Consider the following 288,358-nt stretch of genomic DNA (forward strand, 5'->3'; position numbering starts at 1 on the left):
AGGGGGCAGAGAGGCAAGGTCAGTGGAAAGGGGCGGGTCCTGAAGTGGGGGCGTAGCCTGGGAAAGGCTGGCGAGAGGGCGGGGGCGGTGCCAGAAATGGGCAGAAGCCGGAGTCAGGCGGCGGGGGCGGGCCCAAAGGCGGGGCCTAACCTCGTGAGGCTCGCGCCTGCGCAAGGCGTCCCGGGGGGCGGGGCTGCGCGCGCGCGGTTCGCGGGCCCCGGAGGGCGGAGTCCAGGCGGGCGCCGGCCGAGGGAGGGGGTGCGGTGGGTCGGGAGTCCAGCGTTCCCTCAGGCCGTGGACGTGATGCTGGCTGCTGTGGGTCGGGCGGCTGGGCCAGCGGGGATGTGACGGGCGGCCCCTCGCCTCACCTGCCGTCCTTTGGCCTGTAGGTCGCTGGGCGACCCGCAGCCGGGCCGCGGCTGAGGAGGCAGCGCGACCTCCGCACGGTGAGAGCCGGGGTCGGGGCGGGAGCAGGGGCCGGAGTCGGGGCGGGGCGAGCGCCCGCGGCAGCCCTGGGCAGGGGGCGCGGTCCGGGGCCCAGGTCCGGGCGCCCGGGATAGGGCCATGGCGTCCTCCGGCCTCCTGCCCTCCGGAGCGACCCTCTGGAGTCTCCGCGAGCCGCCTGAGGCCAGGGAGGCGTGGAGCGGGCAGGTCGGACGCCCCTCGCCCCTGGGCCTGTGACAGGCATATCGGGGCCCGTGGGCCGCTGCGGCTGCGGCCCTCTCTCTCTCAAGGAGAAATCAGGGCGAGGCTGAGATACCCAGTGATTTCAGAGCCAGGATGCTAGTGAGGGATGATAGGGAAAGTACCAAGGACCGGGGTGCCCCGAATGACTGTGGGTTTTTTTGTTTTTTTTTAAATTACTGGGCCCAAACAAAGACACACCCTAAACACATCCTGAGAGAAAACTTTGGTGGACCACACCGTTGCCATAGGTTCAGATGCTTCTTCTCTCTCCTTTTTAAACATCTGCTATTTTTATGCATATATATATATTTTAATGCACCTACTTTTTTTTGTCAGGCAAAGGGAGAATGACTCCTTTGAGGGAGCATTTGACGGCTAAGCTTGAGTTTGAATTTCAGTAATTGCAAATTCATCTTTGTGGGCTACCCAGCCAGTTAGGCTTGCTGTTCCTAGACTAGGCCTGAACAGTGGAAATTACTGATGCAGGGACTCTTGGTAGTCCCAGATTGGAATGTCTGTGTCTCACTCCCATTGGTGAGATAAATGGAGCTTAGGCTTCCCCAAATAACCTTTTGAAAGGCATTTCTTTTCTCCTTTTTTTCCTGAGCATTAAAATATTAATGGAACCTATTAATTTTGCCAGTTTTTTTTCTTTTTTTCTTCTTAAGCATCATCTTTTAGACTAGTTTTAAAGAGAGTTTGGTTGTGGCACCTCTTCTTTAACCAAAAGGCATTTAGATACTCGCCTTCTGCAAAAGATGGTCACAAAAAACATGTCTTATCTGTAATCAGTATATGTATTATAAGGATATAAACATTCCTGAATAGTTTACCTGAAGTCAGTCTTAGATGTCATTACTGTTTGCCTCTCTAATTTATTACTTAGTATCTTTAGTATTTTTTTATTTGCTTGTTTTCTTTAGTGTTCTCAACAACACTGATGTCAAATAATCTTTAGGTAAACACACACTTTCTTGAACCCTTTAGCTGTAATTCATACTGTTTTACTTCAGTGTTGTACTAATACGCCATAGTAAGAAACTGCTAGAAGCCATCCTGAACAGCAGGAACTCTCCATTTAAAAAAACACAACAAGGCAATTTATTGTACCTTTTCACATCCAGACCTGCATTTTCTGTTTGTTGTCTTGACTCAACTTTGATTGGGGAAGAAGGGGGGACTTTGATTTCATGTTTAAAAGTCTGGCAGTGACTCTTCATAATCTGTATTTGATAAAAGTCAGAGTCCTTCACGATATCTCGTACTTGTCTTTGTTTCTCATTTCATCTTCTACCATTTTGCCTGCCCTCTCTGAACAAAGACTACTTAGAGTTCTCTGAAGATGTCATCTTCCTTTGTGGTTTTACACTGTTGCTTCTATTGAGAATTCTTCTCCATCTAGTAAACAACTTGCCCTTCAAGACCTGACCAAATTATCACCTCTGAATCTTGTCCAGACATCTTATCTCACTTGTCTTCACTGATCCATTAGTACATCGTACATTCTGCAGTTAGTACTTGTCAGTTGGTAGTTAATGATTTGTTAATATGTCTGTGTCCACCAGACTTTTGGGCTTCTTAAGGGAAGGGACCTTTGCAACTCTAACACATGCTGTTTTATGGCACAGGTGCTCACAAACTGTTTACTGAATGAACTTTTGAGGAATGCTCCTAATCTTGAATATAGTTTATAGGTAAAGTATGTTAACTACCTCTTTCCGTGTTAGAAAACTTAGAAGAGGTGACTGCACAAGGTACTTTAAAATTTCCAGGAATAAAGTCAAAATTGTTGTTGCTGGTTAGGAATGAAACCCCACTTATGACAGAAAAAAACCAATATGTTTTATGACACAAGAATAAAATGAATATGGCCAGTAAGTATTGCTGTTTCTTTAATTTAGGACTTTAAGACAAAGAAATTTGCCCAAGGTCATGCAGGTAGAAGGGGACAGAGCTGGGTTACAATCCAGGTCTTTTGACTATCTGTGTCCTTGCCCCCAGTTTCCTACTTCTAAGTCTTGTTTTATAATCAGAGTGGGAGATTTTGAGAGAGTTGGACGTATATTGGTTAAGGTCTATTAGTAGAATATTGAACTTGAAAGAATTCATAGATTATTTGTTTCAACTTTAAAAATTTTACCCATTAAATGACTGAAACCCCAAAGGGCAAGAAACTTACGTGAAGTTACTCATAGTCACTTGTATCCCACATCTCCTGATGTCACACTTGTGTATTTTTCATTATTCCATGGTGCTTTGGGGGAAAATGAGGAAGTTGTCAATTTTTAGAGGGAGAGCAAATCAGCTTCCACTTTCAATCTCTTTGGCTGCTTAACTGCCTGCTGCTTCTAGGGTCTTAGAGCCCTTGAGGCTAAGAAACGTGATGATTCATTTGAGGATGTAGGAGAAACCTAACCTCCACTATTCCATTCATCTGGGGTTTTTGACCTCATTGCTGGATAGAGTTCCCCTTAATAAGTGGCTTCTGCTCACCATATGGAGACCCCCACATACAGTTACCTTTTGATGGTAAAATGAGATTTAATAAAATAAGGTTACAGCTGGCTAATAGCATGGCTAAAATTACATGTATCGCTAGTCTGTACGTGAGAAGAGCCTATCTGATTACTTCTATGTGATAGGTTTTTTGGAAAAGAAAAATTGTGGTTTTATGCCTTTGAAAAGTTAGTTTTGAAATGTGTACTTCCTATAGGAGGCCTGATCAATTCCAGCAGACAACTTAATGGTCAGAGAAATAAGGAAAAAAAAATAAACTTAAAATATTCTCTTATTCATTTCTCATCATATATACATGATTTTATACTGTAATCACAGCATAAATATAGTTCAATATTTGCCTTCATATTTAATGTTTTCTTACTGCTATAGTTTTTATATATCTAAATTATTATACAGTGTTACAATAAGTTGATTTATTTACTTATTTATAATGATTGGACACCTAAGCCGTTTCCCAGTTTTCACGGGATGCAGTTAACATGGAGATGTCCTTTGTTTTGCTTCTTTCCTTTAGGCTAAAGCCCCAGGAGGGGGATTATAAGGTCAAAAGGTATGAAGGTTTTTGTCACTTTTGAAAAATATTGCTAGGTTTGTTTCTGAAAGGTAGTATTTTTTTTTTTTTACTGCTTCCAGCAGTTTGGTTGACTAGTTTTATGTTTTACAGGCTTTTGTTTTTAACTTTTTTTTTTTTCAAATGGGTATAAGGGTACCTGCTGTCTAAGATCACTATTCACAATAGAAAAGGAAGTGCAGTATTTCTCTCATTTTATTTTCTCCTTTGTATGAATTGTTTGTCCTTTGCCCATAAATTTACTGGACTCTTCTTACCAATTTTCATTAGTACCTAGCATCATAAATATATTATTCTCTTGAAATATGTTTGTGCTCTGTTTTATTTTTATTGTTGTAGACTTTGCAGTTTTAAAATTATTAAAATCATTGACAGCAACAACAAAAAAAACTAAAAAAAAATCATTGACAATTTTTTGTGTGTGATTTCATCTTTTGATTGTGAGGTCTAAGAACAAATGTCACTCTACCATCTGATGCATATTTTTATTTTCTTAAGCTTCTATGGTTCTTTTTGTTATATGTATATATCTTTAACAATAATATATGCAATTGAGATTGCATTTAATTTTTGTGGATTTTATACTATAGAGAATCACATTCTTATAAATATGTAAGTGAGTTTCCATTGGTAAACTGCTGCCTTTTTTCTTCTTGAACTTGAAGAGGAAACAAAGCAAAACAAAACTAACCTAGTTTTTTTTATAAATGGATACTTGTTTTTTAATAAATTATAGTAAATTTAGGCAAAAATTTCATGAAAGCAGTTTTTGGTTAATTGAAGTTTTTGTTGTTTCCGTATTAACTAGAAGATCATTTCTGATTTAACTTTTATTGTTAATCATTCTAAAATGTACGAAAATAAAACCTTGGTTATCTTCTTCCTTTGGGAGTAGGACATTCTAGACAGATGAGACAACCCTGGTGTAGTAATTAACATTGATTGAGTGCTGGTTACTTTGCTGGTACTTGGATAGAATTTCTTACTTAATCCTCATAACAACCCTAAGATGTAGGTTCTTTTCATATCCTCATTTTGCAAATGAGAAAGAGAGGTAAGGTGACCCGCCAAAGGTAACACAGCTAGGAAGCATCGGAACTAGAACTCAAACAGCCTGCTTTTAAAGGGCTCTATTTGAAAAGTATATTATATTACCTTATTTTCTCTGCTAAGGATTTGAACGTTATCTCTTAGGTACTGGAAAAATATTAGATGTTTCAAAGCAAGGGGATGATATAGTATGTTATATCTTTTAGGGAGATGGCTGATGTGGCAAAGTGGAAATATATTGAATTGTGTTTCTGATAGGAAGTCGTTGAAATAGGTCTAATGAGAAATGAAGCCTAAACTGCAAGTTGGAAGTGGAGATCAGGGGTATTATGGAAAGCTATGGGGCTTAGTAACTGATAAGAGAGTGGGAAGCTGGAGTGTTGATTTCCACGTTATCAATTAGGGTAATGACAGATGAATATGCGCTCACAGCACTTTGTTATATTTCTTTCATAGCATTGACTGTGATTTATTGTACCTAACTTAGTGACACATCTACCTCCCCGACTGGGTTATGTACTTGTCAAGGACAGGGACTGAGTAGAAAGCATGAGCTAATACAGGATGAGCTAATTCAGGAAGATGGCAAGAGACTGAACTGGGGGTAGGAGACACCAAATCACCAAAATCAAAAAGTGGCTGGAGGAAGAGAAGCTATAGAGAGTGATAGTTGTCAGAGAGAAGGGGGAAGAGCCATCAGCGCAGGATTAGAAGAGGAGCCTTAAGGACAGGGAAGAATTAGCACAGAAGTAAACACGGAATGCCACCTCACGCTACAAACAGTTTTGGTTCGTGTGCCCTACTGTGATTTGCTGATGGCCAGTGGCTGTATGGCGTTAAATCATCTTTCCTTTGTTACTGACCTCCCCCCCCCGCCCCGCCCCCTTTCTCAGAGTATCCTGTGCCCACTTTTAGCTTCTACCATCTTCTTGCTACAGGTGCTGATACTGGGGCGTGACTCAGCCTATAGAGAGCAACCAATCAGAACGCTCCTTTCTTTTTAAGTGAATTGACCAATCAAGAGTATGATAGGTGCAATCTCTGAGTTTTTAACTCTTCTCTGCTGAGTTGATTGCCTTTGAATGCCCGCAGAGTTACCTCTCTGACTTCTAATTGGTTATTTTGAGATTTGGAGCCATTGGGAAGCCAGAGAATTCTTAAAGCCTGCATCCATGAAAGTGAAAGATTTTCACCTTTTCCGTGTTGATCAGTAAGTTAGTTTGAAAATATTTAGATCATCTTTGAGGATTGTGGAACTTAAAAATGCCCCAGGACCATCATTCCAAATAATTAAGAATCTCTCTTCTCTTTCTATAGTTCTGTCATTATCTAAGGTGTGGGAATTTGTTTTAAATTTTAAATTTCCTCGGCCAGTTCGTAACTTCATGTCTGTTTTTCGAAGAGTCACTTAGAAAAGGAATTTGTGCATGATTTCTTCTGCTACCTTTTGCTTCAGAGCATCGTTATCCTTCACTGTCTGTGTTGTCCTTCCTTGTGTTCATCTGCCCAGTTTCTTCTGTACTTGGTAAGTAGAATAGGAAGGGGGGAAAGAGAAAAAATATGGGTAATTATTCCTCTCCCCCGCTTTTCCATGGTTGTTACCACTCTTCCCTCCCCCGTTACTGCTCTCAGCTGTCCATTTTGGCATGGTCTCCTGCGCCATCTCTTCAATTCTATGTATGGTAATGGGAGATGCAAGACAGCTCTTTAGCTGAGGAATGCTGGATTTCTCAGGGTTTTGGTTCTTCTGTGGTCTCTGTTTTGGTGTCATATTGAAGAGCCCAGGTGACATCTTGTATCTTAACAGGTGCTTTCTATTTCCTGGCAATCTACCTCTCTTTAAAATGGAAAAAAATAAATCCAGGTCCTGTTTCTTTGAATTCTCTCTCTCTCTCCCTCCCTCTCTTTCTCTCTCTCTCTCCCCCTCTCCCCCCCACCACACACCTCCCTCCCCCCATATCAAGATACCACATCTCTTGATGACAGATACCCTAGTGCATACACTAGAGAAAATGAAGATAGGCAGACACCAGAAGGTACTTTGAATTGTTGTTGTCATTACATTAATGATATTTGGTTGCAGCCTGAGTGCTTTGGGGAAATTTGAGAGCTTTCTCTGACCATTATGTCTTGGCAGCCAGTGTTAGGGTTGGGAGTTACAATTTTCTCAGAAGACCATACTTTAGAAAAGCAGGGTCTATTCATAACAGCTATTTAAGTGTGTAGAATGGGTCTGGTAATATTTTGGTCTAACTTGGTGGGCCAACTTACAGGAAACATATCCAGGTGGTATTTCTTTACAGGGAATAGGGAGGCAGGGATGACCATTTCTTCTTCTTTCTTTTATTTTTATTTAAACATTTTATCTCAAGCTTATTTTCTTTATTTTAAGATAGTCTGGACTTGTCAGCCCTTATTTATTATTGGCATCAGCTAGACTTGTAGACTTGGCCATTGTCGTGGCTACTTTTGCAGTTGACGTTTTTTTCACTACTTGAGGATATCTACACTGTAAGTTTCCTCAACCCAGGCTTTGAGACCAGATCCTGAATCTGGATTTTCCTCATTCATGCCATCTTTCCATTCAACAGATACCAGCTGGGCACTTGCTAGTAATGGTGCAGTGAAGAAAACACATTTTCTGACCTTGTGGAACTTATATTCTAATAATAAGATACAGAAAATAAACAAGTATGTATGCAGTATGTCAGCTATTATACTGCTGTGGAAAAAAACAAAGCAACATAATGTGGAAAGAACACACGGGGGATGCTGCAGTCATCAGTGGTGAGCAGAGATGTGGAAGAAATGAGGTTGTGATCTAATCTGTACAGATATTAGTGGAGAGCATTTGAGGAAGATGGAATAAGAGTGCAGATGTCTTTTGTCTGAAGCATGCTTGTCCTGTTTGAGGAGTCATAAGTAGATGATTGGAGGCCTTGTGAGGAATGATTGGTGGAAGACGAGGCCAGAGAGGTGGGTGAGGGGGCCAAAGGGATGGTAGTGGGAGTGCAAAATAGATCATATATGGCCTCACAGGCCAATGGAACTTTTTGGCTTTTACCCTGAAAGTGGGAAGCCATCGATGGATTTTGACTTGTTTTAAATAGACCTTTCCACTGCTGTGTAGAGAATGTCATAGGCGGGGCATAATGAGATAATTCAGCAGGCTTCAGCAATAATGCCAGGTGGGAGATGATGGTGATTTTAGGCAGGGTTAGGAGAAGTGCTCACAGTCCATTTTGAAGGCAGAGCCAACAGAATTTGATGGTCGATTGGATGTGGGTTGTAGGTTTTGACCTGAACAACTGAAAGAATGGAGTTGCCGTTTACCGAGATGGGGAAGACTGCAGGAGAAGCAGGTTTTAGGGGGAAGTAATGCATTCAGTTTTGGATATGTTAGCAGCCCAAGTGGAGATACTGTCTAGACAGCTGGGTATACATGAGTCTGCATTTCAGTTCAGAGGAGGGGCTGGGGATATAAATTTCCAGTCATTGGCATAGAGATAGTATTTAATACCATTAGAACTGATTAAGATAATCTAGGAAGTGAGTGTGACTGGAGAAGTCAGAGACTTTGCCTTGGGGTCCTCTAATGAGAGAGAGGGACCTGGAGAGAGAGTTAGTGCTAGAGCTAAAAAATGAGAGTAAGAAGCACCCTCCAAAGGAGGAAAATTAAGAGTGAGTGGTTATCTCTGAAGCCAAGTGAAATGTTTTAAGAAGGGGGAAGTGAGTTATCAGTTGTGTTGGCTGTAGTTAGATCGAGGACTAAGATGTGACTTAGATTTAACAATATGAAAATCATTGGTGGGAATTCCTTGGAGGTCCAGTGGTTAGGACTCCGCGCTTCCACTCACTGCAGGGAGCATGGGTTCGACCCCTGGTCAGGGAACAAGGATCCCTCATTCCTCGTGGTGCAACCAAAAAAAAAAAAAAAAAAAGAAAATCATTGATGACCTTAAGCTGTTCATGGTGGATTAATGGAGATGAAAACTTGATTGGAGAGGGTTTAAGAGGGACCTGTAGGAGAGAAATTGGAGACAGCCAATTTTTTCAAGGAGTTTCAACTGAAACTGAGGAAAAACAGGGTGCTGGCTGGAGGGGATGTGGAGTCAAGGAATTTTAATTTTTTTAAAAGATGGGTGCTTTTCTAGTATATTTGTAGCTGATGGAATGACCCAGTAGAGAGAAAAAAATTACAGGAGCTATTTCTTTGAAAAATAAATGAAATTAATTTTATCCTTAACTGTGACCCTAAGGTCTGGCATTATCATATATGTGTCCTTATGTACTGACCTATTTTTTTTTCAAATGAAGACAGTGGCTAGTGGAGATAGGTATTAAAGAACATCCCTTCCCCCTAATTTGGTGAATTTTCATCAGTTCAAAACTGTTGTTTTTATATGTGGGTAACAAAATTTTTAATGAATTATTAGGAATCCGTTAAATAATCTTTGCTGTTGTTGTTATTGACCAGTTTTTCTCTGGTAACTTTTTACTGATTATCATTTTCAGTAGTTTTGCACAGTGCTAGTAGCCATGTGGTAGGTTCTAAATTTGGATTTGGTAATCTCTGCCTGCTATGGTAGTTTTATTATGAAGTATCTTTTTTAAAAAGAAAAAAAATTTTTTTAATAAAAAAACCCTTTTAAATTAAAGTATAGATGAAGTACTTCTAAGGGGAAAATTTGGTGGCCACTCTTTCCCCCCTTTTTTTTAATGTCCCTGATTGTACTTTTACTGTAATTGCTTCTGATTATTGAGTTGTTATCGGAGATGAGTTCTGAAACTCATGGTTCAAAGCCCGTATTACAGTTACAGCACTTTATGTGCCTCTTTCTGTGGTTCATTTATGTTTCGAGTAGGTAGTTGTCAGTATTTAGTGCTGGAGCGTTATTGCAATTGCTTCTTAATCTTCAGTTTTCCTCGAGGTTTTCTTCCCTTAGCCACTGCTACTGACTTTTGGATTTCTGAAACAAGTTTTGTTATTGCTTAAAAATCTTCTGTGGCTCTGCCCTGTTTTTTGCTTCTGCATCTCCTGCCTGCACTTGCACTCTGCCTTAGGGGATTTGTAGTACTCCTTAGGGCATTCTAATGCACATCTGATGTTTCTTACCACGGGACTATAGGATAAGGGTCAAATTCCTTATCAGTGAACAGAAAGTCTTCCATGAGCTGTGCCATGACATCTCTCATGTTTCCCTGAAGATGAGAAACTCTTTTTGACATCTCCATGCTTTTGCACATACTATTCCTTTTGTTCCAGAATACCATTCAGCTTCTTAGCTATCTTGTTAAATCACTTCATCTTTTAAAAAGCCCAACATAGGTGTCTCCTCTTCCAGGACAGCTTCTAGGTCTATTTTCATCATGCCTCCTCTACCCATCCACCATTATATTCTCTGTTCTGTGTTACCTGTGTTTCTTTACATTTTGCAGTGACTTTGTTGTAGTATTTGCTGTATGTTACTTTATTTGCTTTGTGTCTGGTCCCCCTTGTCCCAATGCAAACTGATAGTCACTCAATAAATATCTTTGAATGAATGAATAAATGAAGCAAGTAATTATTTAGTATTGACCCAGTTTTTTTGTTTTTTTAAAACAAATTTATTTTATTTATTTATTTTTGGCTGCGTTGGGTCTTCATTGCTGTGGGTGGGCTTTCTCTGTGCTGCGCATGGGCTTTCTCTAGTTGCGGCTAGTGGGGGCTACTCTTCGTTGCAGTGCGTGGGCTTCTTATTGCAGTGGCTTCTCTTGTTACGGAGCATGGGCTCTAGGTTTGTGGGCTCAGTAGTTGTGGCTCTTGGGCTCTAGAGCACAGGCTCAGTAGTTGTGGCGCATGGGTTTAGTTGCTCTGCGGCATGTGGGATCTTCCCGGACCAGGGTTTGAACCTGTGTCCCCTGCATTGACAGGCAGATTTTTAACCACTCTGCCACCAGGCAAGCCCTATTGACCCAGTTTTGATTGACCTATTTGGTTGGGCTTTTACATCAATTTAATTTTTACAGAATATGCAATAAGCAATTCAGATAGCATTCTTAAAGATAGAGTCATACCCCCAAAGTGTCTTAGGAAATTGGTATTTTGTTAAATATTTGTTCTTATGAGCAAATAATAAGATTTTTTGATGATTTCATGATGTATCTCAAAATTCTCTTTTTTGTTTGAATATCTGAATGCAGTTTACCCTTGAACAACACAAGTTTGAACTGCATGGGTCCACTTATGTGTGGAATTTTTTTCAAGAGTAGATACTATAGTACTACAGGATCTTAGCTGGTGAAATCTGTGATGCAGAGGGACCAAGTATAGGGAGGGCTTACTGTAAGTTGTACTTGGATTTTTGGCTGCGTGGAGGGTTGGCACCCCTAATCCCTATGTTTTTTTTTTTTCCTTTTGTGGTTTCATTTTTTGCTGTTTGATATTTCTATTTGAATGTTGTCCTTAGACACTTCTCATCCTAAATATATTTTAAACTCATTTCCTAAACTTGATCTTAACTTCTCCATTAGTGTTTTCTGTATTACCATCTTGTAGTCACTTAGGTTTCTCTGCAGTAACTTAAGTCCCACTTCTATATTTTATCATTACTGAGTTCTATTGTAACTCAACAAAAATTTTTTGGCCTCTTCCTGTGTTCCTGTTTTGTTAGTTCTAGTAATGAGAGGCTGAATAAGAGAGGGTCCCAGTCCACAAATGATTATGATGCAATGTGATGAGTATAATAATATGATTACTTTAAAAATTTTATTTTATTTTGTTTCTGGCTGCGTTGGGTCTTCGTTGCTGTGCGTGGGCCTTCTCTAGTTGCGGCGAGTGGGGGCTACTCTTCGTTGCAGTGCATGGGCTTCTCATTGTGGTGGCTTCTCGTTGCAGAGCATGGGCTCTAGGCGTGCGGGCTTCAGTAGTTGCGGCCAGCGGGCTCAGTAGTTGTGGCTCGCGGGCTCTAGAGTGCAGGCTCAGTGGTTGTGGCGTACAGGCTCAGCTGCTCTGTAGCATGTGGGATCTTCCCAGACTAGGGCTTGAACCTGTGTCCCCTGCATTGGCAGATGGACTCCCAACCACTGTGCCACCAGGGAAGCCCTATGGTTATTATTATACTCCAGTCCACAGATGATTATGGTGCAATGTGATGAGTATAATAATATAGTAATAGTGGAATATCTAGGGCACCCTGGGATTAGAGAATATCTCTCCTTCATGTATCTCTTAATTCTTACTTTGTCTACTGCCAGCCTCTTTCAGGCCCTCATTACTATGTTTAGATAATTTTAAGACTGCTTAATAGCTTGTAACTCTCTTGTCATTCCAGTTCATCATGAATGTTGTCACCAGGGTAGTTGTTTCAAAAAGAAAAAAGAAAAGCTACTTGTCTTTCTTCTTCCTCACAGAATAAAATCTAAAATAGAATAAAATCTTGAATGCAAAGTCTTTGGCCCAGACTTCCTTTCTTGTCTTCTGCTACATGAACTTTCCATTCCAGCAAAACTCTTCTACATTCTATTCCAAATACACTTTGCCAAATACACTTCGCACTCTTCCTTTTTTGTTTCCTTCTCCCAACAATGTTTTTATTACTCTTGCTTCCTCTACTTGTTGAAATTGTATTAACCTTGGACATAGTTCCTAGTTGTTAAATCCTGAGTGAACCATTTAGCTGATCGTGCCCATGTTCTCGACACCCTCTTTTTCTTGGCTTCCATGATATCACTCTCTCCTGTTTCTTTTTCTTACCTCTTCTTTCTCAGCTATCATTACTAACTCCTGTCCCTTAATGTTCATGTTTTCCAAGGTTTCAGCCTGACTTTTTTTTTCTTCATTGTTATGCTTTCTTGAACACATTATTTTTTGTTATCTCATATCTGTGTTCTTTTATCCACCCTAGTTTCTCTCTTGAGCATTCCAGTCCTTAAGTTTGCTATTTAGAATGCCTACCTGATAGTTCAGCAGAAAACCTGAAATTTAAAACATCAAAAATTAGTACGTGGTCTTCTCCAGACTTATGTATTCATTTCCTGCCATGGTTAGTGATGCTGCCAGTCACTCAGTTACCCAAATTATAAACCTGAGAATCATCTTGACTTCTGTTCATTTTCCTTTGCCTGTCAAGTTCTGCTGATGGAGCTTTTCCTTCTCCATTCCCCTTACTGTTTTCTTGGGCCAGGCTCTAATATCCTGAGTAGAGCATTGTAAAAAAAAAAACCAAACCCTTTGAAAGTAATTCTTCTGCTTGGTCCTGGGTATTCTACAGGAAATGCATGTTGGTTGTATCCAGTAGGAATGTCAAAGGCAAAATAATTTTGGATCTGCCACCCTAGAATAGTGCTTGAACCATTAAAGGTCAATTTCCTAAATATCTCTGTTAGATGATATTGTTAAGAAGTAGTTTATGCTTTTTACAAGAAATTTGCTTAGGAGTTAAGAATATGATTTGTAAGGATTAGTGGGGAAAAGCAAGAAAAGATATATGGGTAAGTCCCAGAAGTGCTCTTATAGGACATTTTCTTAATGAGCTAGTAGAGAGATTAAAACTTTGAAAGTAACACTTGGTGCTTTGTGTCCAAATGCCAGTTAAAGAGCAATTAAGTATAAACCCTGCTTTCCACTTATACCAAACCACCCAAGGATCTGTGACCATACTACTATCTTTCAGGACTCCTTACCAGTCTTGGTACCATACTACCCCTTGGCTCAAAATGCCCACTCACCCACCTTGATCCACCTTGGGAACTCTCTCTGAAGACTTTTTCCTTTCTTAGCTTAACCCTTAAGCAGGAAGATCTTGAGGTTGTGAATAGATGAAAATAGGAGCTTTAGTGTGGGGAACTGTAAGCTAATATATTTGAGTAGTACCTTGAAGAAATGCTGTTTAAACTGTCAGCTAATACCCAGAAGAGACTCCTGATATCATTGTTGCATGTTCCTGGAAGATGCGGGCCTAATATGGTGATGCTGCAGATGTGGTAACATAAACCCTGTACCTCTGCATCATCTAATATGATTCATAAGCACAAGTCGTTTAGTATTGAATCGCCATTTTCTGAACCCAGATATAGTCATAGAAGAGCTCTTTAGTTACTTGAATTTTGTCTTGGTTTGCTAACAGAATTTGTAAAATTTTGTAGAATTTGTCTTGCTTGTTACATTTAAAGAAGTCCAGGGCTTCCCTGGTGGCTCAGTGGTTGAGAGTCCGCCTGCCGATGCAGGGGACACGGGTTCGTTCCCCGGTCCGGGAAGATCCCACATGCCGCGGAGCGGCTGGGCCCGTGAGCCATGGCCGCTGAGCCTGCGCGTCCGGAGCCTGTGCTCCGCAACGGGAGAAGCCACAACAGTGAGAGGCCCGCGTACGGCAAAAAAAAAAAAAAAGTCCAAATTTGCAGAAGAAAATATTTAAAAATTTGATCCTTTATATTCTGGATGATTTACCACATATTTCAAAATAATTGAATTTTACATGTTGTGAATATTTTGCAAAAGTATTAAGTGTATTTTTATTAGCCTTTGCTGTTGCTACATTGTGATCTTTGTTTACTTTTCTGATAAATGTAGAGTTTATGAGGCTGGCAGTATATTCTCACCTGGAAATTATCTTGGAAAATCGATTTGAGCATTCTGTACTGTAGCATTTTGAAGTTTAGAGTGGGGTGTGTATATCATTTTGGCTTATATTGTTCTGCCTAGGGACCTCCCTTGTGGAGGAGGTAAGAAAGAAAGGAAAAAGTCTTCAGAGAGAGTTCTCAAGGTGCCCAGGGTGGACCAAGGTGGGTGAGTGGGCATTTTGAGCCAAGAGGGTAGTATGGTACCAAGACTGGTAAGGAGTCCTGAAAGATCATAGTATGGTCACAGATCTTTGGGTGGTTTAATGTAAGTGGAAGGCAGGGTTTATTAGGTAGTTATGGGAGAGAGCTGCTGAAAAGGAGTAAAAGCCAGATTTTGAAGGCTTTTGTAATCTTAGCTGCATTTTCTTACTGTCTGTTTGGCTATGGACAGATCATGTGCTTTTTCCAAGTTTCATTTTGCTTAAATCTGGAAAATAAGAATAATGAAAATATCTACACTGTAGGATTGTTATGAGATTTAAATGAGGTAATGCAGGTACCTGGCATACAACTTCTCAGCAGCTGTCACCTGCTGTTGTTAGTACTGTTTTAAGGTGTTTGTTCTTTGGAGGACCACTGAAGAATTTTAAATTGAAGAGTGACATGATCAGATTTATGGTTTTAAATATCAACTCTGGGAAAACTATAGGGATGAATTGAAGGGGAAGAAACTGAAGGTAGGGAATTAAGGAAATTTATGCTAGAATACTGGCTCTAGATGATAAGATTCTAGATTAAGAAATGAGGTAGTGTTGGAGAACACAAGACAGAGTTGAGAATTATTACAAATTGACATGCGCATTGTATTCCACGAGTTGGAGAGATCTAAAGGAAACTAGGAGAATAGACAGCCATCATATAGACAGAGTACCTAGATGAGTAGGAAACATTGTATTCTCCTACTCATAATAAGAGAGTGCAGAAGAGGATAGTTAGAAGCAAGTACTTGCCATTGCCAAGGAACTAATGACTGAGCTGGGTTGCCTGCTGTTCCCCAGATGGGGCTGGAGGGTTTGGGCAACTCTGGATGAGTCCAGAGCAGTAACTTTGGGCAGCACACGGGGATTATATGCCAAGTGTCAGGAAGCTCTCATGAGTGGAGGAGAGAAATGACGTAGACCACAAGTAGATCTTAAGCAGTACCAGGCATGAAATAGAGAAAGAGCTAGTTCCTAAGGGGTTGGAAGGACAAACTGACAGTTTTGTGGTATATTTGGATTTTCTAAGTACTAAAAGAGGATCAAGCCCCACTAAGGACTCACCTAAGTTTTGTTAATTTTACAAGCCCAGAAGTATCCTTCAAGCATTTGGTATTTTAACATTTGATAGTGAGACATTTTGCAGTATTACCATGTAGTCATTTTGGGTAAGGATGTATTTCTACTTTATAGTTTCGTTTTTGAAGTACTTTATGTGTATTCTCGTTTAATCATATTGTGTCTGGCAAGTTTAATTGTAGTATTTGAAAACTACCTTTCACAGTAAAATGATTAGTTTTTAATTTGTTTACTAAGTTGCTTATTCTTACCTGACATAATTTTACTTAAAGTTTCTTTCATAATAGAGAACAAAGTTCTGTCTAGAATATTATGATATGTATTTTCTTGTCACTGAAGCGTTCCTTGCGTTGTACTGACCAGTTGCCAGCGTAGGTTAAATATAAATGTACTTTGATTTTAAGGTGTGGTTGATACTCAGGCCTCAGCCTTTAGCTTTTTTTTAGTCATAGTTTATGAAATTATTATTTGTTATTGAAGTAGTTATGAAATTATTATTTGTGTTACTGAAGTAAACACGATTTGGGGATTGTGCATAGTGTTATTAATATTTTCAGTTCTTTATCAGAAACCCCTAGTTGCTGTGTCTTATTTGTTATGGAACTAGAGGAAGACTCTTTCTACATACTGCTATGTCCAAGGTAAAGAAAAAAACCAAAACACCTTTTTACTAGAATTGTAGTCATAACATATTTAGATTCTTCAGTAACTTTTATTTCTTCCCTCAGCTTTTACTGAGTGTTTTTTCCTACATCTTTAAGAATTAAAAAAACCTAAATATGTTGTGGTCCTTGTTTTTATTTTTATTTTTTTTGCGGTACGCGGGCCTCTCACTGTTGTGGCCTCTCCCGTTGCTCCAGACGCGCAGGCTCAGCGGCCATGGCTCAACGGGCCTAGCCGCTCCGCGGCATGTGGGATCTTCCCAGACCCGGGCACGAACCTGCGTCCCCTGCATCGGCAGGCGGACTTTCAACCACTGCGCCACCAGGGAAGCCTGTGGTCCTTGTTTTTAAGGAGCTTCCAGTCTAGTAGAGAAAGCAGAACACATGTAGACATGATTTTTAAAATAAAATAGTGTGATAATTGCTGACTTAGAGAGGTATGGGAATGTTTAGGAGGAACACTTAATCTAGGTAGAGAACACATGATCATGCTGATTCTACAGTGAGGTTTATTGCTGTATGTTACATGAAAAGAGAAGATACAGAAGCAAAGAGCTGTCATCTAGCAGCCTGATATAGATCAGGACATAGGACATAGAACATTCCAGAGAGCAGAAATACAGATATTGTACTTCATGTGAGATTGCAGATTGCAAAAAAGCCTGTTCTAGTCCTCACCTCTTGTCATGCCATATCTCTGTAGAGCTGTTGTGTATGTTTCTTGTCTACCTGATGGAGACACTACTCTGGATAATGGAAAAGACAAGGTGGCTTGTTGGGGGGAAATACAGATGAGATAGGTTGAAAAGAATTGGAAATATTTAGCATGAATAAGAAAAATCTAGGACTGACTGCTTAAAATTTTTTTTTTAATTTGGAAATTATTTCATACTGAGAAAAGTTACAAGAATATGAGTAGTACAAAGACTGAATAGTCTTTATTCAGATTCACCTGTTGTTAATATTTTATGCCATTTGCTTATCATTTGCTCTGTCACACATGTACACATATATGTATATATATACATGTCTGGATACATGTATATGTTCTTGCACGTGCACACATGTGCGAAGCATTTGAGAATAAGTTGCATACATCATGATACTTTACCCCTAAATACTATGACATGTACTTCCTAAGAATAGGGGTTTTTAAAAAAATGTATACTACTCAGCCTTAAAAAGGAACGAAATTGGGTCATTTGTTGAGACGTGGATGGATCTAGAGACTGTCATACAGAGTGAGGTAAGTCAGAAAGAGAAAAACAAATATCGTATATTAACGCATATATGTTGAACCTAGAAAAATGGTACAGATGAACCGGTTTGCAGGGCAGAAATTGAGACACAGATGTAGAGAACAAACGTATGGACACCAAGGGGGGAAAGCGGTGGGGTGGTGGTGGTGGTCGTGTGATGAATTGGGAGATTGGGATTGACATGTATACACTGATGTGTATAAAATTGATGACTAATAAGAACCTGCTGTATAAAAAAATAAATAAAATTCAAAAATTCAAAAAAACATGTGACCATGGTACAAACTACTTCACTGAATTTAACATTGATAAAATAATTTAATCTACCATTTGTAATCCAATTTTTAAAAAATTGACCGAGTCTCTTTTATAGCATTAATCCCCTTCCACAGACTGCCTTTTAAAGAGCAAAGAATGAATAATGAGAGATTTTTGGTAGCATCATGGAGACTTAAAAGTTGGATTCCCCTTTTATTCCATATCTGTCTTTCCCCCACTCTTTGCATCTCAGAAAATGGCAGCACCATTAGAACAACCATTAGTTGTTGCATTTAACCTATCATCAAGTGCTATAGCTCCTATCTCCCCACCCCCCCATTCACCTTGAACTCCTTTATTCCTTCCTGTCCATCTACTTCAACCTGCCTATCCGTCATTTCTCATCTGGATTCCTCCCTACCTAGCTTAACTGATTTCCCTGCTTCCATGTTTTCTCCCTTCCAATTCATTCTCCACATAACAGCTGGAATAATCTTTTAGGAATGAAAATCAGATTGTGTCACTCTCTTGCTTATGACCTTCAGTGCCTTTTCATTGCGCCAGAGTGCTAGCTCCTCTTAGTACAAACTAGATATTATCCCTCTGAGATGGCTTCCTTGATGCCCAGTCTGCTGTTTTCTGCTATAGCATTTCATTGTTTTCCTTCATAGGATTTAGGATTCATAATTATTCGTTTACTTGTGTGTTTTTGTTTTTTTCTTTTTCTGTTTCTTGCACTAGACTGTAATTGCAAAAACCATAGGGGTCATGTCTGTTCTGTCAACTTTTGTATACCTAGTACCTAGCATATTGCTAGGATCATAGTTAGGTCATTAATAAATATTTGAATACACTAGTAAAAGGAAACCTGGGAGGTTATGTAGTTCTACTGCCCACCCAGTATGAGTCTGCACTATCTCTGGCAAGTGATTATCTAGCTTGTTTTTGAATGCTTTCAGAGATGGACAGCTTAGTGTTTTATGTAGTAGCCCATTACCTTGTTGAGTAAATTTTGACAGTTTGAAAAGTTTTCATTATTTTGGACTGAAAATACGTTTCTGTTATTTCCATCCATTGATCCTAGTTCTGCCTCTTTTTGACACCTTAAGCTACTTGACAGCAATAATAATATAATTTCATGGTCTTGCTAGGCTAAAACATTTGTAATTACTTTGCTTTTCATCATGTAAGGTGGTTCTTCACCCGTACCCCAGGGTAACCCTAAAAGTGGTATACTGAAAGATAAAGATGTTCATAATTGGTCCAGTAATTTGTGGTAAAATAATTTATAGCATATAAATTCAGTGTAATATATTGTAGCAATTAAAATAACTATAACTATAGAAATGTGGGAAATATTTATAAAATAATGATATTTAAAAAGTAGAATACTGTATCTAGATATTTATCATAGCCGACTTTGGTGTGTAGATGTAATTGAGAAGGGAAATAAAGTAATGAGAACAGTTGTGTTAGGGTAGTGGATTATAGGAAGAAGTTTTTAAATAAAAACTAGCAATAGTTTATAGTAATAGTTTAATAAGAAAGGAGAAAATGTACTGCTCATAATGTCATTCCAACAAGTGTTAAGTGAGACTTCAGTAATCTGCATTAACTCCTGATTTACATGATGCATTTCTTTTAGTGTAGTCTAAGATTGCCTGTGTGTGGCCTTATCACACTGTTAACTCTTTTGAGCTCATCAACTAAAATTGCTAAAGTTAAACTAAGGCCCCAAATTTATTTCCTTGAGATTTAAAAACATTTTAATTTTTCTGCAGTAATGTATCAAATTGGCGTGGAGACCTGAAATAGACTGAATGACTTGAGGGATTGTTTAGGGTATTCTTTCCTGTCTAAATTATTTCTTGAAGGTACCAAAACCTTAGACTGCTGGTATATTATTTGAATGTTTTCTACCAATACTACAATTCCTACTATCCTGAAATAGGTTACTATTTTAATATTTTCAATTAAAACTAATAAGTGGTAATTGTAACTAAAGTTTAGAAAGTTTTTTCTGAGAAGCTTACTTATATACTATAACTAGCATATTTAAAAGCAAACTTAAAAATAACTCCATACTTTGTTTTTACAGAGAAAAGTCTTTAGAATTGAATTATAGTAATTTTCAAACTTAAAGATGTTTATTTAATACTTGGAAAGCTATTTTCTCACAAAACCATTATTTTATGTTTGTCAACCCAAATTAATAGACAGTAACACCCTTGGATATTAGTAATTAAATCCAGAAAATAAAATTGATTGAAATTATGCTTTTTAATTGATATGTGAAGAAAATCAAGCTTTGTTAGATGAACATTAAGGAGATAGGTGGACATTTAAAAAGAATGAGGAGCTTGAGAGCAGGATTTCTGTGTTACTGTTCTTTGTATCTAGTAATTTGCTGTAAATGGTTGTTGAGTGAATTCTGAAAGAATTTCTAGGTAAGAATTTCTACAAATTTCTAGAATTTCTAGGTTTCTTTTCTGTGTTAGAAAAGCTGGCTCTGTGGTCAACAGACTCTGAGTGGAAATTCTCTTAACTTCTCTGGACTCAATTTCCTATATGATCTGTAATTTCCCAATTCCAAAGTTCTGGTTTATTAAATTTAAAGTACACTGTATGACAGTGGCATTTTTAAGCATATAGAGATTGTTAATAACACTTTTATTTATTATATCTAATTTTACTTTAAAATCTTTTTCATGATAAGAAGCCATTTTTAACTGTTTATCTAATTTTCAAGGCTTATCTGTCTTCCTCAGGCACGTTTTGTGATTTATAAGTGGAGTGAAAATAAACAGGATTTTTTTTAAATTTATTTTTGGTTGCGTTGGGTCTTCGTTGCTGCATGGGGGCTTTCTCTAGTTTTGTCAAGCGCGGGCTACTCTTCGTTGTGGTGCACAGGCTTCTCACTGCGGTGGCTTCTCTTGTTACAGAGCACGGGCTCTAGGCGGCGCGGGCTTCAGTACTTGTGGCTCATGGGCTCTAGAGAACAGGCTCAGTAGTTGTGGCGCACAGGCTTAGTTGCTCTGCGGCATGTGGGATCTTCCCGACCAGGGCGCGAACCCGTGTCCCCCGCATTGGCAGGTGGATTCTTAACCACTGCGCCACCAGGGAAGTCCCAACAAGAGGATTTTTTGTTTTTTTTCTCTGAAGTAGTAACTGGGCAAGAATTTGAAAAGACAGAAGGAGAGATGGATAAATACTTGGTTTTTAAGTTTGTGTATAAGATTGTGCTGTCCATTATGGTAGCCTCTAGCCACGTGTAGCTTTTAAATTTAAATGAGTTAAAAGTAAATAAAAATAAAAATTTATTTCCTTAGCTACTGTAGTCATATCCTAAGGCTCAAGAGCCACTTGTGGTTAGTGGCTACTGTATTGGACAGGGCAGATATAGAACATTTCTGTTATTGTAGAAAATTTTATGGATAGTGCTAGAATAAGAGATTGTATGGAATGGGATTACTCACGAGAGTGGAGACAGACAAAATGGTGACTTGTGTGCATACATTCCTTTTAAGCCTAAAGAGGCTAAATTTTGAAAGTGGGGTGAGGGAGAGGAGGTGTGTGAACAGGGCCCCAAAGACATACAATTTGCACTGGCCATCAGGTGACAGTGTCTACTCAGGTCTGGGGAAAGGGGAAGAATGAGGGGAGCAGTCCTATGGATGACTGGCAGCCAGTGCGCAAGGTTTGTTTTTTATATACGCAAAAGTTTGTCGGTAGGGTCTTTACATTTTAAAAGTTTCTTAGATGTTGCAATAAAATGTTTTATCCTTGTGTATTTTAAAACTTATAACCAGAACATTTTACATGCTGCACGCACATATATACACATAACTGAAACTAAAGTGTCATGAAGTACTTTCACTATGTATGATGCCTTCTGATATTTTCTGTTCTGTTCTTATTGCTGTATATGTAGGAAAGGTATTGATTCATTATTAAGTAGGGAAAAACTGCTTTTTTAAATAAATAAACTGCTTTTTAAAAAATAAATCTAGTTTCCAAAATATAATATAAAAATGACTCCGTGAAATGTTGCAAAATTAATTTTAAAAATCCAACTGAACATTATAAAAACTGCTGAAGCTGTAACTGTCTTAGGTTCTACACTGGTTTTCCTTATACAAAATACAAAGGCAAAAATGTTTACATAAAATAATTACATTTTATAGTACTGTTTCAGGTTTGAAAAAGCATTGCAGGCAAGTTTATTACTCTATGTCCACTGAATGTGACATGCCTTGTTTCTTTGGTCTGACAAGTAAGACCATTACTACACACAAATGGAATCACTTACTTCACATGAAAAGACGGAGTCTGTCACCATTTTACTGTCTTTAATCTACCTTAATCTTTCATCGGCGGCTTGATAATAGAATTCAGATAAAGCCTTTTGAGGTTATCTGCAACTTCTGTCCTCCTTTGCTGGCATTTTCCCTCACAGTGGTCCATTCCAGTATTATTTTGTCATTCACCTCAAATAATATAATTATTTTTCACCTTCAGATGGTTTTGATTTTGATTTCTCAATTACATCAATCAGAATTTCTCCTTGCTGTTTTTCTTCTTCAAACAATCAATGCCTACATGTATTTGTGTACTCTTCCAACATCTCTTTGCCTTCTATTTGTTCTCTAATAAGTTTTAGATTTCCCTGAACTTCACCTGCTACGTCTTTGCAAAATGTCTTCCTTCATCTGTCGTCTTGTCTCACTAAAAATTTCCCAGTTGTCATTTTATAGCTTCGTTTTTCCTTATTTGTTCCATAACTTACTTTTAATGATGAAGCTGACAGTATCTCTCCTTTTACTTAGAATTTCTTTCCCAAACTGCTTTTAGAACTTCTGTCTGCATCATCTGAATCAGACAGTTCTACTTCCAGTGTTCTTATGTCATCTTCCTGTTTAGAGAATTGCTTTTCATTTTCCTTTTGTTGATTTCTTAGCCACCTCTAATTCCTTTAGGTGGTAAGAAGTATCTTTGACTCAGCGTACAAGAGACTTCCGTTCTTTTTTTGGTTGCAGTAGTTGTCTGATTTGCATTCCTTGTTCCATTTTCTTGGCTTAAGCTATGTTTGCATAAAGAGTTATTTTAAGATACAGTTCCTACCCATGTTATAATTCATTGTTAAAAAAGTGAATTTTTGGGGGCTTCCCTGGTGGTGCAGTGGTTGGGAGTCCACCTGCCGATGCGGGGGGCACGGGTTCGTTCCCCGGTCCGGGAGGATCCCACGTGCCACGGAGCGGCTGGGCCCGTGAGCCATGGCCTCTGAGCCTGCGCGTCTGGAGCCTGTGCTCCGTGATGGGAGAGGCCACAACGGTGAGAGGCCTGCGTACCGCAAAAAAAACAAAAAACAAAAAAGTGAATTTTTTTCTTACTGTGATATTCTTGAAAAAAACTGCAATTTGTATATTATTTATTTTCAGTTCTTCAGAAGGCTCTAGTAACTGTTGTCTCCCCCTGTGGCTACATTTTCTTCTCTTATTGGAGTTAAATGAGCATCTTTTTCAGCTTTCTATTTTCAGTCCCTGACCCTTTTCATCATATTCTTTTGTTTCCCTGAAGTGTTGATTTCTTCAAAAAAATAGATTATTCTTTGGGTTTTTTTTCATTGAAATTGACTTTACTGTTACTTTGAATAATTCTTAAACATTTTCTCTTATCTATTCTATACAACTTTTACATTTAAAGAAGAAGAAACAGATTTTCTGATTTGTGCTCCATGAATAAGTTTTTGAATATTTTTCACTGTTAAATTTGATTGATTCCTTCCCCATCCATTACAAAACTAAACAAACACATCCGTTACATATGCTTTTCTTGCAGTTCGCCCAGGATGTTGGCCATCTCGTCCAGCACTAGAGAAGGTATTGGGAAAAGAGTGGAGTAGTCCATTCTATTCTAGTCTTTTCAGTTACAACAAAACTTGCTTGTCATAAACCAATACATTGATATCATGATCAGCAGTTGGAAAAACACAGTATATTGCATCTTAGCTTAGAGAAAATGAATTGGAGAGAGGCTATATAGGGTAATGGTTAACTTTGAATCCTGGCCCCACCACTTAGTAGCTGTGTGGCCTTGGGAAAACTACCTAACCCCCCTGTGTTTACTTTCTTCCTTTGTAAAATGATTACATTTACTTCATAAAGTAGTTGTGAAGGTTAGTAAATATGAAGCCCTTAGAACATTGCCTGTCACGTAGTAAGAGCTATACGAGTGTTAGCTGCTGCTGTTCCTGCTGTTACTACTACTGCCACTACTGTCACTGCCCATCCTATCGAGTGCTGCTGACTCGGGTTCAGTAGTCTTGGTTCTTTATTATATGTGTGAACTTGGACAAGTTACTTAACCTCTGAAGACAACTGAGTTTCTTCATCTCTGAAATGGGAATAAATGTACCTGTTGTGTGTTGTAATGAGGTTAAGATATGGTAATTCTTATAAACTGTTCAGCACAGTGCCATACGTATACTGTTCTTGATAAAAATTAGCTGTTATCATTAAGGCCCCTCACAGTCATGTTGTCCTCTTTTGTTTTCAGTAGGGACAATTAGGTTTTTCCACCCTCCTGGTCCCATAGGAAGGAGACTTTCTAGCCAGGTCATTGGAAACACTGCAGAGTCTGCCTTCCACAGGTGTTCTGTCTCTTGGGATATTGCCCTGAGTCGGTCCCACAACATCATTCACTTGTATGCGCTGATGTCTGTTATGTGCCAGGCTCTGTGCTAGATGATGAGAATTTTAAAAATGAGTCTTTTAATTAAGCTATTAAGTAAATATTACAGACATTTTCATTACACTTATATTTTTGAAATTATTTGTATTGCCCACGTTCTCAATAATCTTGCTGGTTGAGTTTGCTCATAACATCTAATAAGACCTAGTCCCTGCTTTCTACAGCCCCGTTCAGCTGCAAGCACAATTCCCACATCCTGCAGGTTTAGCCAGTCCCGACTAAGGTGGGTGAGTGGAGCCTGCGGTAGTGTCCAGTGTTCCCAGGGCTAGAGCCCTGAGCAATGTGCCTGTCAAGCTACTACCTTCTTTGTGACTCAGCTGTAAATCAGAATGTCTGCCTTGTTTTCCTGTCTAGCATTCCAGGTCTCATCATGGGACTGGAAGCCCATCTTCATCTTATGTCCTGTGGTATCTTGCTCTAGCTATTGTTCCCACCATTTTCTTATTTTTAATCTTCTGTTTTTGCTCTTTTTCTGCATCTTAGAAAAGAGAGCACAAAATTAGAAAAAAACAAAACTACTGCCTTTATTTCCTCTCAAGTTACTGCCTTTTTCTTTCTAGTCTTTGAAAGAATGGGTTACGTTTCCTGACTCGATTTCTTTACCTTTTTTTTTACTCTTGAACTCTAGTTTTCTGTGCCTCATCTTGTCTCCTGAAACTCCTCTGGCAAAGGTGACCAAATTTGCAAACTACCAAGGGTGATCATTCCTTTCAGTCTTTAGTTTTTCTTTGCTTATCTGTGAAATTTGACACTACTGCCTATTATCATTTTCAAATTCTCTTCCAGTTCTTTTCTTTCCTTTTGGATTGTGCATTCTCGGCCGTCTTTGTTGCTTTCTTTCCCTTCTGTCCATTCCTTAAATGTTCGTGATCCCCTGGATCTCCTTAGCCTTTCTTTCCTTTTTCTACATCTTCCCCAGATGACCTCACCTGTTTCTGTTGGAACATTTGACTGTTATCTTTGTACTGACAGTTCCCAAATCATCTCCCATTCAGATCTTGCCCTTGCATTTCAGACTTCTTTACATGGCTTGTAAACACCCCCACCTGCACCCTCTGTAGGTACCTCAAAGGTACCTCAAAGTCAGCTTGACATGCTAAGTTCACGATCTCTTTCCCCAGACATAATGTTTACCCTCAGTTAAAGGCACCACCCTCTGTCCAGTCCGGCCTGGAATCATGAACCCTTTCTCCTCTCTACATCTAATTAGTCAATCAGTTATCCATTTCCATCTCCTACACCTAATCAGTCAGTCAATTATTCATCCATTTATTCATTAAATATTGTGCTCTCATTTTGTGTCCACTGTTATGATGAAGTTCTCAAGATTCAGTATTGCTAGTATCTTTTGTATTTGTATCTTTTCTCTAACCTTTTTGCTACAATCCTTGCCATCATTTTCATGTTAAAACCTCTTAACCTATCTACCTTTCTTCCTCTGGTCCATCCTTCATACTGAAATCAGAGTCAGTTTTCAAAATTCAGGTCAGGTCATTGTTTTCTGGCTTAAAACCCTTTGGCTTCCTTACTGCCTGTAGTGAAGTTCAGATTTCTTAGTATGGCATTTAAGGCCTTTCGCAGGCTGTACTTTTTCCATTGAACTTCTCTCATTTCCTGCAGCATTTCTTTGAACCCTGTTCACTACCCTTATTTAATTAATAACAGTTTCCTGAATGTGCCATGCTGGTTCTCTGCTTTTGTTTATACTCTTTACTTAGGCTGTATTGCTTATCACATTTTCTTTATTATTATTTACTATTTATCATTTGGACCCAACTCAAGCATTGGCTTCCTCTATGAAGCCATTTATGAAATCCCCTTCTCCCATTAAGCACTTTCTTTTTTGCGCCCTCATGTACTACCCCATATACTCTCCTATAGCAATTATAGCACTTTATTGCACTTTTCTTGTCTGTATGTCTTTTTCTCCGTATTGGAGTGTCTGTTGTATCCATATCCTCTAGCACAGAGCCTGATTTGTAATAAATCTTTCAATAAATGTCTTCAAAAAGGCTTTCAATACATGTTTGATGACTGAATTAATGTATTCTAACTCATGACCATGATGAAAACATTCCTTCCTTTGCCAGATCATAAGCTTCTCCTGGCAGGCATTATATCCTACCTTGTTTATTTTTTAGGATCTTGTCTCATAGATGCTTAATAAAAAAGTGTTATAGTAATCTGAGGTGGAGGTATGCAGTGAATTAAGTGGGGCTTCCCTGCAGAGGAAGAAGTTGAATTGTGGTAGACCTAAGCACAATAAGATTGCTCTTATATTCAGTGGTCCTTATGCCTTACATCATGATCAACTTATAGATGCAAATATTGTACCTAACTTTAATCACTCTGATTTTTACAAAATCAGTAAGATTCTCAGTGCCAATACCTCTGGGGACTGATTAAATGCTGTTAACTAGTTTAAGGATTTTTACTTTTTAAAAATGTTAAAATATGAGTATCCTAGTTCTATTAAAAGTTGCAGAGTAATTATCTAAAATACTTTGTAATTAAATCACACAAAGAACATATAAAGAGCACAGTCAGACTGAGATTGTGTCGTGTCCCCTTTCTTTTGTAATTTTTTTTTTTAAAATAATGTTTTATGCCAAAAGTTGTAGGTTTCTTGGAAAAAACTTAAAGAGTTAGGTGCCATGGGTATGAATAGGGAATGAGATTCCAAATTAGAAATAAATTCTTAAGCAAGAAAGCTACCAGGGAGGAGATTGACTTTTTCATTGGGTTTAATAACCCAATGTGGTTTGTAGAGGGGTGGGAAAAAAATCAGTATCATGAATTTGGGTACTTGTTTTACCTAGGAAAATAGGAGTTTATAAACAGAAGCTTGTATTTGTGTCAGGCTGTGTTATGCTTTATACATATAAATGCTTATATTGCTTTTAAAAAAATTATTTATTTATTTTTGGCTGCATTGGGTCTTCGTTGCTGCACGCGGGTTTTCTCTAGGCGGCGAGCGGGGGCTACTCTTCATTGTGGTGCGTGGGCTTCTCATTGCGGTGGCTTCTCTTGTTGCAGAGCATGAGCTCTAGGCACGCGGGCTCAGTAGTTGTGGCTCACGAGCTCTAGAGTGAAGGCTCAGTAGTTGTGGTGCATGGGCTTAGTTGCTCTGTGGCATGTGGGATCTTCCCAGACCAGGGCTCGAACCTGTGTCCCCTGCATTGGCAGGCGGACTCTCAACCACTGCGCCATCGGGGAAGCCCTAAATGCTTATATTGTTGATTTGAGGTAAAACTAACAAAATTCTCAGAAAATCACTGTTAAGGGATATGCCTTTCTTGCTTTCAACCTGCATTTATAAAATGCCAATTATGTGCGAGCCTATGTCCTAGGGCCACAGTGAGGAAACAGAAGAGTGAAAGGCATAGTTTGTATTCTCAAAGAACTTGGTTTCCAGTGTAGGGAACATAAACCTGGAGTGGTCTGAGGAACGCTTCTTGGCTTGTTGACAAGAAATAGGAGTCCACATTCATTTGAATGCCCTACGCAGTTATTGAGTTTTACCTGAACTAAATAATAAAATTTGGAGAGAGAGCTTTTGTGGTTGGCCAGGGGAGCTTCCAGTTCTTCTTTAGCTGCTAGTATTCTCTTTGTTCCTTAAATTAAAGCTTCAGGAAGTAATATACTTTGAATCTGCATTTAATAACATCATTTAATGTTCCTAAACCACAAATTCATTTTGAGACTAACTTTCACAAGTTGCTTTGATCCCCATCTGCCTGAGTAAAAAATTGTAGCTAGAGGACAAAAAGGTCAGCTTGATTACAAAAAAAAAAAGAAATGGGGTTTTGGGTTGTGCTTGGTGTGCACTTTTTAAAACCATGAAGAATCTGGAATGAAGTTGTATTGTTTTAAACCTTTACTTTTGAAGGTGTTATTTTTACTTATTTAATTGCTATAATCAAGGCTTTGAATCAACTTGACATAGATGACAGCCAGAAAAAAACATGGGAGAACAGGATATGAGGGAAATGGTTGGGTAACACAAGGTAAAAAAAAAAAAAATTATTTTTTTTTAAATTAAATGTAGTTATCTGAATGAGAAAGCAAGTTTCAAGAAGTGACTGGTAGGGGCATGTAATCATCAGCATTGTTGTTCAGTTAACTGCTCTTGGACTCAGTAGTGAATTTATGCCTATGTAAAATCCCTAAAATGTATGCATTTCATACCTTCTAAAAAGCTATTTGAAAAACTAAAAAAAAAAGAATATGAGTGGGTGGTTCCTCAGATGATAAGGTAATTGATATGAAAGGAATTTGAAAAAGAGGAAGCTCTTACTTGTTCCTTTGCAAAAACTTCTTTAATCAATACCTAGGTTCTTTGCAGTCTTCATGCTTCTCCTCTAACCTTAGCTATCCAGTTCCTTCCTTCACTGTTGTCCCTAGCTATCAGTAAACTTCTCAGAATATTTCATTCCTTTGTCAGGAAGGCAGTCTGCCTGGATCCTGGAATCAGGTAGAGTTGAACCTGAATTCTCTTAAGTAATTTATGAACTTGTGACTTTGGACAAGTGTTTTAGCCTTTCTGAATCTTGGTTTATCTGTTTAAAATAGAATGAAATCTACCACCTTATAATATTAGGAAGATTAAACAATTAACAGGGACAAAGTGGTAAGGATGTTACCTGTTATATATAAGTGGTCAGTAATATTTGCTCCTTCTTTCCCCTTCTTATCCAATTGTGGATTCCTTTTAAAAGCAAAAAACTTTGATATATAATTTAAAAAAAAGAATTTATAAGCAGTTTTGAAAATTCTTTCAAATGTGAACTACCATACTTTAAATGTGCTATACTTAAAAAAATTATTCTTACAGGAAGTAACTCAAAATTTCAGATATTTCCAGGCCCTGTACCAGGCATTATGCTTAGTTCAGCATTAACCTAAAAGCTCACAGACAATGTTAAAGTATTTCAGAGAAGATTATATCATTAGCTGATGTAGTCAACATGTACTTTTTCAGACTTATGACTGCATTTTTTTTTTTTTTTGCGGTACGCGGGCTTCTCACTGTTGTGGCCTCTCCCGTTGCGGAGCACAGGCTCTGGACGCGCAGGCTCAGCGGCCATGGCTCACCGGCCTAGCCGCTCCGCGGCATGTGGGATCCCCCCGGACCGGGGCACGAACCCGTGTTCCCTGCATCGGCAGGCGGACTCTCAACCACTGCGCCACCAGGGAAGCCGCATGACTGCATTTTTTAATTGGTTAACCGACTGCATATCAGGTAAAGTGTAGCAAAGACAGCACAGCTACTAAAATGAAGCAGATTCACAATGTCTGTTTTATTTCACTTAAGGGTTATAAATAAGTATAGGAGAAAGTTTCATGAATGAAACTTTAAAAAGACAGAAACAGAAAGTTTTGTCTTTTTAAAGACAGAAGGTAGCTCATCAACAAATGAAGTGACAATATTCATAACATAAGCAAATATGGAAACTTTATAGAGTTGAGCTGTCAGATTAGCTTAGTTTTAAGACCACAGTCCAAGATGATTGATATCAATTATGTTGCAGTTATTTGTGCATTTAGAAATCAGTAAATAATCTTGATAGGAAATAGTACATTCAGGTTCTATTCTTTTTTCTCCCCCCCCACGTGATAGCACCCTAAACATTTTGTAGTAACAGTGTGTCTTTCTTGTGGGCTTATCTTGTGCCTCTAAGTTATTAATACTTAAGATGTTCTTGGGGAATAACATATATTACCCTCATTTCAGACAGTCAAGTAGAAGCATAGAGAAGTGAAAGAATAGAGTGTTCTGTTCTCAGTCTACTTGTGACTGGCAGGGAAATGTTAAAGCCTTTCTGACTCACAGATGACTCACCAGAGGACAGAATCTTTAATGTGTGTTATTTAATGATTTGCAGAATGACCCTTATATCTAATATCATTACCAGTTTTCTTATGGTCACCCTGAAAGTATTTGTAGGTGTGGAGTATGTTTTGTGGTAAAGGTCATTATCAGAAAATGAGGATGGCAGTCATCTGGCATGGATATGCTGTCCCTTTTCCTGCTCCTGGCAGATATTGCTGTTTGATCAAGATTCTTTACTGCAGAGTCTAGATTTCACCTCAGAGTCCTCAATGTATTGCTCAAGGCCGCTACTACCAATCAGTCACAGGCCCACAAAATGAAATTACTTTTCAGTCTTGGCTTACTATTTATTAAATTAATTTGCACTAAGATTATGAGTTTACTTAAAAGTTGAGGATCTATCATATTTGTGATCCTATAGCAGGTACAGTTTATGCTCTCATACTTTCTTATGGGTCAAATAAACATGCACACAATTATAAGACAGACTCAGCTCTATTATTGGTGTGAAGGGAATAGAGAAGGATGCAAAATTAATTTTAACTGGAAAGGTTTGTGAGTGTAATGATTTTGGACTTGGAGGGTAGGATCTTCAAGGTGGTCTTTACAGCTTTAGCAAAGGCATAGAAGGTACAAAATATAGGATGGATTTTGGGGAATGATAGACAATGTATCTTGGCTAGAATGTATAGTACTGCAGTGATAGGGTAGAAGCAAAGAGAGAAGCTTGATCTCTGTACAGTGGGTTTTGGATTTTATTTTGTTGTTCCTGGGCCACACGTGGTTTTTAATCTATAGAATGACGTGATCAGATCTGTGCTTTGAGAGAATAACTTTTGACAGTTTGAATAGAAGTGGAGTCGGAATCTTGATAACGTAGGAAGCCTTTTTAATAATGTAGAAAGAGATGAGGGTAAGAACTAGAATTGTGGAATGGATATGGTGAATTTAGAATAAAGTTTTAAAGATAAAATTGATAAGTGAAACAATAAATTGAGGTTGAAGTCTGGAGAAATTGAAATAGTAATTTATGAAAAAATAATGTCTGTTGACTAAAAAAATCCTTTTTTGTGTTTTATCCAAACTTCTATTTTTATGTCTTTTAAGTAATTTTCTGTAATATTAAACTTAATTTTAAATAATTTTTTGGTAAGATTAAACTGTTTTAAGAGTCTTGTTTGATACTGAATAAATTTTTTTAATTTTTTAAATGCAGTTTTTTAGTTAACATGTTTTAAATGGCAAAAATATGGGCATATTTAAAGTATTTAAACAATAACGATTTAAAGGTGAGAAGAAGTCTTCTTTTCACTTAATTCTTACTTCCCTAATGGTAATCACTATTAACACTTTGTGTGTTTAAATATATAGGTGCACGCACATCTCTATGTGATATCTTCTGTCTCTCTGTCTGTTTATTTATCTATCTATCTGGCATGTTACTTTTATAAAAATGGGATCTAGTGTACAATTTCTCAGAGTAGCAAAAACGAACATGTTCATTTACATGTCCCAAAGAGAGTCTTTCTGTAGCACACAATAACAAGAAGCAAAAGCATATAAACTTGAAATTATGCTTAGTAACCAAAGTTTTAATATTCTTACTTAGAAATGATCTAGCAAGCCAGTGATTATCCACTAATTAATTCAGTTTAATATTAGTCTAAGCTTTTGTTACCTTAAAGTTCTTGGAAATTATTTGTAAGTTGACATACTATAAAACATAATTACTGTTGAAATGAAAAGTTTGTCAGAATAGTCATTCAATTTAAACACAGTTTTACATTTTCATAGTCTTAAACATTGTGTGTGAGTAATACTGGCTTATTTGATCAGTAAGCCTATATATGTTTTAGAAAGTTACTCTAATGGAATAAAGATGTATGCTTGTATTATACTTAACATTAATTTAAAAAAGCAGAAGATAAACCTATTTTATTAAACTATTTTTGTTTGCCATTTACCTTAATTATATGAACTTGGTTCTTAAAACCTTTCTGAGTTAATTTCTGTAAGAATAATTTTAGAAAATATAACACATTTAAAATATTAGAAGATCAATTTGCTTATTTTCTGGGAATTTTGATAATATTCAATTTATAAAAATAGTGCATATTTATCTCTATAAGCCAGTCGGAACAGAGCTGCTTTAAGAGACTTTATAATCTAACTTATTAATACCCTCTGAGGGTAGGAAAGCATTATGTACTCAAAATAAGAGGTAAAGACTTTTTTGAATTAATAGACACATAGCCATACAGACACTGAGAGAGCTTATCTTTTTCCAATTCTCCAATTTTAGCCATGGCTACAGAGTTAACAAACACAAACCCTGACCTTTCCAGATACTGAAGAGCTATTCTCCTTCCTGGTTGGCATGAAATTCTTAATTGATTTGAGCTCAAGATAGGTAAATGGGGGCTTCCCTGGCGGCGCAGTGGTTGAGAGTCCACCTGCCGATGCAGGGGACACAGGTTTGTGCCCCGGTCTGGGAAGGTCCCACATGCCGCAGAGCGGCCGGGCCCATGAGCCATGGCCGCTGAGCCTGCGCATCGGAGCCTGTGCTCCGCAACGGGAGAGGCCACAACAGTGAGAGGCCCGCGTACCGCAAAAAAAAAAAAAGATAGGTAAACAAAAATGATAAGTGAACAGGTGACTAATGAATCAGATTCTTCTTTTTCTCTCACCCAACACAGATCTGTATAAACCATTAATTTGTTTACAGAGATCACTGAATGACAGTCCATAAAATCAAATTCTGAATCATTGTTATCACAACAGAGAATAACTTATTGACCATAAATAAACTAAAAACAAAAACAAAATTAGAAGAGAGGAAAGTTAAAACAGAAAGCACAGTTAACAAAGTTCTATTGCCGTTCTTAGTTCACTTCTGGGAGACAAGAAATGTCTGGGCTTGAGATACCTGTGAGGTGTACTATTCTGGCAAAGAAGTTACCTAGCTCTGTCAGGTGAATCCACTGGGTATCTTGGTGGAATTTCCAAAACTACTAAGGATAAATTTTAGAAGAGAATCAAATCATGCCTCTTATTCAGATATCAAATGAACATGTTAAAGGTTTTATTTATCTTATCATTAATGAGGGAGTCAGAGATATGTTATAACTGGTTCAAGGGAGAATGCAAAGGACACGTACATTTATAGATCAGGAATATTGAAGTGAATTTGCAAAGCTGGCTTCTTCCATCATGGTGGAGAGAAGTCAACTGAAATGGGCAGAATTTATTTGCATGTCTGTAGACAAGAATTGTGTGCTTTACCATTAGTTTTCTATGTGTTAACCTCTGTCTTTACAGAGTGGTAAAATAGTCCAATGACAATTCCTGTAGCATTAAATTATCCCTAGAAGCTGCAACATTTCATCAGAAGGATCTTTTTTGCTTATTCAGAAGTCTTAAAATTTTCTTTACAAAATGATTTTTTTCAGTTTGCATTCCCAGAGAATTATTTCTTTATCCTTGATGTTTTATTAATTTAATTTAGATATGTATTTGGATCTATGGTTTATTGTATTTTTCCTTTCCTTTGTAGATTTTCTTTACCTTTATTTTAGGGCTATTTTCTATCATGTCTACCTGCTTTTTCTCTTCTATTTGTTTAGTTATTCTACTTCAGGGATACTAAGTATCTTTCTGTTTAGTCTCTGTCCTACTTATTCTATCTGATTGCCTTGGTATCTGTCTTTTTTTCTCCTTGGTACTTAGGTTATCTTATGATTTTTCTTCTTGCCATTAGTTTGATTTTCAGTGTTTGGTTCTTTTTCTTGCTTTTTTTTCAAATTCATTGTTCTTAATTGATTTTGTTAGCTCCATAGCTTTTCTTTTCAATTTACCTGTTTTGCCTTTTTATCTTTGAGCTTTTGATTTATTAAATGTACGTGCTTATTAGGTTGTTTTCTGTTACAAAGAACTCACTGGGGATTTCCTTATTTTCCTGTGTTGTGTTTTCTTTCAGACTAGGTTCTTCTTTTCTTTCCTCTTCCTTCCACGCTCTTGTTTATACAGTTGCATGGCCTTTTCTTTATATCTTGCTAGGTAAAGACTTGGATAGCGAAGTCAAGACTTTGTATCTGCCCTGATATAACATGGGTGAGTTCTCCTTGATGCCATCCTCATCTTAGCTGTGACTTTGTCTCCTCCTTTTACTGTACCCCCTCAATACATCTTTTGAGCAGTGTGTTTTATTCTCTATCTGCTTCTCTGTAGTTGAAGGATATAAGGTGGTGGTGGGGGGAGAGTTCTTCTGGGGCTCCAGGCTCTCCTGTCTCTGTAGATTTTGTTAAGTGTCCTGTACTGGCCTTATTCCATCCTGCCAAGGGTGTAGTACATTTCTCGGGGCTTCAGACCCTTTCCTTAACTCAGAAGAATGCCTTTGAAGTCAACAGGTTCTGGTGGCCACGCTGCAGGTCTCAGCTTAGGTTTTAAAGCTTCTGTGCTGAAGATGTTCTCCTGGACTTTTCTAGGGCACGCCATCCAAACCGGAGGATATTTATTAAAATATTTATATATTAAAATTTTCAAGTTTTATTAACTCACCAATTTTTCTCATTATTGCTTCTAGGCAGTGTAATCAGGCTAGGAGCCAGATCACACTGTGCAGAATCTTTTTCTGGCCCCTACTTTTTAAAGTTTAGAGATTTTTAGTTTAAGCATTTTCTTGTTCGACTGTAGCTGGTGGATTTTTGGCTGAAAAATGACACACACACACACGTATGTGTAGTCTGTCTCTTTTTTTAAAAAAATAATTTATTTTATTTATTTATTTTTGGCTGCTTTGGGTCTGCACGCGGCCTTTCACTAGTTGTGGCGAGCGGGGGCTACTCTTTGTTTCGGTGCGCGGGCTTCTCATTGCGGTGGCTTCTCTTGTTGAGGAGCACGGGCTTTAGGTACGGGGCTTCCGTAGTTGTGGCTCATGGCTCTAGAGCACAGGCTCAGCAGTTGTGGTGCATGGACTTTGCCTCTCCGTGGCACGTGGGAACTTCCCGGACCAAGGCTTGAACCCTTGTCCCCTGCGTTGGCAGGCAGATTCCCAACCACTGCGCCACCAGGGAAACCCTGGTCTGTCTCTTATTTTTTTTTCTTTTGTGGTACACGGGTCTCTCACTGTTGTGGCCTCTCCCGTTGCGGAGCACAGGCTCCGGACGCGCAGGCTCAGCGGCCATGGCTCACGGGCCCAGCCGCTCCACGGCATGTGGGATCTTCCCGGACCGGGGCACGAACCCTTGTCCCCTGCATCGGCAGGCGGACTCTCAACCACTGTGCCACCAGGGAAGCCCGTGTTACAACATTTTTATATAACTACAGTGAACATGTAGTGACCAATTATATTTTTGTTAATGTTAGGGCATTTTAATATTTTTATCTCATTTTTGTAATCTCATCAGATGACATAATTTATTAAAGTTACTCAAATAGAGGCCACTTTTTATTTTTATGCTCTTTTGTGTTCATTGAACCTTTTTGTTGTTTTTTATTACCTTTAAAATAATTTGAGGGGACGTCCCTGGTGGTGCAATGGGTAAGACTTCATGCTCCCTATGCAGGGGTCCCGGGTTCGATCCCTGGTCAGGGAACTAGATCCTACATGCATGCTGTAGCTAAGAGTTCGCATGCCACAACTAAGGAGCCTGCCTGCTGCGACTAAGACCCGGTGCAACCAAATAAATAATATTAAAAAAAATAAATTTGAGAGGTTGAGATTAATGGACTAATCAATGTTATTAAATCATTATACTTCTCCCCCTGGCACTAACTGTAATGTATGTTTATATTACTGGATAGAAATTCTTTTGAGATATTTGCTTAAAATGACAGCTGATATTTCAGCCCTTGATGCCAGAAGAATTTTTTTGGTGCTTTTGGATTCTTTATCTACATCCTTCCCATAACTTTAATAATGAAAGTTTTAAAATGTATTCCAGTTTTTATAAGATCAAGTGCACTTAAAAAAAAACCCAAAGTCACGTTTTTGTTTTTGAAGGAAATAATATTACCCAAAATGGAAAAAATAATTTGGATTGGAAAAAGGAAGATGTGCTGTAGAAATGTTATTTTTTAATACAAATTTGATAGTCTAATTTTATTATTTCTGGATTTTGCTATCATCATTCATAGCCCAAGTTAATAAAAGGGTTTATAAAAATGTTTATTTTCTTCTAACATAAAATTATTAATTAGTGTAATCAGTATTTATTAAGAGTTCTGTAGGAATTATGAGTAACTTTTGGTTTTTGCTGCATTTAATTAAGAATATGCATTCATATTATGTAATAATCCATGTAATTATCCTTATTTAGAAATGTTTAATCTGATTTTTGTCTCCTCAGATTTTGTCAAATTTTAAGAACAAATGCACCATATAGCTCATGGAAGAAAAAACACAAATCAAGACTTTTTTGGGTTCCAAGTTGCCAAAGTATGGACCAAAACCTGTAAGAAGTACACTGCAGCCAATGCCAAATGGAAAACCTGTTAATTTATTGGGAACTTCCAAGAGTAGCAATGCCAAAAGTTACATCAAAAATAATGGCTCTGATTGTTCATTGTCCCATTCATTTAATTGGAGAACGGCAAATAAATACCAGTTTAGTGCACAAAGTCCTGAAGAGCCTAACGGTACTCAGAGTTCACATGATAAAGAAATCGATCCTGAAAAACATGCACCTGCTCAAGGAATGTTTGATCAAAATGGGATGAAGGGAGGTTTGAAAAGTATTTCTTTACTCACATCAAAGTTAGCAAAGACATCTACTATGTTTGTGTCATCTGCAGAAGAGTTAAACCAAAAGTCTTTGTCTGGACCGTCTAATTTGGGTAAATTCACCAAAGGCACATTATTAGGAAGGACTTCATATGCTTCAGTCAGTGCTCCAAAATCGCAGTTGAATGGATTTTACGGAAACCGATCAGCTGGTAGCATACAAAGTCCTAGAGCAAACTCCTGTGCCACCAGAAGCAGCTCTGGAGAAAGCTTAGCACAATCCCTAGATAATATTAAATCTCTTGCTTGTGAAAAAATGGTTAGGTCACAGAGTTTTTCACATTCCATTCAGAATTCATTCCTTCCACCTTCATCTATAACCAGATCACATTCCTTCAATAGAGCTGCAGATCTTACAAAGCCTTATCAGAATCAACAGCTACCCATTAGAGTGCCTCTGAGGTCAAGTATGCTAACAAGAAATTCTCGGCAGTCAGAAGTACTCAATGGGAATGAACATTTAAGGTATGGATTTAATAGGCCTTATGCTGCTGGTGGAAAGAAGTTGGCTTTACCAAATGGCCCAGGTGTAACTTCCACTTTGGGTTATAGGATGGTTCATCCCTCTCTACTGAAATCTGGCCGACCTCCGTTTTCTGGGACTATCACAGTTGATGGTAATAAAAATTCACCGGCTGACACATGTATAGAGGAAGATGCTGCACTTGTGGCTGAGGACAGAGCTAAGGATAAGGACCAAGAACTAATTGAAAATGATAGTTACAGAACAGAAAATGACCAGACCATGAAGCATGATGCTAAAATTAGATACCTGGGTGATGATGTGGATGACATTTCATTGTCTTCTCTGTCATCTTCTGATAAGAATGATTTAAGTGAAGACTTCAGTGATGATTTTATAGATATAGAAGATTCCAACAGAACTAGAGTAACTCCAGAGGAAATTTCTCTCAAAGAAGAAAAGTGTGACAATGTACCACCAAAGGATATATATGATTCCCCCAAGGAAAATGAAAAATCCTTCAGTAAAACTGATGAGTGGATAGATATAAGTGTCTCTGGTAAATATTAATGTCCTTAATTTTTTTTGCTTTCTCCTAGATAATAGAACTGAATTTCCACTTAGGATTATCTTCTGATTAATATCAGGATACTAACAATTTCATGGAAGGATGGATCTAGACAAAATTAGAATGGGGCAACATTTACCTTCCTTGTGGCTTTTGTCCCTTGTTCTATTTTTCATGCTAAAAGAACATCCATAAAAATATTCATTCCCTTATGGTATTTTACCTTTGCTCTTCTTTGTCACACACAGGCTTATTCCTGCTTGCTTCAAAATTATTTTTTTTCCCTGCTTCCTCCAATCAGTGGCAGCCTGTTTTAAACCATCTCTTCCTTTAGGGTAGTAGATCACTACTATTTGTTAAGAGTAAAGCTGTACCAAAGGGTAAATGGACTAATACAGGTTATGTCCAATCTAATGAATTTTTTTATCCTAGGCAATTTTCATTTTTTTAAAGGAAGAGTTAGATTTCTTGCTTAGTAGACTTAATAGTTAAACTTTCAGAGGAGCTTTATTTTTTTAATTGAGGAGAGTGAGATAGCACCTGTTAAACATTTCTTCTTATACTTGGTAATCCTGGTGCTAAATACTGGAGAAAATATATCTCTGTGCCAATCTGGCCTGAAAAAGGAACAACTGATGGTTTGGGTATAGGCATGAAGTCTGGTTGAGGGACTAGGCCGTCCCTGGAGATATGCATAAACCCTTGACTGCCTGAGGGTCTTCTAGTTAGGAGTGACTGCTGGAGCTAGTTATTTCCTTATAAGGAGTCAACTGCCAGGTTAAATGATATACACAGAGTAAAGAGTTTCCTGGGCAGTGCTTAAAAATAAATATCTTAGGAAATATTCAAAGAATATGAGGCTTTATGTACATTTCTAGAAATATTGCAGAAGTGAAAGATGGCTCAATGAATTTTCTTTATTGGGAAATATTTCAGTAGGTTATTTTTAAGATTTTGCATCTTGATTTTTTTATTGTTTAGATTTAGAAGATGCTAGTTATGAATACCTTTTTGCCGACTTTTTTGCTATAATATATCAAATTATTAAAGCTTATGTTTTTTGAACCTGAGAAATAATTATATTTTTGTGAATTAATAACTTTTTTTTCCCTCTCTTTTAAAAAATAAACTGAAGACAGGAGTGAATGTTCAAAACATGCTTCTGGAAACAACTTGATTTCACCAGATACAGATTACAGAGCTGGTTCTTCATTTGAACTCTCTCCATCTGATAGCTCTGATGGAACGTACATGTGGGATGAAGAGGGCTTGGAGCCCATTGGAAATGTCCACCCAGTTGGGAGCTATGAGTCCTCTGAGATGAACAGCATAGTATGTATGGATTTATATACCATTTTGGAAAATTTTGTTTCCTTTGCTATAGAGAGACTTGGGATATTGATTGAATTTTTTAAGTTTATGAACTAACTTTCTTAGTTTGAGAAATGGGTATTCATATCTCTTAAAAGCCTACAAAACATCTGGTCTTAATACATAATAAAGCATATATTTGTATAATATAGCACGAGTTAAATATGTTCTCATACACACATATTCATAATATAGTTGATCCTTGAATAACATGGGTTTGAACTGCGAGGGTCCACTTATATCTTTTTCAATAGTAAAAATACTACAGTACTACACAGTCTGTGGTTGGTTGAATTTGCGGATGTGGAAATGCGGGTATGGAGGAACAGCGTATATATAGAGGGCTGATTGTAAGTTAAACATGGATTTTCGACTCTGTGGAGGGTCAGCACCTCTAACCCCATGTTGTTCAAAGGTCAGCTGTATGTAAATAAATACACACATATTCATATGGACACACTGTACTGTTCAGGTTAAGCTAGGCTAGTGGTTCTCAGTAGGGGAAGGCAATGTCTGGAGACATTTTTGGTTGTCACATTGAGGGATGCTGCTGGCAACTAATGGGTAGACACCAGGATACTGCTTAACATCCTGTAATGCACAGGATAGCACCCACAACAAAGATTTATCCAGCCCAAGATGTAAATAGTGCTGCTGATGAGAAATCCTGGGCTAGGCTGTGCTGAGGTAACATTCTCAGTGCCAACTCTCAGTGACTTAACACAATAAAAGTTTATTTTTTACTCTTAAAATGTCTGTTGTAGGTCTGGACAACTCTCTAGGGCAACTGTCTTCAGTGTTCCAAGCTGCTTTGATCTTGGGGCTCTTTTGAGACCCTTTGTCACCCTGGTAACAAGGATCTCACACATGCGGTTACTGCCAGAGGGTCTCACACATGCAGTTACTGCTGTGGCCTGCAGGTGGCATATGGCACTTTTACTCACAACATACTGACCGGAACTAATCTTATGTACTGAGTGGGCAGGAAGTGTAATTTTCCTGTATGCCTGGTAGGCAAGGGCACCAGGTATGAATGAGCACTAGAGGACCTACCATATATTTATACATGCATATTTTAAGAAAAATTGCAAGTAATGTGGATTATATGCCATGTGAGTAAAGTATAGTTGGTGTGATTAAAGTTATTCCCTGTAGTTACTGAGTATATAAAATCAATTTTCCTGTAGTTGTATGGGAAATTGGTAGTCTTTGTGGATATATTAAATTCCAGGTAGACTTCAGGTGATGTAATTTTCACAGGTTTATTCCTATAAACCTGTGACTTGGAAAAAATGTTGTTACCAGAGGCTTGTTAAATTGCACAGACATGGAGAGGACACGTCCTTAATTGAGAGGCAGCATCTCTTATTTCGTTAGATAAAGGAAGTTCAGAAAAGATTACAGTTTAGGGCCTTATGTGCTCTCTTACTAGGACTTCTTAAGCGAATATGATTGAAGTTGAAATGACCATTGTGTCCAGTAGATGGCAGCAGTCAGCGCCTAGTACCTGACATTTCTGACAGTTCACTGTTCTTGTAACATAAATGATGAAATAGCCTCTGGAAGACTTCAGTACACATCTGAATTGACCATTAGTCTCTAAGATCCATGAATTTCCTCCTTGAACATTTGGCTTGTGTATATGGGATGGGAGACTACAAAAGTGTTCATTCTGTGCTTTGGAACGGAATGGTGTCTGTGTGTCATTCTCTTCGGATCTAAGAGGAAGATAGTCTGAGAAAGGATGGAGAATTGATGGTAAAAGTTGAAAAGAGTGTGTTAAGATCTACTGTGATAGTGGATTTACCATTTATGCTCTAAAATTCTATCAACTGTTTGCTTTTTTCTATTTTAAATTAATTTTGTTACATGTGTACCTGTTGAGAATTGTTTCCTTGGTGATTTGGACTTTCAGTCATTGTTTAGTGATCCTCTCTAACCCTCATTATGCTTTTTGTCTTAAGGCCTCTTTTTTTTCAGAATTAGTATATTTTACCAGTTTTATTTATATATTTTCTATCCTTTCACTATCAGCTCTTTTGATATATAACAAATAGGTTATTATTTTTTTAAAAATGCAATGTCTTTTGCTTTTAACTGGTGAGTTTGGTCCTTTATGTTTGCACTTATTGATATACTTGGAATTAACTCTGTTATCTTATATTTTTATTTAAATTATCTCACTTTTTCTGTTTCTTCTTTCTCCTTTTTCTAAAACAGTATATCTAACTTACCCCAAAAGAACTTTAGCCTGTTTTCATTTTCCTTTGTCTCTCCATTGCCTCCTTTGTCTCACCAAAGACATTTCCTAATCTTGTGTCCTCCACAAGCACCACTATGGTTGTTCTTTACAACAGTGCTCATTCCGGTCCAGGTTGAGGTTAGGAGCCTTCACTACAATGTGAGTCAGCTTTGTCCACAACTAACAGTTTCGTTGAAATCCATTGTTTAGTTCAGCTGACTTTCTCTTTGAAGAAAGCAGTGTGTTGATGCAGTCTGGTGCAAGCTCCTTATCTTGTCATAGGTCCTAATAGTTGTAGACGGACTACTTTGCATAACACTTGTCTAGAATCTAGGCTATTTTTTTTTTTTTTTTGCTTAAATATTGACAGTGGTTTGTTGAGGTATAATTTAAATACAATAAAATGTACAAGTCTTTTGCATATAGCAAAGGGAATTTTGGAAATGTGTGTACTTGTTTAACAATCATCCACATTTATGATATAGAATATTTCCAGCACACCAGAATATTTCTTGTCCTCTTCAGTCATTCTGTTACCCCACCCCAGGAGCAACCACTGTTCTGATTTCAATTGCTTTAGCTTAGTTTTGCCTATTCCTGAATTCAATATGAGTAGAATTATAGACGTGTTATTTATATCTGGCTTCTTCCAATAAATGTTATATGCATATTTGTTAGTTGTTGTTTGCTCATTCTTCTTGTTACATAATCCATTGTGTGAATATATTATAAGTTATTTTATTCTGCTATTGATGGACATTTATATTGTATCTGGTTTTGGGCTACTGCTTCTGCTGTGAAGATTTTGCAACATGTTTTTTGGTGAACATTTATGCATTTCTGTTCACAAGATATGTAGGAGAGGAATTGCTGGATTATAGTGTATACTTATGTCTATAGCTTTAGATGCTTTCAGTTTTCCAAAGTGGTTGTATCAGTTTAAACTCTCACTAGCAGTAAATAAGCATTCCAGAAATTCCACTTTCTAGTTTATACTTTATGTTGTCTGTTTTTTTTTGCATTTTTGCTATTCTGGTGGGGGCATAGTAGTATTGCATTGAGATTTTTGTCCTGTGGTTTGTGGTAACTACTTGTTTGCCATTAGTTTATACTCTTCTGTGAAGTGCCTTCTGTTGGGCTTTATGTATTTTTCTTAATTGGTTTGTAAAAATCCTTTATATATTTTGGATATAAATTTTATATATATACACACACATATACACATGTGTATACATTTTTTTATATATGGATTGCTTTTAAAACCTTTTAATAGTGTCTTTTGATGAGTAGAATTTAACAATCTAACATTTTTCCTTTATTATTAGCACTTTTTGCACTGTGAGAATTTTTTGTCTACTCTAAAGTTATGAAGGTATATTCCAATGTTTATTTAATTTATTTATTTATTTATTTATTTATTTTTGCGGTACGCGGGCCTCTCACTGTTATGGCCTCTCCCGTTGTGGAGCACAGGCTCTGGATGCACAGGCTCAGTGGCCATGGCTCACGGGCCCAGCCGCTCCGCGGCATGTGGGATCTTCCCGGACCGGGGCACGAACCCATGTCCCCTGCATCGGCAGGCGGACTCTCAACCACTGTGCCACCAGGGAGCCCCAACCTTTTCCTTTTTTTATTTTGTTTCATGTCCTTGTGCTGGAACAAATCTTAGCTGTGAATATCTATGACTGCTGAGTCCTGTGAGTCCTTCTTGTGAACCATCTAACCCGGGGGTGGTCTTGAGGACTCTGACATAGGTACTGATTCGAAGTTATCTTTGTTCGCTGCAGTAAGTATATTTTTAATTTATCATCTTTTATATTTTTATAATAATCCTTTGAAGTAGCTATGGACCAGTTACTAACTCTTGCTTCAGATTTGGATGAGTTTAGATGCGTTGAGTAAACTGATATTGATAGGTTGGGAACTAGCTTGCTGACTGTTGTACTCTCAGTCTGGTATTCTTGTTTTTCAGCCTTATATCTACTCAGGATAACTGAGCATTTTAAAACTCAGGAAACTTTTAGTCTACATTTAACTTTTTTGAACATGAAATACAGCATTTTTTTGTTAGTAAATATTGTCCGAATCATATTGTATGTGAACAATTAGAGGCAAAAACATTTTCCACTGTTGTACAGCGAATTGCAACCCTCTTTGCTGTGGTGCTGTGACCAATATAAGAGCTCTCATTGCAGAGGAATTGAATTACAATGTCACAATGACTGATTTCCTAACACTGATATATTTAGGGATTGATAATTTTAAATCATCACATGGAGTGCTTTTGTTTTTGGAAGGATTTTTATGGAAGGCTAAAGAAGTGGTTGAACCAGATTTTCCCTGAAAGTGTCTAGCTTTATTTTTCTATTTTATCACCCTTGACTTATGTTCACGTAGTAGGCAGGTTTAACCTTATCATTTAAATAGAACCTTTTTTACTTTGAAATGTAGATTCAAATTCTTGCTTGAATGCTTTTGACACATCAGTAAGTAGTTATGCCTCATGATGCTAACATGTTTTATTACACATTTTTTTACCTGTGTTTTACTAAGGCAACAGCTGGCTAAATTTGGGTTTCTACCTTCGTGGCTGACGTTGCTAGACTTTATTGAGACTTAAATGTATGCTGAATATCATAATATTCTTAGCAGTAATTTATGTGGGAGTAGGACTCCCATAGGTTTTTTTGCACTGAATTTTGGAATTTCCTGTGGTCTAGAAATGTAGCAGAGGAATACTAGAATATCAAATTTGGTTTTTATTTTTCGTATTTAGTTTTATTGGCTTTAATTTCTGTTTCCTGTTTCTTTGGGGTATATTAACAGGGACCAGCAAGCTACAGCCTTGAGGCTGCCCACCCTTTTTTTTTTTTTTTTTTTTTGCCGTACACGGGGCTCTCACTGTTGTGGCCTCTCCCGTCGCGGAGCACAGGCTCTGGACGCGCAGGCTCAGCGGCCATGGCTCACGGGCCTAGCCGCTCCGCGGCATGTGGGATCCTCCCGGACTGGGGCATGAACCCGTGTCCCCTGCATCGGCAGGTGGACTCTGAACCACTGCGCCACTAGGGAAGCCCCACCCATTTTTGTAAGTAAATTTATGTATATGTAAAGTTTAATTTACATGTAGTCTGTGGCTGCTTTCATGCTATTGTGGCAGTATTGAGTAGTTACAACAGAGGCTATTGCATACAAACCTAAATATTTACTATCTGGGCTTTGAGAAGACGTTTGCTGACCCCTACATTAGAACACTGCAGATAATTTAAAAGATTCAGAAGTTAACTTTTTAAACCAATGAAAAATCTATGGAAAATTTTTAGGCATTTAGTTTTCTCTTTGTTGTCATTGCTACGCCGTTCTTCCTCTGACCCCCAGTGGAAGGTATCCATCAATCCATTTAACATATTTGAGTGACCATCATGTGCAGAGCACTGAGGATACAGTGATCAAGACAGCTGTAGGATCTGTTTTCAGGCTTATATTCTGTTAAGGCACATGTAGTTGAAATATTCATCTAACTCATTAATTATCTTCAATCGATATGTGGAGAAAGTGCTACAAAGGAGAATTACAAAGTGTGAAAGTGTATTATTGGAAAACCTGGTCTGGTGTGAGTGTAAGGTAAGGCTTTTCCAGGAAATGATGTTTAGGCTTGGTTGGCCCAGGGATACAGTAGGTACAAAGGGAATATGTAATTGGAAGAATGTCAGGTGTTTTAGTAAATGGCATATGGAAATGCCTTGAAGTAGGAAGGGATCATGGAGTGTTTGGGGAAATATGAGAAGGCCAGTATGGCCTGAGCACTGACACAGAGGGGAGGAGTGGCAGGAGAGAGGAGGCTATTAGTATAGAGCTTTTATGGAGCACAAAGGGTTTGAATCTTTATCCTAAAAACTGAAGGGGAGCTGTTGGAGGACTTTAAGCTGGAAAGGGACATAAGTTGATTCACATTTTAAAAACGCTCTGTATAAAGATTGAATTAGGGGGATACCCTGGTGGCGCAGTGGTTAAGAATCCTTCTGCCAATGCAGGGGACACGGGTTCGAGCCCTGGTCCAGGAAGGTCCCACATGCCGCGGAGCACCTGGGCCCGTGCGCCACAGCTGCTTGGCCTGTGCTCTGGAGCCTGCAGGCCACAACTGCTGAGGCCTGTGCGCCTGGAGCCCGTGCTCCACAACAGGAGAGGCCACTGCAATGGGAGGCCCGTGCACCACAACAAAGAGTAGCCACGGCTAGAGAGAGCCCGCACACAGCCAGAAATGTAAATAAATAAATTAAAAAATAAATGATTGAGTTAGAAGAGAGAGAGAAAGTATGCTGGAAGCTGTCATTCAAGTGAGGGGTGGTAGTGGCTTGGGCTAAAGTGATGGCAGAGTGAAGATGTAGTGGGGTCAGCAATTTTGAAAACGAGTTTAGAGGGTACAGCTGATGAAATTCAGTTACTCATTGATGGTAGGGGAGAAAAGTGTCACCTCCTCCCATTTAGAAGTTATGATTAGTACTGTTGCTCTCATTCATTCTGCCAGAATCATCCTAAATTGTCAGTTTGACTTGTTATTCTCCTGATAATTTTCCCATTCCTTATAATGTCAAATGTAAACTCCTTGACTGGCTCTCCATGGTCTGTTCTCACTTTATACAGGTCTGTCTAGTTGCTTTTAATCTCCAGTTCCTACTACATGTCTTGAATATTGATATTTCTCTCTCTCATCACTCTTTCAGGTTTCTGGCACTAAATAAAGACTCAATACATACTTGTTGAGATGGGTGCCATGATATGCCATTTAATTCAAAATAAATGGAAACCCTTAAACTAAATATAATGCTTAATATTATTCAGTATTTTTCCATACACATTGTGACATAACCTATTTACAAAGTTTCTGAGGTACCACGTGTCATAATAGCAAGTTGCAAGTAACTAAAAATGTGACATTAGCATAGGTGTGATAGTGGAGGGACAGCTTACAGAAAGTTGAGTCCTAATATAGGTAAATGAAAATCTCAAACTGACATTAATATTTTCAGTATGCTCTGATACAGAATACAGAACTTGAATGCATAGAAGGGATCTAATCCAACTCATTTAACTATTTCACAGATAAGGGGACGGAATGATATGAGGAAACTAAATTTTTCTTAATTTCCTTTTTTTTTAGCTAGACTAGTGAATCTCCCATGTCCATTTAATTACTAGCATAGCTTCTTTTTTTGCCTGTTAATGTAACTTGTAGGTTTAAAAACAAAGTTTAAATTTATCACATATGGTTGTTGTGACCCTTTAAACATAATGTTTTTCTTCACTCTATATTGTTTCTTGTAGATTAAATCTGTTTAGTATGAAGTTCAATTCAGTAATTATTTATTGAGCTTCTGCTACGTCTCAGGCACGCTGTTAAGTGCTGAAATTACTGAATATGAGTAAGGCTGTCTTTGTCCTTTATGAATTCAAAATCTAGTATGATAGGCAAATATAAATAGATAATCATAGTATAATTTTTAAGTGATATCGTGCATGCTGTGTTAGCATGTGTGTGATATACTAAGAGGAAGTGACATCTGAGTTGAGTTTTGAAAAATGGATACAAAGTTGACCAACTGGTCAAGGAAAAGGGAGGGTGAGCATTTTAGGTGTAAAGAATAGCATGTACAGTGACCTGGAGGGATCACAAAATCGTGATGTATGAGAGGAATATCTGCACACTAATAGTATAAAGTGTGAAGTAGAGAGTAATTAGAGATGAAGCTGTGGAATTAATAAAGTGGAAAGGAAGAAAAATCTTGTATCTCAATTCAGAAAGACAAGTGATGTTTACAAATCAGATTTTAGAATAAGACAGATATAATTTAAATATTATATCAATATCTATATTTCAGATCTTTATACACACTTCCTGTCTATGTACTGGGACCATGAGTAGAGGATTTTTTTCTGAGCATTTTTTCTTTTTTCATAAAAATGGAATTCTTGGACTGTCTAAACTCCTTCTGGGTCAAAGCCTGTGTTTCAGAGAAAATATTAGTGAATTTAAAAGTAGTTTGTCTTATGGTTACCAAGAGAGAAAAGGTGGGGGAGGGGTAAATTGGGAGATTGGGATTGACATATGTACACTACTATATGTAAAATAACTAATGAAAACCTACTGTACAGCACAGGGAACTCTACTCAGTACAGTGTAATAACCTATATGGGAAACGAATCTAAAAAAGAGTGGATATATGTATATGTATAACTGGTTCACTTTGCTGTACAACAGAAACTAACACAACATTATAAATCAACTATACTCTGATAAAAATGAATTAAAAAAAATAAAAGTAGTTTGTTAAAGAAAAAAAAAAGAGTAATTAGTTCACTACCAGGTCCCTTTTACCTAGCATAGGACCTGGCATAGAGTAGATGCATAGTTTGTAATATTTATGAAGAAAATACTGAATTCTGTGAGTTGAATCAGATAGATGTTATAAACTAGTTATAGTTAGGACACTGAGGCTGAGGAGTTAAATGCCTTTTATGAATTTTAGGAGTTGTTGATGTTGCTGTTCTAACCTAAATGATTAGTCACTTCAGAACTGTTAATTTGTACCCCCATAGGAAACACCTTTATCAATTAAAGTAAGGTGTTTATATAGAATTCCTTTGCCTTTAGTCTTGCAGACTCCATTCATTTCCACAATCACTTTGGACAGTGCTTTATTCCCCTCACCTCCTTCAGTGAGGTTGTTTCATAAACTTAAAAAAAATATATGCATGCATTAAGACTTACTCTTTGTGCTATAAAGATCATTGAATTTTGACAAATGCTTAATGTCTTGTATCATAAAGAATAGTTTCATCATCCAAAAAATGTCCCCTATATTTTATGTGCTTATCCCTCCCTGCAATGAACCCCTTGCAAACACTAATATATAGACCATCTCTATAATTTTGTCTTTTTAAGAATGTCATATAATTGAAATCATACAGCACATAGCTTTTTCATATTGGTTTCTTTCATTTAGCAATGTGAATTTAAGATACATCCGGGTCTTTCTGTGGCTTGCTACTTCATTTCTTTTTATTGGTGAATAATACTGCATTGTACCACAGTTTGTTTATCCATTCAGCTATCAAAGGACATGTTGGTTGCTTCATTTTTAGCCATTATGAATAAAGGTGCTATATATTCACATGCAGGTATTTATGTGGACAGGTGTTTTCAACTCACTTGGGAAAATACCAAAGAGTGCAAATGCTCAATCACGTGGTGAGACTGTTTAGCCTTGTAAGAAACTGCCAAACTGTTTTGCAAAGTAGCTGTACCATTTTGCATTTCCACTGGCAGTGAGTGAGAGTTCTAGGTCCTCTGTGTCCTCACCAGCAATTGTCAGTGCTTTGTGTTTTAGGCATCCTAATAGGTGTATAGTGGTATCCTGTTATCGTTTTAAATTTGCAATTCCCTAATGACAAATGATGTTGAGCATCTTTTCATATGCTTGTCATCTGTGTATCTTTAAGTGTCAGTTTGGATCTTTTGCCCACTTTAAAATTCATTTCTTACTGTTGAGTTTTAAGAGTTCTTTGTATATTTTGGATATGTCTTTTATCAGATATGTGTTTTGCATGTGTTTCCCAGCCTGTGCCTTGTCTTTTCATTCTCTTAAAAGTGTCCTTCACATATATACACTACCAAATGTAAAATAGATAGCTAGTGGGAAGCAGCCACATAGCACAGGGAGATCAGCTTGGTGCTTTGTGTCCACCTAGAGGGGTGGGATAGGGAGGGTGGGAGGGAGACGCAAGAGGGAGGAGATATGGGGATATATGTATATGTATAGCTGATTCACTTTGTTATAAAGCAGAAACTAACACACCATTGTAAAACAATTATACTCCAATAAAGATGTAAAAAAAAAAGTGTCCTTTACAGACCAAACATTTTAATAAATTCCAACTTAATTTTTTCTTTCACAGATCAAGGTCATGTAGTTTTTCTACTTTGTTTTTCGACTTCAAGAAGTTTTATAGTATTGTATTTTACATTTTGGTCTGTGATCCATATTGAGTTAATTTTTGTGTAACACCTATGTTTGAGTTAATTTTTTTGCATAAACTTTTGTCTAAGATCCAGCACTATTTGTTGAGAAGACTATCCTTTCTGCATTAAATTGCTGCTGCTCTTTTGTCAGAATGTGTTGAGTGTATTTGTGTGGGTCTGCTTTTGAGCTCTCTGTTCTTTTTTGTTGATCTACATGTCTGTTCTTTTGCCAGTCACATTCTGTCTTGATTACTGTCTTGTTATGTCTTATAGTAAGTCTTGTGTTGTATAACGAAGAATTCAGCTGGCTTTTGTTCCTAGTTCCTGCGTGGGAGCCTCTACATCTTTGGAATTTCCCAAGTGATAGGAGTGTTTTTGTTCACTGTGGGCCCTAATAGTTTATGCTAACAGGGCGGCTCAGGGTCAGGGTAGGCCATGCAAGAAAAACCAAACATGTGATTAGAGGGTTGGGGTGTTGAGCCCTCTGCTATTAGTCTGATCTCTGGGGAGCAGGGGAAGTGGGCTGGACATTGAGTTCAGTCGTGTGGCCAATGATTCAACCATGCATGCTTTTGTAATGAAACTACTATAAAAACTCTGGACACTGAATCTCAGGTGAACATCCCTAGTTAACCATACTTTCTGTATATGTTGCTGATCCGTGTGCCAAGGAGGTGACCTCTTCTGGCTCCATGGGGAGAGAACACAGAGGCTTTGCGTTTGGGACCATCCTAAGCTTTGCCCTGTGTGTCTGTTCTTTTGGTTTGTCCTGATTTATACCATTTTGGCTATAATACAGCTTATCATAAAGTATATTGCTTTCCTGAGTTCTGTGAGTTGTTCTAGTGAATAACCTGAGGGAGTCATGGGAACCTCTGCATTTGTAGGCAGTTAGTAGGACATACAGGACCTGGGAACCCGAGCTTTTTTGGCCAGTGATGTCTGAATTAATGTCAGTCTTGTGGAAGACTGTGCCCTTCACCTGTGAAGTTTGTCCTAACTCTGGATCATTAGTGTCAAAAGTCCTTGTGGTTGGTGTCAGAAAAAGTTGAATATGCTAGATAACCCTGCCTCACTGAAGCTTGTGGGAAGAGAAAGGATGAAAGGACTGGGGATGAAGAAATTTTGATTCTTGAATGGCTATCTAGTTGCTCATGATATGAAACTGCAGCTGTGCTGCGATCCATTACTAAAGGCAAAAGTTATGGAATAGAATTTAGAAATGGTGGGAGACACAATCCCCAATGAGGTGGCTCACTGGTTACAGAAGGAAATGCAGAATAATAAGAAGCAAACTAAATATATAATGTGTTGGCTATTGTTACTTGTAATAGGTAAAGTGAAAGTAATATAGAGTGCTGGGGCTGATCCTGATGCTGGGCCAAGCTTAGATTTCAGTCAGTCTGATCTACCACTAATAGCTTTAAAGCCGCCCCTAATGAGAGAGATTATTCTAGGACAAAAGGCAGTACTGTTATGAACTCTGGTTACCAGGAAGGTGGTCCAGTTAGGGAGAGGGAAAACCCAAGAAACTACTGAAACCAGGGGTTATAGTGCCAAGGAGTAGTCTTATTTTATGGATCTGTGTCATCAACTTCCTGAAGAACTTTTAGTAAAATGGATTGCAAGAGTGACTAATTTAGGGGTAGTATCTTTGGTTTAGAATGCTACAGAGTGGAAGAGAATGTTGGGTTGACATAAGACCCACAGCTCACTGTAGAACAATCACAAATGGCTGTCCATAGTAGGTTACCTGAGGGAGTGGGTAGCCTGGTGGACTGGATAAAACTTGCTGTAAAGTCTGTTTATCTGAGAAGAGAGACTGTGTTTCTTCTATAAATGAAGTGGAACACCATAGATGAAGAGTCTGTGCACTTCATAGCAAGCCATGCTGGACTGACGTGATGATTGTCCTATGAAGGTTATTTATCTACTGAATATGCCCCATAACCAGGTCATGGTATCTCTTGTGATTAAGAGGGCCCCTTTTACATGGGCACCTCATGAAACAATACTGTTGTAAAACCAAGCAGCTGAGAAACGTTATTAGGTTTGTTGTCTCAGTTTCCCTTATCGATGTTAAAGATGAAAAAAAAGTCATTAACAAGAAAAGGGAGGAAAACAGAAGGGGAGAGCCAAGGGATTCATCCCATCAGGGGTCGATGTTTATGAGAAATGTAGTGAATATATTGGACATTGATGAGGTTAAGACAAAGGTGTTAATGCAGCAGTGTTGAAGATTGAGTGTACCAATGGGAGCTAATGCTGGTTCTACAACTTTAAAGGGGCCTCAGCAATACCACTGTATTTATCCCAGTTTGAAGGAATTTGAAAAGCTTAAAGGCAAAGGTGAAATTGAGAAACCTGACCTGGAATCACCTGGGACAATGGTCTGGCAGATTAGTCAAAATGAAGATTGACAGAAGGGATAGGGTCCCTTGGCTCTTAACTCTTCCCCTCTGGGGACCTAAGGCCTTATGTATGTGAGTGGGTAAAATGGTCACCAGGTGTAGAAGAGACCTTTCTGGGACTCCTTGACACAGACCCCCATGTACTTTGGTATCAAAATATGTTGATGAACATGTCTTAACTGGGGCCACTTTTAGACTGAGAGAAAATAGTAATGCATTGGTTGATGGGATTAAGATGAAAGTTCAAGTGAAAGTTTAAACAGGCTTTATGTGAAGTAGTTGGTCTTCTTAGCTGAATGTTTTATGGAAAAGGATATTATGCCCTATCTAGTATTGTGAAGCAAAACTGTTTGGTGAAATTTTAATAGAGGCTGTTAGGAATGCAAAGTTGATGGGATTATTGTCCTATGAAGGTCTGAGAATAATATTGTAATTTTCTGTAAGATGTTACAGAAAAACCCAAACGAACTTTTTGGCCAACCCAGTAATTCCACCACCACCAATATAATTCTTGAAAACCGCTTGAGGATTTTTTTCCTTTCTTTCTTTCTTTCTTTCTTTTTTTCTATTTGAAATAGTTTCTCTCTGAATGGTTATTCCATGAACTTGATACACAGGTTTGTGTATATTATTTTACTTTTGATTTTTAGGGATTTGTTTAAGCATTATTTGTGATAGTAGAATATTGGAAACAACACAAACACCCAAATAACATTCATATTACATAAGAATAGCATATTATAGAGGCTAAGGTAGGGGAAGGAGTATGAAAATACAGATATTTGTTTAAAAGTTTTAAATTAATTTTTTTTTTTTAAATTTCATAAATACAATGTTTTTTTTAATACATTTTTCATTAATTAAATTAATTTTTTATTACTTCATTTTTTAAGAAAAAGTAAGCAAATATGAATATATTTACCACCCCTCAGCTTCTAAACATATATATTATGCTTTTGCTATTACAACTAGTTCTTTAATAAATAGCCTTGTCTTTTTGTATTTTGGGGATAGATATATAGAATGGTGATATTGGATCAAAGGTTAAATGTACAATTAATTTTCTTAGAAATTTGAGCAATTTTTTTAATTTTCAAAAGCTCTTTTTTATTCTTGAGTGAAATTTCATTCAACATAAAATTAACCATTTTAAAGCGAACATTTCAGTGGCATTTTGTATATTTGCAATACTGTGCAACCACTACCTCTGTCTAGTTCCAAAACATTTCATTACCCATAAGTAAACTTTGTACTCACTTAAGTAGTTACTCCCCATTCACCTGTCCCCAGCCTCTGGAAACCATCAATCTGCTCTCTGTATGAATTTACCTATTTTGGATATTTCATATGTGGAATTATACAACATGTGACCTTTTGTGCCCAGATCTTTTACTCACCATAGTGTTTTTACGGTTCTTCCACATTTTTGTAGCATGTTTCAGGAGTCCATTCCTTTTTAAAGCTGAATAATAGTCCATCATATGTACATTCCATTCATCCATTAATGGACATAGGACATACGGGCAGTTTCTACCTTTTTGCTGTTGTGGATAGTGCTGCTATGAACATGCATGTATATGTGTTTGTTTGAGTACCTGCTTTAAATTTTTGAGGTGTATATACCTTGGAGTGAAATTGCTGGATTATGTAGTAATTCTGTGTTTAACTTTTTGAAGAGCTTTTGAACTGTTTTTTTTGTTTTTTTAATTGCAGCTGAATCATTTTACATTCCCACCAGCAATGTATAAGTCTTCCAGTTTTTCTACATACTTGATGACACTTGTTTACTGTCTTTTTTTTTTTTTTTTTTAGTCAACCTACTGGATATTAAGTGGTATTCCATTGTGGTTTTGATTTACATTTCCCAAATGAATAATAATGTTGAGCATCTTTTCATGTGCTTGTTGGATATTTATATATCTTCTTCAGATAAAGTCTATGTAAGTCCTTTGCCCACTTAAAAAATTGGATTATTTGTGGTTTTATGTATCTTGGATACTAGAGTCTTATTAGATATGATTTGCAAATATTTTCTTTCATTCTGTAGGTTGTCTTTTCACTTTATTGATAATGTCCTTTGTTGCACAAAAGCTTTTAATTTTGATGAATCCAAATTATTTTTTCTTTTATTACTTCTGCTTTTGATGTCATACCTAAGAATTTATTGCCAAATGCAAAGTCATGAAGATTCAGGGTCTTTTGTGTTTCCACACAAATTTTAGAATTATTTCTTCTAGTTCTATGAAAAACGCCATTGGTATTTTGATAGAAGTTGCATTCAATCTGTAGATTGTCTTGGGTAGTATGATTATTTTAACAATATTAATTCTTCCAGTCCATGAGGACATATATCCTTCCATTCGTTTGTGTCATCTTCAATTTCTTTCATCATTGTCTTACAGTTTTCAGAGTAAAAGTCTTATTCCTATGTATTTTATTCTTTTTGATGCAGTTGTAAATGGGATTTTCTTAATTTCTCTTTCTGATAGTTTGTTGTTAGTGTATAGAAATGCAGCAGATTTCTGTATATTAATTTTATTTCCTGACACTTCAATGAATTCATTTATTCTGTTTTTTGGTGGTGTCCTTAGAATTTTCTATATATAGTGTCATGTCATCTGCAAACAGTGACAGTTTTAGTTCTTACTTTCCATTTATTATTTCTTTTTCTTGTCTGATTGCTGTGTCTAGGACTTCTAATACTATGTTGAATAAAAGTGGCAAGAGTGGGCATCTTTGTCTTGTTCCTGATCTTAGAGGAAATGCTTTCAACTTTTCACTACTGAGTATGATATAAGCTTTAGGCTTATCATATATGGCCTTTATTATAGTCTCTCTGTATCCACTTTCTGGAGAGTTTTTATCATAAATGGATGTTGAATTTTCTCAAAAGCTTTTTCTGTATCTATTGAGATGACCATATGGTTTTTATTCTTCAGTTTGTTAATGTGTTGTATCACACTGATTGATTTGCAGATATTGAACCATCTTTGCATCCCTGGGATAAATCCCACTTGATCAAGGTGTATGATCCTTTTAATGTATTGTTGAATTTGGTTTGCTAGTATTTTGTTGAGGATGTTTTCTTGTATTGCTATAAATTTCCTTCCTAGAACTGTTTTTGCTGCATTCCATAGATTTTGGAGCATTGTGTTTCCATTTTCATTTGTCTCCAGTTTTTTTTTCCTTTCTTTCTTTTTTGATTTCTTCTGTGATCCAGTGTTTGTTTAGTAGCATATTCTTTAGCTTCCATGTGTTTGTGTCTTTTTCAGTTTTTTTTATTGTAGTTGATTTCTAGTTGTCATAGTGTTGTGGTGGGAAAAATGCTTGATGTGATTTCAGTTTTCTTAAATTTGAGACTAGTTTTGTGGCCTAGTATATGATCTATCCTGGAGAATGTGTTATGTGCACTTGAAAAAAAAAGTGTATTTTGCTCTTTTGGATGGAATGTCCTATAGATAGCTATTAAGTTCAATGAGTCTAACATGTTCTTTAAGGCCAGTGTTTCCTTATTGATTTTCTGTCTGGATGATCTGTCTGTTGATGCAAGTGGGGTCTTAAAGTCTTCTATTATTATTGTGTTACTGTCGATTTCTCCTTTTGTGTTTGTTAATACTTATTTTATGTATTTAGGAGTTTTTCTCTTAAATTGTTTTACTTTCACCTCCAGAATTTTTATTTTTCATTCCTTTATGTTTTATATCTTCACTGATATTCTGTACTTGGTTAGATATACTTTGCCTGAGGTTTGCACATATTTAAGATAGTTGATTTAAAGCTTTTGTCTATTAAGTTCAGTGCTTGGGCTTCCTCAGGGATCATTTCTGTTAATTTTTATTTTTTTTCTGTGACTGGATGATACTTCCTTTGCATGTCCCTAAGGTTTTGTTGAAAACTAGTCATTTTAAATATTTTAATATAGCAACACTGGAAATCATATCCTTCATCTTCCTTAGGGTTTGTTTTTGTTAACTTTTTTAGGCTATAGCTGTTTTTTTTTTTTTTAATTATTATTTATTTATTTATTTATAGTTGCACTGGGTCTTAGTTGCAGCATGCAGGATCTTTGTTGTGGCATGTGGACTCTTGTGGCATGTGGGCTTCTTAGTTGCAGAATGTGAACTCTTAGTTGCAGCATGCATGTGGGATTTAGTTCTCCAACCAGGGATTGAACCTGGGCCCCCTGCGTTGGGAGCATGGAGTCTTACCCACTGCACTACCAGGGAAGTGCCCCCCTTTTTTTTAGTGAATTTTCTAAACTATTTTTCCAAAGTCTCTCTTCTTGTCATGTGTGGTCTATGAAGTGTGTGTTACTTTAGCTTGTGTTTACTTAGTGTTTTATGCAGAGATTTCCTTGAATGCCAGATGGCAAATAAAAAGAAAGAAAAGAAAAAAAGAGGGAGAGAGGAAGAGTGAGAGGAAGAGGAAGGGAATAAGGGAAAGAAGAATAGAAGGAGGCAGAGAAAGAGCAAAGAATTAAAAGGAAGGATGATTAAAAGATCTTATAGTCAAAATTAAAAAAAAAAAAAACCATTCAGTGTCTCTGTCTGCATATTGGCTCTTTGTTGGGCCACTCCTTCAATCTTTAGCCTGACCATTTACAGTTCTACCCTTAGCCTTCACTTGCTACTTTTTCTGGGCCTAGAGATCAGCCAGAGGTGAAAGCTTTGGGCTTTCTTAGGTCTTTACTGAGGATACATTCTGCCCTGGGCATTTTTGTGGCTTTCTAAATTCCCAACATACATGGCACTTTTGAATTACCTAATTTCCCAAAGAAATTCTCTCCCCAGCCTTTTTTATCAGTCTTTTAGTATTCTATTATATCAACTATAATCTTTTGCCCCAGGGTGATTGTGGATTGTTTGTTTCACTTACAGTGGTTTTGAGCAGTGCCCACAGCTTTTCTGCCTGAGTGAATTCCAAGTTGGGCAAAACAAAGAAAAGCACTTTGTGTTAGTCATTCAGGTAACCCCAGACAGGTTAGAGCGGGCAAACACAGTATTTCTTGAATAAGTTTGCCACTGTGCCCTTTGGAACCAGGTAGCAGAGTCCCACACTGGGAACAAGGTCTACTTTAAGTCTGCAGTCAAGCTGGGGAGGGGCATATGGGAAAGGCCGGTCTCAATGATAATTGGAATGCAAATTATTACAGCAATTCTGGGAAATGGTTTAGCAGCTTCTTATGAAGTTAAACATAAACTCACTATATCACCGAACAGTCCTACTCACTTGGGTATTTACTCTAGAGAAATGAAATCTTATATTCACACAAAAACCTGTACATGAATGTTCATAGTGGCTTTATTTATAATAACTAAAAACTGGAAAAACCAGTTTACTTCAGTGAGTAAATGGATGCACAAACTGTTACATCCATGCAATGGAATGCTATTCACTAGTAAAAAGTAATGAGTTAATGATATATTCAATGATTTAGATTAATCATAAAGGCATTCTGCTGAGTGAAATAAGCCAGTCCCAAAAGGTTACATAGTGTATGATTGCCGTTATGACATTCTTAAAAAACACAACTATAGTGATGGAGAACAGATCATTGTCTGCTAGGGGTGATGGGTGGGAGAGGGTGTAATTAAAACTGGATAGTACAAGGAAGTTTCTTTGGGTGAATAAATTGTTATGTGTCCTGATTATATTGGTGATTACACAAACTTATATGTGTTTTAAAATTCATAAACTGTATGCCAAAAGAAAAAATTAATTTTACTGCATGGTGATGAATACAAACTTGTGATGAAGTCCTTTATTTGCCAGAAACATTTAGGCTTTCTTCAATGTATTACTGAAGGAGAAACTCGTTAAGGAAGCACTGGCCCACCATCTCATAGTTCACTCTTTTTTAATGGAAAAGCATTCTCAGAGACCAAGGAAGTTCTGTGGCACTTCTGCTTATATGTGTTTAGTCAGGGTTTTAATTCCAATGAGATGTGTGGGAAGCCTCTGGAAGCCAGACAGTATACAGATTTATGTTTTCATTGTCATACTCCCAGCTAATGGCTGTGCTAGATCATCTCCCAGGTGTATGTGGATGTTGGCTCCCAACAAATGCAGGCTTGCCAGTGAGAGGAAAAGCCTGCCACCATCACAAACATGGAAGAGAAACACTTTCCCATGTTAAACAGTCTCCATGCTTACATGGCTTCCTTTCTTCCTATAATAATGCACTTCCTAGGCTGTGTAAGTGACAGATTTCTACACTAGTGAAGAAAAATTATAATAATTTTTTTTCTTATCTCTTTGCCTGAATCATTTCTGAAAGGTCTAATAATATCTCTGATACAACTCTTCTCAAAATCTGATATTGGAGAAACAGAGACCTTCTATGGGAATGTGGGAAAAACTGTCTAAGACAGATATTAGAATCCAATCTTCTCAGTCAGCATTGTGTCTCTTGTCAAACTCATTATTCAACAACTTTCAGTTGTCATCTATGTGGTAGTGACTCCCACACCTCAACTCCACTCCCCTGTATATTTAGTTGTTTGGTGGACATGTCTTCTTGAAGATGCAGCAGGCATGTCAAAACTGTCAGGTTCTAATATTATTTATTAATTTTTTAATCTCCTATCAGATCTGGTCATCCTTTTTCAGTACTTTATTTCAGTGAATGGTAATCACCCACCTGTTTCTAAATCCAGGAACCAAGGAGTCATTCATGGCTCTTTCTTTTCTTCTTAGTTAACTTTGGTTCTTTAGATCCTAACTCCTCTGTGTGTCTTATAATTGCTGTTCTTTCATTGTCACTGACACTAATTAATATCAGGCTGCTGTCATATGTCACATGGATTCTGCAGTAGCTACAAAACTGCTTTTTTTCCCCCCATTTAAATCCATTGTCTACACTGTAACCAGAATCATGTTTCTTTAATGCAGATCTCAATTTGTCACTTCTTAAAACTCAACAGTCATATCCCTGTCATTGAGATACAGTCCAAACTCCTTAACATGGCTGAAATAGTTGTTCATGATGTAGATATATTTCTGTCCCTTCCCCTTACACTCTGAGTGTTGTCTTAGTTCTAGCTACTGTAACAAAATACCGTAGGCTGAGTGGCTTGAACAGAGACATTTTTTATGGTTTTGGAGTCTGGAAGTCCTAGATCAAGGTGTTGGCAGATTCAGTTCCTAGTGAAGGCCCTCTTCACCTTTTAACAGAACCCTCACATGGTGGGGAGAGAGATTGTGTGCTCTGGTCTCTTTTGCTTCCTCTAAGGACACTAATCCCATGATCGGGTCCCCACCATCATGACCTTGTCTAAACCTAATTATCTCCCAAAGGCCATATTTCCAAATATCCTCATATTGAGGGTTAGAGCTTCAACATATGAATTTTGGGGGGGGATGCACACACAAACATTCAGTCCATAACAAGTGTTAATGAGCTACTTGAAGTTATTTGAATAGAGCAGATCAGCATACTATGTCCTGTAAGAGAAATCTGACCAACCACCTGTTTTTTTCACAGCCTGCAAACTAAGAATGTTTTTTACACTTCCAGAGGTTACACTTTAAATGGTTATATAAGTACCTACATAATATACTTGATTTTCTCTGTAGGCTTGCAAAATCTAAAATACTTTTCATCTTTTAAAAAAGTTTCTGCCAACGTTTGGAATAGATTATGCTTTTTGCCTCCTTGCCCTTACCATACTGTTTATGCAGAATATAGTCTCCTCCTCCACGTTCTAGAGGCTGAATTTGTTGTTTCTTAGGTTGTCTTGACTTGAATTTGTTTTATTTAAACATTTTTTATTTTATTTTTAAAATTTTTAATTTTTTTGAACATCTTTATTGGCGTATAATTGCTTTACAATGGTGTGTTAGTTTCTGCTTTATAACAAAGTGAATCAGCTATACGTATACATATATCCCCATATCTCCTCCCTTTTGTGTCTCCCTCCCACCCTCCCTATCCCACCCCTCTAGGTGGTCACAAAGCAAGGAGATAACTCCCTGTGCTATGTGGCTGCTTCCTACTAGCGATCTGTTTTACATTTGGTAGTGTATATATGTCCATGCCACTCTCTCACTTCATCCCAGCTTACCCTTCCCCCTCCCCATGTCCTCAAGTCCATTCTCTGCATCTGTGTCTTTATTCCTGTCCTGCCCCAGGGTTCATCAGAACCTTTTTTTTTTTTTAGATTCCATATATATGTGTTAGCATACGGTATTTGTTTTTCTCTGACTTCCCTCTCTATCACAGACTCTAGGTCCATCCACCTCACTACAAATAACTCAATTTCATTTCCTTTTATGGCTGAGTAATATTCCATTGTATGTATGGGCAACATCTTCTTTATCCATTCATCTGTTGATGGACACTTAGGTTGCTTCCATGTCCTGGCTATTGTAAATAGAGCTGCAGTGAACATTGTGGTGCATGACTCTTTTTGAATTATGGTTTTCTCAGGGTATATGCACAATAGTGGGATTGCTGGGTCATATGGTAGTTCTATTTTTAGTTTTTTAAGGAACCTGCATACTGTTCTCCATAGTGGCTGTATCAATTTACATTCCCACCAACAGTGCAAGAGGGTTCCCTTTTCTCTACACCCTCTCTAGCATTTATTGTTTGTAGATTTTTTGATGATGGCCATTCTGACTGGTGTGAGGTGATACCTCATTGTAGTTTTGATTTGCATTTCTCTAATGATCAGTGATGTTGAGCATCCTTTCAGGTGTTTGTTGGCCATCTGTATATCTTCTTTGGAGAAATGTGTATTTAGGTCTTCTGCCCATTTTTGGATTGGGTTGTTTGTTTTTTTGCTGTTGAGCTGCATGAGCTGCTTGTAAATTTTTGAGATTAATCCTTTGTCAGTTGCTTCATTTGCAAATATTTTCTCCCATTCTGAGGGTTGTCTTTTCATCTTGTTTATGGTTTCCTTTGCTGTGCAAAAGCTTTTAAGTTTCATTAGGTCCCATTTGTTTATTATTGTTTTTATTTCCATTTCTCTAGGAGGTGGGTTAAAAAGGATCTTGTTGTGATTTATGTCATGGAGTGTTCTGCCAATGTTTTCCTCTAAGAGTTTTATAGTGTTTGGCATTACATTTAGGTCTTTAATCCATTTTGAGTTTATTTTTGTGTATGGTGTTAGGGAGTGTTCTAATTTCATTCTTTTACATGTAGCTGTCCAGTTTTCCCATCACCACTTATTGAAGAGGCTGTCTTTTCTCCATTGTATATTCTTGCCTCCTTTATCAAAAATAAGGTGACCATATGTGTGTGGGTTTATCTCTGGTCTTTCTGTCCTGTTCCATTGATCTATATTTCTGTTTTTGTGCCAGTACCATACTGTCTTGATTACTGTAGCTTTGTAGTATAGTCTGAACTCTGGGAGCCTGATTCCTCCAGCTCCGTTTTTCTTTCTCAAGATTGCTTTGGCTATTCGGGGTCTTTTATGTTTCCATACAAATTGTGGAATTTTTTGTTCTAGTTCTGTGAAAAATGCCATTGGTAGTGTGATAGGGATTGCTCTCAATCTGTAGATTGCTTTGGGTAGTATAGTCATTTTCACAATGTTGATTCTTCCAATCCAAGAACATGGTATATCTCTGCATCTATTTGTATCATCTTTAATTTCTTTCATCAGTATCTTACAGTTTTCTGCATACAGGTCTTTTGTCCCTTTAGGTAGGTTTATTCTTAGGTATTTTATTCTTTTTGTTGCAGTTGAATTTGTTTTAGATTGGCTCTGATTTGCCAAGATATATATCCATGTGATATACCCTCATGGCACTTGGGAATACCATACTGTGAAGGAATTGTCTGTTTGAGGGGAGACAAGTAAGCTTGGAGGTTGTTGTGACTTTGTTAAATTAACATTTGTTAAGTAGAGCCCCAAGGTGTTTGGTGAACCCCAATTCAACAAAAGACAACAAGGGTAATAGAAATAGAGAAGTTTATTACTCTCAGGTCCTGGAGGAAGTACATAGCATGCCTGCAGGGGCCATATGGGAAAACGTGGGATGCCTCGAGGAGCCATACAAGGGCAAACATAGTGGCAGGAACCTGGGGCACATGCTTTTATTATTAGGGTCCATGGCTGGAGTGCTTTTGGGTTCTTGGGCTAAGGCTTGATTGGGCAGTTCAAACCAAGAAGTGCAGGGTTTTGGTAAGCTCGGTGGTGGTCTTATCTAAGGTTTCACAAGGGGCAGTCCCTGGGAGGCAGGGGAGACTGTTGCTCACAAGGGCTGCTGGAGAAGTCCTGTTAGGAATTTACATTTGCTTGTGACTCTGGAAGTGTTATCTAGGGCAGGCCCCTGCAGACTTCTTGGTCACACAAAATGGATGCCAAGGCAGCAATATCATGGAGTAGTTTAGCAGACTCTCAAGATAGGGATTGTCTTTTTACATGAATATATCGTGTACCCAGAGTTGTGCGTTGCATATATTGGTTTTCAAATGTGTTGAATTTTTGATGGTGTGTCTTGTGGTTGCCACATGGAGGCAGGATCAACTCCCCTCTCCCCAGATTTGTTCAGTGTCGAGAAAGATGGTGCCACACATGTATCAAGAGAATGTGAAAACATTTATTATTCACATAGTGAGACTTTCTGGGAACACCAGGACAGACACCCAAAGTAGTACAGAATGGCTCGAGTGAAGAGGGGAGAGGTAGGTGGCTCTGGTTATTATTGTGGTTAGGGGATGGGCTGGGTTGAGGATTCCCACATGCAGGCTAGATTTGTGTGGTTTGAACTTCCTTGCTGTTGCTAAGGGAGGTTCACGCTTTTCAGTGTGAAGTTTTGCTTTAATTATAAAAGCAGTATGTCCTTATTACAAAATCAAAAAAAGTGTAACAAGTCAAAATCAAAAAGAATACAAAGAACATAGCACATGTTGTCTCACATAGTGGAAAATAATAACAATTCTTTGGTTTATCACCATTCAGACATTTAAATGTATTTTTCAGCATTAAAGATGAAGTCATATTGTACATATATAATTGCTTCCCCGCCCACCATTTTACAGAGCATCTTTCCATGTATCTAGATAAATTTCTGAAATATCATATATAATGATTTATTGATGAGTGTTAACTTGAAGCATAAATATGGATGGTTTCCCTTTTCTGTAACTATTGCTAACTGTGTCCCCCTTCCTTTTCCATTGAGCTTTCTTAGTAACTTCTCAAAGTGATACAATTTTTTTTTACCACTTTTGAATTCATTAGAACAGGCTCATTCCCATTCCCTAAGACTATGTTTTTAAATCTTTGTTATAAAATGAAACCTACAGAAAACCCTACAAAACATATGTAGAGTTTAGTTAGTTATGAAAAGTTGAACACCTTTTTGGCAGTGGTGACAGTGCTCCTTTTTCTGACTGGTGCATCTCAGCAAGCACTGCTTTGGACTTAGAAAATGAGGTTCTATTGCCTTTGATTCTTTGCTGTGTCTTTAGTTGTCAGATTTGGCCTGGGGTGCCCAATATCATCTTGTTTCACACATATTCATACAAATAGCCAAATTTTTTTAATTGAAGATATGATTTTAGGAGTAAAATTATATAAGTTATAATACTTATTGCAGAAAATGAGAAAATACAGGTCCTCTAATCAAAAAAAAAAAGAAAAAGAAAAATCTCATAATCCTAAAATAGTTAACCTGTGTTTTGGTTTTCTTCTAAGTTTTTTCCAATGCATATTATACAATGTTTTTTTCATAAAATGGATAATTCTGTACATGCTGTTTTAGAGATGTGATTTTTTTTTCCAGTTAACATGTAGGCCTTTTCAGTGGAAGAAATGTATCTTTTATTTTAAGATGAAAAACATCTTGTGTTCATACTGATACTTCCCACTTATACTCAGGAACATAGCATAGAATTTTTACTTAATTTCATTGTTTTTTACGTCTTTATTTTCCTTTTCCTAAGATGAGAATCCATTTTTCAGCAAATACCAATATACACAAGTCTCAGAATAACAACACCATTATTACCATCTGTAATGTAATTACTGAAAATGGTTTGAGGATTTTTTTCCCCCACTTGAAATAGTTTCCCTCTGAGTGTTATACCATCAACTTGATATACAGATTCATTTATTTCAATTTAATGTTGACATATAGGGATTCGTTGAAACATTATTTGTAAGAGCAAAAGATTGGAAACAAACTAGTCCGTATTTTTCCCCAATTAACATCTTTCTATGTCTGTAAATATATTTTTATTATCTTTTTTTAAGAACAACATCATATTCTGTTGTATGACTATATCATACTTCCTGTTTAACCATTTTTCTGTTGTTGGACATTTACCTCATTTCTACTTTTTTTGCTATTCTGTCCAATGCTACAGTCACCACACTTATACATATATTTTTTGCATTTGTCTGTTTCTAAGGGATAAATTATTAGGAGGGAAGACTTTGCCTTTTTAAAAAAGGTTTTAGCTAAATTTTAACAAATTGGCCTCCAGATGGTTTGTATGAATACTAGATTCCTCTAAATCATGATAAATCCACATTGGTGTGGTAGCATTCTTTCCTACATTGTATTTATTGGCCGTTTTTCTATCTATTTATTTTCTATTTATTTTGTGAATTGTCCATTATGGCCTTTGCCAGTTTTTTTTTTTTTTCCATATTCATTTTTTTCCTTGATTTTTTTTTAGGAAGACTGTTTTAAGAACAGAAAATATTTCATAATGGAAAGAGGTTCTGCGAAATACCTTTTTCTTATGCCAAGGTTAAATAATTATGCAGTTTTTTTGTTCATTTTAAATAATAACAATTATTCCAATTACTCTTAGTTCTCAGTGGACCCTGGAAGGAAGGCCCAACACAAAATTGAAAAGATTTGTGTGGAATATCCAATATAGGGAATACTTCTAATTTTATTCATATTATCTGTAATAAAGTAGATATTCCCCTTCTGTGAGTGTTTTTCAAGGTCATAATCTCTCAGTCCCATTTAAAGATTTGTGAATTTGTGATCTTTTTACTTGTATATACTAAGGCAAGATCTTGCAGTATTAGATCAGTTTTTGGATTGGAGGGATTCACTAGTGGGCTATAGGTCAAACTGAGTTCATTACCTTAAACTTAGTTTTTGTTTACTTAGTTATTTAGATTTCCGAATAAGAGTCTTCTAAAGCAAAACAGTACTTTTCTAAGGATAGATGTTAGCTAACAAGGTTGCAAATAGAACCCAGGAGGGACTGCTTATAACCAATTTGAGTAGTCCAGTCCTACTGTAGAGAAAGAACAAATTAAGATAAACCAAGGAAGTAGTAGTGGTGCTGAAAGTAGTAGTAGCAGCGGTTTTTGGCTCAGGAAAGGAAATGTAATAATGACATCATTAAAGACTCACTTCATTAATTTACCTAAGTCGTCAGATCCCTAGAGATAATAAAATACCACCTCCCACACCAAATATGAATACATCCTGTGAGATTGTTTACCATTTTTGATTATTCATGTTATCAGGGAAGTTGTTAAAAGCGTGGACTCAGGAGATTGACCTTCTTTTGTTCACATTCTGTTTTGGCCAGGGATTTAGATTTTCTGTGCATTAGTTTTATCATGTATAATATGGGGATTATACTAGTCACTAAATCATAGTGAAGACTAAAGAAATCAATTGATATCTGTGAAGTGCTTAGAACAATATCTTGCAGATAGTGAGCACTGTGTAAGTTTTTAAAAATACAAATAAAAATGACTGGTGGGGAAGAAGACTAGGAAAAGGATGTTACAAATAGCTTAACCAAGTAAACCAGTTGAATCTATTTTTTTTTAAATTTTATCTTTAAAATCTATTCTTAACCACATAAACATTGAGTAAAATAAGATTCTCATATAGTGATGTTCAAAAATAATGATTACACTGAGCTAGGTTATAGCATTTTTTCTGCTTTTGTTTACAGGATATTCTGAATAATCTTGAATCATGTGACCTTGAGGATGATGACCTTATGCTTGATGTGGATCTGCCTGAGGATGCACCTCTTGAGAATGGTAGGGGGGACAATATTGAACCTTCAGAAGTATATAGTTGCGCTACTTGACTATATCCAATTTGGTATTTGTTACTTACAGACTTCCTTATCTCTATGGTGGTAGCCTTTTCAGCCTGAGAATTTATCTTAAGTGAGGTTAAACAGGTTCATTTGCAAAATTATTTAAATGTTTAAAACCTGACTTTGTAGGTCTTAGGTATAACTCTGTATGATCCAATAAGATTGTATACCTAAATCCTAAAGTATCTGGTAGATAGGATTTGTCCTTTTTTCCCTTTGTCTTATCCAATTTTTTATTCCTTTGTCTCATTTTGATTTTAAGAAAACATAAATTTAGAGAAAAAGAGATATCATTTGACTTGTAAAACAGCAGCAAAAACCATTAAGTTAATAAATACTTTTAAAAAATCAATTCTGGGAAAATGGTGACCTGAATGAATCATTCTATCCTTTTTACTCTTAAATCTGGTCTGTCTTCGTCTCTGGATCCCAGTAACTGCTGGAGTGGGGCTTTAGATAATCCATGTGCAAGAGGGGCCTAGGTGCTCTTGCCCCCACTGCCATAGCATTTGAAGCATTTTCTGTCTTAAAGACTTGTCAGGAACCAGAGACCAGCCTAGAAATCCTCTGGGGCAAGGGTTGAAATGAGGATCCTCCTGGAAGAAGAATCTCAGAGAGCTGTGGATTCCCTGTTAGTCAACATTTGCCAGGTTTCTTAGGCCTTCCAGGGGCCAGGGATGAACGAAAAAGGGTAGTGAAGTCCTTTTTATACATGATGCTAGAAAAATGCAAGGATATTTCAGAGAGGGTGGTTGGTTGTTCTAGTGCTTCATCGAGGTACAAGCAGCCTGCTTGCTGTTCAGTTTTGTCATATTGGTCAGGGTTTTTTTGTTTGTTTTTTCTTTTCCCCTGCTGCCAGGATGCTGTATAATAATCACTCTTAGAATCTCAGTGGCTTTCAAAATAAACATTTATTTTTCTCATTCATGGATCTTTGTATTAGCTGGGACAGCTCAGGCTGTGGGACTGAGTTCAGGTCTACTCCTTGCTTCTTCATTTTGAAACCAGGACTCCTTGGAGCAGATTGTGCTCATGGCAGATGGCAGAAGGACAACAGGGTGAGGAGAAACATGCATATAGCACCTCTTAAAGTCTTCACTTAGAACCAGCACGCTGGTATTCTAACCACATCCTGTTGGCCAAAGCAAGTTACATGGCCAACCCTAAGACCAGTGTGACTGGGAAGTATACTCTATTCACAGTGTGAATCTCTGCTGCAGAGGACATTGGATGTATAAGTCTATTGAAGGACAGAGTGTAGAGCTGAGAACAGTATCTACTCTACCACAGGGATAGAGACTGTTGCATCGTCTTGTGGTTCTGCTGTCACTTGGGATACTCTAGCAATCAGTGCTGAGTTCTAGTCAACTGAGAAAGAAAAATCACAGCCAGTACCCAGGAAGAGGAGCAGGGAAAACACAGAACTCCCGGGATTAGAGTGGCCGAAAGAGATAATAATGAGAGCACTTAGAGAGATTCAATTGCAGCACAATACTTTCTGGAGCTTATTATAAAAGAAGATTTCCCAACAAAACAGTTCAATCGATGACAGAAAGCATAGTTGAAATCTGAATTAGTGGCCTGGAAGATCAAGTGGAAAAGTATTTTAGAACACAGAATTAAAACATAAACCATTAATGATTATTAGGGAAAAAATAATGAGACTTTATGATCCAGGAGATTTAATGTGAAGTTTTAAGGGCTGGTAGTGAGGAATGGAGGATTTACCTCCGTGGAATAAATTATCTAATGCATTTTACTTTGACAGAACTATAACAACTTCTCTTTGGAAACCTTAGCTAAACCAGGAAGTAGAGAGATGGCATTGGTCTTAGAGCCTGCCTCATCTTTAGAGCACAACAAAAAGTTATCCATATATTAGGTAAAAGTAGAATCACAAGGCAATTTAAAGTTTCTGAGGTCTTGGTTGGGGACTTGTGAAAAGTAGGAGGGAACTCCTGAGGTATAACATCTCACATATATTATGGATTTTCCTAGGAGAAGGCAAACAAGTATTGATTATTTTGAGCTAATTGAACACTGAAGAAAGCAGAACCTGGATCTAAAATATGTAGCCTTCAGAGGCACCAAAGATAAAACAGTATTTAGATTTGGTACTACTGGGAAGGAGGGAATGACTATTCTCTTTATAGGTCTGAGGTCCTGAATGACTATACCCACTGCCGCTGAGTTTTTTTATTGGCGGGATAGGAATGTTACAAGGACTAGTACAAGGCTTAAGGAGTCTTCTAATATACTTAGACTATTGGTTTTAGTTCCCTTTAGCTTCTGGTTTTTGAAGCTACTGTGCAAATTTGGGTAGAGTTTTAGATGGATCATTCTGGATTTTATGGGTTCAGCCCCACTAATTCTGCCAATATCAGTGGAATTTTTGTCAACAGGAAGACTGGCACCTTGTTGAGATCTTTAGTTTGGGTATGATTTGGACACAAGTTTGCTGTGACTTTATTATGAATAGGGAAGTCATCTGGGATTTCAAGGAAGAGGCCATGAAGAGAATATTTATCTGGCAATTACATTTGTGTACCTATTAAGGTAGCATATGTGGTAGCACAGACAAGGAAAGAATGTTTGTTGGTCAAATGTTTCTTGGACAGTGATGGGCTAGGACTTGGGAGCTGTCTGAGTTATTGGAGATAGCTACACTGGGTGGTTTAGTGACACTGAGGGGGAGGTTATTTAATAGTCACAGGGTTTAAAGTTGATATTATAGTGCCTATATCAATAATATATTTGCAGGGTTGTCCTTTACTGTTTAGAAAATTTTATCTTTGAGTTTAAGGGTAAAACCTGAAATTGGGTGCTTGATTTTTCCCTCAGAACACTTTGACTAATCACCCACTTATTTTTTCTCTTTTATTTCTTAGGCAATGCAAGACAGTTTTTCAGTGCCCTGCTATTTATCTATAAGTGTATCAAGAGACTCCTTTCTCCAGTGTTTAATTTACTGGGGTGGAGGCATCTCATTATATGTGAAGGACATCATTTTATTCTGAGTCTTACTCTGCTTTTTTCTAAGTCTCTTGCCAAGCACTGGAAGGCTGGCAAGTGAGGAGGGAGACGAGGTCACATCTCTTTCAGAATCTATTCCTGAATGCTATCTGATGGTGTTAGTCTATCTGTGAACTCTCTAGTGGATTTATTCTTCCTTTGCTTACAGAACTGAATCAGAGCCCAGTCTACGTTCACAGAAAAGACTTTGTTGACAGCCTCTGAAAGTCCTTTTCTAACTTCTGATTTCCTCTGCAATTGATGGAGTTCAGGACACATGACCCCAAAATATGGCACCTTGGCATATTGAATATTTTAAGCTGAAGGAGTTTGAGAAAATGGCAGAAGCAGAAAAGTCACTCTGATTTCCTCCCCCTCTTGCCCATCTTCCCTGAAACAAGTCATAAAACCGTCATGTGAGAGGTGCCTTCCCCATACCTAGAGGAAAGGAGCATCCTTATCTCTGAAGACAAAGTTAGACCAAGAAGATCCTAACAAACAGGCCTTGCTAAAGTTTCCCCCAGTTTACCACACTTAGACTCCTTAACCTGTCACATTCCTCCTTGACTGTCTACTCTTCATCAAGCCTAGCATAAAAATATACAGGTCTAACTGTTTCTTTGGGTCTTCATTTCCTCATGAAGGCTCCCATGTCACATATTAAATAAATCTGTATGCTTTTCTCCCATTAATCTATCTTGTCAGTTTTATTTTCAGGCCCTAAGAGAGTTGAGAAAAACTTTCCTCCTCTACACAGTGGTGGGTTCTTAAGTCAACTTTAGGTTTTTCACACTGTGCTTTTTCTATTCTGTTTTTATGCACCTAGATTTCCTTCTAATGTATGAACTAATTGGTATAGATCTGGAGGTCCTGGATTATCAATTGCTAAAAGTATTCTAAATTCTTCTGGAAATTTCTCCCCGTCTTGTTTAGACCTTAGAAAGTCTGTAGCTATGGCTGTCAGCTCAGGATGAGACCAGAGCCAAGTCAACCTTAAGGGAATTTTCCGTCTTCTGAAGGAAGGTTAACTAAGAGGTATAGAGTTTTTTAGGTTTCTGGTCAGCTTGAGGGGTAGGGAAAGAGGTTAAAGGGAGAGATGGGACGGACGGAAATTGAATATAGAATGAGGGAAGAGGAATAAAAGGAAAAAGGACTTCAGATTTGAGTAGCAATTTAGGAGGATCTAAAAAGAGAGACCATTTTCTTTTATATTTTTCTTTTACCTTGGTGAAGGAATGTCTTAAGGAAATTTTGGAATCTGAATTTCTTTTAGCGGACCAGTGGGTATTTGAGATTTGCTTGCTTTTTTTCTAAAGTGTCTCTCATATAAACAGTTTGGTTATACCAAAGGCATAGTTGTATTGTTTTATTCTCTTGCTCAGAAACTTCTAATGGTCACTCATTGCCTACAGATTAAAGCCTAGCATTTGGCACATTCATAGCATCATCCTTAGGTTTATGAAATTTCCATAGTATACATTTTCTTAGATGTGATCTTTCTTCTACTCGTTCTGTTTTAAACTTTTCTCTGTTGAAAAACATGTCTTTCTAATTACTTCCTGAATCCTACCCCATCAAATTATGGTGCCTATTAAATTGCACTTACTTCATGTTATTAATATATTTATTTCCTAAGGCCACTTTTTTGCTAAACATTTTATTGAGATATAGTCATATGAGGTCAGTAGTATTGTCCTTTACCACTTTCCAATTACTGTATTTTCTTCTGGAAATTTATCTTCCTTTTTCAGTACTAATGGCATTTAGTAATATCAACTTCATGATTTTTTTTTTAACATGAGCTTTTCTCCTTTCAAGCCAAATTTCATTTTAAAAACTTTCTTGTTCAGATTGTAAAACCTCCTGCATGACACATTTCTTTCCAGACTTTCTGATGTGTAATTTCTTCCTGCTATCTTCATAGCCAGTTGTTAGTCATAGATAGGAATACTACCTGTGTCAGCCATTATCTTCTTAGGACTTTAAGTTATTAGAAAGAATATAGGGTACATTTGGCATCATATTTCGTTCCTTATCAAATCAGAAGAAATGGGTATGATGAGTGTTAGACATAGGCATCTCCATATCCCATACCTTTCAGCTAGCTATGTTAGATTCTCTTTCCCTCATCACAGGGTAGAAGTCCTGAAAATTCTGTCTCCTACTCATAGTAAAATACCTACTAAAATCTGCCTTTTACTTTGGGAACTAGAAAGCACCTTCAGAAGGCGTTTATTTATTCTCTTTTCCTAAACTCATAATTAGGGTCAAATCTGGTGTGTAGATAGTTTTGATCAACGTATTGGTTAAAATTTTTTTTTTTTTTTTGCGGTACACGGGCCTCTCACTGTCGTGGCCTCTCCCGTTGCGGAGCACAGACTCTGGACGCGCAGGCCCAGCGGCCATGGCTCACGGGCCCAGCCGCTCCGCAGCATGCGGGATCCTCCCAGACTGGAGCACGAACCCGTATCCCCTGCATCGGCAGGCGGACTCTCAACCACTGTGCCACCAGGGAAGCCCTAAAATTTTTTTTGGAAAGCCTTTAGGTTTGCCTCATCCTTCCCTATGATATTACACATTCAGAAGGATTTATTTCCTTTCTTAGTCTGGTTTGTCCTGTTCCTTCATTCGCACTGGAAACTGGCTTTAAATTAACTCCATCTTGTAATTTTATTGGCTTTCCATTTTATTTTCTGTTATTTCTTTCTCTCTGCCCTTAGTCTTTTCTAAGAAACCACCACTAATGTTATTTCGCATTCTCTTCTTAGTAACATTTTAAAGTGTATCAAAATATGATTGATGGGTACTGCAGTAGTAGTATAAGCAGGACCCTTCCTTCCTTCAGAGTCTTGGAGGAGACATTTTTCTGAGAGTTTAAGCCCCCCTCTGTCCCAATTCTAACAATAGTGTTTTGTAGTCATGGAAAATATTTGTTTCCGGTGCCTGTTTGTCGTTATGCTGATGGTTGAGTTCATGTTTCAATGAAAGTGCTTTATTTGGAGCCTGTGTGTAGTACCAACAATCTTTAGTAAATACAAAAGCAGCACATCATTTTCTGCATTATAATTTCCCACAGCATTTAACCCCATCTCCTGACCTGTTTTCCTGGTTAGTGTGCTTCTTATTACTCTGAGTGCACTGTGTGGATGATATACTAATTATATATCAGATTCTTATTACAGAATTTCTTTTTTGGGGAGTGAATGGAATTTTACCTGCGTGAATTAAGAGGAAATATGAATTCAGATTTAAAAGTAGGTATAGATTATCCCTCAGCTATACACAATTCCTTAACCTGAAGTAACATTTTAACGCCATGTACAAATACTTAAGGAACTTAACTGAGTCTATGAGTATAATGTGAATGTCAACTAAAAGCATTTTTAAGCCTTCTTAGGATTATTTTTCAATTTATTTTTCTTTTGCTGTCTTATATTCTCCTCCTTACTTTTGAGGCATAATGATCACCATGCCTTTATTTACATAACAGTCCGGTTTTCTTTATTGAACTTTAAAAAAATATGTATATCTTAATTTATCCCAATAAGATGATGAGAAATTGTTAGAAATAATTTCAAATGTAAGTCTTCTTTTAAAAATTTTTCTTAAAAAATTTTTTTAACTATAAAACCTATTGTTTTCTTCCCCAAATTGATTTCTCTAATGGAAATTTTCTAATAAAATTGCAATGTCTTTTATAACCTTATTTAAATTGTTACTCATATACAAGTAATGTGTTCACAGTGAGTTCAGTGTATATTAGAATTGAACATATACACTTTAACTATATCAGCCTTTTTTTTGGAGTGGGGAAGTTTGTTTTTATCTGGTATACTGTAATTAAACACTTGCCATGTATCAAATTCAGACTTAGGTTAAGTTAAAAAAATCATTTAAATAGTGAGGTTTTTTTTTTTTTTTTAATTGGGGAGGATTATGTTGATTTCTAAAGCTTTCTTATCACAAGGGATTCTGAACATGCAGGATTTGAACTTTCTCATGTAATAATTCTCAGACTAGAGAAACCTTTCCTGTTCCTGCCTTGGGTTAGTGTTTAGTTGTATTTTTAGTAACAGTCTTAACTCAGAGGCTATGTAAGCACTGAGTGAAGATGGAGTCACAGGGTAAACTGGGCTTGCTTCCCACAGGGAGGGCTGGGAGTTGAGCAGGAAGGAAGGCCTGTTTGTCAGTGCCTTGTATGCAACTATGTCTGAGTAGGCAGCAAGCGACACAATGTCTCCCTCGTACAAAGTAACTCTCTTAGTGAGTGCTCAGATATGTGAGGAAAAAGTGTTTGGGTAAGTGAAGGAGAAGCTTGGGGTGTTTCAAAGAAATTCTTTTCATGTTTTTGTGGCATTTGGATTTCAGGGAGTGTACTGTTTGTTGCTGCAAAGTGCTGGCTTTGTTTTCAGTGGCATTTTAGAATTTTTGAACAAGCTCCACTGTCGGCAGATTGGAGCGTTTTACTTTCTAAAACTGTGAGCTTAATTTAAAAAATATGATTTGTTTATGATGAAGAGTTAATTTGTGCTTCTTGAAATCAGTAAAAATTAATTGTGGCATTCATTTTTAGGAATGAGTTCTCTACCAGACTTAAAATCTTCTACTTTTTCTTGTCATTTTCATTCTGAAGTCAGAACCAACTACTGATAATGATGAAAACCACTTAAAACTGACTACTGGTGTTTAAAATGTATAATGTTGATTTCAAGGATAATTTGCCTGTTTTAAGACAGTGGGACTGTTGTCACTTAAGTGACTGTGATAATGAAAGTTCTATAATTTACTTCAGTTTGAATAATATAAAGTTTGGTTTTCACTGAAAGAACTAGTCATTTTTCTTCTGAAAATCTTGATTTCGTGGTTAGCTAACATAAATGGCTGGTATTTTTAGAATATTACTTTTATATTTTCAGCAGCATTTAATTATTGAGCTATAAGTAGTTAGCTTTTGTAGAGTGTGTGTACATGTTTCTAGTGTTTCGCTTTTGAATTTGTCTAGTGGAGTGTGACAATATGAACCGCTTTGACCGATCAGACAGAAATGTTCGGCAGTCTCAAGAAGGATTTTGGAAAAGGCCACCCCAGAGGTGGAGTGGACAGGAACATTACCACCTTAGCCATCCTGACCACTATCATCACTATGGAAAAAGTGACTTGAGCAGGTGAGTCTAATTTCAATTTTATTTTCCATCTTATTAGTTTTGAATCATATTTCCCCCCAGCCTTAAAACTGTTTTTCGTCTTTGTTTTTAGAGGCACCAAAAAACATTTCAAGTTATATGTGGTACTAATTGGAATAATATGTCTGATTCTTTTCTTTTGGCTCAAAACTTTTTTCATTAGCTTTGTCGTGAATATAAATATTTATTTCTGCTGTTTGAACTTTAAATTTTTGTGTGATTTTCTAGTTCTTATTTGGGAATGATCAGAGATGTTGACTTTGTTGAAGTTTATTATGTTTAAGATATTAATGTGTAAAATTAGTGCCAAGTGATTTGTCTTCTTTTACTTATATAATAAATTGAAATTTTAAAATTCCTCAAGTACTATACTAGAATTCTTTTTCTTTTTGAAGCGTAGCATAGTCTCTGATTTGGTCAGACCTTATGTATAGTGTTGCTGTGTAGTCATTCAAACCTGGGGTCAAACCCTGGCCTGGTACAACTTAGTTATGTGAGCTTAGATAATTTTTTAACCCCTCTCTACTTTAGTTTACCATCTGTTAAACATACTTAATAATACCTTTCTCTCAGTGTTCAAGGATCAGGGATAAAAGTACCTGGAACAGTGTCTGACTTACTAGCACCCGATGGCAGTTATTAAGTTTTTTCCTTTTTACTCTGTCATCTCATTCTCCTAGGGATTTGAGGTCCTTTTGGAGCACATTTACGATACAAATAATAAAAGTGGGATAAAGACATAGTGGAAGGGGGGAAACTTAAGGCACTGTATAGTTCTTGAAGTAAGAAAAAAAATTAAGATTCCTTGCAGCAAAAGCAAAGAACAAAACTTGATCCATTACAAGATTTATAATATACATAAGATAAAGGGTATGCTTCTCAATTAATTTGCTTTTATGAGATAGAAACCTGAAAGCAGTTGCTTTGCATGAGTTCTTATAAGGAGAATACTTTGTGATATAGTGGACAGGTCTCAGACAGCTTCCCAAAGTAGAAATAATGATAAATTCCTTAAGTCTGTTTTTTCTTTATTTTCTTCAATCTATGCTACAAAAAACTCTAAGTGAGAAAAGGCAGTTGTACAGTGGATCATGAAACAGTGAGGTCCAACTAAAGATCCTTCTGTTGGTACAATTTGATGCCAGGATAAAATTTAGAAGATCTGGAAGAATGTATGGAGTACATACCCTTCCAGGCATTATTTTGGCTGTTCTGTTTCTCGTATCTGGGCTTTTGATAAGGAATGGACATCAGAGAGTTGGTATTATCAGGCAGGAATCTGATGTAAAGATAGTCTTCATTGCTAATAATGAAGATGATGCTTCCTTCATCTTTGATGGTTGGTTTATAAGAAGGTAAATTTAAGGCCAACTTATGAAAATTTAGAAGCCTACCTAAAATATGAACCTTTGCTTATAAGACAAGATTTATTCAACCATTTGAGAAGTATTTTTTGAGAACCTGTATGTTGAGCTCTGTGCTAAATTCTCAAGCTGGAATGAATTTGCAGATGGTGTGAGAGGTGAAAGCTGTAGATTGGTAGTGGCTTCTCAGAGTATTGTTTTGAGGAGGTTAAAAAGAATTATGCAGCGTGTGAGGTCAGTTGGAATCATTGCAATTATCAGGTAGGTAGAAGACTCTTGTGCCTTTTCCATCCCATACAAATATGAGTAATAAATACTTCCTACTGCCAAGGTGTTTAGTGTATGGGAGAGACAGGTATGCAGATAGTTATAATGCAGTATTAGTACAGTGTAATGATGAGAGGTGCCTCAAAGTGTTGTATGCAGGACTCCAGGAGCATACAGGTTTTTGTCTAGGATAGTGATGCATAAAGAAAGTTACTGTTGAACTGATAACTATGACTTTAGCAATTGCAGAGGATCAATTTCTGTAGAAGGATGAGTATTCAGATGGAAAAAATAGCATGTGCAAAAAACCATGTATGAAACAGTGTGACATTTTCAGAGAACTGCTCTTAGGTTCCTAGCTGAATTGGTAGTTCACTTGGAGGAATGAATAAATGTGATCTCTAACTGTAGATAGCAAAATTATCTATGCATTTTAAGATAAAGGGTGGCAAATTTCAGCTTAGTGAGACTATTAATCAGAATATCCAAAATGGAATGAATTACCTGGAGATAGCAGTCTCTGCCCCTGGGAATGATCAAGAGATCAATGAGACTGATTATTTATCTGTCAGAAAAGTTAAGCAACATTTTTCAAAAACTGTATTCCTGGATTTCAATAGGTGTAGAAAAGGGAGACTCTGATCAGATGAGTATAGGAAGAACAAGTTAATCGAAGTTAATTTTTTTTTTTAAATACTAGACTCTGCAGTGCCTTTAATATATAATTATAGTGCTGTGATGTTGCAAAAGGTGGTACAGGAAAATATGTAGCTATTTTCCAAAACATGAGTACAAATCCCTTCTACACAGTGTATTTTGAGGGACTAGTGGTTTGTGGATCATCCACACTTGTGAATCTCGATGAGGAGAGAGGAATGCACAGAACTCTTGGCGGTTGTTAATCTGACTCAGCGCAGAATTTTCCAACAAGTGAACTGACACATACTGGTTTGTTATGACTAGTTGTAGGTTAACCAGTTTATGGATCCCCTCAGGCTTTTGGGTAGCTATGCGAGGTTTGGGACTTCTAGATTTCTCAGAGCCAGTTATGGGGATGGGTGGTAGAGAGAGAAATCTCATCCAAGATAAGCCTTACTCCAGCAAACCTTAAAACTATTATTTTCTTTCTATACCTTGATTTTAAAAGATTTGGATGTACTAACCCCAGGGCCTTTTAATATTACATGTGTAAAAGTTCCTTTTCCCATTCTATGACTTATTGAATGTTGCTGGTTCCCTTTCCTGTCTGTCCTTCAGTTCCCATCGTAATTAATTACAGGATTAATTACATCATAATTAATTACAGGATTATGTCTTAATCTGTAACTCAGGGGACTGGTGGTTCAGAACCACTGATCTACTTTCTCTGTATTTTTGTCAGTACTGTATCTCTTTTCACCTGGCCTATCCTTTTATTCCTCTTTTCTCCCCACACCTCCCCTTTTCCCTACACCCTCCATTAACCGTATGTAATTCTCTCACATCTTAACAAACCCATATCCTTGACTTCTTCACCTACATTCTCCTGATTGTAACTTTTTCCTAAATGTACTAATTCCTCAGTAGCATTCTTATATGAAGGATTCTTATTTTCCAGGCAGTCTAGTACTGTGCTGTTTAGGGGTGAGGTCTTTGTCTTCCCTCCTCACTGTTACTTCTAAATGAAGTGTTCTTAAGCCTCTTTCATTTGACACTTAGGGCATTTGGCTTTATCAACTCCTCCTTAATGGTCCCAATCCCTAGCTCACAAAAATCTTGGCCCTTGGTTCACTTTCCCTCTTCATTGTAAACTTTGCTACAACTCTGAGTGTAGCCTCCAATGTTCATGTGCATGATTCATTTAACCTTCTGACTACCTAGTTCCTTAGGAGTCTCTTATAAAGATCTGTCATCTGAGACTAGAGATAGTTTTACCTTTTTCTTTTCAATCTGGATACTTTCCCTTTTTTTTCCCCCCTGCATAATTGGTTAGAATCTCCAGTACAAGTTAAGGAGTGATGAGAGCAGACATCTTTGTCTTCTTTCTGATAGTAGGAGCAAAGCATTTGGTCTTTCACTGTTAAGTATGACGTTAACTGTGGGTTTCATAGATACTCTTCATTAGGTTGAGGAAGTTCCCTTCTATTCCTATTTTGTTGAGTTTTTTTTAATCACGAACGGATATTAGATTTTGTCAAATGCTATTGCTGTGTCTGTTGAGATAATCATTTTTCCTTTCATTCTGTTCATGTGGTGTATGACTTTGATTTTCAGATGTTGAATCAACCCTGCATTTCTCGAATAAATCCCTCTTGGTCATGGATGGTATCCTTTTAGATGTTGCTAGATTCAAATTGCTAGTATTTTGTTGAAGATTTTTCTGTATACATTCATAACAAATACTGGTGTGTAGTTTTCTTGAGATGTCTTTGTGGTTTTGATATTATCACATAAATTGAATTGGGAAGTGTTTCATTTCTATTTTTGAGGGAGTTCGTGAAGGAGTTTTGTTAATTCTTCATTAAATGTTTTATAGAATTCACCATTGAGGTTATTTGGATCTGGGCTTTTCTTTGCAGTGAGTTTTTTGTTTTTTTTTTGTTTTTGTTTTTGTTTTTGCGGTATGCAGGCCTCTCACTGTTGTGGCCTCTCCCGTTGCGGAGCACAGGTTCCGGACGCACAGGCTCAGTGGCCATGGCTCACGGGCCTAGCCGCTCTGCGGCATGTGGGATCTTCCCGGACTGGGGCACGAACCCGTGTCCCCTGCATCGGCAGGCGGACTCTCAACCACTGTGCCACCAGGGAAGCCCTGCAGTGAGTTTTTTGATTACTAGTTTAATCTCATATATTCTGTGGATGTCTGTTTGGTTTTCTTAGTTTGTAGTGTTGCTCAAGTCTTCTGTTTCCTCACTGACCTTCTTCCTAGTTGTTTTATCCATTAATGAGAAGGAGGTATTAAAGTCTCCAACTTAAGTATATCTTGTAGGGAAGGTTTGATAGCAAGAAATTCACTCAGTTTGTGTTTATCTGGGGATGTTTTAGTTTCTCTTTAATTTTAAAGGATAGTTTTGCTGGATATAGGATTCTTGGTTGATAGGCTTTCTTTTAACGTTTTTGATCCCTATGCTTTCTGATGAAAAATCAGCTTTTAATCTTATTGAGCATGTCTTCTACATAATAAATCACTTTTTTCTTGCAGTGTCAGGATTCACTTTTTCTTTGGCTTTTGACAGTTTAACTATGATGTGTCTCTCTTTTGGTTTATCACATTTTGGAGTTTGTTGAGCTAATGATTAGAAAGCGATTTCCGTAAATGCCTTGCACCAATAAATTTCCCAGCCTTTTGCCAAGGGGCTCTGTGTGTGTGTGTGTTCAGGGGTGCCTTCAGCAAACTGATAAGCAGATTGCAGCACTTCCTTAGCTTCATTTCCTGCTTGCTCAGAGGCTCAAGGTTAGCAAAAGGTGAGGTAAGATTAAGACCTTCTCAGGTATTTCCTTGGCTTTCACATGTGTATGGCCTTCTCTATGCCCAGGAATATGTTGGAGCTTTCCAAAGCCTCCTGTGTACACCTCATTCCTCAGGTTTTCCTTTTAAGTTTTTTGGTCACCTTCTTGTTTGTTCCAAGTGGTATTGCCATCATAGGCAGCAGAGATTTTAAACAATTGCCACTGATTTTTTTTTTTTTTAAACAAACGTACTAGAGATAAGGCTATTCCCGCTGAGGGAGCTCTGAATGAGGCCAAATAAAACAACTGCTGAGAATGGGCCTTTTCTGGTGAGGTGCCATTTAGGTCAAATAGTAACAATTCTCTAGAAATGGTGCTTTTTGGAGAGTTCCAGTCCCAGTTTACCTCCCATCCCACGCCCTAGAGACTGCTGAATTTCACAGCTATTGTACTTGTAAAGCTTTTGTTTTTCAAGCCAACACAGAGCTAGGAAGATAGGCAGGGAAATAGAATAAATTAAAATGTCACAGAGTTTGTTCTTCTCCTGAGATTAAGCTGGTTTTTTTCAGTAAGTGCTCTTCAGTTGTTGCAAGCGATTCCAGAGCTCTGAAAAAGTTGATTTTGACAAATTTGCCAGTATTCTCAGAGCTTTTATGGAGGAGTGGATTTTTGAGATCTTTTATTCTGCCATTCTGTAAGTACTTCCTTCTTTTCCTTTTGTCATGGATTTTTTTTTAATTGCCTTATTTTTTAGAGCAGTTTTAGGTTTACAGAAATTTTGAGCAGAAAGTACAGGGAGTTCTCATATATTCCCTCACCTCTTATGCACAGTTTCTCTATTATTAACATCTTGCATTAGTGTGGAATATTTGTTACAATTAATGAGTCAGTGTTGATACATTATTATTAACTAAAATTCATAGTTTATATTAGGTTTCATTTTAAATACCTTGAACCAATAAGTTGTGTGTACATTCTATGGACTTTGACAAATGCATAATGATGTATATCTACCATTACTGTATCATACAGAATAATTCTACTGCCCTTGAAATCCCAGATCCTCCATCTATTCATCCCTTTCTTCTCCTCCCTATCCCTACCCCCTGGCAACACTCCTGACAAACACTGATCTTTTTACTGTCTCCATAGCTTTGCCTTTTAAACAGAATGCCATATAGTTGGAAACAGAATGTAGCCTTTTCAGATTGGCTGTTTTTAGCAATACGTGTTTTAGGTTCCTCTGTGTCTTTCCATGGGTTTATATCACTAAAGAACAGTGATTTCTTTTTACCACTAAATAAAAGTCCATTGTATGGATGAACTACAGTTTGTTTATCCATTCACCTACTGAAGGACTTCTTGATTACTTCCAGATTTGGCAATTATGAATAAAGCTGCTCTAAACACTTATGTGGGTAAGTTTTCAACTCATTTTGGTAAATACCAAGAAGCACGATTGCAGGGTCATATAGTAAGGGTATGTTTAGTTTGGTAAGAAACTGCCGTGGCTGTACATTTTGCATTTCCTCCAGCAATGAATGAGGGCTCCTGTTGATACACATCTTTGTCAGCATTTGGTGTTGTGTTGTGGATTTTAACTGTTCTAATAGGTGTGTAGTGACATCTCATTGTTGTTTTAATTTGCAGTTCTCTAATCATATGATGTTGAGCATTTTTTCGTATACTTATTTGCCATCTGTGTATCTTCTTAGTGACATGTCTGTTTAGATCTTTTGCTCATTTTTAAATTGGGTTATCTGTTTTCTTGTTGAATTTTAAGAGTTCTTTATATATTTTAGATACCAGTCCTTTATCAGATACATATTTTACAAATATTTTCTCCAGCCTGTGGTTTGCCTTTTCATTCTCCTAATGATGTTTTTCACAGAGCAGACGTTTTTAATTTTATGCAGTACAGGTAGTCAATCTTTTCTTTCATGTATAGTACTTTTTGTGTCATATCTAAAAACTTATTGCCAAGGTCACCTGGATTTTCTTCGTTGTTATTTTTTAGTTTTACGTTTTACATGTAGGTCTTTGATCCATGTTTAGTTAATTTTTGTGGAAGGTGTGAATGTCTAATTGTTCTAGTACTATTTATTGAAAAGACTGTCTCTCCTTTGAATTGCCATTGCTCCTTTACCATACATACGTATGGGTGTATTTTGGACCCTCTATTCTGTTCCACTGATCTGTTTTTTTGTACCACAGTCTTGATTACTGTCACTTGATAGAGTAAATCTGTAAGTCAGATAGTGTCAGTATTCTGACTTTCTTCTTCTTCAGTATTGTATTGGTTATTCTGGGTCTTTTGCCTTTTCATATAAACTTTAGAATTATTTTGTTGCTACCCACAAAATAACTTGCTGGGATTTTAATTGAGATTATGTTGAATCTAGCATTAAAAAAATGTAACCAAGAAGTTAAAAATACATATGTTTAACTTTTAATATACAATTTTTATTAATGGTGAGAAAAGAAACAAAGGTTTTGTGAAGTCAAACTGACTCAGAATAGGAAATAAATAAGGAAGAAAAATCTCAATCTCTCTCTGTCTCTCTCTCTCTCATACACACATAGACACACACACACACAATCTCCATTCACCAGTCTAACCTATGAATCACAAATCTTAAGATTTGCACAAAAATCACACATCTTAGTAATCAAGAAGCTCTGATAGTAGTGGTGAAGAGTATAAATATACGGATAGAGACATATAATTTGGGGAGATTACTTTAAAACTGCAATAAGTGATTATTAGGTGTGTGGGTTGAATATCAGGTGCTGCTACTGTATATGGATTAAGTTTGAATTGGTTTTAAAAAAGCTTATTTCTTAAAAATTCCTTTTTGTAGTTATTCTGATTGTGTTGTTTTTCTTGTTGATTTTATTGGCTATACTTAACAGAACAATGTTAAATAATATTAATGATAGTGGGCATTTCATTCTTATGCTTCTGTAACCACCGAAATAATTTTTGCCTTCATCCATACCTGTATTCGTTCAATTCTTCATATCCACTAGCCGTCTTGGCCTATGACTGGCCACATAGGTTCTGCCTTTGCAAACACGCTGCCAACCTTCCAGTGTTTTGCCCAAAGCAGCTTGGAGTCTTTTGTTGCTTTCATGATCTAATTTCCCTACTAGAAGTCCATGATTGTTAAAATTTGTACAAAAGTACAAATTTATGACTGTTAACCTAACATGAGGTATTTTTCCAGTAATTCCTCTTTTTTTTTTAACATCTTTATTGGAGTATAATTGCTTTACAGTGGTGTGTTTGTTTCTGCTTTATAACAGAGTGAATCAGCTATACATATACATATATCCCCATATCCCCTCCCTCTTGTGTCTCCCTCTCACCCTCCCTATCCCACCCCTCTAGGTGGTCACAAAGCACTGAGCTGATCTCCCTGTGCTATGTGGCTGCTTCCCACTAGCTATCTGTTTTATATTTGATAGAATGTATAAGTCCATGCCACTCTCACTTCGTCCCAGCTTACCCTTCCCCCTCCCCGTGTCCTCAAGTTCATTCTCTATGGCTGCATCTTTATTCCTGTCCTGCCCCCAGGTTCTTCAGAACCTTTTTTTTTTTTTTTTTAAGATTCCATATGTATGTGTTAGCGTACGGTATTTGTTTTTCTCTTTCTGACTTACGTCACTCTGTATGACAGACTCTAGGCCCATCCACCTCACTACAAATAACTCAATTTCATTTCTTTTTATGGCTGAGTAGTATTCCATTGTATATATGTGCCACATCTTCTTTATCCATTCATCTGTTGATGGACATTTAGGTTGCTTCCATGCCCTGGCTATTGTAAATAGTGCTGCAATGAACATTGTGGTACATGACTCTTTTTGAATTATGGTTTTCTCAGGGTATATGCCCAGTAGTGGGATTGCTGGGTCATATGGTAGTTCTATTTTTAGTTTTTTAAGGAACCTCCATCCAGTAATTCCTCTTTTGTCTCATGTTTTTACCTCTCATTCTGTTTCAAAGGTTCAGGTTTTCCTATGTGAACTGCATCATCTCAGAATGTGAAATTTCAAAATCTTTATTATCTTTCATTATCTTATTTTGTTTCTTCTCCTGTTTTAACAGTGTCCTTTTATTTTCTGAAAATAATTTCCATTATGTATTTGCTTTCTGTTTCGTTTTTGTCTTCTTCTGCCTCTGAGCCTTCTCAATTATATTCATTTTTTCCAGCAACCTTAAAATGGCCCTCATTGAGGTGTTATGTTATTTCCAGCTTATTGTCATATGGTTTAGCAACAAATACACACATAGATATAAAGCACTGTGTCAACATTTATCAATTGGGGAATCTAGACGAAGGGTATATGGCATTATAGTATTCTTTTGACATTTATGTTAGAAAAAATTTTCAATATAGAGAAGTTAGAAATTATTGATAATAATAATTCATAGTAATAGGTTTTTATTTAACAATTATTGTAAGTCAAGCACCATTCCAAGCATTCTAACATATATTATTACCTCATTTAATCCTTATACCAACCTAATGAGATAAATACTGTTATCGCCATTTTACAGCTCAGGAAAATGAAGCATAGATAAAGTGACTTGCCCTGTGTGTTATATATATATAGCTAGTGAGTGACAGAGCTGAGTTTTGAACTCAGATAATCTGTGCATTAATTGAATAATATAAAAATGAATAAGTCCCTGTTTTCAGGTTATCATCAAGTTAGAGGTGATATTTATGCAGATTTCTTTCACTTATGCTGTGAAAGAAGTTAAGCGTCGTAAAACAGTTTTAGCTAGTTAAGGGGCATCAGGACTAGGAGAAGATGTAAGTTTAGTTTTGGGTCTCATGGTGGAAGTATTTGAAATGCAGCCTAAGGCATATGAACTTTATTTGGTAGGCACTGGACAACACTGAGAACTAAAGAAACTATGGCCCGAAGATATTAAGTATTTTTAATAGCTAGTTACTGTCAGCCAAGATATAAACTTCAGCCCTAAGCCAGAGCTGTCTCTTTTATACTATTGTGGCTTTTCTAGATGCCAGTTCTTTGTCCCCATATTCAGTTAGTGATCAAGACCTGTTGACACTTCCTTTGAAATGTTTTTAATTCGTTAGTCCCTTGCATGTGGTTCATATTTATGCCTAAACCTAATATAAGCCATTATTGTATTCCTGATTCTCATGCTGTAGACTACAGACCAGTTTTCTTCAGTCTCTTCCCTCTCTGCTTTTTCTCTTACTTACCTGGTAAAATAAAAAGTAATTTTAATTTGAATATTATCTGGAACTTTTTTAACATGACTGCTTACAGATTATAATTTTAAAGTAGTGCTTTTTCATGTCACAGCTAAAGAATTTTAGAATCTCAGAGACGGAAGCTTAAAAAGAAAAACCAACCTAGTGGTTAAAATTCATACTTGTTACTCATTCAATAAAAACAACGACAAAAATAAAGAAACAAAAAGTCATTCCTGACAGAAAAAAGAAGACACAGTCTGTGTCTTCATGGAGTTTGTCATTTGGCATGGATTACAAATGAATGCAATGTATTGCGGCAAGTACTGTGATGGGGTCCAGCAGAAGGCTCTGTAAGGACACCTGTGGAAGTACCAAGTGCTGTTTCAGGGGATTAAGGAAACTTTCCCTGAGGAAGAGCTAACTAATTTAAATTGAAGAGGAGTTTTCATTCTCCAGATCAAGTGTGCAGTGGAGGGCAGCATGGGTAGATTGGCCAAGAGTACAGAGAGGTTGAGGACATGGATTTGGAGATGAGGGTGATTGTCATGTGCTTTGGCAGTCTCAGGTAATTGGCTATGGATTAATAAATCAGTCTGAGGGAGGCAGATATATTGAGGGATGAAGTTGAAGAATAAATTGTATTTAGGCTGTCTGTAGTCTCATAAGCCATGTATAAGAGTCTCCTTGTCCCTGAAAAACATGCACTTTTGTGCCATTTATTTTCATTTTCTTTTTCTAGAAAACTTTACCTTTCACTTCAGTCCAACTCAAACCTCGCACTTTATAGTTCATCCCAGCTTCTTTCCTACCCAAGAAAATTTCCCAAAGTATGTCAACTTTTTCTCCAAAAACGTAACTCTTGTCTCTACTATTCATTTGCCAGGTGGTTCTATCTTTTTGTCTTACTATTTAAAAAAATTTTCATCACTCTGTGTATAGCTTCTCTATTCAGTTATGGATGGTAAATTCCTACTAATAATTGATCAGTACTTGAAATTTAATAATTCAACTATATTTTGAATCTGTAAAAATAAAACAATTAAATGTGAACAAATTCTTATCTATGGATCAGCAATTTAAAGGTTCTTAAAAAATCTCTTCTTTGGTTAAAAGAAAAATCAGGCCTGAAATCAAGTATGAGAAGTAGCTTCAGAGAAAAATAATCTTATGAAAACCAAGCTCATATTGAATATTTGAGAATTTAGAGATTTGGGAATATTTGTTAAAAGCTAGAAAATTTAATAGAAACTGTATTTCTACTTTTGAAATTTAATGCATCCATGAATTTAACTTTAATCCTAATATGTTAAAGTAGCCATTATATTGGAGAGAATACTTTTTCATTGTATTACTTTAAATACTGAGATTTCACACATATAACAAGTTATTGTCTTGGAAACCACCTGGAATTATGTGTAATGTGAATGCAGTAATTTTTAAATTGCTATAGCTATGACTTCCGGTTAAAACATTGTGTTTTTCACGTCCATGAAACACATTATCCCTAGTTGTGTTGTTTTTTTTTTCCCTCTTATTCAGCATGTATGTTTATTGCATGAAACTAAAGGGAAGCTTAAATGTTTTTAGAGTAGATGTTTTTTTAAGGTAGTTTAAGATTAGGAAATATGTGGTGTGTATAAGAGTTTTGTAAAACCTTGTTTAATCTTTATTGGAAAAGATGGTTTATCAACAATGTAAAAACAAAAGAATAACAGTGTATCTGTCTTAACTGTCTGCTGTCACTTTGAGGACATAGGAGTCCAGGGGTGTGTCCAAACTGGGAATTAATGAGGGTAGCATACTTATGCAGCTAAAAAAGATGTGAAGTTTTAGAGGGTAATTAAAATTAGAAGCTAAGGATCAGACTATCAGTGCAGAAAAGTAAAATAAGTATAATTTTTTCCAGGCAAGGCCTTTCCTCAGAGGTTTTTGTTTCTACTCTAGTTCCTAAGGAATAAGATTTACTTAACCAATGTGTAAAATACACAAGAGGAGGGAGTGCAGATGATAATTGTGTTAATGACAACTAGGATTGATTGAACTTTTCAGTGGAAACAAGTTCAATATCTGAAGTGAGTAAAAGTCAAAGGCTTTGTGATAATGATAAATGATTTATAATAATCACTGTAATAATTTTATAACCTTTCTTTCTGAAATTATATTGTATATCTTTTCCCTCCAACTTCTTCCCCTGCCTTTCCAGAGCCTCTCCCTATAGAGAATCTCCTTTGGGTCATTTTGAAAGCTATGGAGGGACCCCCTTTTTCCAGGCTCAGAAGATGTTTGTAGATGTACCAGAAAATACAGTGATACTGGATGAGATGACCCTCCGGCACATGGTTCAGGATTGCACCGCTGTAAAAACTCAGTTACTCAAACTGAAACGGCTGCTGCATCAGGTTAGTATGTAGTTAACATTTTCAGCTCTGATAGTTTGAATTGCAAAATGGATTGACTTTACTTTTTTTTTTAAGTATAGTTGAATTTCTAATGTCTACTTAGATTTGTGGAGAAATAATGGTTTAAATAATACATAATAGGAACTTCTCTGAGAGGAAAAAAATGTGTGATTTTGCATGGTGGTCTCAATACAGTCCCCAGCATTTATGAGCTATGTGATATTTGGTAAACTCTCTGCTTGTTTCCTCGTTTTTATAGTACCTACATTGTAAGTTTGTTGAGAGAGTTAGAGTTAGTAGTTGTAAATTGAGTGATTTAATACCAGAAAGATAGTAGGTGTTCAGTCCTCAGTGGCTGCTACTATAATTTCAGCTAAGTGAGAAATAAGGAATAGCAATTTACATAATCATATAATTTCACTTTTATTTGAAACCTTCAAGTTTAATCATCCCCAGTCTTCTCATTTTTTTCGGAGAAAAGCTAGATGATGTGGTTGTCCAAAGACACATGGTGAGCTGATGGTAGAACCTGGCTTCTGATTCAGTAGCACTTTCTTTGTTTGAACAGAGCACATACAGACAAAGTCCAATGCAAAGCAGAAAGCTAAGGAATAAAATACTCATTTTAAATCGGGAATATATTTTGTTTAGTTTTAAATCTATATTTGTATTTTGTAGACTGGGCAAGTTTAACTTAAAATTATGGTTGAGAAAGAACAGTCTGGAATTTCTGCTCAGTTTACATTCTGAGTTACCTTCCTCAGGATTGTATATTCTAACTTCTTATGATCAGGGACCAAGTCTTAGAATTTCTGGTGGCCATCAAAACCATCTAGCAGCCATCAAGATAGATACTCAGTAAAGGCTATTTGAAGTGAACTGTGGCTCCTCTGTTAGTAACTACAATTAGTGTGAATATCCTGTTAGTCATGTAAGTTGTTTTATATTACTCGATTATGGATTCTCTGGACTATTCTCCATTCTTTTTTTTTTTTTTAAATTATTTATTTATTTATATTTTTGGCTGTGTTGGATCTTTGTTGCTGCGTGCGGGCTTTCTTTAGTTGCAGTGAGCGGGGGTAACTCTTCGTTGCGGTGCGCGGGCCTCATTGTGGTGGCTTCTATTGTTGCGGAGCATGGACTGTAGGCGTGCGGGCTTCAGTAGTTGTGGCTTACAGGCTCTAGAGCGCAGGCTCAGTAGTTGTGGTGCATGGGCTTACTTGCTCCGCAGTATGTGGGATCCTCCTGGATCAGGGATCAAACCGTATCCCCTGCACCAACAGGTGGATTTTTAACCACTGTGCCACCAGGGAAGTCCCTATTCTTCTCCATTCAAAAAGGTAGATATTTAACTACCTTTTGAAAAGACACTTTTCTGTGCTAAGGCCGGGAGCAAGAAAGTGGAGGATCCTTTTCGGATCTGAGGTTCTTGGACTCCTCTAGAGGCAGAAAGAGATTCAGTGATTGAAACACCCAGACATAAAGCTTATAACTTAGTTTAACTGTAACTAGGATATAGATTCTCTTCATAGTGTTTCTCTTCTTGCTGGTCCTGGGAGAAGATTTTCTGTCAGGAGCTTCAGAGACAAAGGAAAGAGAAGGTAGAAAAGGTGGTAAATAGCTAAAATATGTTAAATATCTACTTGGAGTTAGTCGTTGTACTAGCTTTATTTACCACGTAGTCTCTTTTGTCTCTGGGTGTATTGCCCTGAAACATGAAGCATGATTGAATATCATCTAATTAAGACCAGGCAACCTCTAATAATGAGTAAAGTGGCATAATTCAGGAGAGAATAGGTGAATTGGTAACCAGCCATAGGTACCATAAAAATAGAAAACTGTTCTTTGAGACACTTTATGAAAAACAGTGAATATCTTAATGGCTCTTTTCTGTCATTATGGCCTCTGAAATTTTAGATAGTACACATTGATCAGATTGACTTTATCCTTTGCTTACGCAGTGAAAACAAATTATGAGAAGAAAATTGTCTTTTTAAGACATCTTTAAAGTTTCCCAAAATGCTAATAGAAGTTAAAGGCTGGATTAGTCCAATATTTTGTATAATTGCCTCTTTTTTTTTTTTGGCTGCATTGGGTCTTTGTTGCTGTGAACGGGCTTCCTCTAGTTGCGGTGAGTGGGGGCTACTCCTCGTGGTGGTATGCGGGCTTCTCATTGCAGTGGCTTCTCTTTGTTGTGGGGCACAGGCTCTAGACGCATGGGCTTCAGTAGTTGTGGCTCGCGGGCTCCATAGCGCAGGCTCAGCAGCTGTGGCACATGGGCTTAGTTGCTCCGCGGCATGTGGGATCTTCCTGGGCCAGGACTTGAACCCATGTCCCCTGCATTGGCAGGTGGATTTTCAACCACTGCGCCACCAGGAAAGTCCAATTGCCTCTTTTTTTTTTTTTAATATATGTGTTAGCATACGGTATTTGTCTTTCTCTTTCTGACTTACTTCACTCTGTATGACAGACTCTAGGTCTATCCACCTCATTACAAATAGCTCAGTTTCGTTTCTTTTTATGGCTGAGTAATATTCCATTGTATATATGTGCCACATCTTCTTTATCCATTCATCCGATGATGGACACTTAGGTTGTTTCCAGCTCCGGGCTATTGTGAATAGAGCTGCAATGAACATTTTGGTACATGTCTCTTTTTGAATTATGGTTTTCTCAGGGTATATGCCCAGTAGTGGGATTGCTGGGTCATATGGTAGTTCTATTTTTAATTTTTTAAGGAACCTCCATACTGTTCTCCATAGTGGCTGTACCAATTCACATTCCCACCAGCAGTGCAAGAGGGTTCCCTTTTCTCCACACCCTCTCCAGCATTTATTGTTTCTAGATTTCTTGATGATGGCCATTCTGACTGGTGTGAGATGATACCTCATTGTAGTTTTGATTTGCATTTCTCTAATGATTAATGATGTTGAGCATTCTTTCATGTGTTTGTTGGCAGTCTGTATATCTTCTTAGGAGAAATGCCTATTTAAGTCTTCTGCCCATTTTTGGATTGGGTTGTTTGTTTTTTTGCTATTGAGCTGCATGAGCTGTTTATAAATTTTGGAGATTAATCCTTTGTCAGTTGCTTCATTTGCAAATACTTTCTCCCATTCTGAGGGTTGTCTTTTGGTCTTGTTTATGGTTTCCTTTGCTGTGCAAACGCTTTGAAGTTTCATTAGGTCCCATTTGTTTATCTTTGTTTTTATTTCCATTTCTCTAGGAGGTGGGTCCAAAAGGATCTTGCTGTGATTTATGTCATAGACTTGAACCCATGTCCCCTGCATTGGCAGGTGGATTTTCAACCACTGCGCCACCAGGAAAGTCCAATTGCCTCTTAATGTTACTAAATTTTAATTTAGTAACATTAAAATGTAACGTTACTAAATTTTAAAAACTTCAGTGTAATACATATACATGGCTTAAAAAAATCACGTAGTATCAAGAGGCTTAATGAAAAAAACAGTATTTCTGTCCCTCTTCCCACTTCAGTCAGCCTTTTCTGATCTGAACAGGTTACTATCTGAAGCTTCTTTAGAACTATCATACAGGGACTTCTTTTGTCATATTCTGGGATATCGACCGTTATTTCCTGGATAACATATCTTCTTTTTTCTTAGCTTACTCCCTTATTTAGCTGGAGTATATCCTTAATTTACTTCCTAAGAGAGGGCAAATGGGTGGTAAATTTTTTAAAATTCATCTGTCACTGAAAATCTCTTTTTATCTACTCTCACATTTTTTTTTTTTTTTTTTTTTTCTTTTTGCGGTATGCGGGCCTCTCACTGTTGTGGCCTCTCCCGTTGCGGAGCACAGGCTCCGGATGCGCAGGCCCAGCGGCCATGGCTCACGGGCCCAGCCGCTCCGCGGCATATGGGATCCTCCCAGACCGGGGCACGAACCCGTATCCCCTGCATCGGCAGGCGGACTCTCAACCACTGCGCCACCAGGGAGGCCCGTACTCTCACATTTAATTGATACTAATAGTTTGGCAGGGATGGAGTAGTTTGGCTGGGATAGAAGTGAGTTTTTCCTTAGAAATTTGAAGGCATTGCTTTTCTAAGATCCAGTTTAGCCACTGAGAAAAGTCTGCTACATTCTGATACATTTTACATTTTGTTTTGTCTGTTTTTAATCTCTCTGGGAGATTTTTATTTATGGCATTCTGCAGTTTCACAGTGATATCCTGGGATTTTTTTGTTTGTTTGTTTTCCACTTAATGTATGGGTAATTAGTGAGCTTTTTGAAGATTCATATAGTGTGAAATTTTCTTAAGTCATTTCTATGATTATTTTCTTTACCCTTTTTTCTGTTTCTTTCTGGAATTCTTGGTAGTCAAAACTAGAACTTATGAATTTTCAGTTTTTTTTCTTGCATATTTTCCTTTTCTTTGAGTTTGATTATGTTTCTGGTATATTTCCTCAACTTCATATTCCAGCTCCCTGTTTCTGTTGAATTATTTATCTTGGCAATTGTATTTCCAGTTTCCAAGAACTCTTTATTGTATACCTTTCCTTATTCATATCATTCAGTTCTTATTTTGTCAGTAAACTATATTAAGTAGCTTGTTTCTGTTCTTTTTTGTTAAGATTTCTCAGGTTCCCTACATTATTATCTCTTTCTAAATGGTCATTTTGTCCTTTGTGTTTATTTTAGTTTCTCTTTCTTTTGGAATATTTCTTCAAATGTCTAATGATTCTTTGTTGTTTATTAATATTTAAGAGTGAGGGGGGAAAAAGTTGGTTCAGGACTCTTTATACATGGGCTGGGCTTGTCAACTGGCTGGCTTCATTTTACAGTGATGGATGGATGTCAGTGGACCCTCAGTACTTCCTAAGTGGAGGATTTTTCCTTCTGAGGTTTTGCTACAGTTTCTACAGAGAAGAAACCTCTGATTTTTTTTTTTTTTTTTTTTTTGCTTGGAGTAGAGGTAGAAGACTGAGAATCTATTTTTGCCTTATGCAGACTTCCAATTAATTCCCATATTTTTAACCCTAATGGGTCATATACTTACCTTTTCCCATATCTAGTATTTTGACCCTCTTTGGAGTTTTGCAGGGCAAATTGGTTCTCTTTTTGTTCGTATTCCTTGTCTACACACACTGTAGTTGTGTCTTCCTCCAGTCCTGCTAAATCACTAATTAGAGTTTCTGTCTGCTATGTCCACTCTTCAGTTGTCTTTATCATTATGGTTTATATGTTTTTTAAATTTCTTTACTCTCATTTTAGTATCGGTTTAAAAGAAAGATAAAAATATCTTCTAATCAAAAGCCCTCTACTTCTTATCAATTAAAATACAGAGAAAAATATTTAAATAATACTTTAGTTGTGTGAATGCTTACTTATGAAACTTTAATGTGTCACAGCTCAAGTTTTATTTAATCCTTGCCTGTTGTTGTTGTTTGCTGGATTTGCCAGTAGAGGTGACGTTTTGTATTCATTTGCAAACACAAGAATTGTAAATAAACACTGGCAGCCAGTATTTGCTTGGGGCTTCTCATAAGAGATTGCTATTATAGGGAGGAGTCACCCTTATTTCAATGAAACATGAAGCTTTTGAAGATTTGACTGAATACTAGCTCAGAAAGAAGAATGTCCACTTAGAAAGAGGTAGTTGCATAATCTCTTTTGTTCTCTTACTTTGATGTTCTCTAAGTGGCTTAAGGCAGTGTTCCTTAAACTCCCAACAGAATTCTTTTCCATGATTACTTTAAGCAAAGTTTAGTTAGCCTATTTCCCTTATAAGGTTGAATTAAATTTATATAAGAATACTAAAGAAAAATGATGAATGAAAAATAGCATAAAAATGATTTCTGCAACCCGATTCTTATTGGAAACAACAGAATTTTATAGAGCTTCTGAGAACTTTACATATAAATACATAAAATTTCTATTACCTAGTACTCATTAAATGTATGTTAGATTGATTTTAATCAAATAATTTTGCATGCACCTTACCTGCCTTAGTTGCTTGTTATCCATCAACCCAGTGGACTCTCATTACTGTCTTTGTCTTCTTGACATGCAGGACCTGATCAAGAGACTCTACTTGACAGGACAAATGAGAAACCACCTTTACATTTTGTAGACTTCTCTTTAGTATCTATTACCAGTCTGAAGGAATTGCTTTTGTGTTAGTCTGGGTTCTCCAGAGAAAAAAGAACCAATAGTGTGTGTATGTGGGTGTATTTGTCTATCTACATGCACACACACATGTAATATATGAAGAGGTTTATTATAAGGATTTGGCCCACATAATTATAGAGGCTGAGAAATCCCAAGATCTGTAGTCGTTAGGCTGGAAACCCAGGAGACTGATGATAAAGTTCTAGTCTGATTCTGAAGGCCTAAGAACCAGGAGAGTCAATGGTGTAAGTTCAGTATCCAGAAGCCAGTGTCCCAGCTCAAAGACAGTCAGATGGAGAGAATGTGAATTCTCCCTTACTCCACCTTTTCTTCTACTCAGTCCCTCAGCAGATTGGATAAGGCCCACCCACATTCAGGAGGCATTCTGGAAGTCCACATTGATGGTAGTTTTGGCAGAAGCATTGCAAGTGTGGGAAGCGAATCATATCCAGAGTGAGGACAATAAGGACAAAACACTGCTCCTTCAGTAATGGAAGTGGCCCAGTGTAATCAATCTGCTACCAGATAGCTGGCCAATCATCCAGGGGATGGTGCCATATCAGGGGCTCAGTGTTGATCTCTGCTGCTGGCAGGTAAGGCGCTAAGCAGTGACTGTAGCCAGGTGGGCCATGCTGCTGAGTCCATGCATATTCCCCATCCCTGCCACCGTGGCTGTTTTGTTCATGAGCCTATTGGATGATAATAGGGGTGGCTGGGAAAGAGGCTGACTGGTATCCACAGAATGGGTCATCCTATCCACTTGATTATTAAAATCCTCTTCTACTGAGATCACCCTTTGGTGAGCATTTACATGAGACACAAATATCTTCATATTTTTTGCCTATTCAGAGATGTCTATCCACATATATATCTTCACCAAATTTCCTTGTCACCAATTTTTCATTCATATTCCTTCCAACTCCTGACTGTCCTGTCAAACCATTGGTCGCAGCCCATGAATTGGTATATAACTGTACCATTTTTCCTTCTAAGCAAAGTGAACAACTAGATTTACTGCTTGAAGTTGCCCAGTGGGAGGATTTTCCTTTACCACTGTCTTTCTGGGATGTCCCAGAAAGGGACTGTAGTGTTGTAGCTGTCCACTTTCAGCTGTTGTCTGCATGTTGTACAGAACTATCTGTAAACCAGACCTGAGTCTTCTCTTCCTCTATCAACTGGTTATAGGGAATTCCCCATGAGGCCATAGTACAGGCTGAGAGAGAAAGGCTGTATAGCAGAAGTCGGGATCATGGGCATTTGGGCCACTTTTTCATGTAACTTACTTGTATCATCCGGGTCTGCTTGGGCCTCATCACATATATACCACTTCCACTTGATGATGGAATATTGCTGTACACATGCAACTTCATGGCTTTGTGTGTCAGATAATACTAGTTCATGATGGGCAGCTCAGGTAGCATGGTAACTTGGTGGCTCAAGGTTAAACATTTAGTCACTGTTGAGAACCAGCAGAACAAGAGCTGTTTCTCAAAAGGAGAGTAGTTATTTGCAGAGGATGGATGGATTTTGCTCCACAATCCTAAGGGCCTACAGTGAGAGTCACCAGTGGAGGCCTGCTAAAGTCTCCAAACAGCATCCATATCTGCCACTGTCACTTCAATACCAGGGGATCGGCTGGATCATGTGACCCAAGTGGCAGAGCAGCTTGCACAGCAGCCTGGTCCTGTTGCAGAGTCTTCTGGGCCCTACTCAAAACTAGCAGCTATTCCAGTCACTTGGTAAATGAGCTGAAATAACACATCCAGATGAAGAATATATTGTATTCAAAATCCAAAGAGGTCCACTAGGCATTGTACATCTTTTTTTTGGTTGTAAGAAGATCCAGGGCTTCCCTGGTGGCGCAGTGGTTGAGAGTCCGCCTGCCGATGCAGGGGACACGGGTTCGTGCCCCGATCCCGGAAGATCCCACATGCCGCGGAGCGGCTGGGCCCGCGAGCCATGGCCGCGGAGCCTGTGTGTCCGGAGCCTGTGCTCCGCAACGGGAGAGGCCACAGCAGTGAGAGGCCCGCGTACAGCAAAAAAAAAAAAAAAAAAAAAAAAAGAAGATCCAGATTCAACAACTTATACTCTACCTTAGAAGGGATATCTTGACATGCCCATGGTCCCCACTCCTGCTACACTGCCTTCTTTCTCTACCAGCAGTTGTTTATATTCCTTTTGTGTTTCTGGTAGTAACGGTAAATTGATGATTAGCAGTGCTATTCAAAGTAACTTGTACATGAAGTTTCTGTTCCTGGTCCACTAGAGTTAAAGTAGCTCTTGCCAGAATAGACGTCAACACATTTCATCCTTCTTCCACAAATTCTTGCTACCAGGGAAAAAAATTGAGCCAAATTAAACAGTATGTTTACTGACTACTTTATTTATATTCTGGTCCAAGCTTTTTACTGTGTCATAGACAGGAAAGAGTTTGTGGACCAGAAGCGTTCTGCAAATCAAGCTGTGAATAACACTGGTGTAAGATACTGTCCTTACCTGTAGAAGAAACATGAAGGGAATGAAAAAGATATGCAGCCAAATGTTATATCAGAGGTATATTTATGTAGTATGCAGGAGAGAAAATGCCCTGGGAGTGGAGATGAAGAGATTCACTGTATGCCATTATGGAGACATTGATATTTTGCTTCCTGAAAATTGAGTTTATCAGGTGAAGAATTCTGGGGAGATCAGTGGAGTTGGCACGTGCAAAGGCATAAGTTCTTAGGAGCTGTGTTGACTGAGGGAAAACCCACAAGTACTAAGATACTCAACAAGGAGAAAACCAGAAAAATCAGGGCTCACTTGGTACACTTTGAGGTGACTATTAATACAACTTCTTACTCTAAAAAAGTTTATTAATGGGAAATAATTAAGCACTTATGCTGCATTCATAGTAGGATATATATTTCAGTAACTAAAGAGATCCTTCATGAAAGATAATTCATCTCTGCTGAAGAGTGCCAGCAAATGAATGTAGAAAGTGTGATACAATTAGAGAAACATCATTTTACAAACCCTAATGAAATTTATGCCGAGATTATTATTGTTACACCCATTAGGTGAAAGAGTGATGCTTTCCCAGACAATTCATATAGTGCCAAAGTAACATTGTATGACTTACTTTATGGTTGCAAGAGAAAAACACATAATTGTTCATTGGAGAGATCAAATTGCCATCACCCCAATCCAGTGATTAGTTTTCCCATCACTACTGAGTTGCGTTAACCAGATAGTGTGTATCTTCTCATGTGATACACAGAATTATGTTTAATATATTCTAGGCAAAAATATTTAATTTTAATTCCTCAAGTCATTATTTACGGCTTCCTTTTTATAGGAGAAACAAATGATAGAAGATTAAGAAAGGAAGGAACCAAAGAAATTCAAATGGTTGGAAATTCTGTAGGAAAGATAGTGACGTCACTTCAGCTTATTAGTGTCCTAAAAATTTAGTACAGGGAGGTGACAGTGCTACCTTAAAAGGAATTTAAGACACAGCTAGATGCAATGTGAGATTATGAATTGGATACTGGTTGGACAGATAACTATAGAGGACATTTTGGGTCAGTTGGAGAAATTTGACTATGGCCTATGTATTAGATGAGGTGGAATTTTACTGAAATGGAAAGATTGTTGACTGAAGAAAAGCAGGTTATAAAACAGTATGTGCATTATGATCATATATCTTTATATATCTGTATACCTATATCTCCAGAAGGATATGCACTAAGGTGGTAAGTGATGATACCTGGGTGGTGAGAATGTGATCTTTTTTTTTAAATTTACATTTTCTAATTCCTGATTTTCTACAATATATATTTACTGTTTTGGAAAAAATAAAAGGCTATTGAAAAAGTATGTGTCCTACTTAAAGATTAGTTATAAATTGGATATGGTTAAAATGTAGAGTATTAGGGAAGAGGCAGGAATGATATATAGGCTTAGGGCAGATTGTAAAGGGTCTGTGTACCACAGAAGGAGCTTGGGCATTATTCTGTAGGCAGTAATAAGCTGGGAGTAGTGACATGGCCAAATTGGTATTTTAAAAATATTACTTGAAGGGATCTGTGGGAAATGAATAGCAGAGAGAGTGACTTAAGTCATAATATTTAGGTGGCTGTTGAGGACATCCAGGTTTTAGCTTAAAGTTTTTAAAAAGTCTTCTCTTTCCTGTATGTCTTACAGAGTTGTATGTAAAAATTTTATATAGTGGTCATACATTTCATACTGGGCATTCTTCTAGGTTCTGTAATGTATATTATCTCTAGTTCTTGAAAAGTGGGTGATATTGGTTTCATCTCACAGTTGAAGAAGTTGAGACTCAGAGAGCTAATTATTGACAAAACTGGAGTTTTTACCCCAGTCTATATGGACTCCAAGGCCTGCTGCACACAGCGGCATTCTAGGAGATACCCTGGGGTACAACAGGAAGAGGAAGAGTGTGAAGGCAACCTCTAGCACTCTCCTCATCATCGCCTTGCATCCCTTCAGCCAAACCCAGAACAATCGTTTATTAAATAGGCCTCTGTATTTAAGAGTTCACTTGAACAAAGTTCTCAGTGCACACAAATAAATTTAAAAATTGTAAACAATTGTGTTTGTTTTTGTTAATGCAGCTCAAGGGTACTTCACAATTTAAACAGCGCCTTTGTGAACTTTATTTTCTTTCTCAGTAACACTGTGGGATAGGGAGGATGGCAGTGATCCTATTTTAATGGTCAGAAAACTGAGACTCCCAGATTTATCGTGTTTCTCAAGGTCACCTGGTTACATACGAATGCAGAATGTATTTTAAACCCAAGGCTTTTGAAATATTTTAGCATAATACTTCTCATATTGTATTACCTAATTTAGAGAATTTTAAATAAGAATTTTTGATCCTGATCTGAAGACATGGGCACATACAGAATAAAAAAATTTTTAGTGGTGTCTCATTTCCTTACTTTAATTCTCTACTTCCTGTTTCAACCACTTGAAGCATAATATGCACATAGAGGAGGGTACAATTCATATATGTCTATCTCAGTCAGTTTTCACAAACTGAAAATACCCATGGACTCAGCACCCAGCAAGAAAAAGAACATTACCAGGACCCCAGAACAGAAGCCTCTTTCAGTCATTAACCTGCATTTCTAATGGTGACTATCTGATTTCTGAAAACATAGATGAGTTTGCCTGTGTTTGAACTTTACATAAATGAAGGGAATGTATTATATTTCCTTTTTGTGTGTGGCTCCTTTTGCTCAATATTACATTTGTGAATTATTTCATTTTTTTCATTTGTTCTTATTGCTATAGAGTATTACATGATGTGAATATACCGTAATTTATTTCATTTGTTCTACAGTTGATAGGCACTTAGGCAGTTTTTGGCTATTATGAATAGAGCTGCTACATTATTCTGGTATATGTCTTTTGGTGAACATACGTGTGCATTTTTGTTTGGTATATACCTATGAGTGGAATCAGCTTTAGTAGATACTGTCAAACGGTTTTCCAGGGAGGTTATGCTCATCCATTTTCTTCACTCTCATTTCATTATTTTCCCTGTATGCTTTTATTGTATTATCACATTGAGCATCTCTTTTGACCTTGGAGTGAGAAATGAAATATCTAAGGTGGAGTAATGGGAAGAACATGATGGTATCTTTTTCTGACATTTTTCTTTAGGATTGCAAAATATTTGATCCTGATGATTCATACCCTGTCTACCTGTTTTGGGGGATAAAAATAAAGAGGTATATAGTAGTGTTTTATGAACTGTCAAGTATGATATACAAATGTTTTGTTTTATTATTTCCTCTCAGCTCCAGTGTTGAGAATAAAACCGGTAACTTGTCCCTCACATAATTCTCGTCTGTCTGTCTGTCTCTGCCTCTGACTCTTTCTCTCTGTTCCTGTGTCTCTATCTCTCTGTCTCTGTATGAGGGGAGTGGATGCATGGGTGCAGTGGCAGGTGGATGAAATAATTTACAGCAGCAGCATCCTGGGAGAGTGTACTAAGAGTTGAGGAGCTGCTGAATGATTGCCACTTGGTGGCAGAGAACCATAGAAAAATCAGGGAACTTATGCTTCTCTATCCCCAGACTTTTCTCTTCATTCCAGGAGAAATAAGTTTATGAAATATACATAAAAAGAGCATATACAACATAAGGGTACACCTTAATGAATAACGTGAAACAGGTTTGTACTCACCACCCAGGTTAAGAAACGGAGACATTAGGAAGCTCCCTATGTGATCCTTCCTGATTGTAGTGCCTTCCTTTTCCAGAATCTAGTATTTCCCTTGCTTTTTCAGTTAATTTTTAACTGTCTCTGTTTGTGTCCTCGTGAATATTAGTTTTGCCTCTTTTAGAACTTTATATAAATGAAATTATACTGTAAGTATTTCTCTGTGAATTGCTTCTTCCATTCAGCAATTTCTTTAAGGTTTTTTCGTATTTATGTTTAGTTCTGCTTCATTAATTTTCATTTTTGCACTGTCCAATTCTGTGAACAATTTCTTTCTTCATTTTATTCCTGATGTGCATTTTGTTTCTTTCCAGTTTTTTTTTTTTTTTTTTTTTTTTTTTTTTTTTTTTTGCTATGACAAATAATGTTGATATGAAGTTTTCCTGGTATACTTGTGTGAAAATTCTTCTGGAGTAACTAACTAGGAGTGGAATTTCTGAATCATGGGGCATAGAAATATTCCACCCTACAAATACCAAACTATTTTCCAAAATTGTTCAATCTGTTTCACTCCCTTCAAGTAGATGCTTTTTCTTCCATTGTTCTACATCTGAGCAACACTTCGTATTATCAAACTTCTTAATTTTTGTCATGTGATGGGAATCTAGTGATATTTAGTTGTGGTTTTATTCTGCATTTCAAAATCAGGAAATCAACATTGACACATTACTACCATTTAATCCTTAGAGCCTGTTCACCATTTGTCACGGTAGTGTCCTTTATAGCAGAAGCAGAAAGATCCAGTTTAGAATCACACATTGCTTTTAGCTGTCATGTTTCTGTAGATGTCTTCGAACTGTGGTACTTCCTCACTTTTCTCTGGACTTTGATGACCTTAATATATTTACTCTTTTGACCAATTCTCCTGATTATAACCAGCTTCTCACCACCTGTCCTGTACAGTTGCCCTCCTCATCCCTCTAAGATTCTGAATCCCCATGCCTGGCTGCTCACCTGTGAACACCTTCCTCACCCTACTTGGGCTCTGACTCCTTGTCAGCTCCATGGGTTCTGACACCCCACACCAGTCTCCTCCTCCTGTGGATGCCTCTTCACTCTGCTTGGGCTTGATACCACGTGTCAGTTGATGCCTGCACGTGGATGCCCTCTTAGCCCTACTTGGGTCTGACACCTGGCACTGGGCCTTTTCCTGCATAGATACCCTCTTCATGCTGCTTGAGTTCTGGTAGCCCTCTCCAGGCCCTCCTGTGGGAGTACACCTACCCCACTCAGCTTAGACTCTGACAGCCCAGACCAGGCTGCCCCTGTGTGCATGCGCCCTCCTCATTCTATTCAGGTTTGACACAGGAATCTTTCTTCCCCCATCCTTTCTGTGGATGCCCTTTTCACTCCTTTTGGCTCTGACATGCCTTGGTAAGCTGACCCCCTGCAGGGACATGTTTCTCAACCCACTTAGACTCTGAAACCCTATGCTGGGCTGTCGTTTTGGGTGGTGACTTATCTTTTTTTGTCTCACCTGATGGCTTATTCAAGAAGATAAAGGAAAGTGAGGAGGAAGAGGAAGCAAATTTTAAAAAATTTATTGACTTTATCAAGGTAGAATTTGTATTCAAGTAAAGTGTACCCATTTTAAGTATGCAGCTGGAGTTTTGATGAATAGACACAGTTGTGAAACCCCCAGCCCCACCATCAAGGTATAGAACACTGCTGTTGCTGCTGACATTCTCTCATGTCCCTTTGGAGTCAGTCTTCTCTCAAACCTGGCCCAGGCAGCCATTGCTCTGCTTTCTGTTACTAAAGCTTTGTCCTTTCTAGAATTTCATCTAAAAGCTTTGTCTTCTTCTAGACCATCCAATGTGTGCTTTTTTTTGTTGCTGGATTTTTTTACTCACCATAATGGCTTTGATACTCATCTGTGTTTTATGAGTTTCATTCAGTACATTCCTTTTTACTGTTGAATAGCATTCCATTATACATGTATGCACCACAATTTCATTTTTATCCATTTACCTGTTGATAGACATTTGAGTTATTTTTAGTTGTGGGTTAATTGGGGTAATGTCGAATCTCTAGAATAATGATGAAAGTTAATAATGATAGATATATTCAAAAAATTAGAATTTGAATTTAGGCCATTTTTCCCACTTGTTTGTTGTGGATAAATTATCTTGGATAAATTAAATTACTTAAATTTCCTATGTCTAGACTTCCTCATAAAAGAAATAGAAATTATAATAGCTCCTATCTCAGGACTGTTATAAAGAAAGCATGAGGAAATTCAGATAAAGTGCTAAACATAGTGTCTGATGCATGGAAAGCAGTTAATAAGTAAGTAAGTGTTAGCTGTTATTTTACTGACAATAGCAACATCAACAAAGGTAAAAATGTGAAAGGTTTTTAATTGCTTACATTGCTTACAGTTTTATGTAGCTGCCCAAAAAGCTAATTCCATTTACTTTAGTATCCATGTATTGTTATTTCATCATTCAGTATACTTTATTAAGCACTTGTTGAGTATCAAGGATTGTGGTAGTAATGAAGATAAAAAGAAAGAAGACATAATCCTGTCCTATATCTAGTGCATTGTTCTTAAAACTACACATTACAAATGGTTAGTGGGTTTTGAAATAAATTTTGTCCATCATAACTAGACTTTTTTCCTAATAAAGTAGAATGGTATAGAAACTATTAGGGGGCATCACGTACACATAAGGACAGATATTGTTTTGTGAAACTTGTTTTTAGTGTGATATTTGTATCTCTCTGTCTGTCTGCTATCCACCTATCCATCCACCATCTTTTTTAGACACATGCATGCAAACATACACACACATGCATGCACACATATTCAAGTATATATGTACATGGTTATGATGTAAAATGTATTCCTTATTATGGGACATGGCCCAAAAAAAACCCTGCTCCAACAGGTAAACAGTACTATACTCAAGACTTCAAGGATAATAAATCAAAGATTTAAATTGGAAATAATGAAATAACCACTGCATCAATAAAACATTAAATCATCAATAAATCTGAGAGATATTTGTGATGTTTTATAAAGAACCCTGCAAAACTTTGTATAAAAGATTTAGAGAACATATTGATACTTATATTCTATAGGGAGGCTAAATATTATAAAAATTATCTTAATCCATGGATATTAATGTAGTAACCAAGACTACCTTATAGTCTAGGAGAACATATGAGTATTAAGTAACTGTAAGAATGATGTGTTGGCGTGTCACACTAACTTGACATCCAGGCTCCCTGGGATCAGTCTCCAGGTCCAACCCATGTAGGGATAGACTGGGCCATATGCAAGAACTTCTGGGGGACACACTGTACTGTTAGGGTCCATCCAGCTCCTAAACAGAGTTGCTAATTCCCCTGAAGCCGGATTTCATGGGAACTCCTTAGCCTTTCTCTCCAAGGCATTGCCAGGGAGTCTAGTCCATGGGAGGCACATGGGAGACCTCTATCTCCCACGGTGGGGGTGTGAGGAGTGGGTGTTGGGTGGATGGGAAGAACGATGTGTTTGAAAGAGCAAAGATAAGATACAATCTGAGTGTGTGATTGGAGCCCGTAGTTTTTCCCGGTACTGTTGGTAGATGTAATACAACTTCAGCCAAAATCACAACAGTTTTATTCTAGGGATTAATCAAAATGACTCCAAAATTGTTAACACCAAAGTGTAAGGTTTGTGTACATTAAGAAAGACAAAAAGAGAAGGAGGGAAAAACCCTTTAGAGCAGGTTATAATATTGACACAAATAGAAACATAGAGCAGTGGAAGAGAATAGAAAACCCAGAAATATGTGCTGAAGTATGTACTAAAATCATTTGGACACAGAAGGGTTTTGAAATAAATGTTGAGAAAAACTCAGTAGTATAGAAGGAATTATTTAATTTCTTGTTTTATATTATAGTAAACTCAGGTGGTTTGAAGAGTTAATTTTTTTTTTTTTTTTCGGTACGTGGGCCTCTCACTGTCGTGGCCTCTCCCGTTGCGGAGCGCAGGCTCAGCGGCCATGGCTCACGGGCCTAGCCGCTCCGCGGCATGTGGGATATTCCCGCACCGGGGCACGAACCCGTGTCCCCTGCATCAGCAGGCGGACTCTGAACCACTGCGCCACCAGGGAAGCCCTAAATATTTTTTTTTTAATGTAGAAAAAGTAGAAGAAATCTACAACTAATATTTTTAAGTGACAAAAGAAACCTATAGAAAAGGATATCCTGAGTCAGATATGTACAAATTAAATAATTAGGTTTAATAAAAAAAAAGTTTAAACAAGATATTTGTAAGTAAGGTTTGCTTAGAATATTAACAGACTTTACCCATATATAACAATGTTCTAGTCAATTTGAATGCTGGGGAGATTTTTCTGTTTTGGAAATGTCTTTACCCCAAACCATCTGTGAGGATCAACTCATCTTTGAAACACTTATTGAAAATCAGGCTTTGTGACTCCATATCTTTAAAATCTTTACAAATGTAGCTTGAATCATTAGATTTTAAGTCCCATAGGTGAATTACAGTATTACTCAAAAAACTATTCTCAGCGCACACATTCTGTGATGTGATGTTCACCGTATAGACTTTTGTTTTTTAAAAAAGTGAGTTTTGAAAAGAAAATGAAAAAAATCTCTCCTCTTCCTCTACTCCCTTTCCTAGGATGCCTCTTGTGATTGTGTTGTAGCATATCTGAAACACAAGGCAGTTTTGTTGACATCACTGATGCTGCTTGTCAGCAGAGATTGGTCAGTGCTGCCAAACCTTTTGGTTAGTCATTTCAAATGTCCATGTCCATTGCAGCTGCTCTGGAACTCATAGGAAGATCCCAGTTTTTGCAAACTCATGGAAGAACCACTTGGGTAAGATGGAGTTTGTTATAGGGTTTTCCAACAAGTTAATATGTGAAGAGTTTAATATTAGAACAAAAGTTTACCTTTCTGCTTTGTCAAAAAGAAAAGTGGTATCTTTCTGAATCTTTAGTAAAATGCTAATGACATAGGAGTTAATCAACTTAAGGTTAATTGCATTCAGAGTTCAAAAATCCTAACTAGAACCCACTTCGCTTAGTAAAGCAGCCAGAATACTTCGATAATCAGTTAACTATGAATTGCTTACTTTTGTGCAGTGGTGTTTTATAGTTTTTATGTATTATTTTTGTATCTATGTATTTATTAAATATGTTTATGTAAAATCCTTAGAACAGTTCCCAGCGCTGGTCAATAACTGTTAGCTCCTTAGTATGTGTAGTATGAAGCATGAAAATTGCATGCATGGTTGTTATTCAGTGTTTTTAAAAAGAGAATGTTTTCTGTACATTTTATTCTTTTCCCCCCTCTAATGCTTAAAAAAACTTGTCTCAAAATGTTTCCTAATGTCTCAAAATGTTTGACCTGAACACTTTTCATCCTAGTCAAGGTTTTATAGCGAGTACTACCATTATTTAGGGTCAAAGTTATTTGGAGGGTAGGTGGTTTTATTATTGATTGATTTGGAGATTATATTCATGATCTTTAAGCTCTTGTGCTTTGATGGAAATAATAGCTTTTTCCTTCTTTGATCTCTTCAGTCTAGACTACTAGTCTGTTAAAAAAAATTGGAAGGCTTTTTTATTTCCTTTGAGACATAGAAATAACTTAAACATTAATGACTCCCAATTGTCTTGGGCTGTACTATAAATTTATTTTATTTAGAAGAATTTTTTCAGTATTGAAAAACATTGGTTTGGAATATGAGGCTTGCTTTTTAATTATTTTCTAATTTTAGTACATTAATAGTAAAGAATAATATCTATATGATATAAATTCTTTGGAATGTGTTGATATTTCCTTTGTGTTGGAAAACTTTTCCTTGGCCAAATAGTAAATATTTTAGCCTTTTCAGCTGAGGGGCAAAATTGATGTTGTTATGTAGATATTAATAAAATCATTTAAAATGCAACCATTTTAAAATGTAGAAACCATTTTTAGCTCATGGATTGTAATAAAAATGGCAGTTGACTGGAGTTGTCCTGTGGACAATAGTTTGTTAACTGACCCCTGGCTTGGAGCCTGGTCAGTTTTTGTGACTGTTCTACGTTTGTTTGAATAGGATATATATTCTCTGTGTTTTATGTAGTGGTATATCTATTATATTAATCTTTTAGTATCTTTAGGCTATTTTATTAGGTATATAAATCTTTATGATTGGCACATCTTCTTGGTGGATTGTTCCTGTGGTCATTAATTAAAGCCTTTCTTTATCCTCATTAATACTTTTCATCTTTAATTATACCTTAATTATAACCCGTGTGTTATAATAATATTGCTGTGTCAGCTTTATTTTCCTTGGGATTGTTGAGATTTATCTGGTGTTTCTCTCTTTTTGTTTGCTTTTGTTTTATTAGTCAGGCCTTACATTAGTTTTCTAGGGCTGCCATAACAAAGTACCACAAGCTGGGCAGCATAAACGACAGAATTTAATTCTCTCAAAGTTCTAGAGGCTAGACATCTGAAATCAAGATGTCATCAGGGCCATGTGTTCTTTGAGGCTCTAGGAGAGGAACCTTCCTTGCCTTTCTAGCTTCCAGAGGTTGCTGGCAATCCTGGCCATTCCTTGGCTTGTAGATGCATCACTCCAGTCTGCTTCCATCTTCACATGACCCATGCTTCCAAATTTCTGTCTTCTTACAGGGACACCAGTCATATTAGATTTAGGCCCCACCCTAACCCGTTATGACCTCAACTTGAATATATCTGCAAAGATCTATTTCCAGATGAAGTCATAGTCACAAGTTCTGGGTTAGATGAATTTCTAGGGGGACACTATTCAACCTGTTACAGTTCTATTGAGGTATAATATACATGCAGTAAAATTCAGTCTTTTTTGTTGTACAGTTCTGTGAGCTTTGACAAATGCATGCGGTTGTGCAGCTATTATAATCACACTTTAAAATTTCTTTTTTTTTTTCCTTTAAAGTCAGTCCCTATATCCACTGCTAGCTCCTGGCAACCACTGATCTGTTTTATGTCTCTGCAGTTTTGCCTTTTCAAGACTGTCACATGCATGGACTTGTATATTTTTTAGTCTTTGGAGTCTGGCTTTTTTTACTTACTGTAATGCATTTCAAATTCAGTCATGCTGTAACATGTACCAGTAGTTTCTTCCTATTTATTACTGAGTAGTATTACACTGTATGCATATATCATAGTCTGTTTATCTGTTTACCAGTTGAAGGATATTTGTGTCTCTTTCCAGTTTTTGGCAATTATGAATAAAGCTGTTGTAAATATTCATGCACAAATTTTCACGTGAGGTTGTTTTCATTTCTCGCCTTGGGGTGGGGATTGCAAGGTTGTATGGTATGTATATATTTAACTTTTTAAGAAATTGCTGAACTGTTTTCCAAAGTGGTTATATGATTTTGTATTCCCACCAGCAATTAATGAAAGTTCCAATTGTTTTGCATCCTTGTCCACACTTGGTATTGTCAATATTTTTCAAAAGCCGTTCCCATAGGTATACGTTGGTATCTCACTGTTTAATGTGCATTTGCATAATAACTAATGATATTGAGCATCTTTTGTATGCTTATTTTCCAATTGTATATCTTCTTTGGTGAAGTGTCTATTCTTTTGCCTATTAACAAAAATTTTTTCTGTTTTACTGATTTTTGATAATTCTTTATATATAAGTTCTTTATGAGGTATAAATGATGAGATAAATGAATATTGAAAAAATGGAATGTGCTTTTTGGGAAAGTATTTACAATTGTGAGTTAATGAAGTCAGTTAAAAACCCTAGACTTACACATTATCATTATTTTTGTTGTTGCTATTGTTAAAAGCCACTTCATAAATGCCTTTTTTTTTTTTTTTTTTCTTTTTGCGGTATGCGGGCCTCTCACTGTTGTGGCCTCTCCCGTTGCGGAGCACAGGCTCCGGACGCGCAGGCCCAGCGGCCATGGCTCACGGGCCCAGCCGCTCCGCGGCATATGGGATCCTCCCAGACCGGGGCACGAACCCGTATCCCCTGCATCGGCAGGCGGACTCTCAACCACTGCGCCACCAGGGAGGCCCCATAAATGCCTTTTGCCTTTTTTGCAGTTTTGCTAATGATTTTGCAGTTGTCAAAAAACCTGCTTTTGGTTTTATTGATTTCTGTTTCTTGATTTTCAGTTTCATTAATTTCTGTTCTCTATTATTTTTGTCTGTTTGTTTTGGCTGTAATTTGCTCCAGTTATGGAGTTGACACCTTTGCTTTAATATAAGTATCTCATACAATAATTTTTCCTTCTAAGCACTGCTTTAGTTGCATTCCACAAATTTTGATATGTGGTGACTTCATTTTCCTTCCATTCAAAATATTTTCTCATTTACTTTGGGACTTCTTCTTTTGACCCACAGATCAAAGAAATTTGTTATTTACTTTCTAAGTGTTTGAAGATAATTTTTCTGTTATTGATTTCCAGTTAAATTCCCTTATGTTCAGAGAGCACATTCTATTTTCTCTTCTTTTAAATTGAGCTTCTCAAATATGTAGGTTCATGTCTTTCACCAGATATGAGGTGTATTTTCCATTATTTCTTCAAATATTTTTCTGCCTCACACCCTTCCTTCTGTGACTTCAATGATACGAATATTAGATCTTTTGTTATTGCCGCACAGCTCCTGCAGCAGGCTCTGTTTTTTTTCTCTTCATTGTTCAGAGTGGATGATTTATGTTGATCTGTCTTCAAGTTCACTCTGTTACCTCAAATGCTGAAATTTAGTCCATCTAGTGCATTTAAAATTTTTGGTTATTGAATCTTTGCAGTTCTAAAATTTTCATTTGTTTCCACTTTGTATATTCTGTCTTTGCTGAGACTTTCTCCTTCCATTCCCTTTAAGATTTCATCCTTACTTTTGGAGAATTTTTATAATAGCTCTATTAAAATCTCTTCTAATTAAAATTTCAACTTCTCTTTTATTTTGTAGTTGATGTTTGTTGATTATCTTTTTCTGTGTGAGTTGAGATTTTCTTTGTTGTTTTTACATTGAGTAATTTTGGATTACATTTTGATGTTCGAATGTTGTGTTGTGAGACTCTGGATCTTGTTTAAATCTTATGGAGAATATTGTTTTTTTTTTAAAGCAGACAAATGATCTGGTTGGGGTCAGACTGCAAGTTCTAATTAGCCACCTTTGGATTGTGATTGTAATATCAGTTGTTTCCAAAGCCTCTGCCATGCTTGCCACATCTGGTTTGAGTGTACACCTTCCAAAGGCTAGCTTGGGACCTGGGCATAGTCTTAGTTTATTTCTCAAAGTCTTTGAAATGCTATTTAGGATCAGATCCGAGCAACTGTGGTGCTCAGGAGTGGTGAACCTAGTAATTTACATACAACTTCCTGGAGTCATTTTCTTTACGACTTCCTGGTATTTTCTATTTCCCTGGGCTCACCTTTTTATTCCTGTACAGTGAAAACTGATGTATTATTTTTCCTGTTCTGCTTCTTCCCACAACTACCCCCATGTCCAAGGCAGTTGAGTTTATGTTGTCTCCTCTTCTTCGAGGTTCCTGCTCTGCACTGGGCGGGAAGTTATTGTGGATGTTGGGAAATAAGTCAAATTTTACAGTCCCTTTTTTCTCAAATATATACTTGTTTGTAGGACTGGCCCTGTTTTTATATGTCAAGGCAGAGATAAACTTTTTACTGAGATGAATCTTGTAAAATTTCTTTTTCTTTTTTTAAAAATATTTTTAAATGTTTTCTGAGAACATTTGTTCTTCATTAGAATGTTACATTCTCTCTCAGGTCAAATTCTTAATGTCTGTGTGGCATCACCAATAAAAATGTAATTTATCTCTGCTGGAAATTTGACAACTGCTAATACTTCACTGTCAATCACTATTAACCTGTTGAATTTTTCTAAATACTCATTCCTAGGCCCCATTGCTAGAGATTCAGATTTTATAGGTATACAGTACAATAAGTAAAGAAGAAAATGATCTACATACTTATTTCTCCTATTTTATTTTATTTTATTTTATTTTATTTTATTTTATTTTTTTTTTGCGGTATGCGGGCCTCTCACTGTTGTGGCCTCCCCCGTTGCGGAGCACAGGCTCCGGACGCGCAGGCCCAGCGGCCATGGCTCACGGGCCCAGCCGCTCCGCGGCATATGGGATCCTCCCAGACCGGGGCACGAACCCGTATCCCCTGCATCGGCAGGCGGACTCTCAACCACTGCGCCACCAGGGAGGCCCTATTTCTCCTATTTTAGCACTCCTGTTTCAATACAGGACATTTCCGTGGTCTGGGAGATTTCCTTCAGGACACACAGGTCTGAGGAAGGTTGCTATGGCAGTACTCCTTGAAGGTTGTTGACTCAGTGGGTGTCCCAAGGCAGCTAGGTACCATCTGAACAAATAAGGTATCGAGCTGCAGTTGTACTGCCTTGGTCAGGGACTCAGTCCCTCACCATCATCCCAGGCGTATTCTTTTCTGGTTCATCTTTCTTAAGGTTGTCCATGAATCATTGAACATGCCATTTTTCAGCTGGTTATTCCTAAACCACTTCAGCAAGGGGTAGGACATAATACTATTCTGTCATTTTTTAAAAACTGGGTTTAAGGACAAAAATTTAATTTTCTCAAATTTTTAAATTGAGGTATAGCATACATTCAGTAAAGTGCTTAAGGTGTACCAGTCTTAAGTGTAAAGCTTGTACTTTTCATTTGTATGTATGCATGTAACTGCCATACAGACAAGACATAGAACATTTCCAGCATCCTTATGGATTATGATGCACTTTACTGTCAATAACCCCTTTCCCCTGAGTCACCCACCGTTCTTCTGATTTGTAGCACCATAAATAAGTTTTGCCTTTTCTCAAACTTCATATAAATAGAGTCACGCAATATGTCTCTAGTATTTTTAATCAAATGATTTTTGTGGTCAAACCTTTTTGAGCCATTTAATATTATTGTTTCTGACTCCTTTATACTTAGAACACCACAGCTGATTCAAATCAGATTTAATTTGACTTTTATTTTTCATAGATGAGGTAGTCTTAAAATTTTTAAGGAAATTTCCCATATTCCTTTTCCCACTTTAAAACTTTCAGTGGCTTTCTGCATCATCGACTTGTATAGTGTATGTTATTTATTCCCACAAAATATTCTTTTCTGAGCTCTGTTGTTTCCTGTTCCACATTTCTTTCTACCAGTGCATAGAGATGAAAAGGAGATTTCTAAAATCTTATTTCCTGTTTGCCATGCTTATATTTGGCCTGGGGTGAATTCAGGTTGAACTCGGTGTCTGCAGTTAATTGTATTAATCTTACGTTTTCTTTTTCTTCTTTCTGACAGCATGATGGAAGTGGTTCATTGCATGATGTTCAACTCTCCTTGTCATCTAGTCCAGAACCAGAAGATGGTGATCAGATATACAAGGTATGATGACTAGGTAGTCATGCTGAATTTTTCAAAAAAAATTTTTTATTACTAAAATTATAAAGCAATAATAATTAAAACATTTAATAATAAATATATTAAAACCTGCAGCTTTGCTGTCTTGGGTTTTAATCAGATTTCTTTTAACTTTTACTACCTTATTAAGTTAAAATGATATCACTGTGGTGCTTTAATTTGAGTTTGTTTTATCAGTTGGATAATCATCTGTCCCTGTATTAATATTGGTACAGGATTCTTTTTAAAAAAATAAAAATCGGGCCTCCCTGGTGGCGCAGTGGTTGAGAGTCCGCCTGCCGATGCAGGGGATACGGGTTCGTGCCCCGGTCTGGGAGGATCCCATATGCCGCGGAGCGGCTGGGCCCGTGAGCCATGGCCGCTGGGCCTGCGCATCCGGAGCCTGTGCTCCGCAACGGGAGAGGCCACAACAGTGAGAGGCCCGCATACCGCAAAAAAAAAAAAAAAAAAAAAAAAAAAAATCATTAAATTCTTTTTTTATAATTATGAATAACAGTTTTTAAAATATGACTACCAACAAAAATTAAAACAGTTAATAGGTACTTCTCATTATATAATCACAACATTGAAGAAATATTAATGAAAATGACATTAATTTATTTTTTTCATGTTTAATGATATAATTATAGAATGCAGATGCAGGTTAGTGTTTGAAGGTGTATTTTTTTATAGTTCTCATCTTGAGGTCTATTTTTAGTTGAAGAAAGCTCTTTTTGTTTTTTGCATCTACCTGAATCACATATTTACTTCTTAAGCACATACAGGTATTCTTGATGTCTTTCATGTTTCCAAGTAAAATTATTGTTTGCTTTCACATTCTGTTTTCAAGGTATGATAGTCAGTGTGTACTACTTATCTGTAGTAACAACCTCAAAATATTGGTGGCTTACAATAACAAAAGTTTATTTCTTGTTATTTCTCAATATGTTGCATTTTGGTTGTAGATGAATGGGACTTCACGTGTCCTCTTCATTCTGAGATCCAGGCTGAAGGATCAGCCCTTATCCTGGGACATGTTTTTTGTACCTGAGGGAAAGCATTGGCATAATAACATTGGATTCTGCTTGGATGTAACATAAGTCGTTTCCAAAACAGGTCAAGTGGCCACACTTGGTATTAGGGGTCAGAGAAGCGTAATTTTCTCATAGGATGTGGAGTGACCTATTGGGAACAAATTTATGTATAAAACACAAAATCAAAAGAATATAGGATAGTAGTCGCATCTGGTTATCTAATCTTGGCTTTTCAACATGTTACCTACCTGTTCTTATATAAATTTCTTCCTGTCTCTGGGCTTCCATCCTATTGTGAGTATAATAATAGGTTTGCAGTAGGACATCTCTTTTTAAAAAACTTTTACTTGCATACTCAATTGAGAACCATTGATTTAGATGATTTCTGATTATCTCAGTTTTTTTAAGTTTTGTGACTGATATTTTAAAAGTAAAGTTGACTTTTTTCCTGAATTCTTTTTTTGTGAAAAGTTTTTTACATGTAAAGAAATTCTTTTAAAAAAATTTAATTCCAACTTTTTAATAGAATTAATGTCTTCATTTTGTCCATCTTCCTTTACAGAGTTTGTCTATTAATTTAATACTACATGATAGACATATCATGTATTTATTTCTTGTCCCCAGTGCCTTCCTTTCAGGCAGATCATTCCTAGTCTTTCTTCCTTCTTTCCAAGGTGAGATGCAATAGCTCACACTGTCTCAGCCCAGTACACTAGACTGTCCTTCACTTTCATCAGCAAATCCCCAAGTATGTCATCTTCTTATTCAAGATGGTTTCGCAGTTCAGTTTCAAATGATACAAATATGGTGACTTATACCATTACAATTTTAGGGTCTAAAATCTACACTGGACCTGCCATGTCTAAAATCTTTCCTTTATCTCAGGACAGCTGTCTCTCCCGTTCCCTTGATGAGCTGTTCCAGACATTGGCCACTCTCCTCAGCCTCTTTCTCAGCTACTCTTCTCAACTTCTGCAGGTAGCCTTGTGTTTTTCAAGCAAGATCTTCTGCTGCCTGCCTTCCGACTTAGTCTGTGTCTATGTCACTCTCAATCACTTTGTTCCAGTTGTAGGGAAAAGTGACCGCTGTGCTGTGGAAGACCACCCTTTCTTCTCGTGTTCTGGACTCTCCTGCTGCAGTTAAAGACCTCCTCTCTCATCTCTCTTCAGTGTGCTTTCTCAACTTCCCCTTCATCCTCACCTTATAAATTTCTGTATCTTACCTATCCTAAATTCAGTAAATCGAATAAACCTTTTCTTGACTCTCCTTAAACTACCTTTCCAGTTAATGTGGAAACTTGGGAAAATAGACATTTGGCATGGCCTTTGTCCTACAAGCTTTATCCCTTGGTTTTTGTGTCACTTCTGTCTGAATTCCCTATATACCCCTTAACATTGCCCCCCTCCATTTTCTTTGTAGGTTCCTTTTCTTCTTTAGAATGTAGATATATCTTTAGTCCAGTCCTCATAAAACTTTCTACTGTCATGATTTCACATATAACATATATATTGATAACACATAAAATCAGTCTCTCTCATACTTGGTAATCCAGTTGTCCACTGGACATTTCCACTGTGTGTCCCACTCACAGGTGGAACACCTCTAACACACCTCTCAAGAGGTGTGTGTACCTCTAGCAATGTATTTAAAACTCAAAAATATTCCTCATTGGGGAATTCCCTGGCAGTCCAGTGGTTAGGACTCAGCGCTCTCACTGCCAGGAGCCCAGGTTTGATCCCTACTCAGGGATCCCATGAGCTGCATGACGCTGCCAATATACATATATATATATTTCTCTTTGGACATATTTCTCCTCCTTCTTTCTCTGTTTCTATTTACTATATCATCTAAGCTAGAAATGGAGATGTCACTCTTGACTACTTCTCTGTGCTCTTCTCTCACATACAGTGAATTGCCAACATCTCCATTTCTCCTGTTTCTTCTCCTCCCTATTATCACTCTCTTGGGTCAGGCCCCTGCTCTTACCTGGCATATTACAACATCCTGATAACCAGTTTCCTAGCCTAGTTTTGTTGTTGTCCTTGTCAAGTATATCCTCCAGACAGCTGTCAAAGCCATCTCAAATGCAGATCTATCTGTTACTCCCTGGCTGAAGCCATGCTTGATGTTCAGGCCCTCTGTGATCTGGCCCTTGCCTAATTTACTAACCACATTGCTCCCCACTGTACACCACAGCCTTCATGTGACAGCATCACTGCTTGTAATTCTCCAAATATGCTGTGTTGTCCCCATCTCTGTATCATCTTATAGAATCCCTTACCCTAAAATACAAAGCCTGCCACACTTTGTGTCCTTAGAACTTTTTACTTATCCTGTAAGACTCCACTGGAATTAGCCATTTCCTGATGTGTTCTTCTTTGCCTGTCTTTATGTGTAAAATCCTTAGAGCAGTGCCTATTCTAAAGTAAGTGCTATATGCATGTCGGCTATAAATGTTATTACCATATTGTGTTTTGATTTCAGCTTTGAGTCCATTTCCTCCAGCACCAGCAGAACCTAGCCATGACTGAATGATGGCTGTGTAGTATTCCATCAAGTCGCTTACTGCATTGTATTTCAGTTGTCCTCTTACAGGACAATTCTAAATTTGTAACTTTAAGAGAATATCTTATTATAGGTTTTCTCGTACTTAGGATCATTTCTTTGGCATAGGGTTTGGATAACTGAATCAGAGAATGCAAGTAATTTTTATGACTTTTGTATATACAGGCATACGTTTGTCCAGAAACGTCAGTTGTTATGTCTGATAATGTACCATTTTTTCTGCAGTCTTGTTAATCACATTGAGTATTTCTCCCCCAATTTAATACCTGTAAAACAATACCTTTAATACTTTAATTTGTATTTCTTCAATAAGTCAAATAGAACATTTTTCCAGTTATATGTATATTTGTGAGAACTGACTATTTGTCTATTGGGGCCTAGAAATGATCTTATATGTTTGAACAGTCTCCTAATATATTTGAGTTATAAATTCTTTGTCATATTAGCATAGGTTTTCACCAGCTTTTAACTTTAATGTTAATTGTATAGATGCTTTAAATTTTTATATAATCAAATATATTTATCATTTCTTAATAGCTTAATTTGCCACTTAGTTTAAAAATATGTCCTTCATGGGGCTTCCCTGGTGGCTCAGTGGTTGAGAGTCCGCCTGCCGATGCAGGGGACACGGGTTCGTGCCCCGGTCCGGGAAGATCCCACATGCTGCGGAGCGGCTGGGCCCGTGAGCCATGGCCGCTGGGCCTGCACGTCCGGGGCCTGTGCTCTGCAACGGGAGAGGCCACAGCAGTGAGAGGCCCGCGTACTGCCAAAAAAAAAAAAAAAAAAAAAAAATGTCCTTCATGATTTGCAGTCCATCTTTTTTTTTTAGTCTTGATTTATTATTTTTTAAAGTCCCTAAACTCTTTAAATTCAACTGGAAGTCATTTATTATATATAATAATTAGTTTTTCCCAATTGTGGTATACATACAGCATTTAAAAAAATATTTTCTTCCCTATGTTTCTTCCCCATTGCGATGCTTATTTGATAATGTGAAAGCCTTCATAAAATGTCTGTTTCCAATCTCTTGTTAATGAGACTGCAATATTGTTTTTTGTTCCCAATGTATCTGAAGAAGAGTGTGTACTTTGCTCATGACCAACACATTATAATTATTTGCTTACTTACTTTTCTCTCTGGAAAGATGTATCATTCACATATATATTCTACAGGTTATCCCTGAACAACACAGTTTTGAACTGCATGAGTCCACTTACATGCGGATTTTTTTCAATAATATATACTGTGGTACTACACCGATCTGCAGTTGGTTGAATCCAAGGATGTGAGCCTTGTGGATATGGAGGAACTGTGGATGTCAAGGGCCGACTAAAAATTATACCCAGATTTTTGACTTTGCATTGGTTCGGTGCCCCTAACCCCTGCTTTGGTGCCCCAACCCCTGTGTTGTTCAAGGGTCAACTGTAATTTCCTTGTTTGCATTACTTCATCAGTATATATTTCTGGATAATTGATTAACAGTAAACAAAATGGGCTAACTATAGGGTAATGATACCCTATACTTGGAAATGTAACTGGATTCCTACTAACCTTGACAATAGGTTTCTCTTAATACTATTAGGAATTTCTTATAGACTAAGTTGACAGGGTATTTACTCTTTGATTTAGGCAGTTCTCATGAAAGTAGCTCATGGAAAAGGAATCTTCCTTGTTATCCTTCAGGCACATTTATCTTTCTGCCGATTTCTGAACCAGCCATGAAATGACTCTGTGCCTTTAATTACACAGTTTTCTCTACTTGTGGCCTTCATTTCCTCTGACAGGCAACTCTTATACATTCCTTGAAATCTAGCTGAAGTTACTGTTTTGTGTGTAATTTATTTTACTACGTGGCCTAGTTCCCAATTTTCTTGTCTGTAAAATGGGGATAATAGTACCTACCTCAGGGTTGCAGTTGGAATCAACTACTTAGATACCTAAAAGGTACTTAGTTCTTAGCACCTGATTAATACTCAATGAATGTTAGCTGTTGCTGCTATTATTGTTCATTGTTTACGTGTCAGGCTCCTTAGACTATGAATTCTTAGAAGACCAAAATGGGTTTTTTTTTAAATGGATTAATAGCTGGCATATTTAAGAAGAATTTTCCCCTTAAATAAACAACCAATTCATTACTCAGTCTTCATCATTGATTTAATGCTTCTCATTAGTGTTTTTAAATACAATTAAATACTTCATGTTAAATTTTCTAAAATATTTCAGAATGAAGATTTATTAAATGAAATAAAACAACTTAAAGATGAAATAAAGAAAAAAGATGAAAAAATCCAACTATTAGAACATCAGCTTGTAAGTATTATAGTGTAGTATGTAAAGTGCAGGCCTTTCAAACTGGGCAATATGTATATTTTTAATAAAACTAGCCAGAATTGAAACTGGATTTTATTTTTAGCTTTTGAGATTGCACTATTGTATTATTTTTAAGTTACATGCACTCTTAAAGTATGTGGTTTAACTTTCAATCTAAATAATAAGTTTTCAAGGTGAAAAACTCAATCCATTTTCAGTTGCCTCTGTTTTGAGTATTTGAACTTCACCAATTTACATTCATGTTGTTGAGGAATGAAACTGGGTGTTTAGTCTTAGGAATCTGAATGGCTGTCTGTTAGAATGGCTGTTCTAAAAAAAATGTTTCTTGCCCATGGATGATACTGAGTGATCTCTCAGAGATATGTCTGAATCTTTATAATTTTATAATTGTTATGATATCAAATGTTAGTTCCATATGAAAACTGTATGTGCTGTTTCTTGAACTTAATTATAATTTGGTTTGTAATAATAAAAGTCCAGGATAACAAGAATATAATGCCATAACAATCACAAGAGGCCAAAGAAAATCTTTGTTGGAAGTCAAAACTTGTTTTGACATAGCAAAGCAATGCAGCAATATGAAGGAGTAATCTCACTCAGAATATAAAGGATATAATATATTGAGCTCTGAGCCGTTGGGGTCAGATCAGAGATCCACCTTATGAATAAACAGTAAGAACAGATGGATCAGATGTTATGATTAAGGGTATCGGAAAACTTATGAATCTGAAAAAAGAATAACCGAATATTGCAAATTGAGGGCCAAGTATAAGATTAAAAAGGAAAAGAGTAAGACCAGTGTTTGTATTTAAAAACTAAAGACAAAACCCAACCCAACCAATTTTTAGGGAGAAGAAAAGGTACTTTTAGGAAATTAAGCTTCAAATTTTGCAAAAATCTATTACAGAGCACAAAAGTTGTATCTAGTGCACTTTAGAAAAAACGGTTATGACCCTCACATTTTATAGCTAAATGCATTTTTATTTATATACAAAGATACATTCTCAGACCTTTAGCATATTGAAAAATATGCCACCCAGTTATCTTTGTAAAATTATTTAATAATGCATCCCAAATGCTTGAGAGAGAAATGTAAAAATAACTCAAGAAGTAAAGATTAAAATGAATGAGTGGTGAAATGAAAACCATCTTTAGAGAGGTTAGGTGGGATAAACTTCCCAACTACTAACGGGAGAAAACTTAATGCTCATTATTTAATCTTATGTACTTATATATCATTTAATGTTAAAAAGTTTAATTAAAACATGTTTAGAAATAAAAAATTTTTAATAAAAAATTTAAATTGCTATTAATTTTTGTAAATATTTAGATGAAATAAAATAGGTTTGAGAAAAGAGATAAGGGATATGCTGAAGAAGTCAGTAGTACTGAATTGTTTATCTACAAATGGGTATCTAAAATTATTCTTTTTATATACTTAGATAAATTAAAATGTTTGTGAAATGCTTTCAGATAACTAATAGTAGATTAGAATAATGTATCTTGCAAAAGATGAAAGTAAAAAGACATCTAAAGTAGAGAAATACCAAGGACGTCTAAAAACAGCAGAAGTAAAGTGACAGAAATTAGACCAAATGTAATAAATATAATAGTAAATGCAAACGGCCTTATCTCATGGAGAGAGCTTTGTTGAGGATTTAAAGCAAAATACATTAATTTCTTTGTATCAAGGAAATTTAGATAAAGTAAAACAGCACAATAATGCTGAATATAAAAGGTTGGGTGAGACAGAATAAAGTTATTCTCATCTAAAAAACTGAAGTTGCAGTATTAAAATTAGAAGAAGAAATCTAAGACTGAAAAAATTATGAAAAGAGGTCACTTTAGATTGATATATGATTAATAAATAATGAAAGATATAGCTTTTTATGCTGAGAAGTTTTAATAGTGTTCTTTTTAACTTCAGTGTGCCTCTTTAAAAAATAAGAAATGTTCTCTTCCTAGCTGAAATATTATTATCTTTAACCAGTTAATAGTAATTTTTTAATATTTTCTAATATCCAGTCCATATTCAGATTTCCGCAGTTCTAAAAATACCCCGTATATTTGTACATTACATCTAGTTATTCCTTAAGTCTCTTTTACTTTAGAATTATTCTTTTTTTTTATTGTACTGACTTACTGAAGAGACTGGGCCAGTTATCCTTAACAATATCTCACCTTACAAATAACTTTTAGAAAGGTTTTAGAAATATCTAAGAGAATCCTAAAGAAAGGAAGAAAAGCAAAGAAAAGTGAAAACATTACTCTTTAGCGATATGTGCTTCGAATTTCTCTGTATTTAATACATTAAACTTAGAAATCGTATTTATCTTGGAAGATCCCATCACCTACCTTTAGTTTAGTTGTGGAACTGGAAAGTCACTTGTTCAAATCAAGAGAATTTAAAGAGATATAAACCACTGAAAGTAGAGATAGGTAAGAGCATTTTTCAGATTACCAAAATTAAAATTGCCTTTCTCTTTACAGTTTTTTTCTTTCCTTGTATCCCTAATTTGCTCTTCTTAAGAATAGCAAAATGACATCAGAGGAGCCATGGAATAGGAATTAGATAACTTTTCATCAGTATTAATTAGCTGAATCTCTTGTCTTCAGTATTAATTAGCTGAATGACATTGGCAGTTTCGATCAGTCTCTAGTGCTTTCTTTATCAAAAATGTGAAGTTTTTTCTAGATGATTTCAAAGTCTTTTTTCTTCAGTATTAATTAGCTGAATCTCTTGTCTTCAGTATTAATTAGCTGAAGGACATTGGCAGTTTCCATCAGTCTCTAGTGCTTTCTTTATCAAAAATGTAAAGTTTTTTCTAGATGATTTCAGTCTTTTTCCATTTCTAGCTTTCTATACTTTTTATCTTTTTTCAAAAATAGGCACTCAGCTCTAACCTATGTTTACATGCAAACTTTAAGAAAAATATAGCGACAATATGATGTGTTAAATTCATATTTTGTGTGAAATATACAGGTATAAAATCAGATTGTAGTGCTCCAGAAATGAAACTGAAAGGTATAGAGACATGATTATTTGAACCTTATTCCAAAATGCTGAGAATGCCCATTTATTTTCATCTTAGTGTACTAGTTGAATGATAGTTAATTTAGATGCATTTGTTCATTGAGTCCTCAGAATAATCTTATGAAATTATTGTGTAGAATTTTCTTTGTGGAGACATTAGAAAGTGGAATTCAGCTTAAGTAGGTTAGCAATGTAATATATTTGAGAAGCCATGACCAGCCTGAAGCTGCATAGACCTGGGTTCAAATCCTGGCTCTGAAACTTAGTAGCCGTCTTCTCTTAGGGAAGTTACTTAATTTCTCTTAAGCCTCTTCTATATGTGAGGATAATAAAAATAATACTGACCATATAGGGTTGTGATAGCTAAATGAACTACATACTCTCTAATGCTGCAGTTGGCCCATGGGTGCATGATAAATAATAACTCTTATTTGATGATTTGCCCCAAATCACCCAGCTAGTACATCAGTGCATATCTAATGATGTTTTAAGTTTTAAGTAAAAGTCTAACTAAAAGTGACTTGAAAATGAGAACATTTATAAACTTAAATAACAAGAAAGTATATTGGTCCCATCTGCTTCCATGGTTTTCTAATTGATCATTTGGGTAATAGCAAAGTTCTAGGGTAGGTTTTTTGGAATCCTCTTGGCTGCCCCTTCATGGGCACAGGATGTCTGCCATAGCTCTATGTGTCATATACTCAGTAGTCCCCAAAGATAGGAAAAGCACCTATTTTCTGTAGCACACCAATTTTAAAAATTAAGAGCACTTTCTTAGAAATAGCCCAGGCTTGCCTCATGTCTTATTGACTAGATTTGAGTTCGTTGTCCCTTAAGCACTGAGGAATGGGATGAATCAGATTGGTTCAGACTAATCAAAATCTATCACTGGGTTAAGAGAGGATACATACTTCCCTGAATATGGGACTGCATAGAAGGTGAGCATCTGAACAGAATCTGTCAGCAATAAAGAATGCAGATGGAGAGGGAGTGATTTGAATAGCTGTTTTCTATCTATTGAAATGTCACTAAAAACTAGGTTTTCCAAATTGTGGAAAATTCAAATATTTGCTGGTTATTGTTCTTCATATGTTAACACATAGACTACAGACAGGACATTATTTCTGGAATTGCAGCAGTCAGGATAGAACAAGTAATGTGCTTGCATTAAGATAAATGTCTTACAAAAGACATTAATGTCTATCTTATGAAAGAAATTAAAGATGATACAAACAGATGGAGAGATATACCATGTTCTTGGATTGGAAGAATCGACGTTGTGAAAATGACTATACTACCCAAGCAATCTACAGATTCAATGCAATCCCTATCAAACTACCAATGGCATTTTTCACAGAACTAGAACAAAAAATTTCATAATTTGTATGGAAACACAAAAGACCCCGAATACCCAAAGCAATCTTGAGAAAGAAAAATGGGGCTGGAGGAACGAGGCTCCCAGACTTCAGATTATACTACAAAGCTACATTAATCAAGACAGTATGGTACTGGCACAAAAACAGAAATATAGATCAGTGGAACAGGATAGAAAACCCAGAGATAAACCCACACAGATATGGTCACCTTATCTTTGATAAAGGAGGCAAGAGAATACAATGGAGAAAAGACAGCCTTTTCAATAAGTGGTGCTGGGAAAACTGGACAGCTACATGTAAAAGAATGAAATTAGAACACTCCCTAACACCATACACAAAAATAAACTCAAAATGGATTAAAGACCTAAATGTAAGGCCAGACACTATAAAACTCTTAGAGGAAGATATAGGCAGAACACTCTATGACATAAATCACAGCAAGATCCTTTTTGACCCACCTCCTAGAGAAATAGAAATAAAAGCAAAAATAAACAAATGGGACCTAATGAAACTTAAAAGCTTTTGCACAGCAAAGGAAATCATAAACAAGATGAAAAGACAACCTTCAGAATGGGAGAAAATATTTGCAAACGAAGCAACTGACAAAGGATTAATCTCCAAAATATACAAGTAGCTCATGCAGCCCAATATCAGAAAAACAAACAACCCAATCCAAAAATGGGCCGAAGACCTAAACAGACTTTTCTCCAAAGAAGATATACAGATTGCCAACAAACGCATGAAAGGATGCTCAACATCACTGATCATTAGAGAAACGCAAATCAAAACTACAATGAGGTATCACCTCACACCAGTCAGAATGGCCATCATCAAAAAATCTACAGACAATAAATGCTGGAGGGGGTGTGGAGAAAAGGGAACCCTCTTGCACTGTTGGGGGGAATGTAAATTGAACAGCCACTATGGAGAACAGTATGGAGGTTCCTTAAAAAACTAAAAATGGAACTACCATATGACCCAGCAATCCCATTACTGGGCATATACTCTGAGAAAACCATAGTTCAAAAAGAATCATGTACCACAATATTCATTGCAGAACTATTTATAATAGCCAGGACATGGAAGCAACCTGAGTGTCCATCGGCAGAGGAATGGATAAGGAAGATGGCACATTATACAATGGAATATTACTCAGCCATAAAAAGAAATGAAATTATGTTATTTGTAGTGAGGTGAATGGACCTAGAGTCTGTCATACAGAGTGAAGCAAGTCAGAAAGAGAAGAACAAATACCGTATGCTAACACGTATATATGGAATGTGAAAAGAAAAAAAAAGGTTCTGAAGAACCTAGAGGCACACAGGAATAAAGACGCAGACATAGAGAATGGACTTGAGGACACAGGGAGGGGGAAGGGTAAGCTGGGACGAAGTGAGAGAGTGGCATGGACATATATACACTACCAAATGTAAAATAGATAGCTAGTGAGAAGCAGCCACATAGCACAGGGAGACCAGCTTGGTGCTTTGTGACCACCTAGAGGGGTGGGATAGGGCAGGTGGGAGGGAGTTGCAAGAGGGAGGGGATATGGGGATATATGTATATATATAGCTGATTCACTTTGTTATGTAGCAGAAACTAACACAACAATGTAAAGCAATTATATCCAATAAAAATGTTTAAAAAAAAAGTTAAATGTCTTATATTATCTGTTTTCTTCTTTACAAAGTCCTATTATATTGAGTTCCAGGAGATCTCGATTGACCTGCATATATATTGAATTTTGTTTCAATGACTGTCTCGTGTTTCAGAATGGGAAATATGTCTATACTAAGAATACAAAGAATGGGAAACAAGTCTGTAATACAGAGATTTTTGTTTTGATTAGACTTTATTTTGATTATGGAAATTGGGATGATCCGATTGCAATTAAGAAAAAATTTGAATATTGGTAAATATTTTAAAAGTAAAAACTTACCATTTTAGCTTGATGCAATAATCAAGAATTTGTTATGTAGGTTTTCCTACAAGAAAGCATATTTACCTCCAGTGGGGTTGTTTAATAAATAATATGGCTATATTCCAACTTCACACCAAGGAGAAATTATCATTATCAATCTTTTCCTTATTTAAAAATTTAATATTTATTTGAGAGACCATAGTTTACACAATAGGCACATTATTTTGTGTTGTATAAATTACTGAATGAGTATGCTCTGAGTGAAGTCATGTGAAGAGAATTTATTTATGAACTGAGATGGTCGGATGGATCTTGTCCAAGGGCAGAGATCCTTTAAAATATTCCAGTCCAGTAAAGTCAACACATCATTAAAGGGGCTTTTAAATGTGTTTCACGGGTGAAGAGACAACCTTAATTGTGGACTGGTGGTATTTAATAGCCGAGTCCCATCAAAAATGGACTTTAAGAAACTGTGCTGCAGTGATTGTAGGACCATAATAGTTTAGGGAAGTATTTAAAGTTTTGCTATTATATTCTTTATATACTGTATATTGCTGTATATGTTCTACATCTATAAACACATATATTTATATACATAAAATCGTAAGTAGTGTGTTGTATGGGCAGTATAAGAGATTGCCAAGGGTAATTTTGACTACTCAAAATTTTGCCTTGCTGGGTGAATCTAAAATCCAGTCTGTGAAAAAGATGGGAGACTACTGAATAGATTTTGATGTTTGCCTTTTTATTTTAACCCCCTAAGAGAGACCCTAATTACTTTGTTTGTATGTATATGTGTATATATAGAATTACACCAATGTAAAAATTTGTGTTTTTGTTCAGGCAACTCAGTGTAACTGCCATCAAAAATCTAAAGAGGAAAAACGCACATATGCTGATAAATATACCCAAACACCCTGGAGAAAAATTCCTGTAAGTAACACATACTCTTATCCTCTTTTCTTGTCATTTACTATTTTGATGTTTTGTTCTACTCTTTTTACTCTAATAATTTTGAATCTGCCATGGCTGTCAGTTTTTTTTTAAGGTAAGTGGATTTTTCTTGTTCTTAGGTGTTTTTGTGCTTTCTAAAGCTTCTCTTCTGTGTCTTATATGAATGAATGTGCATTTAATAGCTTTTCCATTCTGTACACTGTAGGTCATTTTATTTGAGTGTCCAGTCTCTCTCTTATTGCATGTATTTATGAGAGCAGTAGTTCCCCATGCCCTACAAGAAAAAGAAGTCAAAGATGCAGTCTTCCCTCTTTAGCAGCATATGACTCTGAAAACATATTATGTCGCCTGTTCTTTTTATTTGTTGAGACTTTTCAAATATATTCTGTTATTATAATTACTCAAATATGGAGGCTATTAGGAAGTATAAATGCATTAAGATACAGACAGTAAAGGTTATGTTTTGGGCATAGTTAGGGTAGGGAATGGCTTCTTCTAAACAGTAGAAAATAACCATGCATTCTGTGCTTCTTCATTGTTTTTCAAAAATACTACATCTCAAAACATGTTTAGTGTTAAAAATATACTTTCTGAACTCAGCTCAGGATATGCCTGAGCCAGAGAGTCATCATGGCTATCAGTCATCGTTATCCTATTGTATGGTGCCAAGTAATAGGTATTTCATGGTAAGAGAATGCCTGGTAAGCCAACCTTGCTCTTCTTTTGCCTTATTTTAAGCAGTGGAATCCTTGTTAACACAAATGAACAGGGAATTGTAATGGTTAGTGTAATCAACAATCTGCTTTTTTTAAACTTAGCTATAGGCCTTTAAAGTTTATAAGATACTTATTTCTTTTCATCTAATAAATAGTTATTTTTTTGTATGCTCTGTATAAAGTACAAAGCTAATAATTAATTTGTTCAACAAAAGTTTGGTGAGCCCCTCCCATCTCAGTTATTAGCCTCTTGAAGTAGAAGTGGGGAATTGGGAAAGAAAATATACAGACAAATAAGGATTCTTCCATTAATAAGTGCTTATTAAAGGAACTGATGATGTGATATAGTTAAAGTGTAGAAAGTGCTGTAAGGTTTAAAGGATTGGGAAAGTCTAGGTGGAAAAATCAAGCTTGGTGAAAAGGGTGAAGGTAGTGGTTGAATCATAGAAAGCAAAAGATGTCAGTGGACAGAGATGAGTTCCAGAATTGAGAATGAGAGACTATTCTGCATCAGCACTCTTCCATAGAGTTTCCCTGAGGTCCAGTGCAGTAGCCACTAGCTACATGTGACTGTTGAATACTTGAAAATGTGGCTAGTGTGACTACAGAAGATAGCTGTAAATAATATTTAATTGTAATTAAATGTAAATAGCCACATATGGCTAGTGGATACCACATTGGACAAAGCATCTCTAGAGTTAATGATGAAGTAGACTTAGATGGATTATAGGAAAGCCACCTGGAACAATAAGGGGAAGTCAGTGAAGGCAATTTTTGGAAGAAATGAAAGAAAATAAAAAAGATAGAGTTCATATTTAGGTAGTGGAAAAAAAGAGAGAAAGAAGGTAAAAATGAGTTGTAGGAGAAGATGGTACCTTCAGAAGAAGAATGTATAAGTCAAGTTCCGACCAAATGTTCTCATGTGAGGGACAGAATGCCCAGATAAAATGGTGAAGTGGATAACATGGAAAGAAGAATAAAAACATGGAAGGTGCCTAATCATTCATACAAGAATACTTGAAGAGACTAGGCATATGCAGGAAAATGGTGATTATGTGAGAAATAAGGATTCACTTTAAACATATAAACTTATAAAACTTTATTTTAAACATAGTATGACATTGTTGATCCATGTACAAGCATGTTCTTATAAATAATATTATCTTGGACTAAATTATAAGTTTTTAAAATGTATTTCCCATATCGTTTTTAAAGCATTTAACATCAGTATTTGAAGATTTGAATAGTTATTTTGCACTTTAAGTAAATTCTAAATTTTCACGATAGGTACTTTTATAGAACATTTGTTTGAACATCTTAATTTAACTAGAGAAGACAAAATACCAGAATACATTTCTAGACTCACACCATCAAAGCTTATTATTTATGCCCTTGAATCTCAAAGAAGGGATTGCAAGATGGACCCAAAGGATTCACATAATGACCCAACCTGGATTACTCTGAAAATTGAGTGTAGGAATAAACACTGTTATATTGGTATCAATGGGAAAGTTGCCGATCAGTTAAAACTCAGATTGTGCACAATTTGACCTGATACTAGTTTCCTCTCATATTTTAAGAACTAACTCTTATTATATATAGCAAAGGAGTTAAGAAAGATGCTTTTATATAAAATCTAAATGCTCTGTTGGAATTAGTTTCTAGTACTGAATCACAGATTAATCCACTTTATAGCATATTTAATAGATATGAATAAAATTTATATAAATTCAAGAACTGGAATATTATCAGCATTATTTGCAATCCTTTGTGCTTAGAATTAGGTTCACATGGCTCAGATTTATTGGATCATACATATATTTCAAAATGTCATAGTCAACTATGTTCCTATTGTAACTATTTATAAAATAGAAAATATTGAATCAGAAAAATATATCACAAACATATCACACACACAAAAATCAATTGTTTATAATTCCCGAAGGAGAAGGAATTTACCTAGTCCTACCAGTCATGATATATGTGCTAGCAAAGAACTCTGCTCCTGTTTTTTCCCTTGCCTGGGAGATAAGATGAAATGTTAAATGTAAGGAACAATATAACCCAAAGATTTGTCTCAAGTACTCTTTCCTAAGTCCTCTTTTTTTTAGACCACATGCCTTTCTGATTTGGAAGTGGGCAGTATTATTGGTTAATTTTTATGTAAGATTAATGTCCTGATTTTAAACTTAGATGTGCCATTTTCTCCCAATTAGAGAGTCGTTACATTACTATTTATATATGTTTCCAAAGGGAATTAAGGGATTTATTTCTTTGCTAAGCTCTTTATTTATATTCACTATTACTTATATTTAAAATATGCCACTAGGGGTATTTTAAGTGAAATATCTATATCCTTTGGTGTATAAACTTGTAATATTTAGTGGTCATGCAATAATGTTTAATCAATATTAGACATTGAACATTGAATATGACTTATGTTTCAGTGAGCTAAATGCTGATAGGAACCATCTTTGTACTGAGACATTCCATTTTAGCATGCATGTGAGTATGACAACACACCAGGAATTCTATTATGTGTGTCTTTTACACTGTAGTTTATGAACAATAGCACCTGAAACCAATAACTGAAAAATGGAATTGTTTTACAAGGCTAGGGACAAATGAAATATAGATATTAGAGCAGCTGAGTGATTTATCTGGTCGTAAATTTAAGGGTATGTAAATTTGTATCCTCTAATACCAAATACCAGAACTGAAGTAGGCATTTTTGGAACTTTGTTTAAAATATCCACTGAAAGGGACTTCCCTGGTGGCGCAGTGGTGAAGAATCCACCTGCCAATGCAGGGGACATGGGTTTGAGCCCTGGTCCAGGAAGATCCCACATGCCGCGGAGCAACTAAGCCGGTGTGCCACAACTACTGAGCCTGCACTCTAGAGCCCGTGAGCCACAACTGCTGAGCCTGCGTGCCACAACTACTGAAGCCCGCGCGCCTAGAGCCCGGGCCCCACAACAAGAGAAGCCACCGCAATGAGAAGCCTGCGCACCGCAATGAAGAGTAGCCCCTGCTCGCCGCAACTAGAGAAAGCCCTCATGCAGCAACAAAGACCCAACGCAGCCAAAAATAAATAAATAAATAAATAAATAAATTTTTAAAAAATAATAAATAAAATATCCACTGAAAGGAACAAAGTTTGTGTGCACAGTAGTTAGAAAACAAAGGACAGCACCAAAGTTTTCCACTGCTGGTATCCATTTCATGTGTGTAATGTAGGATTTAACTTACTGACTTAACACAATGAGGGTGTAGGCAGGACATAGAGAGATTTTACTCTTAGAATTTAATGTTAGATAGCAATCAGTGAGAAATGGATGATCCTGTTAGGTTTCCAAGAAGCAGCATGATCAAATTAGTCTTTTAGAAGAAATTAATCAGCTTCCATAAGAGGTAATAAAAGTTGCTCCTCTTTTAGTTTATGCTAGCAGAGTGCTAACTTATTAGGCCTTTATTTGTTGGAGCATTCTAACTTCTCTTGTTCTTAGGTAATTACAGAAACATTTTTACAGATGTTTTAGAAAATTACTATTTTTTTTTTTTTTTTTTTTTTGCTGTACGCGGGCCTCTCACTGCTGTGGCCTCTCCCGTTGCGGAGCACAGGCTCCGGACACACAGGCTCCGCGGCCATGGCTCGCGGGCCCAGCCGCTCCGCGGCATGTGGGATCTTCCGGGATCGGGGCACGAACCCGTGTCCCCTGCATCGGCAGGCGGACTCTCAACCACTGCGCCACCAGGGAAGCCCAGAAAATTACTATTTTTTAAATGTCAGATGTAACTAATTTTTTTTCCTAGAGAATGTCTCTTTAGTATTATGCTCAGAGGGTTCTTTCAAAAAGTTACATTCCTGATATAGCAGAAAAATAATACCATTTCTCTTACCTAGTCCTAAAATTTCTAAGCAAATATAGCTATCCTGATCATTCAGAGCAGTGAAGTGTCAATGAACCTTCAGCCAAAGCCCACCAGGAATATATCTGTAAAACAAGTTGGGTGGATTACTTGTTGCAGCCAGGGAGAACACACATTGTGAAAAATGATATCAAGATTGTATCAGGAAGAACCTTTTATAGGATCTGAGCTTTTCTTGGATGATTTGAGGGAGGGTCTAAGGAATCATGGGTTTGCTCAGATTGGATACTATCAGAAGGTAGAAAAGTCTAGAGTACTTTCTGGATGGCACAGTGTGACCTTGCCTTTATCTGTACTTAGGCAAAATTATGAAGTTTCATAATTTTGTTTATTTTGTTTCATCTTACCGTGGTTTCAGAGTAACCATGGTGTTCTGTGAGATTGTTTATGAGATCACTGGGCACTAGGGGCTGCTTGTTATCTTTCTCAGAAGGAATACCTGGGCATGAATTAAATAAAAATTTACCAACCAGATGAAATTTCTTTTACTATTGTAACTCTGTAACATTTGGATTGTTACCTCTCTGTTTTTTTAAATCATTTACTATATTTTGCCATGTTTTAGTGTAGTTATTGGTGGTAGTAGTAGTAATGATTACATAAGAATTATTATGAGGAAAGAGAGGAGTTTGGAGAGTTACAGTTGGATCACATTATGGAGAGACTTAGATGTTAGACTGAGAACTTTCAACTTAATTCTGTAGCCAGAAGTTTCTAGCAGGGGCCAGACTTAACTATATTTTGTTACAGGGAGAGTCATGTGAGAGGAGAAACTGTGATTGTCTTGAGGCAGGGGCTGTGTCTCATTCCTTCATCTGTGCTTAGTGGCTTAGCACAGGGCCCAGTAGGATTGAATCAGTTCCAGTGAGAACATAGTGAAGGCAGGGAAAACTACTTAGAAGATTATTATAATAGCCCAGGAGATGAGGCTAACCTATGATTTTTGATCTCTCATGGAGATGCAGAGAAAATCACTGAGGCAGAATCTGTTGTCTTGAAAAGTGATTAGATGAAAAGGTGTGATGAATGGGAAGAAGATGGATGTAAGTTCTCAAATGTGGATGACTGGGAAGATGACATGTCAGTTAAGAAAATAGGAGAACCAAGAGAAGGGATTTTATTAGGTAAGAAAACTGCTAAAGGTTTTAGATATATACTTTAATCACTTGAGTTTGAGATTCTGGCAGGACAGAAGGGTAGAGGAGTTTGAATATGTAGGATTGGAACTTGAAAGGTGCCAGAGAAGTTAGATACAGATGTAGATTCAAAGTGGGGTGGTGGGAGGTGGGAATGAGTTTATGGAAGACAGAAATCTCTAGTAAAGAGTTTCATCCACTAAGGAAGCTCAGTGCTACAGTGCCAACTGCCACAGACCCCTTTCAGAGCAAATTAGACCATTCCAGGAGGCTTCCTAAGCTCTCCCAGAGAGGGAGACACAAGCAAACTAATCTTCCTGAATCAGGAAAAGTTTTATCTCGTCAGTGCTAAGATAAAAAATTCTCCATCCTCTAAGCTCAGGTGGTAACTCTTATCTGTTCTCATCCCTTGCTTTAAGAAAAAGCAGCTGCTGAGGGAAGAGCTGCAAGTGTTCTGAAGAACTTGGCTCACTGTTCTTTATCTTATCCCACAAGGTTCGAGTTCACAGAAAGATGTTTTTACTTGGTCTCCCTAGGCTTTATCTTGAGAGAAATGAAATTTCCTCTAAAACCCTGAATCCAGATACTCTTGTTTTTTTAATGTTTTCGTATTCTTTTATTTTGTTCTTGTTTGTTTGCATATGTATGTGTTTTGTCCCACCAATTTAAAGTGTAACTAGAATGTTATGCATATGGTTAAACTATATGTCAGATATCCTATGTTTTCCTGCAAGTAGATTTTTTTTCCCCTTGGATGTGATATATTCATATGCATTCCTACTGCTTTTTGTTTTTATATACAACCATTGTGATTTCTCCAGCAGAAAGCATCTCATATCTTCATCTTAAAAGTCAGCAGAAGATTTAAAGTAGACTCAGATGAGCAAAAGGCCCTTTCCTGGGCGGAGCTTAGGGATCTTCACAGCATCAACTAGGAAAGAATTATGCACTTTCCTGCCCTCTAATTAGTGCTCCAATATAATTGTAATGTGAGCTACATATATAATATAAATGCTTTAGTATCCAAATTAAAGCAAGAAGAAACATGCAAAATTAATTTTAATAAAATACTCTGTTTAACCCAGTAGTACCATTTGAACATGTAATCAATATAAAGAAGATATTGAGATACGTTATATTCTAGTTTTTGTTTTCGTATGAAGTCTTCGACATCTTGTGTGTATTTTACATTTATACCACATTTCGACTGAGACTATCTGCTTAACCCCATATAGCTGCTAGCAACCATATTGGACAGTGCAGCTCTGAATGGAGGTCACTGGGTTTGGCTTTAAACCTGAACTATGTAGCAGGAATTGACCAAAAAAACACAAAATAGAAAATTCCTTCAGGTTTTAAACCATAGGTCCATTTATTCATTCATTCATTGAACTTTGACTAGTTTTTTCTATATTTCAATCCCAGTGCTAAGGGCTTTGGATACTAAATAAAAGACATTGCTTTATTCTTAGTTTATGATACTCATGGACAGACAGCAAAGTGTAAATCAGATGATAGGACAGTGAGGCCTTGTTTCTGGACCAGAGGATGGTGGACGTGTCTTCCAGTTACGGGGACTAGACCTTCTGGCTCTCAAATCTATCTTTACGTGGCCGTGACTTCCAGCAGTCTTCAGTTCAGGAATGTAGTGTATTCCAGCACTCACTGCTGGAAGAGATCTATCCGTCTGGGAACTTTTTCTTTCTTTGTTAATACTGTCTTTTTGCTCAAAATCATGTTTCCCATCCTTTCCTTACATCTTTTAAATCATACGTCTTCTAAGTTTCTAAGTCATGGTCTTCCGTACAAGTTCCCTTCTTGGTAGAAACACTCGCAGTAGACATGGAATCATGGGGAGCCAGCACATGCTGTTTCTTAGCACTGCTGCTTGGTGTTGCTCACATGTCTGCTGTCTCTGAACTTGCCTGGTCTCAAGGTTTAGTTAGTCATGTTTTATAGCTGTTTCAGTTGTTTTTTTTTTTTACTATTGAAAGGAATATATAATTATCTTTTTATTATCAGGGAAATTACCTTTAGTATGTAGAGATGAGAAGGTTGTTAAACATGTTTTCCTTCTCTCCCCAAGAAAATATGATCCTACCAATACAATTAGCGTTTCAAATAATTTTCCTCAGTATCACTCTAATGTGCATTGTTTTTACTCCTCTATTTATGTTTTTACTTTTTATTTTAAGTTCTTGTAGATTCATAGGAAGTTGCAAAAATAGATCCCTTATTTCACCCAATATCCCACAACAGTTACATTTTATATAGCTGTAGTACAGTGTCAAAACTGAAATTGACTTTAGAGTATGCGTAGTTCTGTGCCATTTTATCACTTGTGTAGATTCCTGCAACAACTACCATATTTAAAACACAGAATTATTGCACCACTACAAAGTTCTCTCTTCTGCGCTGCCTTTTAATAGTCACAACCACTTCTTCCCCTACCATTCCTAACCCCTGACAACCACTAATGTTTTCCATATCTAAATTTTGTCATTTCAAGAATTTTATATAAATGGTGTTATACAGTGTGTGAGCTTTTGAGATTGGCTTTTTTTCACCCAGCATAATACCCTGGAGATCCATCCAAGTAGTTGTGTCTATCAGTAATTTGTTCCTTTTTACTGCTGAGTAGCAGACCATAATATGGATGTTCCGCAGTTTTTTTAACCACTTGTGTCTATAATAGATAGACATGTTGGTAGTTTCCAGTTTTTGGCTATTACAGATAAAGCTGTTATGAATATTTGTGTAGATGTAAATTTTCATTTCTCTAGGATAAATGCCCAGTAGTGCGGTTTCTGGGTAATGTTGTAACTGTACGTTTAGTTTTCAGAGAAACTGGCAAACTGTCAGAGTAGCTGTGCTATTTTAGATTCTCATCAGCATTGTATGAGTGATCCAGTTTCTCTGCATCCTCACTAGCATTTAGTGTTGTCATTATTGTTTTTTTAATTTTAGCCATTCTGGTAGGTGTGTAGTTGATATCTCATTGATTTGTTGGTCTTGGGGGAGTAAAGAATGGGTATCATTGTATTTGTTTTTTAAGATTTTTAGGTGCTTGTAGTGTGTGTCCAGGCCTGGCAGATGTTATATCTTCATCTCTAGGTAAACACAATAACTTAATTTAATTCAGTTTGAATCAGTAAACAGAGTCTCCCGTTTGCTGGGGACGGTTAGGCAGAGAATGTGGGACATTTAACATCTTTTAAACTCCTGACAGGTTCTAGGTATTCTTACAGATACTTTCACTTAAATTATTTTAAAGAACTAATGATTTATCATGAGAGACAATTTAATACAGTTGATTAAATGCCATATAAATAGAGTTATAAAATTAAAGGATAACAATGACTCTGGAGTGGGGGGGTGTGAGCCAACTGAATTACAACTAAAAGTGAGACGTTTCTTAGAGATGAACCATTCTATCTTAGTTCGTTCAGGCACCTATAACAGAATACCACAGACTGGCTTATAAACAATAGAAATTTATTTCTTACAGTTCTGGAGGCTGGAAATTCCAAGATCAAGGCACCAGCCTGCTTCCTGGTTTAGAGACAGCCGTCTTTTCCCTGTGTCCTCAACATGGTGGAAGGGGTGAGGGGGCTTTCTGGGATTTCTTTCACAGGGCACTAATCCTATTCGTAAGGGCTCCAACCTCATGAGCTAATCACTACCCAAAGGCCCACCTCCAAACCATCACACTGGGGCAGTAGGTTTCAACATATGAAACTTGGGGGCGGGGACACAGATGACTTAGTCTGTAGCACATTCCAATCCTGCATCTTACAAATGAAGAGACTGAGACTCAGAGAAGATCAGTGGCTTTCTCAAGGTTATAGGCTCTTAGAAGATCCAAGGAAAAACACAGTTCCTTGATTCCCAGTGGGTACTATTTCCATAAACCCCCAGGGAGACCTTATTTCTTTGAGAAGGAATCTCTGACTGCTGGTTTAGTTTATATACAAAATCCCTATCTGAAAGTTTCTTTACCCAGTGCAGTGAGTAGAAGCTGGTCCTGCCTGGTGAAACCCATAGGGAGAAAAGTACATGCCCCTTCTTGGCTGAGGACTTGCTTTGTGTAAAGGTTTTGGACCAAAACATCTCTGAAACAGCAAAATGGAGTTGTATCAGGTAATATCTATGGAGAGCACCTGGGGTCATCACCCTATTAAATATTTCCTAATGTGTTTTCACAAACATCCATGGCTAAATTAGTGGAGAAGTTACAATAATTTCAAAAGACAGGATCTTTATTTACTAGGATACTCTAAAGATCATTAATTTTATTTAGTTTCTTGTAGCTATTTGTTTCCTTAATCAACATAGGAAATGGATTTTTTTTGGTTTTTGTTTTATAGTGAGCAATGTAGGATTATTCTTATATTTAAATAAGTGTCTGATTATACTGAACCTGAGGCAAGGAATGTTGATACAGGGGTGGACATAAGTTTTTTATTTGGATCAGTGTTCCCGAAATATCTAAACATCAGTAAAAATACATTAGTAATCTTCTAGTACATCATTTCTATATCAGATTAATTGGTGTGGAAAATTATGCATACTTTATTTTGCAAATTGAGCTGGGTGTGATGATGATTTACAAGCTCATTTTTCTTGATGCCATCATGAGTGTTTCTATAGTTTTATGTGTGGATATATCTCATCAGTGAGGAGGCTAGGAACAGAGAGACATGAGACCCAATCTGGTTCTATTTGTGTGAACAAGTTCTCTCTTGAAGACCCAGTTTTACCTGGAATGTGAGGAAATCGAAGTAAATGACATTTCTGTTGTTTTCCAGTTCTGATAATCTGATCAAAATAAGTAAAGCTAAGAAGCCACAAGTTAATAAAATTAAAAAGTTTGCATGTGTAACCTGTGGCCTGTATGTCACATTCTTGATATAGTACTCACTCTTACAACATCCTAAGTCTTTTGAATGCTCTGTTGGTTCTGCTATCTTCAGCTAATGTTCTTTATTTTAGCTGCTAATCCTTTGAAAACCTATGAGTTAAAAAAGAAAAAAATTTTGTATGGTAATTTTTTAATGCCTAATTTATTATTGATGCAGTTTCTGTGTGTTTAACACTTAAAGTCTATCTCCCCTTTTAAATGCTTTCATTTTTTGCAAAAAAACTGGAATCTGCTACTGTAAAAAGAGATACATGATGATAAATGTAATTGTATGCCAGAAAAAAATATATTATTTCATATGCATTAACTACAAATATTAGAGGAAAATAATTTTTTTCTTAACATATGAAAAATAACTAGTTTTGGATTATGATGTATTTTAGTAATTTGGGCTGCCTATATTTTAAAAAATGAAATCTGTCTTCTGATTAACACTGTTGTTATTTTTTTTTTAAAGTATGACTGTGGTTTCTCTATTTTTTGGTTCCCTTTTTTATTATACCTCCCTACCCCCATCTCTCTCTGCACAGGGTGGGTATTCTGCCCCCTCCTTCTCTCCTTGGCAGGGCTCCTTCCAAGGCATCCCACGGAGTGTTCCACCGCACCGCAGACAGAGTGAGTCTGTGTCTCTCACTCCTATCCTGCTCTGGCTTCCCGTTCATGGTATTCCCCTTCTGCATGACTATCCCTCCCCAGCACCTCCTCTCCCTCCAGAGTGACCTGCAGGCACACGCTAAACCAGCACTCCCTGGGCTCTCCTCTCTTAATTAATACTCCCTTTGACTGCATGTAAATAGACTTTTCTCCTTAGAGCCTTAGGAAAGCTGTCTGAAGTTAATGTCATTCTAATGCCGTTTAAACCTATTGCCAGTGACCCTATACCTACTGACATGCATCTGTCTTTAATATATTTTCTATTTTCACGACCTTGAGATATATGAATAGAAATTGTTTTTTAAATCTAGTCATGTTAAAAATGTATACACTATCTGCAGTAGTATAATGGACAGATGCATATTGTTTAGGGAGCAGGCTTACTAGACCATTGCACATTTCTTTAAATATTTTCTAATCAAAAATTGTTGATTGCGTTTCACTGTCATCTAATACAAAAATCTTTTAAATCATTAAGAGTGTTTTTAATAACTAATATGTCTTTGTAATTTATCAGCTGTTTTACAGTACAGAAGAAATGGCTTTTGAATATGCATGGTTTACTAACATTTCTAATGATTTAGTAATTGTTTGACTTCAAAAAAAATCTTTGTTTACATTAAATCTGCTTTCCAAAACAGTGTTTATTATTTTGTGTTATGTACTTAAGTATATAACTGGTAAGTTGGTTATATTTTATCTTTTTTGAAAAGTCACCCCAAAAAGCTAATGTTAATGAAAAAGATATAAATGTTGTCAGTCACTTTTATGCCTTCTCCATGGATTTGCCCTGATCTGTGATTCATATCAATTTTTTCATAAATTATTCTTATCAAAATCATGTGAAGTATCGAAGGTCCAAAAGGGGGAAATTTTAAGCAGTTAAAATTTTAAAATGTGATTTATTCAAATAAAAATTTATTTCTTGAATTAGTCAATTATAAAGTATCAACATGAATTGAGACAAGGTTTGAAGTTTATTTTTTGGCCATTATGCCTTTCCTTCCCTTTTGCACTTTTTAAAGAACAATGGAGTAGAGTTTGCATAGGCTTTTATATCAAGTTTATTTGCTAGCAAGTTAATTTGTTGGGTGAAAGCGTTCCTCCCTTTTCCTCCTTTCCCATCTCCTACCACCTTTGTAAGTCCTCCTTTTTACTTCCCTTGCTTCAATTAGGTTGCTTTCTCCTCTATTTAAAGATGGCTAGCACATAAAGAATTATACTAAATTGCTAGTGAACTAATCTGAATTTCAAAGGGCAATTATAACAAATGATAATGTATTCTTAAGCTGTAGCCAGTATACTGCATGGTTGACAGATTTACCTCAGATTGAGGTAAATTACACACCTACCTTAACTTTTCTGAAGCCCCCTTATAGTCCCTGTTCTTTTTCTCCACTGTTCTCCCCATTCTCCTTCTCAGCTACATGTAATATGGAATTGGAGTTTAAGGTTAATTATTCAGTATTACAAATAGTTTAGATTTATTTTTAAAACATGTTTCCCAGAAGCACCCATTTCACTAGTTTCTCATTAGTATAGCTTTAGAAATTACTTATCCCTCACCTGAATCGTTGGCTCTCCATTTCCAAATGCTTCTTTCTCCTTTGGGTTCAGAGGTATTTTTTTCATTTCCAACTATGAAGCAGCACCGTCTGTCCTTCAGCACTACTATCAAGAACTGTCTTTCTAGCTTTTCTAGATCAAACCTGCTTTCTCTGCATCTCCAAGTTAGCAAAAAGAAAGTTTGGTTCGCCAGAGTTTGGATGTGTTGGCCACCTAGGAGAAGGTGTATACATTGGAGTCTTTTCCTGGGTAAGTTCTCATAGCTTATGCAGCTAAGAGAACTGGCCCTGAGACTTGATCATTGAGACTTGTAGGACTCTGTGGAAAGTGATAACTAGAGGACTTGTTCGCAGCTTTTTGACAGCTCTTATTGAGCTTTGAAGGTTCCTTTTAAGGAAATATGTTTAAACTACTACACTGTTTTGAATTTACCCTGAGAACGCCTGAAGGAGTATAAAAAATAATAATATAAAGGAGTATAAAATAATAATGATTATTATTTTATAATGATAAAATATAGAGAAGGAGAAGGGTATTAAATTATGGGAGTAAATCCAGTAGTTTTCCAGAGAGTTTTGGAATAGGTGTCCCCTTTTCCTGCACTAAACTGCTATGTATTCAGTGAAACAATATTTGTCTCCACATTTAGTCAGTTTGTGATTTCTAGTGCTGATTTTAATTTTGGAGAGGTTCATTCTGTAAGTGATGGTATGTAGTTGAGAGAGTTCTCCTACATTATCGTGTTTCAATAATAAGTTCTTTCTGATGCCCTCTTGAATATCAACTTAAGCGAACTGACTTTTTTTGTAAATGCAGAAGCCAGGTAAACTTGGCTATTAGTCTTCATTAAGGTAGTCTGTTTTTGGTTTTGTTTTTTAAAATGTGTAAGAGTAGTGGACCTAATAAAACAGGCATAAAGAGATAGCCTGTTTTAGATATTGCAGAGAGTGAAATAACTAATGTTTACAGGGACTATTTAGCTCTGGTAACTCCAGAAAGCTGCAGTGGCCAAGGATGTTCTTGGTGAATTTTTTTTTTTTTTTTTTTTTTTGCTGTACGCGGGCCTCTCACTGTTGTGGCCTCTCCCGTTGCGGAGCACAGGCTCCGGACGCGCAGGCTCAGCGGCCATGGCTCACGGGCCCAGCCGCTCCGCGGCATATGGGATCCTCCCAGACCGGGGCACGAACCCGTATCCCCTGCATCGGCAGGCGGACTCTCAACCACTGCGCCACCAGGGAGGCCCTGTTCTTGGTGAATTTAAGAATAACTCTAAAAAAATGGAGATAAATGGAAAATCCTGGTCTCCTAAGTTTTTTTTTTTTTTAACTTTCTCAGGAAATTTTGACTTACATTCCTTTTCTCATGTGTATTACTAGTCTCTGCTTGATGATGCTTATCTTCCAGTTTCAAATTAAATTTTCTCTAGGTTACCAGAAAATATCTACATTTAAACATTCAAAGGTCTTCCTGCTGTCAGTAGGCACTTCAGGTTTTGTCCAACTGACTTAACTGGCGTTGGTTTAGTCTTTCTGATTTCCAACTGTGTAAAATTAGGAATGATAAATATATAACCTACCTCACAGTATGAAAATTTAATAAAAATAATTACTTTTGGCAAGTAAAAGCCTTAATGGTAATCTCAAATACCATTTCCTGCCAGAGCATATGCTTTCAGGAATAACTGACTTTTCAAAAAGTATATCTTGAAATAATACCTATTTCTTATCATGCCTAAAGAGACTTAAAATTTGCTGTTTAACACCTTTCTTGAAAGAATTTAGAAATCTTACTTCCTTTAGCTTCCACGTACAGTAACTTAAATTGGAAGAAAAAAGGTGTTTTTAAGCAACAAAAATAACATAAATACATGTTTATGTCTTAATAGCCATATTAAGCCCAGCAGTTTCTTTTTAAAAAATTTTTATTGAAGTATAGTTGATTTACAATGTTGTATTTAGTTTCTGCTGTACAGCAAAGTGACTCAGTTATACATATATATATTCTTTTTCATATTCTCTTTTATTATGGTTTATCACAGGATATTGAATATAGTTCCCTGTGCTATACAGTAGGACCTTGTTGTTTATCCATCCTATATATAATAGTTTGCATTGGTAATCCCAAACTCCCAATCCAGCCCAGCAGTTTCTTGATGCAGTGCTGCCTGATTTCTAAATTTATATTATAATAATCACTAATTGTATTCACCAGAATTATATTAAGAATGGCAATTATATTGTCTTATATTTTCCTCCTCCTCTTATAACCTTCAGGGGTTGTTTCACAAACCTTTTTTGACAAATTCACTTTACATCATAACCCAGTATATATTTACTGAATGAAACTATATATTTACAACCCAAGACACATGTGTGTGTATATTTAAAATTCAGATTAAAGATTCATGAAACAGTACTTTCTCTTAGGACATATGATACTCTCATGTTTTTTTTCCAATTTTTTGTTTTGCTTTTTTTCACATAGTATTATATGAGCATTTTTTATATAGTAATATTTCTTGAAAACATTTTAATGGCTACATGATAATACATTATCATTGACTATGATATCATTTATTTAATGTTTTCCTGTTGTTTGACATTGATGTTGTTTCCATTTTCCCCTATTAAACAGAGATACTATTGTAGTGCAATTTATTCTTGTGTTTAGATCAGTGTCAGCACTAGAAGGATGGTTCTTAAAGGGTGTGTGCTTTTTAGAGATGCTTGATGTGTATTGTTGAACTGTCAAACATGTTCATAAGGTATACATTAACGTGGCTCAATCCGATTGGCTTCACCATGTGACTGTAATCAATTGTACATGTAAAGATAGCATCAGTCAGTGCTTTAATGAGAAATTAGCTCTGAGAGTGACTTTTCATAAAAATAAACTATTTTTGATGAAGTGGAAAAGAGTAACTCAGTAAAAACTGAACAATTCGATTTTACAGTAAGCTATTTTTTTTAAAGTGTCGTTGATATAGAATATGGTACTGTGTCCATATTTGCAGTTAATTCAAGTGCAGATTAGTCATTGGTTAATTGACTAGAAATGTGCATCAAACTCATGGTCCAGGAGGCCGTCCCATAAACGTAGGCATGGGTTAGTTTCTTTCTCAACACCTTGCTTTTATGAGAAACAAAGCAATTGCTGTTATCTGTATAAGCCTTTTATAACAGCCTGCTCTGCAGATTGTGGGATTGTCTTGTTAGCTGTATTTGTTGCCATATGATAGTGCCTGCAGTATCCTACTCTGGATAAATATACCATGCGTATTGGTCACACTAGTGGAATTGTACTCTTATGATGTTATTTAGTTTAGTTTTTTTTTTTTTTCCCTGAACTATTCTCCATCCCAGGGGTAGATGCTGATGGGTTCTTTGTCTTAGAGACATAGACTCTTGAAGATTAAGCATTTCACACTAATTATGCCTGTGCAGTAAATGCTTACTTAAGTCACTATTATTCACGTCCATAGTTTTTATTTTTTAATTAATTTATATTAGAGTATAGTTGCTTTACAGTGTGGTGTTGATAGTTTTTAAAAGCAGTTAACTGATCAACTTAGAAAAGTCATTGAACTCCTTATTTCAGAAATTGCTTATTTATAATTTATATTTATCAGTCAGATATCTTCCCTAAGTTCTCTGAGATCTAGAGACACTATTCTGAGATCTAGGGAATAAGAGCATTCCTGGTCCTCAGGAGTCCTTGGAAGCTTTGATTGGGTTCATGTGAATTATAGACCAGAATTCTTTGAATCTAGTTATACTAGGGATCCAGTCCTGTCTTCCATCTCTATAGTGATGTGTGGAGCCTTGCTTATAATGTAGAACATTATATTTAAGACATACGTGAAAATCAGATTATTCTTTTATTGGTCTTTAATGCAGCAGCAGTTAAAAGTAAACTAACATTCAGTTGTATTTATAATATGCAAGACTGAAATTATTAAAAATAATTTCTACTTCCTTTATAAGGGATTACATGCAGCTAAACTTTTTTAGATCTTTGGAATATGAATATTAATTGTGTCAAAATTATTTTCAGTATTTTATTTGGTAAGATCCTTCAAGTGATTCCTTTTAAGGGTAAGAAGATTATATACACTGTTCGGTGGATATGAATATTTGTATTAACTTGCAAACCACTTCAGCAAGAAAGTATAAATCTATTAAGAATGTTTTCATTTTATAGAAATATATTAAAATAATAATGCCTAGAAAAATACAACAAAAGAAAAGCAAATACTGTTTGCTGCTGCCCAGTCATGGCTATTCCTTGGTGTTGTATGTGGTCTCTGACACCACTGTCCTGTCTTTTTCTTGTCTCTGCTCTCCCAATTATGCCATTGGCAAGGAGTTGAGAAGTTAGTCCATTACTTCTCTGACAAAGCGTGGTACAGTACAATTTCAGATTTTTTCCTACCACCTTCTTCATTGTAACTTTTTCCCCCCAGTTTGCATGATGCATGTCAGAGCTTGCATGAAATTACAGGCATGTTACAAATGGCTCCATTACCATCTTCCTTTTAACCTTTGAAATGTATTTAATAATGATAATAAACTTGTGTGTATCAAGAAAATAATAGTAGGTCATTCCTGTGTCTGTTATGCAATAGCATTTTTATGCTTTAGAACATTTTCTGCTTTCTACCTTACACACTTTGACATATTTTTACTCCATCAGGACTTGATATTTCTAGCTGCTGTCTTACTATTGGTGACTTTAGAACAAGAATGTTTACAGAAACTTCCTTTGTATGTTTACAGATATAACTTTTTTCTTATGTTAATGCTAGAAATCTTTGAAGTGCTATGAAATGGTGAAGGTGAAGAATTTTTGTGATGAGTGCTAATTTGCATTTCCTTGTGTTCAGTATATTTCCTCCAGTGGGTCTCTTGGAACCACTTTTCCCTGGAAATACTGCTTCACCATGTGGCTTGAATTTGGTGTCTGAGAGTTATCTTCTGTAGGACAGATCAGCTAAGGAAAGAGGACATTATCTAGGAAAGTTAATACCTGAATGTTGGTATTGAATCTGTCTTTTTGAGTTTTTAAAACAGTCATCTGGCTATATTGCATATTCTGAAAGTCTGTGAACTCATTGGACTTAACCCAAATATCACAGAATAATAAAATTTTAGTGCTGCATTTTAAATTCTCTGTCAGTTCAAATTCTGGCTTTGCCATTTACTAAAGTCTGTGAATTTGGAGATTCTACTTAATTTCATTTAACCTCAGTTTACTCATTTACAAAAAGAAGATAGTACCTTCCACCTAGGGTCTTGTGATAATTAGAGATTATGCATGTGAGCGTAGAGTTTGGTTGTCTACCATTGGAAAGAAGGGAAACCCTTCTTTTACAGTCTAGAGTATAATATTTCTCAAATATTTGTAATGTGTCAGGCATAATACTAAGCACTTTATCTGCATGTTATCAATTGTGATTTATAACAGTTCAATGAGGTGCAGGTACTATTATCCTCACTTTACAAGTTACAAAATTCCATCTTAGAGTAGTAAGATAATTTACCCAATATCTCACTGATGGAGATAGAGCCAGAACTCAAACCCAGATCAGTCTGACTTCAAAAGCTCAGTGATTCAATACTGTGTTGTACTAGCTCCTTCATGTAGCCACATGTAAATTTTCTCTAAACGTTAAAGTGCCTTGCATGTCCTAGCTCTGATTTATCTCCAGGAGGACACTTGAGGAATCTTGACTTCTGTGTCATATCAGATATGCCTCCTGTGGATTTAAAACATTTAGATATGACTGACATTATTGAGATATGTATTTGGAGCCTAGAGACCTTGCAATCTGTAGCAACTAGTTTATTATAATACTATTATAGAACTTGCTTTCCCCCCCCCCCACAAGATGTAGTTACAAAAGGGCAGTGGCTTGAATTAATCACTTTCACACCTTTTCATAATCATGAGTGACATTTACTGAGCAGTTTTGATGTGCTCTGGGAGGTTCTATCCTAAGTATTTTACATGTTATAATCATTTTTAATTATTAGAATTAGAAATGAAAAATAGCTGAATGCTTGTTAAGACAGTTTCCCTAACATATTTCATCCAGAAATGTCGAGTCTCCAACTAAAAAACATCTCTGGCGTAGCTGGTGGGTTATTATGGGAGGTGCAGGTCATAATGGGAGGTGCTGTGTTCAAGCTAACATGTAATGAATCCTGCATGCTATGCTTCTAAACATGAATCATTAAGCTGACCCCAAACTTATCTAGAGAAAACATTTTTTTAATTATAAGATTTCTTTTCCATCAGTTATTAAGACTCGTTTAAATTAGTGCTGCATCATTGACCTAATAGGGGAGTATCATTTTGCTAGTCTATTACCAAAGAAGCCATGCTGGAATATACCACTTACCAATATTCATTTATTTATTATCTAGTAAATACATATTTAATCCCTGCTATGTGCCAAATACTGAGGATACCAGCTACAACAACAAAAAATGAATAAAGCACTGTACGTGCCTTAAGAAGTGCAGTCTCTGGTTATCTTTGTAAGCAGCACAGAATAGACATTTAAGGTTATCATTGAAGATGCCTATCAATCCCTTGCATAATTACCCAGTAGTGCCTATTGCTGGCACTCTTGACCTTAACATCTGTAGCCATTACATCTGAGAATTCTCAGAATAGTGTGCTGAAGTATATGTATTTAACTACTAAAGTAAGACTTGAAGTTGCTGAGTCCAGTTAGAAGCCCTGAGTTCTTTCAGTCTAGGAATGGATCCACATTTTTAAGCTTTAGTAACCAACCTTTCTACAAGTTGCAAGGATGGAGTACTAAAGCTCTACGAATTTGTGACTACAGAGTTTCCAGAGGTCCCTGCAGTAGTGGGGGAATTCCTTTTGCCCTCTGAGTCTTGTGGGCAGCTGAGGCTATGTAATGAATGGGCTGGTGGGCAACTTCCCCAGAGGTCTTTTTTTGATACAGGGCAGTACCTCGTCTTTCATCTTCGAAGCCGGAAACCTGAACTCATCTTAAATTTCTCTATCTCCTTCAAAACTCTTCCAATCATTTCCAGTTTTTTTCCCTATATCCTAATTTTAAACCCTTATAATTTATCACCTGGGCTGTTAGCAATGGCGCACTACCGGGGTGTTATGCTTAACACTCTCATCCCCTACTGTTACATTCCTCACTGATCCCACCAGAGTGACATTCTAAAATACACATTGGGTCTTACAATTCCTCTGCTTAAAATTCATCAGTGTCTCCCATTATCTACTGTACAGAGTCAGAACTATTCGGCCTGATGGGAGTTCCTTTATGAGTTGGCCTTTGCCTACACTTTCCTACCAACATTGTGCTTGTCAATTCAGTCTAACAATTTGAAGTTACTAGAACATCATTATGTTCGTTTTTTTTGCCTTTGTGTTTTGCATGTACTGGCCCTTTACCCTGAATGTTCTTCCCTTCTTGTCTTCTCAGCAAACTCCTACTCATCTTAAAACTCAGTTCAGATGTTTGCAATTCTTGGATGCCTTCTGTGACCTCTCTAATCAGGCATATATTTTCTTCTTGCTTCTACATTTTGTTATGCTTGAGACATGGTCTCATCATTTGTCTACCTGCCTCTTTCTTATGAGGCCTCTCAACTACAGGAACAGCATTGTGTTCAGGTTCATATTTTCCTACACCTACTACAGTGCATGGTATATCAGACATTTTTTAAATGAATGAATGGTTTTGATATTCCTTCCTATTGATCTTATTATCCCTGATTACATGGGATTTTTCTTTTTATATTTAAAATTCATTCTGAAAACACCTGTGGTAGTGCGTAGTAAACGTGGGCAAGATGAATTGTTAATATACAGCTGAGTGTTTAGAATTTGGGGAATTGAACTGCAAGCAGCAAGCTGTCCGAACACATCTTTGCTTTTGCTTGCTAAATGTTAAGAGGCAACTTGTTGTTCTACTTGTCAACAGGTAATTAATGACAACCCGGTCTTTAGTGGGTAACCAGTTTTACATAATCTTCCACAAATCAGGAGTAAGCCTTTCCTTGGTCCTCACTATAGTCATTTCTTTTTTTTTTTTTTTTTTTCTTTTTGCGGTATGCGGGCCTCTCACTGTTGTGGCCTCTCCCGTTGCGGAGCACAGGCTCCGGACGCGCAGGCCCAGCGGCCATGGCTCACGGGCCCAGCCGCTCCGCGGCATATGGGATCCTCCCAGACCGGGACACGAACCCGTATCCCCTGCATCGGCAGGCGGACTCTCAACCACTGCGCCACCAGGGAGGCCCTATAGTCATTTCTTGATCTTCTTCTAGAGACAGAAGATCAAGTAGCAGAATTGATTTACAAACTAGTTTTCAAATAAATAATAAAACAAGACATTTATTTTGGGATAGGGAAATTAAATTTTTATTTAAAATAAACTTTTAATAAAAATATAAAATCTATATTATTCAGCATTTAGAAACCACTGATTTATTTAATGTAATTAAGTGATAGTATGGACACTTTTTGTATAATTGGTCAGTCTAACTCCTCTCAGTTAAAAGACTCAAAATTTTATTATTTTTTAAAAACCTGATTATTTTCTAGTTCTTTAATATTTGTTATTGAGCTTTATTGCCTTTAATACAAGCAGAACATCTTTCTGACATGACACTCTGCTGTATTTCCATTTAGTTCTCTGGTAAGCAGTGGTCATTTGGGTAATATAAGTAATCAGAACAATGCACATGGATAATTTGTCTACAGTTCATAGTGCCCCTTTTCTGGAGGCTTGATTATCTTAATAATCAGTTTGATCTTACTTAGAAAATTATACCTGTTTATGCTTTGAGCTGGTAGTGCATGTTTATACCGTTTTTTTCCTTATGGGCAATAGACATATTGCAATAAAATCATTTTTTTAGATTGTCACTGATATTTTCAAAGGTCTTAAATTGTTTTAAGATTTTTAACTCGAGACTAGACTATCTTATTGTTTTTAAAGGTGAAAAGAGGTAAAAAGGGAAAACAGATCCCCATTCAATTAACCGTTTGATGTTGCACTTTTCTCCTCCTTGGTTGCTTTTTTTTTCCCTTAGGTAGATTTTGGTTTGCTTAATAGGGCCCTGCTTTATATTTTTACTGATCTTTCTAAAGAATATATCACTTTGGCATGGCCAGTTTTTTTCTAGGGAATCCCAAGGAGAGTCTTGAATAAATTCGTTGATGATTTTAGTACCTCTAAATCATCTCTATGGTGATATATTGTGAAAATGCCCAGTGACTTAAACTAGGACATTTATCTTGAAGCAAAAACTGAGATGACTTATTTATTTTAAATATTCTAAGATAAAAGTTTAATGTAACATATTCTGCATGGATTAACTTTGAGTAGTCATTTTCTTGATTTTTATTATTCTTATAAATAGCAAGTCAACCCCATGCCATCACGACCAACCATCCCTCCATGAGTTGGTGACCTTTGTTCTCAGTCACTTGTAACTCCTCCATAATCTAATCCCTGATTTCTGACTCTGGTAGCCATCATCCAGTGTGCTGGTCAAGGAGGTGAAAAAAGGAGGAAAATACAAATGATGCAACATAAATAGATTCACCCTTTCTTTTGGGGAAATTAGAGATACTGTGTAGATTTGTTTGTGGATTAGCATAGTAAAAAATTATTAGTAAAATAAGGTATTTTAAAAACATTCATGTTTCAAAGCCCTTTGCCAAATTTTTTGACATTTTCAGCCCACATTATTTAATAGAACGTATATATGAGTGTGTGTGTGTGTGTGTGTGTGTGTGTGTGTGTTTAAACATTTAGAGCAACTATTCCTGTATCATGATATGACCAATAGGCTCTGCCCCATAAACTTTTAACTGTTTGGGCCATTGAAAGATAACTTTAAGATTCATATTTCTTTACTGAATGCCCCAAAGTAATGGAAATTGTATGTTTCCTCTGATTTGTATAGAATATAATCACACAGTAAGCTCCAGAGAAGTGTGTGCAAGGCATGTGAGCCTTAAGAACTTTACTTTTGTAGGCTTCTGAGCTTTAGTTCAAGTTACAGGCAACTTGAAATCTGTTTTAATCTCAGACACCATTCAAAAGGCTGGTTATTTTTAGTTTTATTAATGGACCTTTGCTCTTGGGGAAGGTAAATCTGTTTTTCATATATCAGCCATAAGAGAACCTTGGTTGATCCCTCAAATGGCAGTGAGACAGAACAAATAAGCTGTGAAAACATTTTATTCTGAAACTTTTCAGTAAGAATATTAAAGGTAGGTTAACATTAGCTAAAGATGTTGACCTATTTTTTTTAAGTAATTAGAATTTCACATCAACTGAGAATATAATCTTCATTCTAAATTGTTTATCTGCTGGTAATTTTAATTCTCGATAGAGGTACAGCACCTGACACTTTGAAGTTAATGCTTCCTCTGATGAAGTGTATTGAAGTGGTATAGAGCTTTCTTTAAAAAATAAGCCTTTAAAATGGGTAATATTCTGAAGGTCATAGTTGCTATTTGAATGTTATATGGAGATTAAACCAAAGGACTATAGAAATCATTCTGTCAAGCTGTCTTGTATATAAAGTTTTAAATAATTAATGAATCAATTAAGGTAGAAATCATTTTTTACAGTAAATCAGTACTTTAATATTTTTCTTTTCTCCTGTTTGATTTTGGATCTTGTTTAGTGTTTACTGCCCGTACCATTTTTTGTTTGCATCATCTCTCTTGTATGTGTCTCATGAATTATTTGAATATTGCAACTTATTTTTTAATTAAAAAACCCCCACATGCTACTCATATTAAAACATAATAAGTACCAACACAGCCTAATTGGAACTTATATTAATTCTGGGTGTTATTTCTAAAATGAATTGTTGCTAATGTTGTTTTTAATTCTAATAGCCTCAAGTACTACAGCCTTCCAGCAGCCTTCCCAGACCCACAGACCACGCCCAGGGAAAACTAGCAAAGCCACAACATACCGAGGCCCACAGTGAGTGCATAATCCAGGGCATACATCAGGCTGTTGCACCTCTGGATGAAAGCTTTACACACGGCTTGCAACAAGAAAGCAGCAGTGGTCTGGAAGACCGGCCTTTTTCATCAAGCCCACAATTCACTAAGGATGTGGTGAAGAGTACACCTTCTGAAGCAGACTTGAACATGACCATGAATGCTCAAGAGCCTTATCATTTGGCAAATAATCAAATTAGTGACATGCAATTTGTGACCACTTCTCTTCAGACACTTCCCCAGTCAAGTATAGTAGACCAGGCTAAGAGAGTTGGAAGAAATCAGTCTTCACCAGAGGGCTACACATCTCAGCCCAAGTCCTTGAAGCTTTTTAAGCCATCCATCTTGAATTCTGTGGTACCTCCTCCAGTTCCTGAAACGTGTCCAAGTGGGAATCCCACTTGTAAGAAGTCACCAATAATCACACCATGTAATTCTGCAAAACTCCAGCCAACATCTAGTCAAACAAATCTTGCAAATAATCCAAATCCAAAAGCATCTAAGCTCCGCCCCCCTGCTGGCTCTTTCAAACAAAAACAAATAAGCAGCCCCCAGCTAGAGCCTCAAAACTTCCAGGCCAAGACAAGCATCCCAAGGCCATTAACAAGAAGAAAAGAAATCATGCAGAATCCTAATGACAATTTGAATTCTGGGGATTGTTTGGCCTCTAATCAATATTCTCGACTTCCTAAACCAAAGATACATTAAGCATAGCCATCACCTGCCAATTTGTTTTTTTTAAAAAACAGTCTGTAATAGCTTTATGTGCAGTTTGCTACTGTGATGGAGGTTCCATTGAAAGCTTGCAAATCTAAAAATTAAAATGTGGAAGCTTCTACTAGTTTGGCTCTTCCATTTTATATCCTGGTATGAAGTACATAGTATTTGAGCATATTTGTCTCAGGTAAACACAAAAGTTTGCTTACCCATTCAGAGGTCTACAGAAGGCTCTAACCATGTTATCTATCCGTCCCTCTGCACATCAGAAAATTCATAATATTCCACTTAGCAAGCAACAAATGTGCTTTGCTGATTTAGTCCTTTTAAGGTCTGTATTAATGGTGGTTGTCAGAGCCTCACTCTTTTTCACTCATCCCTCCTGTGAGTATGGTTACTATTTTAACTAAAGATTTGGTGATAATGGAAGATGGTAGTCTGCACGTAGAGTTCTGGCCAGTGATTTGTATATTTAAAAGGTCTATGCAAAAGCTCTGTGATGAATACAGGAGATCAGGCTTTTATTGGGAAGTTTATGTAAGTTTTATTTTTCTTTGCTGTAGTCTCAATATTTATTTACCAGACAAATTCCCCTGGCTAAAAATGTTTCATATTATATATATAAACCAATTATATGTTGCTTTAACATCTTGTTTTACACACACACACACACACACACACACACCATTTGTGTTTGTTTTTGTTACTGAATAAATTTTGGAAAGCTTGAGTGAGGATACATCTTGAAACCTGATGTAAAGATATATTCATTTGTAACATATGTTGGTGCTAGAGTTTTGCTGGTAATTCCATTTTGAACCCTATCGACTTATGGATCCATGATAGCTGTTTTGAGGTTCCACAGTATATATTTTAAATTAAGTCTTTATTGTAATGTTTATATTTATTGACTTTCTGCTAATATCCGAAGACTGGAATAATGGACTTGAAATGTTTGCACAGAACTTTGATGGGATATAAATATCCCATATATAGGGATTTAAAACTATTTTCTATAGCAAAGCGAGTTAAAGTATTTTGAGTATAATTATAAATTTAAGTAAGACTATCTTGAGAAAACCGGAATTCATAATAGCTGTGCTTTTTTGAGTTTTCCAGGTTTCCCTTTTATGTTGGTGTATGTTTGAAAGACAATTTCTTGAAAGTAGATTTGGGAAGAAAAATCAGAAAGGGGAAATTATGTTTTATTAAAAGGTATTAAAAGATATTTCAATGGCAATATGTTTATTTATTTTAATGTGCTAGGAAGGTAGCTGTGGAACTGCCAAGGGACCATATGCATTAACCTAATTATGCTGCAGGCCGCTTGTCGGGTGGTTCAGTAAATTTGCCCTCCTGTTCTCCCAAATCATGGCATCTCTAGGCTGTTCAACTGTTGCTGCTTTTGTTAGAATTAATGTCTTTCACACAGATAGTATTGTTGTGGTCAGCTGACCAAAAATTTATCAAAAGGGTTTATGGCCAAAAAAATCAGTCACTCAAATTCCTAGGGACCCCTTTAAAAAAATGTACATCGCCCCATTTTAGAGGAACAACACAGCAAGTACTCTAGCGGAAATTTGAAAAGAGTGTTTACTACCATTTGATGCAGTCTTCCCTTACCTATAAGGAACCATTCGAGTGAATTTGCCATTCACCAGCTATCAGCCATTCTTGGATTTGGTAAGAGGTGAGCAACACAAATCTAGTATCATACTCTCATCTGACAGCACTTCTGCCAGAGAAGCACTAAAGTTGAGAAAGTTTTTCACATAGTCCAGATACTGTTACTATGCTAAGCGATCAGACCTATCAGGAAGGCTCTTTTTTCTTCATAGGGACAAGCAGTAATAGCTGAAGCTGTAAGTGGGTACCTGTGGTTTTTATTTTGAAGGAGAAAGAAAACTGATCTCAGATATTGCAAATGGGGTGTTTCCCTAAAGTAAAACATACTGATTAGTAGGTCTTGGTTTATTTAGAAATTATAGAAACTCTTGTGAAACATTATTAACAAGTAGGCCTTTATCTTTAGGGGAAAATTTTTAAATTTTTACTTTATTTTTAACCCCCTAGTCTGAGGGAAATGTCTTTATTAAAAATGTTGACTCCTGCAATATGTTTATTCTAATCCTTTTCCTGCTCTGTTTTTTATCCCTGATGAATTTGCAGAAATGTTCATCCATCAGTTCAATTTCTCTGTACCTTTGTTGAGCCTTAATCTTGGCAGAAGGCTCATTAATATAATTATGAAGCATACTATTACATTTAAGAGAAAAAATCTAGGATGCTTGCATGAAACAACAAAGTATTTGCCTGCAGTTTTCTTTAAAAACTGCAAGAATATTATGCTAGTCTGCTCCTTAGTAAATGTTAAGTCAGAAATGAGGTGAGGCTGTAGCTCACCTGAATAATCAGAGCTCACTCTCAGATTTGGCTCGATCTCTCTTTAGCGCTTCTGTAAGTCAACTCTGTGCCAAATCCTCCTGCACAGGAACTCATATCACTCTTTTCCTTGGTTCTTGTGATTTCGGTGAAGATGGTGGCAGTGTATGAATTCTAAATCCCGAGGAAGAAGTCTTATGGGCATTGGTTAAGTTTCACATTGGTGAAAGAGAAAATAGAGTATGTAGAATTATACATTTGGCTGTTAATGGGGTGCATATAAAATTCCTTAAAGACAGCTTGGCTAAGGAGTTAATCAGTACAGGTGCAGATGATTTTAAGGCATTAAAGGATTGTATAGTAATATCATTTAGAATGTTTCTAATAACTGAGACCCTCTAGCATTTTTCTTTTGGAGTCTCATTTTAATTTGTGCAATATTTTCAGGCATATAGACTACTGTTCATCATATTTATATAGATGTTAGGGAACTTTACTAAGTATTTTAACAAGTAAAAATCTAAATATGAAAGAAAATATCAGATTTGCACTTTAAGTGAGCTTAATTGCTTGGAGTTGTGCCTGAAATATCGAAATGCCTCCTATTGGGTGTGGCTTTCTTTGTTGAAATGAATTTCTCTATAATTGTTGCTGTTCGAAGTACAGCCTTTCACAGCTGTATTCTAAGCATGTCACTTTTTCCATTAAAGCACTAAGTTCTTTGAATGTTTCATTGTCCCCTTAAGTATTTTACTCAGATGTATCAGAGAGAACATGGTCTCCCTAGAGCTGTCACTTCTAAATCTTCCTGTAGCATGGATGGTGTAACAGACACAGAGATGCACTCTTCATTTCTGAGCGGAGTTGTCATGATGGTTTCCTGGCCTCTAGGGCACTGAGAATGTAATTTGGAATTATCAAATAGGCTTGCAGTGAAGAGCAGTTAAGACTGCAGCATAGTTTCAGTTTACTCTCAATCTTACATAATAGTTTTCGTGTTTATGAATTAGTTGGGGTGGTTATGTTTGCATGCTTATGCACACATTTGAACATTAATTATAGCTGTAATACAGATACCTGATGTTTTTCCTTGGGGATGATGGCCTTGCTGTTTTTCTTAATTCTGATGCCTGAATTATATTTTAAATTTTTCTTTCCACACCTCCCTTCAATTTTTCTGCTGCAGCAATTTGAAAGAGTATGTTTGGGTAAATGATTATGATGGTGAGCACCAATCTACAACTTTGCTGTTAAAGATACATCATATGTTTTAACTTTGTTGGGGAAAGCTACCCACTTTCTCCTTGGTAAAGCATTGCCGTAACAAAATAATACTGACCCTAAGAATTTAAAATCTCTTAAGTCACTGCTGACTAAAAACAGAAACACCACGATCTTTAATGTCTGCAGTATTGTTTTTCCCACTGATTTACAAAACCAGTTCAGAGTAAATACTGTATATTAGAATTTGCTTGTAAAATGAATTACAAAAACTGGATGTAAAGTCTCTTTCCTGAAAATGTTGGCATAGTAAATAAAAATAAAGTTCATAATTATAAAAGTTTCCTTGTCCTTCTCAACATTGACATCCACAGTGTACTTTTTCTCATACCTTTTTTTCCACAAAGATCTAAAATATTCATTTCGTTGATTTTTTTTCAAACTCTGTATCATTTCACACACTCCCTTCAGCATACACACCACACTCCCAGCCCTGATTGAGTAAAAGGAATAGGGAATTTATAATTTATTTTATTTTCCAATTTAGCTATATGTGATAGACTTTATATAATAGGATATTTGAAGTTGCTTCAGTGATATATCACATTATTACCGAAAATGGTTCCATAAATGCCAGAAAAAGAGTGAATGAAATTTTATTAGTAATAAATGTGATAATGGCATTTACCATGTCTTAAGACACCTATATCAGTTTTAAGGCCCTCTGAGTTGTTAGCAAGTATTCTCTTAGATTAACTCAAAATTTTTCCTTTTAGTCTTTCATCAAGTGCAGTCATTTGTTTCCCATTATGTCTTTTCCCCACATTTTCCAGTCTGAAAATCTTTTTCTTCCCCAACAGAGAAAACAAGTAGAAGTTCTAACTTCTTGTGTTGATCGGGTTTAAGTAATTTTGCTGGGTATCTTACGTATGCCGTCACTGTGCTGGCTGCTGGGTGGGCAGAGAGGAAGGCTGCATGGTCTCGGCCTCCTGGAGCTGAAGAACCCACAGGTGGTTTTTAATACCCTCTCATCCAGTTCATCATCTTGTTCGGAGCATAACAGTAAAACTCCTCTCCACTCCTTTCATTTCATTCTGGGCTTTAATTCCCTTGCACTATTCTCATCTTTGCTTCTGTGTTACCTTTCTTGGTTACAGTTCTTTATTTCCCTTTGAAAACCTGGCCTTTTATAATAACCTGATTTCATTCAAGAACTCCTTTCTCAGCTGTACTGGATAGTCTTAAGTATTCTGCATTCTCTTCCATAGGTGATTTGGTCAAGATTTAGTTTTGAGGTTTCTCAGCTATCTTAAGCTGCCTTCCCTTTCTGACTTCAGCCCATAGATGTCTTGTTTACAGGGGCCCAGCCACTGAGGTAGCAGTCTTAATTCAGTGTCCTGTTATAGGATTATAGCAGTGTCGTGTTACAGAAGCAGGGCCAGGAGTCAATCCTACAGCCTCAGGGGCTTCCCTGGTGGCGCAGTGGTTGAGAGTCCCCCTGCCGATGCAGGGGACGCGGATTCGTGCCCCGGTCCGCGAGGATCCCACGTGCCACGGAGCGGCTGGGCCCGTGAGCCATGGCCGCTGAGCCTGCGCGTCTGGAGCCTGTGCTCCGCAGTGGGAGAGGCCACAACAGTGAGAGGCCCGCGTACCAAAAAAAAAAAAATCCTACAGCCTCACACAGAAGAGCCTGTGGGCCAAGTGGAGGTCCTATTTCAAACATCTTAGATACTAACAGGCATAGTAACATAAACCTTAGTTTATAGCTGTGACAAGTACTCTGACACGTGCTGTATGTGTTCATTACAGTCATGATAGGTAATAACCCTTGGTGTCCTATGTGTGCCAGTCATCATTCTAAGCACTCTGTGCTACTCTTTTTTTTTTTTTTTTTTTTGCTGTACGCGGGCCTCTCACTGTTGTGGCCTCTCCCACTGTGGAGCACAGGCTCCAGACGCGCAGGCTCAGCGGCCATGGCTCACGGGCCCAGCCGCTCCGTGGCACGTGGGATCTTCCCGGACCGGGGCACGAACCCGCGTCCCCTGCATCGGCAGGGGGACTCTCAACCACTGTGCCACCAGGGAAGCCCTGTGCTACTCTTTTAATTCTAGCAACAATCCTATGAAGCAGGCAGTAGTATCTCCGTTTTACAGAGAGGAAGGTAAGGCTCAGAGAAGTTAAATAAGCGGCCTAGAATTTCACAGCTATTAAGTGGCACAATAGAATTGGAAACCAGGCCATCTGGTTCAGGGTCCATGCAATTTAATCACAAGGCCATTACTGCTTCCCAAGGTATATTTCATCTCAGTTCATTTTCACAACAGCCCTTCCTTTCTCACGTGATAAAACTGAGACTCAGGGTGTTAAAAGTCACTTGCCCAAAGCCACAGACTTATTTAACTAGCAGAATTGGTTCGGGTGTGGGGGGTTGGGGTGGGGGGAGTGGGGCTGAAGCCAATATATTTTTATTGAATTATGCCGCCATCTAGTGGTAAAATTTGGAAACATCCTGACACGTACATTGCCTTGCCCCGTTTCCAAAAGACTTCAAAGCTGCTTAATATTTCAGAAGACAGAAACCCTGCAAAATCCCCAAAGCATTAAAATAAGAGTGAAGGGACAACAACTACATGATAATGGTGGAGACAATATCTTTTAACTGAGAGCAGACTTGGTTCTGAGTTTCCTGGCAGCCAAGGCAAAGAGAGGAACTTACATGTGTTCCTTTTTTCTCACTGCCAGAAAAAAAGTAGATCAATACATTACAAGGGTTTTACTGGTCTTGGACTTCACTAGCAATTCAACAACAACAGCACTAAAAATGCTGTAGGTTCCCTCGGTGTGGACATTCATTTACCTGGAAAAGCCAGCATAGAGTCTCAATAGAACAGGTGTGCATGTTTATATAGGAGCCCTGGCTCAGCCTCCTACTCTCCGCAGGCAGTCACTCCTGGGATGGGAATGCCCTGTGAAGGCTTTAGCAAACTATCCACTAGATCTTTTTTTAAATTTAATTTAATTAATTTTTTTAAACAGCAGTTTCTTATTAGTCATCAATTTTATACACATCAGTGTATACGTGTCAATCCCAATCTCCCAATTTATCACACACACACCCCACCCCACCCCCACCCCCACTGCTTTCCCCCCTTGGTGTCCATACATTTGTTCTCTACATCAGTGTCTCAATTTCTGCCCTGCAAACCGGTTCATCTGTTCCATTTTTTTAGGTTACACATACATGCGTTAATATACGATATTTGTTTTTCTCTTTCTGACATACTTCACTCTGTATGACAGTCTCTAGATTCATCCACGTCTCTACAAATGACCCAATTTCGTTCCTTTTTATGGCTGAATAATATTCCATTGTATGTATGTACCACATCATCTTATCCATTCGTCTGTCGATGGGCATTTAGGTTGCTTCCATGACCTGGCTATTGTGCTGCAATGAACACTGGGGTGCATGTGTCTTTTTGAATTATAGTTTTCTCTGGGTATATGCCCAGTAGTGGGATTGCTGGGTCATATGGTAATTCTATCTTTAGTTTTTTAAGGGACCTCCATACTGTTCTTCATAGTGGCTGTATCAATTTACATTCCCACCAACAGTGCAAGAGGGTTCCCTTTTCTCCACACCCTCTCCAGCATTTGTGGTTTGTAGATTTTCTGATGATGCCCATTCTAACTGGTGTAAGGTGATATCTCACTGTAGTTTTGATTTGCATTTCTCTAATAATTAGTGATGCTGAGAAGCTTTTCATGTGCTTCTTGGCCATCTGTATGTCTTTTTTGGAGAAATGTCTATTTAGGTCTTCTGCCCATTTTTGGATTGGGTTGTTTGTTTTTTTAATATTGAGCTGCATGAGGTGTTTATGTATTTTGGAGAGTAATCCTTTGTCTGTTGATTCATTTGCAAATATTTTCCCCCATTCTGAGGGTTGTCTTTTCATCTTGTTTGTAGTTTCCTTTGCTTTGCAAAAGCTTTTAAGTTTCATTAGGTCCCATTTGTTTATTTTTGTTTTTATTTCCATTACTCTAGGAGGTGGATCAAAAAAGATCTTGCTGTGATTTATGTCAAAGAGTGTTCTTCCTATGTTTTCCTCTAAGAGTTTTATAGTGTCTGGTCTTACATTTAGGTCTCTAATCCATTTTGAGTTTATTTTTGTGTATGGTGTTAGAGAGTGTTCTAATTTCATTCTTTTACATGTAGCTGTCCAGTTTTCCCAGCACCACTTATTGAAGAGGCTGTCTTTTCTCCGTTGTATATCCTTGCCTACTTTGTCATAGATTAGTTGACCATAGGTGTGTGGGCTTATCTCTGGGTTTTCTATCCTGTTCCCTTGATCTATATTTCTGTTTTTGTGCCAGTAAAATATTTTCTTGATTTATAGTCTGAAGTCAGGGAGTCTGATTCCTCCAGCTCCATTTCTTTTTCTCAAGACTGCTTTGGCTATTCGGGGTCTTTTGTGTCTCCATACAGATTTTAAGATTTTTTGTTCTAGTTTTGTAAAAAATGCCATTGGTAATTTGACAGGGATTGCATTGAATCTGTAGATTGCTTTGGGTAGTATAGTCATTTTCACGATATTGATTCTTCCAATCCAAGAACATGGTATATCTCTCCATCTATTTGTGCCATCTTTAATTTTTTAATCAGTGTCTTACAGTTTTCTGCATACAAGTCTTTTACCTCCATAGGTAGGTTTAATCATAGGTATTTTATTCTTTTTGTTACAGTGGTAAATTAGAGTGTTTCCTTAAATTCTCTTTCAGATTTTTCATCATTAGTGTATAGGAATGCAAGAGATTTCTGTGCATTAATTTTGTATCCTGAAACTTTACTGAATTCATTGATTAGCTCTAGTAGTTTTCTGGTGGCATCTTTAGGATTCTCTATATATAGTATCTTGGCATCTGCAAACAGTGACAGTTTTAGTTCTTCTTTTCCAATTTGTATTCCTTTTATTTCTTTTTCTTCTCTGATTGCCATGGCTAGGACTTCCAAAACTATGTTGAATAATAGTGGTGAGAGTGGACATCCTTGTCTTATTCCTGATCTTAGAGGAAATGCTTTCAGTTTTTCACCATTGAGGATGATGTTTGCTGTGGGTTTGTCGTATTATGTGGGTTTGCCTTTATTATGTTGAGGTAGGTTCCCTCTATGCCCACTTTCTGGAGAGTTTTTATCATAAATGGTGTCGAATTTTGTCAAAAGCTTTTTCTGCCTCTATTGAGATGATCATATAGTTTTTATTCTTCAATTTGTTCATATGGTGTATCACATTGATTGATTTGTATAAATTGAAGAATCCTTGCTCCCTGGGATAAATCCCACTTGATCATGGTGTATGATCCTTTTAATGTGTTGTTGGCTTCTGTTTGCTAGTACTTTGTTGAGGATTTTTGCATCTATATTCATCAGTGATAATTGGTCTCTAATTTTCTTTTTTTGTAGTATCTTTGTCTGGTTTTGGTGTCAGCGTGATGGTGGCCCCATGGAATGAGTTTGGGAGTGTTTCTTCCTCTGCAATTTTTTGGAAGAGTTTGAGAAGGATGGGTGTTAGCTCTTCTCTAAAAGTTTGACAGAATTCACCTGTGAGGCCATCTAATCCTGGACTTTTATTTGTGGAAGATTTTAAATCACAGTTTCAATTTCATTCCTTGTGATTGGTCTGGTCATATTTTCTGTTTCTTCCTGGTTCACTCTTGGGAGGTTATACCTTTCTAAGAATTTGTCCATTTCTTCCAGGTTGTCTATTTCATTGGCATAGAGCTGCTTGTAGTAGTCTCTTAGGATGCTTTGTATTTCTGCGGTGTCTGTTGTAACTTCTCCTTTTTCATTTCTAATTTTATTGATTTGAGTCCTCTCTCTCTTTTTCTTGATGAGTCTGGCTAATGGTTTATCAATTTTGTTTATCTTCTCAAAGAACCAGCTTTTAGTTTAATTGATCTTTGCTATTGTTTTCTTTGTATTTCATTTATTTCTGCTCTGATCTTTATGATTTCTTTCCTTCTGCTAACTTTGGGCTTTGTTTGTTCTTCTTTCTTTAGTTCTTTTAGGTGTAAGGTTAGATTGCTTATTTGAGATTTTTCTTGTTTCTTGAGGTAGACTTGTATTGCTATAAACTTCCCTCTTAAAACTGCTTTTGCTGCATCCCATAGGTTTTGGATCATCGTGTTTTCATTGTCATTTGTTTCTAGGTATTTTTTGATTTCCTCTTTGATTTCTTCAGTGATCTCTTGGTTATTTATTAACATATTGTTTAGCCTCCATGTATTTGTGTTTTTTACATTTTTTCCCCTGTAATTGTTTTCTAATCTCATAGCGTTGTGGTCAGAAAATATGCTTGATATGATTTTAATTTTCTTAAATTTCTGAGGCTTGATTTGTGACCCTAGATGTGATCTATCCTGGAGAATGTTCCATGGGCACTTGAGAAGAAAGTGTAATCTGCTGTTTTTGGATGGAATGTCCTAGAAATATCAATTAAATCTAACTGGTGTATTGTGTCATTTAAAGCTTGTGTTTCCTTATTAATTTTCTGTTTGGATGATCTGTCCATTGTTGTAAGTGAGGTATTATAGCCCCCACTATTATTGTGTTACTGTCAATTTCCTCTTTTATAGCTGTTAGCAGTTGCCTTATGTATTGAGGTGCTCCTATGTTGGGTGCATATGTAATTGTTATATCTTTTTCTTGAATTGATCCGTTGATCATTATGTAGTGTCCTTCCTTGTCTCTTGTAACATTCTTTATTTTAAAGTCTATTTTATCTGATATGAGTATTGCTACTCCAGCTTTCTTTTGATTTCCATTTGCATGGAATATCTTTTTCCATATGCTCACTTTCAGTCTGTATGTGTCCCTACGTCTGAAGTGGGTCTCTTGTAGACAGCATATATATGGGTCTTGTTTTTGTATCCATCCAGACAGCCTGTGTGTTTTGGTTGAAGCATTTAATCCATTCACGTTTAAGGTAATTATCGATATGTATGTTCCTATTACCATTTTCTTAATTTTGGGGGGTTTGTTTTTGTCGGTCCTTTTCTTCTCTTGTGTTTCCCAGTTAGAGAAGTTCCTTTAGCATTTGTTGTACAGCTGGTTTGGTGGTGCTGAATTCTCTTAGCTTTTGCTTGTCTGTAAAGCTTTTGATTTCTCCATCAAATCTGAATGAGATCCTTGCTGGTTAGAGTAATCTTGGTTGTAGGTTCTTCCCTTTCATCACTTTAAATATGTCATGCCACTTCCTTCTGGCTTGTAGAGTTTCTGCTGAGAAATCAGCTCTTAACCTTATGGGAGTTCCCTTGTGTGTTGTCATTTTTCCCTTGCTGCTTTCAATAATTTTCCTTTGTCTTTAATTTTTGCCAATTTGATTAGTATGTGTCTCGGTGTGTTTCACCTTGAGTTAATCCTGTATGGGACTCTCTGTGCTTCCTGGACTTGGGTGGCTGTTTCCTTTCCCGTGTTAGGGAAGTTTTCAACTATAATGTCTTCAAATATTTTCACGGGTCCTTTCTCTCTCTCTTCTCCTTCTGGGACCCCTATAATGTGAATGTTGGTTTGTTCAATGTTGTCCCAGAGGTCTCTTAGGCTGTTTTCATTTCTTTTCATTCCTTTTTTCTTTATTCTGTTCTGCAGCAGTGAATTCCACCATTCTGTCTTCCAGGTCACTTACCCGTTCTTCTGCCTCAGTTATTCTGCTATTGATTCCTTCTAGTATTTTTCTTTCCAGTTATTGTATTGTTCATCTCTGTTTGTTTGTTCTTTAATTTTTCTAGGTCTTTCTTGAACATTTCTTGCATCTTCCTGATCTTTGCCTCCATTCTTTTTCCAAGGTCCTGGATCATCTTCACTATCATTATTCTGAATTCTTTTTCTGGAAGGGTGCCTATCTCCACTTCATTTAGTTGTTTTTCTGGGGTTTTATCTTGTTCCTTCATCTGGTACATAGTCCTCTGCCTGTTCATGTTGTCTATCTTTCTGTGAATGTGGTTTTTGTTCCACAGGCTGCAGGATTGTAGTTCTTGCTTCTGCTGTCTGACCTCTGGTGGATGAGGCTATCTAAGAGGCTTGTGCAATTTTCCTGATGGGAGGGACTGGTGGTGGGTAGAGTTGGGTGTTGTCCTGGTGGGCAGAGCACAGTAAAACTTTAATCCACTTGTCTGCTGATGGGTGGGGCTGGGTTCCCTCCTTGTTGGTTGTTTGGCCTGAGGTGACCCAACCCTGGAGCCTACCCGGGCTCTTTGGTGGGGCTAATGGCGGACTCTGGGAGGGCTCACGCAAAGGAGTACTTCCCAGAACTTCTGCTGCCAGTGACCTTGTCCTCACAGTGAGACAGAGCCACCCCCCGCCTCTGCAGGAGACCCTCCAACACTAGCAGGTAGGGGTGGTTCAGTCTCCTATGGGGTCACTGCTCCTTCCCCTGGGTCCCAATGCACACACTACTTTGTGTGCCCTCCAAGAGTCGAGTCTCTGTTTCCCCCAGTCCTGTCAAAGTTCTGTAATCAAATTCCGCTAGCCTTCAAAGTCTGATTCTCTAGGAATTCCTTCTCCTGTTGCCGGGCCCCCAGGTTGGGAAGCCTGACGTGGGGCTCAGAACCTCCACTCCAGTGGGTGGACTTCTGTGGTATAAGTGTTCTCCAGTTTGTGAGTCACCCACCCAAAAGTTATGGGGTTTGATTTTATTGTGATTGCACCCCTCCTACCGTCTCATTGTGGCTTCTCCTTTGTCTTTGGATGTGGGGTATCTTTTTTGGTGAGTTCCAGTGTCTTCCTGTCGATGATTGTTCAGCAGTTAGTTGTGATTCCAGTGCTCCCACAAGAGGGAGTGAGAGCATGTCCTTCTACTCCGCCATCTTGAACCAATCTCCTATCCACTAGATTTTACAGGCCCCGGTACCCACAGGTTTGGTACTTTTGGCCCAGTTATATTCCAGAAGCAGCACTGAGGACCTGACACCCTGGTTTGGACTTTGGAGAATGACAATGATGGTGCTCAGTTGTGTCGTGAACTCGCAGAAATGAACTTTAGACCTGAACAGTCCAGTAAAGTGGCTGTGAGCCACACATTGCTACTGAGCTCTTGAAATGTGGCTAGTCTGAATTGAGATGTCCTGTAAGTATAAAATCCGGATTTCATATAGAATATCTCACTAATAATTTTTATACTCTTTACATTTGGAATAAATTTTTTCATATTGGGCTTAATAAAACATGTCATTAAAATTAATTTCATTTATTTCTTTTACAATTTTTAAATGTGTCTTTTAAAAAATTTAAAATCACATATGTGGCTAGCATTGCATTTCTATTAGTGCTGGTCCAGACCATTTACCCTCCTCTTCCTGGTTCCTACCAGAGAGCAGGTGGACTTGGCAGTGTGGTTGCCCTGTGATGCCCAGGACTCTTAAGAATCTTCTGTGCTATCAAGAGAAGAATACTTGTCTTTGTCTTCCAAATACAGGCTGGCTCCAGAGGGGATTTGCAAGACGCTCATACGAACCATACCAAAGCTGGGTTCGAGTTGGAGAATTTGACTAAAATGTTCAGTAGTCTCAAACAACTTTGCTCTGTCAGTTGGGACATCTGGTTCTCTGTATGTGTGTAAATAGTCCTGGGATGGGGGTGTGGGTGTATTGCCAACAGCGGGAGAGGAAGAAGCAGAAAGCAGGTCTGTTTTTCTGAAGTCCAAAATGAACAACCCCATGTACCTGAAGTAGGTCTCTCCTTTGTAAAATATTCTTCAGTTTCCAGGTATATATTGGTGAGTCCTCTTCAGGGTCTAGGTCCAGGGGCCAGGGTTTGGACTCCACCCTCTAGCACACTCTGATTTGCTTTTGCATTGGTTATAGCTTTAAGAAGCCAATCTCTGCAGATTTCCTCTGGATTTTGAAAATGCTAGAGTCAGGGAGATGCGAGCATAACGTTTCAGTAAACTATAAAAATCCCAAGTGCATACAAGTGCACACACTTTCAACCATGAAGGAACCACAAGTCCCCAATCATAACTGAGCTCATCATTACTGTGAGTCCATTTTTTTCTACATCATGTGTTACAATATTGAGTCAATTTCCCAGAAGTTTCAGTGGCTTTTCTCTGACTACCCAATCAGTAACAAACCCTCACAGTCATGTCAAGTGAATGTCAACAGATCCCAGTGTGCCATGCTCTGCATAATGACTAAATGAAGCAAAATTTCTTTAGAGCGCTGTTGGAGGACAACAGGAATCTCTGGCAAAATCCAAAAGATGGCATCAACCTCTTCCATGTACCCTGGGCAGACTGGCTAAAATGTGATGACAACTTGCCTGGATGGGCTTCTTCAAACTTTCCGGTTTACTCCTAATGCATTTAAGGGCATACTCCATCTTAGATAAGATTAGGTAGGACGGGGGCTTCCCTGGTGGCGCAGTGGTTGAGAGTCCGCCTGCCGATGCAGGGGACAAGGGTTCGTGCCCCGGTCCGGGAGGATCCCACATGCCGCGGAGCGGCTGGGTCCGTGAGCCATGGCTGCTGAGCCTGCGCGTCCGGAGCCTGTGCTCCGCAACGGGAGAGGCCACAGCAGTGAGAGGCCCGCGTACTGCAAAAAAAAAAAAAGATTAGGTAGGACCAGTGCCCACGTGAGTTATTGGAGCAGTGTGTGTGCCTCCCACACAGTAACTCCTCCTTAAGTATAAGTTTCCACATTAGGGGAGCCAGATGTGCAGGAGGCCTCCACCTGGGGCTGGAAGGAGGGCAGGGAATGATGAGAAGCCTCCGGCTGTGGTGCACAGGATTCACTGTGGGGCCTTGGCTCTTTGGTAAGTCTGAATTTTGGGGATAGATCTCAAAGACTCTAGTAGCCTGTAGAGGACACATCTTTGGTGCCAGGAAGGTGACTGGCTCTTGGAGGGCACTCCATCAGTCCTGCTGAATGACTGCAGGGATGAAGCTGAGTGAGCAGTGCTAGTCTTGCTGCCTGTTACTCTGGGCCACTTCTTTTGTTCTGTCCCACATCTTTAGGGCAGCCCTGGAGGGGCCTTGCACCCAGCTCAGGCTAAAGTTCTCATGGGAGGGCCAAGACCCTGGGCCAGTAGGTGCTGCTTAAGCCCCCAAGAGGAAGAGAAGAGGATGCTCCTTAGGGGGTGGCTATCATAGGAGGTCCTGTTCTATCAAGTGTCTTCCAATTTGAGTAAGGCCTGAGGAAGTGCTGCAGGGACCTCCGCCCCTCTTCCTCCTCCTGCCCCCCGGTGGTGCTTCCTCCCCAGGGCGTTTTCCCAGCCGGTTCTGACCTGGGGTGGCCAGGTTCCATGACCTGCGTTCCCAGAAATGGCCACACGGGGGCGCGCGGTTCCCGTTCCGAAGCAGCGTCTGGGTCTGGGTCGGGACAGTAGGGAGAAAGGCAGCCAGGCCGGGGACCGAGGACGATTCCTGTTAGGGTCGCAGGGCCCCTGGGCCCCCTCCTTGTACGCCTGTTTCAGGGCGGAATATTCCTTGAGCATCTAAGGGGGACGCCGCTGCACCTGGAGGTCTCCTCCGACTTCGTTTCCAAGGACGTCCAGGCGGGGACAGCTGGTGCAGCCTGGGTTCCCGCCCATCGTCGGGGACGGTAACAGTAGCTTTTCGCTGCAGGGTTGTTGAGAGATGGAAAATGTTAACAGGGCTCAATTAGTACTTCTCAAGTGCAGGGGAGATTGACGGGGGTCTGTGCTGGGGGTTCGTCCTGGCGGCGGGGTGGGCAGCAGAGCCGGAGACAGGGCGCCGCGGAGGCCTGGGAACCACAGGCAGGCTGGGGGCTCCATCAGGAACCCTCTGCGGTCTCCGCTTCTCTCCTCCTCCCCGCCTCCGGGCATGGGTCTGTTTCTCTGTCTGTGTTTCACAGGGCCCCAGCCTTTGCCCCCAGCTGGGGAGCCTGCACGATGAGAGAATTGGGCTGGCCATAAAGTTGACAGCTGAAGCGGGGGTTCCTGACCTTCAGTCCTGTCCTGAGTGATACAGGGGATCAGCCTCCAGACTCTCAAAGGAGAGGTTGGGACGACGGGGCCCTGCCCAGGTACAGACCCAGTGACAGAGGGGCTGGGGCCTGCGCAGTAGCGGCTCCAGCGCCCGGCACTCACTACAGGCCCAGCACTCCACGCCTCACGTGGTACCTCATTTAATCCCGCTCAGGGACATAGGTGCTCATGGTCCTGGTTTTACAGGTGAGAAAAAGGAAGCACAGTCAGCTTAAGGAGCTTGCCCACAGCTATCCAACTGTAGGGGGTACAGGGCTGTGGGGTCTGACCTTAACCACTGCAGGTCCCAGGACCTAGACTCACCCGAGGGTTGAATCCCTGCTCTCCTAGTAGCTGGCAGCTTCTCAGGCTTGCTATCTGAGCTCAGCATCCTTGTCTAACACCACCTACACCTTCCAGCACTGCTGGGGTGAAATGAGTTTCTTGTAAGACACCTAGGGCAGGTCTAGGCCCAGAGTACAAGCTGACCCATGGTGCAGAATTCCACTTGTGAAGGACCAGGGAGGTGTCTTATAACTCCCGGGGGATTCTTCCGTGTTTTATGTGAAAGTCTGGAGTTCTTTATTCAACAAATATTTTTAAGGTGTTTGCTCTATGTCTGCCCCAGTTCAAGGTGTTAGGGATGCACCAGTATGGAGAAAAAAGACACAAATCCCTACCTTCATGAAACTTACATTCTGGTGGGAAAGACAGAAAAGAAGATACATGGACCTTTAAATGGTGATGTGTGCTAGAGAAAAAAGAGCAGGACAGGAGAGGAGGAGCTTGTGTGAGGGTGTGTGTGTGATTCTGTTTTTGATTGGGAGGCCAGGGCAGGCCTCACTGAGAAGATGCCCTTTCACTTAATCCCTGAGGGACGTGCAGTTAACCAAGTGACCCCACCCTCTGACCCGAGGCTGCAGGGGCTGGAGAAGCAAGTTTACAAGCCCTGGTGCAGATGGGGTGCATATTGAGGGCCCCCCAGAGTCCTCAGCATTGACATCTGTAGAAAAATGATGGGTTATATTTTCAAAGGCTCCAGAGACAGCATTTCCTGTAAAAACAAGGCCAAGAACATGGAAACAAGAAAATCGACAAAAAGGTGAACGTCCTCTAGACGAGTAGCTGGTTACAGTTGTAATATATCTGACTGTATGATAACGTGGAATTTAAAACTTTAGATAGCAGTGGGCAAAAATGTGGAATTTGACTTTCATAAAGTGTTTTATTTAAAATCATTAGAAGTTCTGCCAGTTAATGTGCTGAGGAGGCAGCTGCAAGGCTCCCGACGCATGTGTGTCCCCAGCGTCCTGCTTCGGGAACTCATTAGGTCTCCTGTGGATGGGTCTATGAGGGGTCAGCCCGTGGTGGCCCTGGAAGTCAGGGCTCCCAGCCAGCACGGTTCTCATTGTCTGCTTGGCAGGCAGATGCCCCAGTCGTATGTGCACAAGTGCCTATCTCTGTGTGATTAGATTCCAGAGGCCAGGTCCTGGCACAGTCCTCTGCTGACTGCCCAGAGGTTGACAATCTTGTCCTGATTTGGCCTGGCTCTAGGAGTGAAAGTCTCACCACCCGAGAGGTCCGTTCAGTCCTGGGAAAACCTGGAAGGCTGGTCATCTGTTGGGGGACCAGACACCCTCCCTAGGTCTCTGCCTGCCTCCCCATCTGTAGCCTATAGCCAATCTGCAGATGACCTCTGACGACCTTCAGATTGATGCTACGTTCCTGCAGGGCTGTGCACTTGGCCCTGGGGCATCTCAATTTCACACAGCTACTTCTGGGCTTATTCCCTGGCCTTTGGGCATTTTGGCTTTCCAGCCTCAGTGTGGGAATCCCAAGGGAGGGCTCTGATTGGGCCATCCAGGAACTGCTGACTGTGACTAGCCAGGAGAGGGCTGCTTCTGGGAGAAGGGGTGCAAGGGGCTGTCACAGAGTGACTTGTATGGCAGAGACCATATCTATAGACTGGTGTTATTATCCCCATTTTACAGAGGTGGAAACTGAGGCTCAGGGAGGAAAAAATACTTAATCCACATCACTTGGCTGGAAGCGGTGAGCTGAGATTCGAACTCAGGTCTAAATGACTCCAAAGTGCTTCTCCCTCTGTACTCCAGGCCTGTTCTGCGGGGAGCCACGTGGAGTGCCCGTGGGCTCCTGATCGACCTCTTAGGGCAAAGGAGGCTGGGCCCTCTGTTCTGTGCCCTTGGCTTCCGTCTGGCTTTCCAGGTGTCAGTTCCTGTCTGAGCCTCTAGATGTCGCCCGCCTCCAACGTCCATTCTAGGCTGAGCCGTGCCGTTCCCAGGATTGGCCAGCAGAGCTCACAAACTCTATGCTCGACTCCCACTCAGGTGGAAGGGCTGGGCCTCCCTCTCACAGGCCCCTGAGGCCCCAAACACTGTCAGCACCTGGGAGGCTGCGCATCTGAGCGGCAGGGAGGGTGGGAGGAGTGGGCGGGGCCGTGGTCACCGCGTGCCCCCCAAGCCCCTCCTCCGCGCCGGAAGGCCGCCATCCACGTGCCCACAGGCCCTTTCACTTCCTGCCTGGCTCAGGTAGGTCCCTGGGGCACACGAGCCGGTCCGTGATGCAGCAGCTCCAATGCCCAGGCTCCGCTGATGAGCAAATCCCCACTTTTCATTATTCTGGTGCTGTGGGTCTTTCCCTTGCAGACCGTTCAGCTCTCATTTTCCGACCCCGCAGCGCCTGCACACATGGGCCGGAGGAGCCCTGGGCGTTCCGGTCTCTGCCCGTAGTGCCCCTCCGAGCGGTGCCCCGACCACCCTCTGTGCAGTCAGTGGTCAGCCCGGGCACACCCGTCGACTCTGCTGCTTGAGTTCCTTCCCAGCACGCGGCAGACGTGAATTTGACCGTCATGGACTTGGGTGTATCAAAATAGTCTTGTTACTTCTCTACGACACAATTCTGCGTGGCTCACAGCCCCCGTTTCCACTAGAGAGCGACACTGTGACAACCTGAGGTAAGTCTGTGACTTTTCAGTAAAATGCAGTCGCTTTGGGTGAATGCTTCCGTTGGGTGCCTGGGGAAGCTCTTCCCCTCCCCCCTTCCCTCGCCGGTCGCCGGTCAGGCGTGACTTTGCTGGGGGAAGCTGGAGGAGAGTGGCGTGCGGCCTCAGGGCACGTTCTGTCCTCCTCGGCCTCACCTGAGGGGTCCCAGGCCCAGCCAGGATCAGGCGGCCCTGTGCCCACCGCTCTCACCGGCCCCACCACCATCTCAGCTTTGCCTCCTCTTCATCCCAACCACCGGGCCTCTTCCACTGTCTGGGTCCTGAGGAGGGGTACACAGGTGCTCTGGAGCGGTGTGTCCTGAGGCGTTAGTTGGGTTGGGTCTTATACAAAGGCCTTCTCGGGGCTTCCCTGGTGGCGCAGTGGTTGAGAGTCTGCCTGCCGATGCAGGGGACACGGGTTCGTGCCCCGGTCCGGGAAGATCCCACATGCCGCGGAGCGGCTGGGCCCGTGAGCCATGGTCACTGAGCCTGCGCGTCCGGAGCCTGTGCTCCACAACGGGAGAGGCCACAACAGTGAGAGACCCACGTACCGCAAAAAACAACAACAACAAACAAAACAAAACAAAAAAACAACAAAGGCCTTCTCCACTGTTGTTGCCCGTGTCAGCTGCCAAGCAGGGTGAGCGGGTACGGTCAAACCCAGACCCTCCTGACTCCAAACCCAGGTTTTCCACGTGACCCCACAGGGCTCCACGGAGGACGGTAGGGCAGAGGCAAGTCCGGCAAGAAGCTGTGCCAGTGTTCCAAGGAGGCCGAGCCCAAGCCCAGAGGGAGCCCCACAGGCACGCTGCCTTCTTGGCTACAGTCCCCGCCCACCCCAGACTCTGGGGGTCTGGGGGAGAGCAGGATGGTGTAGAAGAGAGAAAATTGGAAAATGAACCAAAAGTGGGGGGAGAAGTAGAAGAGCCCAAGGATGATCATCATTCTTCCCCCCTTTGGGGGAGGTCCAGCCATGTTTTTCTTTTTGGAGGAGGGGGGTTAACACAGGGTGACTGTCTTTGTCTATTTGGGCTGCTACAATGGAATAGGCTTATAAACAACAGAAATTTACTTCTCACAGTTCTGGAGGCTGGAAGTATGAGATCAGGGTGCCAGCTTAGTCGGGTTCTGGTGAGAGCCCACTTCCTAATTGAATGCTGTCTTCACACTGTAACCTTACTTGGCAGAGGGATGAGGGGTCTCTGTTTGAAGGGCATTAATCCCATTCACAAGAGGTCCACCCACAGGGTTTAACTACTTCCCAGAGGCCCCAGCTCCAAATACCGTCATGTTGGGGATTAGGATTTCGACATGTGATATTTTGAAGGGAAACCAACAATTCAGTCTGAAGCAGTGACAGAGCTGGGATCCATCCCCTGTCCATCTGTGAGGGGTGCCCGGGGCTTTGTGATGTCCTTGACAGATTGGCTGTGCCCTCCTGGGCTCTGGGGATCGAACATGAGGCCAGCTTCCCCCATAGCTGCTGCCCTTTCATCCTGGGCCCCAGGATGAGCTCATATAGAACAGGTGCCAGCCCATAGTGGGGAGATCACAGCTGAAGCAGGGCTGCCCTGCTGAGCCCAGCCTCAACTGGTGGTCTTCAGTGGGCCACATTCATAAGAATGAGAATAAGTGCTGACCGTCACATGCCACTGAGTGTTTGTGGTGGTTGTCCAGCAAAGCTGAACGATTAGTGCCATTTTTGGGTCAGGTCTGAATGAGTTACAGCCCAATTCCATGATATAAAAGACTTCATGGAGACACTAATATTTTGAAGATTGTGCAAGCTAGACTGCCATTGGTTTTCCTGGGGGAGGAGTTTTTGTTGTGTGTGTGTGTGTGTGTATGGTGTGTATGTGGGGGTGTGTATATGAGTGGTGTGCATGTAGTGTGTGTGGTGTGTGTGTACAGTGTGCATATGTGGTGTGAGTATGTGATATGAGTGAGTTATATATGGTGTGTATGTATGGTGCGTGTGTGTGGTGTGAGTGTGAGTGTGTGTGTGTGTGTGTATGTGTATGTTTGGCGGGGAGAGGACATGATCTCCTGTCAGGGCTCAGGCAAATGGCCTGCACAAGGTGAGGGGCCGGTTTTCCACCCAACATCACCCTGGGTGGAACTTCTAGACTTTACAGACGAGGCGGCTTGACACTGCAGCCTCAGTATTAGTCGTCTCCCAGTCCTGTAAGCCTTCTGCTTATGGAACAGTTGCTGCCTATGGGTAGATTCTGATTTTGTCTTCTTTCCTCTGTTGGGTGGAGGTAAGGCCGTTGTCCCGTCTCCATTCTGATGCCACAGCAGGTACTGTCACCGGTGAATCAGGGTTTCCAAGCATTACAGACTTCATGGTCCTCCCATAATTTAAGTACAACTTTGTGGTGTAAAGATCCTGATTTGCCCTGAGTTTACACGCCAGGAAGTGGTTTCCTTCCCCAGAGCCATAAAGCACTGCGAATAGGGACCTGAGGGCCTAGCACAGGTGTCCACAGCAGTCAGCCACCAGCCAGGAAAAGCCATGATGTGAGCAGTGGGCCGAGTTGTGGTGGGCAGGCCACAGCCCATGCAGGTCCACCATTAGAACTCAGAGAAAGAGGAGGCGAGGCAGCTTCACAAGGTTCCACCCTCTTGTTTGATGGGGTAGGTAGAAGCCTCTGGAGGCTTCCTGTGGGGCATTGACAGCTGGCTTTGGCCAATCACTGCGGGCTCCCCTTCCCCCCCCCTTGCTGCCCACTTGGACATGGTGGGTGACTGGGGGAATTGCTGGCCAGCTCTGGATCTCCCCTATCTCCACCCCCTCACCATTCCCCACCATCTCATGTCTTTCTGGGCACTGCTTTGTGCAAAGACAGAAAATACCAGGGAGTTGTCAGAAAACGCAGGGGCCCCATAGGATCCACTGGGTTTGATGTCCAAGCTTCTTTTCTGAAACTCAAAAACGGGAGCAGATTTTCAGCAGCCGCTCTAACTCCTTTCGATATGATGAAATAATGAGAAGCAATTGCCCCGTGACATCTGACACAGAACGTTTCTTTTTCTAGTTTACCCAAATAACAAGATAGTTTTATTTATAATGAGATAAACGGAAAGGATGCTCGGTAAGGCTTGTAGTCATTATAGAGCTCTTTCTATGTTAATGGCGATGACAAGACAATGCAGAAATGGCTGTCACAGATTGAAAGGGGTGATGTTAGATATGCCTGTTGCAATGTAACCATGGTGGAAGGCCCCATTTCAATAAGGAGGATGAAGAAGCAGTGTATGACTTTTGTGTTTCCTGGAGGAGAGGGTGTTTGTGGCCCTCTGAGCCCCCTCGCCAGGGTCCTTCTAGCAGTTGCTCTGGTCTTCTTACATCAGGCATTTGCTCCTTTAGGCCTAGTGCAGGTGTTCCTGGGGATGACCCCAGGGATCCTATGGGATGCAAACCTCAGGTGGTCGGCCTGGGCACCAGCAGGCCTGGGAGGAGACAGACCACAGTCTAAGGGGCCAAGGAAGGGACCTGACATTGAAGACAGGGCAGCTGACTCCATGCTGGGCCAGGGGTGAAGCCATGGGATTGACTCAAGTAGATGACAGAAAACTAGATCCAAACTGGCTTAAGCAGAAGGGATTCGATGTGGCTTGATTGGGGCTTAAAGGAAGCCATAAGTGTGCCATTTCTTGTTTTTCCTGCTTTGCACTCCATTCTTCCCATGTTGGGTCTTGTCTCAGGCTCCCTGTCGTGGTTAGACCCGTACCCCTGGCAGTGCAGCCACATCCTGGCAGGCTCTGGGGAAAGAGGGACATCTAGGGCATCCAGGAACGTGTCATTGCCTACCTTTGACTCTGGCCGTGTGCCCATCCCTAAAACAACCCCCGTGCCAGTCGAAATGCAGTGCTCTGGTTGGCCAGGCCCGGGCCATGGAATCCACCTGAATCACATGGTCCCCAAATGATGGTCCTCCATCATTGCCTGAGTCTGGTGATTCATTCTGACAATGCTTGATGACAGGGAGGCAGGTGGGATGAAGCAGGGTCCAGCCCAGAGCCCACTGGGAGGTTTTAGGAAGGCAAATCAGCATGGGTCCCACAGATGTGGGATTTCCACCCATATAGCTCTTAGGTCCATCCTCTTTTCTGCCTGCCTTGCTGATGCCTTATTTTGAGCCCCCATTTTTCTTTTCTCCCTCCAGAATCATTACTGTCTGAGACATTTCTGTGGAACATAAAACCTCAGCATGCCACTCCTCTTTCACTAACCCAGTGGTTCTCACTCCCACAGGATGAGGCCAGAGTCCTTAGTGTGATGACAGAACCTTTCCTGGATAGGCCTCTTCCCCTGTATACAGCCTCCTCAGACCAGTCCAGGTCCTCCAAACATCGTGATTTTCCCATGCTTATGCTTTGCATATGCATATGCCTGAGGTGCCCAGCCACCCCTGCCATCCAGCTAGAAAAACTGCTGTGTATCCCTCAGGACCCAGATAGTGTCACCTGTTCTGTGATGCGTCCCCCAGGTTTTCCCAGGCATTTGTCTGTGCTCAGGCTCTCTGTGCTGGCTCTTTCTTTATCGGTTTTAACAGCTGCCTTCTTGTCTCATGTCCCCAGGAGCCTGGAAGTTCCTTAAGGACTGTGCTATATAATATTCTTTAAAATTTTTTATTATGGAATATTAGACTACAGGAAATAACAAATATGTATTTAAAACCCAGATTTGATAGATAACAACAGCTTGCCACATTTGTTTTGAAGAAATAGATATTAAAAAATACCACCAAAACCCCAATTCCCCGTTTCCTTTCCTTCCGTTCCCAGGCTCCTGCAGTTGGATGGAATCCTATTCAAACATTATGCTCTTGAGAATTATCCATGTTGATTTATGTAAATATGTTTTGCTCATTTGTACCATAATGGAGGGCTTTTGATTTTAAGAATAAACTGTAGTTTACTTGTCCTTTTTCTCCTCCCAATGAATGGCTCTGTTTTTGATTTTTCAGTGTTATAAACGTGCTACAGGGAATGTTCTTGCGTGTGTCTCCTGAGATCACAGGCAGGAAGGTATCAGCAGATAACCCAGTGGTAGAATTGTTGGCTCATAAGTATGTAGAGTCCATGCATCCTCACTTTTAATAAACTTTGACTGAGTTCTCACCAGGCTGTTGTACCTGCTCACATGCCCCTAAGGGATTTCAGTTCTGAGCTACCCTCAAACCTCACCAACACTGACTGTTAGGTGACTTTTCAATGTTTGTTACTCTGAGTAGAAGAGAAGGAAGTTGTGTTTCATTCTCCTTGCCCCATGACTGTTGAGGCTCAACCTTTTGTCTTTTCTCTCTCTCTCTTTTTTTTAAATTTATATATTTATTATTTTTGGCTATGCTGGGTCTTTGTTGTTGCATGCAGGCTTTCTCTAGTTGTGGTGAGCGGGGGCTACTCTTCATTGTGGTGCACGGGCTTCTCATGGCGGTGGCTTCTCTTGTTGTGGAGCAGGGGCTCTAGGTGCATGGGCTTCAGTAGTTGTGGCTCGTGGGCTCAGTAGTTGTGGCTCGTGGGCTCTAGAGCACAGGCTCAGTAGTTGTGGCATGTAGGCTTAGTTGCTCCATGGCATGTGGGATCTTCCCGGACCAGGGCTTGAACCCATGTCTCCTGCATTGGCCAGGTGGATTCTTTTTTTTTTTTTTTTTTTAAAAAGACACATTTATTCAGCGTCATGATCAGACTATTACATTTAGCAATCAACAGCATGGGTGCAAAAAAAAAAAAATCTACATTAAAACCCTTTTGTTGGAATGCTTTACACTTTCCACAGAACAGAAACTAAAATAACCTGTTATACAATTAGTCACAAATACAGTCCTCGAGTTTTGCCCATACACATGAGTATTGTCTAAAACATGTCTTCTTTGTAGCAGCTAGGCCCTGCCACCACTGTGCTTGGCTGAGTTCACAAATCTGTTGTAACCTGTAGCTTCCCTGTCACTTCTCTGGCTCTCCTCTCCTGCTAAGCTTTGTTTCCTGGCAGTAATCAAAACCTTCTGCCACTGCCATAGCTACTGCTGCTGCTGGAACCACCATAGCCACCTTGGTTTCGGGGTTTGGCAAAGTATTGGCCTCCACCACCATAGGGGCCAGAACTTCTGCCTCCAAAGTTTCCTCCTTTCATGGGTCCAAAATTGGAAGATTGATTGTTGTAACTGCCAAAATCATTGTAGCTTCCACCACCTCCAAAATTGCTTCCATCATTACCAAATCCATTATAGCCATCCCCACTGCCACCATATCCACCACCACCACGGCTGCCACCAAAGCCACCTCGACCACTGAAGTTTCCTCCACGACCAAAGTTGTCATTCCCACCAAAACCACCTCCACGACCACCACCAAAGTTTCCAGAACCACTTCGACCTCTTTGGCTGGATGAGGCACTAGCCATCTCTTGCTTAGATAGGGCTTTCCTTACTTCACAGTTGTGGCCATTCACAGTGTGGTATTTCTGAATGACAATCTTGTCTACAGAGTCATGGTCATCAAAGGTTACGAAAGCAAAGCCTCTCTTTTTGCCACTGCCTCGATCAGTCATGATTTCAATCACTTCAATTTTCCCATACTGTTCAAAATAATCTCTTAGATGATGTTCTTCAGTGTCTTCTTTAATGCCACCAACAAAAATCTTTTTCACAGTTAAGTGGGCACCAGGTCTTTGAGAATCTTCTCTTGAGACGGCCCTCTTTGGTTCCACAACTCTTCCATCCACCTTGTGTGGCCTTGCATTCATGGCCGCATCCACCTCCTCCACAGTGGCATATGTGACAAACCCGAAGCCTCTGGAGCGTTTGGTGTTTGGATCCCTCATTACCACACAATCTGTGAGCGTTCCCCACTGCTCAAAATGGCTCCTCAGACTCTCATCGGTTGTTTCAAAGCTCAAACCTCCGATGAAGAGCTTCCGCAGCTGTTCGGGCTCTTTGGGTGACTCTGACTTAGACATGACGGCAGTGGAGGGGGGCGGCGGGGGAGACGTTAACGATGCTTACTCGGCGGCGTCCACGAGCAGAAAGCCAGGTGGATTCTTAACCATTGCGCCACCAGGGAAGCCCTCAACCTCTTTTCATATGTTTGTTGGTCATTCAGATTTTCTCTTCTGTGAGTTGTCGGTTTTCCTGGTGGCTTGTTTGTCGCTCTCTGTCCTGGAGCTGACTCCTTCGTCTGCTCTACACACCATGTCTTATCCATCAGTGTGTCCCTGCATCCCTGCATCTCCCTCAGGGCCAGACCCAGCTGCCCCTGGTGAATGTTTGCCGGAAAGTGAGGAGGTGAACCAGGGGAAGCAGAGAAGCCAGCCCGACTGTACGACCGGGATGGAGGAGATGGGTCTCCCTGGGCTAGAATCTGAGTGAACAGAAAGTTGGCGTTGGCCAGTTATGGCAGGAGGGTGGAAGTTGAGACCCTGAGAAGGGATTTGAGCCAAGGGTCCAAGGCTGTGCTTTAAAGAAAGCCTCTTGGGGAGTGGGGTGGGGAGGAGAAGCTGGGGAAGAGGCTTAGCAGGAGCAGCTGACCCACCCCATGAGGACCGAGGACATCACAGCCTCCCAGAGGCCAGAAGAAGGGGTCAGGGAGGCTGCCCAGTCCAGTGGCCCTTCTCACCTCCACCCTCCACAAAGCAAAGTGTTGCTGGGTCTTCCTGACAACAGTTGACAGCAGTTCCTCCCGAGGCCTCCCTAAGGTCCTTTGGGGCAGTAAGAAATGAGCTAGGCTCTCAATCCTCTTCCCAAGGTGAACCCATTAGGAACGATCCTCAAGACTCACATCTAGACATTTTATTTCCAATTTTTTCCCATCTTGCTCCTGTTCTGAGTCATTCAACAGGCTCCCAGGCTCTCTCCATTTGGACACACACCTGAGGGAGGGCATCCCCTGGGTGTTCACGGAGATAGTGAGGGCTGGCGCTGTGTCCCAGCACTCACCCTGGGAGAAGTGGGGACTGGAGTCCTGAGTCCTAATCCTGTCTTTATTAGCGAAGACCCACTTGCAGCCACTCTGTGGCCACAGTTCAACTCTCATCTATGTGTGAATGATTCTTTAAATAAATAAAGTTCAGAATAAGCTTTGAGAGGGCAGGGATCATGTCTGACAGTGTCCCAGCACCTTCAGTACACCTGGCACATAGGAGACCTCACTAATGATTTATTCAGTAAATGAATGAAAAACCAGAACACCCAACACTCCAGAGATGGCAGTTCTCTCCGAGTTTGTCTACACATAGAATTCCAGTTCAGTTAAAATATCATCAGGGTCTTATTTTATTTTTTAAACACTTAATCAAATTATTCTTAAAGTTCATCTAAAATCATGAACATCGAACAGCCAAGGAAATCCTGAGATGAAAATTTTCCACGAATTAAACTTCCTTCATATAATAAAAGCCATCATAAAGGGACAGTAATTGAAAGAATATGGTACTGGTCCAGAAATGGATATATTAATGGATGATATTAAAATGCAGAAATGTATTCAAGTAATATTAGAATTTTGGTCATAATAAAAATGGCATATCAAAATAGCAGAACAATGATTATCTAGTTGATGGTGTTGCAACCTCTGCCAGAATATTTGGAAAACCAGAACAATTAAACCTTGGCTTCACTCCATGCACAAAAATAAGTTCCAGGTCCCGGGGGGAGTTTTCTAGAGTGCATTTCCAGTTCCCACTGGACCAGCCTGCATTGTTCCTTACCTCTAGCGCCTCTCAATAGAGGGGTCTTGGGCCCATCCCCACTTCCGTGGCCTGTCGTGAAAGGCCACTTCTCCTGATGGGTGTGGGTCCCTGGGTCCACACTTGCCCTTTCTTCTCAGGAGGTTGCAGTCCTGTAGGGGTGTGAGGGTTTGGGGGGCTGATTAAAGAAAAAGATACGACCACAAGAGGCAGTAACACACAGTAAGCTTTGCTGGGTGATGCTCGGACAGGGTTGCGTGTGGGGGAAAGGAGTCCGTTGTAGCAGGAGCCTGGCCAGAAGGCATGGCAGCTCAGGGCTGCTACTCAGAGGGGAGGAGGGCAAGGGAACTCCCCAGGAGAGAAGGGAAGTGAGAGGGGGCTTATGTGTCTGGTGAGGTCTCTTAGCAGCATGGGCCTCAGCAGCTTGGGGCCTTGTGACTGCAAAGCCCCATCCTGTCAGTACGTAACAGCTGCTGGGTGAAGTGGTCTGCAAAGCAGTCATTCTCTAAATGGCTAAAAGGTGCTTGTTTGGACTATATTAACAATAATCGGATGTGTACAAATTTGAATTTAGCATTGGCAGGCTTTTGAGCTAAGGGATCTCAGCTTGCAGTGAAGAAATAAAACAATGTGGAGGCCAGCACACAGAGGCCATCTTTGGCTCATTTGTATAACAAGTCCCCATCAGTGACTTCAGTGGTGGTGACTGGTGGGGTACCCCGCCCTCGTCAGAGGAGCTGTGTATGAGCAGACCCTGTGAGTAGGGCCCAGAAGCTGGGATTTTTTTTTTTAAAGCTCCCCAGGTGATTCTAATGTTTTAGGCTGCACTGGAAACCACAGACATAGGTCAGTGGTCCTCAGACTTAGCTGCATATTAGACTATTTGGGTGGAGGTGAGAGTGGTTATAGCTTCCAGCACATATTAAAACCTGGACCTCATCCCCCGAAATTCTAATTCTGTGTCAGGGCACAGGTAGTTCTTCACCTCCCAGATGAGTGTGACATGCAGCCAAGACTGAGAACCCCGCCATGGGGCCTGGGGACGGGGAGCTGGTGAGGCGTCTACCGGGAGGGCCACGGTGCCCACAAAGACAGGGAGTGAGAGTGTCCAGTTACTGGCTGCTTACACACTGCACATGCCAGGCATTGTACTGCTTGCATGATCTCCTGTGTCCTTGCATCACTTCAGACAGGAAGCCACCCCACACGGCCTTCCACTCCCTCCTGTTTCTTTCTCCATGTCACTCAGGCTTTGCCAAGAGTTTTCCTTGACTGGCAGTCACACTGCCCAGAACTGGGGTTACCTGCAGTGGTCATGTCCGCTCACCTCCCACTCCTTCCGTGGTGTCTGAAAGAGCTCGTTCTTTGCCTGTAGAGCTGAAAGGCACTGGAGTAACTGGCACATCTTCCCATGGTCCAGATTGAGGCCTTGTCTCTCATACCTCAGGACGTGCACCTTACCCACTTCCTCTCACAGGCCAGGTGGGCTCTGCTCAGCCTTCTGGCTGCTCCACAGATTCAGAATCTGGCCTCAGATTCCCACGTAGCCGTTGTACTCTTCCATGGGGTGCAGATAGCCGAGTGCCAAGGTCCCTCTCCAAACCAAACTGAGAAACATGCATAGTATGTCCTCTACGTGCAGGGCCCGAGACTCAGCCTTGTACACATCCCCACTCCTGGCTGCTCCAGAGCCCATATTCTGCTGAGTCCCGGGCAGTTCCCAAGTCCCTTCCCAGAGATACTCAGGCTGGGCAGGGAGGGAGGGAAGCCAAGTCCCTCTGTGCTTGTCTCCCTTCCCTCCTCGCCTGCCCAGCTCCTTGCTGTCACACGTGTTTACCCAAGCATGGCCCCAATACCAAGAGTGGAGTTTGACCTTTACAGAAAGGAATAATTTGATTTCCCGGGGAAGGTAGTGAACATCTGATAGACTTTAGCAATATCAAAGCAGCGTATCAATTAAATATCTGCCTAAGAGTCCTCTCTGGGTTTCCATATTCCGAAAGGCTTATGATAAAATTAACTCTAAAGTTACTGACTGAGAAATGTACAATTACTGTCTTGCTGGTACAATAAAATGGGATGGATTGTTTAGGCATTTAATTGGCATCCAACAACAGGCGATGGTATGTTAAGTAGACATCAATTACGGCAGAGCTCTAATTGACATTTGATAATCGTTCTGACTGATCACCAGTGTTTGCCCTGCCAAATTAAATGGCTCGGTGGACAGTGGACTCTGTGCTTGACGGCCGGGAGGGGGCTTATAAAAGGGCTGTGAGTGCCTGGTGGCCTCCGGGGGCAGGGGCTGTATCCAGAACACCCTTCCTCTCATTCAGAAACACTTCTGAGAGCCGTGATTGCTTTCTGGCCTTGAGTTTTCTTCAAATATTGCCTCTGGGAAAAGAGATGGTCCTCCTGCTGGAACCAGGCTTTGCCTGCCTCACATGCAGACCATCTTCCCATTTTCTGTCTTTCCTTCTCAGCCCACTCAGCCCCAATTTTGAGTCCAATTTCTGTGGGCTTTACAGTCAGACCTATTTGAATGCTAAGCCTGGCTCCACCACTTCAAAGCTGTGAGCCCTGAGCAGTTCGGCTGATTTCTCTGGACCTCATTTTCCTTCTCTGTGCAACAGGGACATTGCCTCAGTGTCAAAACCATTGGGAGAAAAGTGCTGGCCAAATTCTTAGCACAGAGGAGGCGCTCAGCATGTTTTAGTTCCTCTTTTTCTCTCTCCTCTCTTTCCCTTGTGGTCTCCTGTTCCTACTCCTGGGCTATGGTTTTGTTCCACTCTGTTGCATTGTGGCCCGGATACGATCTTTCCTAATGCTCCATCTTAGCTGAGACCCAGCTTTGACAACTACGAGAGAAGCAGAGGGGCTTGGGCTCGGGATTTAAACCCTGGTTCTGCCACTCATGAGCTGTGTGACATTGAGCCAGTTACTTCACTTCTCTGTTGTTTGGTTTTCTCATCTGTGTTGTGGGGATAATTGACAATAATTACCTTCTAGAGTTAATGGAATGACTTAGGATGATGCCTGTGCTTTTAAGTGCCCAATTTGTAATACACTGCCTGTTGTAATCATCAGACCCATTCTTCTAGGGTGAAGCCATTGAACTTGATTCTCTTATTCAGTAACCAACTCTTGAGTGTATTCAGGCTTCCACAGTCTCTTGTTTGCAGATGGCAGCAGGCCAAGTGGCCTCATTCCATCTTCTTTACCTCCTTTCTCTTGAGGGCCGCTGGATCAGTTCAGATAGACTTGGGCTGCTGTACGTGGCAACTGCATGGCATGCTTTGTTTTTGTTTTATTTTCTTTGAATTTTATTTTATTTATTACTTATACAGCAGGTTATTCTTAGTTATCTATTTTATACATATATTAGTGTATATATGTCAATCAAAATCTCCCAATTCATCCCACCATCACCACCACCCCCTGCCACTTTCCCCTCTTGGTGTCCATATGTTTGTTCTCTACATCTGTGTCTCTATTTCTGCCCTGCAAACTGGTTCATCTGCACCATTTTTCTAGGTTCCACATATATGCGTTAATATACGATATTTGTTTTCCTCTTTCTGACTGACTTCATTCTGTATGACAGTCTCTAGATCCATTCATGTCTCTACAAATGACCCAATGTCGTTCCTTTTTATGGCTGAGTAATATTCCCTTGTATATATGTACCACATCTTCTTTATCCATTCTTCTTTCGATGGGCATTTAGGTTGCTTCCATGACCTGGCTATTGTAAATAGTGCCACAGTGAACATTTTGCTACATGACTCTTTTTGAATTATGGTTTTCTCAGGGTGTATGCCCAGTAGTGGGATTGCTGGGTCATACGGTAATTCTATTTTTAGTTTTTTAAGGAACCTCTATACTGTTCTCCATAGTGGCTGTATCAATTTACATTCCCACCAACAGTGCAAGAGGGTTCCCTTTTCTCCACACCCTCTCCAGAATTTGTGGTTTGTAGATTTTCTGATGATGCCCATTCTAACTAGTGTGAGGTGATACCTCATTGTAGTTTTGATTTACATTTCTCTAATAATTAGTGGTGTTGAGCAGCTTTCCATGTACTTCTTGGCCATCTGTGTATCTTCTTTGGAGAAATGTCTATTTAGGTCTTCTGCCCATTTTTGGATTAGGCTGTTTGTTTTTTTAATATTGAGCTGCATGAGGTGTTTATATATTTTGGAGATTAATCCTTTGTCTGTTGATTCATTTGCAAATATTTTCTCCCATTCGGAGGGTTGTCTTTTCATCTTGTTTGTAGTTTCCTTTGCTGTGCAAAAGCTTTTAAGTTTCATTAGGTCCCATTTGTTTATTTTTGTGTTTATTTCCATTACTCTAGGAGGTGGATCAAAAAAGATCTTGCTGTGATTTATGTCAAAGAGTGTTCTTCCTATGTTTTCCTCTAAGAGTTTTATAGTGTCCAGTCTTACATTTAGGTCTCTAATCCATTTTGAGTTTATTTTTGTGTATGGTTTTAGGGAGTGTTCTAATTTCATTCTTTTACATGTAGCTGTCCAGTTCTCCCAGCACCACTTATTGAAGAGACTGTCTTTTCTCCATTGTATATCCTTGCCTCCTTTGTCATTGATTAATTGACCATAGGTGCGAGGGGTTATCTCTGGACTTTCTATCCTGTTCCATTGATGTGTATTTCTGTTTTTGTGCCAGTACCATATTGTCTTGATTACTGTACCTATGTAGTATAGTCTGAAGTCAGGGTGTCTGATTCCTCCAGCTCCGTTTCTTTCTCTCAAGACTGCTTTGGCTGTTCGGGGTCTTTTGTGTCTCCATACAGATTTTAAGATTTTTTTGTTCTAGTTCTGTAAAAAATGCCATTGGTAATTTGATAGGGTTGCATTGAATCTGTAGATTGCTTTGGGTAATATAGTCATTTTCACAATATTGATTCTTCCAATCCAAGAACATGGTATATCTCTCCATCTGTCTGCATCATCTTTGATTTCTTTTATCAGTGACTTATAGTTTTCTGAGTACAGGTCTTTTACCTCCATAGGTAGGTTTATTCCTAGGTATTTTATTCTTTTTGTTGCAATGGTGAATGGGATTGTTTCCTTAATTTCTCTTTCTGATCTTTCATTGTTAGTGTATAGGAATGCAAGTGATTTCTGTGCATTACTTTTGTATCCTGCTACTTTACTGAATTCATTGATTAGCTCTAGTAGTTTTCTGGTGGCATCTTTGGGATTCTCTGTGTATAGTATCATGGCATCTGCAAACAGTGACAGTTTTACTTCTTCTTTTCCAACTTGGATTCCTTTTATTTCTTTTTCCTCTCTGATTGCCGTGGCTAGGACTTCCAAAACTATGTTGAATAATAGTGGTGAGAGTGGACATCCTTGTCTTGTTCCTGATCTTAGAGGGAATGCTTTCAGTTTTTCACCATTGAGAATGATGTTTGCTGTGGGTTTGTCATATATGGCCTTTATTATGTTGAGGTAGGTTCCCTCCATGCCCACTTTCTGGAGAGTTTTCATCATAAATGGGTGTTGAATTTTGTCAAAAGCTTTTTCTGCATCTATTGAAATGATCATATGGTTTTTATCCTTCAATTTGTTAATATGCTGTATCACATTGATTGATTAGCATATATTGAAGAATCCTTGCATCCCTGGGACAAATCCCACTTGATTATGGTGTGTCATCCTTTTAATGTGTTGTTGGATTCTGTTTGCTAGTATTTTGTTGAGGATTTTTGCATCTATATTCATCAGTGATAATTGGTCTGTAATTTTCTCTTTTTTTGCAGTATCTTTGTCTGGTTTTGGTATCAGGGTTATGGTGGACTCATAGAATGGGTTTGGGAATGTTCCTTCCTCTGCAATTTTTTTGGAAGAGTTTGAGAAGGATGGGTGTTACCTCTTCTCTAAAGAGGTGATAGAATAATAGGTGATAGAATTTGATAGAATTCACCTGTGAGGCCATGTAATCCTGGACTTTTGTTTGTTGGAAGATTTTTAATCACAGTTTCAATTTCATTACTTGTGATTGGTCTTTCATATTTTCTATTTCTCCCGGGTTCAGTCTTGGAAGGTTATACCTTTCTAAGAATTTGTCCATTTCTTCCAGGTTGTCTATTTTATTGGCATAGTGTTCCTCGTAATAGTCTCTTATGATGCTTTGTATTTCTGCGGTGTCTGTTGTAACTTCTTCTTTCTCATTTCTAACTTTATTGATTTGAGTCCTCTCCCTCTTTTTCTTGATGAATCTGGCTAAAGGTTTATCAATTTTATTTATCTTCTCAAAGAACCAGCTTTTAGTTTTATTGATGTTTGCTATTGTTTTCTTTGTTTCTATTTCATTTATTTCTGCTCTGATCTTTATGATTTCTTTCCTTCTGCTAACTTTGGGTTTTGTTTTTTCTTCTTTCTCTGGTTCTTTTAGGTGTAAGGTTAGATTGTTTACTTGAGATTTTTGTTGATTCTTGAGGCAGGCTTGTATTGCTATAAACTTCCCTCTTAGAATTGCTTTTGCTGCATCCCGTAGGTTTTGGATCATCGTGTTTTCATTGTCATTTGTCTCTAGGTATTTTTTGATTTCCTCTTTGATTTCTTCAGTGATCTCTTGGTTATTTAGTAACATACTGTTTAGCCTCTATGTGTTTGTGTTTTTTACGGTTTTTTCCCTGTAATTGATTTCTAATATCATAGTGTTGTGGTCAGAAAATATGCTTGATATGATTTCAATTTTCTTAAACTTACTGAGGCTTGATTTGTGACCCAAGATGTGATCTATCCTGGAGAATGTTCCACAGGCACTTGAGAAGAAAGTGTAATCTGCTGTTCTGTAAATATCAATTAAATCTAACTGGTGTATTGTGTCATTTAAAGCTTGTGTTTCCTTATTAATTTTCTGTTTGGATGATCTCTCCATTGGTGTAAGTGAAGTGTTAAAGTCTCCCACTATTACTGTGTTACTGTCAATTTCCTCTTTTATAGCTGTTAGCAGTTGCCTTATGTATTGAGGTGCTTCTATGTTGGGTGCATATATATTTATAATTGTTATATCTTCCTCTTAGATTTATCCCTTAATCATTATGTAGCATCCTTATCTCTTGTAACATTCTTTACTTTAAAGTCTATTTTATCTGATATGAGTATTGCTACTCCAGCTTTCTTTTGATTTCCATTTGCATGGAATATCTTTTTCCATATGCTCACTTTCAGTTTGTATGTGTCCCTAGTTCTGAAGTGAGTCTTTTGTAGACAGCATATATATGGGTCTTGTTTTTGTATCCATTACACAAGCCTGTGTCTTTTGGTTGGAGCATTTAATCCATTCACGTTTAAGGTAATTATCGATATGTATGTTCCTATTACCATTTTCTTAATTTTTTGGGGTTTGCTTTTGTAGGTCCTTTTCTTCTCTTGTGTTTCCCAGTTAGAGAAGTTCCTTTAGCATTTGTTGTAGAGCTGGTTCGGTGGTGCTGAATTCTCTTAGCTTTTGCTTGTCTGTAAAGCTTTTGATTTCTCCATCGAATCTGAATGAGATCCTTGCCGGTTAAAGTAATCTTGGTTGTCGGTTCTTCCCTTTCATCACTTTAAATATGTCATGCCACTCCCTTCTGGCTTGTAGAGTTTCTGCTGAGAAATCAGCTCTTAACCTTATGGGAGTTCCCTTGTGTGTTATTTGTCATTTTTCCCTTACTGCTTTCAGTAATTTTTCTTTGTCTTTAATTTTTTGCCAATTTGATTATTATGTGTCTCGGCATGTTTCACCTTGGGTTTATCCTGTAAGGGACTCTCTGTGCTTCCTGGACTTGGGTGGCTGTTTCCTTTCTCATGTTAGGGAAGTTTTCGACTATAATGTCTTCAAATATTTTCACGGGTCCTTTCTCTCTCTCTTCTCCTTCTGAGACCCCTATAATGTGAATGTTATTGCGTTTAATTTGTCCCAGAAGTCTCTTAGGCTGTCTTCATTTCTTTTCATTCTTTTTTCTTTATTCTCTTCCGTGGCAGTGAATTCCACCATTCTGTCTTCCAGGTCACTTATCCATTCTTCTTCCTCAGTTATGCTGCTGTTGATTCCTTCTAGTGTAGTTTTCATTTCAGTTAATTTATTGTTCATCTCTGCTTGTTTGTTCTTTAATTCTTCTAGATCTTTGTTAAACATTTCTTGCATTTTCTCAATCTTTGCCTCCATTCTTTTTCCGATGTCCTGGATCATCTTCACTATCATTATTCTGAATTCTTTTTCTGGGTGGTTGCCTATCTCCACTTCATTTAGTTGCTTTTCTGGGGTTTTTTCTTTTTCCTTCATCTGGTACAAAGTCCTCTGCATTTTCATTTTGTTTATCTTTCTGTGAATGTGGTTTTTGTTCCACAGGCTGCAGAATTGTAGTTCTTCTTGCTTCTGCTGTCTGCCCTCTGGTGGATGAGGCTATCAGTCATGCTTTGTTAAGAGCATATTTGTGTGTGTGTGTGTGTGTGTGTATACTCGCATATCGGCAAGCAGTCTGATTAACAGTGAGTTCTAGTTCTCTTACAGTGTTAGAAAAATGTGACTCTTTCTTTGCTACCAGTTGGCATTTTATTCTAAAATATCACTTGGGAACTTAGATTGCTGATGGAACTAGTTCAATTTGATGAAAACTAATTTATTGAATGGCTAATTTGCCAAAAGTCAATTCACCAAAAGTTAATTTGCTGAAAATAAATTTGCTGAATCATTAAATCACTGAATGACCAGTTCACTGAAAACTGTCAAACCCTCAACCCCGTTTAGGAGTGGTGGCTGTTGATGTTTTGCTGTCAGAGCAAGAAGCACATGTAGAGAAGACTCATAAGCAAAGGCAAGGGTTAGACAAAGATCCTTAAAAATAAAGAAGCTAGGAGCTATGAGATAAAGGGAAAGCCCATCCGTTTGCAGTTAAATAACAGCTTTTGAACAGTGAAACATACAAGGATTTCATATGCAGTTGACCTGGGCAGGTTGCTCTGTGGTTAAATGGCTGCAAGAAAGCTATGATGAAACTAAAACAAAAATTAATTCTCAAAAATTTGTTACTCAGTCATTTACAGATGGGCTTTGGCAAACTGATTTTCAGTGAATCAGTCTATTTTCTTCCCCAGTATGACCTTAGCCTGAGACTGAAGTGAGAATGTGGCCAATTGAGAGAGGCCATCCATCCATCCATAGAAAACAAGGGACAGATGGTGGCCTCTAGTCTGCATCTGCATCTCAGCTAGGGCTGGGGCAGGGGAACCTGGGGCTGGGGATGAGGATCAAAGAGCCTGTGCCTCTGGGTGGTGGTAGGATTGATGATTAAGCCAGTAGTGGTCCTCTGTTCTGGGGGCATGCTTAGAAGGATGTCTGACCCAGCCACTGCTAACAGTGGGACAGGCAGAAGCTCAGAATTGACCTGGGCCCAAGGCAGTAGGCAGGACTGTGGGGAGGGACCCTCTACAACCCCAGACCTTCTATGAGGAGCAAAACAGAATTGGCAGGGGCCTGGGGACAGCCCCAGCACAGCAGGCTAAGCTAGGAACCCCAGGTTCCCTGAATGTAGGCTCATTTATTGAGTTAAAAAAAAAAATCTATTGTGTGCCCATAATGGTAAAAAGAAATAATTTTAGCTGAATATATTGAGCATTTACTGTGTCCTAGAACTATGCTAAGCCCTTGTGTGCATTAATGATGTGAGCAACTCTATAAAGGAGTTGCCATTTTTATTTCCATTTAACAAAGAACCGAGGCTCAGAGATATTAAGAAGTTTGCACAAGGTCACAGAGCTAACAAGAGTCAGAGGTTGTCTTCACATCTAACTCTGTCTGGTCCCAGATCTATGCTCTTAACTCAAAAATGTTTATGTAATTATATTAATATATGTAAATATATATACATGTTTGTATCCTTTCTTTTAAAAATACATATGAGGTAATATACTGTTCTTCCTTTTACTCTTCATTTAAAAACATGCATTGGAGTTCTTTCTATGTAAGCACATATAAATACCTCATTCTTTTTAAAAAACTGAGTGGTATTCCATTGTGTAGATCTGTTGAATCATAATTTATTTAAACAAATATGAGAGTTCCAATTGCTGTATTTGACAGTTCTTGGTATTACTCATCTCTTTAAGTTTAGCCATTCTGGTGGGTGTGAAATCATATTTCATTGTGGTTTTAATATACAATTGCTTGATGACTAATGAAATTGAATATATTTCCGTATGTCTATTGGGCATTTTTCTATACTTTTGTGTGCCCATTCAAGAGTCTTTCCCATTTTTCTATTGTGGTGTATTATTTTTATTTGCTTGTAGTAGATCTTTGTATATTCTGGATTCAAGTCTTTTGTTACTCACATGTATATTGCAAAGTTCTTCTCTCATCCTCTGACTTGTTTTTGATTCTCTTAATAGTATCTTTTGGAGAACAAGAGTTCTCAATTTTAATCAGGATCAACTTAGCAGTTGTTTCCTTTAAAGTTAGTGCCTTTTGGGTCCTGTTTAAGAAATGATTCTTTACACCAAGATAATGAAGAAATTTCCCCATATTATCTTCTAGAAGTTTATTGTTTTATGTTTTTATTTAAGTGTACAATCCACATACGTTTAATTTTTGTTGATGGTATAGAGGTCAAGATTCAACTTTTCCAAATGTTTATTGAATTGACCCAACACCAGGTTGATTAAAAGACCATTATTTTTCCCTGTGCTATACAAAGTTACCTTTGTTAGAAACCAAGGAGTCATACTGGATTGCCTGTTTCTGGACTCCATATTCTGTTCCATTAGTTTAATTACTGCCTTAATTATTTTGGCTTTCTAAGTCTTTACACTGAGTAGCTTTTATTATTCCATCTGGTTCTTCTTCAAGAGATTCTTCACTTTTCTTGGCCCTTTGCATTTCTATGTAAATTTTAAAATTGTCTTGGCAACTTCCAAGCTGAATTAGAAAATCCTGCTGAAATTTTGGTAGAGTCCATGAATATGGTATATCCCTCCATTTATTTAGGCGATCTTCAATTTCTCACAATATTTTGTTGTTTTCTGCGAAAACTAGAGTTCTTGTACCTTCTTTGTTAAATTTATTCTCAGGTTTATTTTTTACTGTACTATAATTAGAGTATTTTAATATTTCATTTTCTACTTGCTCATTGGAATGTAAAACTACAACTGCTTTTCGTGGGTTGATCGTGTATCCAGTGACTTTGCTAAATGTATTTATTAATCCTAGTAGTTTGTCTATAAATTTTTGTGTATTTTCTGTTTTACACTATGTAGTCTATGTGTTAATTTATGATCCTTATATCTTTCTTTCCAGTCCTTAAATATTTCATTTTTGGTTCTTGCTTAATTGCATTATAGTATCTCTAGCATAATGTCTAATAGAAGCTGTGAAAATAAGGATTCTTGTCTTATTTCCAACTTTGGGGGAAAGTGTTTAGAATTTCATGGTTACATGTAATGTTGGTTGTAGATTTTTTGTACCTATAAATCAATAGATTAAGAAGATTTCTTTCGAATCCTAATTTGCTAAGAGTTTTTAAAAAATCATGAATGGGTATTGAATTTATCAAATGATTTGTCTTTACCTATTAAAATAATCATGTGATTTTCTGCTTTATTGTTTATGTGGTAAATTAAATTCATTGATTTTCTAATGTTAAATTCCTGTCCATTTGTAGAATAAATACATCTTGGTCATGACATATTATTTTTATATATTGCTAGATTTGTATGAATTTTGATTCTGTGTTCATAAGAGAGAATTAACTTGTGATTTCCTTTCTTATAAAGACTGTCAGATTTTGTAATCAAAGGTTGTACTTGCTACATAGAACAACATGTAGGGAAATGTTTCCTATTTGCTCTTTTCTGGGAGAGTTTGGGTGTGACTGGCATTATTTCTCTTCAAATATTTGGAAGAGTTCACCAGTGCAGCTGTCTGGGCCTGAAGTTTTCTTTGAGGGAATATTTTTAGTTATGGATTTAATTTCTTTAAAATGCACAGTACAATTCATATTTCCTACTTTGGGGGTGTTTTCTTAGATATTTATCCTTTTCACCTAAATGTTTAAATTTATTGTCCAAAGGTTGTTCATTATTTCTACTTATTTTCTTTTTAATGCCTGGCAGATATGTTGTCATTTCCCTTTTTCATTCTTGATATTGATTTCTTGTACCTTCCCTTTGCCCCCCATGATTAGTCTTCCTAGGGTTTTATAAATTTTATTAACGCTTTCAAGGAGCAAGCTTTGTTTTTGAACTTTGGTTCCCTTGAATTTTCTCTGTTCTACATTTGTTTTCTATTTTATTAATTTCTGTTCTTTATTATTTTCTTTCACTTTGAGCTTGATTTACTATTCTTATCCTAACTTAAGATGGATGTTTAGATCCTTGTCTTTTGGCATTTCATCCTTTCTCATGAGTACGTTTAATAGTAAACATTTTCTTCTATTTATAGTTTTAACTGAATTTCATACATTTTGACATGCCATGTTTCACTGCCATTCAGCTCCAAATACTTTCTAATTTCCATTGTAACTTTTTCTTTCACTAGGTACTGTTTAGAAGTGCCCTGCTTAATTTCTAAACATTTGAGAGATTTCTGGTTATTTTTGTTACTCATTTCTAGTTTACTTCCATTATAGTCAAAGGTTATACTCCATGAACTTTTAATCTCTTAAAATTTGTTGATATTTGCTTTATGAACAAATAGTAGTATATGGTTGATTTTATATTTTAGTAGTATATGGTAAATTTTCTATGTGCCCTTGAAAATAATGGTATATGTAGTTTGGGATATAGTGTTTTATATATGTCAGTTAGCTAAATTGTGCTACATAAGTTTAAATACTCTTTTTCTGGATTTTTGTCTACTTACTCTTTCAGTTATAAAGAGATGTATATTAAAATTTTTCCCACTAAAATTGTGGATTCATTTAATTTTTTTCCTTTTAGGTTTGTCAATTCCTGAATTATGTATTTTGAATCTATGCCATTAGGTGCATACAATTTTAGACTTTTTCCAATTTTACTGATTGTTCACTCTTTTATCATTATTAAATATCCCACATTACCACTTATAATGTGTTGCCCCTAAAGTTTATTTTGTCTGGTATTACTATAGCTATCAGCTTTCTGATAGTTAGTGTTTGTATGGTGCATTTTCTTTTCTGTCTTTTACTTTCATCCTTTCTATATCCATATATTGGGGGTATGCCTCTTACAAGAAGCATATAGTAATTGATTTTCTTTCTTTTTTTTTTTTATGGTATGCGGGCCTCTCACCGTTGTGGCCTCTCCCGCTGTGGAGCACAGGCCCCAGACGCGCAGGCCCAGCGGTCATGGCTCATGGGCCCAGCCGCTCCGCGGCACGTGGGATCTTCCCGGACCGGGGCATGAACCTGCATCCCCCGCATCGGCAGGCGGACTCTCAACCACTGCGCCACCAGGGAAGCCCAGTAATTGATTTTTAATCCACATGATAACCTTTACCTTTTAATCCCCATGATAACCTTTACCCCATGTTAACCTTTACCTTTTATTTATTACCTTTACCTTTTAATAAGTTAAGGAATATTTAACTTATTTATTTTTAATATAATTTTTGATATGGGTTTAAATCTGTCATCCTAATGGCTTTTTTCTATTGGTTTCAGCAGTTCTATGTTCCTTTCCCTATGTTTTCTTGCTTTCTTATAGATCCATCAGGTAGTTTAAATTTGTTCCCTTCTTTATTAGTTTGATGGCTTTTATATTCTTTTCTGTTTTTTAAATGGTTATCTGAGACATTACAGTAGGCATCGTTAATTTTTTAAACTCTAATGAATTATCTTTCACTTCTCAGTAATTCAAGGGCTTTAGGATACTTTAACTTAATGTTTTTCTTGTGTTTTGTACTGTTTTCCTCATGTATCTTAATTGCATGTATATTTTTAAACCTCACATGATGTCATCATTATTGTTGTTTCATACAGTCAGTATTCATTTAGATCTGTCTATATGTATGTACACTGTATATCCTTTCTAATTTTCTTTGTTGTTTTTTTTTTTCTGGAAATCTGTGCTTCCATTTAGAATTATTTTTCTTCTGCCTGAAGAACTTTCTTTAGTGTTTCATCTGATGTAGATCTGTTTAGTTTTTGATTATCTGAAAAAATGTCTGTATTTTGTCTTTATTGTGAAGGACATAAAGGATTTTTATGCTGGTATAACATTCTTAGCTGTCAGTTAGTGCTTTGTATATATCATTCCACTATTTCAGAATTCTCCTCCTTGTTTCCATTGGGAAGCAGCAATCCTATTTCTCCTTGATAATCAGGATCAGGTAACCCAGTTTGTATAGTTAGTCCCCTTTGTTGCTTGCTGGTTTAATAGCATGAGGAGCTGTGGGAATCTTAACTCCCAGTGTCTCTGGTGGAATAATTTCTCCTTTAATAATTACGAGCTTGAAGCCAACAGAACTCCACTTTGTGCCATAGTTAGACTCGTACCCCTGAGTTATGCTGGGATCTGATCCTGGTAATGGGTCTTCAGGCAAGAGGGAGTAGTGGTAGTGGGGGTGTGGATCTTAAGGAGAATGAGACTCCTCTTGCAGTTAATCCTCTTGACCCCAGGTAAGGGCAGAGCTCTTTAAGCAAGGCAGAACTATGCAGTCATCACTGAGGAGAGAGGGGAGACCTCTCTTAGCAAAGGATGACTCAGAAGGATTTGGGAATTTGAGGTGTTCGGTTTTATCCAAATGTCCTCAAATGACCCCATTCTCAGGGTCCATTCCAATTATTACCCTAACTTTACCATGAGATATCTGGTGAGGGTGTCATTCTGGTTCTTCAAGCTGCTTCTGCTTGACTCAGGAAACTGCAGAAGGCTCTCGCTTACCTCACAATAATTATACAACCTTAAGGTGGGTGAATCAGAAAGTTATTTCCAAGTCTGAAGAGAGCAGAGGCATAAACAATATAAAAAACCAAATGGTAGGGTTAAAGAATGTGTGTAACATTTGTGCTGACAATGGGCAAATACCCTCTTTAAAAAATTACTTCCATACATTGTTAAGTGTAGTAGGCAGACTCATGGACCACAAAGATACCCCCACCCTAATCCCCTGAACTGATGAATAGGTTGCTTTAGGTGACAAAAGGGCTTTGCAGATGTGATTAATGGACCCTGAGATGGAAAGCTATGCCTGGATCACCCAGGTGGGCTTGATCTAATGCATCCTTAAAAGCAAAAGAATCTTTCCTGGTTGCAGAGAACCAGAGAGGTGGCAGCGTGAGAAGGACTTGGGTGGTTACTGTTGATTCTGAAGATGGAGGAAGGGGCCATAAGCCAAGAAATGTGAGTTGCCTCTAGAAGCTGGAGAAAGAAAAGAAACAGATTCTCTCCTAGAACTTCCAGATAGGAACATAATCTGGCCAATGCCTTAATTTTAGCCCAGTGAGAACCATTTCTCACTTCTACCTCATAACTGTAAAATAAGTTTGTGTTGTTTAAGCTACCAAGTTTGTGGTAATTTTTTATGGCAGCAATAGAAAACTAATACAGTGAGAAAAAGACAAATAACTCAACAGAAAAACAGGCAAAGGTTATGAACAGATAATTCACAGAATTAGCCAATTAACATTTGGAGAGATGCTTAATCTTACTAATGAAGCAGGTAAATGCAAATGAAAACAAGATACCATTCTTCACTCATCAAATTGGCAAATGTTAAAGCACTTGATAACACACCCTAACAGTGGGAAGTAAACACTTTTAAACATTGCTGGTTGGAGTGTGAATTTCTGTAACTTTGGGGAAAGTAATATGGTGATAACTAATAATATAACAAATCCTTTGACTTAGTAAATAAATCCAATTTTGGCTATCTTTCTCTTACAGAAGTTAACAGGGCTATTTTTTTTTTCTCTAAACGTATGAGAAAATTTGGTGTCAAAAAACTGGAACTAATCTGAAGTTTCATCTTGGAGAATGGTTAAATAAATTTTGATAAATTCATGATATGAAACATTATGCATAAGGTAATACTAACTAAAGCTCTATGCAGAGGTCTAGAAGGTGATCCGTTGTATACTGTTGACTAAATAGGTTGCAAGGTAATGTCCATAATATGAATCCATTGAGATGCAAAATAATACAACAAAGCATAAAATAACATTTCCCTGCATATGTTTGTATACATTTCTGTTTGTATAGAGAAAGATGTGGAAAGAAACACACCAAGCAATTAACATTGATTATCTCCAGGAATGGCACTGGGGGTGAAAGGGCATGTGGGAGAGTGAGAGAGTTACCTTTTTTTCATACAACTCGATTGTCCATCTTTTTCCAATGAGCACATACAACTTTTAAAGTCATAACATTTAAACATTTCTAATAGAGCATTTAAGAAAGGGATAAAACCTTGCATTTTTGAACTTACACATTTGCCCATCAGCCGGTAAATCACCCTTTCAGCTGGTGCTGGTGGCACTGCCCACTGGCCAACAGTCCAGTTTTGGCCACAGCACACCTTCTTTGTCTACACAGCAGTGTGCCTTTATGCAGCTACTTCAGCATTTTGTCCCTCTTTTATAAAAATGAGGGGAAGATGGGAAAAAATGAAAGTGCAGATAGGAAGTGTAGGTTTCATAAATTTAAACCAATAGAATCAAAGGTGGAAATCGTTAGGTGTGCCAAAAGTAATAAATCTCTTACCTGAATCAGATACTCACTGAACTTGAACCAGCTGACTGTGAGTTTGGTTGTGAAAGAAAAGAACAAAATTAAGGAAAAGAGGCAAAGATCTTTTATGTCTTTTAGGACAAATAACTGGGGGTTACATGATATATTAATTTATCCTCTCCAAGATGGAACCACCTCTAAACACACTTAAAATATATAGGTCTGTTGCAGGTTTTTCTCACATTACACTTTTTTTTTTTTTTCCGGTACACATTTGGTGTGTACAGTAATAACATATGCTTACTGCTTTTTCCTGCCATTTCTTTGTATACATTTCCTGGTTCTCACCTCTGGTCAGGCAAGACCCTCATGTGGTCTTCCGGATGAGTAAGATAAATAGGAATAAAAAGTGCAAGGAATAGTCAAATTTCAACTATTTGTTTCCCAAAACAGGCCCTTAAGATTCAAAAGGGCAAGCCCAAGTGAGGCAAGGTACAGAATGTATATCACAATGATAAGACTGGAGGGAAAATGAAGGAGGAAGCTACTCCTCTCATGCCGACCGGGAGCAAAGAGAAGGTGGCTGAGGCTGGAGAGGAGGAGACTAGGAGGAGACTAGGAGGAGACTAACAGGGTCTTTCATGAGGGTCTGTGTGTATGTGACTCAGGCAGGAGGCCATGGCAGCCTTTGGTCTTTGCTTTGAGCAGGAATGAATATGCACCTTTAAAAAAAATAAAACGAAACCAAAACAGTTTTGTTTGTTTGTCTGGAGGCAACACCAAGGTGCTCAATGACATTATGTATTCTTCAGTATTATCTGGATTTTTTTCACTTCACCCCACCATAAGCATTAGTGATCTGGTGACCCCTTTGCTTGCCTATCACTCACCTTCTCACACCTGCTGATAGAGGGGTGGTGGGCTATGTCCCCTACACCCCTGCCTATAACTGATTGGATCAGTGGTGGGCGCAAGACCCAGGTTTGTTGTCAACATGGAATTTGCAGTAGGGCTCAGAGACTCTGCCTCTGCAGTCCTGAGTGCTGGGAGGAGGCGTCATGAAGAGCTGGAGCGCCCATGTGTGCAGAGAGAGAAGGCTGGGGAGAAAGAAGGCTGAAGTAGGGCTGCTGGGAGATGCAGGGCTGAGAGAGGAATGAGACCTGCCGCTGTAGCCTGGATACGCAGGGGAGTCTAGTTCTAGACTTTTCCATTTCTGATTCCCTCCTGATCCTTGACTGTATCTATCAACTTTTTGCCATGAAAAGAGAGGCTATTAGGATAGTTATACTTCCTTTTACCTCTTGCCTCCTCCCCACTATTTTATTGGTTCTGTTGTTTTATTTTAACCTTTTTATTTTGAAATAATTTTAGATTTACCGAAGAGTTGGAAGGATGGTACCGAGTGTTCTTGTATACCCTCCACCAGCTACCCCTAATGTTACCATTTACATAACCAGGAGGCACTAGTCAAAATTAAGAAATGAACTTGGTAACCATCTCATCCAGGTTTTTCTGAGACTTCCCTGGTTTTAGCACTGAAAGCCTCCTGTGCCAGGAAGCCCCCAGTCCCCGACAAACCAGCGCTATTCTAATTTTTAAAATTGAAAGTCCCATGCCCAAGGGGCCCCTTCAGTCCTGGCAAACTGGGATGGTTGGTCACCCAATACCTAAAGTACAGACTTCATTTGCGTTTCCCCAGTTTCCCCACTAACATCCTTTTCCTGTTCCAGGATCCAATACGAGAGATCACTTTGCACTTGGTTCTCATATCTCCTTAGTCTCCTCTGCTTTGTGACTATTTTTGGGTTTTCCTTGATTTACGTGACCTTGACACTTCTAAAGAGTACTGGTCGGGCTTCCCTGTGGCGCAGTGGTTGAGAGTCTGCCTGCCGACGCAGGGGACGCGGGTTCGTGCCCCGGTCCGGGAAGATCCCACATGCCGTGGAGCGGCTGGGCCCGTGAGCCATGGCCGCTGAGCCTGCGTGTCCGGAGCCCCTGCTCCGCAACGGGAGAGGCCTGCATACCGCAAAAAAAAAAAAAAAAAAAAAAAAAAAGAGTACTGGTCAAGTATTTTGTAGAATGTCCCTGAATTTTGGTTTGTCTGATATTTTCTTGTGAATAGTCTGGGGTTACGAATACAAGAGAGTGAAGGAAGCAGTGCCCTTCCTGTCATATCATATCAGGGGGGTACGTGACATCAAAATGACTTATTACTGGTGATTTAACCTTGACTGCTCGGTTAAGTTGGTGTCTGTCAGTTTTCTCCAGTGTAAAGTCGCTATTTCTGCCTTTTCATAGTCTGCTCTTTGGAATTGAGTCACTAAGTCCAGCCCACATTCAAGAGGGAGGAGTACCAAAGAATTTCTGGACATATGTTAAAACCACCATAGCAATGGTTTGGTGGAGATACTTTGAGGCTATGCAAATAACCTTGTTTTTCCTGAAAATTTGCCCACTAATTTTTAGCATGCATCAATGGGTCTCGCTTGTAAGCATTTATTACTGTGGTGTTCTAGTGGTGAATTGTCAAGGTTTATAATATTGGTACTCTGTCCAAAGTGCATCTTCTTCCTTTTAATTCTGTGATCTTCACCTGAATTTTCGAATAGATTCTCCATTTTGCTAGGGTTAGCTCAACTGGATTCTTTTCCTTACAAGCAAATGATGTCTCCAAGAGTGAGTACCTAGGATACAGAAGGTGCTTAATAAATGATTATTCTCTTTTGCCTTCCTCTCCAAGGCTGTCAGGGATCTATGCAGAAGAGTAGCATCCCATTTGGGGCCCCTGTGGCTGAGGATTCTGGAAGAAGAGGGCTTGGGGCCTTAAGTGCTACTTCCCAGAATTTCCCTTCCACCTTGGTAGAGGACCCACCCTAACATGGAAACACTTCCCTTCTGTTCTTCCCCTTCCTTCTACTAACTTCTCCCCCATAGACCTTTCACATGGCTGCCAGAGTTCCAAGCTATCTTTCTCAAGCACAACACTGATCATGATTCTCCCTTGAGGGCTATTCATTGCAAACAGAATTACTTTCTAACTTTCACAAGACCCTCCATCTACTGACCTTTACTTCCCCCTTCATCCTCATCTCTCACCATCCTTCTCTTTAGATCTAAAGCTGGAGCCACACTGTACATTTTTCCTTTTCCTAAAACACTGCTGCTATTCCATGCCTCTTTGACTTTGCATAGGGTGTCCTCTCCAACTGGAATGTCCTTCCACCTCTTTCTTTCTGTGAAATCTTCCCTGACTTTCCCAAGATCTAGTCTCTGTGTTCCTACAGCAGCTTTCACCTATAAACCTCTGTCATGGATCATATTATTTTTTGCAATTTATCTGTGTCCATTTCTGTCTTTTCTAGTAGAGGGAGAGCTCTTTAAAAGCAGGCCATCTTGTTTATTTATGTATTTTCATCACAGAGCCTGGCAATTAATAATATCAGCTAGTATTTTTACCAGACAAAACAAATTAGCTCAATGATTCCAACTAAGAACTGTATAAGGGAGGTGTTTTTAACAATTCAATGGGGGAGGGCTTCCCTGGTGGCTCAGTGGTTGAGAATCCACCTGCCATTGCAGGGGACATGGGTTCGAGCCCTGGTCCTGGAAGATCCCACATGCTGCAGAGCAACTAAGCCCGTGTGCCACAACTACTGAGCCTGTGCTCTAGAGCCCGCGAGCCACAACTACTGAGCCTGTGTGCCACAACTACTGAAGCCTGCATGCCTAGATCCCGTGCTCTGCAATAAGGGAAGCCACCTCAAAGAGAAGCCCATGCACTGTAATGAAGAGTAGCCCCCGCTCACTGCAACTAGAGAAGCCATGCAACAACGAAGACCCAATGCAGCCACATACACAAAAAAATAGATATTTTCTAAAAACAAAAACTAAACAAAACAATTCAATGGGGGAAGTCTTTTCAACAAATATTTCTGAGAGAACTGGATATCCACATGCAAAAAATGAAAATTGAACCCCCTACCTCACACCACATACATATTAAATTAGACCATAGACCTAAATGTAAGAGAAATTGCAAAAGTCTTAGATTAAAACATAGGAGTAAATCTTCATGAACTTGGGTCAGGCAATGGTTTATTAGATATAGTGCACAAGCAACAAAGGAAATAGATAAATTAGAGTTCATCGAAATTACAAACTTTTATGCTTCAAATCACATTATCCAGAAAGTGAAAAGACAACCCACAGCATGGGAGAAAATACATGCAAATCATATCTCTGATAAGGGACTTGTATTCAGAACATAAAAAGGACTTTTACAGCTTAATAGTTAAAAGACAACCCAATTAAAAAATGGGCAAAATATTTTAATAGATATTTCTCCAAAGAAGATATGCAGATGGCCAATAAGCACGTGAGAAGATGCTCAATACCATTAGTAGTTAAGGAAATGCAAATCAAAACTAAAATGAAATGCTACTTCTCACCCACTAGGATGGCTATAATCAAAAGGACCAATAATAACAAGTGTTCATGAGGATGTGGAAAAATTGGAACTCTCATATGTTGCTCCTGAGAATGTAAAATGGTGCAGCCACTTTAGAAAACACTTTGGAAGTTTCTCAAAAAGTTAAACATGGAGCAACCATCTGACCAACGAATTCCACTCCTATATATAATCGTCCCTCTATATTCATGGGGGATTGGTTCCAGGACTCCTGCAGGTACCAAAATCCTCGGATGTTCAAGTTGCTTTTATAAAAAGATGTAGTATTTGCATATAACCTATGCATATCCTCCTGTATACTTTAAATCATCTCTAGATTACTTATAATACCTAATACAATGTGTTACATAAATAGTTCCTGGTGTGCTGCAAATTCAAGTTTTGCTTTTTGGAACTTTCTGGAATTAAAAAAAAAATATTTTTGATCCGTGGTTGGTTGAATCCACAGGTATGGATCCCATGGATATGGAGAGCCAACTGTATATACTCAAAAGAAATAAAAACATGTCCACACAAAACCTTGTACGTGAATGTTTGTAGCAGCATTATTCATAACATCCCCAAAGCAGAAACAACCCAATGTCCATCAGTTGATGAATGGGTAAACAAAATGTAGTATATCTATTAAAATGGAATATTATTCAGCAGTAGACAAGAATGAAGTATGGATACATGCTGCAGCATAGATGAACCTTGAAAACATTATTCTAAGCAACAGAATACAGTCACAAAAGGCCGTATATTATATGATTCCATTTGCATCACATATTCAGAACAGGCAAATCCATTGAAACAGAGTATAGGTTAGTATTTACTAGAGGTTGAGGAGGAGTGACTGCTAATGGGAATGGGGTTCTTTTTGGGGTGATGAGAATATTCTAACACAGATATTGTTGTTAAGGGGCTGCACAACTGTAAATATACTAAACTCCACTGAATAGTACTCTTTAAAGGGATGAATTTTATGCAATGTGAATTATATCTCAATTAAACTGATATATATCATAATATCATATTATATGTGTACACACACACACAGTTGAAGATATGAGGTGGAGGTAGCCTGTGTTTGAATATGTCAACAATAATTGAAACTATTAGTTACTCATAAATTTCTTCTACTTAAAAAAATTGAGGATGTATAAGCATTTATATCAATGCTATGTTTCTGAGAGTTTAATTAAATAATATCATGTATTTTGAGAATGTTTCCTTACCCAAGGGCTTAAATAGTTCAAGAGGTGAAAAACTCCTTTTCCCACAAGGAAGAATTCTGAGAAACTATGGAAGAAATGAAAATGAAGTATTAGAGATGAGGTAAAATAAACCCAGACACTTGAATGAAGTGCTGGAGCCATGAGGATGGGCAGAGCACATTGAATAAAGAGAAGTATACTTGGGAAGAGAAGCGTGAGCAGTCCCTTAGCACCCATCCAGTGAAAGTACTGGGGCTGCAGTTGTCAGCAAGCTGGAAGCAGCAGAGAAGGGCAACCAGGGGAATATGTGTTTAACCTGGAGATCGACAATGCAAGGTGCCGGAGACAAGAGCCAAACATACCCAGTACCTGGAGAACTATCTTATTAATAACTACTGAGATCTGCTGGAACTGTTTAAGTTACACTCGGTGCATCTAGTCAGATAATGAAAGGTCTGGAGAGAAAGTATTCAGTAACGGTTAGTTATTTCTCTTCCTTCCCTCTGTGTACACTTTCCACATTTCATTTCCTACAATTAATGTTTTGTGTCCTTGAAGTGTTCCATGCAACAGAAGACACTTTAAGCTATTGTCTATGGACTTGTCCTCCAATGACAATGACCAGAACACTCTCCTTGGCTTCAGTTGGGGAAAAACATTAACGGAAATCCGAGGGCAATGCTGCAGTGTGAGTAGAAATGGCTGGTGGTTTCTGAAGACTCTGAACTGGACTTTTGTGCATTTTCATGTTACCTTTCAGGCAGACTCACAATAGTTGTGCCTCTTAAAGCTTTGGCAGCTGCAAGGACTGCCCTTTTCCACTGTCTTCCAGGCCAGCCACGTGGGTGGCAGTGCCGCAGCAGTCCCCTTCTGGAGGGGGCAGAGCCTGGCAAAGCATCTGATGCTTCTCCTCCTCCGCCTCGTCCTTCTCTCCCTTCTTCTCACCCTCTTCTCCTCCTGATGGCCTTTTGGGCTGTGTGCACTGTGGGGAAGAGGGTGGACTCTGTACAGGGGCAGTGTGGAGTGACAGTCTTGAGTGTGGTCAATCAGCATTTCATCTGTTGCTTCCTGGCCAGTCCCCAGAAGGTTCTCCAAGTTGCTAAGGAGAGGTGTCAAATCATCTAAAACTGAGCCAAATGAAGGAGCTGTAAGAAAAGGCACGCTAGTCCTCCCTGGCCGGGAAAGAGAACATCCAAAGCTGACATGTCAGGACCCTGCAGTGAGTGCAGTGATGAGAAATGAAATGAAAGCCTCACAGGTCTGCAGTGGGGTGGCCATAGGAGCTGCAGCTTCAGCCAAGACAGGTGAGGTCCAGTTCATAGCCATGAGCCCAGGGCCGCCCAGGAGGAGCGCCATTGGGTGGGGACAGTGAAGACAGGAGTGTGACGCCTGCTCACCCAGAAGCGCCACAGGACACTGAGAGGCAGGTTCGTGTCTGATGGGCTTATGAAGATTTCACACCTGGGGTTGAAGTCAGAGACCCTTGTCAGTGGGACCCACGTTTCATGATTATGGTTTTCCAGTCTGGCCTGTGGGAACGGATGCTATTTCTGGCCCTCTTGGGTGCTGATCCCTCTAATACTTGAAGGTGTCTCCCACGCAAGGTTCAGGTGGTTTACACACACACACACACACAGTCACACACACACACACACACTCTCTCTCTCTCTCTCTCTCTCTGCTAAGTACCCGAGGGGATGGGCTACACATCTCCGGGTTTCCCTCTATGTGTCTTTCTGTCCTCATCCCCACTGTGTCCTGCAAACTCCGGCCGCCTTGGTCTCCCTGGACTCTCACTGCTGTCTGCTCAACTCACGGAGCCCGGGGCCCTGGGTGGGCCCTCCCTTCCTCCCCTGATGCTCTCTCAAGGCAGGAAGCTAACCGTGTCGGTTTCCCATCTCTCAAGGATCACCGTTCTTCATGGCCAGATATCCAGTGTCTTGAAAACCATTATTTCATAATGTTGCTGTTTCAAGGCAGGAGGCTAAATCCAGTCCCTGTTACTCCATCTTTTCCAGAAGCAGGAGAAACCACGTTTGACCTTGAACCCAGTCCACCCCGGTGCATGTCTCACTCCCACCACCCCTCAAGCACCAGGCACACACAGACTCTTTCTTAGCCAGCAAACATCAGTCCAGCAAATCCCAGTCTATGTGCCACCTCCTCAGGCCCTTCCTGGCCTCCTGGATTTGAGTTTGGCCTCCTCCTGCTGTGCCTTCAGAGCTCCCCGTGGCCCCCATGGGCTGCTGGCTGACTCTCGCCAGCATCTCCCCTGCCTGAGCTCCAGGGCTCTCTACCTACCCCCCACCTCGTGCTCAGCAAAGACTGGTCCAGTGGATGACTGAGGGGATGAACGAGTAAACAAAACCCAGCTCCTCCATCAGCTGAGCCCCGGGAGACCGGGCAGGAGGCAGTCTGGGGAGAGAAATGAGCTGTTTTAAGTCTGACCTAGTAATCCTAGCAGAAATGCCCTCTGAGATCCAGTTTCTAGACTGGTTGACCAAGCGTGGGGAGTGGAACCTGTAAAAACAGAGTGGCATTTTATAGAGAAGAAATGTCACCTTCTTCTTAGTTGGCATATTTTCAAGTGATAAAGGCAACGTCCAGTGAGTTCAGGATTGTGATTCATGAAAAACATGTCTTCACAGCCACCTTCTCATGGAGGGGCGGGGTGGGGGGTCAGATGTTTGGCGTGATTCCCAATATCCAGGAAAATATCAGGAAACGCATCGCTAATGATGACAAAGCCAGGCCCTGGGGGAGGGGGCAGGGGGAAGAGGCCTGTGCAGAGTGGTATGAATTGGGGAAAATAAGAGGAAGACAAAAATGGTTTGTTTTTAGGCAGGGACGGTGTCATCTCATACTATTTGTCACATAGAGGAAGGAGTGTGACTTGCATCAGACACACCTGGCTGTAAATGTAAGATCACTTGGGCTCGTTGCTTCACTTCCTGGAGGCTCAGTTTTGCTACCTGTTGAATGGGTTGCCTGGATAAGGAAAATAATGTATGGGAAGCACTAAACCCAACATCATGTGACTTCTCTTCCTCTTCTCACCTCTTTCCATCTCCTGCTCCTTCACAGAAGATGGGAAAAGAAAGGCCAGGTGTATATGGTTTCAGTTTCCTAAGAAAATGATGACATGGGAGCAAATTCTCTCTACCAGATTGTCTGGAGCTTCAGAGGGTGGGTGACTGACCTGAAGTCTCCCTGTAACTGGCTGGTTGAGGATTCTCAACCCAGAGGGGTGTAAACATGAGCAGTTTTATTTTTCCCCAGTCATTTTTTTTTATCCACACCCTGTTGAATCTCTTTCCCATCTTTCACAGTATCTTGGTAAGATTCTGTAACTTTCAGGTCTCTTTTGGCTATTAAAATTTAATCCAAATTTACACCTTCAATCTCAGCCTCGATTGACGTCTCACCTCCTTGGAAACTAGGATGTGTTTTTTTTTTTAAAGAAGATGTTGGGGGTAGGAGTTTATTAATTTATTTATTTTTGCTGTGTTGGGTCTTCGTTTCTGTGCGAGGGCTTTGTCTAGTTGCGGCAAGCGGGGGCCACTCTTCATCGTGGTGCGCATGCCTCTCACTATCGCGGACTCTCTTGTTGCAGAGCACAGGCTCCAGACGCGCAGGCTCAGTAGTTGTGGCTCACGGGCCTAGTTTCTCCGCGGCATGTGGAATCCTCCCAGGCCAGGGTTCGAACCCATGTCCCCTGCATTGGCAGGCAGATTCTCAACCACTGCGCCACCAGGGAAGCCCTAGGATGTGTTTTTAGTGGGGGCCCTAACCACTAATTCTCAGGCAATGGGGAGACTGTCACTCAACAGTAGGATTTGCTCCTTTATGATGGAAGGGCAGTCGTAGGCTCCAGTGGGGCGGTTAGAGGGACTGCACTTGTCACCTTCAGCTGCTGGTGTCTGCCCAGGAGTGAGGAGCAGGCTGTCGGGTATGGTTGTGAGTGGGGAGAACACTGTTGTCCTGCCCTCTCTCCTCGTCCTCAGACGTGTGCTGTTCACCTGGGGATTCGGGAACATCACTTAAGAGTTACTGAAATCATCTCCACCCCTGAGTTCTAGCTAGACGGTCCAGTTGTCTTTCTTTCTGAGCCACATCTTCTGCTGAACCATCAAGAAATGTATCTCTCAAGTAGAAGGGTATCTGGTTCACAGCCCCACCTCCCCTTTCCCTGTCTGCTGGTGAGTGGGGAGTCTAGTGAGGGGTCCATGGAGGCCATTTGGCCCTCTTTTCTTCTACTTCCAGGTTCCCCCACTCTTTCCTGAGTCAAAGACACCCATTGGGCTCTATGGGGGCTCCTGTCATTGTCCTGTGGTCTTTCCTTCATTGGCTCCATTCCTTGCCTTTATCACTCCTGAGATGGTGTCCCCATGTCTGACCAAGTCTCCAGGCAGGCGAGACCCACATTTCAGGGCAGATGCCTGGCCCCTGGGTTGGTGGTGGGTACAGCAGTGGTGTGGTACAGGGTGCTAAGGACGGTGGTCCAAGGGCACAGTGCCAAAGGCAGCATCATCCAAGGGCAGGGAAGAGAGTGCAATTCTGGGTAAAAGGGAAAACTCCAAGGGTGTTAGAAAAGACAGGAAAGCTCAAGAACATAGAGAGGTGTTGGTCTGGCTCCATGCCCCAAGTCTTCCAAGGGAGACAGTTGCCCGTCAGCAGCAAGGGATGCCTTCTGCTCCTGTGTCAGGGCTCCAGGCCTGTGGGTCAGTCCCCTCCCATGGCTGAGTTCCTGTTCCCCCTGGACCCACTCATGGCCACCCACTGTGACCAGATATGCAGTGGTTTCTTTCTAGATCACTGCTTGGAGGCTCTTTACACTTAATCTCACTATCTACATCAGACATAAAACAATCTCATTGTTTGTATCACTGAACTGAACATGCTCAGGAGACCTCATTTTCAATGAAGGCAGGACCATCCCTCTCACCACATACCAACCAACTAACTTTAATCTTAGTAATGCAGTTTCTTCTGGTTTAAGACATTGTAGATTTGGTTAAATACTCAGCCAAATTCAGAACTGACCCTTTGCCCTCCTCCTGTCCTCACCTCTGGGGAGAAATAAGTTCTTAGTGTATGTTTCTGTGTTGTCCTGGCTTTGGAGCAAGGCTGCAGGACAGGGCTCAGGCAAGTACTGAGAAGGGTACAGCAGGGTGCAGCAAGACACCATCGCGGGGCTGTGTCTTCATAGACAGGGACGGCTGACAGCTGAGCCCTATTCACCTGACCACAGGCATTGCTACCCCCAGACTGCTGGACTTCATCCCATCTTTGCCACCATGGAAACCAGCTACCTGACCCTGAGCTCTTGCATCACTCAGGAGCCAAGACCTGGTGGTAGCACCCGATTGGCCATACTCAGGTCACATGTCTACCCCATGGGTTGGCAGGTGGGGAGAGGGAGTATCTGCCGCCTGTTCTCCCACTCCATGGCTTCAGAGGTGTTGCTGCTTCCTTTCTGTCTTGGGATTCCTCCACATAGGAAAGATGTTTGGATTTTGGAAAGCCAAAGTGAGAAATACTTTCTGGAACCAGAGAGGGCCTGAGTCAGCCTCTGCCCACCTACCCCAGCCTGTCTCATCTCTCGAAGAGCCTAGAGAAAATCCACAACGATTTCTGTACCTCTTGGAGAGGGATGCAGACATTATCCAGGGATTCTGAGACAGTGTGCCTGCCAGAGGTCACTGTGGGGTGAGGCATGGTCCTCCCAGTGAGTGAGGAGTGGGCTGGGGACAAGGGTGGGCATGGCTGAGTCTCAGAGGGTCAGCAGGGCAAGAATGATGGCGTCCTCTACGGAAGGACACGGGCCAGCTGCATGCAGCCAGCAGAGAGCATAAGTTGCACCAGCTTCAGACACTCAGCCGTGGCATCTGCAAGGGCAGAGGCCAAAGGCCAGAGGTCTCCACTGCCCAACCAAGGCTGCATGTTCCATATCCCTTATGTCCATTCTGGGGATGCTCTGATACCCGGCTGATAAATGTCTTTTCTGATTATTTAGCCAGAATTGGTTTCTTTGTTTTAAACCAAGAATCTTGACAAATATGTTACCTAAACATGCTGTGCCACCAGCTCTATTCTCTAGGGGGTCCCACATTGCTGTAAAGCATCTAGGTGATAATATTCCAGAATTTCAGCAGGAAGTGGGGCAGCCTCCCACCCTCTGCTTTCAGGTTCCCCTCCACAAAACTCAGCTCTTTCAGTCCCTTCAAAGGGACGCAGGCAATGTCCCATTCTTGGTGTCACCACTTCCATCCTGTTGATGACCCCCAGCCCCATCTCAGCAGGGAGATGGTTCTTTGTCTTTTCCTGTTTCCTTCCCCACATTCACCTCCTCCACTCTGGGACTTTAACTCCAGGCTGCATTCTCAGAGCTGTGGTTCCACATTATCCAAGTCAAATACATCCTTTGAAATTCAAAGGAGAATCAGTTCCCTTTTAAGCACCCAGCTCTTGGAATTGAGCTCAAAGGTGAGAATTTAACTCTTTGTTCTGGCCTGAATCTCTCCCTCCTCCTCCCCCTGAGGGCAGTGCTGGGAAAAAGCCAAGGTTCCCAGAAAGGTGGGAAGAGGATCACAGGACTGGATGCCTGGGAACAGCCTTTTAATATCTGAAGATATTCTACCACTACATTTTACATTTAAGTTAGGTCATGTTTTTATTAATTATCTCAGGAGGGCTTATTAAATTTTGAAGATTATGATATGAAATTATTAAAGATGACTTTATAAATGGTAACGCATTTTTGAATCCAGATATTAAACTCAATCAAAGACTCCAATCCCAGATGGAGATGCGGAGATGCGTCTGCAGGGAAGTTAGCCTCAGACCCTGCTTGCCTCGAGGGAGCAAATGTGCAGGAGCCCAGTGTTCCCACAGCTGCAGCTCCCTCCCTGCTGTCCTAGATGGGCACCCCTGCTCATTCAGTGTCCCTCCTCTCCCCTCCCCCCAGCGCAAGCCTCTGGGATTTGCAGAAGTGGATTCTACCTACCCAGCCACAGTGATTCCACCAAGAGGAAGCGCAGAGCCCCTGCAGGGGGAGACTGACGGCTGGGGGTGGGCAGCGGTGCCGATGGACCTGAGGACCCTGCTTCCTGGGTTCTCAAGCCACAAATAGCTGAGGCCAGAATGAAGGCAAGAAGATGGAGGCAAGAAGCTTTTGGTGGTGTCCTTTTAGATCTGTTGGGGAGTGATACTTATGTGGATCTAAGGGTAATCAGGAGCACTGCATCCTGACAATGTGAGCTTGCTGAGGCCTTGGTGACCAGGGATGGCATGGCCACAGGAAGCCCTAGAGCCGGGGGTGGCGTGAGCAGGCCTGGGCAGTGAGCTGGGGCTGGCAGCAGGAGAGTCCTGATCCAGGTGGTGGGAGGGCTGAGCTTTCTAATGACAGTATCTAAAGAGCCAGTTCTCACTGTGGGTGGTTCAGGCCTTGCTTGGCCGGGTGGTGCTCTCCTCCCAGCCGTGGAGGGACGGGGTGCCCAGTGCTGTGATCTCTGCAGAGTCTGTGACAACGAGTGGCTTGGCTCACGAGGAGCAGGGTCAAAGCTAGACAGGGAGGACTGGGCAGGTGGGAAGGGTGTCAGTCTCGGTCTGGCACCTGACATCTAGGACAGACCCTGCCCTCCAGGGATCAGGGTGCAGGAAGTGCAAAGAGGCTCACGTGTCAAAGTGCAGCCAACCCCAGAGGGCCAGGTCCCCTGACTTTTCTACTCACCTGAGAAGGGGCTTGAGCAGCAGGCCAGCCCAGAGGCCCTCCTTTCCGTGTTTAGGGACCCCTCTGCCCTGGAGGTCACTGGACAGATGGAATCAAAGGTTGAACCCCTCCCTCCACTCCCCTTAATCCTCCCCCACCCCCGTAATCCTTGTGTTTTCAGAAGGCTGAGGCCCCAAAAGCTGTCCTTGGAAAGATTCAAACAGGAATTTCTTGTCCTATACTCATTAAGAATCATTACAAGTAAAAGAACATGACTCAAGACAATTTAAATGAAAAGAGGGTAGTGTTTTTTAAATGCCTCCTCCGGTGACTTCCCTTAGGATAAAGCAGTTTTTCTCTGTGCGTCGAATCTGACTCTAAGGCTGGACCAGGAGACTCAGAGGTCTAAGGCGTAGGAAATGTGGGTTGTTCCGCCCTTTGGGTGGGAAGAGGAGGGTGAGATGCAAGGGCGATCCGCTCCCCTGTGGTGACAAGGATGCAGGGTTTGGGGAAGCTCCTGCCTGAGGCCTGAACACAGTACCCCACACCCCCCACTCCTTGGCCTGATGGGCAGGGGCAGGAGGGTGGGCTGAGAACAGAGGAGGAGCTCGGGCTGCTGAGGGGAAGCCATAAGTGCTGCTGGTCCTGGAACTACATCTGTCACTTACTGATCCTTTGAAAAGTGCTAGCTTCCTGTCCCCGTGCTGGGAAGAGACACCTTTGTCACCCAGAATAAGAATCAGGCGAATATCACTGTGTGCTCGCTCCTGAGGGAGAAGAATGTATTTTTTCCTGAATGTCTTACAGTTCCTGCTTCTTACTGATAATAATGAAGTTTGCTTATGGCTCATTTGGATTCTGAATGAGCGCCACGGATCTCGGCCTTGGGGGACACCCACTTTCTCCTGCTCCGCTGTCCAAGTCAGGTTGGTCCAACCAGGGCCCCATGGGTCAGCAGCTGCTGATGTGACCCAGCGTGCAGATGGGCAGAGGGCATTCCTGAAGGAAAAGCTGGAATTCAGGCCTCCCGACGAGAAGGCTAAAATGGGATTGTTTTGAAAGCACGCAGATCTAGCTGGAATTCAGATGCCTGAAAGGAAGCCCGTAGAATCAGAAAAGGGAGGCCCCTTTGTCCTCCCCAGAGCTGCTTCAGGCTGAAAGAATCTCTCAGTTCTGCATTACCAGCCGCCTAAAACAGCAAACCCCCAGAAACCAGTTTTACTGCATCGAGAAATGATTTATTCTCAGGAGTTAATGATCCAGAACAATAGATTGGCCTTGGTCAAAAATCAATTTTTAGTATTTAGGAGAAGGGATTGGATAAAGTCTCCTTTTCATTACCAGGCCCACAGATGACAATCCTAAATTATGATTGTTCAAGGACAAAGCTTCATTTGGATGGTGGTTTGGGCACATTCACAATTTTTCCCTTTCATTAATTCTTAAAGCTTCCATACTTGGTGATGACTTGTGTAACTCTCACTTAAAATAAATCAGCTAGACTTGGTTTCTACCTAGAAAACAGGAGCCGGGCACCCTTGGATACAATTCTGAGCGCATGGTTATTAAGCGGGTTCGTTGTTTGTCTGTGTGACGCTGTCTGGGACGTACCGGGTTGGCTCTGGGAGCTCACAGCAGAGCTGCTCCAGCACTTGTACGGCGCTTGGAACTAGTCTCAGGACTCTACAGACCACAGTTCACTGGGTCCTTGTATCTGGGGTGAGGAGGGGGAGGGGCAGGGTTTCTCCTGCTTAACAGAGGAGGAGAAGGAGCCCAGGAGAAGGCGATAGCCGGGAGGAGGCTGCCAGGATGAGCCTTCTCACCCCTGATGCTTTGGTTCCCTTCTCTGACTGATGAACCTCATTCACTCTCTCTTTTCCCCAGAGCCACGAGTCCCACTGGCATTTCTGATACTTTCTGCCTTATCAGGGCTCAAAGACCCTTGGGCTCTGGCTCCCCACTTTACTTCCTATCCCACAGACCTTCCATGGACAAACCATCACAGCTCAGGGGCTTTGCTGCTTCTGTCTCCCTGCCTGGACTAGCCCTCCTCCTTTGCTTTAAGCTTGGAGCAGTCGTCGCCTTGGGAAGGCTTCGTGCCTCCCTCCCGCCTGGGTGGCATGAGTAGTCCCCTTCTGTGCTCCCACAGCTCCCTCCCTTATGGACCCGCAGAGAGATTGTCACAGCGCCTGCAGCCCGCTACCCTGCAAGGCTCTGAGCCTCTTGAGGGCAACCCTGACTTCTCTCTGGTCCCCAGAGATGGGAGCAATGCCTGGCACGCTCCTGGGAGCTGCTCCATAAATAAATATTCAGGGAAAGAGCAAACACAGTTTTTTTGAGACGCTTTCTCGGTGCTCTCAGCACACACTGACCTTCAATGTTTCTGAATTTCAAATTTCTTGCTTTCTGTGGTATTCATTGTGCCTTAGATGGTGGGCTATTGTGTATGGTTAGAGCTGGTCTTCCTGGTCAAATATAAACCCTGTCCTTCCTGAAAGGAGCTGTGTCCTAAGTGCCTGAGACAAGACCCCCTTTCTTTGAATCTCCCTGCACAGGTGTTCAGGCCACATGTGTGTGTGATTTGAGTGCCCTGGGACCGTCAGCACGTAAGTACAAAAAGATAGCGGCAGTATTACTAGTCTGAATGCTGGTGGCTGATTACTTACACGGCAAAGGCAGGATCTCAGCCTCCCAATTGTGCTTAGAGATCTTGGGGTCCCTGGGGGAATGTCAGATGGGATTACAACCTGTCCTCTCATTTTCTTCTGCTCTGGTCTCCTTGCTGGGTCCTTTCCTGCTATCGCTCGAGTGAAGCCCCTCACCGCTGCCTCTCCTCCCTGGCCTTTGTCTCTGAGTGCTCTTCAGATAGGGCTCCACAGTGTTGCCTATGCCTCACCCTTCCTGAATCAAGGTGGGTCATGTGTCAGGAAGAAATGGAGCCCACATTCTATGCCACCTTTCCACCTGGGCCTCAGGCAGCCCAGCCTGTGTCTGGAACCTCATGGGTGCTCATTAAAGGAACTCTCAGCTTTTGCTTGTGGTCACTTTGTCCCTTCAGGGTTAGTTACAAAAAGACATCAAGCCAACCTTCATTTATCTCTACTTGCCTCTTTTGCCTAGAAACTTGGGTGCCAATTCATTCAAATAGGTCCTAAGGCAGGGGAGGGGCTCCTGCTGAGGGAGGAGGGAGCTGTCTGGACTGGGAATCCCATTTGTGCATGTGTGGCAAGGACCCCTACTCAGTGTGGATGGCACAGGCCTGTAGCTTTTGATCCTCAAAATCTGATTTCATGGATCATTTGAATATATCTAAGCCTTTTATTCCTTGCCTGAGACCCATGGATAAGATTATTGGCACAAAGAAGTTGTGCCAGGGAAAACTACCCGTTGGAGTCTACAAGTGACACGGGGTGGAAGACCAAAGGATGGGCCACACTGGAGAGGCTGAGCTGGCCCGGAGCTGAGCAGCATGGGGTGGGTGCCAGCTGGCAGGTATAAGGTGGGGGGCAGGTGTGTGGAGACAGCAGATCAGGAATGAACAGTGGCCCTATGTTCCCCATGTGGACACCATCTCACAGTGGCCTCCCCATCTCCTGGGACCTGGTGACCTACTTTGTGGGTCCACTAAGATTTCCTGTAGTCAGTACTTGACTGTATCCCAAATAGCCTTCTTCTGTCACCCTGGCCATTGTACCTGCACCTCGAAAACTGTCTCTGGGCTCCTTTGACTCCTCTGGGCCCTCTTTTTAACTACCATTGGGGTTCTCATTGTCTTTTTTGGCCTCCATTTTCAGTGGGAAAGAATCTTGCCTACTTTGGGCACTTTTTCTGTGTCTGGACCTCTTTTTATTTCTTATTTTTATTTTTTCTTAATAAGTTGATTGATAGATTGATTTTTGGCTGCATTGGGTCTTCGTTGCTGCATGCGGGCTTTCTCTAGTTGCAGCAAGTGGGGGCTACCCTTCGTTGTGGTGCGCAGTCTTCTCATTGTGGTGGCTTCTCATTGTGGAGCACAGGATCTAGGCACGTGGGCTTCAGTAGTTATGGCACGTGGGCTCAGTAGTTGTGGCTCGCGGGCTCTAGAGTGCAGGCTCAGTAGTTGTGGCACGTGGGCTCAGTAGTTGTGGCACGTGGGCTCCGTAGTTGTGGCATGTGGGCTCCAGAGCGCAGGCTCAGTAGTTGTGGTGCACAGGCTTAGCTGCTCCGCGGCATGGGGAATCTTCCCAGACTGGGGCTCGAACCTGGGTCCCCTGCATTGGCAGGCGGATTCTTAACCACTGAGCTACCAGTGAAGTCCCTGGACCTCTTTTTAATATTTATATGCATTATCTCATTCTCTATGAAAACTCTATGAAGGGGTTACTGAGATGAAATAATCCGCCCAAGGAACATAGTGTAGAGACAGGTCAGCTGGAGAGCAAAGGCCATATACTGCCACCAGCTCCTCTTCCCCCTATTTCTGACTGGTGATTATCCATCACTTTTATTTAGTGAAGCACTGATAAACTTCTAGTTGTAGTGACTCTATATTGGGGATATTGACTGGAGATGAGTTGGGGAGCTATTCAGCAGTTGGTTCCTTTTATGTTTAGATCACATGTTTAGAAAGACACCTGCAGAAGGTGTTGGGAAGGAGGTGATGAGAGATGCTAATCAAAAAAGAAATTTAAGTAAGAAAATTAAATAAGACATTTCTAGGTTAGGTAATATGATTGGGAAATTTATCTTATCAGATATTTGTGTTTAGAAATATTTTGTGTATTATCCTTTTTTTTAGGCGTAGAATTAGAATGTACTAATTTAGCTGAATCAGAAAAATATACTTAGGTCAACGATATAGTAAGCAAGACAGGCATGAAAAAGTGGAAGAAACTATCTTTTCATTTTTTAAAACTTGTTGTTATGAACAATTTAATAATTACACAAAAGTGGAGAAGAGAAACTCATATTCTCGGTAGATTCATCACTTAGCTTTTATAATTACCAACCATGGCCAACCTTGTTTCTTCTTTTTCTGAATTCTTTTGAAGGACATCCCTTACAAGTGATGTGGACATTAACAAAATAACCCAAACATAGTTATTACATCTAAGAATTTAATAATAATTCTTTCAACATCAATATCCAGTCAGTGTTTAAACTTCCCTGTTTAATATTGATAAATAGTAAACTTTTAAATAGGTTGTTTGAATGAGGATCCAAATAAGGTCCACATTTTGAGGTTAGTGTCTTTTAAGCCTCTCTATTTTGTTGTTGGTGTCTCTCCTGTAAAGTTTCCCCCAGTCAGTTTGGTTGGTAGCGTCCTCAGGATTGATTACATGTTCCTTGTCTCTTGCATTGCCTGCAGATAGATCTAGTGGCGTCCCCAGATTCAGGGGAGATTTGTTGGTACCACCTACTTCCTAGGTGGTGTTGTGACTTCCATTAGGAGTCATGGAGTGTCTGGTTGTTCATTTTCATGATTAGCAGCCATGAGGATCAGCTTAGGATTGTTAATTCATTAGAAATAGCAACACAGTGTCATTCTATTTTTATCATTTTTCTTCATTTATAAGTTGGAAAACATTTACAAAGAAAAACTTCGCTTCATTGGCTGTTGGATTACCTGGAAATCTGGTTGTATAGGAAAGAGAAATAGGCTTAATTCTTCCCCTTTACTTATAAGGTTTCAAAATAGCTGATTCCAGAACATTCTCCAAAGGTGTCCAGTGTAGATTTTTTTCCTTCTGTTGAGCATCATTATGGAACTTATGGATTGAAATGTATCTAATATGTGTCAGTCCATCATAGCTTTTATCCTTATTGATGCCCAGATTGTTCCTTCTTTGCCTGGAAGATCAGTCTGTTCAAACTGGCTCTGAGTCCTGTGGACGTGACTGATCGCTTTCATTTTTTTTTTTTTTTTGCCGTGCCATGCAGCATGTGGGGTCTTAGTTCCCCAACCAGGGATGGAACCTGTGCCCGCTGCGTTGGAAGTGCGGAGACTTAACCACTGGATCACCAGGGAAGTCCTGATCGCTTTCTTACTTTCTAGTTTTACAAGATGTAACAGACTCATCTTGTTCATGTCATGATCTGGAGTCCACATTTCTCCCTTGCAATTCTGGCTCCCTTTCATGGGATTTGGAGACCACCATGTGAATGCTAGGAATGCTCATTGCTGTTGGGTTGGTTATTGTTTCTAGACCTTTTTAGTAAACATAGCTAGGAAATGCGTATTTGTTTTTAAATAAAATGCATCATGGATTCATATTGCTACTTCCAGTTCTAATTCACGATTGTTGAATTTCTACTTAACCATATCAATTTGATATCTGTCTCCTTTCTCTTATGCTGAAAATCCCAGGTTTTCACCTGGGATTTCACTTGCTTCCCAATACCTGTTGCAAGTGTCTTTCTAAATGTATGATCATAACGACATAATCTTTTGCTTTTCCCCACAATACACACAAACAGAGGCTGGGTTTTTAATTTTCTGGCCATCGCAAGAGTGACAGGAACTGGTGTGCAATTTGAGAGGAGATTGTGGAGAGTATAATGACTCCATTATGTATGTGGACAAGTTTGATTTGAGGATAAAGGAGAAGGAGTTCACTGGACCTGAGATACTGAAAACTCTTGGGCACTTCCTGTCTGTTTTTTCCTGCTGGGTGCGTCACAGGTCACTGAGTGTTTCTGAATCTAATTGTCCCACCTGTCAGTTCTACTACACAAAGAAGCTCTGTCCTGGGAGCAGGAGGGCTCATGCTACTGGTAACCCTAGTGAGTCTAGGTTATTCATGATGATGATAGGTTGGCTGCCTCAATCTATCTTTTGCCCCTTGTTTTCACCCAAGGGAGGTGAACTTATGCCTCCCTCAGGGATAGGATAAATAGGATGAACCCCTTTCTACCCCTATACAGACGCACTATTTGTTTCACATTGCCAGTTTTTTCCTACCAAAACCGCCCCTTGTTGCCTCTCTGGGGGCCATTCCCATTTATACATGTGCCATGTGTCTTTGGGTCCATTTTTCATGCTATTAAAATAGCTGAATAGTAAAGTGGGGTCGGAAACATGCTGTTACCTTCCCACGTGCCAAGGCTTTCTCTCTACTCACAACCTTCTTAGGTTTTCTTTGAGGGAGGAAGAAGGAAGACATTGATTTTGCCTGGTTTACTAGGGGGCAGGGTCATTATTCATTGATGGTCACGGGGTTATACATGGAGTGGGAAAATCCGCTTTGGCATTTTCAGGTAACCCTCTTTCAAATCACTGACTACTGCTGGAGGATCCTCATCATCGCTCCACATGGTGACCAGACAATGATAAGGTAATAAGATTTGTTTTGTGACATAGAATAGAACTGAAGGACTGTCTTGGGCTCAATCTTAAGCCAAATGTTGGAACTAAATTTATTAAATCTCTACTCTGTGGGCTCTTGGCACTGTCCCTGCCAATAACAAAGTGAGATTTTGGTTCCTGTTTTCTGTTGTCATTATCTGGGTCATCAGGATCCTTGGACTTGGGCAAGACTTGCACCTCTATTTTCTGAATGTGATATCATTTAATAGTTTCAAAATATCGTTCTTATTTTTAATATAAAAATCTGCAAAGTTTGCGTCTTAAAAGGCAATACACATCAAGTCTACTTTGTGAGTTAGGACATAATGAGCTGTGGAGGCGGCACTGGTTTGTCAGTGTGGTGTTTGGGGTGGAATAGAATGAAGGTGGATTCTGATACTGCTGCTTACTGGCTGGAGGACCCTGGATCAGTCAGCTGGCCTCATCAAGTCCCACTTCCTCACCCATAAACAGGAATGTAGTACCTACTTCACAAGGTCCTGAGAATTCAGTGAGTCAGTGGCACAGTACAGTTGCACACTCAGCAGAAGTGAGTTTCTTCCTCATCTCGATTACCACCTGAATTATTGAATAAAAATAATACGTTTATTGAATAAATAGTTCCCACCTGTGATCCCATCCAAAGCATACTAACCTTGCTCTGGAAGAGTCAGATGAAGAATCATAGATCTTACCCCTCCATCCCTAAACATGCCTGGCAGGTCTGAGAGGTGAGTTCTTCCTCCTCTGTTCCTTGGTTTGAGGCCGTCTTCTTTTCTGTCCCTTCCCTCCTCTTCCATCTCTTCTCTCAGCCTCCTCTCTCTGGCTCAGTTATCTTCCTCCCTCCCCTTTACCTCCCCTCCCTCCGCTGAAGTTGAATAGAACCATATGACACACAATGATACTGCTCTTGATATGTTTTTCATTAAAGCAATAATGCTACGAGCCCGGGGGATGCCCAGCTCCAGGGGCTTTGTGGAATTTCCAAGATGAAATCTGATAAATTTCTCTGCTACCTTTCCTTGCTAGAGACTCAATGAATTTGGTGGCATCACATCACGGGCTGTGCAGAAAGACCACATTCCGCAAGAAAGCCACTTAAATTGTGGCTTGTGTTCCAGGTTCCCTTTCCTCTGGGTGCAGGACAGTGGCTAAAGGACTGACAGTGTGGCTACCTGGGTCCCCATGCCTTATTTGTCCCTCTTGTAGGAAGGAAGTTTTATCTTCACCCAGCCTTCCTGGGCAAAAAATCAGAGGCCCATCTACATAGGAACTGAGAAATGAAGTCGAACCCATGTCTTCTCAAACTCAAAGAGCAGAAATATTTGTTTGGTACCCCCCCTACCCTGCGGCCCCATCATCAGACGTAAGGTATTCCCAGTCCTGGGCTTCACACTTGCATAGGGAGGTCTTTTGGACACTAAGTTAGGGCCATGTAAAGCTAAGCTCCATTTTTGCCTCATATATAGGACTGTCAGACCATCCTATCCATCCATGCATCCACCCAACTTCTATTTGTTCACTCACTGAACCATTCATTAATGCATTGGACAAGATTTACTATGAATCTGTGTTGTGCAGGACACTGCCCTAGGCACTGACAGTTCATATAGAATAAAATACATGCTAATACTTTCCTCAAGGAGTTTTCAATCTGGTAGGGAAATGGCGACAAGTGTGCAGTTCTCTATACTGAGACAGACCATGATAAATGCCACAGGGGTAGAAGCAAACGTAGATGTGGGTACGATACAAACAAGGGAGAGATCACTTCTGTCTGGATATAAGATCCAGTTGTGTGTCTTAAAATAGGTACCCTATGAGTTTGAAGACTGGGGAGAATTTCAACAGATGGTAAAGGGATGAAGTACATTCCTTGTAGGGGAAATGAATTTGTAAAGACAAAAAAAGCGTGAGAAAACACAGGGTATGTTTAAACATGGTATGTGATAGATGTTAGCAGTGGAGGGGTAGGTTAGACTAGAAATGCAGGTCGGGATCTGATCATGGAGAGCTGTAAGCATTCAGCCAGGGAGTTTTGACCTGTCATGACAGTTAGTCCACAGCAACAGAGTATGTGACATACCATGTTCCTTTATTTCTCTAAATCAGACTTAATTTGCTCAGAGACCTCTACCTGTATGCTGGCTGAGAATATAAGGGAAATGACATGGGCTCTCAGACCCCTCTCAGAGTTTATGGAAGAGTCCAGGATCCAGGGAACTATGCTTCCACCATCTCAGTGGGAATTTTTACTCTTTACTTCCATTGGTAGGTCCCTTTGGAGTGGTTCTTGGCTTTGGTCTTAGACCAAGAACAAGAAACTTAATATCAGTCTAGAGGGGAGTCATGGGCTGTTGCCAGAGGCTCTGGCCAAGGCAGTTTGGTCCTCATGCTTACTTCCTGGTCTTTAGCTAGAGACTGCTGCAGGAGCCCACCACTGGGCTTAGCTTCCCTCTCCTCTTGGGTACAAAGGACCCTTTTAAGGACCTCTGATGACAGCAGGTGTCACAAGTGCTCTGGGACTGCTCTCCCTTGATCCTCTCCTCAGTTTTGCCAAGTTGGGTTTAAGATCAGAGCTTTCCTATTTTGGGATGGACCAGAGCATCAGATGGCAAGAAATACACCGTCTTCACCACCTGCCTGGTTCCCACTTGGGACCCTCAGATCTCCCTGAGGCCCAGGGTCACCCCCACCTCTGGCCATCTGGAGGTCAGTCTGTCATCCATCTGATGTATTGATTCCAGACCTGGGCATGCACTCAGCTCAATGAATGGTCAAGGACCACAAATAGATCATTCTAAAAGAGGATGTATAGGGTTTCATAAAGGTAGAAACATATGCTGAGACTTAAGAGCATTAGCAAGAAGGATTAGCAATAAACAAAGTTGGTAGTGAAGCTAAGGGAGCAGACATTTTTTATTCTGCCCCTGGTCTGATTATCCAGGCTTCAGAAAACCTCCCAGTGACCAATGACCCGGGATCTACTCAGGGGCTTTTCTTTCCTTCTTCCCCCTTTCCTCCTCCTCCTCCTCCTCCTCCTCCTCTTCCTCTTCTCCCTCTTCCTCTTCTCTGCCTGTCTGCCTCTCTCATAATTGGTTTAGAAGTCCTTTGTTATTTCTTGGACTTCTTGGCCATGTAACCAGCGCCAGAGATACATAAAATGTATATACCTTGGGATCCCAGAAACACATTTGTGAGCTTACCGGTGGGGATGAAAATTAAGAGTATCCTAAAGGGAGATAAATCTCTTGGGCAGGATTTTGCCAAGGCCTTCTTCTGCTGCCATCTTGTTTTGGTGGGCGAAGGACGGAGCTCCTGAGTCCTGAGAGTGGTGACTGGCTGGGTCGCAGGTTTGCCCTTCTGTTCCTTGTTCTCAGACAAGAATTTCTCTGGTATATCGTTTTACTTAATCTGCCCCCAAAATCAGCAAATGGGGTGTTTTTAAAGCCTTCCCTCCTAATTTTTATTATGCCAACGTTTAAACGATAGAGCATTTAAGAGCATAGTATAGTGAAGATCTATGTATCTCTCATCTGGGTTCAACAATTTTTAACATTTTGCTGAATTTGCTTCTTGCTTTCTTTTTCTCCCCTCTGAACCATCTCACAGGAAATTGCAGGCATCATTAATATTCACCTCTAAGTACTTCAGCGTATATCTCCTAAAAATAAGAAACTTCTCCCACGGAGCCACTATACTACTTTTACACCTGAGAAAATTAATAATACCCCAATATAATTTAAAACCCAGTTTATACTCAAATGTCCCGTTTTCCCAAAATGTCTTTTTTTGCCTTTTTTTAAAAAATCAAGATCCAGTTAAGTTTTATGCTTCGGAGGGCATGGAAACCAAGGCCTCCCCACTGCTCCCTGGAAGTGAATAAGCTAGCAGCCAGTGGGCAGTGAACCTGGGGTTCTGGCCATGCCTGTCGGAATCCAAGTCTACACGCTCCCCTGCATTTGAAGTCCCCAGATCTGGTTTTCACAGGTCAGTTCTATTTCTAAAAAGAATTTTAGAGACCAACCCAACCTTTTATTTTTACCAAATATAAGCATTAAAAAAAAAGACTATCTGTTATCTTCATCACTTAACATAAAGAATAACATTTTAATGACAAAATCAGGGACACAATTTCAGAATATGTGATAGTCTTGCAAGAGTCTAGTTACCATGGTGGCTGTGGAATCACAGGGCTGGGAGGGAGAAAACTGCACCCATTAGACAGCTAAGCTTGCAGGGAGGGGCTCTGAGGACCAGGAGCTGGTGGGTTGGTGGTGGGAGCCATAGAGCAGGGGCTGGGGACTCACGGATTTTCATATGAGCTACTGTCACCCTATATTCCCCTGTCCTCTGCAGGAGAAAGTGTCCCCCCACCCTCCCAACATATTATTATAGCAATTTTCTAACATATGGCAATGATGAAATACCTTCATAGTGAAGATCCATATTCCCACAACCTCTATTCTGCCACTGCCATTTTATCAAATGTTTTTAGCCCGAGCCCAGCCTTCTCTGCCTCTAGACTCAGTTCTCTGTAATCAGCTCCTCAGTGTGGGGAGGGTTTTCAATCCTGATGGTCTCAGTGGTAGGGTGGCCCGTCCACCCGGGGTTTCATCACGCTTGTCTGAGAGGGGTGGTGTAATTGCACACGGGCCCCCCCCTCCCGCCCAGAACCTGACTGCCAGCTCCTACTTTATTTGCACACTCTCCCCGGGGCATTGGGCGAAGGCTTATTTGGTTTGCAGGACAGACCGAGGTGAAGGCTGGCCAGCCCCCGCCCAAGGGCAGGTCCTGCTCTTGGACTCTCCGTGGCCAGGACACCTATGGTGGCTTCCTTCCTGCACTGGTCCTCAGCCTTCAGCTCCATCTTACCACAGACCTGGCTCAGGTCATATACCAGAGGACCCTGCTTGATTGGCTGATCGTTGAATTCTGTTGCATTCCGTCAGGCTGAACGGAATTTGGGAGAGGGAAAGATTATAGATAGGTTAAGGCAGGTCATCCCATGGAAAGGCTGCTGTGCCCCCAGGCTTGGCCTCCCTCTGAGGACCTCTTCTTACCCTTCCATGAAGCTCAGTGGAGAGGCCTTGGAAGACAGTTCTGTATTCTGACAGGCCATTCTTTCGCCTAGAGGTATGGGAAATCTCTGGGGCTGAGAGCTCTGCAGGACATGCCACCGTGATGAACGCTGCCTCTCTCTATTTGTGGATGGATTCATCTCTCATGGCCACTGCCGCAAAGGAGTGCGTGGGGGAAAACAGACCAGCAGGCATTGGGATCCAGAAGGGGTGTTGAGTGGAGATAGTGTGCGGACCCCCGTGAGGGTAGGTGGACCAGAACCAGGAAGTGCATTGCACGCTGCTCTTCACTGGAGCCTGAGAAGCTGAGACACAGCTGTCTGTCTGTAGTCTGCAGCCCTCCCCTGTGTCCCCAGGAGAGTGGAACTGGCTTTACCCTTGAGAGACACCCCGGTCCCATGGAAGCGTGGGGACCAAGACTCACAGGCTTCTGTGTGGAAACTTGATCCAAGAGAATGGGGACCTTTCCTCTAGGGCACCGCCATACTCCCCTCAGAGCTCCAGGAAGGCTTGCTGGGTGCCTCGCTCCACAGGCTGCCCCACTGTCCTCTGAGCCCAGCCTCAGTCGAGGTCTCTGACCAGGAGTGGTGCCCACCAGACAGGGAGACCCACGCTGGCCAGACTGCTCCCAGGACACCAGCTACAAGGGGCTGCTTGCTCAGGGGAGCTGATGGGAATACGGTGTGCCACATAGCACCTCTCCACGTGCAGCCTGATGGGTTGTTAGCCCCATTGCTCTCAGACTAGAGAGCACACAGGTGTGGGGGGCAGGGGGAGAAACTACACACACCACACACACCACATGCATACACACTGCATCCACACCATCCACACCACACGCGCACACACTGCATCCACACCGTCCACACCACATGCACACACACTGCATACACACCGTCCACACCAGATGGACACACACTGCATACACACCGTCCACACCACACGCACACACACTACGTACTACTCACAGCACACACTGCACACACACCATAACACCACACACACTGTACACATTATACACACTACACACACACCACACACACTACACACACACCACACTCACACACACACCGTACACAGCATACACACTATATACATTATACATGCTACACACACATCACACACATGCTACATACATACACACCATACAAACCACACACACACACACACTTACTACATGGACACACACCATACACACTAAACACACTCTACAACCCCACATACATACCACACACTATACCCCCCATATACACATACACGACACACAACACACGAACACCACATACCACACACACTACACACAGTAGACACACACACACACACACACACACACACACACCAGAATATCTCTCTCTCCTGCCCTCTTGGTCTTCCAGCACTGACCTGTCTCCTGTGTAAGTTCTATGCCGTGCACATACGCAAACCGAATGCCGCAACCGTAGGCCACACTCCTCAGCCTGAGACCAGGGAGCAGGTAGCCCCCTGAAGCTGGCAGGCAGTGTCGGCTGAAATCCTGAGACCTAAGAATGCGTCACTACCAGGAAGAAGGCAGTTATTTTTTTTCTCTAATTTTTAAATTCAAGAAGGTGTCTGGTTCAGAAAACTTGCACATCCCCACAGACAAGCAAACATCCAAGGAGAGAACAAGAACTACAGATGATGGAATATTTTGCTGAGGTAAATGCTAGAGAAATATATATATTTATATATCTATATCTATATCTATATATATAATATATCTTCAACCAGATTTTGTAACTGTTTCCTTGTAAGTTATCTTCATCTCCTGTGAGTGTAACTAATGCTTTCGAGAAAGGTGCAGAAAAATTGAGAATTGAGAGACAATTCTGAATTTGTTAAAATGTTACGTAACGTTCTCTAGGTAAAAGTAACCTCTTCTTCGGAACAGAAGGAAACATAACAGAAAATTTGTTTTCCTTTCTTATTCTACCGTGTTGAATACATTTAAAAAATTGTTTGAAGAGGCTCTGTGGGATTAGCCCACCTAGAATTTGCCTCCTCCGGGGCCCTGGAGAGGCCGGTCTCATTGTCACCTGCTCAGCGTCTCCCTCAGCCTGGCTCTCGGTGGCCGGCTGCCCCTCCCAGGCCTCGTGTTCCTGGGGCGAGTGGTGCTCTTGCTCCATGGGGTCCTTTGCTCCAGCATCACAGGGAGAGGGACTGGCCCCTCCCCGGGGTGCCTTGCAGGAAGGCAGAGAGATAGAGAGGACCCCGTGGAGATGGCGAGCGATCTCAGCGCCTTTTCCTCCCTCTCCCTGGCAGGCTCTGTCTGCCCTTCAGGTGTAGGCCTCCCAGGTGTGGGGCTGGGACCAGCAGTGGGCAAGGGAGAGGCTGTGTAGCACCTGGTGAGCTAGAGGAGCTGCAGTACATCTTCTTGGGGTCTCCTGGGCTTCTAGAAGGAGAAGCCAGCCCTGGTGCTGGAGAGGAAGCTGGGCTTCCAGCAGGCAGCTTTCTTTGAGTCCATCTCCAGGTGCAGCCACAGTCCCCGACATCTCTTTCGTGGCTGGTTGTGGCTGACCCCACAAAGCCAACCGTTTGGCTGACCCCACAAAGCCAACCATTTGGCTGCCTCTGGACAAAGCTGGACATGGTATTCACCATGTATACCCGTTCCTGGTGTGGCATTCTTCACTGGAGGTGTTTGAAGGGCAAAGAGACTGGAGTCCTGAAAACTCTTGGCTGCTTTGGAGCGGCAAAAGAAACAATGTCATTAAAGTTGGAGTGACGAGGGCATCTGGTACATACTAAGTGTTCAGTAAACGTTCGGTGAAGGCACAGAGGACAGTGGCTTCGTCAGAGGAGATGAAAAGAACCTGCCTGTTTGCAGCTGACAGCCCCCCCGAGGGGCTTTGACACCCCGCACAGAGGACCTAAGATGGACAATTTGGTGGGTCGCAGAGGCCGCCTTCATGGAGTCAACAGCGCCGCCTCCCACTCTGCAGTCTTGGCAGCTGTGTGGCCGCCTCCAGTGTCTCACGTCTGCTCTGAGCTTTGAGGCTGCGTCTGTGAAATGGCTTCAGGGCATTCATTAGAAAAGGGTTTGGGGGCCCAGGCAGGGAGGGAATTTCTGTACAAACCAGCAGAATTGGCCTCATAGCTTAATCCTTCTGAAACCAGAGAGGGGAGAAAATAAGTTTTTTCTCTTCCATTCTGCAACAGTGGAGGCAAGACTTTTCATCGTAGGGAAGAAGGACATTTAATGCTTAAATATTACCTGAATCTTTGGGATGTATCTAAAGGAGAAACGTCTGCTGCAACCCTGTGGTCTGATTCTGTGAGTGGAGGGAGGCCTTTGTCTTGGCTGAAATGGACAAAGTTGGCTGCACCCTGGGCAGAAACCCAGGGGCTCGAGGGACTTGGGGACGATGGCCAAGCTTTGCAGAGAAGAAATGGGCTTCTCCCAGTGCCCTCCAGGCTGCACACGTCCTCCCTGTTCACCCAGCGTACCTGGGATGCAAATTTGGGTCAGAATTGGCTGAACTCCATCCACCTGGGAAAGCTACCCCTTTACTTTAGTTTGGAGCCTGTTTCCAGAAGATGCCCGTGATAAATTGTGCCAGGCTGAAGCCTGGCTGAGCCCTCTTCTTGTTCTCTTAAATGAGGCCAACCAATATACTGCTGCACTGAAATCCGGATCAGATGAAAAATCGGGGCAAGATTTTTTTTTAAGATGGAAAACTTCCCAAGCTGCAAGATGAAGCTACTGAACTTGGCACATGAAGTGTGAGTACAGAGGTTTCTAACTGAAGGGATCAATGACTTCTGAGTGACATTTACAAACGTAGGAGGAGTGGGAGGAGGCTGGATGTCTTCAGACCAGCCATGGGACTCCATCCTGCCCCGGAGCTCCTGCCGTCTTTCCTCTGTCCCTGGCAGCGGTGGTGCCTGAATTCTCATTAGCTTGCTTCCCCACAAGGGTAGTGATGCCATTTAGCTCTGGGCCTCAGAAACCTCAGTCTGGAGAGTTCTACAGTGCTAGTTACTCAACCATCCTCTAAGTGGCTGTAGGGGTCCAAGTGCTTACTAGATGACCAGGACCGTCCGTCCTTTTATGTAGAGGATGCCCTGCTTGTTTTTACTGAGCTGCCCTGGCATCTGCTTGCAGATGGGTGGTTTCTAGATAGAGCCAATGCATTCTCTTTTTGAAGCCCATAGATGCTTTTAGAGGGTGTGCAAGGGGGGCTGTCTGTAAGTAATTGACCTTGGCTAGTTGACAAATCAGCCAGTCGCCTGTCTGGTTGACTTCATAATCTAAGTAGTTCCCAAATAACCCTTGTTCTCTTCAGCTCCACTACCCTGCTCAAGACTTTAAATAAAACATTATTAGGACTTTTTGGTTACGAGTAACAGAGATTCAACTTGCAACCTTAACCAAAAAAAAAAAAAAAAAAAATCAGACTCTCCTTCCAACTCCATGGAATGCAGAGGAAGGACAGAGCTAAAGTCGGGCCTCAGAAATGGGACCAGAGGCTGGGCAGTGCAGAGCCCAGACAGCTTTCCATCGTGACCTCTCTCCTCGGTTTCTCCTGTATTGTTTGCTTCATTTATTGCAGAATAGCTCCCCCTATGCTCTATCTGGTGTCAAATAAGACCACCACCAGCTTCTCTCAGGTTCATAGTCATAGACCAGGGCCCCCAAGCAGATTAAGCGTCTCTGGTTCCCAGTGCCAAGTTCCCAGGCGTGGCACTCCCTGGCCAGCTCAGGTCAGTTTCCCCAGCAGAGCTGGGACTGTGAAAGGGTCTGAAATGTACCCCGTTTATGTCACTGCTCATGTCTGGACCAGGGCAGCACAAATATGTGATTCTTACTCTATGGTAGATTTCCATTAAGGTCCTAGGGGGCTGGGCCGACAAAATATCCACTGCAACTCCCGTGGCTCTTCTGCCTTCGATTTTTTCTCCTGTGCTGTCACCGTGATAGCTCCTCCGCTTACGGACCAGACTGACTCAGTTTGCCGAAAGGAGGGTCTCCCATCTCCTTGGCACTGCAGACGGGGCTGGTACCATTTCAGCTCCCATCTTAACCATCTTACTTCCCGCCAGAGATCTCAGACCCTCTGATTTTGTGTCAGCTCCTTTGCCCACACTATTTGCATTGCACAAAATGCTGACCCATCTCTCTTCTAACCAATCACTCCTCATCTTTCAGGAATCTGGTTCAGATACAACTGCTCCTGGGCAGCCTTTCCCAGGCACAGGGTCTGTTCCACCCACTGCCACCCCACTGGACGTGGTGCACATCCCTCCACTCATCCAATATGTTGTCATGTGTCTGTCCCCCAGTGGAACTTGACCTCCTCCAAGCAGGGGGTTGCTCAGCTTCCCCTGTAGGAAGCACAGATTAAATGCTTGTGGGAGGAAGAAGTGAGTTGCTAGTGTCCCATATGTGGTCCTGGGTGACAGCGATGGACAAGGAGGGAGGGGGCACAGGGGTTCCTGTGTGCCTTTCTGGACCCTGTCCTCTGAGAGGGTTGTACACTTGCCCATACAAGGCTGGGGGGGTGGTTCTCTGAGGCCCCCAGGGATGAGGTCTATTGTGGGGAAGGCTCATTTTACCCAGCAGTCAGGCCTGGTGTCTGGTTTGGTAGCTGCAGAGCTGAGCGATGTGGGCTGGCTGGGGAGGGAAGATTGAATTCAGGCTGCAGCCTGTGCCTTCTTCAGGGAAATTCAGGTGAGGCGATAAGGGAGAACAGGAGGGCAGAGACATCAAACCATAGGCCCGCGCAGGGGTGCGGAGCTCCCGCTGAGAGGCTCTGGCAGGCTTTCCAGACGGGGAACCGCACTCCAGCCCTGGGCGCTTTGAAGTGCACGGGGAAAGGGGCGTCACACAGTTTTCAAGGCAAGTCAGGCTCTAAATACCCTCCCTGCCCCCACCCCACACACTGCATTGCAAAGTGATGCGTGTCTGTTGTGAAAGATTGTGAAATACAGAAAAGTCAAAAGAAGAAGAAACAGGCACCCGTAAGCCCATCATCCAGAAATAACCACTGTTAGCGTTAGGTGACCTTCCTATTTGGCTTTTCCTCTATGAATTTTTTTTTGCGTTGTTGATCTCATGCTATGAATATGTGTCTGTTATTGTTTTTATTATTAGCTTTACATGTGAGCATTTATTTCCATGGCCACAAAAACACTTTGTAAACATGCTTTTTAAGGGCTCTGTAATATTGTATTTCTGGATGAGCCATACTTTGCTGAATGATTTCAGGCCAGGACTTTAAAAGTATGTCCACAAGATTTCTCATTATCAGATAAAAATACACAGATTTAAAAAAAAAAAAGCCACTGCCTACAATTAGCACAACGCCTGACAGCAGGCGCACACACACACACACGCACACACACGTATGTCCATAGGGCTGCCACCACCCTCAGGCTGGGAATGGATGGTGGTGGCTGGACCCGGCTGAGCCAGCCTTGGCGCACAGGGAGCAGAGGGGGCCGGAGGTGAGACCATGGGGTCCAGGCTGCCTCTGGTCACATCCTCGTTGTGACTGAGCATGAGAGCTGTCCAGAGAGCTGCACAATTCCAGTTTCAGGAAGATGTAGGTTTGCATTCCGTTTGTCACTTCCTAATAGCAGGACTTGACACAAGTTATCAAAGCCTGCTGGGCTTCAGTTTTCTTGTCTGAAAATGGGGTGATAAATAACAGATTCAAATGATTGTACTAAAAATAAAACATGTAATAAGCCACATGGGATACATAACATTTAATATTTATGTATTTATGTATTAAACATAGAGAATGTTTAGTTTTATTAATTAAGTGTGTAAATTAATATGTATTTCATTAACTATATATTTAATACATAATTAAATAATTGTGTATTACATATATAAAATATTTATGTGTTAAATATATGATAAATGATAAAATATGTAATATGTGATGTACAATTTTACTCTATAACATGATATAGAAATATAGTATAACCTATAGCAAACCGGCATGGCTTAAGTGAGTGAATGTAGTGTCCTGGTACCTGATAGAAGGAGGAGTCCCCTTTTTCATTTAGCTGATGCACGGAGTTCGAGTCACCACTGTTTAGTGAGCAGATTTAACAGGAGGCAGGACAGGAGAGCCCAGGACAGGAGAGCCCAGGTCAGTGAGCCCGGCAGAGCCAGGACGTTTCTGTGTGGAGCTAAGCCAAGTACTCAGCGGCCCGGTCCGGCGGAGAGGATTTGATGGTCCTTGCCAACTTCCTCAAACCTTGACCTCCTACTTTATTTCCCAACGGGCCATTCCAAAAGACTCAAATCATAGTTTTTTTTTGCCCTGTTGGCTCTCTAAATTGCAAGAAAAGCTTTATAAAAAAGTGTTAGCTTTTGCCTCAGTGGCAGAAGTGTAGAGCTGCCCTGCACAGGCTGGAGGAACTCTCTGGGAAATAAGCGCCATCCAGTGAGGTTTTCTCAGCGGAATGTCGGCCATTCAGGGACTCAGTGAGATTCCACTTGAGAGGTGGGCACGTGAAAGAGCTGGGCTTCCAGACTTTCCAGTACTCGAGTCTCAGGTCCCTGTGGTTGGGGCTGGTTAGAGGTTTGGCCTGAATTATAGCTTCATCACCTGTTACTCATTTGTCCTTGGGCGATTCACTAATCTTCTCTGTAGGATGGGTACCATGACAGCCATATGGCAAGGCTGCTGCAGGGACTAAATAGAGACCATGTGTAAGGTGTCTAGCACAGTTCCCTTCCCTCCCACTTCCTCCTCTCTCTCCCAAGAGGCGCACCTCCCTCGCCATCACCATGTTCACACACAAACACACATGTGGACACATGCACACAAGTCACATACCCACAGTCATATATACATACGCATGCATGCGCTCAGGCACATGTGCACACATGTACACAGCCGTACACACATGCTCACACACATGCACACAACATATGCACACATACACTTATGCACATTCACATGCACACACACACATGCACACCGTAGTCTACCCACATCGATCTGTTCAGCTCCCTAAACATGCTGCGCATTTTCGCATTTGTGTGACTGTGAAAGGACTCTTCTCTCACCAGGAAAACATCTTCAGTTCTTCAACTGATACACACCTCCTCATTTTGTATAATCCATGTCAAATGTTATATCTCATGGGAAACATTTCCCGGCTTTCCTAAGACACAGCTGCTAGCTCCGTCTTCATTTCCCTGGAAACCGTGGGCAGGCTGAGGGACATGTCTTTCTCGTCTTCCGATCCTCAGCATCTGGCATGGAGCTGGGGTTCCTGAAACGATGGCTGAATGCTGAAGAGGCAAGTGTAAGCTTCATTCTATCAGGTTCCTCAGTCTGTGATCCCCTTAAAGAGGTTTGGGGGCAACCTCTGGAGAGAAGTACTGTTCTAGAGGCACTTGGAAGGAAGGAAGACAGGTAGCTTACAGGATGCAGGCTCTAGGGCTGCAACTGGTGGCAGGAAAGCAGGAGAGAGGGAAGAAAGCCACTCTGTGCCCAGAGCACTGTCAGCCCAACCCTGCCTGAGGCCAGGGGCACAGCTTGGGGTGAAGTGGCGGGGTAGGGAGAGAGAGAGAGAGAGGAGATATGCATCTGGTAGAGAGATACATCTGGTAGGAAATGTGCTAGGTGTCCATCTGAGAACACAAGGGATAAGAGAGGAGGACTATCCCCTGTAGGTGGGGGGCTGGTGTCAGTGCAGGGAGGGGTACAGAATGATAAGTTGGAAAGCCCAATTAGAGGTTCTGAATTTTTTTTTGTCTTAGGACCTCTTCACACTCTGAAAAATTAATGGCGATTCCAAAGACTTTTGGTTTATGTGGATTATATCAGGCACTATTTACAATATTATAAATTAGAAAAGATAAATTTTAAATTTATGTATTTATGAACTCATTCAAATAAAACAAACTGTAATCCTAACACTTAAAAATAACTATATTTTCTAATTCAAAAATTAGAATAAATAATGAGAAGAGTGGCATAGTTTTATATTTTTGCAACTTTCTTTAATGTCTAGCTGGACGGGAGACAGCTGGGTTCTCATGTCTACCTTTGCATTCAGTCGAATAGATTCAGTAGAATAAAGTTTGCACTTGCCTTTTCATCATTCAACAGCGACTTCAGGAGCTCCATCCAATCTGCTGTGACATTACATACCAGGTCACCTCTGGAAAGGTCCTCTCTATGCTCATGCAAGAAACGGCAGTGCAGAAGCCAAGTTGTACTTTAATGTTACTGTGAAAATAGTTTTGACTTCACAGACCCACTGAAAGGGTCATGGGGACTTCCATGGCTCCCAGCACCCCATTTTGAGAACTGTTGGGCACAATCATATGAAAGTCCTGATATTCTGTTGTTTCTTTTTTCAAGTTGAGCTTTACAGCATGTCTTAATGTGATAGGGGGAACTTGACCTTGGCCTGTGGAAAGGCAGACCTGCCAACACTCCTTGGGCCCGCCTGCTACCTTTGAGGCCTTGTAGAGCTGTGGGTCCTTGCTGTGCATGGTGAGCTTCTGGCCACACAGGTTATAGGAGGTGGTGAGCAGCAAGGGGTGGACGTAGGGGTCCTGAGTGGAAAGCAGGAGCTGAGCTTGAATCCTGAGGTCCGGGAGGGCTGTGTGTCCTTGTGCGAGCCATTGTCCCTTCAGCAGACCTTGCTTCCCTGTCTGAAGTATGAGTTTGGGTAGGTACCCAAGGTTTCTCCAGTGTGACAGATGCTGGTCTCTGATCCTGAATCTTACGTGGTTCCCTGTCCTACCCCCTTCCTCATGGATGAGACTGACCATCACAGCATGAGCCAGTGGGCAGCTTCCAAATTCCACCATTCATATACTTCATATAATAACTTGCATTGTTATTTCTTTCATTACAAAGGTAATAAAAATTCATTAAAACTGAAAAATTAGATATGCAGGAAAAGAAAGAAGAAAAGAACACAAGTAAGCACATGTAGTCTGCTGCCTTAGAGATAACTGCTGCTGACATTATGGTGAATATCTTTCCAGGTGTTCTTTTTATGCATATAATTCATGCTTTATCTTTGTAGGATCATTTCTTCTTAAATACAACTTTGTTATGTGATTCCCAGCAACTGAATACAGTTTGAACTCTTCATTCTGGTGTGTGAGGTTTTCTCTATCCAGACTTGTCTTCTATTCCTTCCATGCCAGATTATTTCTTCTTAAATACAACTTTATTATGTGATTCCCGGCAATCGAATACAGTTTGAGCTCTTCATTCTGGCATTTGAAACTTGCTCTATCCAGACTTGTCTTCTATCCTTTCCCTCTCTGTGCCCCCTACTCTTGCCTCTCCCCAAATAAACCACGTGCATACCCCCTCCACACTTGTAAAGTCATCTCCCTAGCTTAGTACCCCATCTCTAAGTTGAATTTATTCTGCAAGGTCAGAAATTCTAACTTGTTCATTCCTCACCTGCTTCCACGGTGGCTCCAAAGTATTCTTGGAGATTCTGACCCAGTGTTACTTCTAAAGTCTTACCTCATTCTCAGGCTGTTTGCCCCTCCCTCCTCTGAGCTCTCACAGATATCATACATACCTTAATTGGCACTTTGCTCACTGGATTGTAATTGCCTGCATGCCTTTTACTACCACCTGGTTCTGGAGCTGCCCACAGTATTGCACACTGATTATTTGCTGACTGGGTCGGAACCCATGTGCATGGCAGGTCTGATCACAGACTGTATCATCCAGTGTATGTTGGTTACTTGGGTGTCCTGCTGGACCTTGAGCCCCCTGCACGCAGGGTCCCCACAGGACTGATCCACTCCTACCTGTAGGGCTGGGAAAGTCTCCTCCTGGTGGGCTTGGGGGTGGCTTTGTCCTGTGATGCTTGGGGCAGGCAGAATTCCAGACCACAAGATGTCAGTGTTGTCTCAGCTACCAAGGAATCGCCAGGCCGTGACTTCCACGTCTTTCTGGTGCTGGCAGAGCTGGGCGCTCAGAGGAACTGACAGGGTTAGACAAACGCTCCTCCTGAGCCGTGGACTTGATTTGGAGGAAAGTGAACTAACTACAGGGTGAGGGTGGAACTCCGTCACGGGGAAGGCATGGACAGGGGCAGGCTAGTGAGTGGTCTCAGGCTGCCTCCGATGTGGAAGTCAGTCAGCCCAAGGGGGCTACCTGGAGCAACATCCGTACTGGTAGAGGATGCTGGAGCTTCTGAGGTTTTACCTCTAATGTGGAAAAATGGGAAGGGTGCAGGGCAGCAAACAAGGAGGGCTGGATCCATCCTGTCTCTGTCCCCTGATGGCTTGAAAACTCAGGTGAGATACATGCTTCTCCAAGCTTCCAACTTCTCATTTCCTTTCCCCCTCCCCTTGGACTGCCTGCTCTCCAAGGCTGTGGCTTCTGCCTTTGGCCTCTACTATTTCCACTGTGAATGATTCACATTGTTTCTTCTCACATGGCCTAGATATAAATATTTCAGTGGCTCAAAGCAGCATTGTGTTCTAACTGATGTTCTGCTATTCATTAAATTGTAGGTAAAGTTAGGATTATTCCAAAGCTTCTTCAAAAGCTACTTTAATTTTGAATGGGGAAAAAGTCATTTCCAGTAAATCTGTTAATTTGCCTTGAATTTGTTCTCATGTAAAATTTTTGCTGGCCTGAATGATGGGCTTTTCCAATTCTGTTCCGGATCATAATGAGAAATTTTCCAGAAAGCCCAACACTTCAAGATCTCACAAATCCTGTGATTCTGTAGACACTGTTGAAAATGTCATCTTTGTAATAAAATCCAAGTTGATTGTGATATTTAATATCTTTTAAAGGCACCACAGACTACTTATTGATTTTTAAAATTAAAATTAAGAAGGAACAGAAACCCACACAATTGTTTATAATTCACCAGATGTTAAGATCTGGAATCTGCTGAAGCAAGGGTCTCACTTTAAAATGTTGAAAAAAAATTTCAATGCAAGATCAATAAAATACATGACAGTAATGAAAAGATGAATAATGATCAGAAACAGCCCTTGACCCCTGAGTCAGTGTTCTACACAAGCATTGGAAGCATTCAAACTCTTCCTTGCCTGGAAGATAAAGGTTGGGATTGGGAACAAATAGAACAGAGATGGCGGAGGGAAGACACAGCATTTACTGGATACCTTCTGTGCCAGGTACTGGGTTGGGTACTCAGAAATATGTTTGCAATGGGAACGTATGGTCTTATATCTGTTGCTGCTGCGGTAGCTCCTCTCCACTTACTCAGTTATATCCCTGGTGCCCCAGGTCTCATCACTGCAGCACTAGCTGACTTGGGGAAGAAGCGAGCCCAAGAGGCTTATCTGGAATAAGAACCGTAGTACCATAGAAGCACTCACATGTCACTCACATGCCACTTGATCTTCTAAGCACTCTAGCTATACTAATCCATTTGATTCTTAAAACAGAATGAGGATAGGTTTACTCTTATTATCATTCCCATTTTTCAAGCACTCTAGTTACAGTATTCTGTTTGATTCTTATAGTAGTCTATGTGGACACAGGTATACTATTATTATTATTTCCATTCCACAGAGGGGAAAACTGTGGCTCAGAGAGGTTAAGTAAGTTGTTTAAAGTCACACAGGTCACACAGCTAGTAAGATTTGAACCTGATTTGAACCTGGGGAGTCCAGCTCCAGAGGCAGCGCACTCAACCACTTTACTATACTGAGTAGTATGAGCTGATCACTTCTGTGGAAGAAAAGTCCCCACCTGATCCATCGTTTGGAATATATACTTGGATTCTGAGGAGTGGAGATTCTCCAGAAGTATTTCTGTTTCTGCCAGGTCCCTAATGTCCCAGGAGGAGCTGGGTTACTCCCTTCGTGGGTGAAAGGCATTGATGCTAGTCTAAGTCTTGGCACATGCCTAGGGGACCTACCCTACTCCATGTTCTTCCTTTTTTTTTCTGAGAAAAAGCTATGTATTTCAGGGAGGTGTGTACGTTTGTGTGTTTGTTGGCTGCATCAGGAAAGGCTTAAGGAATTGACATTTGAGTTTGGCCTGATTAGTAGGGGACAACTTGGAGGAAAATGAGTTTGGAGTTGGGGGCAGGGGGTATAGAGAGCAGGGCTGAGAAAAGGCATGTTGTAGCAGCAAAAGGAGCAAATACGGCAGAGCTGTAAGAACATGGAATAGTCGTGTGTTAGTAATTAGTGTCAAAGCATAGTAATTAGTGTCAAAGCATAATATCCTCAAATACCCCAAAATATATAGTGATCACATATCAAAGATTGGTTTAACACATTAAAGAGGGAACCAGCAAAATGGTAAAACTGGTCTAAAAGACATTATGAGAGCTTGAAACATGTTGTCAATGAAAGAAAGAATGCTGAAATAAGATTGTTAGGTTAGATACCAACTGGTTAATATTCCACGCGGCAGTACAACTGTAACATTTGGTATCTTTTCTATTGGGCAAAATTCATTTAGATCTCTACTAAGTTAAATTATTTGTAACTTATCAATATTCTGAAGTTAACATCTACCTTCACAATAAGTCAAACAAAATTACTTTTCCCGAGAACATCAGGGGATCCTTAGGTGGGCTTGTTAAGCAGTGTGTCAGAGTGACATTGAAAGTCACAAGACGCTTTTTTGTCTTATTTCCAAGCTTGGCATTCATTTTCTAAGTACCAGAAGGCTGGAACTAGGGAAATGTGGAGGATGATGTGGTGACATAGGCAGGGCTGATGTGGGGCTTTGCCTGCCATGGAAGGAGTGAGTCTTTCATCCTAGTGCAAGTCACTGGCTGGTTTGAATCAAGGAAGTGACATAACTCACCATCCTTCCATCCATTTACTCAATAAAACTTTATTGAAAGTGCCAAGTACTAGTCTCAGAGTTGGGAATAGCGAGGTGATCAAGACAAGAAAGGCATGTTTCTGTTCTTATTCAGCTTACATCTGGTGGAGGGAGAAATACAATAAATGCATTGATTCCCTGAGTGTTCCAACCTGCGAGGTCAAGGAAGTTCGTCAGAGGAGTGATAAGGGAGAGAAGGGAAGTCAGCTGCACAAGATCTGGAGAAGTGGATTCCAGCCTGAGGAAGTGACGAGGGCAGAGGTTGGAGTGAATTGGGTAGGTCCCACAGACGGAGGATGACACGTGGAGGGCCTGAGTGCAATGAGCATCAAAGGAGCAGTAGGATGGAAGGGTATACACGGACCCCTGATCTGAATTCTTTTCTGAGTGTGATGGGAAATGACGTGACCTAACTTCTGTTTTTCAACTTATCATTTTGGCTCGTGTGGAGTGTGGACTATGGAATACAGCAAGAGAAGACATAAGGGGGCCAGTGTGGGTAGGTCGTGGGGAAGATGTTTGCATTCATTTCTGTGGAAGATGATGGGGCCCGCACCTCAGTGTTAGCTTGACCAGGTTCTTATTTTTGAAACTTGACCTTGGCAGCTGAGGGATGTTTCCTGGAGAGGAGCGATGCTGGAGCTAAGGAGCCACCTAGGGGTTCAGAGGAGAACTGATGAGTCTGCAGACTGGGCAATAAGTGTGGGGAGGAGGGAATGGATTGGAATAATGTTTGGGCTTGAAAAAACTAATTCACAAGCTGCTCCTAAGGGTAACTTTGTTGTCAGAGGGAGCCTTATTTTTGTATGCAAAGCCCAGCTAGAGGCGGCTCCAAGCTCTCATCCAGACCTGGTTCTCCCAGTCTGCAGAGTGGAAGGTGCCCTCGAGGGAGCACGAGGGGAGGTTGGGTCAGCACCCCATAAGAGGACACTCTTTCTGCTGTTTCATGCCTCTCCTGGGGTCTTGGTGGAGCACCCAGAGGTTAATCCACACTTTGACAAGAACTTCTTCCCCTTGTAATGATCACAGAGGCACTTCCTATGGTTGTGGCTGAATGTGTTGGCTAACCGGTGAATGCTTTCGGAAGGAGAAAAGAGGCCCAGACGTTTTAAAATCCATTCCTGCCCAGAGCCAGGCTTGTTTAGGATCCCACAGCCAACAAATAGTGGGGCAGACATTTTCATCCACATCTCCGTCTCCCAAGCCCACGCTCTTCCATCATGCCAACCTGGGATGCTGGCACAAACCCTTTGGGGGAGTTTTCAATTCTGTTTTGCAGTAAACTGCTAACCTTGGAGGCCCAGGTTGGAGGGCAAGGTCCTGGGGGCTCTCTCAGGTAGGTTCCTGGAACTCCTCCTTGAGCTCTTCTTCTGATTGGGGTATTCAAACACCAGTCTTTTGTCAGGAAAGGGTATTTTCCCATTCCAGAGCAAGACTAGCATGTGCTGGTGAGCTTAGTGATACTATTTATGCAGGAATGAAAATGCCAGGACTGGAGGAACATGGAAGAGCCTGATGAGGTCTTATTTGTTCTAATAAGTAACAAGAAAATGTGATTGTATTTCCAAGTGCTAGTCTCTCTGTGTAATTACTTACAGTGTTATATCCTCCAAGATCAAAGGGCAACTCTTTGGATCTGGGTTGCAAATGAGTTAGTGCACTTTGCAAGCTAACTGACTGCTGCCTAGGCCTGTTGTGAGCTGGGGCAGGTGTGCTGGGACACCTGGCCTCGAAGGATGACACAACAAACCCAGTAAGGCAGGAGGTGCACCTTTAAAAAAAATTGGTGGGGAGAAGGAGGGTTTGAGAGTGGGAGAGGGGACACAGTCATTGAGTGCAGAAAAATCCCATGAAAGGAAGACTTTTTCAGGAAAATTCAGCTTGGAAGCTGTTCTAACATGAAAGGTAGGACTGTCAACCTCCCTAATCCTCCATCCCGATGTAACAGCCAAGAGAAGGTGTTCTGCCTCCGATATTTGCAGGGTGGTTTGGAAGAAAGTGTTGTTCCTGAAGTTCAAGTAATTGCAGGCATCTGTCACTAACAAATGGAAAATGGAAATAGCTCAAGAAATAGACTTACACTTGCTGAAGTTAGTGCTTGCAAGGCTGAATTTGAAGCCATTTTAGACACGGAGTTTGAAGACTCTGCAATGAGTATATCGACCCTGATAGAAGAGACCAATTCAGTATAGATCATTCGGGGTGGTGGGGGTGAGAGAGAGACAGAGACAGAGACAGAGACAGAGAGAGCCAAAGACAGAGACAGAGAGACAGAGTGTTTGTGTCTAGGAGGGGATATTCCTGTGGGCAGGGCCACGCCAGGTACGTAGATAGCATGCTGCTGATTTGACAGCATGGAATCTCATGCCCAGAGAAGTTGGCCCACTTGTCCCTGTCAGGGAGGACTTGGATCCATGTCTGCAGAGTCCAAACTACCCTACCCATTCATGGATGGGGGGCCAGGGGCAGCCCCGAGGTGGGTGGGGAAGGGGAGAGGCAGACCAGACAACCAAAGAAAAGGAATTTGAGAGCACGACCAGAGCAGGCCCGTTGCTCAGCGTCTCCTGGCATACTATGGTTTATACTATTATGTAAAGTAAATATCAGCCTTTCTCAAACTGTGTTCTTTGGTTATTACTGTATTATATTCTATGAAACATTTAGAAGCGTCCTACATAAAAGGCTTCTGCGTTCAAAGAAATTTGAGTTACAAAATGGTCCTTTAACTGGAGAACTATTCCAAGCCTAAGGCTCTTATGCATGGTGACGAGGAGCTGAGTGTGTTCTGTTTCCTAAATTTATTTGATCTTGCCACCTCTTCTTTTTTTGGATGGTCTCTACTTCTGTAGCTATATGCATGCATCAATCTGCTTCATTTACTAAAATGCATATGTAGTTCATTCTATGGAGTGAGTTTAGGTCTCTGTTTTTTTCTTGAAAACGTTTGGCGTTACAAGAGCTTCTACACATTTATAGTTCAGAACGCTGTTGGGGTATGTGGAGAGCAGAAGAGGGACCTAGACCCTGGGCATCAGCAGATTCCACTGTGTGGGAGGAGGATGCAAGCCTGGAGAAAGAGTGGGTGATGGAGAGAAAATGATGAGGAATAGCCATCCAGACAAGGGGGGGACAGCTATGGGAGGAATGAGACTCTTGCAGTAAAGCAAAGATGAGAGAAAGTGAGATTGCTGTTCCACAAGCCTAAAAAGGGAGGCTGTCTGCATGCCTTCTCACTGCTGGGCTGCATGTACACCACTGCCCAGCGAGAGTGCAGTGAAACAAGCAGGGGCTTTGCAGCCAAGCAGGTTTGCATTCAAGTCCTGCTCACCAGTCCCTGCTATGTGACTTTGAGGAAATTCCTTCAACTCTCATCTCTTGACTGCTCAGAACCCTTGAGAGGCTTTAATGAGATAATTTGGGCCAGCACAGGGCCTGCCCCTCACAGCGGGAGACCCCGGGTGGGCATGATCCTCAGCCCTTTTACTCTCTCCTTTGCTCAGCATCCCTTTAACGGTCATGGACTTTGCCATACTCACCTCTTCACCTTCCACCCACCCGGCCTTACCTCCTCCTCCTCCAAGTCTCTATGTCGGGCTCAGGGCTGTTCAGACCTTGAGGATTCTGGATAAACAGTTTTCCTGATAACTGGGGCTGTGCTGCTCTGAGCGCTAATTGCTTCCAGCCTGGAGATGGAATCTAAAATTGGAAGCTGGGTGAATGGAGCAGCTCCCCACACCCCATGGCCCTGTCTCTTGGCAGCTTTCTCAGACTGAAGAAGGGTAGCACACGGTCCTTCTGGGATGCGGGAACCGATGGCTATTTGTCCTGATTTATGTGTTTCTCTTTGAGGCATTATATTCTGCCAAACAGATTAAAGACAATATGCTGGACCTATTGGCAGTGTGGAGTTGGGAAATTTCTTACTGGTGTGTTTTGTTTTTTTCTGCCACTTGACTCTATTTGTTACATACTCTCTTTCAAAATGTGAATCAAAACTCCCATTGTGTACTTTCTTTCTGCCATTATTTTACATGATGATCTCTTTCTGTTACATCTGGGAGAAAGAATGCTGGAAGGTCTGAAATGGCTGCTGTCAGCTTTCAAAATTCCAGACAGGTGACTTCAATCTATCTGAAGGGACAATGGATTATTTAGGAGAGTTGCCTAAGACGTTAACCTTGGAGAACACTGTGCTTTTAAAAATGTTGAATGAGTAAATTTTGAAGATTTATTATTTTCTTTCTGATTTATAAATGTAATATATGTTCATTGTAAAAACTAGAAATGCACAAAAAAGAACTACCATCAAAATTAAAATTATGACCTATTTTCTAAGTCTCTCTCTTTCATAAACCAATAGGTGATCACACTGAATGATGCATGGGTTGGCTTTGCTTATTTAACATTATATTATGAAGAATTTCTTATCTCACTAAATAATCTTCTGTCCATGATTTTATTTTGTTTTATTTTGATGTGGACCATTTTTTTAAAGTTTTTATTGAATTTGTTACAATATTGCTTCTGTTTTATGTTTTGGTTTTTTGGCCAAAAAGCCAGAAAAACCCTTGGTCTGGTGTATAGGTTACCCATATTTTTCCCATTTTGTCAGTAGTCTTTTAATTTTTTTTTTTTTTTTTTTAGATATTCAGAAATTTGAAAATCTGTTTAGTTTACTAAAATATAGTAAAATCAATCAGACTCTTCATTTGCTCTCATGATTACAAAGATCTTCCTACCTCTAAGATCAGATAGCTATTCACTGCTACTTTCTTCAGTGGTTTAGTTTCTTAGATTTAGCTTGTTAACTGTTCGGAAATTATTTTAGTGTGTGGTATGAGGTAGAGATCTAATTTTATTATTTTTAAATGCTTAAACAATTGCTACTGCACCTAACTTGGGTTCGATCACCCACGGGCGGTAAAGCCTAGCTACTGACATCGGGTTGTGGTGAAGGGAGGGTCAGCATTTATTGCAGGGCACCAAGCAAGGAGAATGGGCAGCTTGTGCTCAAAAGACCTGAACTCCCCAGTGGCTTTCAGGCAAGGGGTTTTAAAGGCAGTGTGAAGGAGGGGGCTGATCAGCTCATGCACAATTCTTGGATTGGTTGACATCAAGGTGAAGTTTCAAGCATCATCAGCCTTCTGGTTTCAACCAGTCTAGGGTCTGTGTTCTTCTGGTCAGCAGTTTTCATCTGGTGGGGGTCAGCTTCCTGTAAAAACAACTTAGGCATATGTGTCAGGCCTTTATTTATATCTTTCAGGGAACTGGGATTCTGCTATGTGTCAGATTAATAGTCTAAATTTTTACCAGTTTCCAGGCCCAAAAGCTTTTCTTTGTTTCTCCATCTTCACATTTCCCAATCATTAACTCTTTTTTTTTTGTACCTTTAACTTTTTTTTTAATAGATCTTTATTGGAGTATAATTGCTTCACAATTCTGTGTTAGTTTCTGTTGTACAACAAAGTGAATCAGCCATATGTGTACATATATCCGCATATCCCCTCCTTCTTGAGCCTCCCTTCCACCCTCCCTATCCCACCCCTCCAGGTCATCCTAAAGCACCGAGCTGATCTCCCTGTGCTATGCTGCTGCTTCCCACTGGCTATCTCTTTTACATTCAGTAGTGTATATATGTCAATGCTACTCTCACTTCGCCCCTGCTTCCCCCTCCCCACCCGTGTCCTCAAGTCCACTCTCTGTGTCTATGTCTCTATTCCTGCCCTGCCACTAGGTTCATCAGTACCATTTTTTTTTCTCTTAGATTCCATATATATGTGTTAGCATATGGTATTTGTTTTTCTCTTTCTGACTTACTTCATTCTGTATAACAGACTCTAGGTCCATCCACCTCACTATAAATAACTCAATTTTTTTTCTTTTTATGGCTGAGTAATATTCCATTGTATATATGTGCCACATCTTCTTTAACCATTCATCTGTTGGTGGACACTTAGGTTGCTTCCATGTCCTGGCTATTGTAAATAGAGCTGCAGTGAACATTGTAGTACATGTGTCTTTTTGAATTATGGTTTTCTCAGGGTATATGACCAGTAGTGGGATTGCTGGGTCATATGGTAGTTCTATTTTTAGTTTTGTAAGGAACCTCCATACTGTTCTCCATAGTGGTTGTATCAATTTACATTCCAACCAACAGTGCAGGAGGGTTCCTTTTTCACCACACCCTTTCCAGCATTTATTGTTTCTAGATTCTTTGATAATGGCCATTCTGACCGGTGTGAGGTGATACCTCATTGTAGTTTTGATTTGCATTTCTCTAATAATTAGTGATGTTGAGCATCTTTTCATGTGCCTCTTGGCCATCTGTATGTCTTCTTTGGTGAAATGTCTATTTAGGTCTTCTGCCCATTTTTTAATTGAATTGTTTGTTTTTTTGATATTGAGCTCCATGAGCTGTTTGCATATTTTGGAGAAAAACTGAAAGTATTTCTGCTAAGATCAGGAACAAGACAGGATGTCCACTCTTGTCACTGTTATTCAACATAGTTTTGGAAGTCCTAGCCATGGCAATCAGAGGAGAAAAAGAAATAAAAGGAATACAAATTGGAAAAGAAGAAGTAAAACTGTCACTGTTTTTCAGATGACATGATAATATACATAGAAAATCCTAAATATGCCACCAGAAAACTACTAGAACTAATCAATGAATTTGGTAAGGTTGCAGGATAGAAAATTCATGCACTGAAATCTCTGGCATTCCTATACACTAACAATGAAAAATCAGAGAGAGAAATTAAGGAAACAATACCATTTACCATTGCAACAAAAAGAATAAAATACCTAAGAATAAACCCACCTAAGGAGGCGAAAGACTTGTACTCAGAAACCTATCAAAGACTGATGAAAGAAATCAAAGATGAGATAAACAGATGGAGAAATATACCATGTTCTTCCATGTTCTTGGATTGGAAGAATCAATATTGTGAAAATGACTGTACTACCCAAAGCAATCTACAGATTCAATGCAATTCCTATCAATGGCATGCTTCACAGAATTAGAACAAAAAATTTTACAATTCATATGGAAACACAAAAGACTCTAAATAGCCAAAGCAATCTTGAGAAAGAGAAACGGAGCTGGAGGAATCAGGATCTCTGACTTCAAACAATACTACAAAGCTACAGTAATCAAGACAGTATGGTACTGGCACAGAAACAGAAATATAGATCAATGGTACAGGATAGAAAACCCAGAGACAAGCTCACGCACATATGGTCACCTAATTTACAACAATCATTAACTCTTGCGTCAGCCTTTTGAGACTCAAGGGAGGGCTGGGAGACTAAAGCAAAAGCGATTTAATTTGAAGAACAAGGACACAGGGCCTTGTATATGGTTTCGGTCTCAATATTATTTATTAAATAAAACTCCTGTTTTGCATTGGTTTCAAATGCTTCTCGTCATATCAGCAATATGTATAAATACTTGGGTCTTTTTCTGAGTTTGTCAATTTTTTTCCCTCATTAATATCTTTTAATTCTTAATTTAGTGCCACATTTATGTGGCTGGAAATATATAGTACACTTCTTTAACAAAGTAGATATTTCCTTCCTTTATTCTTATGATGAAATATAATTATTTTAGTGAGCGCCATGTAAACTTTATTTTAATTTTGATTAGAATTCCATTAAAAGGAAAAAAATTTTGAGTTTAATTTTTATGTACATTTGTGATATAACTATAATATAAAAAATATATTCAAGCTTTTTTATTTTTACAGAAAAACAGTAATTTTCTTCCCATTTGGTTAATTGAATATTAAATGTTTTACATTGTTACTATTATGAGTGAATTTTTCCACATTAATTGATCAGTTCTTCTCCTGGTTGTATAAAAACCTAATAGCTTATGCATATTTATTTTGTAATTATTTACTTTAATAAGATGTCTTACTGGTTCTAATCAGTTCTTGTTGATCTTTGAAAATAATGAATTTTATAATTCTTGTGTATATTTATATATAATATATATCTTATGTGTATATAGTTATCTATGATATTTTATTTTCTTATTTTTTGCGTTTTCTTATTGTACAGATTAGAAATTCCCAGACAGTAGCACAATAATGGTGGTCATGGCAAGCATTCTTTTCCTGCTCCTGAATTGAATAAGAATGCCTCTAAATTGAATCATAAAGAAATATGCCTGTTCTTATCTTGGCGTATATATTTTTTGTCACATTAGAGAAATATGCTTTAATTTTTAATTTTTCTTAGTATTTTCCCACCACTATGAATGAGATATTGATTTAACCATACATTTTTTTCTGCTTCTGTCCAGGTATAATGTAGTTTTTTAACTTATTGATGTACCACAGTGTTTTAATAGATTTGCAAGTATTAAGCAACCCTTGAATTAATGGACAAGTTTTTATATAGTTATGTTGTATATTTTATTTGAGTATATTGTGGATTCAATTTCACAGATAATTGTATTTATATTTTCAATTGATATATAGTTTTCCTTTATTTAGTACTCTTTTTTCAGCCATTTAGAAGGTAGTTGAAGTAATGCTTAAGAGATTTAAAGGGACTCACCTAGAAAATTATCTGTGACCATGATCTTTTTTGGGCTTAATTCTTTGACCGTGTTTTCAGATTTTTCTCTATGAAATTTTTCAAGTTTCTCCTTTAGTCTTGGGTCAGTTTTGGTGATTTACATTTGCTTCTTAAAATTTCCCGTTCCTTTAAGATTTCTAAATCCATATGCATGGACTTTTAAGGTGTAATTCTCTATTTAAAAAAAAAATCCTTGCCTCTCTTTCTTTATCCTTTTCTCACTATTTCTAATATTGTGCATGTGAGCTCTCTTTCTCTTTTTATTGCATATTTTTTACTTCTTTCTAAAATTCACCCTATAAATATTTTGTTAGTTCTATTATTTTCTGTTTTATAAATAATTATTTTCTGTTGGTATCTTTACTATTTTTTTTTCATTTTTAAGATGTGTTTTTCCCTTGATTTCTTAAGTCAAATAGTTCATATAGTTTTATTCCTTCTTTTCTAAAGCAGTTAATTTGAATTATAGATTCGGCTACATCACACATATTTATATGTAGTAATTTTTTCTGTTATGTTGTATTTAAAAATAGTTTATAATTGGGATTTTGATTTCTTTTTGACACCATATAATTATTTTGAAATGTTATTCTTTATGTGATCAAGTCTTTCCTTTTTGTTTTTAAAAGGAATGCTCTTAATTTTTTGTTTCCTCTTTTGTGGCAAGGGTATCTGTTCTATGGTTTTGCTTTTTAGCATTTACTGAAATTTAATTTGTGTTCTTAAAAATAACAAGTATTGGGCTTCCCTGGTGGCGCAGTGGTTGAGAGTCCGCTTGCTGATGCAGGGGACATGGGTTCGTGCCCCGGTCCGGGAAGATCCCACATGCCGCGGAGTGGCTGGGCCCGTGAGCCATGGCTGCTGAGCCTGCACGTCCGGAGCCTGTGCTCTGCAACGGGAGAGGCCACAACAGTGAGAGGCCCACATACCGCAAAAAACAAACAAACAAACAAACAAACAAACAAGTATTGTCAGTAGGGCAAAAAATAAATCAATGCATCTACTTAATCAGTAAAATTATTTAGACCCCTGAGAGCCAACAATATCAAAAGTGCTTTGTATATATTTCAGAGGATATACAGGTTTTACAAAGTAAATAATAGAACATTTATTCATTTTTATTTTAATAAAACAAATTAATTTGTATTAGTATTTACTATATGCTTGATATGGTCACTCTGGTTCCAGTAGATTGATTACAGTGATAGCCCAACTCTTTTCCCTTCCCTGCATCCACACTTTTGGTACTCTCCCACTCTGACCCAGAGCTCAGCCATATGACTTACTTTGCCCAATGGAATGGGAGCAAACCTGATGCAAACAAAAGCTTGAAAAGTGCTTACGGGATTGGGTTTGCTCATTCTTGCCTTCTATCATTGCCAAGAGAGTATACCTAGGCTTGCCTGCTGGAAGATGAGAGGTAGAAAAGAGCCACGCTGCTCCACTAATCCCAGCAGAGGCCATGCTAAACCAGCTGACAGTCAGCCAACTCTCAGACATGAGAGCAAGCCCAGCCAAGATCAGCAGAGCCTCCTAGCTAAGCTGTAGCTGACCTCAGAACTGTGAGTGAGCTCAGCTACAAATCAGCTGATCCTCTCAGATTTCTGAGTGAAATAGGTGTTTATTGTCATACACCATTAAGGTTTTGTGGCTGTTTATTACGCAGCTTTATTCTGGCCATAGATAACTGATGCCAGAGAGTTACATGCCATGTTTCACATGTAAGTTTTACTAAAAGATTAGTGGACAATTTCCAAACAGGAGGGCTGACAGCATCTCAATCCTGCTTTTGTTAGTCTTTAACATATTGTGATGCATTGCAGTTTACCTGTTCCCAGCTTGGTAGATTTAAAGATAATTTTCTAGTTTTAACAAAACTAATTCCTCCTAAATGGAATAGTGGATTATAAAGATTCTTGAAAAATGACCCTAGATAGAAAATGATTCTAATAATGAAAACACAAACAATAGCAAGAACCCCCTGCCACCCCCCCAACCAAATGGTAGAGCAACACTTCTTTTGCTCCAAGTATAAGCCTTGCTCAGTCATACTAAGAGGTAAAAGCAATGATGGTGTACTCAAGTCTCACCTAAGTGTGCTTAAGTATAGCCCTCAAAATAGCAAGGCATTTGAAACTAAGTGTTGAGAACCCGAAGACAAGTGTCTGCATTTTTTCCAGTCATATTTAAGTCATAAGATATTTCAACCCAAATGTATTAAAAAATATAAAACTTGTTTTGAGATTTCTTTTTGTACAGTAAATGACAAAAAGCCACACATCATAGGAGATGCACTTGTTCTTCCTTTCATGATACAAGTCATGGAAATTATACCCAGAAAACCATATCATGACAATCTAAAAGTATAATCCTTTATTAGCAAAAAGTATTTGAAGATAGGTAAAATTCATTGTTATATATTTGAAAAGACAAGTTTTAGAACAAATTCTTCAATATGGGAGGTTTTCTGTATATAATTGGATAAAAGTACACATGTCTCTAAGGTGTTTCAACTTAGAGTGTTTACTAGATGATCTTTCAGTATTAAATGCACAAAGCACATTGTGTGTGTGTGCATGAGAGAGTGTGTGTTGAGCCCCTCTAACACATCCTCTAAATGTACTGGAGAAGATAATTTTCCAACAGTACATTACTTCTTTAACAATAATTTTTAAAACCCTGCTGTTTTATGGAGGGAGGTGGAGTGGAAAACTGAATAAGTGTAGTTACAGATGGAGCAGCTGCTTCTGCTGGAATAAAATGGGTCCTAGGGTGAGTTACGGATTGCACCACACATGAAATTTATCCATTACCTCCATCATAGATTAGGAAATGTATCTAGTTGAAGCCAGAAGTATCAGTGACATATTTTTTTAAAAAGAGGGCGAATCTTTGTAACACACTCAGGAGAGAAGGGCTATGGTAATCGGTGTTACTTGTACCTCACAGAGGAGAGTTGGTTGTCTCATGGCAAAATGTTTCAAAGCCTTGTCAAATTTCAAGATAAAGTGAAACACATTTTTCTCATGCAGAAAGATAAACACCCCAAATTTGATGACTTTTTCCCCTTTGGTGACCAAGTGGACATTTTGAGGAAACAACCCATTTCATGCCTCCCTTCAAGGTAGAGATGATGTTTTAACAAGTGAAAAACTGCTTTTTGACAAAAACTTGTGCTAAGGAAAGAGCATTTTGAAAACACATGTCTGGAATGTTTCACGCTTACATGATTTTGCTGTTGAGAACAATGTGTGTCACTTATAGCTTCCACATATGCACACCCAGAAACCTTGGAATTAAAAAAAAAAAGGTAACTTGCTTTAAAAACTGTTCAAAGAATTTTGTTTTTGAGTTAATTTGGTAAAAAAAAATCAAATTGCTTTCCAATTATTTGGCATGAATAACTGATTGACAGCTGGAATGATGAAAATTTACTAACATAATTTTAGCAAAAAAACCCTTTGCATAGTAGATTGAGAGAGTGCAGCCAATGGTGTGATTCTTTTATATGTTTCCGTGGGCTTTTGTAAGTAGCTTTTTGACTACAGCAGCCATTAAAACTAAATATTGACGTACACTGAATGTATAACCTAACTTTTGGATAGTTGTCATGGAGATTTTAAAAAACAGTGAAGTGTATTCAACCCTTCTCAAGGCTCTGTTCTGCAAATGCAGCGTCATGTGGAATGCTGATGGATGGTCCAAACTTGCCTTCTCAGTCTGTTTTGTTGCTACTCACCACATATTATATTTAATGCTATGTTATTTGGTATATAAGCTTTTTTTTTCTTTTAAAATCAGAATGGCAATGTAGAATTAGATATTTCTTTTAAAAATTTATTTTATTTTATTTTAATTTTTGGCTGCTTTGGGTCTTTGTTGCTGTGTGTGGGCTTGCTCTAGTTGCGGCGAGCGGGGGCTACTCTTCGTTACGGTGCACGGGCTTCTCACTGAGGTGGCCTCTCTTGTTGTGGAGCACGGGCTCTAGGTGCACGGGCTTCAGTAGTTGTGGCACGTGGGCTCAGTAGTTGTGGCTCATGGGCTCTAGAGCACGGGCTCAGTAGTTGTGGCACACGGGATTTATTATTACTATTTTTTGCGCTGTACGCAGGCCTGTCACCATTGTGGCCTATTCCGTTGTGGAGCACAGGCTCCGGACACGCAGGCTCAGTGGCCATGGCTCACGGGCCCAGCCTCTCTGCGGCATGTGGGAGCCTCCTGGACCGGGGCACGAACCTGCGTCCCCTGCATCAACAGACGGACTCCCAACCACTGTGCCACCAGGGAAGCCTGGCACACGGGATTAATTGTTCCTCGGCATGTGGGATCTTCCCAGGCCAGGGCTCAAACCCATGTCCCCTGCATTGGCAGGCTGATTCTTAACCATTGCGCCACCAGGGATGTCCCAGATATGTCTTCTTTTCATCAACTTTAGCATAGGAAAACACACGTTTACTTTCCCTTAAGTTTCATGTCCTTTAAAAAAATGTTTAAGATAATTATTATTAGTTTTGTTATCTTTTAGATTCTCTTTTCGAATAAAATTTGGCATTTGTTTTATTCTCTTAACCATATTTACAACAAATATTTAGACAGATGTCTACATATGGGATTTCATTGCTCATTACCAATATTTTATATTTTAGTTTCTTTACTTTCTTTTACTTAGTGTGATTTTTATTGAGATTGGCTCCAATACATTTAAAACAATTTTCTGCCAAGGATGTGGGAATCATCTGGAGTGATTGTAAGGAAAAGTCTGAGTCTAGCTTGATATTTTATTCCTTTTTTATGCCATCAGTTTATCCCTGTCTTCATGTTCATAGAATCCTTTATTCTTGTCATCTTTAGGGTTGCTGGGACATATGTATGTGTTGTTCCTTTTTGTTGATTATGTTTGGCTCTTGGAGAAGAGCTTTAATCTGAGTTCTCAGAAGGTATTGCTTTTGTTCAGAAAAGTTTTCTTTTATTATATCTCTGATGATTGCTTATTTTCAATGTCTTATGGTCCCTTTCCAGTGTATTGCATATGTCTATGTGGCTCTTCATCTAATAGCATCTGTATTTTTCATCTTTTTATTTCTTTGCTCTTCTTCTCTGCACTACAGGAAAGATTTTGTGACTTTTCTTATCTTTATTGGTTTTCTCTTCTGCAATCTCTAAGGCAATATTAAATTCAAATATGATGGTTTTTTTAAACATATTTATTGGAGTATGATTGCTTTACAATGGTGTGTTAGTTTCTGCTTTATAACAAAATGAATCAGCTATACATATACATATATCCCCATATCGCCTCCCTCTTGCATCTCCCTCCCACCCTCCCTATCCCACCCCTCTAGGTGGTCACAAAGCACCAAGCTGGTCTCCCTGTGCTATGCGGCTGCTTCTCACTAGCTATCTATTTTACGTTTGGTAGAGTATATATGTCCATGCCACTCTCTCACTTTGTCCAGCTTACCCTTCCCCATCCCCATGTCCTCAAGTCCATTCTCTACATCTGTGTCTTTATTCCTGTCCTGCACCTAGGTTCTTAAGAACCTTTTTTTTTTTTTTAGATTCCATATATATGTGTTAGCATACAGTATTTGTTTTTCTCTTTCTGACTTACTTCACTCTGTATGACAGGCTCTAGGTCCATCCACCTCACTACAAATATTTCAATTTTGTTTCTTTTTATGGCTGAGTAATATTCCATTGAATATATGTGCCACGTCTTCTTTATCCATTCATCTATTGATGGACACTTAGGTTGCTTCCATGTCCTGGCTATTGTAAATAGAGCTGCAATGGACATTGTGGTCCATGACTCTTTTTGAATTATGGCTTTCTTAGGGTATATGCCCAGTAGTGGGATTGCTGAGTCATATGGTAGTTCTATTTTTAGTTTTTTAAGGAACCTGCATACTGTTCTCCATAGTGGCTGTATCAGATTACATTCCCACCAACAGTGCAAGAGGGTTCCCTTTTCTCCACACCCTCTCCAGCATTTATTGTTTGTAGATTTTTTGATGATGGCTATTCTGACTGTTGTGAGGTGATACCTCATTGTAGTTTTGATTTGCATTTCTCTAATGAGTAAAGATGTTGAGCATCCTTTCATGTGTTTGTTGGCAGTCTGTATATCTTCTTTGGAGAAATGTCTATTTAGGTCTTCTGCCCATTTTTATATTGGGTTGTTTGTTTTTTTGATATTGAGCTTCATGAGCTGCTTGTAAATTTTGGAGATTAATCCTTTGTCAGTTGCTTCATTTGCAAATAATTTCTCTCATTCTGAGGGTTGTCTTTTCGGCTTGTTTATGGTTTCCTTTGCTGTGCAAAAGCTTTTAATTTTCATTAGGTCCCATTTGTTTATTTTTGTTTTTATTTCCATTTCTCTAGGAGGTGGGTCAAAAAGGATCTTGCTGTGATTTATATCATAGAGTGTTCTGCCTATGTTTTCCTCTAAGAGTTTTATAGTGTCTGGCCTTACATTTAGGTCTTTAATCCATTTTGAGTTTATTTTTGTGTATGGTGTTAGGGAGTGTTCTAATTTCATTCTTTTACATGTAGCTGTCCAGTTTTCCCAGCACCACTTATTGAAGAGGCTGTGTTTTCTCCACTGTATATTCTTGCATTCTTTATCAAAAATATGGTGACCCTATGAGAGTGGGTAAATCTCTGGACTTTCTATCCTGTTCCATTGATCTATATTTCTGTTTTTGTGCCAATACCATACTGTCCTGATTACTGTGGCTTTGTAGTATTGTTTGAAGTCAGAGAGCCTGATTTCTCCAGCTCCGTTTTTCTATCTCAAGATTGTTTTGGCTCTTCGGGGTCTTTTGTGTTCGCATACAAATTGTGAAATTTTTTGTTCTATTTAAAGGCATGTGAAAAATGCCATTGTAGTTTGATAGGGATTGCATTGAATCTGAGGATTGTTTTGCGTAGTAGAGTCATTTTCACAATGTTGATTCTAACAATCCAAGAACATGGTATATCTCTCCATCTATTTTTATCATCTTTAATTTCTTTCATCAGTGTCTTTTAATTTTCTGCATACAGGTCTTTTGTCTTCTTAGGTAGCTTTATTCCTAGGTATTTTATTCTTTTTGTTGCAGTGGTAAATGGGAGTGTTTACTTAATTTCTCTTTCAGATTTTTCATCATTAGTGTATAGGAATGCAAGAGATTCTGTGCATTAATTTTGTATCCTGCTACTTTACCAAATTCATTGATTAGCTGTAGTAGTTTTCTGCTAGCATCTTTATGATCCTATATGTATAGTATCGTGTCTTCTGCGAACAGTGACAGCTTTACTTCTTCTTTTCTGATTTGGATTCATTTTATTACTTTTTCTTCTCTGATTGCTGTGGGTAAAACTTCCAAAACTATGTTGACTAATAGTGGTGAGAGTGGACAACCTTGTCTTTTTCCTGATCTTAGAGGAAATGGCTTCAGTTTTTCACCAGTTAGAATGATATTGGCTGTGGGTTTGTCATATATGGCCTTTTTTATGTTGAGGTAAGTTCCCTCTATGCCCACTTTCTGGAGAGTTTTTATCATAAATGGGTGTTGAATTTTGTCAAAAGCTTCTTCTGCATCTATTGAGATTATCTATGGTTTTTCTCCTTCTATTTGTTAATATGGTGTATCACATTGATTGATTTGCGTATATTGAAGAATCCCTGCATTCCTGGGATAAACCCCACTTGATCATGGTGTGTGATCCTTTTAATGTGCTGTTGGATTCTGTTTGCTAGCATTTTGGTGAGGATTTTTGCATCTATGTTCATCAGTGATATTGGCCTATAGTTTTCTTTCTTTGCGACATCTTTGTCTGATTTTCGCATCAGGGTGATGGTGGCCTCGTAGAATGATATTTGGGAGTGTTCCTCCATCTGCTATAATTTGGAAGAGTTTGAGAAAGATAGATGTTAGCTCTTCTCCAAATGTTTGAGAGAATTCGCCTGTGAAGCCATCTGGTCCTGGGCTTTTGTTTGTTGGAAGATTTTTAATCACAGTTTAAATTTCAGTGCTTGTGACTGGTCTGCTTATATTTTCTATTTCTTTCTGGATCAGTCGCAGAAGGTTGTGCTTTTCTAAGAATTTGCCCATTTCTTCCAGGTTGTCCATGTTATTGGCATATAGTTGCTTGTAGTAATCTCTCATGATCCTTTGTATTTCTGCTGTGTCAGTTGTTACTTCTTTTTTATTTCTAATTCTATTGATTTGAGTCTTCTCCCTTTTTTTCTTGATATGTCTAGCTAATGGTTTATCAATTTTGTTTATCTCCTCAAAGAACCAGCTTTCAGTTTTATTGATCTTTACTATCATTTCCTTCATTTCTTTTTCATTTATTTCTGATCTGATCTTTGATTTCTTTCCTTCTGCTAACTTTGGGGGTTTTTTGTTCTTCTTTCTCTAATCGCTTTAGGTGTAAGGTTAGGTTGTTCATTTGAGATGTTTCTTGTTTCTTAAGGTAGGATTGTATTGCTATAAACTTCCCTGTTAGAACTGCTTTTGCTGCATCTCATAGGTTTTGGGTCGTCGTGTATTCATTGTCATTTGTTTCTAGGTATTTTTTGATTTCCTCTTTGATTTCTTCAGTGATCTCTTGGTTATTTAGTAGTGTATTGTTCAGCCTCCATGTGTTCGTATTTTTTACAGATTTTTTCCTGTAATTGATATCTAGTCTCATAGCGTGGTCGGAAAAGATACTTGATACGATTTCAATTTTCTTAAATTTACTGAGGCTTGATTTGTGACTCAAGATATGATCTATCCTGAAGAATGTTCCATGAGCACTTGAGAAGAAAGTGTATTCTGTTGTTTTTGGATGGATTGTCCTATAAATATGAAGTAAGTCCATCTTGTTTAATGTATCATTAAAAGTCTGTGTTTCCTCATTTATTTTCAGTTTGGATGATCTGTCCATTGGTGAAAGTGGGGTGTTAAAGTCCCATACTATGATTGTGTTACTGTCGATTTCCCGTTTTATGGCTGTTAGCATTTGCCTTATGTATTGAGGTGCTCCTATGTTGGGTGCATAAATATTTACAATTGTTATATCTTCCTCTTGAATTGATCCCTTGATCATTATGTAGTGTCCTTCTTTGTCTCTTGTAATAGTCTTTATTTTAAAGTGTGTTTTGTCTGATACAAGAATTTCTACTCCAGAGTTCTTTTGATTTCATTTGCATGGAGTATCTTTTTCCATCCCCTCACTTTCAGTCTGTATGTGTCCCTAGGTCTGAAGTGGGTCTCTTGTAGACAGCATATATATGGGTCTTGTTTTTGTATCCATTTAGCCTAGGTATGTCTTTTGGTGGAGCATTGAATCCATTTACATTCAAGGTCGTTATTGATATGTGTGTTCCTATTACGATTTTCTTAATTGTTTTGGCTGTGTTGTTGCAGGTCTTTTCCTTCTCCTGTGTTTCCTGCCTAGAGAAGTTCCTTTAGCATTTGTTGTAAAGCTGGTTTGGTGGTGCTGAATTCTCTTAGCTTTTCCTTGTCTGTAAAGGTTTTAATTTCTCCATCAAATCTGAATGAGATCCTTGCTGGATAGAGTTATCTTGGTTGCAGGTTTTTCCGTTTCATCACTTTAAATATGTCCTTCTGGGACTTCCCTGGTGGCACAGTGGTTAAGAATCTGCCTGCCAATGCAGGGGACACAGGTTTGAGCCTTGTTCCAGGAAGATCCAACATGCCACGGAGCAACTAAGCCCATGCGCCACAACTACTGAGCTTGTGCTCTAGAGCCCGCAAGCCATGACTACTGAGCCTGTGTGCCACAACTATGGAAGCCTGTGTGCCTGTAGCCCGTGCTCTGCAAGAAGAGAAGCCACCGCAATGAGAAGCCCACGCACCGCAAAGAAGAGTAGTCACCGCTTGCCACAACTAGAGAAAGCCTGCGCACAGCAATGAAGACACAACACAGACAAAAAATAAATAAATAAAAATAAATAAATAAATATATATATATATATACACATATAAGTCGTCCTTGCTTGCAGAGTTTCTGCTGAAAGATCAGTTGTTAACCTTATGGAGATTCCCTTGTATGTTATTTGTTGTTTTTCCCTTGCTGCTTTTAATATTTTCTCTTTGTATTTAATTTTGGATCATTTGATTAATATGTGTCTTGGTATGTTTCTCCTTGGATTTTTCCTGTATTGGACTCTCTGCACTTCCTGGACTTGATTGACTATTTCCTTTCCAATATTACAGAAGTTTTCACCTATCAGCTCTTGAAATATTTTCTCAGTCCCTTTATTTTTCTCTTCTTCTTCTGGGACCCCTGTAATTTGAATGTTGTTGCATTTAATGATGCCCCAGAGGTCTCTGAGACTGTCTTCAATTCTCTTCATTTTTCTTTCTTTATTCTGCTCTGCAGTAGTTATTTCCACTATTTTATCTTCCAGGTCACTTATCCATTCTTCTGGCTCAGTTATTCTGCTGATTCCTTCTAGAGAATTTTTAAATTCATTTATTTTGTTGTTCATCATTGTTTGTTTTCCCTTTAGTTCTCTAGGTCCTGGTTAAACGTTTCTTGTATTTTATCCATTGTATTTTCAAGATTTTGGATCATCTTTACTATCAGTACTCTGAATTCTTTTTCAGGTAGACTGCCTGTTTCCTCTTCATTTGTTTGGTCTGGTGGGTTTTGCCTTGCTCCTTCATCTGCTTTGTCTTTCTCTGTCTCTTCTCATTTTGCTTAACTTACTGTGTTTGGGGTCTCCTTTTTGCAGGCTGCAGGTTTGTAGTTCCCATTGTTTTTGGTGTCTGTCCCCAGTGGCTAAGGTTGGTTCAGTGGGTTGTGTAGGCTTTCTGGTGGAGGGGACTGGTGCCTGTGTTATGGTGGATTAGGCTGGATCTTGTCTTTCTGGTGGGCAGGACCACATCTGGTGGTGTGTTTTGGGGTGTCTGTGACCTTATTATGATTTTAGGCAGCCTCTCTGCTAATGGGTGGCGTTGTGTTCCTGTCTTGCCTGTTGTTTGGCGTAGGGTGTCCAGCACTGTAGCTTGCTGGTCGTTGAGTGGAACTGGGCCTTAGCATTGAGATGGAGATCTCAGGGAGAGCTTTTGCCATTTGATATTACATGGGGCTGGGAAGTCTGTGGTGGACCAGTGTCCTGAACTCGGCTCTCACATCTCAGAGTTACAGGCTTGACACCCGGCCAGAGCACCAAAACCTTATCAGCCACATGGCTTAGAAGAAAAGAGAGAAAAAAAGAAAGGAAGATAGAAAAATAAATAAAATAAAGTTATTAAAAATTATTAAATATAAAAAAATTAAAAAGTAATAAAAAAAGAAAGAGGAGAGCAACCAAACCAAAAAAAAAAAATCCACCAATGATAATAAGCACTAAAAGCTATACTAAAAAAAAAAAAAAAAAAGAGACAGAGCCCTGGGACAAATGGTAAAAGCAAAGCTATTCAGAGAAAATCATACACAGAAGTATACACATACTCACTCAGAAAAAGAGAAAAAGGAAAAATATATATTATATATATATCTATATATTTTTAAAAAAGGAAGAGAGCAACCAATCAATAAACAAATCTACCAATGATAATAAACTCTAAATACTAAACTAAGATAAACATAAAACCAGAAAGAAATTAGATGCAGACAGCAAACCCGAAGTCTACAGTTGCTCCCAAAGTCCACCACCTAAATTTTGGGATGATTCTTTGTCTATTCAGATATTCCAGAGATGCAGGGTACATCAAGTTGATTGTGGAGATTTAATCCGCTGCGCCTGAGGCTGCTGGGAGAAATTTCCCTTTCTCTTCTTTGTTCGCACAGTTCCTGGGGTTCTGCTTTGGATTCGGCCCCGCCTCTGTGCGTAGGTCACCTGAGGGTGTCTTTTCCCCCCTCAGAGAGGAGGGGTTTAAAGCAGCCGCTGATTCGGGGGGTGTGGCTCACTCAGGCCGGGGGAAAGGAGGGGTACGGAGTGCGGGGTGAGCCTGCGGCGGCAGAGGCCATTGTGATGTTGCACCAGCCTGAGGCGCGCCGTGCGTTCTCCCGGGGAAGTTGTCCCTGGATCACGGGACCCTGGCAGTGGCGGGCTGCACAGGCTCCCAGGAGGGGAGGTGTGGAGAGTGACCTGTGCTTGCACACAGGCTTCGTGGTGGCTGCAGCAGCAGCCTTAGCGTCTCATGCCCGTCTCTGGAGTCCGCGCTGATAGCCGCGGCTCGCTCTCGTCTCTGGAGCTCGTTTAGGCGGTGCTCTGAGTCCCCTCTCCTTGCGCACCCTGAAACAGTGGTCTCTTGACTCTTAGGCAGTTGCAGACTTTTTCCCGGACTCCCTCCCGGCTAGCCGTGGCACACTAGCCCCCTTCAGGCTGTGTTCACGCTGCCAACCCCAGTCCTCTCCCTGGGATCTGACCTCTGCAGCCCGAGCCTCAGCTCCCAGCCCCCGCCCGCCCCGGCAGGTGAGCAGACAAGCCTCTCGGGCTGGTGAGTGCTGGTCGGCACTGGTCCTCTGTGCAGGAATCTCCCCGCTTTGCCCTCCGCACCCCTGTGGCTGTGCTCTCCTCCACGGCTCCGAAGCTTTCCCCCTCGGCCACCCACAGTCTCTGCCCGCGAAGGGGCTTCCTAGTGTGTGGAAACCTTTCCGCTTTCACGGCTCCCTCCCACTGGTGCAGGTCCCGTTCCTATCCTTTTGTCTCTGTTTATTCTTTTTTCTTTTGCCCTACTCAGGTACGTGGGGAGTTTCTTGCCTTTTGGGAGGTCTGAGGTGTTCTGCCAGCGTTCAGTAGGTGTTCTGTAGGAGTTGTTCCACATGTAGATGTATTTCTGATGTATTTGTGGGGAGAAAGGTGATCTCCATGTCTTACTCCTCTGCCATCTTGAAGGTCTCCCCAAATATGATGTATTAATCCTTTTATATTCTTCCCTAAACTAGGTCCCTGTTCTCTTTATCTTTTGGTTTACAGACTCCATGCTTACCTTACTTTAAATGAAAAACCAAAGCATGTGGTTTAAAAAAACATTTTTCTAAAACATTAAAAAAAATTTCTTCTTGAACCTTGGTGGCTATGTCCTCTTTTTAGTAAAACATTATTGCTTGCCTTTCTTTTTGGAAGCCTGAGGGTCCAAATACTTCCACCGTCCCTTCCTCTGGCAGCCAGGACTTGGTTCCAGTTCATTTACAGAGGCAGGAGCAAGAGCAGTGGTGTGTAGGGGTGACAGTGTTGGTGTTCAGCAGGCGTGGCAACAGTGTCCCGCCCAGAACATTCATGTTAGGTTGTCCATTTAATAGCCGTTTGTCACTTCCTTTTCTGCCCAGATTATCCTCTTGTTGGGGAGCCCTGAGTCAGTCTACCACAATGGAAGCTAAAAAGCCAGATATGAAGTCCCAGGCCCTGTAACAAGCCAGGAGCTGGGCATGTGACTTGGCTGATGAGACGGACTTACCTGGCATTCTGAAGCTCATGATGCCAAGAAGACCTGGGCCAGTAGAGAATTCACTGGTCTCTGCAGTGGTGACAGCCGTGACCAATTTCCAGGGGCAGAAGTGATGGTGCTGGGGCGTGATCCAGGTCATTGTCACTTGGGACTGGGGCGATGCTCACATGTTACAGTGTTTAGCCTCTGAGGCAGGTGTGCCATCACTGTGGGAGGAGTTCATGTGTTTCTGGTGATGCCTCTTCTCCTTAATCCTGATCATTTTCTGAGCCCCATTTTCCAGTCTTTCTGTCAATTCTAGGGCTCCCAAAGATGCTGTCAGTAAATTTATTTTCACTGAAGTCAGCCAGAGGCAGTTTATGTAGCATTTAAATAAGAGTCTGACTGATGCATTCCGCTCTTTAGGTCTCTGAATTTGTTGGTTTCTGCATCTTTTCAGCCCTTATCCTGTAGCCATCTTTTATGTCTGAGTTCCCTGTTTAGCTTAAGATAATCACAATTTCTTTCCATTTAATGCAAGGAAAAACCCTGACCAATATCATACATTTTTGCTTAAATTCTGCTGTTTCCCTGGATTACTTGGAAAGTGAAAGGTCTGTTCAGGTTTGGTGTTTCCTCATTAGCTGGTGGATCAATTTGCTTGAACTGTTTCACATGTATTTTGTTGCTGTTAAGAATCTTCATTCCAGGGCTTCCCTGGTGGCGCAGTGGTTGAGAGTCTGCCTGCTAATGCAGGGGACACGGGTTCGAGCCCTGGTCTGGGAGGATCCCACATGCCGCGGAACGACTGGGCCCGTGAGCCACGGCTACTGAGCCTGCGCATCTGGAGCCTGTGCTCCAGCAACAAAAGAGGCCTCGATAGTGAGAGGCCCGCGCACCGCGCTGAAGAGTGACCCCCCCGCTTGCCACAACTGGAGAAAGCCCTCGCACAGAAGTGAAGAACCAACATAGCCAAAAATAAATAAATAAACAAATGTGGGTTTAAAAAAAATAAAAATAAAAATAAAAATAAAAAAAAAAATAAATAAATAAAAAGACTCTTCATTCCAGATCTTAAGCTATGGGATGGCTGACATGCACAGCTCCCAACCACATTTTCTGGGGTTTAGCAGTTAATTATTTAGTGCAAATCTGTTGAGCTAGGAAAGACTCTCTTTGTTCCATTTCTCTGATATTTACTACAAGGAAGGAATTTTATTTCCTGGATAATGTAGCTTTGTGTCTAGAAAACAGGAATGAAGATCTCACACTCACACTTCCCCCAGCTCCCACTGTGCCCATCCATGTTCTACCTGCTGGGCTCTTTAAAGCCCAGCTGGTGCCCACTGCTAAGGATTTACCGTGGTAGAGAATTTAACACCAAACCCACTTACACCCCTGCTTTATGTGGCTGGGAGTTGGTGTTGTTGAACTGAGTTGTCTGGAACTCTCTGGGGAGAAAGCTACAGGCAGGAGAGGAATCCTGTTGATTTACCCCTTGTCACCTCAGTTGCTCCTTCCCTTTCTGGTGCCTTCCCAACCGGTCGGCAAAAGCCTGTTCTTTTTGAGGAAGACGTATGCAAGGGGTGGGTGGACACACACTTTTATTTATCTTCTTTTGACTAGTGGACAATCTTTTGAGCATCGGGCAGATGTTTACCTAAATTACAATTTCAATTCCTATTGAAATTTTACAAATATTTTATTATATTGTGTGTTTTAGGAATAGTTAATAAAAAGGTGGAACAGAGCATTAGATGTCTCAGGCTTTCTATTGGCATAATCTGCTTTATATTGCTGAGAGAAATTTTAAGCATTTTGAGAGTCTAATATTGCTAATTCTGAAAAAGAGCTTATAACAGTGCCTTGTAGTGGAGTATGGAAGCTTTTATTTTCAAGGAACTGACTTAGGTAATAATCTGAAAAAAATGGAGTTGCATTTATACCTCACTCTTTAGCTAAAATAAGAATTCCAGGGGCTTCCCTGGTGGCGCAGTGGTTGAGAATCTGCCTGCCAATGCAGGGGACATGGGTTCGAGCCATGGTCTGGGAGGATCCCACATGCCGTGGATCAACTAGGCCTGTGAGCCACAGCTACTGAGCCTGCGTGTCTGGAGCCTGAGCTCTGCAACAAGAGGCCGCGACAGTGAGAGGCCCACACACTGCCATGAAGAGTGGCCCCTGCTCGCTGCAACTAGAGAAAGCCCTCACACAGAAACAAAGACCCAACACAGCCAAAAATAAATAAATAAATTTATTTTTAAAAAAAGAATTCCAGATATACTGAATACTAAAAAAATGGAAAAACTAAAAGAACTAGAAGGGAGACATGAAAGAAAGCTTTTATAATCTTAAAATAAAAGAGACATTTGGAAGACCTTTACAAAATCCTGAAGTCTTAAGGGAAAAGATGGATACATATGACTATAAAAGTGAAATGATTCTTCGTGGTAAGAAATACCATAAACATGGTCTGAAGACAAATGAAAAACTGGAAAAAAATATTCTCAACACATATGACAAAGGACGCATCCTGTAATACATAAAGAGTATTTATAAATCAATAAGAATATAACCATCACCTCCTTAGTGGACAAAGAACATGACAGTTCGTAAAAATGGATCGAAATTATAGGAAAAATGCTCAACTTCACCTATAATAAAATAAATGCAAATTTAAACCAATGAGATGTGCATTTGCACATATTAATGAGTTATAATAGGCTTTAAACTAATACTAAGGTTACCTAGCTTTCTGAAGGGATGCAGGGATGAGTAATACAGTTACACAGTATCTTCATCTCCTTGGAAGACCAAGCAACTTCCTAAGTGGGCAAGTACCAAGGTGTGTGTGGGCCACCCGACACTCTCTTTTTTGCCTGTATTCATGTTGGCCTGAGGCCTGCATGCCCATTCACAGTTCCCTTAATCTAAGAACAATCCCACACCGCAGATGAGGCAGACACAACATTTCACATTTACTTTGTACTTTCTGGAGACACAGGACTTTGAGGTCATTGTCTCAGCATTCCTGGATCAGCCCAGATCTGAGGTTAACCCTTACCTCCAAGATTGGCAAAGAGCAAAAGGCATCATAACACACTGTGCTGGCTGAGGGTGGAGTGTAGGTGTCACTCTCTTACATTGTTGGTGGGAACCTGAGAGGGCAGTTTGAGCATACCTATCAAAATTTTAAATGCACATTTCCTTTAACTTAGCAGTTTCAATTGTAGGAATTTGTCCTGCATACATACCCAAAGAAAGAAAATTTACTACAGCCCTGATTATGTTAGGGAAATTGTGGAAACAACCTGAAAGTTCATCCATAGTGGTCTAATGAAATAAAATACGGTAAATCAATCCAAGGACTACCATACGGCCATTTCAAAATGAGAAGCAGAGATGGAACAGTGGAAAAAGCAAGGCATGAAACAGTGTATGCAGATGCTAAAAGGGAAGGCATATATCTATATGGATGTGTATGCATGGACTACCTCTGGATATACTGGCAAGAGATTGGTAACTGGTTTTAATGGGAGAATGGGTGAGAGGAGGGGATGGACTTTTCACTTTATACTTTTCTGTACTCTATGAGTTTTTAAAGAAGTCATATGTATGTATTACGTATTCAAAAATAAAAACATAATAAATATATACATAGAGAAAGGAGTTATTAGCTTAAGTTTCTTGTGGCTAATGAGAAAAAAGTGCATTTTTCTTTGAATGAAATAAATTGTGTAACTCACTTTAAAAAATAGAAGTAGGAAACACAAAGCTGTTGTCAAAAAATGGAATAATTTTACCTCCGTCAAGTTGAATTATCCTGACAACATTTTTCTTTTAAATTTATTTATTTATTTATTTATGGCTGCATTGGGTCTTTGTTGCTGTGCACGGGCTTTCTTTAATTGCATCGAGCAGGGGCTACTCTTCGCTGCAGTGTGTGGGCTTCTTGTTGCGGTGGCTTCTCTTGTTGTGGAGCATGGGCTCTATGCACGCGGGCTTCAGTAGTTGTGGCACGTGAGCTCAGTAGTTGCGGTGCACGGGCTTCAGTAGTTGTGGCTAGTGGGCTCTAGAGCGCAGGCTCAGTAGTTGTGGTGCATGGGCTTAGTTGGTCTGCAGCATGTGGGATCTTCCCGGACCAGGGCTCGAACCCATGTCCCCTGCATTGGCAGGCAGATTCTTAACCACTGAGCCACCAGAGAAGTCCTATCCTGACAACATTTAACGCTGAGTTATCTGATGGAAATACTCCTGGTTGCTTTTTGGTGGACTTAAAAACTGAGTCAGTAATCATTTTCCCAATTCCTTTCTTCACATTTCCTACGTAACGCATTGTTGTACGGCCATGAGGTTCTGAATTGCCAAACCCAGTCATCACTTTCCGATATTTGCCTTGTTTGATCTCTTGGTCTTTGTTTTGGTGGTGGTGGGGGTATTGTTGAGTATCATTTTTGTTTTCCTTAAAATTATCTTATTCCTTGGCTTTCACGATGCCATTTCAGAATCTGCTGCCTCTTCATCCTCTGCCTGATCCTTTGATTTCTGCTGCAGAAACGTCTCTAGAATCTTCCCTCTTCTCTTTATCCCAACACAGTTGATTTAGGGTCTGTCCCAACTGTGCTCCACTGTGTTGTTGAGAACCTCTCATGTGGTCCACTCTCCTGGTCTCACAATGTTTTAGTCCATGTTCTACAAGGTCACACCTCTCTCGATGTGGCTCAGAAACATGCACTGATTCGTCTTTTGAAGATTAATGTCCACACTTCAAGTCACATTCAGGAGCTTTCACACTCTTGTCCTTAGCTTCATTCCAACCTCCCCCACTCCCACACATCTTGTTACTCAAGTATTCTTGGTTACAGGTGAAGAAACCAGCTGGAGCTTAGTTTATCAAACAGGGGACGTTTTTGGAAGGATCCTGTGGCATCTCCTGGAATGGCCAAGCCTTGGGGCAGGTCAGGGCTGCAGCTGGCCTCAGTAACCACTGGAGCCAGGACCTGAATGTGGTCAGGCTTCTGCACCTCTTACCACTGCTCTTCTCTGGGAATTGACTCTTTGCTGCCTTTTTTTTTTTTTTTTTTTTGCAAGTAAGCAATGCTTTTATTTTTACTTATTATTTTTGAATTTTCTTTTATTTTTTTATACAGCAGGTTCTTATTAGTAAGAATTTGCTGCTCTTTTTATCTTATAGCTTCAGCCACCAAGGAGGAATGGATTCTACCCATCCCAAGTCCAAATATCCCAGGAAAGTGATTCAATGGTTCAGTCTGGTCTAGGTGGGAAGAGTCAGGAAAGACCATGGCAGCTTCTCAAAACTGCCTGGATAGAGTTAGGGAGGTACAGTTCCTAGTCTGTGGTTGACTCTTAGCAGTCAACTACCCTAGATGTTCAGACCGCTTGGCATGCACCTCCCAACCTGTGTTTTCAACACATTCCTCCTCCTGCCTGGACTCCCTTCTGCTTCCATGAAGTCTTCTATATAATATTCCTCTCCCCAGGACACACAAATGCAGAGATGGTGACTGTTTCCCCTGCAATCTCATAGCTCCTTGTACATATCATTACTAGTACTCACCACACTGTCTTCTAAAGTACTGGTTTACAAGTCTGTCTGAACCAGCAGACCGTGCACCTTTCCTAGTATGTCTCTCCTGTCTATTGCATTGCTGTCATTTATTAGAGGTCTGTTGAACTAAGCAGGAGGGAGGGGGAAGAGGACCCCTCATCCCTCAGAGCATTATCCTCAGGCTGCTCTCCTTTCTCCCTTCCCCTTGGTCGTCTGGGTGATCTTGCTTGGTGCATTGGGGGCTGAGGGCAGAGTTGAGGACTTGCTGTCCCTCTACAGGGCTGACATGTAAAGGGCTCTTGTCTCTTTTATTCCCTGTGTACTAAGAACAATGTGCCTTCCAGCTAGGGGGGACCTGGACGTGGGGCAGGTGGGAGTGAAGACACTGAACAGAAACCCAGTTCTTCCGGGAAGAGCTGAACTCATCTGAAGCTCTCAGAACTTCTCCAGTGTCTCCTCCACTGGGACCTGGTTTCTATCAAAGTCACACCCAGTTCCCAGGAATTAGGCCTTTGAGAGAATTTCCCTCTCATCCTTCACAGGGAAGATGTAATGCTAAAAATGCAGCCAGCTTAGCTTCTGCCTTTGTGAGGCTCTCCTTCAACCATGCTTATCACAGCTAGTCCCGGAAACAGTGCACCTGCTCTAGAGTGTTCTCCGTTGTTCTGTTGGGGCCATAAGTACTGCCAGGTGGCACTTAGGTACTTACTAAGTCCTTCCTCAGGTGCCCCTTTATTTTAAAATTACCATGGTTTTAAGGATAGAAAATGTTACAGAAACAGGACCCCATGGCACATGTCAATTTCTTGTCCAAAGCAGAGAACCCTGGGGGAAGAGCTGAGGAAGAGGGTGACCTTCATCTCCAAAAGTGTCTTTGAATCCAGAGAGGGCTGAATCCAAAGGGAAGTTTGGGATCATGCTGTTACACCATAGTAATTAATGGCAGCCCAAATAATTGGGAGATGGGAGGAAACCGATCAATCAGAAGCATTTCGGGCAGGAAAGCTCTGAGTCACGACCCCATGTGGTTTCCAGGCTCCTCTAGCCTCTGGTTAGGCTCCTTGCTCTCCCTGGGATCTGAACTCTGTGTGCTCATCTTTTTCTGTGAGGCAAAATACCTGGGGTGGGACTCTGAAAGCCCACTGGGGTTCAGGCTGTAGGCTCCCCAAGTCTTGGCCATGCCCTTAAGGATGGGTGCTCAGGATGCTTTCAGTAGATAGTTTATATAACCACACGGGTCAATCTGGCCATCCTCCCAGCTCCTTCCTCAGGATTGCCCATCACAGTGAGTGATACCCTGTTGCCCAAGCCAGAATCCCAAGAGGCATACCCCCTCTTCCACTTTTCTAGGTACATTGGATTAGTCACTAAGTTAATTCAATTTGACCTTAAAAATTTCTCTGAATCCATCCCTTTGCAGCCCCTGTTCATTTCTCACTCCAGCTAGTGTGATAACAGTTCTTACTCCCCAACCTCCAGCACTGTTTTCTCCCATCAACTCACCCTTCTACTGTCCACATTTAACCCCTGAACTACACATCTGGCACGTCACTTCCCTCCTAAACATCCTTTCGCTGCCTCTGCTCCTCTCTGTGTCAGGGGTTGAGGTGGCGATGTATATTTCTACATTTTCTTTTCTTATTCTGCGAATGTCTCTATATTTCTCTGGGCTCCATATGCCCAAGTGTGATGTGCCCATCAGTGCCCGGGAGCGTGAGTGTGCCTGGGTCTGGAACTGAATATCCATGGGTCTGCGCTGTGAATGTCCAAGTGGATGAATGCTAGTTTGTTTCTGGGCACATCTAAGCATCTCTGTGAATGGGTGTCTGAGTGTGTGTTCACTGGGCGTTTGTGTGTGAATTTCTGTGTGTGCATCTGTGTGCTTGTGTGTCCCTGTGCAGTCCTGCATATTCTTCTGTCCTTCGTTGTTTGTCTGAGCCTGTCTCTCTGGGAGGGTGAGTGATTGCTGTCGATGGGGAATGTTCCAACAAGGAACAGTGTGAAAGAAAGAATCTCACACTCCCCAGAGAGCACACCGTGTGCTCTGTTCTTGGCGAGTGAGTCGTTGCTGAGTTACTAAAAGTCAGTGCCTTTCCTCTCCAGCTAGGAAGCATCCACTTGTTGCTCGGTGTTTTAAATACACAAGCTTCCCTTCTTTTCTGCGATCCCTCTGAGGTTGGGAGCACAGAGCTGGGCAGGTTCTTATCTTTCTCTAAGATTCACTGAGTCAGGGAGAGTGCAGGGCAGCCTGTACAGGGCGAGCTAAATGCGCCAGGCTCCTGAAGGAGAGCCCCGGCGCCGTGCAAGATTTGGGGCCGAGAGCAACTTTTCATTGCTGTGGCTCTTCTGGCTTTAGGGCCATTTGTAACAGAGCAGATGAAAGTGAAAGCTTTATAGGAAAGTGTTTATTTGAAAAGAACTGGCTGAGAGGTAGTGAGGTGTGAACAAGTTCAAGTGAGATAAGTCTGGGCAGTGAGGAATCCAGAAGAGTTAAGAGCGCCAGGGCAAGCAGGTTGAAGCCTGAATCTCAGGCCCATATTTTCCTTCAGGGGCCTCCTTGTCCTGGCTTCATCCTTAGATAAGACAAATACAGCCTGTTCTCTATTCCTCTTCTTGCTCTCCCACCCCAACCCATCATCTTATCAACCTCTGTGCTTCCTTCGAGGCCACTCTGACAACCAGCATGGCACCATCATGCTTGGAATGATGCCAGGTAAACGCGAAACAAAAAACTTCTTTGACACGTAAGACAATATGGCCCTGGTGCCGATCATTGTGTGAATGAGGGGGATGAAGCCCTGGCCAGACAGTGCTTGTTCTCCATTGTGTATCAGCCACAGAGCAGCGACTGTAACGTGAGTGTCCTGACACCCTGTTGGGTGTCCCTTCCATCACACATAAATAGTTTTGGATGACTTTGGGTGTTGGGTGACTTTGATCTAAAACCAGAAAATAACTTCCATTTACGGGACCATACGAGTGAAGTGGCAACTCATGTAACGAAAGTTAGGAAAAGAGTGTGTGACCGTGGAATACAGGACTTTCATCTGGAAGGAATGTTTCCGCCTTTGAAGAGGCAGTTGCAGGAAGGTTTGATGTGGGCAAATATGGAGAGTTCTGAGAATGAGCGGCAGAGCGGCCAACTTAGTTCAGCTCAGCTCAACCACCCTTTACTCAAGGCCTAGCATAGGTCAGGGGCTGGGAAGGTGCCAGGCATGCAGAGAAGGCTAAGACTTGGCCCTGCCTTCATGGAGTTCACATGCTGGTGGGGGAGCCAGAAAGTAAAGAATTTCCCCAACTATAATGTGTGGTGAAATCTCAGATGTCAGTATGTGAGGGTTGCTAAGGGAACACAGAAAAGGAGATGTACTCCATCTGCTAGGGCTTGGAGGATACATAGGTGCAAGTGTGACACACAGTGTATGGGGTGCTGTATACCTTGGGTCTAGCTGAAGCTTAGTACGCAAGGCGGGGAGTGGAAGGAGGAAGATGGGAGTTTTCTAAAAACCAGATGACATGGGCTGTTTGAGGCTGTGATAAAATGCTTGAAAATGGGAATCCTTGAAAAGCTTTAAGCGGGCTGGTAAGTGGATCAGATTTGTGTTTGGTTATCTCCCTCTAAGGCCACGTGCAGGGAGGGTTTAGAACAGCAAGATCAAAGATGGAAAGTCAATGAGAAGAAAATCTTCAGGTAAGAGATGAGAAGAGCTGGGACTAGGGCAGCAGCGAAAGCAAGAAGGAGATAGATTTGGTAAATATTTCAGAGGTAAAGGTTAGAAAAAGTGGTAATAGGTTAGTGTAGGGCTGGAGGAAAAACTTAGTGTTCATGACTCGGGGCAGTGTGGATGGTGATGTCATCGGTTGGGGTAAGGAACATTGAGTTTGAGGTATCAAGGCATGTGGAGAGGGGTGATGAGGTCTGAACATGTGTTTGAGGTCCTTCGGGATGTCCAGATGAAGATTTCAGACAACCAATAAGATCTGAAGTTTAGAACAGAATTAAAAACTGGAGTTAGAGATTTGGAAACATACAGCCACATAGGAGGATATAGTTACCCAGCGAGGGTATACAGAATAAGAAGAGCAGTGGGTCAAAAAGAGAACCCAGTAACCTTTAAGAGGCAATTGGAGGAAGAGGGTTCCATAACAAGACAGAGCAGGCAAAGTTGGAGGGAGACCGAGGAAACCTGGAAGGTGCGTTGATGTGGATGTTCAAACAAGGGCGATGCCGGGGGTGTTGGAATAAAAAGGAACGGTCACTAGTGCCAGGAGTTTAGGGGAGTTGAAGATAAGATAAGGACTGACATAGATGGAGTGGTGGGAATGGAGGTCTGGTTGGAGGAGGTTGAGGGATGAGTGGGCGTTATGTGTGCACAGACTGAGTTAGACTACACTTGTAAGAAATTCCTGTGAAAAGAAATCTTACTAGAAGGGACACAGAGTTAAAACTGGGGTTTTTCCTTAGGGGTAGGGGAATGACCAGGACACATCTATTTACAGATTGAGTAAAAACACCCAGGAGAGAGGCTGAAGGTATAGGAAGGGGTAATTGATGGATGGAGGTCCTGGAGGACCAGAGGATGGACAGAGAGGACCTTTGGACTTGGACAGGAAGGGGACTGGAGGAGAGGAGGCAGTTCTCTAAGTGACTCTAAGTTAATGTACAGGTTACAGGAACTAGAGGTTGAGGGCAGTTGTGCCTGTGGTCTCCATTTTCTTAAAGAAACAGGAGACAGAGTTTTATGCTGGGCGTATTCAGTGGTTGTGTAAATGACCTGAGAAAAATTAAGAAGATAAGGATTGGAAATTAGGGGAAATGAATGTGAGGGGTAACCACAGACAAGGCATGGCTGGTGGAATTGAGAATCCAGTGACAGCACTCATGTTTAATTGGCAGTGATGGAATCTTCTCAGAGTTAGAAGGTTTTCTCTAGCAGCACTCAGTTTCCTAGGTACAGGATTCTAGAAGATGTGTTGAGACACTGAACCAGGATTGGGATTTTGATGGACAAGAGTGGGAGAATGACAGTGATAATAATACCTAAAGTTTACTGAGTGCATGCTGTGCTCCAGACATACTGAGCTACGCTCTTTACATATATTGTTTTGTTTAATTTTCTTAACAGCTTTAGGAGGTAAAAGTAATTTTAGATCCACTTAACAGCTGAGGAAGCTAAGTGTAAATAAAATTAGCCCCAAGTCACCATATGTAGAATGTACTAGAGATAAGATTCAAAAGCAGGCACTCCACTAATTCCAGCGGGAGAAAGTGTTTCAGATAGTTAATGATGAGATTAACGGAATTTGGAAGAAAATGAGGCTAAAAACTGGCTGGTAGATTGGAAGAAAATGAAGGGTCTAAAGGACTGAATGTCTTTATGAGTTGAAATACTCCCATGAGTATGGGAGAAAGGGCTGGAAGAAGTGTTGGTTGTGGTGATGGTGTGCATGGTGGGTGTGACTGGGGATGGAGCTCAGATATGGGTTCCCGGGGTTGAGGAGGCCAAGGAACCTAATGCTAGTGTGTTGGATTGGGTGAGGATGTTGAAGTATCTCAAGATGGTGGAGCTGAAGGCAATCAGTTAATAACTGGCTCTACAGTGGATGAGGTTAAATATGCTTGATACTCGAGTCATGGACTGGACTTTGTTTTTTAACCACTGCCACTTTCTCTGCGGTTCCTGGTTCCCAGAAACCACCTATTACTAATGGCACAGTTCTTCCAAAGGTGCCTCTCCCAAGTACACCTTCCTGTTTCCAGGAGGCAGGACTGGAATTACACATGAGGACCCAGGTTGCTGTTTCCTTGTAAGGAAGTGATGGTGTTCCAGGGAGGGCCAGGGCCTCATCCCCCAGGTGAGGGGGCTTGGAGAAGCCACAGACCCACCTGAGACACATAGGTTGCCTGAGCCATCAGTACTTTCCCTTCGCTGTTCTGTGCTGGTTGGCTTGGCAGACTTATCTCCAGGAAAGTGTGTGTGTGTGATTTGTTGATGACAGCTACCCCAAGGAGTGAAAAGGGTGTCCAGGTCTGCAGGGCTCAGGCACAGCAAGAGAGGCCTGGGAAACTGTCTGCCTCTACAGTCAGGCCGGGGAAGGGACCCTGAGGGACAGAGCATGGCTAGCAGCACTGGGAGGAGGGCAAGAGCTGGGTCTGTGAGAGCCACAGTGGGGAGGCCACCCTGCCTGAGCCGGCCTGGCCAAAGAAACGGCCCGGAAATAGAAGTAGAAAAGAATTAGGGGGTTCTCTGACAGTCCCTGTGTCTGTGAGGGACTTTTTAGGTTGTTTTTATGACTTTTATGGAGCCACCATTCCCATGGTTTATTCCCAAAGCGGTGTTGTGGTTCAAAGGACGCAGCATATACAGCCCCAAGTAATTTCCAAACAATTTATATTCTTTTCTTGTACATCTCTAGGCCCATGAAGGGAAAGCATGGTCTCTGGCAACACTTTTTAAGTTCTTTTCTTCTTCCTCACATTGCTTCCCTCATGGCCACTGTCCCCTAGGACTTGGTCCTCTCATCCCTGGGATCTCATCCTCAGTTTCTGTCTCTTTCCTCTCCACTCTCCAATACAAAAGCCCTGGCAGTGACTCGGCGAGCTTGGGGACCCAGGAGGCTGGGGAAGGGAGAAACTGCATCAGGCCAGGCTAGAACGCTACTCGGCAAGTGTGGGCTGGGGACTGGGGCAAAGCCATATTATATTAATAAAGTTAATATTTTTATTCCATCCCCTTTCACCTAAGCAATATAATGGCCTCCTCAAAGAGATGTCAGTCACTCACTGAGCCCCTTATTGACTCCTTTAGCTCACATTCACATGCCTCTCCTGCCAACTTTGTCTTCTTTTACTCTGAGTGTGTGTTAGCATTTTGGGAGCCTCCAGACGCCTGGCTGAGTTCACTCAGACTCTCCTTACCAACCTCAGGACTGGGGAACAAGCAATCTCATCAACCTGAGATGAAGCATTTAATCCCCTTCCCCTGTAGAACCAATGTCTTTGATGTGAGGAGTTAAAGGGACCTTGAGAACAAGAAACCATTTGACCCTCTGGTTGTCACAACCACAGCGAGTGTGAGACTCTCCTCACCTCCAGAATCAATTCACACCTGCTCTGTGACATGCCAAGGGGCGAGCACCTGATGCCTGTAGGGTTTTGCCCGTGGCCTATCTTCGGCCTTGAAAGCACAGTACAAGCCAGGTCTTCAACCAGCACTGGCTGAGGACCACTTGATCTCCAGCCGCTGGGACCGTGCTCGGCTGAGCTCCGTTTCTGAGGTGTGAAACCCAAGTGATGTCCTTTTTGGCTTCTCTAGCCTCTGGCTGCCTGAGTTGCTATTTCCTGCTGCGGGTCCAATCCCTCCCCTATTTCTTCTGTCCTGATTTGATTTGCCAATAGTGAGAATAGGGTGACTCCTGGGAATCAAATGCTGCTTATTAATTTCTGACTGTTTACAACTCCCTCTCTTCCCCATCCCCTCAGTGTGTTTAGATGCTTCTGAGCCTACAAGACCCATTTTCTGGCCTCTATTGATTAGCATCTTTCAGAATAAGGAAGCAAACAGTGTTCACTGAGAATCTGCTACAGGGATCTTGTGCCAGTTGTTAAATAATTGTCTTTAGCTCCAAGCCCCTCCTCCATCTCTGCTTTATGATGCTCTGCCAGCTGCTTTGTTATTGCTAGGCTTTGCCAGTAGGGGGTGCTGGAAGGGGACTGCAGGGCTGAAAGAGGGAGTGGGGAACTTGGTCCTCACTTCACCACACCTCCCCTGCTCAGCAGTGCTTCTTCATCCTGGCAGAGGCAGTTCCTTTCTGTAGCAGCCTCTGAATCCAGTCTGTAGTTTTCTCAGCTCTCACAAAACTAGAATGATGGCACCACTCCTCATGGCCACAGAGACCCAGCACTGGCTGGCGCCCCCTATTCCTAAGTTTCAGCTCACAAGGCTCCTACCCTACTTTTCTAAGTTTTAATAATTCCAACCTCCTCCTTTTGTTCCTTTGGCTCTAGCGACGGCAGCTGTTTCCTGCAGTTACTACCTCTATAATACCTGAGTTCTCTTTTTCCCCTTTCAGTTACCTAGTTAACAACTCTGCACTAAGTTATCTCTGTTCACGTAACTGTTGTGGCTGATGAGAAACAGAAACTGATCTGGCTGTTGAGCCTCAGGCCCCGTCCACAGAGAAGGTGCTTTATGGCTTTGTGTCCGTGAACATCCTTTAGTGCCAGGCCACATCCATGATCCCGTGGGGGTGTCAGTGTCACTTCATCCTCACGTTGTCTCTGTGGTGCACCTAAACATGCCTTTAACTCCTTTTCTACAAACCCTGATCTCTTCCCACTGATTTCTTAAATTTCATAAATTTCATGCCAATGTTTCCACAGTAAGTTGTGTGACCCCAGGCAAGTCTCGAGGGAATTCAGACCTGACCAGTATTCTCCGGCCATGGCTTTGAGGGTGGTGGTGGTGTTAGTGGCGGAAATCAGAGTGCATTTGGATTGACTAATTCCCAGCAGCCCTAAAGAATTCTGAGTTTTGAAGAACCTGGGTGTCTGTGGAACTGGTAATTTAAACAATTAGTGTTTTAACTTCCTCTGCTTAGTGAATCCACATAATAAGACATCTACTTGGCAGGATGCAAGTATAGGAATCTGAAAAGGAATAGTGTAAAGGGGGGAGGGGGCTTATTTACTTCTCATGGAACCAGACATGTGGGATAGGAGTCTAGGTGTGGGGTGCATGGTGGTACCTGTAGCCCGACGACTCCTTTGCTTTCTGTTCTGCTGTTCTCGGTTTACATCCTTTATCCTCATGGTCACCATTTGGTGGCAGAATAGTGGTTGCTCCTTCTCTGGCCTCCTATTTATGTCTCTGGCAGGAAGCAGAAGGAAGTGACTGTGGAAAAGGGGCAGTGCTATCTATGGACAGTAAGGCTTTCCCAGATATTCCCAGCAGACTGCTTCTCATGTCCCATTGGCACATGGGCACCGGCTCTCAGCTGCAAGGGAGGTTGCAGTGTAATTTTCTAGCTGGTACATTACCACCCTGTGTGATTCTCGGTAAGGGAGAAGGGGAATGGACACTTGGCCCTTGGCAGTGTCTGTCACACATGGGAGTCCAGTGCCATGGGTGGAATGTGTTGATCTGAACATCTCAGTCACCGCCTAGTGCTAATTCCAAGCTCCATGAGGTCTCCATAATGTCCTCGTGGCTCTGGGGGATTTCCAGGAGCCCTGATGCTTGCCTCATGTCTTTACACCTTGAGTGCAGCCTTTGTGCACTCATGCAGGAAACAAACTTTCAGGCCCTACATAGTTAGACATTCTTAATCTGAAATTCAGCTCTGTGCTCCTTCGGTCCAAGTCCCAGCAGGCCCTGCAGTCCTCCCTGTCCCGCCAATAGTGAGCCACAATGTACCATAACGTGGCACCGAGACCCCAGCTCGGCTTCTCAGCCCGGGCTCCCTCTGCTCTCATTAGTCTTTCGTAGCCTCCTCTAGTGCTCACCCCACATGCCTCCTGTGGACCTCCTCCACTTTCTCTCATTTTCTATCTCAGGAAGCCCAAGGATCAGTGTGGCAGAGCAGGACATTCGTTGGAGGGTAGTGAGGGGGAGATAGAGAGACCGAATCTCTAGCAACCTCAGGGAGGGGCAAAGCCAGACATGCTGACCGGTTAATAGTCACCATCTCATCACTTTCACCTTGGCAAAGAAGCCTCAAAGAAATGGCAAGGAAAGGGACAGAGGCCTGTCAGGGAAGGGCTGGCGGGGCCAGGTTGTCACTGGAGAGGCCAAAGAGGGCTCTTTCATGGTGACGACTACTTGGCAAGGAGGACACAGCATTGGGACACCTTGGGCGCTTCACCAAGACCTCGCCAAGCCCATCCGAGCAGGACCCAGGCATCCCAGCTCACCGTGGCTCTGGCCTCTCTCCGTGAAGTCACGGTAGCGGGGCTGAACTGGAACAAGGCTTTCTTGTTTCCAGTCTCACCTGCTCTTTGTTTATTTCTTCCTTTCTTCATACTTTTCTCGGAAGCTCCTCAGCCTTCAGCCTGCCTTCCCCCTGTAGCTTCCTCCTTCGTGCTCTGGGCGTTTGCCAACCGAGGCCTGGTGACACTTCTAGATGCTTAAAGACCTTAATAAGGTCTGTAAACACACACCTCCAGCAGCATCACTCTTGCCTGCCTCAGAAGCTTCTTGTTTACATGAAATCTAAACAGCTTTTAATTATATATCACCTCTCAAGGACCGTTTAAGAACCAAACCAGTATTTACAAATGGACTTGAAATTTTCTCAGTAAAGGGAATTAATTCTGTCTGTTACCTCTCAGTACTTAGAAGAGCAAACAAAGGAGAAGGAAGGCTTATTATTTGTCCCATGATATGGGCATTGAGGCCTCTGGCCCAAAGCAGCCAGTTGGAAACACAGACTTATAATGTATTTGATCGGAGGGAAGAAGAATTGCTTCAGACAGGTTATTGTTCCTCCTGAGTAGAATTTGCCTGACTCAAAGAAGCAAGGAGGCAGACAGCAGGCGTGTCAGTACCCCTCCTCCCCAGCAGGGTGCTGATGGCACCGTGGAGAGCCTCCTCTTGGAAGTCTAGCCAGAGCAGTCCCCAAAACAGAACAGTGTCCAATCCACCTGGAGTGGAGTCTGGTCTTACTTATGTGGTCAAAGCCAAAGATCGGAGGAGTCCTAGGCCCAGGGAACCACAGTGGCCCCTTACCCCAGCAATGAAAGCTCAACCCATGCCTCAGTTTCCCTGTTAGTCTAGCCATGCTTTATTATGACTAAAACTGTACCTTGAATTTTTAACTTTTTTACTTGGACCCCTGATGCTACCCCTAATCCTTGTTAACTAATTTCTACCCAGCCCTCTAGAGCAACACTGGCCAAGAGAATTTGAATGCGAGCCACATATATGATTTGACATTTTCTAGCAGCTACGTTAAAAAAAAAAACAAAACAGGTAAAATTAGTTTTAACATATATTTTATTTAAACCAATATGTCTGAATATTATCACAATTATCATTCAACATGTAACCAATATAAAATTATTCATAAGTTATTTAGCCGTTTTTGTTTGGTACTAAGTCTTTGAAATCTGGTCTTTTGCTGTTACATTATTTCTTAATTCAGACTAACTGCATTTCAGGCATGTGTCTACCCTGTTGAACAGTACAACTCCAGGGACTGGCATCTATATCCAAGACTTCCAAATCCTGGCTGGGGTCCTTTTAGTTCCTGTGATGGTTAATTTTATGTGTCAATTTGACTGGGCCATGATGGAGTGCACAGATATTTGGTTAACCATTTTTCTGGGTGTGTCTTTTGGGAGTGTTTCTGGATGAGCTTAACATTTGAATGTGGATGGGACTCACCCAATCCATTGAAGGCTTGAACAGACTAAAAGACTGAGTAAGAAAGAATTCTCTCTTCCTCTGTCTTTGAGCTGGGCTATTGGTCTTCTCCTGCCTTTGGATTTAAACTCAGGCTGAAGTTTATACCATCAGCTTCTTGGTTCTTTGGTTCTTCTGGTCTCCAGCTTACTGACTGCAGATTTTAGGAGTTTTAGTAAATTTCTTTGTGTGTATATCCTATTGATTCTGTGTCTCTGGAGAACCCAGACTAATACAGCTCCCCATAGGCTGAGCACATAGAATTGTAATGTTGATGCCCCAACATGCTATGAAGATACCAGTTGGTGGATCCTGTCTCCACATATCAAGATGTAGCAGAAGCAGATTTCCGAGCTAATCTGGGTCAGGATCCAGGGAGAAATTAATAGGCAATTATACAGTGTAACAAGATCCAAGTAACAAGATGGCATCAATGAGCCATAGGCAGAAGGTGGAATCAGAGGATGGAAACAGAAGTCCAGAAAACTGGAACTCTGAGCAATTATAATATTTTAGAACAGAACCGTAAAAGCGAGAGAAAGGTATCTGCCTTGTGGAGGTCGAGAAAATTAATTCTTGTGGGTATGGCTGAGCTTTGTAGTTCTGTTGAACCTGGGTGTGCCTTCCCTGAGAAGTGTTAAGAGATCACTACCTTCCATGATGCTCTTGTTACTGAGACCATCCCTCAACACTTAGCTCTGGATTACTCCTGTCTGCCTTCCTGGCTCTGGCCTTTCCTTGCCCTCCAGTGATCTTTGCATGAGGCAAGTATGATTATGACAGGCAACCCCTGGTTTGCAGCCATTTTGCCTGTGGTGTGATGTCTGAACTCCCAGCAGTGTATTCAAGAATCTTCATATCTTATCTTCTGCTTACCTTCTCAGCCATGGTGTCCCCAATCCCTATTCAATACATGACATTTTATGTGCTTTGCCCCATAATGTTTTCTTTTTCACATCTGTGACCTTATGTATGGTTTTCTCCTTGCCTGGAAGTCACTACCCTTCCCATTTCTCAACTGGACACTTCTATATCTCCTGTAAGAAAGAGGATAGACATCACTCCTCCAGGAATCTTCCCTGACATTCTCTCTTCTCTTCATTCCAGGTTAGATTAGATGTTAGTATCTTGTGTTCTCAAAAACACTCTCAGCTCACCCAGGGGTGACATCCAGCCCCCTCAGCCTCATGGGTCACTTCGTGGGAGCCCATATTCTGGTTTTGCCCCATGGGGATCATAGGGGAATCTGTAGGCTCAACCACAGGGAGTCTGATTAAAAGCTAACCTTTAGTCACAAACACAGTAAAATGTTGCTATTCGTGGACACACATAATTCTGGGCTGACAGACTTTCACACTCAGGGGCCTCAGAAATCAAGTTTGATTGCCTGGCTTTCCTCTAGTGGGACACCGAGGAGGACGTTGCCTCTTTCCCCCTCTCATGAGGCCTCTGTGTCCTCTGAACAACAATCTCTTGACCCAAACAGAGTGGAATTCTTGTTCCTGCACACCTTTGTTGCTGAGGAAAAATTTACAGTTCATTCCTGACCATTCTGGGTAAATTGGAAAAAACTTGTTAATAAAATTAATTTATTTTTAATTTAATCAATTAATTTATTATTGATAATAATATAAATAATAATTATATTATAATAATAAATAAACAATAGTTTATTACTAATTTACTAAATCAATTAATTTAATTTTATTAAATTAATAAAAGAATATAATTTTATTAACCTTGTTAATAAAATTTGGTGGGAGGGTGCATAGTTATAAAGCAGAACAATAAGGTTGGTGGGAGCTGCATAATTTTTCTGTTTCTTTCTATTTCCCATGAGGATTTCAGAGAGGATGTAAAGTACTTGCAGAATTATGACTAGAATATTTCCTCAAAAGGGTTGCTTATTCTCATTCTGTCTATTAAAAACATAATGCTTATTGACTTTTCCTATAATTATAGAAGTAATGTATGGCTATTACATAAAATTTGGAAAATACGGAAAAGTATAAAGAGGAAAAGGAAAGGCATCGATAACTGGTCACACAGAAATAACCACCGTCATTATTTTTCAGGAGAGAGAGAAGGCCTAATTTCTATTCTTAAGTTTTTTCTCTTCTCTTTGCTCTCTTATCAAGCCCCTCTCTGGTTCTTTTTTTTTAATTTATTTTTTGACATATAGTTGATTTACAAGTTGTGTTAATTTCTACTGTACAGCAAAGTGACTAAGTTATATGTATATATACATTCTTTTTTTTAAGCATCTTTATTGGAGTATAATTGCTTTACAATGGTGTGTTAGTTTCTGCTTTATTACAAAGTGAATCAGTTATACATATACACATCCTCATATCTCTTCCCTCTTGCATCTCCCTCCCTCCCACCCTCCCTATCCCACCCCTGTAGGTGGTCACAAAGCACCAAGCTGATCTCCCTGTGCTATGCGGCTGCTTCCCACTAGCTATCTATTTTACGTTTGGTAATGTATATATGTCCATGACACTCTCTCACTTTGTCCCAGCTTACCCTTTCCCCTCCCCGTATCCTCAAGTCCGTTCTCTACTAGGTCTGCGTATTTATTCCCATGTTACCCCTAGGTTCTTCTGACCATTTTCTTCTTTTTTTCCCTTAAAAAAAATTTTTTTATACAGTCCATATATATGTGTTAGCATATGGTATTTGTTTTTCTCTTTCTGACTTACTTCACTCTGTATAAGTCTCTAGATCCATCCACCTCACTACAAATAACTCAATTTCGTTCCTTTTTATGGCTGAGTAATATTCCATTCTGTATATGTGCCACATCTTCTTTACCCATTCATCTGTTGATGGACACTTAGGTTGCTTCCATGTCCTGGCTATTGTAAATACAGCTGCAATGAACATTTTGGTACGTGACTCTATTTGAATTATGGTTTTCTTAGGGTATATGCCCAGTATTGGGATTGCTGGGTCGTATGGTAGTTCTATTTTTAGTTTTTAAAGGAACCTCCATACTCTTCTCCATAGTGGCTGTATCAATTTACATTCCCACCAACAGTGCAAGAGGGTTCCCTTTTCTCCACACCCTCTCCAGCATTTATTGTTTGTAGATTTTTTTTTTACATCTTTATGGGAGTATAATTGCTTTACAATGGTGTGTTAGTTTCTGCTTTATAACAAAGTGAATCAATTATACATATACATATGTTCCCATATCTCTTCCATCTTGCGTCTCCCTCCCTCCCACCCTCCCTATCCTATACCTCTAGGTGGTCACAAAGCACCGAGCTGATTTCCCTGTGCTATGTGGCTGCTTCCCACTAGCTATGTATTTTACGTTTGGTAGTGTATATATGTCCATGCCACTCTCTCACTTTGTCACAGCTTACCCTTGCCCCTCCTCATATCCTCAAGTCCATTCTCTAGTAGGTCTGTGTCTTTATTCCCGTTTTACCCCTAGGTTCTTCATGATATTTTTTTTCTTACATTCCATATATATGTGTTAGCATACGGTATTTGTCTTTCTCTTTCTGACTTACTTCACTCTGTATGACAGACTCTAGGTCCATCGACCTCATTACAAATAGCTCAATTTCGTTTCTTTTTATGTCTGAGTAATATTCCATTGTATATATGTGCCACATCTTCTTTATCCATTCATCCGATGATGGACACTTAGGTTGTTTCCATCTCCTGACTATTGTAAATAGAGCTGCAATGAGCATTTTGGTACATGACTCTTTTTGAATTATGGTTTTCTCAGGGTATATGCCCAGTAGTGGGATTGCTGGGTCATATGGTAGTTCTATTTGTAGTTTTTTAAGGAACCTCCATACCGTTCTCCATAGCGGCTGTACCAATTCACATTCCCACCAGCAGTGCAAGAGTGTTCCTTTTTTCCACACCCTCTCCAGCATTTATTGTTTCTAGATTTTTTGTTGATGGCCATTCTGGCGGGTGTGAGATGATATCTCATTTTGATTTGCATTTCTCTAATGATTAATGATGTTAAGCATTCTTTCATGTATTTGTTGGCAATCTGTATATCTTCTTTGGAGAAATGTCTATTTAGGTCTTCTGCCCATTTTTGGATTGGGTTGTGTGTTTTTTTGATATTGAGCTGCATGAGCTGCTTGTATATTTTGGAGATTAATCCTTTGTCAGTTGCTTCATTTGCATATATTTTCTCCCATTCTGAGGGATGTGTTTTGGTCTTGTTTATGGCTTCCTTTGCTGTGCAAAAGCTTTGAAGTTTCATTAGGCCTCATTTGTTTATTTTTGTTTTTATTTCCATTTCTCTAGGAGGTGGGTCAAAAAGGATCTTCTTGTGATTTATGTCATAGAGTGTTCTGCCAATGTTTTCCTCTAAGAGTTTTATAGTGTTTGGCCTTACATTTAGGTCTCTAATCCATTTTGAGTTTATTCTGAGTATGGTGTTAGGGAGTGTTCTCATTTAATTCTTTTACATGTAGCTGTCCAGTTTTCCCAGCACCACTTATTGAAGAGGCTGTCTTTTCTCCACTGTATATTCTTGCCTCCTTTATCAAAGATAAGGTGACCATATGTGCATGGGTTCATCTCTGGGCTTTCTATCCTGTTCCATTGATCTATCTTTCTGTTTTTGTGCCAGTACCATACTGTCTTGATTACTGTAGCTTGTAGTATAGTCTGAAGTCAGGGAGCCTGATTCCTCCAGCTCCGTCTTTCTTTCTCAAGATTGCTTTGGCTATTCGGGGTCTTTGGTGTTCCCGTATAAATTGTGAAATTTTTTGTTCTAGTTCTGTGAAAAATGCCAGTGGTAGTTTGATAGGGATTGCATTGAATCTGTAGATTGTTTTGGGTAGTAGAGTCATTTTCACAATGTTGATACTTCCAATCCAAGAACATGGTATATCTCTCCATCTATTTGTATCACCTTTAATTTCTTTCATCAGTGTCTTTTAATTTGCTGCATACAGGTCTTTTGTCTCCTTAGGTAGGTTTATTCCTAGATATTTTATTCTTTTTGTTGCAATGGTAAATGGGAGTGTTTTCTTAATTTCACTTTCATATTTTTCATCATTAGTGTATAGGAATGCAAGAGATTTCTGGGCATTAATTTTGTATCCTGCTACTTTACCAAATTCATTGATCAGCTGTAGTAGTTTTCTGGTAGCATCTTGAGTCTTCTCTATGTATAGTATCATGTCATCTGCAAACAGTGACAGCTTTAGTTCTTCTTTTCCGATTTGGATTCCTTTTATTTCCTTTTCTTCTCTGATTGCCGTGGCTATGACTTCCAAAACTATGTTGAATAATAGTGGTAAGAGTGGACATCCTTGTCTTGTTCCTGATCTTAGAGGAAATTGTTTCAGTTTTTCACCATTGAGGACGATGTTGGCTGTGGGTTTGTCGTATATGGCCTTTATTATGTTGAGAAAAGTTCCCTCTATGCCTCCATTCTGGAGGGTTTTTATCATAAATGGGTGTTGAATTTTGTCGAAAGCTTTCTCTGCATCTATTGAGAAGATCATATGGTTTTTCTCCTTCAACTTAATATGGTGTGTCACGTTGATTGATTTGCATATATTGAAGAATCCTTGTATTCCTGGAATAAACCCCACTTGATCATGGTGTATGATCCTTTTAATGTGCTGTTGGATTCTGTTTGCTAGTATTTTGTTGAGGATTTTTACATCTATGTTCATCAGTGATATTGGCCTGTAGTTTTCTTTATTTGTGACATCTTTGTCTGGTTTCTTATCAGGGTGATGGTGGCCTCATAGAATGAGTTTGGGAGTGTTCCTCCCTCTGCTATATTTTGGAAGAGTTTGAGAAGGATAGGTGGTAGCTCTTCTCTAAATTATTGATAGAATTCTCCTGTGAAGCCATCTGGTCCTGGGCTTTTGTTTGTTTGAAGATGTTTTAATCACAGTTTCAATTTCAGTGCTTGTGATGGGTTTGTTCATATTTTCTATTTCTTCCTGGTTCAGTCTCAGAAGGTTGTGCATTTGTAAGAATTTGTCCATTTCTTCCAGGTTGTATATTTTATTGGCATATAGTTGCTTGTAGTAATGTCTTATGATCCTTTGTATTTCTGCAGTGTCAGTTGTTACGTCTCCTTTTTAATTTCTAATTCTGTTGATTTGAGTCTTCTCCCCTTTTTTCTTGTTGAGTCTGGCTAATGGTTTATCAATTTTGTTTATCTTCTCAAAGAACCAGCTTTTAGTTTTATTGATCTTTGCTATTTTTTTCTTCAATTCTTTTTCATTTATTTCTCATCTGATCTTTATTATTTCTTTACTTCTGCTAACCTTGGGTTTTTTGTATTCTTCTTTCTCTAATTGCTTTAGGTGTAAGGTTAGGTTGTTTATTTGAGATGTTTCCTGTTTCTTAAGGTAGGATCGTATTGCTATAAACTTCCCTCTTAGATCTGCTTTTGCTATATCCCATAGGTTTTGGGTCATCATGTTTTCATTGTCATTTGTCTCTAGGTATTTTTTGATTTCCACTTTGATTTCTTCAGTGATCTCTTGGTTATTAAGTAGTGTATTGTTTAGCCTCCATGTGTTTGTATTTTTTACAGATTTTTTCCTGTAATTGATTTCTAGTCTCATAGTGTTGTGGTCAGAAGAGACTTGATACAATTTCAATTTTCTTAAATTTACCAAGGCTCGATTTGTGACCCAAGATATGATCTATCCTGGAGAATGTTCCATGAGCACTTGAGAAAAATGTGTATTCTGTTATATTTGGATGGAATGTCCTATAAATATCAGTTAAGTCCATCTTGTTTAATGTATCATTTAAAGCTTGTGTTTCCTTTCTTATTTTCATTTTGGATGATCTGTCCATTGGTGAAAGTGGGGTGTTAAAGTCCCCTACTATGATTGTGTTACTGTCGATTTCCCCTTTTATGGCTGTTAGCATTTGCCTTATGTATTGAGTTGCTCCTATGTTGGGTGCCTAAATATTTACAATTGTTATATCTTCTACTGGGATTGATCCCTTGATCATTATGTAGTGTCCTTGTTTGTCTCTTGTAATAGTCTCTATTTTAAAGTCTATTTTGTCTGATATGAGAATTGCTACTCCAGCTTTCTGTGGATTTCAATTTTCATGGAATATCTTTTTCCATCCCCTCACTTTCAGTGTATGTGTCCCTCAGTCTGAAGTGAGTCTCTTGTAGACAGTGTATATACCAGTCTTGTTTTTGTATCCATTCAGCCAGTCTATGTCTTTTGGTTGGAGCATTTAATCCATTTACATTTAAGGTAATTATCAATATGTATGTTTCTATTACCATTTTCTTAACTGTTTTGGGTTTGTTATTGTAGGTCTTTTCCTTCTCTTGTGTTTTCTGCCTAGAGAAGTTCCTTTAGCATTTGTTGTAAAGCTGGTTTGGTGGTGCTGAATTCTCTTAGCTTTTGCTTGCCTGTAAAGGTTTTAATTTCTCCATCAAAACTGAGTGAGATCCTTGCTGGGTAGAGTAATCTTGGTTGTAGGTTTTTCTCCTTCATCACTTTGAATATGTCCTGCCACTCCCTTCTGGTTTGCAGAGTTTCTGCTGAAAGGTCAGTTGTTAACCTTATGGGGATTCCCTTGTGTGTTATTTGTTGTTTTTCCCTTGCTGCTTTTAATATTTTTTCTTTGTAATTGATTTTTGATAGTTTGATTGTAATATGTGTCTTGGCGTGTTTCTCCTTGGATTAATCCTGTATGGGACTCTCTGTGCTTCCTGGACTTGATTAACTATTTCCTTTCCCATATTAGGGAAGTTTTCAACTATAATCTCTTCAAATATTTTCCTAGTCCCTTTCATTTTTCTGTTGTTCTTCTGAGACCCCTATAATTCGAATGTTGGTGCGTTTAATGTTGTCCCGGTGGTCTCTGAGAGTGTCCACAATTCTTTTCATTCTTCTTTCTTTATTCTGTTCTGCAGTAGTTATTTCCACTATTTTATTTTCCAGGTCACTTATCCATTCTTCTGCCTTAGACATTCTGATAGTGATTCCTTCTAGAGAGTTTTAAATTTCATTTATTGTGTTGTTCATCACTGTTTGTTTACTCTTTAGTTCTTCTTGGTCCTTGTTAAACGTTTCTTGTGTTTTCTCAATTCTATTTAGAAGATTTTGGATCACCTTTACTATGATTATTCTGAATTCGTTTTCAGGTAGACTGCCTATTTCCTCTTTATTTGTTAGGTCTGGTGGGTTTTTGCCTTGCTCCTTTATCTGCTGTGTGTTTCTCTGTCTTCTTATTTTGCTTAACTTACTGTGTTTGGGGTCTCCTTTTCGAAGGCTGTAGGTTCGTAGTTCCCGTTGTTTTTAGTGTCTCTTCCTAGTGGCTAAGGTTGGTTCAGTGGGTTTTGTACGCTTCCTGGTGGGGGGGACTAGTGCCTGTGTTCTGGTGGATGAGGCTGGATCTTGTCTTTCTGGTGGGCAGGTCCACATCTGGTGGTGTGTTTTGGGGTGTCTGTGGCCTTATTATGATTTTAGGCAGCCTCTCTGCTAATGGATGGGGTTGTGTTCCTGTCTTGCTAGTTGTTTGGCATAGGGTGTCCAGCACTGTAGCTTGCTAGTCGTTGAATGGAGCTGGGTCTTGGTGTTGAGATGGAGATCTCTAGGAGATTTTTGCCGTTTGATATTACGTGGAGCTGGTAGGTCTCTTTTGGACCAGTGTCCTGGACTTGGCTCTCCCACCTCAGAGGCACAGCCCTGACGCCTGGCTGGAACTCCAAGAGCCTGTCATCCACATGGCTCAGAGTAAAAGGGAGAAAAAAAAGAAAGAAAGAAAGAAGATAAAATAAAATAAAGTAAAATAAACTAAAGTTATTAAAACAAAAAATAAAAATAATTATTAAGAAAAAATTTTTATGAAGTAAGTAAAAAAACAAAAACAAAAAAGGGACAGACAGAACCCTAGGACAAATGGTAAAAGCAAAGCTATACAGACAAAATCACACAGAGAAGCATACAGATACACACTCTCAAAAAGAGAAAAAGGGGAAAAAATATATATCATTGCTCCCAAAGTCCACCTCCTCAATTTGGGATGATTTGTTGTCTATTCAGGTATTCCACAGATGCAGGGTACATCAAGGTGATTGTGGAGATTTAATCTGCTGCTTCTGAGGCTGCTGGGAGAGATTTCCCTTTCTCTTCTTTGTTCGCACAGCTCCTGGGGTTCAGGTTTGGATTTGGCCCCGCCTCTGTGTAGGTCGCCGGAGGGCGTCTGTTCTTCGCTCAGACAGGACGGGGTTAAAGGAGCTGGTGAATCGAGGGCTGTGGCTCACTCAGGCAGGGGGAGGGAGGGGCACGGAGGGCGGGGCGAGCGTGCGGGGGCAGAGGCCGGCGTGACGTTGCACCAGCCTGAGGCGCGCCGTGCGTTCTCCCGGGGAAGTTGTCCGTGGATCACGGGACCCTGGTAGTGGCAGGCTGCACAGTCTCCCAGGAGGGGAGGTGTGGATAGTGACCTGTGCTCGCACACAGGCTTCTTGGTGGCGGCAGCAGCAGCCTTAGCGTCTCATGCCCGTCTCTGGGGTCCACGCTGATAGCCGCGGCTCGCGCCTGTCTCTGGAGCTCCTTTTGGCGGCACTCTTAATCCCCTCTACTCGCGCACCAGGAAACAAAGAGGGAAGAAAAAGTCTCTTGCCTCTTCAGCAGCTCCAGACTTTGTCCCGGACTCCCTCCCGGCTAGCCGTGGTGCACTAACCCCTTCAGGCTGTGTTCACGCCGCCAGTCCTCTCCCTGCGCTTCGACCGAAGCCCGAGCCTCAGCTCCCAGCCCCCGCCCGCCCCGGCGGGTGAGCAGAGAAGCCTGTCAGGCCGGTGAGTTCCGGTCGGCCCCGTCCTGTGTGCGGGAATCTCTCCGCTTTGCCCTCCACACCCCTGTTGCTACGCTTTCCTCTGCGGCTCTGAAGCTTCCCACCTCCGCACCTGCAGTCTGCGCCCGCGAAGGGGCTTCCTAGTGTGTGGAGACCTTTCTTCCTTCACAGCTCCCTCCCACTGGTGCAGGTCCCGTCCCTCTTCTGTCTCTGTTTTTTCTTTTTTCTTTTGCCCTACCCAGGTACGTGGGGAGTTTCTTGCCTTTTGGGAGGTCTGGGGTGTTCTGCCAGCGTTCAGTAGGTGTTCTGTAGGAGTTGTTCCACGTGTAGATGTATTTCTGATGTATTTGTGGGGAGGAACGTGATATCTGCGTCTTACGTTTCCGCCATGTTGAAGCTCCTTGTCCGTATATATATGTTCTTTTCATATTCTTTTCCATTATGGTTTATCACAGGATATTGAATATAGTTCCCTGTGCTGTATACAGTAGGACCTTGTTTATCCATTCTGTATGTAATAGTTTTCATCTGCTTATCCCAAACTCCCAGTCTCCTCTTCCTCCACACCCCCTCACCCTTGGCAACCGCAAGTCTGTTCTCTATGTCTGTGAGTCTGTTTCTGTGTCGTGGATAAGTTCATTTGTGTCATATTTTAGATTCCACATGTAAGTGATATCATATGGTATTTGTCTTTCTCTTTCTGACTTAATGTTTTGTTTGTTATGTGGGTAAAAGCAGTTTTGAAGGAGGGTATCCTCTTCCTCAGTTTGTATTCCCCCTCGTCTATGTCACAGGTTCAGATGATAGCCAGCGTTTGGAATTAATTATAAAGGTTTCTGTTCCCTTATCATATAGAAGATAAAATTTATGTAACTTGAGCTTTTTATGTAATGATCCTGGAAAACTGGTGAAAAAGATTTAAGGCAACGTCTCTCATCGTTGGCACCCGGGACATTTCAGGTCGAATGATTCTTTGTTGTGTGGGTCTTCCTTGGGCATTGTAGGATGTTTAGCAGCATCTCTGGCATTTTCCCGCTAGATGCCAGTAGCATAACTCCCTCCTCCCAGTTGGGACAACCAAAAATTCCTCCAACACTGCCAAATGTCCCAGAGTGGGAGGGGCAGAATCACCCCTGGGCAAGAACCACTATTTTAACATGTCCTGCTGAACACCTAGAAGTTGGCACCACCAGAGTTTCTGGACTCTTAATTGGTTATATTTTAGATCATGAAATATCAAGAAGATAAACATGTTAATGGAATTTCTGAAAACCCGAATATCAACATCTGTGTTTCTATTTTTCTTTCTAGCCAGTGCCTTTTGTGGTGGGATGTGGATTTTTATGGAGATATGAGAGGTTAGAATTTGGAAGTCCTATCAGTCTGGAGTTGGTCAGGGTCACAGCAACCACCCTAGGTATTTTAATCAGAAAGGGAGTTAATATAGGGATCTAGGAGCTTACATAACCCTTAGAAGAACTGGGCAGGAGAGTGAGGATTGTGGAGGGTATTGCTGGCTTTCAGGAAATTCGGAAAGCAGGAGTCAAAGAGAAGTTTTTTTGGAGGTCAGATGGCTGCTGAAATCCCAGAGGATTTGCTACTGATGATCTCAGTGGCATGTAGCAGCAATGTAAGCCATTTTTAGGAAGAAAACTGGAAGCTTCTGTTGCATCCACATATCTGCCATCTACTGATGCCCATAAGCTTGTCTGAAGTTGCTGTGGGACAAAATAATGGCTCTTCCTTCTCTTCTGCCTCCCAGATCTCATGTGAATGCCTCTCAGTAGCCAATCTAACAAAGGAAAAGAGTCTTGGAAATTTAGTTTCATGACTTTCAGTCCTGTAGTACTGGGAAGGTGCTGAGAAGGACAGGAATTCAGCTGAGACAGTTGAGAGGATATTGTGTTGTGTAATGTGGCAGAGGGTCCTTAATAAAAAGTGTCCCTTTTTTAGCATCAGATTTCAGTGATGCTATACCGATAAAATAACTATAAGATTCTTTGCTGTAAATTGTTTGCCATGTCTTGCCCATTGTTATTGGGGTGTGAGGGAGGGATGAAGTTTCCTGGTGCCAATAAGACAAACATGCACTTGCATAAAAATATATGAAAAAGTAGAATGATACTGCATATATAGTTTCATTATGCTATTATTTATTTAATAATATCTCATGAGGTTACCCATTAATATCCATTATTTCAAATGTTCAAGTACTACTTTTATCATAAAAAATAAGTTTAAATAACTCGAAAAAACATTATGCCATTAATAACCCCCCACCCCCAAAGCATGATACCTGTTTTGTTATACATATTTCAAAACCATTATTTCAAACATTATTTTGAAACATTTATTTAGTCATGTCGATTTACATTTGTAATAAATCTTTGTTTCCAACTTTGATTAACTCCTTAGGCATAGGTTTCTAGAAGTGGATTTCTCATCTGAAACTGTGAATTAATTGCTTTACCAAATGTTTGTAGTGATTACCACCAACGGTTTATGAGATTTCTCATTTTCTGGCATTTTTCTTTTGTTTACCTTAAAACAAATGAAAAAGAATTTGCCGCTTCTATAGGCAAATACTGTTTCATTGTTGTATAATTTTACGTTTCTTTGGTTTTACGAATGGGGTTGAACTATATAATTTTCTTTATTTAGGTCCTGCACGTGCCTTTAAAAATATTTATTATAGTATAATGTAAGCTCAAGGTACAAAATTCAAAACAAGCAAAAAGACATACGGTGAAAAATAAGACTCTTTTCCACACTTCTGCTCTAGCCAGTCAACTTACCTCCCAGGAGACAACCATTTGCCTATTTTTAGGGTATACTCCAGAGAAATTGTACATAGATATAAGCTGAAATATATATTCACATATATGTGAATATGTACAATTATATATGTGTATATGCATACATATATGTTAATTATAATATATGAGTTATGTGTAAATTATACATATTATAATTCACATATATACATATATATGTTTGCAACTTTTACCAAAGGGTAGACTACTATTCATGCCTTTCTGAAACTTAATCAAATGTAAATAGATAGCTAGTGGGAAGCAGCCACATAGCACAGGGAGATCAGCTTGGTGCTTTGTGACCACCTAGAGGGGTGGGATAGCGAGGGTGGCAGGGAGACGCAAGAGGGAGGAGATATGGGGATATATGTATATGTGTAGCTGAATCACTTTGTTATAAAGCAGAAACTAACACACCATTGAAAAGCAATTATACTCCAATAAAAATGTTAAAAACAAAACAAAACAAAACAAAAATCAAATGTAAATTAGGGTTTTTTCCATATACTAGCACATGAAGCTATTTCTTATTCTTTTTAATGGCTGTAACATATTCTATTTTATGCATGTGCTATGATATATTTAACCAGCCCCCTATTGATGGACATTTTAAGTTTTTTTGATATTCCAAGCAATGCTTTAATGAATAACTTTGTATCTACAAATTTTGCAAACATACCTACAGCATCTCTAGGATAAATTCCTAAAATGAGAGGCATAGGTTATATGTGTTTTAAATTTTAATGGATATATGCACAGCTATTTCTAGATTCATTGTAAAATCACTAGTGTTTGTTATTGGAAGAAAACAACTACCTACTTCTCTGAGTCAGATGGAGACCCTGCCTAAGAATTTATTCTAATAATAATGGCAAAAGCTTACTGACTACTAGTCACTGTTCTGAATACAGATAGAAAATAATTTAATTGTTATCACAACCATATGTATCAGGTACCATTACTAATGTCTCCATTTTACTGTTGAGAAAACTGAGGCATAAGAGTTTAAGGAATGTGCCTAAGGCCATTAGGAGCAGTGACTGGAAGCACTAGGATCTGAACCCAGGCAGTTTAGCTCCAGAGCCTAAGCAGTTAAGCACTTTGCTACCCACACAATCAGCCTGAGCTTTTTCTTTCTTCTTTTTTTTTCTTCTCATTTTCCTCTGATTTCTAGGGAGTGCAGATGCTGGTAAATTTAGGGATCTTTATTTGTTGGGTTCTTCCATCCCCTGGGCTATTTCTTATAAGCAGTAATTTCAAATCTTTGTGTAGTTCGTTTGGTGTTTAAGGTGATAGTCCTTAGATGAGTGTGACACAGTGATAGATCACTTGCTAATTTTTGACAGGCCCAAAGGCACATGGGTTTTGATAATTGTGACTTTGGTCCTTTTTCATAATATTTTAATTTCCTTCAGTTTTTGAGGTAGACAACCAGATCAACTGTGAATGTTGTTAATTTGATCTCCTTGATGATATTATACCTGTTATTCATTTTTCCTTTATTAGTGTATGGGCTTGAACATCCAGAACACTGTCTTATAATTCTGATGCTCTTTATCTTGCCTCAGATTTTAATGGGAATGAATGCCTACAGTGTTTCATAATGTGCAAGGTGTTGGTTCATATTCTGGACAGATTTTGTGATCATGTTCAAGGACTCTCTTTCTTTTGATCATTTACTAAGAGTTCTTAATAAGGAATGGATGTTAAATTTTATCGAATGCCTTTGTGGGGGTCACATATGAATATTATCATATATTATTATCTCAATCAGTTGATGATTAGATATGTTCTAGTTGTCTGTTGCTCTGGAACAAACTGCCCAAAGCAGTGGCTTAAAGCAGTAACCACCATTTATTTTGCTTATGAATCTGTGAGTTGACCAGGCAGTTCTGGCTTGGGATAACTCATGTGTTTGCAGGCAGACAGACAGTGGCTGGGCTGGGGTCATTTTGAAGGTTTCCTCACTCACATGCCTGGTCCTGGGCTGAGAAGACTCAGACTGCTGCTGCTGGGGCTGGAGCAGCTGGGGCTCCGTGGGCATTTCCCACTTTCTATGTGGTCTCTCCACATGGGGGCCCAGGGTAAACAGACTTCCCCTGGAGGCTCCTAGAGTGAGTGTCCCCAGAGAAACCAGCAGAATATGCACGACTTTGACAAACAGCTCAAGAAGTCACAGAGCGTAATTCTGCCACATTCTATTGGTTGAGGCTGTCACAAAGGCCCACCTGCCCAGGTTCAAAGGAAGGGGACACAGACCCCACCACTTAATAGGAGGAGGGTCAAGGAATTTGTAAACATGTTTTAAAACCATTCCACTTTATGTATCAAATCTTAACATGTAGCAAATTCTACTTGTTTGTGTCATCATTTTCTTTGAATGTACAGCTGGACTCGATTTGCTAGTCCTTAATATTGAATTTTAATATGACCACATATTCTGTGATTTCTTTTTTGCAAATTATGTTTATTTGGTTTTGGTATCAGAGTTGTGCTTGCTTTCTAATATTTCTAATTATAGGATATATTTAATAACAGGAATTAATTTAAATTCAGAAAAATATTTTAAAAATCTGACTTTAAAGTCTATATAGGACTCATTCTTTATTCAGTTTCTTTCACAGTTATTGATCCATTCAGGATATTTACTTTTTCTTGAATTATTGTGGTAATTCATGTAGTTCCTGGGAACTCATGGAATATTGATATTTTTCAAATTTTCAAGAACAGACTTAAATATTTTTATATAATTTGTAGGTATTCTTTTTATGTTATTGTATCTTATTTCTCATTTATGATTTTGGTTGCTTATATACATTTTGATTTGATTTGATTATCTTGAAATGTATCTAGTTTAATACTTTTTCCAAATAGAAACTCCTGGCTTTGTTTATGTTTTTTCCTCCCCCCAAATGGTACTTTTTTTCTCTTTTTTCGGATTTATTTATTTTTCTTGATTTCTTAAAAAATCTCTTTAAGTTAATAATTAATTAATTTAGTTATATTCTTCATTTTCAATAGCAGACACATTTACATTTAAAATATTAGCCACTAAATTTTGCTTTGGCCTTCTCCCCAGCATTTTGACCTGAAGATGGAACTGACTCAGGAAACAGAAGGAGTGCCAGGAAGAACTGAGGACCCCCTGGAGGCCGTGCCCACGGGTGTGTGGTTCATCAGCTCTGTGTGCCTGTGGGGTCCCTTTAGCAGCACTCAAGCCCTGGTGGGCTGGATCCTGGGCTGGGCTCTTGCCAGGAAGCTGCGATGCAGGTAAGAGATGGAGGCTATTAGTAAGGACGTGGTTGGAATGGCTACCATGGAAGCTGCCTTTGGCTGGCTCTGTGAAGGCTTCATTCAAGACTTTACTCGTCCTTTACTATGGAGATTATATACACACACACACACACACACACACACACACACTTAGACACATGTGCACATACAAACACACACATACATGTACATTTATATACTTATACATGCACACACACAAATATATATATGTAGAGAGAGTTCTGTTTGGGTTTTACATAGATGGTAAGCTATGTGTCTTATGTAACATTTCTACCTTAATCTTCCTTGTTTTTGTACATCGAGCAGGCTCATTTATTTTACCAGTGTCCTCCTGATACACAGGTTCCTGGTTTTGCCAGTACCGCCCCATTCTGCATGAGGTCTCTGTATTAGGGAAGATGCCTAAATCCTCTGCCCCAGGAGGGTGGGTTTTGGTTTGTCTGTCTAGTCATTTTGGTGTCATTCCCCTAATGAAGTCCTGTGCAGCTGTTTAAAAAAAAAAAAAAAAAGCTAGCTCAATAAACAAAGACACGAAAAGTTAAGGGGAAAAATGTTACACACATATAAGGTAAGTTACTACTATTGGTGACTGACCTGGGACTGATTCTGATGAGTGGGATGTGGGGAACTTCCAGGAAAGGTTTCTTTGTTCTTAAAAAGAAACAAGAGACAGCCCCCTTCCTGCCTCTGGAGTCTGTTGTGTCTGGATGTGATGCTTGGAGTTGCTAAAGTTACTTGTGGTGATGAGGGATCTTCCTGAGGGCCAAGCCAGGCATGGAGGAGTAAAGCCAGGGCCACCACAAAATAAAGATGGGAGCCCACATGTGGACTGCTGTCATGTGAGAACACATCCTTTAGTCTTGAAATGGTTCAGTGGTTTTCTGTCACTTGCTGCTAAGCAGTACCTAGCTGATGCATCTTCTTTATCATAGCTCTGTTTTTTCTGTGCAAGGGTCTCTCCAGACTGAGAGAAGGCAGAGTGGGCCTGGATTTGTGATGATACTCACTGCTGCTAAGTGGAGGGGAATTCTTCTCAGACTGCCTATCACACTGGAATCCCTTGTTACCTATTTTTGCAACTTTCCTGTATCGCTGTGGAATTTTAAGGGCAGACTGAGAGAAGCTGAATCATGGAGAGCCTGATGGCATT

General features: G+C 39.9%; 2 protein-coding genes across 10 annotated transcripts; one reads left to right on the forward strand and one right to left on the reverse strand.

Moving 5' to 3' along the window:
• The first annotated feature begins 217 nt into the window (after positions 1-217).
• On the forward strand, positions 218-150,072 carry CCSER2 (coiled-coil serine rich protein 2). Of its 9 annotated transcripts, none has more exons than XM_082601002.1 (11): positions 218-446; positions 36,815-38,270; positions 39,415-39,611; positions 66,209-66,299; positions 74,376-74,538; positions 87,054-87,249; positions 110,912-110,995; positions 116,833-116,919; positions 124,115-124,204; positions 135,459-135,591; positions 148,060-148,273. In XM_082601002.1, the coding sequence occupies exons 2-11, from the start codon at positions 36,854-36,856 to the stop codon at positions 148,152-148,154; spliced, it is 2,553 nt and encodes an 850-aa protein (XP_082457128.1). In that variant the 5' UTR covers positions 218-446; positions 36,815-36,853; the 3' UTR covers positions 148,155-148,273. The 9 variants fall into 9 exon arrangements, with proteins under 9 accessions (XP_082457128.1, XP_082457129.1, XP_082457127.1 ...); XM_082601003.1 differs by having other exon boundaries at positions 219-446; positions 135,459-135,543; XM_082600998.1 differs by lacking the exon at positions 135,459-135,591 and adding an exon at positions 16,263-16,346 and having other exon boundaries at positions 220-446; positions 148,060-150,072.
• A 23,135-nt stretch (positions 150,073-173,207) lies between these two features.
• On the reverse strand, positions 173,208-174,456 carry LOC309809825 (heterogeneous nuclear ribonucleoprotein A1). Its single transcript, XM_082631288.1, has one exon. It carries the CDS (start codon positions 174,433-174,435, stop codon positions 173,473-173,475), a length of 963 nt encoding a protein of 320 aa, XP_082487414.1. The 5' UTR covers positions 174,436-174,456; the 3' UTR covers positions 173,208-173,472.
• Between the last annotated feature and the right edge of the window lie 113,902 nt (positions 174,457-288,358).

The sequence above is a fragment of the Mesoplodon mirus genome (genome assembly GCF_964341445.2).
Source record: "Mesoplodon mirus genome assembly, chromosome: 2".
In the NCBI taxonomy this organism is placed as follows: Eukaryota; Metazoa; Chordata; class Mammalia; order Artiodactyla; family Ziphiidae; genus Mesoplodon; species Mesoplodon mirus.

Coding starts and splice junctions, on each gene's coding strand:
- LOC309809825 (XM_082631288.1), bottom strand. CDS start 174,435: ATGTCTAAGTCAGAGTCACCCAAAGAGCCCGAACAGCTGCGGAAGCTC.
- CCSER2 (XM_082600998.1), top strand. CDS start 36,854: ATGGAAGAAAAAACACAAATCAAGACTTTTTTGGGTTCCAAGTTGCCA. Junction 38,271..39,414: donor GATAGATATAAGTGTCTCTG/GTAAATATTAAT, acceptor AATAAACTGAAG/ACAGGAGTGAATGTTCAAAA. Junction 74,539..87,053: donor GGAAAAAGTGACTTGAGCAG/GTGAGTCTAATT, acceptor CTGCCTTTCCAG/AGCCTCTCCCTATAGAGAAT.